The following is a 215,416-nucleotide window of genomic DNA, read 5'->3' on the forward strand; positions in this document are numbered from 1 at the left end:
AACCAGACTCTCGACACGTGTCCAGCATGAAGTGAACGCGCTAAAGATTGAGGTGGAGAACATGAGATCCTTTCTAAGGGACGCTGACAGCAGGCAGAGTGATGATGCGCCCAATCAGGCTGTGGAGACGTCGGTCGAGCAGGTGCGACGAGCAGCCTTTGATTCGGAGGACATCATAGATGAGTTTATACTTCACTTTGGGGAACGCAATGGAGCCGGTTTTATGGGCTCTCTGCGGAGGGTTTATCGGTCGATCACGCACTTGAGAGAGCGTCATAATCTCGCAAGAAGGATCACGGAGATGCAGGAGACAAAAAGAGTGATATCTCAAGCAAGGGTTAATTGGCACCACTTGAATCAGTCTAGGGAAGGATCCAGCTCCAAGGGTGCCGATCTGAGTTTGAGGTTCGATCTTCCCGCGGAGATTGCTGAAGACACTGCTGTCGTGGGGATAGAGCATGAGATCAAGAAAGTGAATGAATCCTTAGTAGGAGGAGGAAAGGAACTGACGACAATCTTATTGCGTGGGGGGGCAGGTATGGGGAAGACGACCCTTGCTAAGAAAGCGTATAACGACTACAATGTGCTGTCACATTTCGATTGTCGCGCATGGGTCACGGTCTCCAAATCTTTTCGTCCCCGCCTAGCTATCCAGAGAATGCTAAAAGGCTTCTATAGTTCAAATAAAGAAATGTTTCCTTCCAAGCGCAAGGTAGAGGAGGACGTCGAAGGAATGGCGATGGAACTGAATATGTATCTCAAGCAACGGCGGTATCTCCTTGTTCTTGACGATGTATGGGGTGCTGATGTCCTCGAATGGCTTACTTGTCCATTTCCAAGCGACAACTGTGGAAGCAGGATCCTTGTCACTTCTCGCGATCCCTGTGTTGTTTCAACGATCGAAAGGTCGACGAGGGAGAGGGCGGCCATAGTCGTTACACTTAACCCCTTGCCTGCCCAAGAATCGATGGACCTGTTCTGTGGCAAGGCATTCCGTGGAGGCATTTGTCCGCCGAATCTTGTCGTTTGCTGTCAGAACTTAGTACACAAGTGCGGTGGCTGGCCGATCGTAATCGTCACACTAGCGGCTGCTATGTCGAGGGCGGGGCAGTCTCCAACCGAATGGAATGGGGTTCACGACCACCTGGGCTTCGGGCTGGGTGCTAATCAAGATTTTCATGCCTTGACGAAAGTCATCTCTCTGAGTTACGATGAGCTGCCTTTACACCTTAAGACATGTTTGCTATATTGTGTCATCTTTCCCAGGGATTATTCTATAAAAGTAAACAAGCTGATCAGACTATGGGCAGCCGAGGGGTTCATTAAGAGAAGATCGGGTCTGGCAGTGGAAGAACTGGGAGAGCAATATCTGCGACAACTTATTGACAGGAGCTTGCTCCAAATTGTAGGAAAGAATGATAAAGGAAGAGTGAACAGGTGCAAGATGCATGATCTTGTGCGTGAATGGGTGTTGCAAATATCTTCAAAGCAGTGGTTTTTAAATGTGATATCTGTGTATAATGGAAACGACGGCGACGGAGGAGGGAACCAAATAAGCAGGCGTCTGTCACTCCACGGTGCAGGCACCGAATCTCTCTCACACTTTCCAAGCGAGCAGCTACAGCGCATCCGCTCATTCTTCATGTTTGGTGCACCGGACTGCGACATTGGAGTCATCCACCGTTTCTTGTTAATGAGAGTGTTGGATCTACAAGATGCCCCCATTAATGAACTACCGAATGCTATAGGTGGTTTGTTTCATTTGAGATACTTGAACCTGAGAAGGACCGGGCTCAGGAGGCTCCCGGCTTCTATTAAGAAGCTCCACAACCTCGAAGCATTGGACATCAGGGACAACCTAATAGAAAGACTACCCAACATATCAAAGCTGAGAATGTTGCGCTACGTATCAGCATATTCCCATCTCACAGATCCCTTCACTCTCGATCAGTTATCGGGATGTGATTTCCCAAGCCAAATCTGTACCTCTGAGTGCATGCGAAAGTTGTCAGGCATGAATGCAACCGACGAAATTGTCAAAGCAGTCGGTAACTTGAACCAACTTAGATATCTTGGGATATGCAAGGTAAAAGAAGAGCACGGAATGGGACTCTGCCGCTCCATCGAAAGGATGGAGGAACTTCTTTCACTGGGCATATCTTCTAACAGCGAGGATGAGTATCTAAAGCTAGAGTGGCTAGCATGTTCACCGCCTTATCTCGAGGATGTCTGGCTGTCCGGCCGCTTGAAGAAGTTGCCATTATGGTTCAGCCAGCTCGACAACCTCAAGAGGTTAGGCTTACACTTCTGTAAGCTAGCACTGAACCCCTTATTCTGCCTCCAAGCACAATTGCCAAACTTGCTGTGGCTTAAACTCTATGATGCCTATGAAGGAAGAGAGCTGCGGTGTTATACAAACGGCTTTCCCAAGTTGACGACTCTCATTATCATGAACCTTCGCAATGTGAGGAGCATCGTGGTAGATGAGCAAGCCTTGCCCAGCCTCCAAACTCTATCCATATGCAGATGCCCAAAGTTGAGGAGTTTGCCTCCAAGGATCTTTCTCACACGGTTCTTGATCTTGAAGGACATGCATGAAGATTTCACAAGAAATATTCAGGTGGAACGAGGAGAAGATATGCCTCGCATCATTATCCGATGATGGAAGGATTCATAAAGTTATTTTGGGCAACTGGGATGCCTTGCGTTGCTCTTCGTGATGATATTCGCTTGTGACTGTTTTTATTGCTTTTTCTTTGCCTTCGGTTTGTCAAGTGGGTGATCTATATTTTATGTGGTTGTGTTTGTGTTGCTTTGCCTTTGTCTGTAGATGGGACCTGCAGCACTTATGAATGTTGACATGCATTCGTCCTATCTACGTGTTATTTGTGTTAACATTGTTGACCTTCTTGCATCATAATGTGGACATATCCACTCCTAGCATAAGCGCAAGATAAACCCATGCATGGATCCACAAATGATAACCGTAATTACATACATATTTAAAGTCACCGGCTTAGTTGATTTTTGGGTGCAGAAAGTTGGTGATTCTTTTGGTTACTTATTTGAATGGATGCCTATTTTCTACCTAATTAAATTTTGAGTAATCATCTTATTCTGTTGCTGAAGTGGTACTAGAGCTTTTGCGTACTAGCTAGAAAGAAAGGAGGCTTTTTAGGTGCAATGTCCGGATGGATACACCTTTTATGTTTCTACCATTTAATTCTAGAGAGCGAGTTGAGTATGTCGTCTTGTGTACACAACGAGCATACATTGGGGGTCGACCCTATTACCAATATTCATACTTACTTCAATGTCCTAGCAAAATATGGGCCCATTATTTTATGCATTTGTTATTATCTCATACTCTTGTAGTCATTTCTTATGCAAAAAGGCTTTTCTACTCTCTTACACTACCCCAACTTTAGTTCCATTTTATTTTCCGCCATGGCGATTTGTAGGTAGTTGACACTCAACGGGTCATTTAACGTTTGTGACTTAGTTTTTAACCAGCCGGCAATTGGTCATCTTTTGAAATCTGAGCTCTATCTTGAAAATCAATCAATTGTTGAGCGGTATATTTTTTGGGATTCATATGAAAAACCAAAGCACTTTTCAACGCAAAAGGACAGACAGTTACGGCGAAAGTTTAACTATATATGAAATAAATACAGCATGGAGCTCATATTGCAATCAGTGATTTATTACCTCTCGTTCTTTCACGAGAGTTAGCATCTCTGACGCATGTTTTTTGCGTTACTGAATATGTTAAATTTTTTCATGTACTGCCAGTCTGGTGTTCGGATTCGTTGTATGACTGACTCACATTCTTAGCTGATAAAATGTGAATTTGCGGAGAGATAAGGTCAGTGATGCTCTATATATAACTATGCATAAAAAATTACCAGACGTACTAGCCCACATTGAAATTCATCTTGAAGAATCAGGCATGTCAACTAGCCCAGTCCAATCGAATAACCCTATTAAAGGATGGAGGACAAATCACTGGCTACCGCCTTGCGACAATTTGATGGTGACCTTCATCAAAGATATTAAACAAGAAAGCTTAAGCTGATCAGCAAACTTTAACATAAATTAAAGCCTTATTTGTAAAAATCTCGATGAAGGGATTTTCCAAGAAAGAAGTGTGTATTACAGGTAACCACAATTCAAATCATAGTCAACATGCATAACATAAACATTCACCATTCACATTAAGAAGTACGAGACATTTCGCCATAAATTCACGCTACCATGGTTCACATCCCAAGAGTGTGAAAGCCATAAAACACGAGGCCGAGCAGGTACACTAGAAAGGTTCTACCGCTGTTTGATATGGATTAAGGTCCAAGCCTCCCGATGGAATGCCAAACAACAAAAGAACTCCACAAACACAGGCGTATTTAGCTGTATCACGAAGTCCCTATAAAATGCACTCCTGGTGCTACATGTAGCGCTTCAATAAGTCAAGTTTCAGACCAGCATAATCTGAAATCGGAATCCAAACAGCTACAGTAAGAGTGCAGAATGGTTTAGTTTGGATTAGCAGATGTTACACAAAAGCTAAATCCGTATAATCAAAATAAGAAAAACATCAGAAGCATAACCACACCTAGCAGCAGCTAATATTGTTCCCAAGGAAATAGAGGACTTGCATGCTGAAAATACAAAAATCCCTCAGATTAAGAAAAAAAAATGGAAAAGGAAAAAAAAATAAAGGAGGCACAGAGGCTGACAGTGAACACTCCGAATATACTCGTATTACTTCATGTTATCTACTACATTAATTTCCATGAAACCGACCCCAAGGGCTTGCCAAAGGAGAAAGACCTACCATCTTCTTCATTACATTCAAAAGATTGAGAATGATAGTTACTCCACTTTTTTTCGCATTTTCTTCTTTATTTTGTCTTTATACAGTTGTGCGAGATGATTTTTACACAGTTAGATATCCCAGACATTGCTAGTACTCTGTAATTTTGGACAGTGGGAGCACAGGCACATTGGTTGCCCATACGAATTGTTGATTGATAACAATAGATGCCAGGGAAATCTTTCCTTGATCGTAAGAGTTCTTGCCAAAGAACCCTAAAAAAGAACTCACTGTGAGGAAGCGATGTGCTAATGGTCATACCGAAACCGAACCTGGTTTCGATAAAGTTGCACACAGTCGCTCAGGACTGAAACCTGCCACGCATTCCCTTCTTCAATGAAGATAGAAACAAATTCCAAGAGGAGCATGCTAAAGTGCCTCTTTATGAGTTCTTCGATGGCTTTCAACTATTGATTCAAAATGGGCTCTGGATAGTGCATCGGAATTTTAGGAACTTCATCTTCCATACCCATAGCAGATGCATAAACAACAAACAGTTTCTCAAAGTTGGACCTTTCGATATACTGCTATCTGAAATAAGATGAAGATAATCTTAGCAACCAACATGGATGATTCATCAGAAACAGAACAATAGGTCGGACAACAATAGATAAGCATTATGTACTTGAGAAGCTGGATATATACATAAAAAAAAAAAACAATATTGTTTTTGTGTGTAATCAATAAAATTCATCGCACACAATATGACCAGCGTGTTGCACACACTGAACCCAATATAGAGACGCATACACAAACTAACCAATCATTCACACATATGACCCTAGAAGACGTTGGAACGATACGTTTTGCTAACGGAATTAACGGCTGTGACTTTTCTAGAAAAGCTCGAGTTACAGGTATATCTTCAAAAAGCGACTAGGTTGAAGGAATTATAGTGGTTATTTTGACAATTAAAGTATGGGTGGATTCGACTATTCCAGCACAATGAAGGATGAGAGAAGCGGATAAGATCAATGTAATAAATAGAAGGATAATGCCATTACTCTGTTCACCTGTAATATTTTTGAAGAATTTTTTTCCTCTGAGAAAAGGGTAAACAAAAACCGTTGGAAGTTTCATTCTTTATCACAGTTATGTGCCCATTGTGCTGTGGGGCAGTGGCTATAGCTGTTGTAAAATTTGGTATACAAATCCCCCAGATGGTAGGCAGAAGCAGCTCAGGTGATGTCATGGTAATCCAACTGTCAAAAGTACAAGAAAATATTACAAAATGACCGCCTCACTTTTCACAAACCACACATAAGTCATCAATTTTTCATCGAACTCTCAAACATTCCGTAATAAATCAAATGAACAAAAAATTCCTCTTTTATATATCACTTAAAAATAAAAATAAAGTAAATGACGACCATTGACAGACTCGTCGGCGACGGCTGCCGGCGTCCCCGCTGTTTTCTTGCGTGGGTTGTCCCTCTTTCTTCCCTCTCTCGATTAAAGAACATGGAAAGAACGGTTATGTTGACCTTTGCCACTCTTGTGTTCATCATCACTCTCACCACCAAATTCATCATGACCACAGTCAGAGAACTATTGCTCAAGCATTCTTCATCCTCACTACCACAGGTCCCAAACTGAGCGACGTAGTGTCGGACTGGTGAGCGGGTGAAAGTCCGCCAGTTATTTGAATATAGTTGCTTGGTCCATCTTCAGATAGAACCACAATTAAATCATCCCAGGGGATATGCATTCATGGTTGAATATAATTCTATGATGTTGTATTTTTGTCATAATAGCTGAAACAGTTACACACGAATCAACGGTTATGCAGCTTTATCATGATGCTTTATTTTTATCATATTTTCTGGTTTCTGCAGTTATTATTATATCCTCGCGCTCACATTTGAATGTGTAGTTCTTTTAAATAGCAGATGCTACCAAGAGTTAAATGTACCAGTTGGCAAACATGGACATATTTGTGCTCTGGGGCCGGCTTTGTACTTGATGCATTTCTTTATGCAAATCTTATCTCCCTTGTGTGATCACGAAAGACGTGCAGGAGCATGTTTCGGCTTTGTTTTGTCTATATTTGATAGCAATGGTAGCGTATCTTCAGCTTGGTGATGTTTACAACACTTGCCAAATGAACAGATCTTTTATGGAAGCAAATTAACATATATTACAGATCTTGAAAAATATTGGAACAACGAATACTATGGCATTATGAAAAAAATGTTTCTTAAATGTCTATATTTTTATATGCAGAATCAGTATGATCGATATAGGAAGGATAGACATGAAAGGAACTCTATTTGAATTGGTTCACATAAAACACAACGGCTGGCCAGGTATAAGTCCCATGATTTTAGGTTGCATTGGGTGCGCACTTTGTCTTGATTTTCTTGTGTGATAAAATCAAGCTTGCAAACCTGCCCTTGGTGAAGGGCCACATTTCTGCAACTTTTTTTTTTCATACACTCAAAGGACACACTGTAATCCACTGACAAAAAGAAGATAATGAATCGAGACAATACTAAGGTTGCGAGGATCAGACGACTCAACTCCATTGCAAATTCATTCGTTTCAGCTTTCAGGTTTTATAAAATGTTTCAACTCTTTAAATTATTGTATATATATTTCTTTCTTTCTTTTTCAAAAATGATTTTTAATATTTCGAACAGATTGAGATGAACTGCGGACCCATAGAATCGACGGCGGAGTCAATTGAATTCAGGAACCGATTTTCGCTACAATATTTGGCCACCATCGGCGAGCTGACGTTTCTCCATTATATATAATGTGTGAGTACAGATAGACGGAAGCAGCCAAATCTCTTTAATTATAAGGTCAAGGGCTATCATATTTGACTCTGCAAGTTTTAGTTGATATGGAGATTCGGGTGATAAATCATTATGCACGACCTGTACTCCAAAGTGACCTCACGTTGCTAGACTTGACAATCTGCTTGCTAATCTCTTTTTCAGTAAATATCGACACTGGGGCCATAATCATCATGTATGAGATGTCTATCGCTTTATAATTTCCCTCCAAAGTCCAACCTGTCGAGAGTTCTTACTTTCTATATATATCCATCCGTCCCACTCGATTCTATGTATACATGTGTAATCGGCGCATCAAATTTTCTGGATTTTTATTTCTTCAGGTTTCCTACACAAGTACAATGTAATTAATAATCGCTGGGTTTAATTCTTTCTTGGCTTATAACATCTATTCTACACATTACATTTCCGTGGTTTTTTTTTTATGCTAACATTGTCGGACATTTTCAGTCTATCTATCCACTTAGGTGAATAAGAATATATTTGCAAAACCAATACATCAAGCTGCATAGTACGCACATAAATTGCAATGGTAGAAGCACTCATAAACGATAGAACGTACAAAGATTGGCTTTTTGTTTTTTTTATTCATACAACAGACTGAGCCAATCACATCTAACTTACACAAGTCGAAGAAAATGGACTGGGAGAAACGGAAGCCTTCAACTTCAACCTCAAACGCCTCGTGCCAGAGGCAATCCAGGCGAACCTGGTTAGCACAGGCACGACAGATTGGAGATACAGGAAGCTAAGAGCACAGGCACAACAGATTGGACATACAGGAAACTAAACTGTTGCAACAGGAAACTAAAGCGCAGATGCAAGAACAAGCCGCAGCCCTGCCATGAAAGAGAGTATCAGCAGCTTAGTCCCAAAGACATGGTAAAAAGAGAAAAAGAAAAAGAAAAAAGCAACTGCCATCATGGAATATTTTAGACGAAAAACGATCTTTCCCTTCTACTAAACGGCAGAAACCGAATTCTTCGGAAAATACTCTTTTTTTTTGGCAAAGTGAACGAAGAACATCTCAGTTTAATCTTGCCAATTAATGTTTGAGACTAAGCATCCATGCCAAAGGATCGTAAAAGAAGAAAACGGACGCATGGAAGACCTTTGCCAACTTACGTTGCTTGGCAACAACCACAGCCATTCTTCTGCGGAGGTGACTGCGGCGGAGGCGGCTGCACGTACTGCGGTGGCGGAGGATACCCCGCCGGTGGAGGGTACCCTGGTGCAGGGTCGGGTTTCCCATAGTTTGGAGGTGCCTCATTGTAATGACTCATCTTGCAGAACTACGAGTCCCTACGAGTGCAAAGGAAAGAAGAGGAGGAGCAAGGAGGAATGGGAGGTGGGTGAGGAAGAGAAGGATGTATAGACGATGGGAGACTTACTCGTCTCGATCGCCAAGTCCACGGCGTAGCGTGCATATGTGATACAGTAGTTGGTGCTGGGGTGGCAAGTTGCGTTGACCCAGTTCAACTAAACTGGGTTTAGCTGAACAAGTTTTTTAATTTCTATCATCAACGAATGCTTTCAAAATATTGCGTTCAATTTTTTTTTTTTTTTTTTGAAAAGAACTCGTCTTAGCGGGATTTCACATCATTTTTAGGATGTCAAGGAATCCCATTTCAATTAAGCTATTCCCTTTATTATACCTGGTCTTATTAGTTCAAATATTTTTCAGTTGATAATACGAGAATATGAAAGAAGAAAAGTTTCGAACCCAAAACAAAATAGGAAAGGCAATCTATTTTTACTCCTCAAACACAAAAAACTTTTTCACTTTGGCGATGAATATTTTTTCTGGATATGCACTCATACCCTTGATATGCTTTGCGTAAGATTTGTTGGCAGAGATTTCGTCCTAGATATCAAACATTGTCTTAAGCATGGATTTCACTAATTAGTAGTTAAGAAAAAGTGGAGGATGATACTCCAGCCTATAGCTTGTTCTGTTTATTCACCAAAGTGGATTATAGATACCGGAGCCACCCATCATATAGCAAGCTCCATTTCTATTCTCTCTTTTTCTATTCCAGCTGATTGTAACCCTGTTAAAATGCCAAATGGATCAGCCACACCTGTCACTGTCACTCATAGAGGACATGTTCGATTAAATCCATTTCTCACGTTGTCCAATGTTCTTTGTGTCCCAACCTTTTCATTTAATCTTGTTTTAGTCCCTAAACTTGTCACTGAAAATAACTATGACGTTATTTTTAATGATTCTTGTTGCATTGTTCAGGACTGTCCCTCGAACAGGATGATTGGGCGGGGTAAATTGGAGAATGGCCTATATATTTTGGAGATTGAGAAACCAGCCGCTGCACATGTGATGTCAGATTCTTCAACCTTATGGCATTACCGTCTTGGTCATCCTTCATTCTCTAGACTCAAAACTTTATTTAGTTCTCTCGATTTGTCTCATGTTGATGAACATTGTTCAATTTGTCATCTTGCCAAACAATCTCGTTTACCATTTCCCAATAGTTCAAACTCTACTACCACATGTTTTCAATTGATTCATTGTGATATTTGGAGAGGCTACCAAACGGAGTCACTTTGTGGTGCACATTATTTTTTGACTATTGTCGATGATTTTTTTAGATCCACATGGGTATATTTGATGCGTTACAAATATGAAACCTTTTTTTTAATTCAAAATTTTATTTGTATAGTGGAAAATCAGTTTCACACAAGGATAAAAAAGCTTCGTAGTGACAATGGCCTAGATTTTTTTCAATGATATGACCCAATTGTTACAGACCAAGGGCATAGAAAGACAACACTCTTGTGTCGGCACCCCACAACAAAATGGAGTTGTCGAGCGAAAGCATAAGGATCTCCTCAACATAGCTCGCGCCCTTAGGTTTCAAACTAAACTTCCTTTGAAATTTTGGGGAGATTGTGTTTTAACTGCAACATATTTATTAAACCGTTTGCCCACAAAACCATTGAAGGACAAAATTCCTTTCGAAATTCTTCATGGCAAACGTCCAACTTATAATCATATTCGGACATTTGGATGCCTATGCCATGCATATAATATTTCAAAATGTCATAAATTTGACGCTCGTTTGCGAAAATGTGTTCTTATTGGATATCCGTTTGGACAAAGTGCTTATAAACTTTACGATCTTGAAACACATGAAGTCTTTACCAATCGTGACGTTCATTTTGAAGAACATGAGTTTCCTTTTTCTTGCATCCAAGATAGTGATAGTCGGTTTGTATTGCCTCTCCCTACACGTGAATCTCTTGAATATGCGTACATGGTTCCTAGTCCTGATTCCATATCTCACGAAACTACCACCATATTGTCACATGAAGACTCTCTGTCAACATCACCAAACGAACCTCCCCCACCTACTATGCCACAGCCTGCCCCCAATGATACCACTGTTAGTCACCTACCATTAAAGCGTTCTACTCGGCAGCGCATAGTACCATCTCGTCTACAAGACTATTGGTGCTTCTACTCTACCTCGCTCAAATCCTCTAATTCGGATAATGGTACTAACTCTACAACACCAACACATCACCCAGTGCACCATTTTCTTCATCTTGATAATTTCTCCTATTGTCACCAAGCTTTTTTAACTACTATTCTCAACAACCGAGAACCATCTTCTTTCAATGAGGCAATACAATATCAGGAATGGAGAGATGCTATGGATGCTGAGCTTCAAGCGTTAGAGGCAAACTGTACTTGAGAAATCACTTCTCTTCCACCAAGCAAAAAACCCATTGGTTGTCGCTGGGTTTACAAAATCAAGTATAAAGCCGACGGATCTGTTGAGAGATATAAGGCGCGACTCGTTGCTAAATGATATACACAAACTGAAGGTATCGACTACACCGAGACTTTTTCTTCCGTTGCCAAAATTACGACTATTCGATGTCTTCTATCCATTGCTGCTATTAAAGGGTGGTCTCTTTACCAAGTCGACGTGAATAATGCCTTTCTTCATGGAGATTTGCGAGAAGAAGTCTATATGTCCCTTCCACCTGGTTTTACCCAACAAGGGGAGAATATTGTCTGTCAGCTAAAGAAATCTCTTTATGGGTTGAAACAGCCATTTCGGAATTGGTTTTTTAAACTCAGTGAGTTCCTTCAACACCTTGATTTTTTTCAATCTAAGGCAGATTACTCTTTGTTCTCTAAGGTCAATAAGAATGACAGTATTTTTATCGTGGTATATGTTGACGATATTATTATTGCATGGGATAATCAACAAGCCATTGATCAGTTGAAGGTCATTATCAATGGTAAATTTCAATTGAATGATTTAGGAGAACTTAAATATTTTTTGGGCATTGAAGTTGCAAGATCAAAACGTGAAATTTTTCTTTCTCAAAAGAAAAATATATAATGGACACTTTCCATGAAGCTGGATATAGTGGAGCCAAACCAAGTGACACACCAATGAAACAACATCTAAAGGTAGATGATGAAAAAGGTCAACTATTAGAAGACCCTACTTTCTTCAGAAAAATTATTGGTGGTCTAGTCTATTTGACCATCACACGACCAGATATTCTCAGCAGAAGCAGAGTATAGAGCCATGGCTCTAGCTACTTGTGAAATGACTTGGATAAAATATATTATCAAAGATTTTGGAATCATTCATGAGCAGCCTGTGGAGTTACATTGTGACAATAATGCAGCAATACATATCATTGCAAACCCGGTGTTTCATGAAAGGACTAAGTATATAGAGATCGATTGTCATGTTGTTCGTGAGAAAATCCAAAGTAAAGAAATATGCACCAAACATGTAAAGTCTGAAAATCAAGTTGCTGATATCTTTACAAAGCCTTTAGGAAAGGAATCATTTTTCAAGTTAAGAGGTATGTTGGCCTTAATTGACCCAAGAGCTCCAACTTGAAGGGGAGTGTTAGACGTTATGCAAATCTAATCGATATAAGCAAGTTGAATATCTCCAAAGATTTCACCGTTGTAAAATCCCTCATTCCTTTTCTTTTTCTGAGGATGAGATAACGCTTGGACGTTATGCTCACTCTTGTATAAATACTGTAATTTGATTACCATACAATCAATCAATTTTAGCCTTCTTCCGTCCATTGTTTATCAAATTCTGCCTGAATCTAGCAATAAGGCCCAGATGCCAAAATGTCTAAAGAACATGTTTCCGATCATGGTCCATATGTGCCACCGAAAACAGAAAGGCCAAGACTTTCAAAGAAAACAACATCTCTTGGATCTTTGGCCACTCCCCTGGACGAAACAGAAGATCTCAAGAGAAAGATGATTGCGAAACAGCCAGGGAAGGATGATGCTAAGATGCCTGAAACGGTTTTTGCACTTCCTCCCAGCCTTTTCACATAAAACACAACGGCTGGCCAGATACAAGTCCCAGGTTGCACTGGGTGCGCACTTTGTCTTGATTTTCTTGTGTGATAAATCAAGCTTGCAGCCTTGCCCTTGGTGAATCAGCCGATTAGAATCAACTCAATGGCAAATTCATTCATTTCAGCTTCCTGGTTTTATAAAATGTTTCAAATTTTTAAATTATTTTGTATATTTTTCATTTATTTGGTAAGAAATGACTTCAAAATATTTGTAACACTGCTGAATCTGCTGACCCATAGAACCGACGGCCGAGTCAATTGAATTCAGGAACCGATTTCCGCTTGGCCACCATCGGCACGCTGACGTTTCTCCATCGTATAATGTGTGAGTACAGGTGACGGAAGCAGTCAAATCTCGTTATAAAGTGAAGGGCTTTGAGATTCGACTTTTTCGCAAGTTTCAATGGATGTGAAGATACAGGTACAAATCATGCATTGGCCGTAGTTACAAAAAATGAAAAACATATACGAACAATTCTGCTGGAGAGCTTGTAGATTCTTATCAAGACTTGCATCGTTTGATGATGATGCCATGTGAATAGCTAGAGGTGATAAGTAAAAAAGCAGTAGGAATTAAAATGAACAGCCCCAGTAGCAATAAATGTGAGTATATTTACTTCCATAATCTCATAATTTAATTTAATTAATTCGAGTATGCAAAGTATCATATCCATTGAATCGCTTTTCATCTCAAATTCAAATCAAGGCGATTGGATTTGCACCAATGGAATAATTAAAAAAGTACGATTTTTTTCGGTGTCCATTGTGGTCCGGTCTCAATGGTTTGAATTGGGCGCTGGTAGGAACAGACACATTAACATTCATGGAGTAGATCTGTAGCATTGTAATAGGAAGGAAGCTTAACTGATTAAATTATCCATATTCATTCGGTCAACTTCTTGCATAATGTGAATTTAATGTACTCAATGACGTAAAGCTTGGGCGCAGACTGAAACCATATTCCTTTCCTGGATTCTTATATATAAAACCTTGTTCTTTTCCTGGATTCTTGTATTTATATATTTATAGTTTATCCCAAGTCTTCATGACTCATAAAAAACTACTTCATAGTCTGTCTTTCTTTATTTCCCTTCACATTTAATAAAGTAGAGGTACATAAATTAAGAAGTCAGAGTTGTTAAAGGTGTGCTGGTAGAGAGAGATTCTTTAGTTAGTTTCATTACAAGTTCATAAAATGAAATTGACAAAGATGGTTTTTTTTTCAAGGGTAAGTAGTTAATTATATCGCTCTTAAGAGAGGTCACCAGCCCTTTTTTTGTGCTCGCCCTCTTGTGTTCAAGAAGCATGTTTTAGAACATTTTACAATCCAAAAGTAGACCGCACTAAGACATGACATCGACCACTTCAAAATTTGAACACGAGCTTTTATAAGAACCGAACCACCTTACCGCTCAGTACACTATCACCTTTCGAAGTACAAAAATAGTCTTATTATTCCATGAACTTTTGTATTTAAAATTTGTAGTGTGTAAAGTCGAACTACTTATGACACTCAATGCGTGTTTGCACTTACGGCACTAGATTGCGTGTTGGGTGACATAAGCAAAATATTAAAAATTAGAGCACGAGACTGGTTGGGACGTGACGAAAGATAAGTAAATATTTCTTGTAATGATAGCTAACCCTTATTGTCAAGTCTAAATTATAGGAAAAAACGTTTTGCTATTTTATATCTGTAAACTAGTCCTAAACAACAGGAGAGAAAAAAGCGACAGAAAGAGGAGACACTTATTTATTTTTCACATTGTTTTAGTGTCAAAACAATTGTTTCTATTTTGTAATTTTTATCTTCTTTCTTATTTACTTATTTTTTGTTGCTTTATTTGTTTCTTATTTAGTTAATTTTCCCTTAATTTATAAGTTTTTTTTTATTTTAAAAGTTTAGTGTTTTTTTTTTTACTTTCTTTTTCTTTTCAAGCTTCTATATCACACTCGTAAAAGGCCCTGTTTTAAAACGAAAACGATATTTGTGGCTTTTAAGCCATGTAATGCAAAATTTACGACCGTTTTTAGCATTATGAAATGTTTGAAAAAAAAAAAAAAACTTTTTTAACTTTTGAGTGTTGACCGAATTGTTGCGTCTAGCAACGTGAGGTCCCATTGGAGGACGCGTCGGGAACAATGATTTGTCACCAGAATCTTCACATCCATTAAAAGTTGCCAAAAAGTCGAATCTGAAAGCCCTTCACTTTATAACGAGATTTCCGTCATCTGCACGTCAACTCGCCGATGGTGGCCAATATTGTTGCGAAAATATTGATACGGCCAACGATTCTATGGATCCGCAGTTCATCTCAATCTCTTACAAATATTAAAAATCATTTTTGACAAAAAAATATATAAAATAATTTAAAAAGTTGAAATATTTTATAAAACCTGAAGCTGAAATGAATGAATTTGCTATCGAATTGATTCGAATCGGCTGATCCTCGATCCATTATCTCCTTTTTGTCAGCCAATTAAAGAGTCTCCTATGAGTATATGGAAACCACAAAAAAAAAAAGGTTACAAAAATATGGCCCTCTGCCAACGGCCAGGCTGCAAGCTTGATAAATCACACAAGAAAATCAAGACAAATATATATATATATATATATATATATATATTAGATTATCAATTGAAATGAACCAACCGACGGCTATTACGGGATGACTTTTTATATTTTGCAACACTAAAAACTGTCAGAAATTTGTGCATTTCGTTGCCAAAGACCATGGTCAATGAACTGCCATAGTAGAAAGCACCACTATGGCTATGGTAGAATGTAGCACTTGCCACATTTTCCAATGTCCAAAATATTTATAAAAAAAAACATCTAGTAATGAACATTTGCCGGCTGATTTTGATTCACATATATAAGTGAATTTTATGTTGCTGTGTAGGATGTTGCTGGATGGGTAGTTAGCACCCTCCCTTTCATTTTTTTCTCCAATCTTAATGGGACAAACACACACACACATGTATACATGTGTAATAGGCGCATCAAATTTTCTGGATTTTTATTTCTTCAGGTTTCCTACACAAGTACAATGCAATTAATAATCGGTGGGTTTAATTCTTTCTTGGCTTATAACATGTTCAATTTTCTTTTTTTTTTTGAAAAGAACTCGTCTTAGCGGGATTTCACATCATTTTTAGGATGTCAAGGAATCCCATTTCAATTAAGCTATTAAGCTATTCCCTTTATTATATCTGGTTTTATTAGTTCAAATATTTTTCAGTTCATAATACGAGAATATGAAAAAATAAAAGTTTCAAACCCAAAACAAAATACGAAAGGCAATCTATTTTTACTCCTCAAACACAAAAAACTTTTTCACTTTGGCGATGAATATTTTTTCTGGATATGCACTCATACCCTTGATATGCTTTGCATAAGATTTGTTGGCAGAGATTTCGTCCTAGATATCAAACATTGTCTAAAGGATGGATTTCACTAATTAGTAGTTAAGAAAAAGTGGAGGATGAATCTAAAAGTATGAAAAAAGTAAGCAGCTGGGAATTTGAAAAGAGATGCAAATTATTTAGAAGAAGAATCAATGATGTCACCAAGGTGGACCGTCATGAGGACCTGTAAAATAATTAAAAAAATGATGCATTCTACATGGACTGAAACAAGAGTCTCCAATTTGAAGCACCACAACTGGGACAACTTTAGCACTTGTCTTCTTATACCTATAACTCCGTTAACCTTTACATTAAGCTTCAAGTTAGATAATGCTAATCCTGTTTGTCCTGTTCCAATGGATAGTAATCAAACGACCTTTAATACAACATGACATGTTCCCACTATTTAACTTACTATGTAAAAGTCATTTTTATCGTGGACAGCATAAGACCTTTTACCTCAGCAAATAACTCATTGAATATTTCAGTATGCCTATGCTAGTAGTGCATATTTATCTAAATTTGGCAATGCTCGCAATAAGATCGGCTTCTAGCCGTCTGTTAATTGAGATTGTCATTTTCCAATTCAAAGATCTTCATTTCTTAGGCTTTCATATATATACAGCTAACCATTTGCATGTGCCCCAAAATATATATTTTCTTGCTTCACCAGTTGAGGGAATGGTCTGATATTTTTTTTTTAACCGTAAACGTAGGAGATTATTTTTTCGAACCACCTAAATATTTGTTTTCTTCCTTGTTACTTCTAACCCCCTTTTGAAAGTGCGAAAGGAAAGTTTTGTGTGTTGTTCATAACAGTACAGTGGTTGGCCTATCACAATTATGACACTAGGGGCTGCTACATCGAGGGCGGAGCAGTCTCCAACAGAATGAAATAGGGTTCACGACCACCTGGGCACCGAGTCTGGTGCTAATCAAGATTTGCATGCCCTGATGACAGTAATCTTTCTAAGTTATGATGAGCTGCCTCTACACTTTTAGACATGTTTTCTATACTGTGTCATCTTTCCCAATGATTATTCCATAAAAGTAGACAAGCTGATCAGACTATGGGGGGCAGAGGGGTTCATTGAGAGAAGGTTGGGAGTGGCATTGGAAGATCTGCGACAACTTATTGACAGGAGATGGCTCCAAATTGTAGGAAAGAATGATAAAGGAAGAGTGAATAGGTGTAAGATGCATGATCTTGTGCATGAATGGGTGTTGCGAATATCTTGAAAGCAGTGGTTTTTAAATGTGACATGTGTGAATAATGGAAACAAAGGCGACGAAGGAGAGAACCAAAGAAGCAGGCGTCTATCACTCCACGGTGCAGGCACCGAATCTCTCAAGACACTTTCCAAGCGAGCAGCTACAGCGCATCTGCTCATTCTTCATGTTTGGTGCACCTGACTGCATTTGAGATACTTGAACCTGAGAAGGACCGGCCTCAGGAGGCTCCCAGCTTTTATTAAGAAGCTCCACAACCTTGAAGCATTGGACATAAGGGACAACCAAATAGAAAGACTACCCAACATATCAAAGCTGAGAATTCTGCGCTACGTATCAGCATATTCCCATCTCACCGATCCCTTCATTCTCGATCAGTTATCGCCTATCGGGATGTAATTTCCCAAGCCAAATCTGTACCTCTAAGTGCATGCGAAAGTTGTGGGGCACAAATGAAACCGACAAAATTGTTGAAGCAGTCGGTAACTTAACCAACTTAAACATCTCGGAATAAGAAAGGTAAAAGAAGAGCATGGAAGGAGACTGCCGCTCCATCGAAAGGACGAAGGAACTTCTTTCACTGGGCATATCTTGTAACAGCGAGGATGAGTATCTAATGATAGAGCCGCTAGGAAGTCTGCCCTATCTCGAGGATGTCTGGATGTTCGGCCGCTTGAATAGGTTGCATCATGGTTGTGGTTCTGAAGGATAGTGCCTATCCTTCCTTTCCTTTTGTAACCGGAGGATTCTATTACGAAACTAAAACAGAAAATAAATTACAAAATTAATGTTTAGATATACTTTTCTACCATAAATCCTCATGCCATAACCGTAACTAAGTATTGGGAAAATCCAGGCCTAGGCGTCGGGCGGGGCCACCGCCGGGTACCCGATACTCTTCCCGATTGGGCCCGGGTTCGAGCAGGGAAAATCGGGTCCTGGGCCCGATGGTGCGGCCTGGGTCGGCCCGGCCAGATCCAATCGGTTAGTCATTTAAAAATACTTTTTTTTCATTTTTTAATTTAATAATATGTATTTTATTGTTAAAAAAAATTATATTATAAAAACTTATTTTATAATTCAAAATTATTTTTTTATTGTCAAACGGGCTGACACCCGAGATATCGGGCCAGCTTCTAAGAGGCGGTCTATGAAACCCAACTTTTATTCATCTAATGGTTGATAGTTGGGTAATCAACCTACGCCTCTCAGAAGCAAACCCACAAACAAATCTCTTTGCTTCTTCTCTATGTTTGTCACAAGTGTTGTCTATTGACGCTGCTGCTGAAACGTAGCTGGTGAGATGCTACTGCAATTTTCACTGCTGCTGCAATTCTCTGTTTTTCATCAGTGGTATCAGATACCTTAATCAAGCGAATATCAGAAGACTTGTTTATCGAAGCATGTAGTTCATATATATTTGAAAGGTTGAATGCGAAAAAAACCTTGATTGAAAAACCTCGCTACAGACCTTGAACTAAATTTATGTTACGGTGGACAAACCAATTAAGAAAGACCTCATAACTTATGAACAAAAAGAAGCAAACTGGTGATCTCATGGCTAGCTGGAGGACCTCAAGAAGTTAGGCTTGCACTTCTGTAAGCTACCGCAATTCAAGTTATTCTCCCTCCCAGCACAATTGCTGGACTTATTGTGGCTTAAACTCTATGATGCCTATGAAGGAAGAGTGCTCCGAGTGTCGTACAAACCTTTTTTCCAAGTTGAAGAACATGGAAAGAACCGTTCTGTTGACCTTCGCTATTCTTCTGTTCATCACTCTCACCACCAAATTCATCAAAACCGCAGTCAAAGAACCATCGGTTAAGCGTTCTTCATCTTTATTACCATTGGTCCTGAAGCATAACTGGTCTGGCTGACCGGCTGGTGAAAGTCTGCCACTTATTTTAGTTTAGTTGCGTAGTCCATCTTCAGATATAACCACAATTAAATCATCCCGTGGGATATGCGTCCATAGTCGAATATAACCTATGATGTTGTACTTTTGTCGGAATAGCTGAAACAGTTGGCCACCTGAAACAGTTGGCCACGAATCAACGTTTATGCAGCTTTACTATGATGTCATTTTTTATCGTATTTTCTGGTTTTTGCAGTTATTGTTGTATCCTTGATCTCACATTTAATTTTCATGTGTAGTTCTTTTAAATAGCAGACGCTAAGAAGAGTTAAATGATAACCATTTGGCAGAGATGGACACATTTCTCCACCAGTGCAAGCGTTCTACTTGACGAATTTCCGTATGCAAATCTCCTCTGTCCATGTGGTCAGGAAATTTGTCTGTCTGTTAGCAATGGTAACATATCTTCAGTTTGGTTATGTTTACAAGTTACAACACTTGCCAAATGAACATATCTTTTATGAGAGCAGATCAACACTTTACAGATCTAGAAAATATTGGAACAAAGAATACCATGGCATTCTGAAAAAAGTGTTTCTTAAAGATGTTTCTATGCAGAATAGGTATGATAAATATAGGAATGGTAGGGATGGAAGGAGCGCTATTTCGATTTGACTCAAGTCTAAATCAAAGTTATTTTGGCGTAGAACTGTCCTGATGTAATTATCAGCAAACTGAGTTCAGAGACGGTTTTATAGTTTAGGCTCAGGTTTGTTCTGCTTTGAGTATGAGCAGTTCAAAGTCCAACAAATTAAAGAAACATTTCCTTTAGTTAATTCTGTTATTAAGCGTTAGTATGATTACGAAGTCAGATATGGGCATCTATAGACCGATAAGCTCAAGTATACACAATCCAAGACGCTGGTTTGAATCTGAACCCCTGAATATGAAGTTGCTGTGAACATCTGTGGATGCCACTGTCCAAAGTAAGGGTGCAAGAACGGAAGGTCGATACTTAGCTGCAAAGAAATACAGCAAATCAGATACATGTTGCACACGACTTTGTTAATCATATAATTTTTGTTACATAAAATCATTGTTCCTCCCTTGAATAAATCTGCTCCTGTCTTCTGAAAAGATCAAGGCATATATATATGCATACACAAAACCAGCTGGCAGCCAGATGTTGCCGGATCACTGAATATTTAATTTTCATTGCCAAAAGCCATAAAATAATTTATAATATAAATGAAATGTTTAGGAAAATGAGAAAATCGTTTCTAACATAAATGAATATACTTATTATGTGAAAAAAGCACTCTTTGGCGTTCATTCTCGTGAAATAGACCACGTGGATATCATTAGGTTGCAGGCCAAATTCGATCAAAGCAAGGCACATTACGTTGGTGGGAGCTTTTAACGGATCTGACTCGTCTTCATGATGTGGCTAAATCACAGTGTAATGTGAGGAACCATAAAGCACTCAGAATTATCCAAGTTTCAGCTTGTGGTAACTTCACCCACCTCACATTAATCGCATTTTCTGTTGGTTTGTGGAAGAAATGAAAAAGTTATATTCCCTCTCATCCCTCTCTCTCGATATATATATATATATTCAGGTTGCGTTAGGTTTGCACTTTGTCTTGTATGATAAATCAAGCGTGTCGCATATCCACACAAACTTTTTTTGTAGCCCCACACATTTTCACTGAGAAAAAGAAGTTAATCAGCCTTTTAGAATCAACTCGAGCGTCCCGCGTTTCAACTTTCAGGATTTTCAAAATATTGTAACTTTTTTAATTATTTTATATATTTTTCATTTTTTTTGGTAGGAAATGAGTCATGACTTTTAAAAATTGAGATGAACTGCGGAATCTGCGGACCCATAATAGAATCGACGGCGGAGTCAATTGAATTCAGGAACCGATTTTCGCTACAATATTTGGCCACCATCGGCGAGCTGACGTTTCTCCATTATATATAATGTGTGAGTACAGATGATGGAAGCAGCCAAATCTCGTCATAAAGTGAGGCGCTTTCAGATTGGACTTTTTGCAAGTTTTGATGGATGTGGAGATTCGGGTGACAAATAATTGTGCACGACGCGCTCTCCAACGGGACCTCACGTTGTTAGAGCCTAGACGTAACAATTCGTTCAACATTCAAAAGTTGGAATAGTTTTTTTTTTTTTTTTTAAACATTTCATAATGCTAAAAACAGTTGTAAATTATGCACTCTATGGTTTCGTTTTAAAACAGCAAGCCCTTTTTCGAGTGTGATATAGCAAGCTTGAAAAGCAAAAGAAAAAAAAGGACACTAAACTTTTAAAATTAAAAAAAAAAAAAAAACTTAAAAAAGGAAGGAAAATTTCAATACATAAGAACCTAATAAAGCAACAAAAAATAAATAGATAAGGAAAAAGATAAAAATTAGAAAACAGAAACAATTAGTTTGACACTAAAACAATGTGAAAAATGCCTAAAATGAGAAATTTTAAAAGCATTTTTTCAAAAAAAAAAAAAAAAAGCTCCTTTTGTGACTATGCTAAACCCACAGTCAATTATGGAATACACAATTTGTACAAAGTAAAAACAAAAACTCAAAGGATAATGGACGTTTAGCTAGCTGATTTCAACTCCTCCACATACATTTACAAATATATATATTGTCAAGTATTGGATTTTGTTAGATGGCTCAAATTAAAAAAAAAAAAAAAGTCACTACGCATACAAAAAATAGTTGTTAGAAACACCATAAAATGTCATTGCATCACAAATTGTCGCCAATACTCGCTGTTTTTTAATGACAATTCTTTCCTTTTTTTTTTTTTAATTTTTTAGCCAACCGGTAATATTCAACACATCTTTTACAAGGATGGCAGCCGGCAGGGATATATGAAATTTATGGACGCAGGTGTATAAAAGACTGATTGGATGGTCGGGCTGAAGCACTCACTTCACTGCAGTGCTCGGGCCACGGAGTGACCAACATACCCTTAGACATAAAACATTAAAACCATCCCCCAAGAAGGATAAAATCGGAAAAAGTGAAAACCTTTTTAAAAGACGAGGATGCCCCTGTGAGGGCACGGGGTGGCGTGTGAAGCTTCGACATAGATCGCGTTAATATTAAGCGGTCCCTGGACAGCGTTAAGCTCAAATAGAAAAGAAAAATGATTGTAAGTTGGAGTTGATTAACTGTTAGCCATAGATTGTAAGTGAAGTTAGAGAGCGGGGCCCGATGATTGGATAAAAATACATATACGAAAGACAAACGGCTGACAAGTAAAAGGTGTTTTGTTTAACTTCAATAACCGCTATCAGGAGATGATGAGTTCAACAAAGATACAGACCTTTAAGATGCTTCAATTTCCTATTACAGTACAATTGGCATCAGTTCTTGTCAGAAATGTTCAATTGCCAGACTTTATCTCGTCTCATTTTATCGAACCCAAAACAAAATACGTAAGGCAATCTATTTTTGCTCCTCAAACACAAAAAAACCTTTTCACTTTGGCGATGAATGTTTTTTCTGGAGATGTACTCACACGCTTTGCTGCAGATTTATTGGCAGAGGTTTTGTCCTCGATATTGAACGTTATCGTAAGGATGGATTTCACCAATTGATATTTAAGAAAAAGCAGAGGATGAATTGAAAAGTATGAAAACAATTAGCAGCTAGGAATTTGAAAATAGCTGTAAAATGTTCAGAAAAAGATGCAACGTTGTCACGGACAGTTACACATTTTCGAGGCGCCTGCCAAAGAATTAAAATGATGCATTCTTTAGCCTAAGATGTGCACGCAACAACGTCTTTTTAGGAAGGAAAAATTCGTGCTCCGTATTTTGCCCTTTCAGTACGTGGAAGCACGCAACATCGAAACGTAAGTCAGCCCAAGCTTGAGGTATAAATGAGAACTAGAAGAAGGTAGTCACCTGCCACATATTATAGAAATCTCCTCAATCCCAAGCATTGAGGTTCAACTCCAACTGCGAGGTGTGGAACCGCTAGCGGACACTGCTCCCAATCGCCATCGAATTCTTTCTCCAAAGATCGAAAGCCTCGGCCATTCTGGGAAGCAAGAGTACTCTGAGCTAGCTTTTACTTAAAAGGTACATTTGATCTTAATGCTGATGACATAGGGGTTGAGCTCCTTCGCTTCTTTGGTATGTGGTAGCGGAAACAGCGGATTCGCCTGCTACATTACAATACATCGCTCTCCAATTTGAAGCACGACAACCGGGACAACCTTAGCACTTCTCTTCTTATCTAATGCTCAACCGAGATAACTTTGCCTTCTATTTCCTTGTCTAATGCTCTATGTTTTTGATGAACAGAGAAAAAACAAAAAGTTGTCATAGTTGTTGCACCTGATTCTGGTACTATTAATGTTTGTTGCTCGTTATGTTTCAATTTCTCAAACCTCGCAAAATTACTGTATGCTTTATTCTCTTCAATTTGTTAGCAAGTCTTCTGAATTTTCTTCATTTTTACTTCTCATCCTACTTTTCATTAAGTACAATTCTCATTTCATTCGGCCAAGTTTAAGAAACTTTTTGGAAATTGTTTCCACTTAATGTTACCTTTAGAGGTCATTTTGGAACAATAATATTATGTTACTGCCTAATGTATCTAACCTAAAACTTGGTTAGATTTGTTGGACTATGAAAAGTGTTCCATGAATCAGCTATAAGTTTTGGGATAAGTACATGATGAAACAGTAACGCACTGTTACGGTTCCCATGCTGACCCTTAGTAATCCTAATTTTTTTCCCTTAGTTTCCCAAAAAGATTTTATTTAAATGTGTGTGGATGCAAAGCTGAAAGTTTCAAGCTTGTGTCTAGTGTCCGCAGCATTGGCAGGCTAGGCGAATTATATATTGTACAAATTAAATGACATTGAGGATCTACCCAGCCAAGGCGAATTGGTCCACTTTAATTTATTCTGCTGACTAAATAAAAATATAATAAGAAAGCAACAAATTTATAGGACCATAGGTATGGTATTTAAACACATCATTTACTCATCTAATCAGCACTGTCTTTTCTGTTGATATTCATGTGTTTCATCCTCAACTATGAATTTTAACCAGCTGCCCATGATACATGTAACTCCTTTAAGCTCCAAGTTAGATAATGCTAATAGAACATGACATGTTCCCACTATTTAACTTACTATGTAAGAGTCATTTTTATCGTCGACAGCATAAGACCTTTTACTTCAGCAAATAACTCGTTGAATATTTCCGTATGCCTATGCTAGTAGCGCATATTTATCTAAATTTGGTAATGACCGCAATAAGATCGGCTTCTATAACTGTCTGTTAACTGAGATTGTCATTTTCCAGTTGGAAGATCTTCAATTCTTAGGCTCTCATATATGTACCGCTAACCATTTACATGTGCCCCAAAATATATATTTTCTTGCTTCACTAGTTGAAGGGATGGTCTGATTTTTTTTTTTTTTTAAAAAAAAAGAACAATCTTTTCTCGAACTTGGTTTGAGCTCAGCCGAGCAGAGTATAAGCCTGACGGCGGGAGACAAGCCGATCTTGACCTTTTTTATTTGAACTCCGCTTATGTGAACCCCTTGTATGAAGAGGATGAAGAAATGCATAAGAGAGAAGCACCAATGTTAAATACTGTTTGACGAGTTGAGGACGATAACGTAAAAAAAAAACGAAGTACGTATTAACATGCAGCTGCATTTGTTTTTCCGATCCTCCATACCCCGTGGAATTCTGGGGTGAAATCTTAGTGCATGGAGGGGCAGGTATGGGGAAGACGACCCTTGCTAAGAAAACGTATAACGACTACAATGTGCGGTCACATAAAAACAAATGTAGTTCCAATCTTGAATTTATGCGGAGAAAAACCGGCGAATTCTCGACGTTTAATAACAACACCAACAGAGTTTGCAAAATGATCTCAATAAATGATGATGGAAATGCACCAAGTATACTTTAATTAATATACTTGCTTTATTGACGTGCTTGCATTTATTTGTTAAGATAGAGCTTACAAGAACTCACCTCGACAAGCTCACATAGTGAGCTAACATTCAAGCACCCAACACCCTTGCACTTGAGCACACACTTAAACTTCCATACTCGAGCTGACGAAGTGAACCAAGACACTCATCACTCTCGTCTTTCTCAACACACTCAAGCTCACTAGCCAAGACACTCACCACTCTCGTCTTTACTCAATACACTCAAGCTCACCAAGTGTACAACTCACTTGCTCAAAAACTTGAGACTCAACCAAACTCTCAATGCTCACACATTATGCCCAACATTCAAATAGGGATTCTTAGTTGGTGGTAGCCACCATTTTAACTTTTTTTTTAATTATTTTATTTTTTTAATCATTACATCGACCGACCTTAAATTAAATGGAGAGGCTCGTAGCCTCTTAAAAGAGTCCGGGATGACTGTTTAGAAAACTGAGGAAAACATGCAACCACTTATCTAGCATGCGTAATTTTGGACTTGATTTGCTCTCATAGCTCGTTATTGCTAACGCTCTTGCACGATGCGATGCGAAATGATTTCATTATAGCTATTTTGATTGCCTTAAATTAGAGTGCGAAGACGCAGGAGGGGAAGTTGGCGGCGCGATGGCTGAAATTGCCGTCGGTTTCTTGCTCCAAAGGCTGGAACGCGTCTTGGCAGACGAAGCCAACCTCTCGACACGTGTCCATCATGAAGTGAACGCCCTAAAGATTGAGCTGGAGAAGATGAGATCCTTTCTAACGGACGCTGACAGCAGGCAGAGTGAAGACGCGCCAGAGCAGGCTGTGGAGACGTGGGTGGAGCAGGTGCGACGAGCAGCATTTGATTCGGAGGACATCATAGATGAGTTTATACTTCATTTTGGGGAACCCAATGGAACTGGTTTTATGGGCTCTCTGCGAAGGGTTTATCGGTCGATCACGCGCTGGAGAGAGCGTCATAATCTCCAAGGAAGGGTCATGGAGATGAGGGAAACGATAAGAGTGATATCTGAAACAAGGGTTAATTGGCTAAACTTGAATCAGTCTAGGGAAGGATCCAGCTCCAAGGGTGCTGATCTGAGTTTGAGGTTGGATCTTCCCGCGGAGATTGCTGAAGACGGTGCCGTCGTGGGGATAGAGCATGAGATTAAGAAAGTAAAGGATTTTTTAGTAGGAGGAGGAAAGGAACTGACAACAATCTTATTGCATGGGGGGGCAGGTATGGGGAAGACGACCCTCGCTAAGAAAGCGTATAACGACTACAATGTGCGGTCGCATTTCGATTGTCGCGCTTGGGTCACGGTCTCCAAATCTTTTCGTCCCCGCGTAGCTATCCATAGCATGCTAAAAGGCTTCTATAATTCAAGTAAGGAAATGTTTCCTTCCAAGCGCAAGGTAGAGGAGGATGTCGAAGGAATGACGCTGGAACTGAATATGTATCTCAAGCAACGGCGGTATCTCCTTGTTCTTGATGATGTATGGGGTGCGGATGTCCTGGAAAGGCTTACTTGTCCATTTCCAAGCGACAACTGTGGAAGCAGGATCCTTGTCACTTCTCGCGATCCCTGTGTTGTTTCAACGATCGAAAGGTGGAGGAGGGAGAGGGCGGTCATACCCGTTATACGTAACTCTTTGCCTGCCCAAGATTCGATGGACCTGTTCTGTAGCAAGGCATTCCGTGGAGGCATTTGCCCGCCGAATCTTGTCGATTGCTGTCAGAAATTAGTAGACAAGTGCGGTGGTTGGCCGATCGCAATCGTCACACTAGCGGCTGCTATGTCGAGGGCGGGGCAGTCTCCAACAGAATGGAATGGGGTTCACGACCACCTGGGCTTCGAGCTGGGTGCTAATCAAGATTTTCATGCCTTGACGAAAGTCATCTCTCTGAGTTACGATGAGCTGCCTTTACACCTTAAGACATGTTTTCTATATTGTGTCATCTTTCCCAGGGATTATTCTATAAAAGTAAACAAGCTGATCAGACTATGGGCGGCGGAGGGGTTCATTGAGAGAAGGCCGGGTCTGGCAGTGGAAGAACTTGGAAAGCAATATCTTCAACAACTTATCGACAGGAGCTTGCTCCAAATTGTAGGAAAGAATGATAAAGGAAGAGTGAACAGGTGCAAGATGCATGATCTTGTGCGTGAATGGGTGTTGCGAATATCTTCAAAGCAGTGGTTTTTAAATGTGATATCTGTGTATAATGGAAACGAAGGCGACGAAGGAGAGAACCAAAGAAGCAGACGTCTGTCACTCCACGGTGCAGGCACCGAATATCTCGGACAGTTTGCAAGCGAGCAGCTGCAGCGCATCCGCTCATTCTTCATGTTTGGTGCACCGGACTGCGACATTGGAGTCATCCACCGTTTCTTGTTAATGAGAGTGTTGGATCTACAAGATGCCCCCATTAATGAACTACCGAATGCTATCGGTGGTTTGTTTCATTTGAGATACTTGAACCTGAGAAGGACCAGGCTCAGGAGGCTCCCGGCTTCTATTAAGAAGCTCCACAACCTCGAAGCATTGGACATCAGGGACAACCTAATAGAAAGACTACCCAACATATCAAAGATGAGAATGTTGCGCTACGTATCAGCATATTCCCATCTCACAGATCCCTTCACTCTCATTCAGTTATCTTTATCGGGATGTGATTTCCCAAGCGAAATTTGTACCTGTAGGTGCATGAGAAAGTTGTGGGGCATAAATGCAACCGACAAAATTGTTGAAGCAGTTGGTAACTTGAACCAACTTAAACATCTCGGGATAAGAAGGGTAAAAGAAGAGCATGGAAGGAGACTCTGCCGCTCCATCGAAAGGATGAAGGAACTTCTTTCACTGAGCATATCTTGTAACAGCGAGGATGAGTATCTAAAGCTAGAGTCGCTAGCAAGTCCACCGCCATATCTCGAGGATGTCTGGATGTTCGGCCGCTTGAAGATGTTGCCATCATGGTTCAGCCAGCTCGAGAACCTCAAGAGGTTAGGCTTACACTTCTGTAAGCTAGCACAAAACCCCTTATTCTCCCTCCAAGCACAATTGCCAAACTTGCTGTGGCTTAAACTCTATGATGCCTTTGAAGGAAGAGAGCTGCGGTGTTATACAAACAGCTTTCTCAAGTTGGAGACACTCATTATCATGAACCTTCGCAACTTGAGGAGTATCGTGGTAGATGAGCAAGCCTTGCCCAGCCTCCAAACTCTATCCATATGCAGATGCTCAGAGTTAAGGCGGTTGCCTCCACGGATCTTTCTCACCCCAGTCTTGATCTTCAAGGACATGCATGAAGATTTCACAAGAAATATTCAGGTGGAACGAGGGGAAGATATGCCTCGCATCATTATCCGATGATGGAAGGATTTATTTTGGGCAACTTGGAAGGCATGCGTTGCTCTTCGTGATGATATTCGCTTGTGACTGATTTTGTTACTTTTTCTTTGCCTTCGGTTTGTCAAACTGCGTGATCTATATTTTGTCTGGCTGTATTTGTGTTGCTTTGCCTTTGTCTTAGATGGGACATGCAGTACTTATGAATGTTGATATGCATTCATCCTATCTAGTGTTACCATGTGTAAGGGTGACCATGTTGTCTGTTTATGTGTTAACATTGTTGAGCTTCTTCCATCCGAATGTGGACATATCCACTCCTAGCATAAGCGCAACATAAACCCATGCGTGCCCACATATTATAACCGCAATTACATGCATGTTTAATGTCACCGGTTAGTTGATTTTAGAATGCGGAAAGTTGGTGACTCTTTTGGTAACTTATTTGAATGCATGCCTATTTTTTACCTAATCAAAATTTGCGTAATCTTCTTATTCTGTTGCTCAAGTGGTACTAGAGCTTTTGCTTACTACCTAGAAAGAAAGGAGGCTTTTGAGTGCAATGTCCGGATGGATACACCTTCTATGTTTCTACCTCTTAGTTCTCCATAGAGTTTTGTACGTCATCCTGTGTACACAACGAGTATAAGTTGAGGGTAAACCCTATTTCCAATATTCATATTTATGTCAATGTCCTACCACTGCACATGCCCATTATTTTATACCATTGTTATTATCTAATACTCTTGGAGTTATATCATATCAATAATGTCTGAGATAATAATAAAAAGTTGTATGCGCTAATATAATGACTGAGATAACGACACAAATATGTGACAACGACAAGAGTGACACAAGAGAACGAAGACATTTCTTTGCCATTCAGAAGAATATATTAGTCACAATGACCTACATATATATTAATTGACACAATCATTTGGTTTGTATTGTATCAAATCCCAAAGCCTTTAATCTATCTCCACATGACAGCAACACAGGCCTGCGCACTAAAATCTCGTGCACCATGACTTCACTTGTCTCTCTGGTGTATATTCCACAAGGGCGTGGTTATGTAAGCTGCTTCATATAAGGAAAAGTGGCAAAAAAGGGGCAAAGGACGATACCACATCTAACCAGTATAAGACGATTCAGACCAAACCAGCACCTGCACCAAGAAGCTGGATAGGTAGATGCACAATGAAGGGAAAATAAAACATTATAAATGAAACTAATTAAAAGAAAGTCACCCATAAATTCCGAAAGTGGGGCATGCATATATTCATTCAACGGTTTCATTGAATCAGTTAAGAATTAAATAATAAACAGATGAATTACTATCTTTGCCACCGGTTCAACTTTAGATCCCAGATCCCTCCAGCTTTTAGTATACTTTAAGCCGCAATTGAGGCAAAGTTCTCCAGTCTCCTAGCCACCAGATATCTTTACATGCATACACATACATATTCTCCTTCACAAAATTAAGTACCTGCCTGCGTGCGCACACACGAATAATTTTGCGGCCTGGGTCTGTGGGTGACAGAGAGAGAGACTATTGATCGATCGAGATGCCATTTATGCATATTATACTCACTTTTTCGAAGTGAGCATCCCTAACCCCAAACCGTATTTTGGAACCAGTATGGTCAGTGTAGTACATACCGAATTCGCAGTTAGTTCTCCGAACAAGAAGAAATTCTCGTTCACCATTTTTTATAACATCCAATGTTCATTTCATTTTTCTCTTTATTTTCGCACAATCAAGGGCATATATTTTGATCCAGCTCCTTCGATTTTTTATTTCTTATGCAAAAAGGCGTTTCTACTCTCTTACACTACCCCAACTTCAGTTCCATTTTTATTTTCCGTCATGGCGATTTGTATGTAGTTGCCACGCGAAAGGCATTTTGTCACACTCAACGGGTCATTTAACGCTTTTCACATAGAACCGGTGATTTGTGAATTAGTTTTTAACCAGCCGTCAATTGGTCATTTTTTGAAATATGAGCTCTATCTTGTAAATCAATCAATTGTTGAGCGGTTTTTTTTTTTTTTGTGATTCATATGAAAAACCAAAGCACTTTTCAACGCAAAAGGACAGACAGTTACGGCGAAAGTGGAGATCATATTGCAACCAGTAATTTATTACGTCCCTTCTTCCACAAGAGTTAGCTTCTCTGACGCATATTTTTGCGTTACTGAATATGTTAAACTTTGTCATCTACTACAGGTCTAGTGTTCAGATTCGTTGTACGACTGACTCACATTCTTAGCTAATAAAATGTGAATTTTCGGAGAGACAAGGTCAGTGATGCTCACTACAGATTGGAGTCTGACGATAACATATGTAACTATGCATAAAGCAATTATCAGACATACTAGTCCACGTTGAGATTCATCTTGAAGAATCAGGCATGTCAACTAACCCAGTTCAATCGAACAACCCAAATAAAGGATTCACTGGCTACCGCCTTGCGACAATTTGATGGTGACCTTCATGAAAGATATTATACAAGAAAGCTTAAAAAGAATTGCAAACTTTAACACAGATTAAAGCCTTATTTGTGAAAATATCGATGAAGGATTTTCCAAGAAAGAAGTGTGTATTACAGGCAACCACAATTCAAAATCATAGTCAACGTGCATACCATAAATATTCACCATTCACTTTAAGATGTACCAGACATTTCCCTATGAGCTCAGGCAACCATGGTTCAAAAATCCCAAGAGTGTGAAAGCCATAAAACACGAGGTCGAGCTGGTACACTAGAAAGGTTCTACCGCTGTTTGATATGGATGAAGGTCCAAGTCTCCCTCTGGAATGTCAAACAACAAAAGAACTCCACAAACAGAGACACATTTAGCTGTATCACGAAGTCCCCGTAAAATGCACTCCCGGTGCTCCATGTAGCGCTTCAATAAGTCAAGTTTCAGACCAGCATAATCTGAAATCGGAAACCAAAAAGCTACAGTAAGAGTGCAGAATGGTCTAGTTTGAATTAGCAGATATTACACAAAGACTAAATCCGTATAATCAAAATAAGGAAAAGATCATAAGCATAACCACACCTAGCAGCAGCTAATATTGTCGCAAGAAAATAGAGGATTTCCATGCTGAAGAGACAAAAATCCTTCACATTAAGAAAAAAAAAATGGAAAAGGAAAAAAATAAAGGATGCACAGAGGCTGACAGTGAACACTCCGAATATACTCGTATTACTTCATGTTATCTACTTCATTAATTTCCATGAAACCGACTCCAAGGGCTTGCCAAAGGAGAAAGACCTATCATATTCCTCGTTACATTCAAAAGATTGAGAATGATAGTTACTCCATTTTTTTTTTTCGCATTTTCTTCTTTATTTTGTCTTTATATAGTTGTGCAAGATGATTTAACACATCAAGATATCCCAGACATTGCATGTATTCTGTAATTTTGGACAATGGGAGCACAGGCACATTGGTTGCCCATATGAATGGTTGATTGATAACAATAGATGCCAGGGAAATCTTTCCTTGATCGCAAGAGTCCTTGCCAAAGGACCCTTAAAAAGAACTCACTGTGAGGAAGAGTTGTGCTAATGGTCATACCAAAACAGAACCTGGTTTCAATAAAGTTGCACACGGTCTCTCAGGACTGAAACCTGCCACACATTCCCTTCTTCAATGTGCAGAGAAACAAATAGCCAGAGACGCACGCTAAAGTGCCTCTTTATGAGTTCTTCGATGGCTTTCAACTATTGATTCAAAATGGGCTCTAGATAGTGCATCGACATTTTAGGAACTTCATCTTCCATACCCATAGCAGATGCATAAACAACAAAAAGTTTCACAAAGTTGGACCTTTCGATATACTGCTATCTGAAATAAGATGAAAATAATCTTGACAACCAACATAGATGATTCATCAAAAACAGAACAATAGGTCGGAGAACAATAGATAAGCATTATGTACTTCAGAAGCTGGATATATACATAAAAAAACAGAAAAAACAATATTGTTTTTGTGTGTAATCAACCAAATTCATCGCACACGATATAACCAGCGTGTTGCACACGAGGAACCCAATATAGAGACGCATACACAAATTAACCAATCATTCACACATGACCCTAGAAGACATTGGAATGATACGTTTTGATAACGGAATTAACGGCTGTGACTTTTCTGGAAGAGCTCGAAGTTACAGGTATACCTTCAAAAAGCGACTAGGTTGAAGGAATTATAGTGGTTATTTTGACAATTAAAGCATGGGTGGATTTTGACTGCAGGCTGCGCATTCCTTAGCCCATCCTAAAGAAGAAAAAAAAAGTGATTCTTTGGTTTCTTTTACTTTTTCCATCCAAGAATCACTTTCTGGTATCTTCCCGGAGGACTAGGCTTATGCAAAGGGCATGATTAACGGAAGTTTGACAGGAGAAAAAGCTAAGGTTGGTTGGGAAGCTGGGCCTACGTTAAAATTCCAGCACAATGAAGGATGAGTGAAGCGGATAAGATCAATGTAATAAATAGAAGGATAATGCCATTACTCTGTTCACCTGTAATATTTTTGAAGAATTTTTTTCCTCTGAGAGAGAAAAGGGTAAACAACAACAGTTGAAGTTTCATTCTTTATCACAGCTATGTGCTCATTGTGCTGTGGGGAAGTGGCCATGCTCTGTTACTATAGCTGTTCTAAGATTTGGTATACAAATCCCCTAGATGGTAGGCAGAAGTAGCTCAGGTGATATGTCATGGTAATCCAACTGCCAAAAGTACAAGAAAATATTACAAAATGACCGCCTCACTTTTCACAAGCCACACATAAGTCTTCAACTTTTCATCGAACTCTCAAACATTGTGTAATAAATCAAATGAACGAAAATTCCTCTTTTATATATCACTTAAAAATAAAAATAAAGTGAATGACGACCATCGACAGAATCGTCGACGATGGTTGCCGGCGTCCCCGCTGTTTTCTCCCTCTTTCTTCCCTCTCTCGGTTAAAGAACATGGAAAGAACTGTTCCGTTGACCTTTGCCACTCCTGTGTTCATCACTCTCACCACCAAATTCATCATGACCACAGTCAGAGCACTATTGCGCAAGCATTCTTCATCCTCACTATCACAGGTCCCAAACTAAGGGACGTGGCGTCGGACTGGTGAGCTGGTGAAAGTCCGCCAGTTATTTGAATTAGTTGCTTGGTGATATAACCACAATTAAATCATCCCACGGGATATGCATCCATACTCGAATATAATCCTATGATGTTGTATTTTTGTCACAATAGCTAAAACAGTTACACATGAATCAACGGTATGCAGCTTTACCATGATGTTTTATTTTTTATCATATTTTCCGGTTTCTGCAGTTATTATTATATCCACGCGCTCACATTTGATTTTAATGAGTAGTTCTTTTAAATAGCAGATGCTACGAAGAGTTAAATGATAGCCAGTTGGCAAAGATGGACATATTTGTGCTCTTGGGCCCGCTTTGTACTCGATGCATTTCTTTATGCAAATCTTATCTGCCCTATGTGATCAGGAAAGCCGTGCAGGAGCTTGTTTTGTCTATATTTGATAGCAATGGTAGCGTATCTTCAGCTTGGTGATGTTTACAACACTTGCCAAATGAAGAGATCTTTTGTGGAAGCAAACTAACGTATATTACAGATCTTGAAAAATATTGGAACAAATAATACTATGGCATTATGAAAAAAGGGTTTCTTAAATGTCTATATTTTTATATGCAGAATCAGTATGATCGATATAGGAAAGATAGACATGAAAGGAACTCTATTTGAATTGGTTCACATAAAACACAACGGCTGGCCAGGTATAAGTCCCATGATTTTAGGTTGCATTGGGTCCGCACTTTGTCTCGATTTTCTTGTGTGATAAATCAAGCTTGCAGCCTTGCCCTTGGTGAAGGGCCACATTTCTGCAACTTTGTTTTTTTTCATACACTCAAAGGACACACTGTAATCCACTGACAAAAAGAAGATAATGAATCGAGTCGATACTAAGGCTGCGAGGATCAGACGATTAGAATCAACTCGATCGCAAATTCGTTCGTTTCAGCTTTCAGGTTTTATAAAATGTTTCAACTCTTTAAATTATTGTATATATATTTCTTTCTTTTTTTTTTCAAAAATGATTTTTAATATTTGGAACAGATTGAGATGAACTGCGGAATCTGCGGACCCATAGAATCGACGGCGGAGTCAATTGAATTCAGGAACCGATTTTCGCTACAATATTTGGCCACCATCGGCGAGCTGACGTTTCTCCATTATATATAATGTGTGAGTACAGATAGACGGAAGCAGCCAAATCTCTTTAATTATAAGGTCAAGGGCTATCAGATTTGACTTTGCAAGTTTTAGTTGATATGGAGATTCGGGTGATAAATCATTTTGCACGACCCGTACTCCAAAGTGACCTCACGTTGCTAGACTTAACAATCTGCTTGCTAATCTCTTTTTCAGTAAATATCGACACTGGGACCATAATCGTCATGTATGAGATGTCTATCACTTTATAATTTCCCTCCAAAGTCCAACCTGTCGAGAGTTCTTACTTTCTATATATACGTTGCGAGCCATCCATCCGTCCCACTCGATTCTATGTATACATGTGTAATCGGCGCATCAAATTTTCTGGATTTTTATTTCTTCATGTTTCCTACACAAGTACAATGTAATTAATAATCGCTGGGTTTAATTCTTTCTTGGCTTATAACATCTATTCTACACATTACATTTCCGTGGTTTTTTTTATGCTAACATTGTCGGACATTTTCAGTCTATCTATCCACTTAGGTGAATAAGAATATATTTGCAAAACCAATACATCACGCTGCATAGTACGCACATAAATTGCAATGGTAGAAGCACTCATAAACGATAGAACGTACAAAGACTTTTTTTTTATTTATTTATTTATACAACAGACTGAGCCAATAACATCTAACTTACACAAGTCGAAGAAAATGGACTGGGAGAAACGAAAGCCTTCAACTTCAACCTCAAACGCGTCGTGCCAGAAGCAATCCCTGGTTAGCACAGGCACGACAGATTGGGGATACAGGAAACTAAATTGGAGATACAGGAAACTAAGGACACGATGCAAGAAAGAGCCGAAAGCCTGCCATGAAAGAGAGTATCAGCAGCTTAGCCCCAAACACATGGAAAAAAGAGAAACAGAAAAAGAAAAAAGCAACTGCCATGATTGAATATTTTAGACGAAAAAAGATCTTTCCCTTCTGCTAAACGGCAGAAACCGATTTCTTCAGAAAATACTCTTTTTTTTTTTTTTTTGGCAAAGTGAAAGAAGAACATCTCAGTTTAATCTTGCCAATTAATGTTTGAGACTTACCATCCATGCCAAAGGATCATAAAAAAAGAAAACGGACGCATGGAAGACCTTTGCCAACTTACGTTGCTTGGAGACAACCAGGGCCATTCTTCTGCGGAGGTGGCTGCTGCGGAGGCGCCTGCACGTACTGCGGTGGCGGAGGGTACCCCGCCGGTGGAGGGTACCCTGGTGCAGGGTAGGGTTGCCCATAGTTTGGAGGTGCCTGATTGTAATAATTCATCATTCAGGACTACGAGTCCCTGAAGCTTGAAGCAGCAAGTGCAGACGAAAGAAGAGGAGGAGCAAGGAGGAATGGGAGGTGGGTGAGGAAGAGAAGGATGTAAATAAATACAAGGGCAACAAGGGAAACCAGTTGCAAGGTGTAGCCGATGGTTCCAACTTCCAACCGAGCAATTTCCTTCACAGTTCAGCTTTTTGCAAGGGCTGACGATGGGAGACTTACTCGTCTCGATCGCCAAGTCCACGGCGCGGCGTCTATATGTGATCCAGTAGTTGGTGCTGGCCTAGCAAAGTTGCGTTGACCCAGTTCAACTAAACTGGGTTTAGCACAATAATTTTTTTAATTTCTTTTATCAACGGATGCTTTCAAAATATTGCGTTCAAATTTTTTTTAAAAAAAAAAAAAAAAACTCGTCTTATTGGGATTTCACATCGTTTTTAGGGATGTCAAGGAATCCCATTTCAATTAAGCTATTATACCCTTTATTATACCTGGTTTTATTAGTTCAAATATTTTTCAGTTCATAATACGAGAATATGAAAGAAGAAAAGTTTCAAACCCAAAACAAAATACGAAAGGCAATCTATTTTTGTTCCTCAAACACAAAAAACTTTTTCACTTTGGCGATGAATAATTTTTCTGGATATGTAATCATACCCTTCATATGCTTTGCAAAAGATTTGTTGGCAGAGATTTTGTCCTAGATATCAAACATTGTCTTAAGGATGGATTTCACTAATTAGTAGTTAAGAAATAGTAGAGGATGAATCTAAAAGTATGAAAAAAGTAAGCAGCTGGGAATTTGAAAAGAGATGCAAAATATTTAGAAGAATCAATGATGTCACCAAGGTGGGACCGTCCTGAGGGACCTGTAAAATAATTAAAAAATGATGCATTCTACATAGAGTGAAACAAGGGTAGCTTGAGTCTCCAATTTGAAGCACGACAACTGGGACCACCATAGCACTTCTCTTCTTACACCTATAACTCCGTTAACCTTTACATTAAGCTTCAAGTTAGATAATGCTAATAGAACATGACACGTTCCCACTATTTAACTTACTATGTAAGAGTCATTTTTATCGTCGACAGCATAAGACCTTTTTCTAGTCTCGATCTTGACTTCTTTGATTTGAGCTCCGCTTGTGTGAACCCCTTGTATGAAGAGGATGAAGAAAAGCATGAGAGAGAGAAGCACCAATGTTAAATACTGTTTGACGAGGTGAGGCCGATAACGTAAAAAAAACGAAGTACGTATTAACATGCAGCTGCATTTGTTTTTCCGATCCTCCATCCCCCGTGGAGAAATGTGTAGTGGGAAACTGAGAAAACATGCAACCACTTATCTGTCATACGTAATTTTGGACTTGATTTGCTCTCGTAGCTATGCTCTTGCTATACACCGGGAGACCTGACTAATGTCTGTCTAGAACTTCTGCGAAAGCATGATGCTAAATGATTTAAATAGCTAATTTTGATTCCCTTAAATTAGAGTGCGAAGACGCAGGAGGGGAAGTTGGCGGCGCGATGGCTGAAATTGCCGTCGGGTTCTTGCTCCAAAGCTTGGAACGCGTCTTCGCAGACGAAGGCAGCCTCTCGACTCGTGTCCAGCATGAAGTCAACGCCCTAAGGTTAGTGCTGGAGAGCTTGAAGTCCTTTCTAAGGGACGCTGACAGCAGGCAGAGTGAAGATGCGCCAAATCAGGCTGTGGAGACGTCGGTCGAGCAGGTGCGACGATCAGCCTTTGATTCGGAGGACATCATAGATGAGTTTATACTTCACTTTGGGGGACTCAATGGAACCGGGCTCTCTGCGGAGGGTTTATCGGTCGAGAGAGCGTCATAATCTCGCAGGAAGGATCACGGAGATGAAGGAGACAATAAGAGCGATATCTGAAGCAAGGGTGAATTGGCTCGACTTGAATCAGTATAGGGAAGGATCCAGATCCAAGGGTGCCGATCTGAGTTTGAGGTTGGATCTTCCCGCTGAGATGCCATGGGGATAGAACATGAGATTGAGAAGGTAAAGACATTTTTAGTAGGAGAAGGAAAGGAACTGACGACAATCTTATTGCATGGGGAGGCAGGTATGGGGAAGACGACCCTTGCTAAGAAGGCGTATAACGACTACAATGTGTTTGCCACATTTCGATTGTCACGCATGGGTCACGGTATACAAATCTTTTCGTCCCATCGAAGCTGTCCTTTGCTTGTTAAAGGGTTTCTATAGATCAAGTAACGAAATGTTTCCTTACAATGTCAAGGATAAGAAGGACGCCGAAGAACTGGCGCTAGAACTGAATATGTATCTCAAGCAACGGCGGTATCTCCTCGTTCTGCTTGATGTATGGGGTGCTGATGTCCTGGAAAGGCTTAGTCGTGCATTTCCAAGCGACAACTGCGGACGCAGGATCCTGGTCGCTTCTAGTGATCCCTATGTTGTTTCAGCCGTCGAAAAGTCGATGACGGAGAGGACGGCCATTTCCTCTAGACTGAAACTCTTGCCTCCCAAAGCACCTGTTCTGCAGGAAGGCATTCCGTGAAGGTATTTGTCCACCGGATCTTATCGATTGCTGTCAGAACCTAGTGGACATGTGCGGTGGTTGGCCGATCGCAATTGTGACACTAGGGGCTGCTATGTCCAAGGTGGAGCAGTTTCCAAAAGAATGGAATAGGGTTCGCGACCACCTGGGCTTCGAGCTGGGTGCTAATCAAGATTTTCGTGCCTTGACGAGAGTCATCTCTCTGAGTTATGATTGAGCTGCCTGTACACCTTAAGACATGTTTTCTATATTGTGTCATCTTTCCCAGGGATTATTCTATAAAAGTAAACAAGTTGATCAGACTATGGGCGGTCGAGGGGTTCATTGAGAGAAGGCCGGATCTGGCTGTGGAAGAACTTGGAAAGCAATATCTTCAACAACTTATCGACAGGAGCTTCCTCCAAATTTTAGGAAAGAATGCTAAAGGACACATGCAAGATGCACGATCTTGTGCGTGAATGGGTGTTGCCAATATCTTCAAAGCAGTGGTTTTTAAATATGAGATCTGCAGATAATGGAAACGAGGGCAACGAAAATGAGAACCAAAGAACCAGGCATCTGTCACTCCACGGGGCTGGCACCCGAATATCTCGAACACTTTGCAAGCGAGCAGCTGCAGTGCATCCGCTCATTCTTCATGTTTGGTGCACCGGACAGCGACATTAGTGTCAGCAATCGTTTTTTGTTAATGAGAGTCTTGGATCTACAAGATGCACCCCTTAATGAGCTGCCGAATGCTTAGGTGGTTTGTTTCATTTGAGATACTTGAACCTGAGAAGGACCGGCCTCAGGAGGCTCCCAGCTTTTATTAAGAAGCTTCACAAACTTGAAGCATTGGACATAAGGGACAACCAAATAGAAAGACTACCCAACATATCAAAGCTGAGAATTCTGCGCTACGTATCAGCATATTCCCATCTCACCGATCCCTTCACTCTCGATCAGTTATCGGGATGTGATTTCCCAAGCCAAATCTGTACCTGTAGGTGCATGAGAAAGTTGTGGGGCATAAATGCAACCGACAAAATTGTTGAAGCAGTTGGTAACTTGAACCAACTTAAACATCTCCGGATAAGAAAGGTGAAAGGAGAGCGTGGAAAGGGACTCTGCCGCTCCGTCAAAGATGGACGAACTTCCTTCACTGGGCATATCTGTTAGCAGAATTACGGGGATTGCCTTCATTTGTTAGGAAGGTGTATATAATAACTGCCTTATCATGTTTCCTTTCTCTCCGTTTCCATATCATGTTTTTAACAATATCCTGTAACAGCGAGGATGAGTATCTAAAGCTAGAGTCGCTAGGGAGTCCACCGCCCCCTCTCAGCTCCCCTAATAAAAAGCATGACGCTAGAAGTTGATACATATAAAACCTTACCACATGCACAATTGGCATTTTTCTCAGATTAAATTTCATGCTGAAACTTTTCTCAGTTCAGCCCTTGACATGCACAAGGAATAATTGGTGCTTATCTGGGAGCCTAGTTAAGAACTTGTTTGTAGAATCTGTCATCAATTTCTTTGTAAAGGTGGATTTTTGCACCGAAATAATGGTCCTCTCTTTGCTCTGGAATGCTTGTGACTGTATAATGGGACACGTTTGTCAAATAAATGTTTTGGAGGTTGGTGAGACGCTCACGGTCAGGTATCTCCTTGAACTCTGGGCACTCACATATGGATAGCGTGTTTGAAGTTGTGGCAAGGCTCCATCTTTCACGATAATGCTTCTCAACTTCCAAAGCTTCATGATCGTGAAAGTTTTCAATTTAGGAAAACTATTTGTTCCTTGACATAAGCTCCCTCCCTTCGTACGCATCATAGAGTTTTAACCACAGCAAATTGCGCAATTCTTGGAGGCAAGAGAAAGGGCCCTCAGGTAACTTGGAAAAGTACCCAACCCCCTTATGTTACTGAGGCGATTCATCCAACTGGGGAAGCTTTCCATTCTTCCAAATAGCCAGACGACTTCCAGATGAGGTGCTGGGGTGGTGAGTGCTTCCAGCTTTAAACACTCGCCTTCAGCACGAGATGATATGCCAAGAGCAAGAAGGTCCCTCATCTTCTCAATAGACGCACAAAGCTTCTTTCCTTGTTCTTCTTTGACCTTGAATATGCCAAGGTTTTTAAGTTGGGTCAAGTTGCCAATTGTTTCAACGATCTTGCTGGTGGCATTTATACCTGACATTTCCGGAGGCTCTCAGACATACAGATCTGGTATGGAAATTGGCGTCCTGATAGTTGGCCAATGGTGAAAGGATGGATGACATGCGACTATGAGGATACATATCGCAATTTCTTGGCTTTTGACAAGCCTGGTAGCTTTTCAATTTGATTATCCCTGATGTCTAATGGTTGTAAATTGTAGAGCTTCCCTAGCTATTCTGGGATTTTCTTCAGATTGGTTTTTCTCAAGTTTAAGTATTTTAAATGGTACAAATGACCTATGCTGTCAGGGAGTTCCTCCACAAAGCCACCTTGCAGGTCCAATACCCTCATTAATATGAATTTATGGACCATGTTAGGGATGCAGGGTGAATCAAAACATCAACAAAGAACGAAGTCGCCGTGCCATCTATCGATCCTACGAAACATGTCTCTCGTGGTTTGGCTATTAGCGCCGATAAACGATAAAGACCTGCTTCTTTCATTACCTGGTCCACGATCTTGGGATCCATTATTTTCGTGTATTATTTTTGAAAGCCCATGCCTCTTAGGTATTGGCATTACCAGTTCCCGTAGAAGATCATGCATTTGGCACGTCTTTACTCTTCCTTTGTCATTTCTTTCTACCACTAGGAGTAAGCTCCTTCTAGTAAGTTCCTCAAGGTATTGCTTCCCCACCTGTTCTACCGTCATGCTTCTAACCCTTCACTCACCCAGAGTCTTATCAACCTATTTGCTCCAATCAAACAGTTTTTTGGGAATATGCCACAGTACAGGAAGCATGCTTTGAGGTGTATAGGCAGCTCATCATAGCTCAAAGAGAAGATTCCTCTTACTGTACGAAGTTCAGGATTGGCACTTAAACTCCCAAGGCAGGCGGTCATGAAACCTTGTCCATTCTTTCGGTCTCAACTTCTATGTTGGAAGCCACATTTTCTAACTTCTAAGCGAGATGTGATGATCAGTCTGCATCGGCAATGCCGCTTAGAAAATGCAAAAACTTATGGTGCTTAAGACATCACTTCTGCGTACATCATCTAGCACGATGAGAGTCCTTCGGCCGAGGAGATGCTGTCTGACTGCTTCCCCTAGTGATCTCACGTCTCCGAGCAGGTCAGAACCTGGAACCTTGAGCTCAATCAACAGGCGTCGATTTTGGTAGAAACCCATGCAAAGCACTCGTGTTCGTCTCGTAGATTTTGGTAGACTTGCCTGGCAAGGTTTGTCTGCCCGAGCCCCCATCCGTACTTACAAGACTGCCTGGAGGTTGGGGTCTTCGGTGGTCGACCATTCTGTCAACTTCTTGATGTCATCTTGGATTCCCCACCACTGTATCCCAAAGATGGATCTATACTGCAGCGCAAAGTAGGTGAGAACGGCGGAGAAGGCAACACCTGCATCGAGCCCCGCGGACAGAACATAATTGTGCCATGCCCACCACTGCTTGTACTTCCTATACACCACAAAGTTAAATGCTATACCAACTGCTCCCCAAGCCAAGTAGTTGACTGCCGTCGCCTGGTGGCATCATCGCAGTTGCACCAATCAAGATGGGCATGTTGATGAGGCTGATCCACTTTGCCTTTGGAAACAGGCGTGAGCACACCCAGACAGGGACAGGTGCGAGTAGACCCACTAGGAACCACCAGTTCTGCCCGGCAAGGACTCCCAGCCTGCCAAACATGCGAAGTGGGCCGACCACACCCCAGATGATAGAGGCATTGTAGAACACATCGTCGCCTGGGCAAGTCCATGGGCTGGAGGGGTCGAGGAGTGCTTTGTTGCAGATGTTGGGAACTCTTGTGAGCAGCCACCATGCCGTACCAAAGTAGACGGATGATGAAACCAGCGTGCCAACAAGCTGTGCAATAAGATAAAGGCCAATAGTTTTAGACGAAATCAAGCACACACATGTACGAACACATGGAAGGATCCAGCGATGTTACTGTTAGTTGTACCAACAAGTTTACCACACACATACACTTTCAAATAGAGAGAGACAGAGAGACAGAGAGAGAAAGAGAGAGAGAGAGAGAGACCGAGACCTGAACAACGAACATAGATCTTGGAGGGATCTTCATGTAGTGGCCAAGCTTGAAATCTGAGAGGAACATGATGGCCTGGGACATGCTGATGTAGCCATAGGTTTTGAAGGCCACATTTGCAAGAGGCCTGCCTGGGTACAAGTAACCAATGATCAGCTCTGTGATCACGTTCAACCCAGGTTGCTGCACAAGTAATGCAAGATTCGTATCAGTGAAATGGAACAAGAAAGAAAAATACCAACTAAGCGATAAATAAATTCCGCACAAATGGGTCGGAATATGTAAAAGAAATTACTGGTCCGGAGTGAGGTAACATTCAACCCAATGCCCAAGGCTAAGGTTTCTTAACAGTGTATTTTTTAGCTCACCTGATTGGTGGTAGCTTGGATGATGCCAATAGGGAGGGTGAAGAAGAAGGCAATGGCACAAGCAAGAAGGATGCCCCACCACGGCAACTGAAGCTGGCCCCCGAACCCCAAGCAAGCAAGGAAGACAAGGCCAACCACGCAAATCAGGATGATGCTGAACCACCATTCGGGCACCACCACATAGTTCTTCTTCATCAGCCTGGTGTGGACGTCGCCAACATGATCACTGAATGCCTGTTTGGTTTGCCGGTAGATTGATCTGCACACAGTAATGGAAGAACCATGCTCAGATTTGGTTCAGATATCTGACCAAATTCAAATCTGATTAATCAAAATCTAGTCTCCAATCAAATCCATCCGCACGTGCACGCGCAGAAGCAAATTGCATAGTCATGGTTCAGTACATAAGACATACTTTCCATGGAAGAGAGCAACATGGGAGATGGTAGCCGCAAGAGTGGCGAAGCTGATGCCGTAAGTGAAGGCAAAGAAGATGCTGCGATGGATCTTGCTATAGCCAGTGTAGCCGACGGGGTCGAATTCAAACGTCTTCTGGTTAAGTATCCAGGAGATGTTGTAGGGCTTGCCCCACTGATCGAAGACGTGGGGGGAGAAGATGGGGAAGCGCTTGGCATTGTAAGAGTTGGTTCAGTAGGCGATGGGGAGCATGACATAGACCACCAAGAAGAAACCAGCCATTACATTGAGGACGGTGAAGCCAGGAGTGGCGAGCGGGCTGCCCAGTAACACGACAACCGTCGACCAGTCGAGGCCGATGGAGCCGAGGCCGAGGCTGGACCTGCCGGAACCGATCTGCTGGGTGGCGACGGAGTCCTTCCAGATCCAGCACACAAAGGAGAGGGCAGTGATTGAAGGGAATAGATAGTTGGGGACGATGTAGTAGCAGTAACCATTGGTCAATTTTTTTGTAATTTAGTTTAAACCAAGTGTGGTCTGGTACGTGCAAATATGAATGCTTACAAATTTCTATGAACTGTCAAACCAACTGATTGTTTTAAAAAACAAATATCATATTATGCGGTTTTATTGAGCTACCGTCGGCCGCTTGGTTGCTTGTTGACTTGGAGCGGCAACAGATTGGTCCATATTTTTGTAATTTAGTTTATTAGAGTTGTGTACAAATTTGAATTCTTATTAGTTCGAAACTTGGGGGACTTGATGTTTCTATACCAACTGATTGTTTGATAAAACAAATACAATATTAGAAGCCATACCAGCAGGAGCCAGAATGCAGGGAAACTAATGTATAAATAAGCAACTTGTATTCTGTGTGGGCAGTTGCCCACACTTCTCTGCCACTGCCCGGTGTCAATATGGAAGCTACCATTTGTATGTCATTCAAATCCGTTTGCAAAAGAACAGTGAAAGCGGAAGACACCTGCGTTGTCTGTGACAGCAAGAATGCAGCCACGGGGTGGAGCTGCCTGTGGTAGAAGGCCTTAACTATGGTGATGATGTTCACAGCATACACAGAGTTGGAGCCAGAGTTTGCAAAAATCGTGATCAGCACATGTTCCTTGATATTGAAGGGCCCCGGATTCAGCGAAAACTCCCACTTGGTTCCTGGAATTCGGACCACCTTGGCCGGAAGTGTGGCCGCCATGAGCTTCCCCAGGGGCAACGCAACGATCTGGGCTGAGATGGAGGACACGGTTAGTTGGTTCTGCCTGTAGCCGAAGAACGGGTTCAAGAAGGCCAGCAGGGCACATGAGAACAGGCCCAGAGTCCATGCCCAGAGTCCAAAGCTGATCATTTGGATCAGTGGTGCAAACAGATCAAAATACGATCGATAAACTCCTTCCCACATCTGACCTTCATTTGAGATTCCAACTGTGTGAAATCCACTTTTTAAACAAAGTAGCTTTCAAAACTGTGATTCTTTGATAAAACTGTGGAATTATGCTACGATTGAGGAAGGCGTTGAACGGTAGATCCACGGTCGACCCATTTGAAGCCTAGTGCCACCCATTGCACCAAGCCCCTTGGTCTGGTGACAATCATATATCTTTTTTTGTTTTCATGTGAATCCAGAGAGAAAAATATTGCTTAACCTCAGCTTTAATATTGATTTGATCAGTGAGAACTATCATTTTGCATCCGCTTCTTCCGCAAAGTTTTTGGTTATCATTTGCAACGACAATTACATACTCTTGTTTTCAAGTGAAATACTAGAGAATAATATTGCTAACATCAATTCTCGTGGAGATTTACTCGGTGGGACCTCATCATTTTTGCACTCGCTTTTTCCACGAGGATTTTTGTTATTATTTGCAAGGGTGGAGGTTGACAGCCTGGGCGCCTGAGGTTTAGAGTTTTAACAATATCTTAACCAACATGCTCAAGATAATTGAGATTGAGGTCAAGTTGCCACATCTGTACAAACTGAAATCAAGATGAAGCCAACCCTGATGACAGTCAGCCAATGCAATGTCATCAGTTGTGAGAGAGAGAGAGAGAGAGAGAGAGAGAAGAGAGGAGAAAACTCGTTCTCAAGACGCCGTTTATGCATATATTACACTCATTCTTTCTTGGGGCGGAGACTCATTCTTTCTTCGGGCGGAGACAAAATTAGAGACAGCTTCATTGCTGTACAAAAAGACAAAATTACGCCTCTTGCAAGGCCTTGCAAATCAAGAAACCGGCCTAGTCCAAGTGGTTTCCATAGTCAATGAGTTCCCATAGTAAACTTGACTAGAAGACTCATCCCAATATGCCTGTCAACCATAAACACGCTGTCAGCCCATAACATCGACGATTTGGAAGGGTCTTCGAAACACAAGTAATCAGCATTGCAAAAACGTACCTGCCATCCAGAAGGAAGGTTTTCTGAGAGTTTGGTTACGTCAGGCTGCTGCTTTCCTATAGGTGCTTGGTCCGACTCAGTTTCTGTCTCGATACCTTTCTTCTCTGCTCTCTTCCGTTTCACCCTTTCCCTCCTGCATAATGTAACAAGATCATCATACTAGATGTTATTGGCAGCAATAATGATACCTAGCAACAATCTTTAAAAATGAATAAACACTAATGTCGTTAGCAAGCAAGACGAGAGCCGTTAGCCTCAAATGCTTTTGGCGAATTTGACTCGTGAATGGCAGATCTATCTAAGCAGAAGTAAGAAAACTCAAATATCTGCAATACAGAAAACTACAAAGATGAATTTCATGTGCTAGAAAGGTTTATAGATAAGGGTCTGCTGAAAATTTGCCCCAAAAAACCCGCAATTTTATATGAATATAAGTTGCAGCTCCTGGACTCCCAATCTACATGACACAAATGTTATGTTGTTGTCAAAATCTACACCGTAAGATCCATAACTAGAACAACTTTTTTGATTTTCAGACCGCCACCTTGTTCTTCAACAACATGAAAGGAGTGATATCAAACGGTCTTAGGCACTCTATGACTTGTTATAGAATTTGGAAGCCTGCGTGCAGGCACAGTAGGAACCTAAAATCTTAGACAGGCAAAACTTAACAGAAAAAACAGCTCGCTCAATCAAGCTGTCAAAAGGTCATACCAGTCACCACCAAGAGGCTGAAAATTAGCATTCTCCTGAGCCTCTCCACTCGCAATCTGCTTTGCATGCCATTCCTACCAGAAAATTCCAAACAATAAAATTTCCAGACAGATGCATGTAAGTGAGACAACTCTGTACAAATACAAGAAGGTTTTACCTCTATCTCTCTCTGGCGCTTTCTCTCAAGTATCTCATATGCATTTTCAGGTTCATCCTTCTCTTCTGCATGCAATTCCTCCTTGGCAGCTTTCCACTGGGAAAAATATCAACTTGTCAAGCTCCAAGCAATGAAGGAAAAACTCTCCAATCTTTATCAAAATGGAACAATAATCATGAAAGAAAAATTGTAAGATACCTTATCTACCAACGAGGAGACCTTCTTATTTGACCTCAAAGTTGATGCAACAGAAACTGTTTTCTTCTTAACACGGCCTACTGCAGAAAGAAAAAAGAAAGACCCCGAGGACATTAACCACATAACAATTCTAAGCCCATAAGCAGAGATGGATACAGGATAGAACAGAGTCAACAGATCAACCATGCATGTCTCTTACTGCTTGCAAGACTACCCCAGAAGAGAATATGTAGTAGTGATACCTTTAGATGGATTTTTTGTAGCTGCAGCAGCAGCTGCTGCTGCTGCTGCTGTGGCAGTTGTAACTGTAGAACTCTCTCGTACTGGTAACATGGCTGATGAAGCTGCAATTTGTTTAGGTGCCTCCTGTGTACTACTACGGAAGGGTGATGCATCACCCTCTACTTCAAGACTCTGTAATGAATCACATGTAGATCCGATAGCACCCAATGTCTCTTGATAGGAAATACTTCCCAAAATGTCATGGTATCCAGAGGATTGTGATACAGATGCTGAAGATTCTGTTCCTGGAGCTTCATAATATAGCACAGGTCCAACTGGGTTAGTTATCACAGAAGGGGCTTCAGCAATGGGATTCACCATTTCCTCATAACCCGGTACTTGAACTTCAAGCTGACTGCCAACAGCAACACTATGAGAATAATAGACGCCATCAGGAACCTCAGTGGCAGTGACTCCATAATAATCAAGACCTGGAACTGTGTATGTGAAACTGTAATGCTGGGTGTATGGTAAAGGAGGATACATGTTTTCATGATGAGCATACAGAGAAGATGAAGCATATTGAGGCACAGGTGGATCATCTGGAGGTGGTGGAGGGGTCGGGTCATTGTCAGGAGGAGGTGGAGGAATCCAATCCTCCTCCGGAGGCTCCTCTGAAGGAGGGGGTGGACATGGTTCACCAACTGGGGCTGGAATTGGAGGTAAAGGATCCACCGAAGGTTGACTTGCAAAGATCTGATGCTCTGCAGGCAAGGAGTAGTTGGTGCTAGAGGTTGTCTGTGGCACCACATTTTGGTTTTCACTATCTTCATCGACTTCCATGTCAACATCCATATCTACATCATGATGCAAATTCTCCACCAAGTCAGCAGTTTTCCCTGAATAAGGTTCAGAAACCTCTTGCCCACCAGTTCCGTCAATTTCAGGATTTGGGCTTGAGTCAACATGGTCATCAAGGAGACTTGATTCAATTTCTCCTTCTTCCAGCAGACCATTTACAGCAGCCTTGTTAGGAAATTTGGATGGAGAATCACAACCAGTATCATCACTAGGAACAGAAGGTTGCTCAATTGTCTTCTCTACAGTAGTACCTGGTTTCATCATGCCACTGCCATCAATCACAGAAGCATCTAGATGTCGATCCCCAAGTTTAGCCTCAGATTCTGCAGTAGAATTTTGGTGGGCATTGTATTTGCATCTTCCAGGTGAAGAATAATGGGATTCATCTGCCTTCACATGTCTGGATGCCAAAAAAGCAGCTTCTTCTTCGTCGATTATGACAGCAAGTTGCTCAAGGCGTGCCTCAATGTGCAACCAAAGTGGAAGCAGAGAAAAACCAAAAGCTGAAAGGGCTTTGCAGTCTGAAAGTCTCACCTCGACTTCCAACGAGTACTTAGACCTCCTATTGTGCCCCTCAATCGTACCATCAAGCCTGTCATAAAGTACACCCACATGAACACGATGAAATAAATTGATAGAGACATAGAGTAGACTCAAACTCACAAAAGAAAAGTGACCATAGGGAAAACCACATTACCTATGCAGCTCATTTAGCCTCCCCAACAAGCAATTGCAGCGTTCAATAAGCTGATCTGACTCGACAAGCTTCCCTTTGCATTCTTCGTCCTGAATGATCTTAGCACTACTTCCTCCATTATCCAAAGAATTCTCATGCCTGCTATCAATAATAGCATCCTGCACCGCCACTTTTGTGCCACTCACTAAATCAACAGACAATGTTTGCGTTCCTTCAGTATCCACAAATGAGTCTTCTGCAACACTATTCCTGCCATCATCGGATATTGAAATTTTCACTTCACGCACATCTTCAGGCTTTGTATCATCAAAAATGCTTGAAAGATTATTCAAAGGTGTGGCAAACTCAGATCCCTCAGATAAATGAACATCAGCAGGAGCAGTAGGTTCCCCATTTAGCACAAGAAACTCTTTTGGGGCTAACAGCACACCACCACCATCTGTGATGGCAGAAGTTTCTCCTTCACCACCAACCGTCAACAGTTCTGAAGTCAAAGAATTTGGCCTTTCCCATGAAGTCTCACCGGTCTCAATGTTCCAGTAATAATAACGACCGCTCTGCTCATGCATCACAGCTTTCCAAACAACTGCATTATCCCCCACATTTTGTGGTTCGGAAGGCTCCACATCAGATATTAAAACTGTCTCACTAGCTTCACCAAGTGAATCCAACATAGTAGCTGTTTCAACTTTAGAAATATCATCCTCGTCCACATTATCGCTAGCTTGCAACAGATTAGATTTACAGGCAGCATCTTCTGTGTTGTCATGGGGAGTACCTGATTTGGCACTCTTACTTTCCATCACATCATCGCCCTCTCGATTCGCTTCCAATACCTGCTGCAGAAAAGGAATCAGTAGTTGAGCCTAAATATTATTGGAATTGGAATGACATACACAACACAGGACAGGAACATCACCTAATTTCCTTACCTAGAATTTTGGAAAGAACAAGTACATTCAAGGGAATGCGCAGACCAGTTGCACAACAGATTTAACAAGAACAGAAAATTTTGTTAACACAATCCAATGATTAACTAATGGCAGAAAATGCATGATGAAGGAAAGATCAATTGCTTCCGTTGACTCCTTCCCAAATAATGGTATCCTTCCAAAAAAATCAGGTCCACCCATTTAGTGAAATACCAACCAGTCTAAATATTCAAATTGAAAGAAAAACATCGTCAACCAACAGAAAGCTGATGCAGTAGTTAAAAAGAATTACGGTCAGATAGAAAATAGATGAGCACCTTTCCAGCATGAGAATTCTCAGTTGCAGCAAAATGAAGTTTGTCGACCTCTGCCTCATCCAATTCATCATCGCTATATTGTCCAAGCAAAAGCAAAGGGTTCTCTGGGGGTTTACCTGAAACAAAATGAAAAGCTCATCAATTGAAAAGGAAAACCAAAGAAATTCACCTAAAAGTAGCTCCAGTACAGTATGTTCAATAGGGTCAAACCATCAAGAAGCAAAAAAATAATTAAACAAATAAAAAGAATAAATCGACATAAAATTCAGCTATCCAGATATGTAAAGAAGGAAAAGAAATATTCGACCAAAACCTGCATCCATGGACAAATGAAGAAAAAAGTTAGAAAGGATGGACTTAAATTAAGCCAGAGGCATACGAACCGATGAGGAAACATTCTCTCCAGGATCTCCAAAATGCTTAGATGCTGCCAAAAGGTCTGGCAGTCACTCAAAATGTCACCATGGCAGCCCCACCAAGTTTGGACATTGAATGTGTGCAAGACTTCAGCCGCCCTACAACCTTAGAACCATGCTCTCGAGGAAAATAACATGTCTTGCACAACAGTTCCAAAAATTTCCACCAAAATAAGGCTGTTCAGGCATATCTTCTCTACATAGTCCTTGGAAGGCAAATTGAGGGAACCCACCTGAAGAAGATGGTGACTTGCATTCCACAGGGTGATCATTTTGATCAAAACCCCCTCCAGCTTCATCATTTAAAGAGGCTTCAACCATCTCTCCTGAAAAACATAAGAACTGTAAAAACTAAAGCTGGAAGAATAGTAAATGTTAACATTGAATGCAGCAAGCAGGAGTTGATCTCAGGATGCATATTTGAAATCACCTAGGCGTTGAGCAGCGACCTATACATGTAAGTCCAAATAATTATTTTTAATTCTAAAAATTCAATTTCTTATCTTTGTTCTGACTCCTTATATACAGATTGAGTTGGAGATGTTTCAGAATCCCCATTTTGCACCTGTTTCTCTTTTTTGTTTTCCCTCATCATTTCCCCACTTCCTGTTGAACAGGCACCGCCAAGGCCCCTAAGGGCTAAGACATTCTCTGAGGTCAGCTACCTAGGCCCACTATCACTTCTAAGTTCTAACTAGTAACTTCGTACTTAATCATTCAGAGACACTACTTAGAAATAAATCCCTGTATTTGGTCATCAGAGAGATATGGCTACATACTACATAGTTCTCTGAACACAAGCCTAATACGGTCATCAGAGAGATATGGCTACATACTACATAGTTCTCTGAACAAAAGCATAATACTGTCATCCTAGCATAATCACAAGGCCAAAATTAAATTAAAAGTCGAACTAGCTGGTTGAGTTCCGCATCCAAAAGTGGTTGTGTTCATAAGGCTACACACCCATAATGACGCAAAAAATGTTTACAAGTCATGATAATGCTTGAACCAAGACTAACATCTCAGTATGATAACGTCAACAAGGTGACTCATTTACCGATTAATCCAACTCATGACATGAATTAGTACACGTAGGCATAAATCTATGTAACGTTGCAGCTTAAACCGGCATTGTTGAAGAAAAAAAGGACAAAAGAAACAAATGCCACATACCACGTACGAAAACAAGTGAATATTTTTGCACCTAATCAAGTGAATCCGGAAAAATGAAAAATGCTTTTTTTAGATGTTGTATGCCACAAGATTTCACGTCTACACACACATGGAAACCGAAATCGACAAAGCAATGCAATCACAGCCCTTTCTCAAACAACCAGAGGCAGACGAACTCGCCTCACAAACACGACAGCAACAACAACGACAATCCCAATGAAAGCAATAAGTGTCAAAACGATCATCCTATGCACACAAAATTCATCATCAGCGACAAAAAAAAGTCTTGGAGCACGATCGACATCGGAACGCCCGCAGAGCTGAATGATTTTACAGAAGCAAACAGACTCGGAGAGACAAAGACCAGCGACACTGTTCCTCGATGAAACAGGCCACAAAGGGCAAAATTCCGCAGGAAACATGTGTTATGCCGTCTTCACAAACAGATTGACTATTTCCCTAAGAAACGCACAGAGAGAAGGAGAGGGAGGCAGAGAGATTACCAGTGGGTTCCGCAAAGAGATCGAGCTTCACACGGCGGTTGGCGGCCATCATGGCGGCGAGTCGCCTCTCTTTCCTCTTACCCATCGCCCAAGAAAGGGACCGTCGCAGGCAGAGAGAAGAGGGAAGAGAAAAGCCTTATCAATCAGAACGAACCCTAACCTTCGAACTGGAGGAACGGAAGGAGAAGAATGAGATTCGGAAGACGCCACCCGCGAACTGGGAGGTTTCTTGCGCCTTTAAGCCCTGAATTTATGAAGACCCGGGAGGGCGCCTAGGCTTCCCGCCCGGGCTCCACGAACCCACCCCGCGTGGGCTCGGAACGAACCGAATCCAGACTGGCCTCCGATCCAAGTAGTGCCTGGCCACCGGGCCGGCAATCTTGATCAGGGTCTTCTCCTTATTCATCCAAATTTAGCATCACGGTACTACAGCCCAGAGCAATATTAACGATCGGATTCGGATATCGCCTAAGTAACGAGCCTAAATTGGATCATTGGTTCGGATCCAACATTGGCCATTCGAGTTCGCTAGGATATCGGGTCTCAATCCAAACCGCTTATCCCTCATTGGACGGAGTCTTGGGATGGCAATCGCGCAATATATCGTTGAACTATGGTCTTTTCGATGGTGTTTATTTCAAAATTCATCTTCGCTCCGGCTTTTCCCGCACAAAACTCCCCCTTCCTCCCCTCCCTTTCCATTCTTCCTGTACGAGAGGAAACCCTCGTTCCTCTCAGGAACGCGATCCTCGTCTCTCCTTCTGGCGATTGCCGTTTCCAGAAGCTCCCAGGGAGACTCTGGATGCGGCCATGGAGAATCCTGGGCCTGAAGGAGAGGTGCTCTGCACTACCGAGGCGGAGGAGGAGACGAGCTTCCTCCACAAAAAGAGATCGAGGCGGGTGAGCTTCGCCGACACGACCTCCGTCCATGTGTTCGATCGCGACGAGGACTTCGAGACGCCGCCAGATCCTAAGCCTAATTCGGATAACCCTGAGGGATTGAAGCAGGTCCCCCAGGCTGGCAAAGCGTCGACGGAGAAAGAGGCGGGTGGAGACGACGATGACTCCAGGGAAGCTAATGGAAACTGCGATGCTGAGGATATCGAGCGATTTGTGCTTGAAATGCAGTCTCCTGGAAGTGCAAACGGATCGGCGACGTCTAATGAGGGTAAGACCGGGATAAAATGGCATTTGGGCGATTCTGGTTGGTTTTCTTCACCCCTTAGATTGATGCGTTTTACCAGTTTAACGTAACATTTCGATTATAATGCCTAAAATGAAAGAATGCTTGTCAGTGTAGTAGAGAACAGAACCTTTTATTGAAATTTGGCCAAAAAACGTAGTCAATTATCGTTTTCACGTGAGGATATAGTCAAATTTTGTAACTTCGTAAACGCTAAAATATCTTAAGATGATTCAGATGATGGCTGAGAGAGAAGGGTCAGTTCTTGAACGTTGTTTACATCAGTTCAAGGTTTTGTGGCACCAAAGATAAGAAAAAATGAGAAGACTGACAATATATCAACTATTTTTGCTTCTCTTCGTTGCAATTAATTTTAGTCCTTTGTTATACCTTAATGGAATTTTGGGTGTCAGGATAACGGATCAATAGATGATTCTTAGATCAAGCTAAGTGTGATCAAGGGTCTCCTACCTTCTTTCATCTTCACAGATTGCATACTTTTCTCTAGAATCGCTCAAGCATCAGACTTCAAACATTGTAGTTTTTGAACTTTGAGACATGCAACTACACGAGCTCTGTGTGCCTATATGTGTGTCCAAGCATATAATTTTCTGTGTCTGTCTGTCTGTCTCAATCTATATGTAGCATTGACTTGTGTGAGATTGCAGATGCTAAAAATGAATTATACCTTTGCACCAAGTAATAGTCACAGAAAATGCCTTTTTTCAAAAAAAAACTCTAAAAAAACGTGATAAATTAATTTAAAATTGTAAAAAATGCGTCTTTTCGAAAAGAACGTTAAAAACGAAAAAAACTGTTTTGAACGCATTTTTTCAGCTTTTTTAACGTCAAACAGTTTTTTTTTCATTTTCTAATTTTTATTTGTTGCAAATCTTTTATCTTGTGATGTTTGTGTTATTAGTTTCTCACAGACTTTATTTTTTCCTCATTTTTAGTTTTTTAAAATGTTTAAAAATTTACCATATTTTCCCCTTATTTTTCCCCTTTTTTCAAGCTCGCCGTATTATACCTGAGAAAAAAGTCACCGTTTAAAACTTCAAGACGTTATTTGTGACAATACTCAGCAATGAATTGGGATGATTGTGGCACTTGCATGACTATTTGTCACCTCAATGGTACTTGGCCGAGTACAGGAAGAGTTGAACCATAACAAGAACAACTAATGCTAACTGTAATCAATGTAACTCGTCTGGTAAACATAAATCTACATGCATAGAAGAAATGGTGCGTCCATGGCATGTGCGCATTTTGGCTTTGTTTGCTTTTAGCTGTTCTCTTCTGCATGCACGTATCTATCTTTGTCTCTGCATTCAGTACCAAAACCTTATCAATGTATGTTACTGATGTGTGTCTTCATATATATCTATTTACATTTTATATCAGTTTCTAAGCACATTCTTATTGGTTTCTTCTCATTTTGGCACTTGTTAAGTATGCAGAGGATAAGTTCTTTGGACCAGTTTCAACAAGTTTCATCAGATCTAGGGCATTGCTTGATTCACCAGCTGCTGATGATATTACTCTAGACTCAACAGCATTCTCTATGCAATTTGCGAAGCTTTTGCACTCTCGGGAAATCACAAAGACCTCATCTGGATTTTGTCTCACAAGTGACTGTGAGAAAACACCTACTGAAGATTCATCCTTTATTACTTCAGGTAATAGAATGGTGCTTACCAATGACAAGAAGGTGGAAAATAATCCCTCTAGCACCAGTCCCAACCTTGATGCAGACACTATTTGTAACGAGATGAGTCTGGTGGTGGATGAACCAAAGAAGTATGACTATACAAGGTTTTCACCCAGATCAAATGCATTGCTTGTTGATTATTACAAGTATTTTCCAACCAGTCCATGCCAACTTCCGGAAGGGAATAATCAACTAAATGGTTCTGTGGATTCAAGCATCAAAGCTGACCCCAAATATACAGATGACAGTGAAAAAGTTAAAAGCATTTCTAGTAGATCACAAGAAGTTGATGGGAGCAAGCTTCACCACATAGACCATAACAACCCGTTTATGCATACACCTATCGTAAAATCACTTGGTACAGGGGGTCCTTCTTTTGAAACACTGCCTCAAATAAATACTGCTCCTGAGGTGAAGAGGATCTGCCATATAGCTTATCATTATTCCTAAATTCAGTTTCATATTTTCTTACTAAGAAATTGATTCAAGTGGATTGCAGATTATGTACTTTCGATAGATTAAAATATTTAATATCTCTGTTGCAGAATTCTGGCAATCATATTGACACTGTAGGAGTTGTGGCTGAAGCAAATCAATCACGTAAGAAGTCATCTGATGTTAATAGTGGTGTTTGCCTAGATGTCATGGGTTTGATGGATCAGGAATTGCAGAGAAACGAACATGAAGACTTAGTGGCTGCAAGGGGCAAGATTTCTTCTCAGTTATCCTCGCCAAGTCCCATCTCACATGTTTTGCCCTTCCAGTCTACAAATAGAAAAGGGTATTTACATTCATTGGTTAATGATGAAAATTTGAAATCAGAATATAGTGGAAGTGCTAGCATGGCTACTGCTGATTTGTCCTCTGGCAGGAAGAAAATTATTTTCCCAGAACAGGAAGATGAGGCAGTTCTTTCCTCTGGAAAATCGGCATCATCACTGGCTTCCAAGACAGAGCACTCCCATCAAATGCCCAGGAACTTTGTTGACCATCAGACCTTGGATGAACCAGAAGATAATTTCCTTAGACTTACAAGAGTGATCCATTCTCCTGACAGTGGAATGCGTTCACCAATTTCTAGCCCTAAACTTAACTGGGAGAGTGAAACTCCATTGTCGCGAATGTCATCCTTATTTGGCTCTGGAAAGCATTTTCTTCTAAGCAACACTTTCAGTCCATCATGCAATATAGAAATTTCAACCCCATTTTTGGATAAGGCTACAAGAGAGCATACTGATGATAGACTTAAACTTACAGAAGGAAAGAAAGTTACCACCCCATATCCAATGTTGACTTCATCATACAGAAAGTATGGACCTAATCACTCAACACCTGAATTGACTTTTTCAGGCCCTGACCATCCTATAAAAGTTGTACAGAAGGAACTTAATGAAGGCTCTTTACCAAATAACATAGATCCTTCTAATACTAGCACAGAGAGTTATCCAATGGAATTAGAACCTGAAAACAAGCAACTCCAGGATAGGCCTGGAAGCAATTGTCCTGAACTGTTAGAGGAAAAACTGGAATCTCTATCTGGACAGTTTATAAAAAAGAATTCTCTGATTAACACTGATCAGAATATGGCTACCACTCCAGTATCATGCCCAAGTGAGGCACCAAGATATATGCAGCAATTGTCATCACTTGGAAATTCGAGCACATCTTTAAGGGTTTCGGATGGGCATAGTAATCTAGATATGTCAAAAGATGGATTAGGCAAAGTCACCCGACTCTTTGATTTTTCTGAGGAACAGAAATGTGCAGTTGATGTTGGTCACTGCCAAACCATCCCATCAAGTCATGGGTCCTCCTGTCATGATCTCTCCCTCAGAGATGAAGATATGGTTTCTACCTTTGTTGCAGAGCCAAATTTGTCCAATTTGAAAGCCCTAAATGTGAGAAGGCAGTCACCTTGTACTACTCCTGAATCGCGGAAGAGGATCGCATTGCCAACTCTATCCAGGAAGGTAATTTATTGCTGTATAGGAAGAATGATTTTTTGCCTTTTTGGTTGTTCACTAGTTAAGTTCATTGTAGCTGTGCCAACCTTATCCAAATATTGTCAGTGACTCAATAGTTGTTCATATTTGTCTCCAAAATGATCTTAGGTTAGTGCACAATCTTTGTAGCTAAAAGTGCACCAGGGTCTCATCTGGGGTGCCTAGGCACTGGCAGCTAGGTGGTCAAACTCAAAACAAGGAAATCATTTTCCATTAACCAGAAAACTGCTTTTTTGTATCACCTGGCATACTGATTGAGGTGGCATTTTTGCTAACCCCCACTTTCATATCTTCCCTTTTGATATTTTTTCCCCTTTTTCTGTGGAATAGGTCTACATATACCTGCCTATCACATAGTTAACTTCTAATTTTACTGCTGTGCAGCAGAGCTCTGTCTCGCAATTGCAGGTTGATGATTTGCATGGTGACAGCATTCCATCTGTAAATACAATGAGTTCCTTGCATGAGTTTGATGGCACTGGAAGAAAAAGAAAAAAAGTTGAGGTTCTTAATGCAGAGACATCTTACAAGAAAACAAATAGTGAAGGGGTTCTAGTTGGACAGGTCAATCAAAGTAAGGAATTATCTCATTCTTCTGAGGATCATGCATCTTATAATAGGGGAAGAAGAAAAGTGGGTAATGGGACTACAACAAGGCTCGTGAATTGTGTAAGATGTGACCTATTCTTTCTCTTCTGTTTTCTTCTGTAATAGTTACTTGTGTTGTTTTTCTTTAGTACAAAATGCTTTGTGGAACCATTAAGAACAAAACTTTTTTGTAGGGTTCTTCATTGTCAGACGTATTTGGGATGCAGTCATTTCCAATTTCGAGAATGAGATATAAAGATGTATGCCTCCTCTTTACTGTCCATAAATTTTTGTATTCTGTATCATTACAGTTGCTTTTCAGATATTTTATATTACATTATTTGTTTTAGCTTGTCAATGAGTGATCTTAGAGGTTGCAATGTGCTTGTTCTCTTTATTCTCGTTGCTTGTTCCTTCATTTGGAAGGTTTCTAGAATATATTTGTCCTTATGCTTTGTCTACAATTCATGCACTCTTTAGCTTCATCAGCTGGAAGATATGCTGGAAGAACTGCAGAAGGTCATAAAGTACAGAAGGCTATCTTCTAAGTTTCAGCCCCAGGTGAATAATGATAATATTATTCCACACTAGATGTGTTCATGTTTAATAAGTTCCCCTTCTAACATGTAGTATTGTAACCATTTGGAGCTTTCTTATTGCAGCAACATTTTTTATTGCTAATGCTTGAGTTTGTTTTCTCAGAAAGTGCAGGGTCAAATGGAGAGTTCTAAACATCAAAGGTGACGGACTAAGTTTTCTAGCTTTGTCATGCATCTTCTATTTACTGTATACAGAAGTGGGACAATTCTCACATATTATTATTAACATCTTTTATTGCTTGTAATAGGATTGTGGAAGCAAGATTGCTTTGGTTAGAGCTAGTTTATGAACACTTAAAATTTCAGATTACACAGATGAAAAGCAATATGTTACAAGTAAGTTGCTTCGTCAGCTGCTCCTTTTTTTCCTAAATTCTGATGTGGCCTATATTTTGATGATGTCTGTCTCTGTGTGTTCTAGAAAAACAAAGAGCAGCTGCAATTGGGTGTTCAGGAATGTCACAGACTGAAACTGAATCCATTGAGGAATCCTAGTGCACTTGTGCCAAATGCTCAGATTAAAGAATCTCAGGGTCAGTCTCCTTCAGTCCATAAGGTGACTGCAAGAACTTTCTTTTTCGTAAAATTTGGCTCTTCAGTTATCTTATGTGGTAACAAATTTTATTGTGCACCCTTCTGGCAATATGCTGTTAGGTCATAGGTGTGCTTATCTTCTCGTTACCCTTTGGTGATCTTTTTCTGCTTCCTTTGTTTTATAAACTTGATTTTCAAGTTTTTTTTTCTTTTGTTAATTGTAATCTATTATTTATTTACTGTACTGAAAGTGCATAATCATTATTTGATGAACTGACACATTGAAGAGGTTAGATAATATTGTTGTTATATAATTTAAGTGCATTCCTTTTTTTTGAACCATACATCATGTTTCAGAGAAGTTATGATATCATTGTCATAAGAAAGTATATGTGATGGAAAGTTTCATAGCTGATGTTAGTGGAAGTGCAGCCTGATGTAGGTTATATTCATGAGATGCTTGCTCATTTGAACTGCGGTCAGGCTCATATTTTTGTTACCTCATTTATATTGACAAGCCTGAGCCTTGCTATCAATTGACATGGTTGTTCCTTCTTGGGTTTGAACTTGTTTTTTTGATCGATCTTATATTACCCTTGAGCTTATTTCAGCAAACACACAAAAAGCTCAAGCTGACACTGCTTAGAGCTTCAGCTACTCAGCTCCTTTTTTTGTCAACACCTTCTGTTGAACTGTATTGGCTCTTTATTCTTTTGTAAAAGAACAAACTCCCTGGTTTCTTCTTCTTTTCAGTCTTGCATATATGATTTTTATAGATGACATTTCATCAGGTCAAGTTCTTGAGGCAAGAACTGAGTGCCCTTGATCAAAAAATGAAGAATCTGGCGGAATCACTTCATAAGCATTGTAAGATAAAAGGTTCTCCTGACCCTGACGAGACCCTTTTGTTAGTAAATGATTATGTCAACAAGAAGATTTGTTGCACTCAGATCCAGCAAGATTTGCAGGTCCATTCTGATCCTTTTTTCCATTGTGTTGGCATTACATACTGTATAGTTGTCATGTGTTTGCATTATGTACTATATAGTTGCTTCTAACAGAAGCACATGGTGGCTGAAATTTTGTAGCTATGGAAGTTGGATAACATAGATACTAGTCATGATAAACACACCATAGTTCTCAAGTATGGAGGTTTTCTTAGCCAAAGGTTGGTTTTTTGTCCAATCTTTAATTCTATTTAGAGTCTTGGGGAGCACCTTTTCCTATGCTGGCAGCTTATAACAATCAGTCTTGCAGGTTGTCTATTGACTTTAGTGGTGCATCATCCAGTGTACAGGCCATGTATTCCATTCACAACTCAGACATCAACATGGTATGTATATATTGTTTTCTGCTGATCATATGCTTTTTTACTACAATATGTTCTTTTAACTTCCCTTTTCCTGTCATGTTGTTCAGATCTTCCCGAGCATGAATGCATGCATGGCTTTCAGCTTCGTTTTCGGTGTTGACCATGTTCGGACTCTTCAGGGTCCAACATGTGTCCAACAAGAGGCACAGGTATTTGATGCTACTTCTTTTGCTATGAGAAGGTTGCAGTCATTTTGCTAAGGGATTCAGATAAGTTCTTGTTCTAGCATCTAGGAAGTCAAGCATGTTTGAATGTGAATAGTAGATGCAATGGAATGGTTCATTTTTCCAAACGTGGTCATTTTTATGTAGCAGAAGCTTGCACATTATTCACCCCATGGTATCTCCTAGTTTTTGTATCGTTTTTACTTGGACAAAAATTAAACGTTCATTTTGTGCTTCACAGAAAGCTAAAATAAGGGATATCTGAAACTGTTACATTCTATTCTTATTTTCCTTTCAGGTTGCTGGCCATCTCTTGGGTAATCTGCTTGATGTGCTGGAGGAGGTTCAGTTGGCAAGGATGCATATTCCATATTTGCTGCGTGCCAATTTTGATTGTCCGGCTGGTATATTCCTAGTGTAACTCTTCTTTCTCCTAAAAGTGTCCATCTTTGTATGTTTTTTTCTTTCTTTTCTATATACAAAGATGCAGACACCACAAGTTTTGGAGGCACATGTTATTGATCATGTCCGCTCTTGAACATGTTACATAAAGGATAAAACTCCAATCAGAGAAAAAAAATCAGGATGATTCCCCTTCATAACTTGTGGATGATGTTACTGGATGGTGATGTCAAATCCAATAATATCAGACACTGGAAATTTATTTGAACTGTGCTCTTATATTTATTGCCTATACTCGAGAAAAATCATATGGTATCAGATATTTTATTTTTGCTATTCAAGAAAAACTTTATTCCTAGTAGTTTCAAATTTCGAACATCTTTAGGGAACTAAATCACTAACCCATTTGAGATTGGTAAGACAGAAAATGTCCTTACAACATCTGTAAGCATGACAGTTTGAATATGACATAGTTACTCTGCTTATCAAGCAAATTTTTTCTTTCATTAACAAAAGCCAACCTTTTCATATCTTTAGGCTAATGCTGTTGAAGATCTGTAGCAATACCTTATGAAATTTTGGGAAGATATTTCCAGTGAAGTTGTTCTGGAAACCTTTTAGAGCCTCAGCTTTTCATACTTATTGTGTAGCAATTAATTATTCTTAAAATTCATAATGACCATTACTTTTTTACAATTGGACAGGTAGAAGATCAATATTGCAATTCCTGTTTCCAACTACATCCTTGCTGACCTACAAATTGGAGTAATTCGAGTTAAAATTATTAAATAGCATTAGAACAATAAGAGTAAGAAATGCATATAATATATATTACACATGACAACAGAAAGCACATTTATGGACTCACTAAACAAGTAAAAGATATTAAAATATATATGAAAGGAACTTTTAGAGACTGAAAATATCGCGGCCTCCTGTCCATATTTTATTTAAGAACTTGTTATCATGCATGTGTGGAGAATATGAAATGTCAATGCTTTTGTGGTACTGTCATAAAATTCATGATAAAATTGTCAAATTATTATTAATTATCATGATATTTGTCCAGAGAAAGATTTTAAGATTCAATACTTTTGAAATACCAGAAACATTTTGACTATGACGGTTGCCACATGCTGCTGATCTATGACATCAGTACCCTAACAATATAGATGCAGACTATACTATCTGGAACTCTAGATTAGGACTTGTAAAGGGTCCTAAATTTTAATTTCTTTCTTTCATATTAAGGTTGAAGTACGCCATCTTAGCCTAAAAGGGTTGGCATATGGTTAAGATAAGCACCTATACCCTCCTCAAAAATATTCTGAAGTTTGTTTATGAAGCTGCGAATTTTGGTCAATACATTTCTAAAAATGTGGGTAGTATTCATTCCATAGGACTCGAGAATCATACTTATGTTTCCAGACTTGGAGAAAAATCTGATTTCGATGGTTGTAGAGCTCATTTTTACCTTATTGAATTTAATGGGTGAATTGTTATTTTCTTTATGGCAAATTATATAAAAAAATTTAAGGGCTTTCCTAGATTGTTTGTTCTTAGGAACTTGAGTTTGCCAATGTTACAACTAACCAACGCTTTATTTCTCTACAGCTGGAAAACTTGAACTTTGTCTTTTTTTTATTGATTACAACATGGAACAGAAAGCTACTGTGGTGCTTAATGTGACAGAGCTGAAACGGTAAATTGAAGTTTATATTTTCTGCTCTTTCTCTTGATAACTTGATTTTTTATATTCTAAAGAATCTCTGATTTAGCTGCCATGTTTACTATGCAAAGTCTAACCTCCATGTTCTTCAGATTCTTGTCAGTTTATCTTCCATCTGTCCTCCATGTTTAAATAATGCAGGGTTACTGAAAGGCATGAGAATCTTCTGTTATTTATGCTCTTTCCTTGTGCTAGTGTCTTATCCCCTAAGTCATGTGAACTTGCCAAAATAGTCATTGTGACTAAGGCCTGGGTGTAGCATTCGTGTGGCAAACAAAAATCCACGGTTATCGGCCTCCTACTCAATCATAAACCACGAATGTCCAATTTTCTGTAGTAAACATTTTCTAAAAAATGCATAAAGGAAGTTAGGGCCATAGCCATAAATATTGCGATATTTTGAAAAATATCATGATATTTTTTAAAAGATGGCGACATTAATGAAAAAAATGAATAAAGCGACAAAAAGGGAAAATCGTGATATTTAGAAAACGTTAAAAATCAATTTATCGCGATTTTAACACAATTTTATTGCAATTTTTTCATGTTTTTATTTTTTTTTTCAACTTTTGTTTCATTTCCTCTTATTTTGGGTATTTACATTACTTCCTAGACGCAATTCAAAGTTTATTACTTTGTCATTTTTATCATTTTAATTAGATTTTTTTTATGTTTTCTAATTAGTTTCTCATTTATTGTCCTTTTACCTAACATTTTTCTTTTTATTATTTTTTTGAATAACTCCTACATTTTTCGGGGATTTTATGGCTATGGTTAGGGCAAACTTGAGCCCTCTCTCTCTCTCTGCCCCCCCCCCCCCCCTTAGTCGGACAATTGCACTCCTACTTCCTGCAAGATGGGAACAGTAGCAGAAGGACTATTACAGCATCTACAACAGGAAGATGGAGGAGGAAATACAAGTTGAAGGAAGATGAAGGAGGAGGAGGGGTGCTCACCATGCTAAGAAGGAAGAAGATAGGCGGTGACTACATGGAGTGGGGAAAGGAAAGCTGAGAGGTAGAAACTTCTTCAGTGTTGGAAAAAGAAAAACCGAGAGGCTGCATTAGCACTTCCAGCATGGCCTTTGGAGAAATGTCCCTGTTCAAGGGGACAACCTCCCTCTGCTGTATTTAGCTTGGCTGGATCTGCCAAGGCTGGGCGAGTGGCCGGAGTCACTCGAACGGCCTTGCTCCCTAGCCACCATCTCCAGCATGGCCTAGAACATTGGCTTTGCCTCTGCCATGGCAATGGCTCGTGGACAACCTCCCTCTGCTGTTGGATCTGCCAAGGCTGGGCGAGTGGCCGGAGTCACTCGAACTGCCTTGCTCCCTAGCCACCATCTCCAGCATGGCCTAGGACATTGGACAGAACTTTTATTTTATTACATTCCCATAGAGTCTCAATTTTATAGCTAACAAAAAGTTACTTTATTCATGAAATATGTATATATATATATTGTGTGTGTGTGTGTGTGTACACAAGTTCTGCAATATTATTAAAAAAAAGAAAATAATTTTGTAAAAAAATGTTAAAATCAATTATTGCTATTTTTCATTTATTTTTTATTTCATTGTTTGTTTTCATTTTTTTCAGCTTTCGTTTCATTGTTTTAGGTATTTAATATGACCTCCTAGATGCAATGCAAGTTTCTCATTTATTGTATTTTTACCTAACATTTTTTTTATGTTTTTTAAAAAATCTCTGAGATTTTGCCAAAAATGAAAACAACTTTGTTGACCCGAGAAAAACCTCACCGATAAAAGCCTGAAAATGATATTTCATATTTGTAGCTATGGTATGTATATGCCCTTGTTTCACCCCTGCATTGATTCCTTTTTTTAGAGTTGGCACCTGAAACCCTGCACCTGTGTCATGGAGGTCCTATCACAGTCCTGAAAGAAATGTTTCATTCTGATTTTTCTTGCACTTATTACGTTAAATTTTATTTTTGTCACAACAGAATAAATAGCATGTTGGCCAGCTTGTGCAAGTTGGCGTTGCTAATGGAGGCAGCTTCTAATCCATGTTATTTCTCTATTATCTACTGCCACAATATTTATATCGGATTTGTGAAGCACCATCTCTTTTTAGGTTGCCATTAGTATAGCTACTCCAACTAACAGAATTTTTATGATGGAACAGCGCTGTGTATCCCTTTGATGTCATCCCATCCAAGCTTCATATCCAAAGTTCGGGTGTGCCAAGATCAGAATCTCTAATTTATTCAGAGATGATGCATGCAATTCAAAAACTAAAATTTGGTAATTCAAGGATCAGCAGGATATGCCGAGTTGTCTCCCAACAGCTTGGTAAATCAAATGGCTAGGTGAGTCATTGTAGCGTTGGTGTGATCCTGATTCCATTGACCATCTTTCCATTCATGTGCTAAGTAGTAGTTTTCTTTCTTAGCCACAGTAATATGTTTTGTCTGCTAATAGTGTCCACGGGTTAAGATCTCACCTGAAACGTTGCTGTTTTAAGGGGATCTGGGCTTCCATTGAGAATTAAATGTTCTCTAGCTTTCTGTCTGCTCCTTGGCGTTGTTTTTCTTTTCCATTTTTTAGGTCAATGTGGTTCATCTACCTTACATTATTAACTGCTTGGATGCTGTGCCTGCATTCACAGGTAATTCGGTTTCCCAAAAGGGCTGTTATAAACTTGTAACATTTCACTCGACAACAAAGGATAAGATGGATGGCAAAATTAATTTTGTATCATGATCATTATATGTATTTTCTTCGGTTTTATAATTGTCTATTAGTTATTTTGATCATAAAATATGTTGGGACTTCTCATCATGTAACGTCGTGGTATGAATGAAAGCACCGTCTTGTTACTGGGTTGATAACTATAATGAAAAAAAATTTAACTGTCGTGGCAATTTCCCATGTTTCAATTTCTTTGTCAACTTTTCAATCCTTTTATTTTTTTGGTTTATATCAAAAGGACTAAACAGCACTTATGGAGGTGCCTAGTTGAAGGGAACAGGAAGGGTAGGGGAAAAAAAGAGTTGCAAGTATTGAGCTAAATTAGACGTAAGTGAATCACAGTAATTGATATTGAAAAGGTAAGGCTTCAGACATGCATACCATCACTAGAGTGAGGGAAGAAAGTGCATGTCAATGTATATATATCATAGCCACAAGTATCCTTCTTGAATTTTTATTAACGAGGTTTTTCTTGGATTTTTTTTTTCTTGTTTTTGGGGAAAATCTTGAAGTTATTTTAGAAAACAATAACAATCAAGTTTTAAATAAAAATATAGTAAATGAGAAACTAATAAAAAAGACATAAAAAAGGCGAGTTAAAATGATAATGTAATAAGAATTGTATTGCATCTAGGAGGTCATATTATGTACTTCAAACAAGAGGAAATAAAACAACGAAACAAGAGCTGAAAAAAAATGAAAACAGAAAATAAATGAAAAAGTAAGAAAAAAATGTGATAAATTGTAATAAATTGTCTTTTTCAAGATGGTGCAATTTTTTCCTGTTTTTCTCTTTTTCCATTTTTTATAATATTATGATATTTTTGAAAATATCTCTATAATTGTGGCTATGATATATGTGAATGTGTGTGTGTATATATAGAAAATAAATCTTGATTTTATTTTCTCATGATAATTTCTTAATTTTCCATGCACAGAAAATATGGAAATAGATGGACTAGAAACGATATCTAGTATGCCATTGATTCAATCAACCAAAGAAATGAAATCAACTGGAGCTTGGATACGGATCGAATATGATGAGTTATAATTTGAGGTTTTCTATGAAATGAGGCATAAAATGGAGGCACTAAGTGTGGGAGTTATCAAGGAAGCTTAGGAGCCATTGGACAATAACAACAAGATGTTACGGTGGCATGAATCTGCCCTAAAACGTTGTAACACAGTGTTCCATGAATACGTTTCATTTTGGGGTTAGATTCATGAAACAATAACAATACGTTATTATTGCCAAGCAATTTGTTTTAAGGCTCATGTTAGTTATAGGTTGAAAATGTGAATGGGGTTCTAGAGTTTGGAGGTATTTACTCTCTACTTGCCCGAATTTTTTTTGGATCTATTTCAATCCTTACTTGTATATGTTGAAAGTTGAAACAAAGGAATCGGTCAAACCACATGAAAAATCTGCGCTTGTGAGGATCGAGTTGAGCTTGACAGGCATGCCATGGTCTCTCTTTATGCTAGAGGTAGCCTTGTGGCTTGAGCCAAAGATGAGGAAGGTGGAATACGATGTGGTGAGAGGAAGGGAGGGGATGCCTAAGAATCTAAGATTCATGATTTCTCTCTCTCTCTCTCTCTCTCTCTCTCTCTCTCTCTCTATATATATATATATATATATATATATATATATATCTTCGTGTGTACGGGTGAATTTGACCAACAACTATTTTGTAGTTGGACTTAGGTGTAGGTGCTCTCCAAAAGTACAGGTTCTGATTATCTGAGCTTATTTGGAAAGTCGGTGAAAAAGAAAGAAATGAATCTAACCAGATCATAGATAATGGTTGACCATATCCACAAATTTATGTGTGTGTGTGTGTCTCGCATAAGAGTGTGATAGCACTAGTAGCAATGAAAGAAAGAGAAGGGAAAAGGAAAATTTTTGAGAAAGAAGGGAGAAGTTTAAAAGGAGGAAAGATCTCTTCCTGTTTGGCGCTTAGGCGGACCTACGCAGTGTGTAGGCAAACTTCCCTGGTATGGTTGAAAATTGTGCTGTGACTTTTTGCTAGCAAGATTGGGACATAGAAAATTGCAGAAATTAAAAATAAAGTTCAAGTTCTTTATTATGGAGGAACCACTTTTTTACTTATTAATATCCTTAGTCCCGTGATATTAATGGGTCTTCATTACAAAAAAGAAAGTGATGCCTGATATTTTAGAAGTCCATTGTCACAAATAAGGTTTCAGAATTTTAAACAGCGAGGCTTTTCTCGGGTATAATACGGTGGGCTTGAAAAATATAAGAAAAAAATGAAAAAAACGTACAAAAAATTAAAAACTAAAAATAAGGGGAAAATAAAATAAGTGAAAAAATAATAACACAAGCATCAAAAATAAGTATATTTAAAACAAATAAAAAATAAAAAAAAACTGTTTCGCATTTAAAAATTAAAAAAAATGAAAAAATAAATTTAAATGTTTTTTTTAGTTTTAAACGGCATTTCATTTTCTCACGTTTTTTTCGCATTTTTTGTGACTAATCAGAACATCCATTCCATTAGGCTTCGAATGAATGTTTTTTCTTTAAAACTATTAGTATGTTATACTCGTACAGTTGACAAATTTCCACTCTACGGCGAGTATGCGGGCCTGGTGGAGAATTCCTGTTTACCAAAGAGGTTCGTTGTTTACCTCTAATTCTCAGAGAAAAATAGCGTGCAAAACTATGTCAAAGTGATTCATCTGAGCAATTGAAAAAAACAACAAACTCATTAGTTCGGCTTCTTTTTATATGAGAGTTTTTCTTGTTAATTTTTTACCACCAACATTGAGTTTTACCATTGTAGATTCGGAGCAGCAGGTTGATCAGATGGCTTCACTCACATTTTACTGGAGAGGTTTTGGGTCCTTTGTAGTGTCGGCGCGTCTTATTTTGATTTTATTGATGTCTTGTTTTTGTTATGCATCAATTATGTAGTTTGGGGCATTTTTGTCATACACGATGTGATTTTGTATGAATTGAAATTGTTATATAAATGAAAGCTTGCCTCATTGTTTCGAATTACATAGCTCTCTTCTTTTTGAATTGTTGTGTCGTCACACCTCAATGCTTTATGGTTAAGAAAAAAAAAATTATTTGATGGTTAAAAGGTTGGGGTGTGATAGAGATAGTGCAGCACGTGGATCCATGTCATTACTTTTCTGGATTGCCGAAGGTGGATATCCATAGAATATCTAGAACTTGTGTTGGAAGGGTTCATTAATTGGTTAGCTCATTACTTCCATCGGGAGAGTAATTAAAAATCTTTTTCTGAAAATGGCAATATAGTTTGTTATGAGAAAATCGAGGGTCTGGCCCAATGTTATTAAAATTGGCCTGAATTGACCGATCGAATCCAATTGGTGGCAAAGCTATTTGTTTTCTGTGGTCGGTTAAAGAGTGCCGTTTGTTGGTTTCTGAATATTTTTCTAATATCTTAAGATTTTTTACTTTTTTAGATTTATTTTTTTGAGAAATGATTTTTTATTACGCTTTACCGATTTCGGTCCGATTCTGACTGGTAGCTCTGTCTTTTCCTTTCTTTCTTTGCCTTCCTAGTTGTAGCTGGTTGCATTGTCACTAGTCTGTTTTAGCTGCATTCCTATCTTTTCCAGTTCACAGGGAGGAATAACCTTACCTCCAATGATGCATAATGTTCAAGAATTTAGATCATTGTGGTGCCATGGAATGGCTTCTCGACATGTTAGATTCCCCACCCCAAAGTGCCCATCTGCGTCTGCTCAACCGGCGAAGAGCGTCGCAGTTGCGCGTCCAAGGGAGAATGATCCCCTTTGCGCGCTCTCGACTAGTTTCTCGCGATAGTTTACAAACCTTTTTTTTGGGAGATCGTGGCTCTAGTTTTTTAGAATTTTGTTTGCCAGCTCCAACTCCATCCTGTCCTGCGGGGCATCTTACACGCATGCCCACAGGAACGAAGGAACAACTATTAATGGCGTTTAAAGAAATCTTTACCTCTTGTTTTTTGCCTTTATCAGTTTCTCATTCAATTGAATACAAGATTTCCTGTGTGCGATATGGCTACAAAGCTGAACCATACTGAATGCGATGAACTTCTTCCTCCACTTGTACTTCTTAAATTTTAAACTGGTACATTATAAAATGTCTACCGACTGTATACTCGGTCTTACTTCGACCGTGCGCGCTTGAGTAAGATTGGGCATCGGGTTGGTCGATCTTACAAGGAGTTGGGTTTGAGCTGAGCAAAAACTTATAACTCTGACCTGAGCTTAACCTAACAATCTAAACTCGAGCTCGGGCTCAGCACGGCTTAGCTCAAGTAGAATTAAATTTTTTTTAATATTAGATAATATATATGATTTCATGATAGTAAAATATATATATAATTCTATAATAATAATAATGTGTTTATTAAATATAAATAATTGATCTCAGGCTAGTCAAGTCCATTGAGGCCGGCCCAATAATTTATTAAGCTGGTTTAGTGATCAAGAGGTCCGAATTTGAGCCAACGCGCCGCCCAAGTTTACGGTGAAGCTGCATGCAGCGGTACCATCTGTCGTTTCAAAAAGTTCATGAAACAATACTTAGTGCCTTTGCCATGCACTTTCACCTATCTTATACAAGGGCTTCCCCATCTTTTCATCTTATAGCATCATTTTCTATACGCAAAGTGCAAGCCCCATCTAATTGCCATCAGCAGGAACAGAAACAGATACAATCGGCAGGAACAGAAACACCATGCAAAGGCCAGAAGTCAGCTAGTTAGGTTGGTTTTGAACAGCGACGTGTTATAATAGTTAGGTTGGTTTTGAACAGCGACGTGTGGTAAAAAAATGCAACGGCCTTTCTCATCTCATCGTTTGATGAAAAAAAAATATTGTTGGGCCATTTGTAGAAGGCAAGATTACTCCGGTTCAGGACCTCCATGGTCTACAGTATATCTTCTAACTTGACTATTGGATTGTCATTATTTGTAGTTCAACCTTAAAAAAGAATCAAACTAAAGAAACGTTAACCAGTTATGCTACATCCCTTAAAGCACATCGAGAACACCACAATTTCCCCTACAATTTTTCACCAGTCATCCCACTTCTTGCGGCCACAATCCTTTTCGCCTTTTTTTCCTGGGAAATGCTTTCCTCTTCCACTGTAGATTCTGTTAGCTTTGTGGGCCCGCCCTCGGCCCTTTCTTTCTGTTTTCACCAATGATTATAGAAAGAAAAAAAAAATGATAGGATTGAATTTTGATGGGAAAGAGGAATCACATGAGGGGAAGGAGAGTGAACTACGTCATGAGAGGGATGTCCCCCAACAAAATTGCTACTTGTTTCTTGCCTTTGTTACATTCGATCAAATAAAATCTGCTACTTTCCTTTCCCGGTCAAAATGATATATTTTGGTAGGAAAGTGTGCGAGACTGAAGCTTTGGAGTGGGAAAAAAGAAAACACCCTTTTCCGTCACCATTCTCTGAAGCCCCAAGTTTGCGTCTTCAAGTTGCTATTTATCTTTGCCGACAAAGTAGGTAAGGTTGAGAAAAAAAGAATGGGCCTCAAATACTCCTGCTAAATCTTATCTCCCCGGCTTGTTAGGGGTCTCTTTCATTCAAAGATGAGAAAATATATTGTACTTCTTCCTCCAGTTCATCGTTTTCCCATGATCCTATGCTGAAACAAACGGGCCCTTAAGTTTCTTTCCCAGAATTGCATCTATTCAGCAACCAAAGTCCATTTATGGTGTGTGTGTGTGTATATATATATATATTAATGAAAAGATTTTCGATGCACACGTATGAGAAAGAAACTGCCCATCCCGTTTTGAAGAATTCTTCTGATAATTATTCTTGTTCTTGCGGCAAGTACTGAGAAGCTTCTAATTGCTAATATCCAATCTCCAAGGCCAATTGCGGAGCATCGGGCCAGCATATAATAAAGTGCCCGGTTGCTTTCAATTGAGCTGGTTGATGGGAGGGGCCATCAAAGAATATGGGCCTTCTGCATGTGATGACACTTGGTCCAACCTATTCTGCGTGCTTCTTTCCTTTATGTTTTTTTCCCTTCTGCACGGGGTTTTTTTTTCTTTTTATTTTTATAGTTTAAGTCACATGACACTAAGTGCATGTTTGATACCCATCTGGGGTATCTATCCTTCCTATAAGGGCGTGTACGTGGAAGAATCAAGTTTGATGTAGGCCGCTTCATGTAATATTTAAATCATCATAATGTAAATTCTAATTTTTCTAATAGAACTTTTGATGTGCCAATCCATGGTCCAGGAATGTAAATCATTAAGATTCATTCGGGTTAGATAAATACATCGGGAATCAGATTCGGTGCAGCTACTTGAACTTGTTTTTCCTTACGTACTCTGTTATAATTGAGATGAGTAAAGGAAGAAAAGTTGGTGGAGGAGGTGAAAGTGCAGCCAATGGAAAGCCAAACTTTCTTCGCTTTCGAATAAACAGTAAGAATTTTAAGCATCTTTGTGGAAAACGTCAAGCTTGGGTCGAAATCCGATCCCCCATTGTTGACCTTCAAATATAATCACATCACATGTATCTGCATGTCATTTGAAGATGGTACGTGCTTGTTGCAGATTTTTCTGCAAATTGAAGGTCAGAAAATGGCTGATTGAAGGTTTTCGAGAGTGTTGGAGTAATGGCTTTGGTGGTGAGAATTGGTACGCCGTTTGTTTTATTTCGAGCGTCGGGAACAGCAACCTCGTAAGCTTGCCACTTCTCATTACTTGTTTTGGGCATTCCACTGACTAGTAAAGTTTTTATCATTGACGTAAGGAAAAAGGAAGAAAAGCAGTCTAAAATTCATTTGAAAAAGAAAAATCAACAGGATTCGTTTTCATGAAACTAAGAAATATATTTTATATTCAACAATCTTAATCGACGCCGACCCTACCAAGCTGGAGATGAATTCACTTATGTAGGCGCTCCAGCTCATCTTGCTGATGAGTAAATCTTGAGCTAAGTTCACAATAGATGCATAAAAAGGAAGTTTTTACTTAGGAGAGAACTTAAAAAAATCTTAATTGCTAGTTACTTAAGGCACATAACATAGTTGGTCGAGCAAGCATGTGCATAGAAGGCATGTTTGTTATTCGATTTTTATATGTGCTACTCTCTTCAACAATAAAAAGTAGAATCGTGACACTCAAGTTAAACAACAGTTATATCTCCGATCTCAAGGCAATATAAGAATCGGACAAGAACTTTCAATCTTTTTTTGTCCTTGTTAAACTCTTATTCAGCCAAAAAAATCAATCACTTACTTTAGATCTTATGCGTGCTTTTCGAGGGTCTCAAAATTCAAAAAGTGTTCCCCATTGGGGCGATATTCGACAAAAATCATCGGTTTTCCCTTCCTGCTTAATGTCTTCGTGTTGGGGAAATTGAAACCATGTCGCCCACAGAGTTTTGCACATGACAATAAGAACTGTGTCCATTATAATAAGAGCTGCTGTACTTTGATGGTCGCTTCCCCATTCCTTCCTTTAATATTGTTAAGTGGAAAACAACGCGTGGGTACTTAAAAAAAAAAAAAATCTAAATAAAGGACAGGGAAATGCATTCCGTCGAATATCGTAGTGGATATATTAGTATTTATATAAATTACTTAAAAATAGTTTTTGTGTTTCATGATACGGTGTTTCAACTAATACAAGTTTAGATCATTTTTATATGAAAAAGCAAAAAAGATATCGCGTACTGCCCGATACGAAGCCGCGTCAATAGGCACATGCTTATTTTCCTGGCAGCTCGTATCGGGGGGGCTGGTTCTCTCCCATCTAGCTCGACCCAGTGGGAGCATCTGACTCGGCCGGACCGAGTCAGAAGTTCATCTCCGTCCTATTCAATAAAAAAAGGGCAATTTCGGCATCTTGGGTTTGACGTCCTTTGGATAAAGATTCCAAACACGCCTTTACGCTCCTTCTTACCCAAAAAGCGCGCTTCCGCAATGACCTCGACGAATCGTGAGCGACCACGTGGATGTCCGGAGCGGCAACCCGGATTGGACGCGTGTCGCCCGATCCGTCACCCTTACGTTGTCATGAACGGTCGCGATTAATTTCCCGTCGGGGTCACGGGCCACGTCGGATGGCGTCCCGTGCTGAACCTTTTCGCCAACGACGTCGACGTGGCGGATGATTCGGCGCCACGACAGCCAAGCGGAAGCCGTTCGCGGATGCGAAAAGACTCTACTACCCTTGGCTATTAAAAGTGTTAAAAATTGAGTAAACCTGACATACTTTTTGAAGCTGAAGCAAATTCATTTTAATTCGATTTTAAGTTTTAATTTAAAAAGCTTTTGTTTACGATCCAACATACATATGATCCCCACGAGGCAATTAGATGATTTCAGATTTTAAGATTAAAACTCTTTTTCGTCTAATTATTTCGTACTTGATAAATTTCATATGATTATGACAGCGCTTAACTAAGTGCGACTTACGTCCCTAGCCTTCATACTGTGATGTTGGGTGACAATGATGTTGCGATGGACACCGAGATTAATGAAACTAGGTTCGTGATTTGTCTTGAATTGAAGAGAACCAACCAGTTTTTGTAACTTGGTAATATATGTCATAAGTTAAAGTGCTATATCTATAATAGTATTTTGAGATGTTGAAATAGCTTGAACTTGGTATGTACCGCCTTGTAAGAATATAAGGCAACATAAATACTTCATGTTACAATAATTTTGGCTTGCCTAGTGATGGTACATCGGATATTATTTGTCATAGAGAACGTGTGATAAGAAGAACATTGTCTTCTTATAATGTGTTTAAAAAAAAACTCCATGTTCATAGAAAATATTGAGACAACTTGTTCCACTCTCACATTGAGCTTGCCCTAGTTCTATGGATTCCAATCTATCCCTCAGTAGTTTTGGTTTTTGCGTGGTAGGTCATAATCTACCACCAAATTGTTTCAATTCCAGTTTACAAAATGTTAAAAACTAACACAACCAATTACTTAACAACTTTTTTTATAAACTCTTGACAAGCAAGCGTTCACAATCTTCAATTGACAACTAAACATATCGAAATAAAAAGTCACAAATATAGACATTTATTTATGTGGACTATCTATCTATATTTGAAGATTGTGGACTAAACATCTCAAAATGAAATGTCACAAATATAGTCATCTATGTGGACCATCTATATTTACACTCGTTTCTTGAAACAATGACACTAACATTCTTTGATCATGTCTCTAGTGGCAAAAGCCTTGTTAAGGGCAACATATTTCTATTCTCCAAATAATTCAATACGTTGCCCTGGAATTAATGTAGGGGTATTATTGGAAATAAAATTGCTTTCATTTAGTCTTGATTTTGAACAGCCTGGCGCCTTGTCTGAAAGAAGCAATCGGCCTCAGTTGTCCTTATCATATTCAATGTCAGAGTTTGCAGCTTTTTGCTTGCTTTCTGCCATAAATAATTTGCACAATCTTTACCCTCAACTGTCATGTTGTGTCAAACGATAATTCTACATGTCAATTCGGTTCCTTATCCAACAACGTATCGGATCCAAACTTTGATAACCCCGAAAGGTCTGAAAGAGTGAATTTTCAATCTAGAAACCAAACGAGGAAAACTTTTTCTTGGAAAACTTTCAGCCCCTTTCATGTTGGGAAGTAAACCCTCAGCAGGTCCCCCCACTATCTTTTTTCTGAAAGTTATTTTCCTTGTCCTAAGAGCTTTTCCGTCAAAGTCATTTGCTGCTGTTAAAGAAATCCACACATCGTTTACGGGACACAAACTCGACAAAGAGAGTCTTTGTCCAAGAAATAGTCATTCTAAATTTACATGGAAAAGACATTTATATTTAAGTGTGTAATTAACATTCTACAAAGGTCCAATAATCAACCATCGAATCTTTTTAGCTTATAAATTCTCAGCTTGGCATGTGAGACCCTTTTATCTACCACTCTCTTTCTCTCTCTAATATATATAAATATATATATATATATATATATATATATATATTAGAGAGAGACTGATAAAATCCATGTCCGATTATAAAAAAAGAAAGGAAGACTAAAAACCTATTTGAAACGAATATTTAATGATCATGGACGAGCCCATTGAACAGTAGAAGCTATGGGCAATTCCTTAGTTCTATTCGAGATAACTTGGTATGTGAGAATGTGAAGACTAGTAGTTTCATTCAAAATAATATAAACGAGAAGAATAGATTCCACGGGGGAGACGAGTCAAAAACATGAGCATGTGCTGCCCACCCCTTGATTTAGAAAATCCTAATGTGGATTCTGTAGCTCCAACTTGCTCAATTAGGCATAAATTGACCAGCCTTTTTTTATTTATTTATTTCAAACCACTTTTAAAGTATTAGGATTTTTTAAAAAAAAAATTCTGCAAAAAATATCTTACATACAAAAATAAATGCGGAGCTTGACCACTTAGTCATGTTTCTCTTGAACTCGAGTTGCTCGGCTCGTTGTTTGGTGTCTAAGATCCACGTGATTGCTGGGCTCCCAAACTCCATCCAAGTCATCCAAATTTGAGTGATTGGGTCCCATATGCCGGATCCAAATCTACAAGGGGGAGATCCAATGACCACAGACTCGGATCCCCAATCGAGCATATCCGGTTCGACGTCCGATCCGAGTCGGTTAAAACGTGAGCAACGTGCGTCAGCCGTACAACGGAAAAGTAGTGGTACCTGTCGGCTGAAGATGCGGGAGGTAAACGAACGGAACGGGGAGAGGGGAGTCATTGTGGGGAGATGGGTGGGGGTAGAGACGTAACTTCAGGTCAGTTATACTTTTTCCTCCACTGTTCACGCCTTTACACATCGCCGAGAAGAGTGGAGCCCGCACCATCCTGCACTTTTCCGCTCTCCCTCTCTCATATTTATTTGGGTTTGCTCATTTAAATTTATTGCTTTTTTGATTTTTCCCGAGGCAGAAAGGGGAGGGCAAAAAGGTAGGCAGAGCCTGTCCTCCCGTCTCTTCATCCCAAAACTTTTTCTTCTTTTCTTTTTTTTTTTTATTTTTCTTTCCCCTTCATTTTCTTTATTTCGCTCGCGAGCTTTCATACGGCTCACTGATCGTTTGTTCGTTTTGAGGTACGATCTTTAATTAATGATGGATTTGCTGTACTTTTTTTTTGGCATTTTTTTTTCTTTTTGATTTGTCGAAGCGCGGGATTCGTCGTTCACAACGTTATCTTTCGGGTTCGGGCAAGGCTTTTAGCTTTTTTTCGTTATTTTTGTTGTGAGTTTCTGTTGAGATTTTGGATTCGGTGAGAGTGAGTTGAGATCTGCTGGAATTGTCGGAATTTTTTTTTGCTGTCTGTGGATTTTTGCCTTTCGGACTCCACTACTGGTGATTCCAGTAGGTTTCCGATGAGAGAATCTATGCTTCTGTGTAGAATCTGCAGCTGACGGCGTGAATTTAGCTGCGAACTTTGGCTCTGTCTCTCGGTTTAACGATTTTGTGTAAACATGACGCTTTTTGTTAGGAGAATCAGCGGCAGAATAGTGTTTTTTTCGTGTCTAAAGGTGGGATTTGTGATTGAGGATTGCTTGAATCTGTTGAGTATTGTGGGCTCTTGTCGGGGAAAAAGGTACTAAGATTTTGTACAGAAGACGACTTTCATTTTCGGGCTAATTTCTGTTTGGAAAACTTTAGCCGCAGCCTCTTTGGTTTGATGAATTGCCCAAAAAATTGGTTTCTGTTTAGCAGTGTGATTTTTTTTTTTTTTTTTGGGCTAACTTGACGTTTCTTTTTCTTTCTTCTTTTTGGGTGATTTAGGCCTTCGCCGGGGTACTTTTTCTGGTATTGCTTAATTTTTTTTTTTAAAATGATTTGATAGTAGTGCTTTGGCGTTGGTTTGGTACGTGAAAATTCAGCTTATATATTTTCTTTTTTCGTTTTTTTTTAGACCTTTCTGAACATGAGTTCATCATCAGAGCTGTCAAAGCCATGGATCGAGGCGCCGTGTTTCTCCAATGTCCACTGAAAACAGTACGAGTTTGTCTTCATTTAGGAAATGAAGTTCCTCCCATTAGACCCTAAATATGATCTACGACTATTCTGTTACAAGACAATGGAAGTTTACCATTTCCAAATATTTTTCTTTAAGGATTGGTTCAGTCTCTCCAGCAACAAGACATACTTTCTTCAAGATTTGAGGAAGTGAAACTTCCAAGAAAGCCATGAAATTTCACCGTTCAATTTCGTATTAGTCTATTGTCTTTGTATTTTGTTCTCTTAAATCGAAGATTTGTGAAATAGTGAGGATTGGCGGTATCTTCGGATGTGCTAGTAGGGTCTTGAAACATCTTTTTACCTGGCACATGTCGATGGAAACAAAGCGTGAAGAACTAGTAGTTCCTGCGCCTGGAGAGGTCTAACAAGAAAATTAACCCTCGTTCAAGAACCATTTGTTATCGTCCACTATCTCATTTGTTATGCATTGCGTATCAGCTTTTTTTTATCTTTGTGCACATTGTATTGTCACTTGTCAATTGCAGTTGCATTGGTTCCTTCATTCCTCGGCTTGTTGTGGTCTGATTCTGATTTTCTCTTTTCAACTGTAATGAGTCAATAACTGCAAACCATTCAATTGTTGAGATTAAGTGCATATATGTTGATTAAAATAGCTACGAATTTTCAGCTAAAGCTATGATGGTTTTTGTACTAAATGGAGATCTTACATTATCACTGAGATTGATGACAAGTCTAAACTCTTGAATCTGCATTGCAATTCAGGTTGATGACAAGCCTAAGAGGTTGAAATTTCAGAGTGATTAAGGTTGATAAGGAGTCACATATCTTGCCAACTCAAGGAGTCCAATTTCTTACCTCTGATTCTCTGGAATATTTACAAAAGAATGGGTGTTGTGTGTGACTTTTGTGGAGATCAAAGATCTGTTGTTTACTGCAAGTCAGATGCTGCGTGCTTATGCCTTTCATGCGACCGGAATGTTCATTCAGCAAATGCACTTTCTCAACGCCATTCTCGGACGCTGTTGTGTGATGGATGCAATTCACAACCGGCTAGAGTCAGGTGTATTGAAGAAAAAGTGTCATTTTGTCAAAACTGTGACTGGAACAGACATGGTGGTTCAACTACAACTTCTGAACACAAGAGACAGGCAATAAACTCTTATGCTGGCTGTCCCTCTGCTGCAGAACTTTCTAGAATATGGTCCTTTATTTTGGAATTTCCTTCTTCTGGGGATTCTAAACGTGAACAAGGGATGACCTTGACAAGCATTAACGAGGATAGTGTCACCAACTGTTGGGAGCCTTCAAGCAGCAACACTCTGGACCTAACTATGCAGAGCCAACTAGGAGAGATGGAAACCACAGATAAATCCAGTTTTTGGATGGACTCTTCACCATTGCCCCCATTAAACTCTATGCCATTTGGTGTGGATCAACAAGATGGAATGTTAGACTCTGCTCTACAAAAGGTGAAATCATGATGATGCCTCTGTTCTTATTTAATCTGGATATATTTTCAATGGTATATGTTTCATGCTAATCACCTATTCCACATGATAATTTGCCATCGGAATCACCCATTTTAAACATATGAACCTCAAGTCATAATGAGTAAAATCACCAACAAGAGGCTTAAGCACAATACTATCTGGTTAGGTGGGAACAAACTTCTGGAATTGAGTTGCTTGCTTCCTCCTGCAAATGTGCATCTTGGAAGTAGTAAAGCAAAAAAGAAAAAAGTATCCCTTCAGCTGACTTGTTGTGTTGGGGTTTTCCTGCCAAATTCCTTGGGCATTTTACTACTTTTATCCCATACTATCCTCTGCCTATTGTTCTTGCCATTAACCTGATCGACTTCTGATGAGCTGTTGAATTAGGTGGTAGCATCTGATGGGTCGCTGCATTGATCTGTTCTATTTTTCTCGGAGTCAGTCTTGGAAGCTAGACAATGTGGGATGCATAGATTTCTTTTAGCCTTTCTGTACATCCATTTCTAGTTGTTTTTTCCTCCGATTTTTTTTTTTTAAGACAAGTTTCCTCTTCCTTGTATTTCTCAATTGTGTTACAAGGCAAAGCACCTTTTGTCAATCATGTGCAACCTGTAAATTATATTACAACAGGGCGAACTATACATATTTTTCAGACAGCATGAAGAGAATGTGGATTACTTATTTTCTTGAAACCTTACACAAGATGAACCTAAATATTATCTTGCAATTGGCTTTCATGTCATGAAAGTACAATAGTTTCCTGAAGTGGCTTTTTTGTCATGGAATCCAAATTCTTATGTCTATAGTTTATTTCTTTCCATGAGCTATTAGATTTCTTCTGCTTTTTGTGAGTAGTAGAGCTTCAAGTTTGTTCAAAGCACTACAAAACTTTTCTGATGCTACATGCAGTTATCGTGTGATGGAATGAAGGACCTTGGAATTTTTGAGGATGAAGAGCTATATGAAGACTTCAATATGGGTGATGTAGACCTAACGTTTGAGAATTATGAAGAACTTTTTGGAAATTCCCAGAATAACTCTCAACTTCCTTTTGATGATGGTGGTGCTGATAGGCTGTTATTGGGGAAGAATGTCTCTGCGGCCAACTCAAATGGAAGAAATGAGATTGTCTTAGAGGTGATTACTTTTGTTCATGATGCTTTTTTCTATCTTGATTGCCAATGCCCATTTTGATTGCTACATATATATATATGTGTGTGTGTGTGTGTGATCGGTGACTCTAGCTATCCATAGTCACCCAACCATCTAATCAAGACTATCAATCTAAAGCAAATGGATGGTTAAGAGAAAAAAAAGGAGAAAAAGGTGTAAAATAATATTGTAGGACAAAAATACCCATCACCTTTTTCTTTTTGTTTTTCTCTTAACCGTCCATCATATTAGATCGAACAGTCCTGATTAGATGGTTGGGTGGCTCTACAAAGCCAGAGTCACCATTCAATTTTCCTATATATTTTTTATTTAGTTAATTATTGTTTAGTTGCTTCATTTATCTATATTTACATTTTAGTCATTACAAACCTTTTCTATTAGAACTAGTTTAGCCAGATGCGCATTTAAAATGATCAGTTTTGTCCCGGTTCGGCTGACCGCACCAGACGTACTGTATCAAAAAAGCACTAACATTGACACTGGTGTGGCAGCCGTTTAGGAGCACCCATCTAACATAGTGGACAACTTTATCACTAGTTCATTGTTTCTAGGCAATCATATTTATTTATATTATTATAGATATAACTATATATATATATATATGTATATATATGTTCTCGCCACACCCACACCTATGTTTTTTTAGAAAATGCTGCAGCCACTCCTTCACCTGCACTTGCACCCGCACTTGCACCTGCACCCACGCCCATACCTGCACCCCGCATCTATGTGACATAGAGATCTGACATATGTCTAAATGGGTTTATGAAACTAATTCTCAGTGCAAATATGAGGCTTGTTGCTTTGCATGTCCTTGTAAGACAGCTAGCTGCAAGCCTCATTTTGGTGAGGCTGTGCTGTCAGACTGGCAAGTCTGGATTGATAACTAGTGGCTGAATTGCCTGATCAACATTTGCTAGAAATATGAGCAAATCAATCTTCAATGCACACCTTCCTCTGCAGTTGTGTCAAATGATTTAAAAGCTGCATGAGTATGTCAAACATGATGATCACAATAAAAGATTAGGTTCATATTTTCTTGTAAAGCTATGAAATTAATGCTTTAACACCATGGGTATCTAGAATTCCATCTGCTTGTGGTATTATGATGTATATGGATGGTGATTCTTGGGTTGGTTATATGGACTAATCTTTCATTTCCAAGGTTGTTTCTTTCTTATATCATGACACCATATGTTTTTCCTTAAAAACATCATATGGTCCTGAATGATTAAAGTAAATTGTTCATGCAAGTGGGGCTTGAGGTCATTTGAACAGGATATTGTAAACTTTGCCATTCATGATGGAAACCATAGAAACTCAATTCCTTGCCTGATGTCAGTGTCTGGAAATGTCTTCCCTGTCTTTTTGTGCCTTAGGTAGGAAATTATCAATGCAATACTGAATACTGTATGTGTTCATGAGATCACACTGATTTTGTTAGTGAGGTTTACTGCTGTTTTTATTCAAAAGAACTTAATTGGTGTTCTATCTGTTTTCTTGGCCAGGCTTCTTCTTCAGCAGCAGATCATGCATCAATTGATGAGTCCCTTCTTGCTCGTCCAGCAAAAAAATTGCATGCAGCATGCAGAAGTGTGGTCTCTGATTCGGTAATGCCAAGTCATTGCCCTGACACCGAGACAACTCTTTGTCTGCCACCAAGACAAGCATGTTCGAATTTGTCACTTGCATTTTCAGCATTGAGTGGTGAAAGCAGTGCTGGAGATTATCAAGATTGTGGGATGTCATCTATGCTCCTGATGGGGGAACCTCCTTGGTTTTCTACTGGTTCAGACAACTCACATACTCAAGCGAGCAGAGATAATGCTGTCATGCGTTATAAAGAGAAGAAAAAGACTCGCAAGTAAGTCTTATTAGTTATAAGTAGCTCCCTGTAAGTGTTGGACATGTTCTCTTTTGTGCAGTTATGCTTGCTTAAGGTTCCTAAGTGAAATTGATTATTTGAGCGATTTAGTTGAAGCCGACAAATGTTTTGACACGAGCTCACATTGCAAAGTTGTACCTGTGTGGTTTGCAATGGTTGTTTGCTGAATGCAGAATATGTTGTGAATAATTGCAAGGGCTTTAAAATGCTGATTGAGATTGAAGTGTTGGCTTGAACGTGAGGCCACATGGTGGAAGTGGGTGGGAAAGAACACTTTTTTGTTTTACCAAATGCTTTAGAAAAAAAAGAGAACTACTAGAAATTTCAAAAACTTCCCTTCGTTTTTCCTCCATATAAGTTTTTATCAGGTTTCTGAAATACTGCATCTTGGCGTTTTAATTCTATACCTGTCTCTGCTGCTGTAGGGAAAGGAGGGGGGAGAAGCGGTGAATTTGGAGAGTGGATGTGCCCTATTCCGAGCAGAAGTTTTGCCTTTTCTTTTCACGCATGCATTAAATAAACAGGACACCTGAGCATATAGCCTATGCCTTGCTTTCCTGCCCTCTTGCGATTGGCCAACCATAAAATTCTCCTAGCAGATCTTTCCCAGCTTGAGACTTACTAATGCAGCTAATGTAGTGACTGTGAATTATGCTTAATAACTTATTGTGGCATTGTTTCATTTGTATATGGCTATATGCTAATGTACTGTTTACCTTTTAAATAAATGAATGCAATTGACCTAGCTTACAAATTGCAATAATTTGGGCTGCATGTTAGCTCCATAACCCAGAGTCAGATTGAAGAGTCTCAAACGATTTCATATGAAACTGCCATTTCATTTTCTCTTTCTCACCTGAACTTTTTTATTGATCTAATTGACAAACAGGTTTGAGAAAAAGATAAGATATGCTTCTCGTAAGGCCAGGGCTGACATCAGAAAACGTGTGAAGGGCAGGTTTGTCAAGGCTGGCGATGCCTATGATTATGACCCACTCTCTGAGACGAAAAGCAGCTGAATAGAGAAAAGCATCCTCAATTAAATGCCTGAGCGAAATGGCATATAACGGATGCAGAATTAATGTAGACATTTGTGCGAGGTTTGTATATTGCCAGCTCGAGAGCTTTCAGTTACCTCCATGATTGTTCTTCCACATAAAGATAAATGATGGCAATCCGGAAGACGTATGAAATGTGCACATGCAGTGTCAAAATTAATTGATGCCTAAGCTATAGGATGCCCACAAATAAGCTTCTAACTGTGTTTATTCTTGAGGAAGATGCAGAAAATGTAAGGACGTATATCGATAAAAGCCATTGAAGAGAAGGCTAAGTATGCGAATGCAGGCTGACTATTGGAAGCAAAGGCAATAAGAAAAATGTTAGCGTACAAGGGAACTTGATGCAGCATATGTAAACATCAGCATTTTTCGGCAGCATTTTCCCCAAATGAAGTCTGGAAAATAGAAAAAGGAAAAAAGTAAATGAAAGCACAGGAGAATCGGAGTTGCAGTTTTGGAAGTTTTGCCAGAAGTAGTTGACCCTTTCTCTTAACCTCAAAAGATTTGAGTGCTCCACTCAATTTTGTAAATATTTTGCATTGGTATCGAACACTTCTATTTATGTCGAAACTCATTTATGAGATTATGGGCCTTTACTTCCCCATACTGCTGCATCTTCTGGTGCTGTTGCAAGAATAATAATGTGTACACGAGTATGGCAATGCTATGGACCCGTATAGCAAACTTGAATTTTTCCTTGTATATATAGTTGTGGAACTACATTCTTTTTTTTCTTTTCGTTATTGTTCCCGTCATCATCTATTCCTGGCCGCAGAGAGTGCTTTTCATGTTGGTCCTTTATCCCTGCAAGAGATTGTTCTGGAGGAAAAGCTAGACGCTATCACCACTCTTCATTTGAGAAATTCTCAGCCCTTCATATGAAACTATTGTGCGTGAATCTTTCTTTCGGATTTGAAGGAGGAGGGTAATCAATGGCCACTTTTCTAGATGGCAACCACTTTTGTTTTTTGAATGACAAGTGCAATCAATGTCTTCCTGGTTTCGTTTGTAAAATCATCCGCTTGGAAGCTTCGAGTTTTCACAACGGCATTTTTTGGTCTCTTTCTCTCTCTATATATGATTGACAGAATGGGCTGGTAACGCACGGCTTGTAAACGCATTGTGAACGAGATTGAGCTCATCATCGAATTTTATGGAAGGGACATGAGCCAACTCGTTCTTCGATTGTTTTAGGCGTCCTTTATGATCCCATATAACTTGAGTGTGAAACAAGATTCCGGCCCATTTTCGAGTTGGCTTTAAAGCTCCAGGTCAATAACTGGGCTTCCCATATATGTTCGTTCAATCCTCACTGGCCAGTAAATAAATACATAAAACAAAGAGTTGTGTGTATCTTGTACATACCTATCACAGATCAACACCGAATTATATTATAAAATGTGTAAAGCATATGCGTAACATCTCAACAAATTTATGATGTGAAGGAAGGTTGTGTTTGTTTCTAACAAATTTATGATGTGAAGGAAGGTTGTGTTTGTTTCACTGCATATCTTAGATCCACGGTGATCTGTGATCCTTAAGATTTAGATCCCGAATTTTCGATATTTCTTTCTATTTCGGTCAGACCCTCTCTCCATCTGACCTTAAATCCATGCAGTCTTGGACTTAAGATCTGAGAACTTAAAGAAAATCACCTTCATGCACAGTGAGGTGGAAGATGGTCGGGAGCTCTTCTAGATGAAGCAACGACTAGGTTGCAAGGTTCGTTCAGGATGAACCTCCTAAAAGTAAAGCATTCAAGTGTTTCCTACTTACAGGATGCGATGTTGTGGAACATTGGCGCTGCTGCAGGAGACGCCTTATAAACAAACTCTTAATTTGTCCTCATAATTCTTCCTGGTTGGCATTTATCGTCAATTAAGAAAACAAAATACTTAGTTAATGACAAGAAAAGGGGGAGTCGAAAGTCTCTTTTAGGCTATCAAAATTTTGAATGCCTTCAACTTGAACATCCTAACTCACACAGTCAACCAAATTTATAGAACTCTTCTAGGCTTCAAACTCCATCTGGTTGTTGCAAAATGCACAAGAATGGAAGTTCTGAGGCTATGGACTAAAGATAATCGTTAAGCAGCTTACTACGAATAGATTCACGATGTTCCAGTGGATATGAAAAAGATGGGGAGTCGAAAGTCTCTTCAAACTTTTCTGCTTAAATTTGCATATTCGTAATCTGGGGGTTTGCTGCTCCATCAAAGGCGAAGGTCGCTTTCCCAGTTGATTGTTTCTTGAACGCACCATTTTGAAGCATTTCTCAACCAATTGCTTATAACCAAATCCCTTTTAAAGGCCTCTCATTTCTTCGGACAATCTGATTTGAGATCCAAGAAACTGAAATGGAAAAGGTTTACATGTTTGATGACCAGAGGAACTTGTCCACTGTGGTAGGGGAGCGATATGTCTCCTCCCTCTACAAGGGGAAGAATATCCCTCCTATCAAACACCAACTTGATTTCCTGCTACATTGGATTGCGGATTTAAAAATCGCTTGCTCCACAAGCGTCCATGAGCCAATTTCACCAAGCTGAACTTGGTGAATTTTAACAAGCTGTTGTTAGACAAACCCATAGCAGATTATTTCGAAGATTCAACACATAACTCCTGTATGAAATAGGAAGGATCATAGATATGTCTGCATGGTAAAATTGATTCGCCTAACATCACATGCGGAGCACATCGGATAAATTGTAGTAAATTTTAATCCACCCCTGTAGCTGGCTTCAATAATGAAACTCAAGCATATAAATTCGACGGTTAAAATGGTAGAAACAATTTAAATTGGTAAATTTGTAAGGCTAAGCTCAAGTAACTCCACCACATCCAAGCATGTTTGTTGCTAAAAATTCGGATCTCAGATCCAGTTTTGGAATCTGGAACCGTTTTTCTACTACAGGGATATCATGTCCGAAAGTACAATATGCGAACAGTAGAGAGATGGTAATTTCTTTTGAACACGCAGCCTCCACCGTCCAGTCTTGAAATCGGACGGTGACGGTTAAAGGGGCCCAGAAAGACTGCCAACCCTCTCCCAACCATACAGTCTCAGGGGCGATTTGGTAAATTCCAATGTCCATCATCCCGTCAAAAGACTGCAGCCGAACCGCCTCTCCCTCTCTCCCTCTCCCTCTCAGAAGAGAGAAGAAAGGAAAGGAGGAATCCCTAACTCCCTTCCGTTCGGTCGTAATTCTGAGAGAGAAGAATAAAGCTGATTCCGGAGGTAAGTCGAGCTCGCCTACCTCCTCATCCTTTCTTGCTTCCCGTGATTATCGTTTTCAATTCTAAATGTTTCATTTTCCTCTCCTTTCTGTTTTCCTTCTCATCTGATTCCGACATCTCTGAGTTGTTTTTGAATCCTTTATTTTCATTCTACCCTGTCTTTGAGTGTTGATTTCTTTTTTCTTTTTATTGACCGTGCTCTTTTTTTTTTTTTATGTGTTTCCCTGTGTAACCTCCCTCGTCATTTCTTTAAGTTCTTTTGATATTTTCATGGTCCTTTCATTCCTGAGTTTGAGTTTTGTGAGGACACTCTTACATGAACCTTATTGTCTTCGCGATTGTTATCTCTTGCCATTGATTCTTGAAAATGCCCTTTGGGAAGTCTATTGCACGTTAGATAGGTAATTGATGGGTTGCTAGTAAGGTCATCCAAAATTTTGATTTTTCTGTTCTTGATAGCATTGAAAATTAACTAGACAGGTGATTGATGGGTTATCTTTTGTCACTGATGTTGTCACTTTCATTTTTTGCTCTGGAAGGCGAATAAAGTTGTCTGTAATGTTGGTAACAATGTTATCCGTATCGTACGATACGGACGCGTATCGTACGATACGTATCGTACGATACGGACGCGTATCGTACGATACGTATCGTATAGGTCAAGAAAACCTATACGATACGTGTTTGAAACACGATACGCGTCCGTATCGTATGCGTATCGTCCGTATCGTACGATACGGGGGCCGTATCGTACGATACACCCCCGTATCGTACGATACGGGAGAAAACACATATTTCTTTATTTTTTAAAAGTTTAAACACTCCTCCCCCTCTCTCTTCTTGTATTTAAAGACTCCAATAGACGTAGGAGGGAGAGATTTTGCCCATTTTCATAAAAAATAACCAAGGATTCATCAATTTGGAAGATATTATCGTTGAATCAGGAAAGATGATAACTATATGTTTTGAACTTATAAAATTGTGATGTAATCTAAGTCCTAAAACTCCAAGTCCTAAGACTCTAAGTCCTAAGATTCTATAAAATTTTCAAGTTTAAAATCATGATGGATGCTTATATGTTATTCTTGAAAATTTGATTTCTTATTTTGGAATGTGTCGTTAATACACATGAATGTTCCTTATGTATGATAATCTTTTTAATATTTGAATACATTTTTCTTAATTTCTGATTTTTTGTTCATTTTTTTCAGATTTTTAATGATTTTTCTCTATTTTTTATGATTTTTAAATATTTTTTAAAATTAAAAAATTAATTTTACGATACGCTACGCTACGTTTGCGATACGTTACGATACGGCGTATAGGTCGGCCCGACCGATACGCGATACGCTACGCCTTTTATAACATTGGTTGGTAAAGTAAGGGTCATATGCAAATGATTGGTAGATATTTTTGTTTCTTTATTTCCCACTTCTATGCTTTAATAGATTTATGATGAATTGCTAGAATGAGTACTTGATGAAACTACCATTTAGCTGTCATTTTTTCTGGTCTGATGTAGTATGGGATGTCCCGGGGAGAAACGTGTCAGAAAAACATTTGCAGAAGTAGACGAATCATTTGTAGAAATTAAACCTTCGTAATGCTTTCGTGATATGTATAAAATGGTTCAGTGCTTTTCGTAGAACAATTGCAGAAAATCAAGGATTTCTCATGAAAATATTAATATATTTGATATTTTTTATCAAATATGCAAATGGATATTATTTTTTTCTTTCAAAATTTCTTAAAGACGATCTTATTGTTTATGAGCTTCACTTGATTCCTGTCCGATATGATGCATGACCCGAATGGGTTTATACAAAAAATAAACCTAAAATATTTAAGTAAGTTTTTAATTCCAAAACAAAAAATAGGTCGACACAGGCTGATACATATGCTCTCTTGGTGGGCAAACCAAACAATACAATGCCTATTATCGATATTAACAAAATTGAATTGATCATGAATGTGATGGTGTTTGCAGGTCAAATATGTATTCGTCGAATCCGGTAATGCCTACAGTCTCCACAGCAAATGCATCAGTACCTAGACTCACCACTCTTCCATGTAAAAGTCTATCAGGTAAGCATTTTTCATTCTATTGTTGCTGCTTTATATTCATTTATTTCTGTGGATTTATGATGGTAATTTGTTTCTTTCTTAGTTCACTGGGCTTAGGGCTTCCTGACTAATAGGATATGAGTTTATCAGGTTGTTTCTTCAGTGTTTTCTGGCAGATTTAATTTTCTTTCAGAGGTGCTGCCAACAATTTAATGTTGTTGGACAAATCTAACTTTTTGCTGCTTTTTTATGTGAGATCTCCAAGCCTGACTTGTTAAGGTTTATTCATTTGGATCCACCTTTCATGAAGTATTTCGGACTTGGTTTAAGATTAGGACTGAATACAGATCAGTGATGACCTCCTAGATGCTATCGAGAATATTATTAACAGAATAAACAAGCTAGCAAGGAATTCATTATGGAGGATAACAATTGGTAGTTGCATAAATCTTTGTTCAGTGTATAACCAATTATGAATAGCTTAGAGCTAAATATTCCTCCTCCTAAATATAGTCAATACCTAATTTTAGAGGAGGGGTGTCATGTCTTAAAGGGTTGCACATCCGATGTCTGGACTCTGTCTATGAAGGGCTTCAAAGTGTGTCTCAGAAGTTTTATTGCATCAGGATGTTAGGTCGGCTGCTGATCTTCATCTGAGTTGCTTTTGTTCTTATTCTGTCTCAATATTGGAAAGCTGGCTTTTATCTTGTTTGACAAAAGGTGGCATGTTTTCTATTGGGTTTGTGTGTCCAGCTAGAGATTTCTAGTTTGAGGGTCATATAAGATTGGGGCACCTACAAGAGAACAGAGAAACATAAAAATGGCTGAAGCAACATGGATTTGGAAAGCATGGAAGATGAGAGTGATGAGAGGACAAACACATAGTTAAAATTCTGAGCAGTGGCCATCATATCTCAGATGAAGGAAGGAAATTATTGTAATTTCTGTAGTATAAATTTATAATAGAAAACGTTCTTATACATCTATATTTTTTAGATTCAAAATCAATCTCATTGGGTGCTGTAAAAGAGCCTCATTTCCCATTATCTTGTCCAGGAAACGACATAATCCCATCTATTTTCTTTAATGGTTGAAAATGTACTCTTGACCATTGTATATCTTTTCTTCCTAAATGTTGTTGCCTTTATCCATGACAGAGCATCGACAAATTTAAAGATACTATTTCATGTCACTACTTAGGCAGGGAAACTTTGTGCTTTCTGATATGGAACACTGTCCTTTGCTAGTCATAGTGCTGGGAATGTTTACTATTTATTAGCTAAATTGTTTATTGGGGCTGACTTTATGACCCTACAACATTTTTGAAATGGTATTTTTAGATTATCTAGTCTCTATATGATTAACATTTGTGGGTGGTGGTGGCTTTGTATGTAGTTGTATGATTGAAGGCACATTCCTTCATTTACCTTGTCTGTGTTAACTTTTCTCAATTTGCAAAAATAATACAACTTGCTAAGGCAAGAATAAGTGACAGGCTCACAAGCGGAAGGGCAGAAGTCATTTATTGTAGTTGGCCTATCTTCAGTTCTATGTAGTCCTTAAGTGCAAATATTGTATACTGATCCAAGTCTGCTGCATGGTCCATTTTCCTTGAAGCTATCCTTGGTGCTTTACTTCTTATCCTCCGTGAGCTAGATTGCTGTGATATTCTGCTTTACATTGATTTTGGGATTTATGAAGGTCTAAAGGAAGATGCTAGGCAGGGGAATTTGCAGATCCTTGGTTCTGGATTGGCTTTACCCATCAGGCCGCCTTTAAGAGTTCAATATAAAGTGGCCATTCCACTTATCCACAAGGCTTCATCTCGTAACGTGAGATGCAGTGCTGCTTTGGTAAGTAGATAATTGTACTACTTATGATATTTGCTTCATCGATCAACATATATTTAACTGTGCTTTCTCATGATTAACGAGAGAATATGCTTTTCATTCTAATTTTCATAAGCTTCTATATATGTTGATATGCTATGATGTCATGAATCTATTATTCCATTGGTTGCTTTTTACAGAATGCTAGATGTGCAACTGAGCAGCAGACTATTCAACAGCAATCGGCGGTAATTACTAATGCTCCTGTTCAAGGTAACCGTTGCCATTAGCAGATTTTTCTACTTCGTGAGATGCTTTTCTGTGAATTTTATGTTCAGCTTTTGTCAGATTGGCTGCGATGTTATGTTTAGGGTATACATATAGAGATAGAGAGACCCACATACTGGTCTCTTGTCTTTTTTATGCTGATCCGTTACTTTTATGTTAAGTATAACAACGTCAATCAATGTGGAATCATCTAACTGCACTTTACCATGAATGTTTGTGTTGAACTCATTCCACACCATATTTTGTTTTAAGAAATGACTTGGACTAGTGAAGCATTTTAATTGGTATTACCAGTAATGGCTTTATTCAACAGTCGATATATCCACTCTTTATGGCATCTTCAATAAATGGTAATATCCAACTTCATTTTCCTCATTTCTTGGGAAAAGGTAATGGAAACCTGGACTATCTGGCAAAGTCTAAGGCCCAAGGCACAGATGTATATCAGTTAAAATAGTTAGCTATCTTACTCATTCTTCTTTATTAGAAGATTGCTACAGGCTACAAGCAGCTTCTAATTTGGTGCTTGCTGTAGTCATTCGGTTAAAATGCCTACTATCTTGCTTATTTCTAACATAGAAGAGTGCTACGGCCTCCAAGCAGTTCCTAAGGGGGTGATCAATGTAAGTTATGGATCAATTTTTTGACTTGTCATGTGAGTTCGCCTCATTTGAACTGTTCAATTGGTTAAGGAGGTCTTTAGAAGATGGGATTTCATTTTGCAACAGAAACTATTCTGTACATTTTGCTGCTGTAAAGGATTTGAGTCATAGGATTTCTGTTCACTGAACTTATCCACCTTTTGATGTCTTTGCTATGCTGCAATCCAGTGTAAATACCTGAGGGTTGTTCTGTTTTTGTAATGTATCACAATTTTCGACTAATAAAAGAGTGGAGGCCTATCCTCCAGCAGGGCTTTGATTCGGAACTGTTCAGACCCTGTGTTTCATTAGGTGACCTTTTCTTTGTATCCTCAATTGCAGGTAAAGAAAAGTCGCCTGAACTTGATGATGGTGGGACTGGATTTCCGCCACGAGATGATGACGATGGTGGAGGTGGTGGTGGTGGTGGGGGTGGTGGATGGACTGGTGGTTTCTTTTTCTTTGGGTTCCTTGCGTTTCTAGGACTTTTGAAAGATCAAGAAAGCGAGGGGCCTTACAGCAAGGATAGACGGAGATAAGGATTGATTAAGTGAGTCGGTGGAATTGCATTCGTATGTCCCTAGGCTTACTTTTTTTTCTTTCACATTACATTGTAAACATAAAATCATTAGTTTATCCAAAATGAGTTTTCATGTCGCAATCATGTTGGCACTTTTCTATAGTGGAAATCAGCTGCTGTTGGTTAAAAGCGTTTGGCTCTGCAGATGGCTCTTCGTCGCAAATGTTGTCATCCGTCGGCGGTCTGTGGTTCATTTAGTTGTGGAAAGTGCTTAGGGAAATGCAGATTCATCTTGCAGTTTCATAATCGAATCCAAGTTGATATTTGGCGGGGAGTAGATAAAGATCCGAGCCGGTTGCATATAATTGTTGGATCTCAATCAATCATTTGAAGTGCTAGAGCCAGAGTGTACCGTGAATGATTAATAGACTACGTACTATGTTCAGTAGGAACCATATCATTGGAACTTCTTCCTTTTGAGAAAAGTGAGGAAATTATTCTTTTCCGAGTTTGTGGTCTTCATTCGCTGTTTGAATATAGAAGCGTTCGAAAAGACAATTTTCCAAAATTTCAGAATAACTTGGGCACTTATATTTAACGTTTCGAAAGTATGTTCCCATTTGCATTTCGTATGAATTGAGAGGTCCAGATACCAAAAACTAAACAAATAAGGTATGATTGATGATCCCTCCCTTCGGCAATAGAAAGAACTCATTGGAACTTAGAGTGAAGAGATTATGGGTCAAGTCATTTTAAGTACTTGAAAATGTGTCTACCCATCGCGCTTTCTAATGCTTTTGTCCGAGATAGTGGTCGGGAGGAAGCAACTGTTTGTCTTTCTTGAGATCTTCTTTTTCATTTTTGTTCTTTTAAAAAAAAAAGCGTACATGATCTTACCAGTATTTTTCGGGTTTTTCTTCTCTTTCCCTGTCATTTGCTCATCCCTCTAAAGCAGGATTTTGTATACCCATTACATCTCATTTCCATCTAACTTGCGGTTGACAAAACTCTTTCATGGATATTTCACCACCTTCAAACAAGTGGGCTGAGGATTTAGCTGGGTTAATTTAATCCCCTGTCACCTACAGTCACCCCCACAACAGTGTAAAGCCCTGGAGTGAAGGCCCCTTAAATTCCCAGGAATCATGCCCTCAGATAAGTGCAATGGGGATCAATTCTTCAAGAGGCTGCAATGGGGTTTGAATTCATGACCAGCAACCTGTGAACCAATGCCATTCACAGATGCGCTCACCCCTTGGATTGTACAGAAGCAATTGGTCCGATTAAATATTTTTGGGGTGTAATAATGAAGAAAGTACTGTATGACTTTTGCTTTGCAACTTCACCATATTTTGATCTTCAAATCATCCTATCGACCAACATGTTCTCCCTTTTTTTTTTTTTTCCCTCAGTGGGTGAAAGGAAGAAGTTTTTTGATGTGAATATGTTGGATTTCGTGGACCGAGAGCTACAGGTTTACATCAACAAAGAACGGTCTACAGCTTGCAAAACCATTCATTGAGCGCCAAAAACTACATGTTCCCATTGTGGATGTTTCAAGAAGACAGTGTTTGATAATGAGAATGATATTGTGTCCTTGAAACACTTTTTTTGTAAAATGAGATGTAAGTTTTTCATTTGTACAACTGTAAATTGTTCAGTAAATTACATCTCGAGGGTCATTTTAAGGAGCCATGCCTGGTCCATTACAGGCCGACCCTATAATTTATGGATGTTCACATATCAAACAACCAACCCCAAGTACAATATGCCTTCATAGTATTTTTGAAACATGTATAATAAGAAAATGTGCTCTAAAAACACACCGTTCTTCCTACTGGACACCCTTAAAAAAAGGAGATATCTTAAACATGCTGAAATTTCTCTCCCTTTTTTCGGCTTATATGCTTACTTCATTCAACTCAAAGTGCTTGCAGTCCAAATGCTCTGGACCCACCAACCGATCAGCTGTGCTACGTCCAAAAGGGACTCAACGAACCTCTTAATGTATTACCGGACATCCTTCCTAAGATCTTATATTGTCTGTTTGAAGGTCTATGAGTACGGGCATGTTGGTGTTATTAACTTTCTAACCTGAGTATCATGGCCGCCTGTAAGCCTTCCCTGACTTGGAGTTGGCTCTCTGAGTTCTTCATCTCAGGCCAGGCAGAGCGAGTCTAAGACGCGACAACGTCGGGCTCGAGCAGGCCCAAAACCTTTGGCGGCAGCTCAAACCCAACCTGCTTAGTTATCGAGTTGGGACCCACCATCAACTTTATACCTGTCTAGTACCTTGAAACTCTTAACATTTCATATTTTAATATCTCAAAAACACACAACCATGTATCAAGTGTTTCTAAAAGAGCTATAAGCTGCACACATGAAAAGTTTTTAAAGGAGATATGGGTGATGCATCAAAAGTTTGTATGCCCACACATATATATATATATAACCACAAAGAGAAGAAAAATAAAACATAATAAAAATGATTTTTAAATACATATATGATATATTGGGTTGGGTTGGGTTGGGCCTCAAATATCTAGCTTAAGCCAGTCTAACTCGACAATTTTTTTTTTTTTTTAATTGAGCCAGCTTAAATGTCAAATAACCAGCCCCGTCACTAACCTGGTACCCAACTACCCATCTTGTACCGAGCTAGTTGCCCAACCTTATCCTCAATCCTCCAAAAAAATATCCTAACAATTAAAAGTTTCTTAATCATGAACTTAGTCCTAAATTCCTCATAATTTGATAGCACTAAACATGGGACAGATGCTAGTTTCCCAACTGAAAACCTTATTTATTAATTGCTAAAACTAGTATATTATAATATAGTTTCATATTGGGTCTCAAAATGGACTCCAGGGTCTCGTTTCACGAATTTCGATGTATCTTCTCAAGAAAAGTCAAGTTTTGCACTTTAAAACTTTATTTTTAAATGACCGAAATGTCCTTTATCTAAAAAAGAGATTTGTGTGAAATGACAGAACTACCCATTTTGCTCGGCCCCTCTCCTCGCCGCTCCGTTTTGCCGTGAGTGAAGTGATCAAATTGGAAAGCCCGGGTAGGTAGCGGACAAAAAGCGGCAGCCCCGACCGCCACCCTTGGCTATATATGCCGTGATAGCGGACAGGGGCGGAGGCCGCTGCTGCGTTCTTGGCCGCACCAGACGGTGGGGTTACGGGACGTGTGGGCGTTCACGTGAAATTCACGTGCGCTGCTTGTCCCCATGCAAGACCCTCACGTGGCCCCCATTGAGAGAGAGTTCTAGAGCGAGACAGGGTTCTGGTCAATGTATCAGTTGCAGAAGACTGCTTCTGCTTGGCAGCAGCCATTCATTTTTGCAGACACTTGATTTTTCTGGCTTAACATTACAAACCCTTCCTTTAGGTGGCACTTTTTTGGTTTCTTCCTGGGCTGGTATGGTTCTGCATCTGAAAGCCAACATGGTAACGTTAGTCTAGATGAGCATCACTGATTCACTTCTGTTCTTCTTTTTTCCCTTTCTTTTCCTCCTTGGTAGAGAGAGATAAATATCCTATGTCGATCTGGATTCTCGTTAAAAATGATGAAAATGGTAATCACCATCAAGCCTAAAGCCTTAAACAAATGCAGATGCATGGTAACTCAGCCAAGAACAGTTGTAATTGGCTAACATTTAGGATTTTGGAACACACCGAGGGCCAAACCTGGAGTTTGGTAAATAAGCAGAAGGAGCAACAGGAACAAAACCAATTAAATCCAATCTTAAACTCATTTAACATCCCAATCAGGGCATCACTCTGTTTTTGCAAGCATGCATCTCAAACATTCATCCCCAACATGATACTAAAGATAGAAGACTGTGGAAACTCAATACCTTGTGAAGATTGAAGACTATGGGGACACTACTTTCTGCTGAAACGGGCGGGTGGGCAGAAGCTTCCTGTGAAATGCTATTCTTATGTCAGAAAATTTTGTGATCATAATAGAAAGTTAATCCAACATTTTAGAAATAATTGGTTTCTAAAACCAGACCTTCATGAAAAGACATTCGCTTAACTTGTTTGCTTTTTCTTCCGAGAGATATGCTTAATGGAGCAGCTTTGCTTTAGAGATGCGACAAAGATGGTGACCTCGTGCTTTTGTCAAGCTTGGGCGGGTTTGTATATGGCGAAACAGAGGAGGCTTTTGGATCACAGCTGTGAGGCAGAGATGTGGGCAGATGAGTAGTCGCAGACCCATCAACTAGGAGGGCCTTTCATGGTCATCGGCGATTCGTGAACCACCGTCTCCCACGTCGAGCGAGTGATGTGTTGAAACTGTAGGGCGCTTTTTCCTGCAAAAGCAGAGGAGGAGGAGCAGCCGGACTTCCATGACCACCTCACAATTAAACCAATAATTTGATTAACACCACTTGGAACCATATGATCATCATTATATACCATATATATACACCCCCTTTTAATGTATATCTATTGATCTGTAATGAATAACCATTTGTCTGTACTGCACATGATAATTATAATATGTTTTATAAAAGAAACGTGATTAGCAATTTGTAGTTAGATTTTAATTACTCATCATCCTCATTCGGATGACTTATAATGAACATACATACGTCCGCTACTTTTACTATGGCCATAGAACTGAATCTATCCATCTTCCGTCCCCATCTACTGTCTCTTTCCGCATCTTTACTTCCTGTGACGCTAAAAGTACATCAAATTGATTCTTTTCTCTCTCATCCCTATCTTTCTCTCTCTTTCTTATGCTGGAATTGCAATTGGGTCTGGCTTTGTAAGTAGGAATAGGATGGTGGTGCCATAGCCGTACGTGCGATACAATGTATGTAGGTATATACAGTGCCTGGGATTCGATCTACCCACAGCTTTGAAGGCCGCCCACAGCATTTCAGCGTCCGGCCATTGTCAGGCCCTACCGGCCTCCTCTCCCTCTCTAGACAAAATCTCGTACCTACCAGGCCGCAACAACAGCTTCGGACTCGTGAAAAGGGCCGGCCATTCATGAGCTGTGCCCCGTACTCCAATCATCCACCCAACCATCCTTCTCCCTCTTCTCCTGCCCCCACCTCCATTGACGACCTCCTCATTATCTTCGTTTCACTTCCTTTGATACATCTTAAGCGACATGTACATTTCATTGTTTCTCTCCTCGTATACTTAAAATTTATTATAGCTAATTGATTGTTTATCTTATGTTTTCATATTCGATATCATGAACAGGCCTTGTTTATCTTATGTTTTCATATTCAATATCATGAACATGCCGCTTTGTAGTAGTAGCAGTCGTTGCTGTACTAAAAAGTAAGGATTGACAGAGATGCTCCAGTATTGGAATAAAAAACTCTGCAGAGTCGAGGTCCACACTGTTTTTTTTTTTTTTTTCTGATTTACTACGCTTGAGTATTCAAAAGGAATTGAACCTGGAAGAAAAGTTGGAGGAGCGGGGAGCCGATCGGGACCGACATTGATGACAATTACTTGCATGAGAAGTAGTGCAAAGTGCAAAGGATCAATGCGTCGATCCTTATCCATAACAGCCAGTGACTGTGTAACACATTTACACGCACTGCCAACTAAACCAAAAGAGGAAGATGAACATACTCTCTCTCTCTACCTCGCTTCGTCTCTCTCCAGACCTCTCGTTTAGAATACTAAAGCTGGGCGGTACACTTGTCCGACCTGACAAGAGGACATTAAATGTTTTAAGGGAGGTACCAACTTGCTTGAATGACACCTGTAGCTTGTGAGCATCGTTTGCCTTCAGATTTTTGCACCTCTCTCTCTCTAGACTTGGACGCAGGAGGGACCAGCCTCGGCCTGAAGGGAGGGGCCATGGAAAAGGACCTTAAACGATCATGGCCGTTGCATCTCGGAAAATGATGTTTGTCCTCTCAGGGCGACGTGTGATTTTCTGTCGCCGGAAACCTAAGTAGAGGGACCATGCATGTCTGCGCTTATCACCATGCATGCATGTCCTCTCTCTTTCTATCTCTCCCCTGAAATAAAGAACTTACATTCCATATTCACACCAGGTGTCACGTTCAGCCTTGCACTCATCAGACAGAGCCATGCAGCCACCGGAGGAACTATTGGAGTTCGAACTCGCTCCTTGTTTTCGTTCTCCACTTCTTCGCTCCCAAGTAAAACAACCATCCATGTTATGGCAAAAGTAAAAAATAGAGACACCCAACTTTCTCTTCCTCTTACACCTAAAAATTAGATGGAATATAGTACTTCAGTCGACAATCCGCAGCTTAAAATGAGTTCTCCAATCCCTTCCATCCCATTATAAGAATAAATGCAAAGAAATTTTAAGCTGCTCAGACTAGTGACCATGACCATGTGGTTCCCCACTATATATATATATATATATATATATATATATAGAGAGAGAGAGAGAGAGAGAGAGAGAGATTATCAGACTCGACCTTAACGTATTCATTGAAACCAGGGTCGCATCATGCATGAAAAAGCAAGGTAACGAAACATTTTTAAAGAAAGAAGATAAATGAAGATTGGAAGTCCACGAGGAGTAGACAGAACTCGATATCTTTTGAAAATGAAACACACACACACACACATATATATATATATATATATATATATATATATATATATATATATATATATGCTGGGATTGATCACGGAATGAAGCACGCACCATCCATGCATGGTATATATATATATATATATATATATATATATATATATATATATATATATATATATATATATATATATATATATATATATATACATATATATATATATATATATATATATATATATATATATACATATATATATATGCTGGGATTGATCACGGAATGAAGCACGCACCATCCATGCATGGTATATACATATATACGTGGTTAGTGGTGGTCCTTGGCCTAGCCAAAGCGTGAGAGAGGAACATTAATATGCAACAATTGATATCATGTCCTTCGCAGTTGGTGCATTCATTTTCAACCATGCTTTATTCAGTGCGAGTTTGAAACAACTTATCTTAACAAAATGGTCCTTATTTTATAGCATAACTGATATCGTGTGGCTTAGTGGACTGGTCCCTGTTTTGTAGGAAACTTTTCAAAATCATCTGCATTTTTTTATCGCCTTGCAACTTGGTGCCCCTTTATCTGTTCCTGCCTTCTTTGCTTTTGTATGTTGATTTCTTTCATTTAATTTGCCTATCGTATTACAGAAAATTAAAGAAGGAATTGCACTCTCATTTTTCTGGAATCACGGCATATTTTCCGGTGGTGGTACAACTTCCTGCCTTTTTTTGGTACCTTGTCTAAAAAAAAATTCTTTTTTTTTTTTTTATAAAAATGTTGTGACCACTGGCATGAGCTCAGATTCCCAATGGTTGGATCTTGCATATGGAAGTACTGTGTAGATGCTTTAGCCGTATGGCCTTGGTCTTCGTTTTCAATATTTAAAAAAGAGACGAATGCATTGAGGTTGCGCAGCTCAAACTCTGCGAGAAACACATCAAAATGAACCGATTTCTTTTTTCAGCTTTTTACCCTGCTTTTTTTTTTAATTTTTTAACTGAAAAATTACATTTTTTATAGTTAGAAATGAAAGGTTACTAAAACTTATGAGTTTCAACTACAAGACCATATACTTAGATTTCCATAAGCGTCAAGTCCTTGCAAAAACAGCCAACACAGCCCTAGACTGAGCTTGGGGGGTCGCTCATTTACATATTATGCATGCAAAAAGAAAAACCCTAATCAACTAAGATTATGTATTTTGCTTAAAAAAAAACCACAAGTTTTTAGGGAATTGGGAGTAAACAAGGATATTACATGTTTGATAGATTCTTTAGCATAATGAAATTAGAAGAAATATATATCCAATTCAAAGTTGGAAGATATAACAAGTGGTAGGTTTGGTGAAGTGGGCCATTATTTCCTTTCTACGTAAAAGGTGCCATGTGGAGGAGGGGTTAACCACAAGGCCAAAGATGAACGAAGCTGGTTATATGCATCATTATGGTGCAGAACTCCATGGGTCCGATGCCGTCACGTGTTATCGGGCCATAAACCACCAAGTCGGAGTCAAGGGCTGTCTGAGTCAGATTTAAAAAAAAAATTTTACAACCCAAAAAAAAAAAAAAGATGATGTTATGTAGAAGTTAGTTAGGGAATGTGGTTTTTTGCATGGCCATTTTTCTTCAAGAATATCTAAAGAACTAAACAAGTGGCAGCTGCTAGTTGGTCCAATGGAAAAAATACAAAGGGCGTCGGATTGAAAACCTTGAGTCAAATCTCAACTCTAACATTCAGTTGCGTATAGTCCTTAAGATTTTTTTCTTAAAAAACATTGAACTTGTGTGCATACCGCAGCCACGTTTCTTACTTCATCTTTTGTGACAGATTTAATTTTGTACATAATTTTTTTTTTTTTTTTGTTTTAAACAGGCAACTGATCATTTCATATCTGCCTTGTTGTGATTGCCAAACGCGTGCATATAAGATTTTATATTTTTATTAGTCTACAAATTGTTAGATGTTCACCGTAGGTATGAATGTAGTCAACAAATTAATCAGGTTTGAAGTGGAAAGAGGCAAGAGAAAGAGAGAGAGAAAGAGAAGATTTGAGAGGGAACAGTTTGTTTTGTTACTGTCTTCTCAATATGCCTCAAAGATTAATGCAGGTTCATAGAATAGTGTGTTACGATACGGTATTCCATGGATTTACTCTAATTTTTTGGAAAGATACATGAAAGAACAACAAATTGTTACCATTGCCAACCAACCTCTTAATTGCAAGGCTAAATATTACGACAACTTTTTTAATGTGCAATTTAGAAGTAAGACTAAGACTAGAGGGTTTTACCCAGAGGCATAGGAAAAATGAGATAGAATAAAACATGTACTTCTTATATTGGCAAATCTTTACATGCACCGAAACCCCATAGTTTCTTGTTTATTGAACTTCCAACAGCTTAATACTGAAACCTCCTTGGATGTTCATTTGCGGCAAAATCTTGTTCATGAAAAAAAAAAAAAATCCTTCTGCATTTTCAATTTCGAATTCTTTGTTTTAGATCCTTTTCGTCAGTTTGTGCTTGTCCAAGTTGGTGAACCCACTTTATTTTGTCATTTGTAATCCTTTCTCTCCTTTATAATGGAGTCTGGTGTGATCACTTGTCCATATGTCTTTTGCATTCTATATCGCCTAAGGAAGAACTGAGAAGTAAAGAATTTATAGATGGCGACTTGGGCGGCTCTAGTGATGTTAAGGGACAAGTCATTGAGAAGATGCTGTCATAACCAATACAAAAAACGGCAGCATAATTGAAAGGATTATTGTAAAGGAAAGAAGATTGAGACCTATAATAAATTTTCTGAGCATATGTTGTCTTATTTGAGTATTGATCGCTCACCAATATTGCATTTTATTGAAAAGACAAACCATTTAATTTGAGGAATATGAACATTTATTATACACCATGGAAAAGGTATCTAGGGTAACCAATATAATTGCTTTTTTTTTTTTAAATTAGCAAAAGGAGACGACCGAAAAAGCCAATGCATGGTGAAATCACTAACGGGATTGCATTGATACAAATTCTATTTAACATTATTCGTTGCAAAACTAGTTAAAAAACAAATGAAGCTCTTAGAAAGAGTTCCACAAGAAGAATGCTGTGATTTTACAACTTGTGTTTATATTCTTGTTATAAGGACATGTGTTTTAGGAACATAATATTTTGCTAATCAGATGTGCTTTTATCGACGAAAGGAGTCAGCAGGACAACCAGAAATCATGATAAGTAGATATTACTGTTAGTTGAGATCCATGACCATAGATTAAATTTTACTGTCTAGTTGGAAAGAAGATGTTTTAAAAAAAAAAAACTAATGAACCGACCAGATCAACAACTATATAAAGAATTGTTTAAGTCAATAAAACCATTTGGGCGACAAGAAGATCGGTCTTTCCCTGTCTATAGAACCCTCAAAAAAATATTATTGAAATTACTAGGCCTTTTATACTACAGCTTCGCAAGGTTATCTTTTATGTGCTGCAAATTGGAGAAACATTAATATCTTTTATGTGCTCCAAATTGGGGAAACATTAATATTTTAACTATCAGAAGCGTCCAATACATATGTATATATTGAATGGCGACTTTAGCTTTTCAAAATCACTCGTCCAGTCCAACATGATTGGACGATTAAGAAAAAAATAAAGAAGAAAAAGATGAGAGTATTTTCAAAATCTGGTATTAGTTTATACGTTTTCTTCTTATTTTTCTCTCAATCATCCATCTCTTCAAATGGACGGCCTTGGTTAGATAACTGGTTGATTCTGAATAGCTAGAATCATTATTATATATACGTGCAGTGGAGGCTTAACGGGCCCGTCCTAATATATGTCCAACCAATAGTTCCATAATCAGGGCCCGGTCTCCTCTCAAAATTGGTTGCCGGATTAAACAATATGGCTCAACTAGCTCAAGGCAATTAGATAAACCCTTAGACATGCCCTCCAAAATATGCAGGCTTGTGGACAGTCCTTGACCAAAATCACAGCCAAATTTCAAGTAGGGATGCCTTTATGAGGCCCAAGTGGGAGATTCCCATAGTACCATACTATATATTCTATACCTATGACGCTATAAACCTTGCATCCACTTGATAATTTAATATTATATGTATATAATATATATATATATATATATATATATATATATATATATTATATACATACAATTCAGAAGAAAGATTTAAAAAAGGGCACATATTCCTTCGAAAAGATAAAACCAAGTTTTATGATATTCTTTTCCCATTCCAAAGTCCAAGGTCGGTCATGCAGATAAAATACTATTCATGTGAATGACTGTTGCTTGGCATCATTAGAAGGTTAAACCCCAGTTCAATGTCATTAATGGAAAACGAGAGCTTCCTGCCAGTTGCTTGTTTCAATCAATAAATGTGGTTATTAATAAGTTTGGTTTTGAAGCATGTCATGTGCTTGGTACATGAAGAAGGGTAGGTACAGGAACCGAGCAGTAAGAACATGGTTGGGTTACCTTGGAATCTGGGGACATGCCTCAAAAAATATGTAATCGAATCAATTGTAGATCTGATCCTGCTCCCTAGGAGCAAAGCTAATGCCAACAACATTCATGGTCAATTTCCCAATTGGTGATTTAATAACATAGTAGCAAAATCATCTTGATCTGTTGTTCGATTGTCTTGTTTTCAGTGTCCATCAGAAGCACAGCAAGTTGAAATTTTTAAATAAAAAAAAAGTGTTGGTTGACAGTAAGCAATAATCGCAACCTGTGAAAGTTACTTAGACATGATCGGAAACTTTGAGTTGATTCCTTTTATGGGGTGTAATGTAGCTGGTCGGCGATTCATTGAAAGTTTGATTGTCAGTTCGATTCTCATGAATACTGCTCTGAAGTATTGCATGTTTCGACCTCTCATCGGATGCCAAAGTCAAAGCTGAATGTAGTTCCAAGGACCTTGCATTCTAGCTAAGATCGAGAATGGATCACAGCTTGTTGATTGGATCACCGATTCTATGAAATATGATATACAAATTGATCCTTTCTCTATGTTCTATCTCAAACCATGAAATGCATGGGAAAGAACACTTTGTGGCAAGATCTAGTGGTTTATTCTATTAATTAAATGCCGTTAAGTAGTTTAGTAATTGAAGACTTGTCACTGCACAGTTAGCGGCACATGGTTTTTCCTTTGTTTATTAAAAAAAAAAAGGAAGTTATTCATTTCGTTGACATTTTGGATATTTGTTTGAAAAATTAATGCAGACGCATACTATAATTGCATAATTCATAGCCACAGAAAACAAGCATTATTAAAAAAATGCATTTAAATCATTCAAAACTGGTCAGCCTAGTAGAATGAAAACATGTTTTTTGAAAAAAAAAATGTCAAAAATGAAAAAATGAGTTTTCCAGCTTTTTTTTTTCATGTTTTTCAACCATATCTAAAGACAGGAAAGTTGCGCTTGAAGATCTGCTTTTCTAGAATGTGCTCTATGCTTGCCATGGGGAGATATAAGGTGTCTCTCCATATGGTTGACAATCGCCTTGTCCCCATCAAAATCAAAATGTCTATCGTCATTTAAGCAATACGATTACACATTTCTAATTAGTTTCCTACAAATTGTGGATGGAATATCATTAAAGAAATGGGTAGTTGTTGTGGCATTTCACTTTCACAAGGTCGTTGATATGGTCACTTGAATCAACTTGAAAATTAAGTCATTACTTAAGTACTGATGTCGCCCCACAAGTTGGCCGTAGATGTTATCTCTTTAAAGATGTGTAATATATTGCGGCAATCTTAATGAAGGATTCTTAAGGTTGGAACAAAAAGGTGAAATATTTTGGGACCTTTTATCAACTTGAACCGCATTCACAAATGCCACTTTCTCTAGTGGGTATTGAGAATAATGTACTAGGAGACCTGGTGAAGTATTGTATTTTGTGGAAACCATAGTCTCAAAGCAAAGATGTTGCTGTGATTACGGCCTTTAAACGACAAAAAAGATTTTCCTAAACATAACTCAAGAGTGCATGCAGTTTTCGGTGATTTAAAACGAAAACGATGGATTTAAGATCAGATTATCCCCTCCTCTCTCCCAATATTGAATCAGACATTTTCTCCAAGAACTTTAAGGTTGTGTTTGTTTCATCGCAGATCTTAAATCCATGGATTTAAGGTCGGGCCACCTCCTTCATTTGACTTTAAATCCCTCGCATTTAACATGTAGCTTCCATTTTAAGTCCATGCATGCTATTGAGGTAATCTCTCAAAACATAACTTTTTATGCGGTCATCAAACACCGTTTAAATGTGGATCTTAGGACTGACCTAAAATCCTTAGTTTTGATCAACTATGAATTTTGCCAAGAAGCTTTTGCTATATCAGAAAAAATATGTTATGTCAAATCCGCATCAAATTCATTTATAGATTTGAAATAAAGTAATGAAATGTTCCCTAAAGGGTTTTAATATGAACTATGAGGATAGTGGTACTGATACCATAACAATGAATCAAGGATTGCTAAAAGATATTGATGATGGCAGTGCTGTTCATAACACCATATTTTCCCATTATATTTTTAGAAACATTATATGAATGTTTGGAAAAGTTTGGAGATTGTCCATTGGTCATACATTGGCTGACGATGTGGATATACCTTTGCCTATTAAGAGAGCAAAAAGAAAAAGAAAAAAAGAAAATCAAATTGTATGTAGGATTTGTCAATAAGATTTTTTTTTTTTGAATTGATTTATGCTCCATCTCTTCCTAGTTAGATCAGATGGTAAGTTGCTGCATGAACTAGTCTTCCAAATACATGTTGGCAACAGGTCCACTTCTGGAGTATGGACAACCTTGAAGTACTGCCCTATATCAAACATATAAATTTCCTAATTATTTAGAGCTTGTCAAAAGGCCAAGTGGCACAGCTTGTTTGCTAGGCCTGATCTTTTGAGTGAAGGGTCAGTTTCGCTACCTTCTACCAGCGGCAGAGCCACATACAGGAAGTCCTGTGTGGGCAGTTCGATAACAAAAAATAAAAAAAAAAAAGAAAAGAAAGAAAAAGAGAACATGTTAACAAAGTAGTAGTGAGTTTGTTGAAAATTTAAAAAGGAACATTGTTGACAAGTTAAAGTGAGTTTGTTGAAAATTTGAACTGTTATGAAACTATGTGAAATCTACCAATCCTTGCTTCAAAGGGTATAACATACCTGGTCGGGTTAGGAGCTTGTTTAAGGTGGGTCTCTAGTTTGACTTTCGTGGGTGCTATGTCTCTGCGTCTTAAGTGATGAAATATGATATCTAAGCTGAAGGGTACATCATTGCAATCGTTGATGCAAAAGGAGCCTATAGCCCCAGATGTATGGGGATGGATGCCGGGCCTTCCAGCCTCTGTTTCAAATGATGGGTTGTAAACTTTCTGCTCACCCGAAAAGTTACCAATCCTTAAAATTTGGCAGCAATCTTGCAAAAACATTGCTTGGCAGCCAATCTTGTAACAAACTAGGGTTTTAAATGGGATGAATCTGGTGCAAGATTTAAGCGCAAGCATTCTAAGTGACCTGAATCTAATAAGTATTCAATACCATGCAATGGTTAACCAAATCCAGTTTTACCATGCAAAATTCAAAGACTAAAGAGAGTGCTCCTTCTCATTGTTTTCTCATTCTTAAGTTACTTTCTCGACGTCATCCTGGCGAAGAATTTATTCAACTTTAAGTGCAAATTGTAAGAGAGTGACGGATCTTAGTCCTTTCTCATTGTTTATAAATGAGCTTCTCAACGTCATCCTAGATTGCTAATAAATGGAATTGCGAGTGCAGATCCAAGGCAGATATTGCATTGCCTCTTCTGGTCGTTACAAAATTAGGTTTTCTGACTGGGGAATGTCAACGGGTCGGACTTAAGCGGTTCCTGGATCTAGCTCCTCATCTGCGGTGGACCAATTACTCTTAGCATTCGATCTTAGTTCAAACCCGAATCCAAAACCCGACAAGAGTGAGGCACATTCATATTGAGTCTATAACGGGTAATGATCAAGATTCAAGAGCCACTGCAAGATCTGGATAAAAATCCAAAATCCAGATTAAGTAAGATACGTTTAGGTGGCCTGACCCCGTCCTGCTCCACTTGGCAACCACCACTAAGGTAGTGGGTTTACCAACTTCATATCCGAAGCACCGACCGCACCATATCATGCTAAAAATTGCAACAGCTTAACGATAGCATGCATTATGAAAAAAAGTCTCACATTTTTTTTAAAAAAAAATTAATTTTATTATTATTTAAAATATTCGAACCTATTTTATATTTCTACTTTTATGCATAATCAAATTTCCATATTATTTTAAAACAAATATGGATAAAGAGGGAACATGGGTCAAGCGGGTTGGAATCCCATTCAGGGTTTGCCGGCGACCGGCGGCACCGGGCCGGCATCACGAAGCACGAAATATTTACTTAATTAAGAATAAAAATGAGATCTGTCCTGTTTTTCATGCAAGCATGAAGTTACGATCCTGCCCTTTCCTGTGGGCAATGTTGAGAGAGTGGAATTTGCTGAAAATGGCAAAAATGCCCTCGAGGCATTACGAGTACGTGCCACGGGGGAAGAGAGAGAGAGAGAGAGAGGGGCTTACCGTGGTTGGGAGGGAGTGAATGTGTGTGTATATAAAGGGGAAGAAGCGGAGACGGGTGGGAGCGGGAGTGCGGAGGAAGGCAGAGGCCGGCCGTTGAACCGCCACCGTCGGGACGATCTGATCTCTTTCCACTCTTCCTGTTCTTCCTCTTTTCTTCTGCTCCTTCGCCTTTGTCTCGTTCTTCCAACAGCTTCTGATCGGACCACGGTGCTTTGAAGCAGGTATTCTCTCTCTCCCTCCCTCCCTTCCCCTCTCTCTCTCCCTATAGTCAAGGACTCCTCCGAGTATAGGAGAGAAAGCAAGAAAAGAAATGCAGAACAAAAGATTTGGCCTAAAGGCGGTTCTGGAGTGATCGGCTTGGTTCTTACATCCCTGGTTTCTGATCAGAAAAAGATGCAGAAACAAAATGCCCGAGTCGAGTCGACTCCCGGGTTCCCTCTTTCTTGGAAACTTCTTGTCTTTTTACGCCTTTTTCGTCCTCGCAATGGCGAGTTCGATTTGAGATCTCGTTTTTCTGAGACCGCGTCGTCTGGGTTGTGGAACCCTTCCCCCCTTCTCTCTCTCTCTCTCACGCACACACACAAAAGGATCGGGCGATTTTTGTATCAGGTCTTTTACCGAAAGATTGGTCGGCGATTTCTGGTCGAGGTCTGCTATTGTCGAAACGAGGTCACGGGCTCATGATATGCATCCACAACTTTCTTTGGTCAAGTTTAATATCAGCTCTAAAACATCTTAATTAAGGAGATTTTTAGGTTGTTGAATTTGTTTTCATCTTGGGTTTATCATTTGCGAGTTTTCTTTCGTTTATCTGTGGTTCCTTTTAAATTTTAAACATCGGAAGTCACGTCCTCTTGGTATTTTTTAATGTTTTATGCTATTTTTATGCGTATTTTTTGAGTTCCCATTCTTATCCTTGGTTTCATCACGGAAACGAGCTTTCCGCCTTCCGGGTTTTTATATTTATTTGTTAATTTCCTTTCTGTTTAATTGTTAACTCGGGATGATTATTTTTCCGTGCTTTTTTCAAGAAAGTGTCCTTGTTCCGTTGCAGTTTGGGCTTACAGATTCGATTTAGCTATAAAATCCAACGTGAGTAAGTTGTGTTTTGTGTAGACCGTGACTTTATGGAATTACTCGCATTTTCTGTGATGCGAGTTTTTTTTAATATAACAATAATCATATTAATAAGTTAACAATAATGATCATCATCGTTGCATCTTCGGAGATGCGGTCGCTTCGGTTCTTGAACTTGGATTGAATTTTTGGATCTAGGATTTTCAGTTTTGGAATTTGATGACCAAGAAAAGTTATCCTTTCGCATCGATCACCTTCTCTCTCCGTCTCATCAAGTTTAGTTTTCGTCATCCCCAAGTTATAGTCTTGGAGTAGTCAAGTTTGACTGTTTTCCTACCGCTCGAGGAGGCACTTTTTCACGCACTAAAGAGTCTTCCTAGCATCTGCCTTGTTTTCCTATAGCACGGCAAGGCGGCTTCTGTCCCATGGTCAACTTAAACAGGCAATGGCTTCCTTTTTCACCACTCCCAAGCAAGTGAGAAGGGCTAACTTGGTTTTGTAAGGGAGGTATGACAGACCAGTCCAACCTTTTCTAGCCATGAATCAGCTTTGAGCTTGGTGCAGCCCCTGAATCTGGATTGGATGGTCCAAATTCTGTGCAATTTTACTCCAAAACTATTTTGATGGCCCTTTTTGTTTCATCGAGCTGTCTTTGGAAGCCCATATTTTGCGTTTCCATTAATCATGGTTTTCGTGTCGCTTCAATGAGAAAATTTGGGTAGTCCTTTCCAGTTGTTCTGGTTTGGAGTCTTTTCGATGAGTAAAACACGAAATAGAACTTTGATCTCAAGAAAACCCCTTTGAATTCCTCAGTTTGATGGAAGGTTAGGGCTTGCAATGTCCTGGAAGTTCCAATTTATGTGGTATTACTATTACTAATCACAAGCCAAGTCACTCTAGAAGTTGCTAAGGAATGCATTAAGTAGACCAATTTTTTGTGGTAAATGCTCGGAGTTAAATTTTATTAATGAGCTCGTTGTCTACCCAAGCCTATCTGGCGCAAAAGGAAAAAAAAAAGTGGGGGTCAACGGCTTTCTCTCTTTCCATGCTCTACTGGGTTTACATGGCTGAAATCTTTTTGGCCATGTTTCAGCTCTCTCTCTCTCTTCCCCTCCTTCCCTCTCCCTCTCTTTAAAGACTCCTGATTGGATAACGAGAGACTAATTTTTTCTGATAATTTTCTTGCTTGGTTGGTTTCAGAATATCTTTTGGCAAAATGGGGCTCTCAAGCCTCCCCGCGCCCTCAGAAGGTGTTCTCTCCGTGATCCTAGTGAACACAGTCCTATCCATCGCCATTTTCAAAGAGATCCTCAGATCCATCCTCCAGATTATAGGAATCAGGCTCGATCCAGCATTCTCAGAATCCGATGACGACATCCCCTCTGGCACGATCTCCATGGAACCGTTGCCTCCTTATGCTGAGGATATTCGGGATCGGATCTCCTCTGTCGTGTTTGAGTCCATCGGTTGCGCTCATGACACCGAATGTGCAGTCTGCTTGACGAGGTTTGAGCCGGAGTCGGAGGTCAGTAGGCTTTCTTGCGGCCATTTCTTCCACAAACCCTGCTTTGATAAATGGCTGGACTACTGGCATAGCACCTGCCCACTCTGTAGATCTTCATTGATGCCTGAAGATGAATGCTGGTAATGATCTAGTGCTCACTGCTACCTTCGCGGTTCTGGAGAGTGAATAACCACGTAAATGACGGCATTCGATTGCCCAAAGTTAACTACTGAATGAGTGGATGCCTGTACAAAGACGGTTGCCATACATAAAGGATGAAGGTGATACTGTTCTACCTTCATGTGTATATGCATATAGGCGTTGTAGTCTCACTTTTCCATGCACTATGTGCGACACGTGACAGTGGTCTAGGATTAGTGCAGTGCCTATGTTTTGTACATATCATATGCCTTGCTGTATGAAGAAAATGCTTTTTTGGTATGTGAACAGACCGTGTTGGCATCTTATAGAGAATGTCGAATGTGCCTCTTAGTATATGAAACATGACTCGTTTTCACTGTTACGGAGGATCTAGATCTGAGATCGGAAAATGGCCTTCGAATTATTGTGCAATTATATGAGTTCGTTAGGCCAATGAAATGCTGAAAACGGGGAGAGAGATTCGTGACGTTGGAATTGGATTTCTAAGGGTCGTTCCAATTTTGGCAGCCAAGAACTGATGACTGATGAGATGGCCTTGTCAATTGCATCTACTAGTGAGTGACAGAGACGTGAAGACTTGTTTCTTCCAAGTTTTGAGAATCCTCTGGAATTCTCTTTAATAATAAACATTATCCCAAGTGACACCGCCAAGATTGTTAATTGGTTTCCTTTGCGTGTTTTGCTGTATTTACCAAAATTATTTTCCAGCCAAAGTGTGAACATAGACAAATCCTTCGTTAGGTTAGGTAGAGACCCTATTTTGAGGCGTGTTTGAAGAGATTAAGCTAAGTGGACTGACTAGCTGCCAAACCTTTTTGATATTTTATCATGTGCCACCAAAGACAAATTCTTTGTTAGGTAGAGATGCTTGTGATTAAACATGCAATTAAGGGGCATAATCCAAAAGAGGAATAGAGGTACACCGAGTCATCCAGTACTTTTATAAAATTAAACCAAAAACGGTTACCCACTCTAATCGTGATCTGGTCCTAAACAATCTAAAATTCATCATAAACAATCTAAAACTCATCATAAACAATCTAAAACTCATCCAGGAGCTAAACTTCCGTGAGAGACATGATGCGGTCGAGCCAACTTATGATGATATGAGTCTCGTTTTGATGACCATAAAAGTGCTTTCGTCTCACAACCACCCTCAGAGATATTGGTCCTAAGATATGTATAATTTTTCCAACTTTTTATGTCAAAAGAGCCGATTAAAATAATATAATTAATTTCACAATTATTTAACACAATCAAAACAAGCCAATTTAGTCTGTCTGTTTCTGCAGACTGATTGACCTCCAATTATGGTACTACATATACAAACTTCAAGGCTATCCTGATCTGACAAAAGCGCTTTTTGAACGTCACCCAGATTCCAAGTTTGAAACCTGAAAAAGCTTAAATTCGCAGGCTAAAGGAGCTCCATTTATCTGAATTACTATTGAACTACGTAAATTACATGAGCTACAAAGCGATAATGGGCTATAGCGTGATGCCTGTACCAGGTAGGGCCATCAATGAGAAACGATGAATCAACGAATAAATGAAGGATCCAATTATCACATGGAGCAATAACTGATTTTTTTTTTCATTTATCATCATGATGGCGAGATGACGCCACTTCTTTTCATTATTCTTTGTTAACAGCTACATTGCCATGCTTGTAGGGAACAATCTGTCCAAGAGAGTATATATGCCTCCTCCAAGCAGTAGCGCGCCGCTGCAATACAAAAATATACTGTTTATAAAATTGATATCTAAACAACCAGAAAATAAATAATGGATTGCTATTTGACTGTTCCTGCAACTGAGCCTCCACTGGCAATTCCGTGTGTGTACAGGATCTATCATTTGATTTGAGGCAGGCTCCGATTGGATTGTCGAAGCTTTGCCTGGTTGCCCAGTATCGGTCTCAGTTGGCTGTGACACCAGACAGGAATATGTCATCAAGGAAGGGTTGGCAGAGCACAAACCTCACTGGGTTGATCCATGCTGAGAACTTCCGGAATGAGAGTAGATTCTGCAAACAATTACGGCATTACAAAGGGAAAAACAGAAATAGCATATGCCATCAGAAACATTCAGGACAATTTAAAGTCAACCCCAGATTACCTTCCAGTCCTATGTATGGAGTTGGCCTACAAAACAAGAACAAAAATAGAAAAGGATAAATGCAGTCTAAGGTCTGAAATCTGAATTGGTAGATAAAGAGGCTCGATTGGCTTCGTGAACTGATACATGGAGTCTGTATCTTTCCAATACTGAAAAGCATCACATGAAGGGGACTTTGGATGTCACCAACATAGAAGCGTGCATGGTAAATATCAAGGGCTGATCACGGATCAAGCACATCAACAAAGCTGTCCTTCAAGCTACAAGTTTAAATCCAGTGGACCAGCTCATTACTTCATTTCTTCAATTTTCAAATCATTATGGACAACGCCCTTCAGATTATTCATGGGCTCACTAACTCACAGGGTGGCACATTCATTTTAGTTAATTAAGTCAATCTGAATAGCCGACATTCTAGATGAGCATACGCATAATTTTCCAACTTGGGTAGTTTCCGGATGGTTAACTTGGAGCATTTCTTTGGACTGCTGCTACATGGCAATTATAAAAACACTAGCACCATCATACTGAGTTTCTCTCCATCAACATCTACAGCTTCATCACTAACCACTATCTTTCATCTCCAAGGCCACCATGATGAGGCCACATACACAAACATTAGGAATACAGTATTAATATTGCGAATCAAATATCACCAATTATTGCCATTATATTGATATGCCCATCTACCATCATTGCAGTACTACAACCATCATCATGACGGTTGTTTTCAGAGTTCTGCAACCAACCATATTTTTCGTAGTTACCACCACATCTGCCCGGTTGAAAGGCAAAAGGCAATCTAGACCGGTCCTTATCACTACTATATGGGCTATATTAATCTCCCATACCTGCAATCATCCATACTGAAAATCTTTGCTTGCAATTACCATCATCCACCAGGCCCCCATTGACTCAAATAGAAAGCACCATGATGACTGTTTTGACTCTCGCTGGCACTAACACTACCTCTGTTTTCTCAGGTCAACCATTGCAACAGACAAAATCCCATTACAACACCAAAGACCAAACAAAAAAGTTTGCAGCTATAATTCAATAAAAAGTCTAGTCAGAGTGGTTCAACCTATTAGTGCTATGATTCTCTCTCTCTCTCTCTCTCTCTCTCTCTCTCTCTCTCTCTCTCTCTTTCTCTCTGTTTTAACCTTATAGTTTAACAAAAACAGCAGCTTGTGAAACCACCATCCCGATTTGGAATAAAGAAAATATGACATAAATGAAATCTTAAAAGTTAGCATGACAGAGTATGAAACTATATGGCCTGTTTATTTTTTAGAAGAATGGAAAAATGCATCGAAAACAGAAGTGATTGTTTGTAGCTCCTAACTAAAGAAAGTATATACCTGCAATGCACCAGCAAAGGATGCAGCAAGTAGGAGAGGAGCAACATAACCAGTTGTATATGTCAGAAGTAGGCTACCACCAATAACAGGATCCTGTCACAAAGGGATACACTCAAATCAATCACTATCATTTGCCACTAATGCAGTAGCTTAGCCTTGACTAATGTCATATTAGTTACACAGACAACTGGTCGTTCTGCAAAGAGAAGAAATTAAAAATTATAAGAAAAATAACTGAAAGGCTGAGAATCCTGGTCAACATTCATGATACTTTTCTGGATTTTAGATACTAAAAGTTTCCTGATTACTGGTAACTGGTAAGCATAAATTGAACCATGAAAGAGCATGGTGCAAATGCAGCGCCTTATAGAGCTACAGCCCTGAACTACCTTAGTGGAAGCAACATATCCCAGCAAAGTTGCAAGAACAGGAGTACTGCAGGGAGAGGCAGCTAAGGCAAACGTTAGGCCAGCAAGATAAGCTTGCACACCTGCAATAAGCAGAAGAAGAGCTCAAAGATGATCAAACTTTATAACCTACACAGATAATATAGAAAGGGAAAAGAACATACTTGAAGGGAAATTAGATGCTGCAGCTCTTGCATCAAAGTTATTAAAGAATGAAGGAAGTTGTAATTCAACAACCTGCAAGAAAGCAATGAAAGAAGAGTGACAGGCCAAGTGCTTAAACCACAAATATGAACACAGGGATGATGGTGCAGCAAATATGCACATATTCGTCTATGCACAGAGAACTTTTTCTTCCTCACAATTGTGTAATACATGGTGCGCAACGATTCACACACACCATACAGAATTTGGGTGTTAAATCACCGAAAAAGTTTCTCATCAACTTTGTTTTTTGCAGTTAGGGTGTGGATTGCAGCATTAACTAAACTGTCCTTTAAAGCTCCAGCTTCATGGATGATGTTTTAATTTAACAATGCCCATGAATGCACACAGATGAAGCATATTTGACTGTCACAAGTACGTCACATATAATAAAGAAAGGCAAACTTGAGGCAAACATTCTTCCATAAAATTTACATTAGCCGATATGTTCTAATCAGTTTAACCAAGAGAAAAGTTTGAAGTCTTCATGTCTTGATGGTTAACTAAAATTCCTGAATGTAAGCAGTCACTGAAATCCAACATCACCAATGTCAAACATAAGAATGACCCCATGCATGCAGATGTTCTAGATATATATTGGCGATCCACATGTGCGGATATGCCAGTACCCCATCAAATCGGTTGGCTCAGTTCACATATTCTGAGTGAGCACAACCATGTACATAATTTCTCCATGCAGAGAAACAGAGACAAAGGGTTCCATAGATTTAACCAGGATATCTCTGCTTCAAACAAACCAAAACCAATTCAAGTAATATTATGCTGGGGCCAGGTTGCCTTATACTACTTAATGATTCAGTAGACTACTCTTTCGCAATCTGCTACATAGAAGAGACTTGATTTTTCATTTTCATAAACACCGTCTGGTTTCTCATAAAACAGCTTCTTATAGAGTGCTATTTTCGCTTCAAGGGAATGTCTTCCAGTAGAGTGCCACAAACTTGATATTGCAACATATCTTCTGCTTTCCTTTTAATTTACTTCAGGCACAAGATGATGCATGACCATGACATAGGAATATCTACGCTATTTCGAACAAGCATGGATATAACGTCTATAGGATAGCTTCTGTCTTGATAGTTATTTAAAGGGATTATATTCCTCTTAACACAGAGATTGCTTACATCCAAGAGATTTAAGCCCATTAAGATAGCCAAACCAGAAGCTGCCAGTGGAAGACCTTGACCAATCTGTCCATATGCCTTTCCAGCAAATGAAGCAGCAACACCTAGGATTGCCAGTGTGGTAGCCAGTCCCAGTGAAAATGCAAGAGAATCCCCAATTATCTGAGAAAATACTTTACATATAAATTTTGTCTCATGGAATGGTATTCAATATATTCCCAATTCAAACATAGTTCAGATAGTGGTGGGCCAGAAAAAATATGCATATCAAAATGGATTTGAAAAGAGAAATGGGCTAAAGAAGACTTCAGATGGAGACATTATTACCTGTACACGGCTTTTGCCTGATCCAAAAGCTCCTGTAAAAAATCTAAAAATTTAGCTGCACATCATAAAGCCTTTGAAAACAACAAATCATCAAAAGAAAAAAGACAGATGTACAGAAAAAGGGCTGCAGCTTAGCTCAACAATATAGTCATTATTCTTTTGAGCTTCTGTTGCCAGTATATTCAAAAGGGTCAAGTCAAGCTAAGCCAAGGAACAGAAGTAATGGAACCAATTATGAGTTGTTCAGCACATGTGCACAACAAAGAGAGCAGGAGAATCCCATACATCAGCAATCTGGCTTTTACCTCAGAAAAAATTCAGTTCATGATGGTTTCTAATTGCTTACCAATGTAGCCAAGGGTCAATGGGAGCACACTTAGTGTACAAGGGGAAAGACTTGTAACAAGCCCAGCACCAAAAATTACTGCCAAACTGCAAAGTGACAAATCAAATGTACGGTTAATATATGAATGCTTCCTAAAAATAAGTCATATTCTATTGCAACTTACACAACAAAATTGCAAACTAAAATTGCATTAAACCTGGTTAAATTCAGAGCTGAAAGTTGGTCTTGAACAGCCACATTAGCTTGCTGCCCAGCTGTATACAGGAAGCCTCCAAACCAATCTCCAAGGCTTGCATCTGCTAACACACTGGATTGCACATTCTAATCCAAATAGAAAAAGCAAAATTAGTTGCCTTTTCATTACAACATGCAAGTATAAGGATCTTCCTATTCTATCAATGGACTGTCTAAAGAAAATCAAATTTCAACATTGAAACAATGATTGCCTACCAAGATGTGTTCCACAGATGCATTTGCTGAAGAAACTGAAAAGAAACCTGCCACTGAAGCAAGATAATAGAGAAAGCTAAACCTCAAACGATTCTATACTCCAGAAACAAATGCTTATCAAGTATTCACGAACAATAAAAACAAACTAAGAACTATTGAAGGCTTGAAGCATAGAGAATTCACCAACAATCAGCAAAATAAAACTGTTCTTTGTTAAAAAAATAAGAACCTGCCAGAACAGTTGGATCATGATTACTTTACAAAGCTACAGGAGACAACCAGTATAAGCCTTTTTGTCGTTCTGTATTTGTAAAATAGTATGGTTCTATTTGTCTTGAAAAACTAGTTTTGTATTTGTAAAAGAGTATGGTTCTATTTGTCTTGAAAAACTAGTTTTGTATTTGTAAAAGAGTATGGTTCTATTTACTTTACAAAGCTACACGAGACAGCCAGTATTATCAGAACTTCATGCCATAGTAAGGGAGATTCGGTCAGTAAGATCCAGTATACAGGAAGTTTTAGAAGTTAAAAAAAATAAGTCCTAAAATGTATACCAATAAATTAAGCAACTCAATACATGAGGCCAGGCAGGGAAAAACAAGGGAAGGAGCATTTCAAAGAGTACATATAATGATTCCTTCATTTTACTAAACTCTCTCTAATGAAAGCATAGGGCATGAAACTTCTCTACAAAGTTTCAGACCAGAAAGCACAAATGTTTTGAAATGATTGAAGATCCAGATAGGAAACTCAAAGAAGCATCTGCCAGAGCATTTGATTAATTGCACAAGATAATAAGATTGTTGTTCATCAAAAATAAACTTTTATAGAACCAACGTTACTACTTAGACTTAGTAATATTATCAGAGTTTTAGTAACAACATAACTGAAGATACCATTACACATCAAATGCATAGAACCAGGAGAAAGAAGTAGCAACATAATCAATCCGATTAACAATTGGAGGAAAACTGTACACATCGCAAGGACCTGTACCTGTGGCAGCATTTAACAACGTTCCAACGTTGAGCACCAACTTCGCATCCTTCACTTCCTCCTCAACTTCATCTTGGTTGAGCTTCAAGAAGATCTCTCTTCTCAATGTTTTAACTGGTTGGGAATTGCCTTTTATAATAACAACAATATGAGAGATAATTACAACTCGATTTTGCATATTTCTACAATACATAACAACAAGCAACAAATAAATGATAAACTTCTAGAAAAAATTAGATGCACAAAGAAGGATAAAATGAGAATTAGAAACTTTTTACTCAAAACTTTTATAATATAACTTGCCATTTTTTGGCATGATTGTATGCTATCTGCCAATAGAAAGCTAGGATTCTCTCAATATAATCCGCTTAAAGAGGGACCGACTGGAAAGAGGTGCACTAAATCTCAATAGCATTTGAAAAGCCACAGTTTGGCATCAGCAATATCTATCAGTTGACATTTTCGCTGTTCGGTGCTCATCCGGAAACGTAATTCAGCTCGTTGAACAATCAGGCTATGTTGAATTTGAACGCAAAGGGAAAAGAGAAAAAACATCATTGATCATTCTTTTGTTAAACGACAAATGATGTAGAGAAAATCAATCGAAGGTCCAATTGCACATTGATGCATGAACTAAAAGGGTGAAAATGGCAGAAATTCTATCGTCGAAAACAAACATGTCTTGCACTGGATATATGTTTACCACGTCTTTTTATCGATGTTCTGCCTGGATTAACTCCCCCGGTCCAGTGACCGAGAACAGAAGACATCTGGAGAAAGAACAAACACGGAAAGCAAATAATTGGTTAACGAGAGGCGAAAGATTAAGGGAAATATACATTTTCTTAGTATGAAAACAATGGATTACTTGCTACAAACCAACAAACAGAATTTTCACAAAATCAACAGAGAACAAACAAAGAAGAAATGAGCCGGTAAACGCTTCCAGCCAGACAGTTCGATTTACTGGTGAAAACAAGACACAAATTCTGCATTTGCGTCCGCTCAGAAATGAACCTTTAACGAGCGCAAAGAGAAGCGGATGAAATGCTATAGCGATCATCCTCTTCTTTGGCAACAAAGAGTCAAATTTGCGGCTGAACTCTAACATGGTTGTCGGAGTTCTTCCACCGAGTCTTAGCAATAACAAAATAAGCAGCTTACCTGGCTCTTTGTTTCGCCCGAAACGCCAGGAAAGAGCTGGTGGGTGCTGGAAATCCACTAATTCCTGCCTCGCTCGAATCGAGAAACAGAGTTCGCGAGACGTGCCACGTGAAAGATTTGCGCTACGATGAGAATGAGAAGTGTGCTGCTGTGCTTAGCTATTTGTAGGGCCTTCCTCTGCAATATTTTGTGGATTTAGAATTACTTGAGAAAACGAAAAGGGAAGATATTAAAAAATTGAAATCTATAATACTTTCTTACAGATCAATATGCTTGAAATTTGGAGTTTGGACATAAAAACTGACGGAAATCTGGACAAAAACAAAATTCTTGTTTCTGGATCTGTTTTAGTTTTATGTCGTGAGTGTCTTGCCCTTGGAGAGTTGAACTATAAAAGCAAAACCCTTTTTTTTGAAGTTGTTTGGAAATCTACGGCCTACGCAAATTCAGTAAATTGGGCGTTTTCTACAAAATGTGGGACTCCCTTTGGCATTAATACCAAGTGCCGGTGGCAAATTTTAGAGTTCGTTTTATATTAAAAAAAGAACTCAGGCAATAAAAATGTTATTTAAATTCAGTTTTATAAGATAGGCAGTTGGCGAAACCATTGCTTGCTCAGTGTAACTGATAAGTCCACTCCTCCATTTACATTTTTAAGAGACATTTATGAGTATAATGAATTTTCTTCAAAGAAATTATTGGTCTTCTCCACTAAAATGTTAATATAATATATAATTATATTTTTATACATTTTTCATTATAAATACTATATTTTATATTAAACATTAATATTTAATTTAATTTAATTTATTTCTTAAAATCGGGTCTAAATCAGCAATAAAAATGAAGGGTGACTATGGTATTTCACTTGTGATGATCAAATTAAATTACACATGCTCTGCTGCCTTTATAAAATACCCAATCGGCCTTTAAAATAGAAAAACTTCAAAGCCTCCTCAAACTTTTCATATAAAATAATGAAATTCCTCGAATAAGAATGCCAAGTACCGTCTTTCTCCTGTTGAATGAATGTTTTGCTAGTTTGCTTGCTCTCACCTTAGACACCGGGAACCCAAGCGACCATTACACAAATTTCCTGCTTCTTCTGCCTCTGTCAAAATAGAGAGATGAATATGGAAACGCTCTAAAAGGCAGGGGAGTCCCCATTCTCCAACCAGGTAGGATGAACATCACAAACTCGACGAGCGTCGACAAATCCAAAGCCTACCATCTCCTTTAGATGGGGTGGTGTATATTTTCCTGGAAAGCAACGGGACATAGAGAGGACATTTTACTAGTAAGCAGATTGCCAAGAAGATTTTTTCTTCCTTCATCTTGAAAAGGAAAGAGGAAAAGAATCGAACGGAGACTTAGCAGATTCAAATGGCGATCCAACACGCGAACTGACAGTCACAGTCGTCAACGGAAACAGCATGAAGTGACGTCCACCATTGTTCCTCTGCAGGTCCTTTTAGAGTATGAACTGTTCAAAGGAATTCTCCACCACAACCATCGGCAAGTCGACGCAAATTGAGCAAGACAGACGCAGAAAATGGACGAACAGTAACCATCCTTAAGGGAACTATGAAGTCCATCCTCCCCACAGAAAAAAAATAATAATAATAAATTCGTTTATTCTCTGACGGTTATATTCTTGGTTTTTATCGGGAACAAGATATGCGTCGGAACTGGGGCAGAATATGAGCAATTTCCAACAAAATACCGGATATTAATTGATTGGGAACCAAATTCAGCTTCGAAGATCAGATGTAAAGCATCCTGCTAGCTCAGAGTGTACTGAGAGTAACGTTAACGAAGTACTCATTTCACAACTGGACTAGATTCACAAGCAAAAACTAGACACCAAGATTGATCAGATGCAACCATTAGCTGGATCTCTGTATAGTCTACTGAACCTGACAAAATTGGATTTGGACTCAAATCAGCTAAATTCAACTTGAATTTCAATAAATTTTGTCCATCCATTTTTGGAGACAGGTTTTTTTTATTATTATTTTGCCTGTGTAAGACGATTCCGAAGGTGATTCTTTCTTAGTCTCTTCAGTTCTGTCCAATCACACACTACATGAGGATGGGAGCAGCTGAAACAAGATTTCTTTGTTTCTTCTGCTCCCTGTACATAAATTTGGAGCGGTTCCAGTTAAATCAGTGTAAGAAGCTGCAACAAGCGACCGATTACGTGACTTTTGTTGGTTGCACACGCTATGGTAGGGATCTTGGACTTTTGATCCAGAAAGGGATGGGTGTTACCAGTTGTTTTTTTTTTTTTTTTTTGGAAAAATGGCACATTCTGATAATGAGATTTTCCAAATAAAATTGGAGTTAAAACACGATAATTTTCACAAGAGTTGTTTATTGTGAAAAAATACCATATTTTTTGTCATAAATTTTGCCCCAATAATTTTGTCAAATGTGTTTTTATTCATATGTCCATGTGTGTGCATGCGGTTCTCTCAAGGTTTTTCTAAGGAAAAACAAAACAAATTCGATTAAAGTATCACGAATTTTAATTTCTGCAGAGCGAGATGGATGAAAGCAACTCCGGAGATTCGCATTCATGGTGGCAGCGCCATTTTGGTCCCAACTTAAAGGATAACACGTGACACTTGGTGTCAATTGCAAATAAGTAATATTTTATAATTCTTCAATAATTTTAATCAAAAGTCAACTTATACTGTTCACATATTAAAATGTTAAATTTTTTTTAAACAAATTAAACAACAAGTATCATGACCAAGCAATCATAGACCAAATTGAATTCAAATTGTACATGTACAATTTACATTCTAACAATGATTTAAGTGAATTATCAGGGTAATGTAATTAAAACTATGAAGAAAACATTATCAAAATGATTAATTAGGAGGACCAAGAGAAACTGATCTTATACTTTGTTAGATAGGGTATAAGATCTACTCTTCTTCCAGCCTACTGATTTGAATACAGCAGATGACAGAAACAAGTGAACTTGAGTTATCTCTGTTTCTGGATGGGCAGCTTACTAGTCAATTTTGCAATCATGGAGGAGATGCTTGGCATCCGCTTGGGCTTCATCTTCTTCTTAGAGTGACCATCCTGCGTAACTTCACTTGTCGCAGGCCTACCTGAAAAGTTTACTACCTTGGACCCGGTCCTGCTCTTGGAGTCGTCTTCCTCAGCAATTTCACTTGCCTGGTCAACCTCCACGGCTTCTATTGTCGCCTTGTCAAAGACTGGTGGCGAGGTCATACCTCTTCTTTGATGATCTTCGTGACTGCTTTGATCAATTGATCTCTGGCCATTTACATTGCTAGCCATCATTCTTCCATTCATGGGGTCCTTACCTTTGGTTGCCAATGTCATATCCTTGGCCATGTCCCCTGTTGGTGCAGAAAGCATTGCCTTCACATTCCCGTGTAGTCCAACTGGACTCATGGCCATGGCAGCCCTTACATGCTCTTGGAGCAGAACTTGGACTACTGTCCGCAGAGGTAGCTGATCATTCTGCACTGCATGCATGCATGCGTCCGTTGACAGCTTCCTGCAATCCAATTTGTGACATAGCTTCTTCTTTTCAGACTTGGAGATATCAGGGTGCTCCTGCAACTCAGAGGAAAATCTGTAACTTAGCCAACAAATTTTGCAGAAGTTAGTCACGGAGCAAGTAGAAGATCCAAACGACTCGTGTGAAAGCTTGGACTTGTGTGTGGGTGTGTTTGACATGAGCCTCTAAACTCAACCTAATGAATAGAAAACCATCTGTACGAATGGAGCAGCAAATTGTGCTTGTTCTGTACATTATGCAGTTATTTCATGAAGATATACCTTAAGATAAGTGTCAATTACTCTGTAGAGATCATCATGATCTGCCCTCGCATTATCTGGCAACGTGTTTGTCAATTCAATCACCTTGGTCACTGGAAGATTAGGATCTGCTGCAATTTCAAACAGATAAGAATCTATTAGCTTCGCTACTCTTGTCATGGATTGATGTGATCTCTCACTGTCCGATTGCCTTTCCCCGGAATCTGGATACGAAGTCCGGCGATGCTCCACCAAGAAGTGTTCTGCCATTGCCTTAACCATGTCTATATAATTGAAGGAAGTAGAACATGAAGGAGAGCTTCTAAGCTTGAGGAGGTCCACAAGCTTGGCTTCCTCCAGCTGCCTTCCTGCCAATCTCATGATCTCAGCCACTACCCGATCCGATACACAGAATTGATTCGCCAGTCTCAAAAGTCTTAACAAGAAACTAGTGGATACAGACCCTTTCCTGGTTGGAATCTGACTCACAATAAACTCCAATATTTCTCTGTGCTTCACTACACTGCCTGAGCTATTAGGGTCCAATTCATCTGGCAAGTGCTGACATGCATAGACATGCAATGCTTCACCTACCAGCGCAGGCGGGATCGAGGACCGGACAACCAAAATGACCCTCCTGAAGAATTGGAGATCCAGATCTGCGACATCTTCGGTCCACCAGTCCCTTGGTGCTCCAGCATGGGCCTTGCGGATGAAGCCAGCCCTGGTGTAAGTGTAAGACCATGTCACATTGGTCAAGTCCGTCCAGATTTTCCTTGCAATCGCATCTACACATCGCCCAGTTATGTTGAGGTTTTCAGACCATGTTGGTAGTGCTTGGGTGGTCTGCAGAGCAAGAATTGAATCTTTCCAAGCTTGGAGAACAGATCCAAAAAAGTACTCCAACTTGTTTGTTAAGTTCCCCTTCTCTAGTGCGTCACTCATTTGCAGGAAATGTGAGGCACAAAGCGCCTGGACAATGTTATGAGCACTGAGGTTAATTGAAATGCCATAGCAGAACTTTATGCACAGCTCAAATGCTTCCTCGCCACCAGGGATCTCATGAAGTTCAACGGTTTGGTTGTCTGAGTTGGTTGGATCACAGAGCTGCTGTAAGAGTCCACACTTGGAAAGCAATGGAAACTGCACCACAAAAAAGTACTCAATTTACATTATATATATATATATATATGCGTGCAAACACAGATGTATATGGTGATTCCAGTTTCTTTGAGTTACAATGTTTTAGAGAAAAAGTTGCAAGGGCAAGTACCTTATGCAAAAGATATTTAGTGTTGTTCACTTGTACAGTGAGATCGCTAGACACATCCAAGGTGACGTACCTGCATTGGCCAAAACATCCAAGATTAGTATTCAAGTAGGAAACAGTACAGTGTATACATGCATCTCATGCCTGCAGTGGCCTCCTTTATTGGTTAAGGGTTGTTTTTGAACGTTACCAAGCTGATGGAGTCTCATGTTTTCAAAATTCTGTGGGGAGAATTTTCCACCGGAAGAGGAAAGCCTGGTGAATTTCCGGTGGGGAACAGCTGGACTTTTACCACAGAGAATCCCGCCAAATCTGTGGCAGAACAAAGAAAAGGAAAGGAAGAAAGACAGAGGACATGTCACATGAATGCAGATGGACAAGTTGGGGGAGCCATCTGGTTTCTAATGACAGGAAATTCAGCTGATATGAAGTATAAGGTCCCACCATATCTAATTGGTGCTACACCATGGACCAGTTGGACCAGTTGCAAATGTGATGATCTTAGATACAGTAGTGGTGCAGACCGGATACTTAATACTGTTTCCTTCAAGTCCTCTGTGGGATACACCTCTTAATGGACCCATTCTCTAATCTGTGATCTCTGGGTGGGCCTTGACGTCCATGGCCTACAAGGACAATGTCCGTCGATTCTCGCAGGGTTTGCAGAAATAGTCCTCACAATATTTGCAGCATCACCCAACAATGTTTTCATTCTATTTCCTGTATAATTTCCATGAAGGACAAACTGTCAAACACGTACCTGGTGGCCTCTTTAGTTAGGATGGCCTCTAGCCTTGTCCCAATTTTCATGAACTTCATTTCTGCCTTGTGTCCTGCCATGAAGAAACCTCAAAGTTTAAACGTCATTGCTTCTCAAGGTTCATATGCATGCTTGTTCATGATGTATAATTGCTTGAGCTTGCAAGACATAAGGCAGATCTTAGCAATTACGCCGCCCAGGGAACCTTGGTGGCTGGGTTCTTTCATATCTATTATCATCCTGTCTTCACGAACTCCGCCACTGTAATTTACTTTGATCAAATGTTCCCATTATAACTTTGTGCAGAAAATGCTGGTTTTTGTAAAAGTTGAATGTTTGGATTGGCTTCTAAATGAAACATGCAGACAACATTAAAGAGGTTCAGTTTGGTCGCAGCAACAAGCAACAACCTCATCCAGATAGAGTGTCATGACAGAGAAAACCATCAAACAGTGAGATCGGCAAAAGCATTTGTGACTTGTATGGACAATCGCCCACACAGACCCCACGCTAATTACGTATTTACATATTAGTGTCCCTTAGCTGCTTGCTTATTTATACATGATGCTCCCTTATTAATTTATTATATATTTTTGAATGTGCCCCTTAACCAGAAATATCTGGTCTACCACTGGGATCGGATCTAGAGATCTTCTGTGATATTGGCCTAAAATGAGAAAAAACTAGAAGTTTTGGGTTTGCATTTTCAATTGGTAATTCCAAGGGAAATTAAGTCCGAGTTTCAAACTTCCAATCCAGATCAATAATGTCACTTCTTCCATTCTCAATGAAGTATAGGCATCTCCTTCCGCCATTAGATCAGTTTTCTATAACATCTATCGGTATCTGTGTGTGAATATGTAGACTTTTCCTATATATCTTATGCTCCACCGCATCATTCCAGCCCATCTATCAGTATTTGTGTGTGAATATGTACAAACCAGGATTCCTACCAAACCTGTAACAATCATACAGCTGCATCCTTTAAAGGCTACAGCAAACCAGAAAAAGAAAACAATGAATTGCGGGAATAAAGACATGAAAAGGAACTTCATAGTTGGCCACATGCAAGAACAGAGCTACGTATGGCTTAGAGTGCAGATACGCCATGACCCGGACCCACAGGTTTCAGATGAAGATGGTGAGCTGAGCTCAGTCTGAACGGTGCCCGCCCCGCGTAGACTAAGGCGTGCTCCTGTGCACCATCATCCCTCTAACCAAACCTGGCTTGCAGTACGTTGCTTACCGGATTTGATCAATTGTTATTTGTAAATATATTGGTAGCATCATTATATACATATTTTAATAGTTTATCTTGAATATGGTTTAATCAAGAAATTCGGATCCAAGTAAAAAAATGAATCTGACCCATTAGCTCGAGTCTGGTCTTGGATCTCTGACCAAATTAGGTGTTTATCGAAATCAAACCTTCGTCTTCGTTTTGTAAAAAAAAAATCTGTAACGTGAATGTGATCATGGTTCAGTGTCAATTATTCATTTCTTGGATCCATCTACATACACCTATATGATTGGTCGGGAATGGGCTGTTGATGGGCAAACCCAAACATGGCATCTTCACCCATTAGAGAGGACTCCCACCTAGATTCTAATTCGATTCGAGTTAGCATCAACCTTGGCTGGCTAAAGAAACACGGGGTGTGGTCCGATTTGGGTGGACTTGGATTCAATTATATGAGACAGTCTTACACGACTCGGGTAATTGTTTTACAACAAATCGAAAATTTGTTAACTATATATTTAGTAACTGTAAAAAAAAATGTCTATCAGGCAAGCCATATGAATGTGTGTGTAGTCCCACCAAATAGTGTAGAGGTTGTCTGCAAATCCGCTGGCTGTGGATCCCACAGGTGCACGGAAACGGGAACGGCTCGTTCCCAAACCTTTATTCATGCCATTTTGTCATTTTCGCTTCTAGGTGATATGATAAGCGCGGGCAGTCCCTGGCCACGTTGCACGTTTTGTTCCTGGAAACGCCAGACCGGGACGTTCCATCCCCCAGCACAAAACCCGTACTGTCGTAGAAGAGACGGCCACCGGATGTCCCACCGCGGCCCCCGCATGCACATGCAGATGAGGGGTTGAAAACTCAGCGTTCCCGGCCAAAGTGGCGGGGCTTCGAATGGCGGATGCCTTTCGTTACATATGGATCGTCCCCACTGTTCTAAGCGACACAAACCCACATTGCTCGCTTCCTTCACCAGACCAGAACGTCCCCACTGTTCCCAAGACAATGAAGCAAACAAGCTCGTGTGCCCACCTAGTTCAATCCCGGGTACTCATTAAGTACTCGGTTCTAGTTTACCATAAGGAGACGATTGAACTTTTCCCCGTTCCGTAAAAATAAGTATATAAAAATGTGAAAGCAAGTCATGCCAGAAGGGTAGGAAGGGAAGGGCCGCATACCTTTTCAACTCCCGCGTACGATTCCGGCCAAATTCAAACTCCGACTGCCGTTGAGCTCTGAAACTTCAGATTCCGGGCTCCAGGAGTCACTTCACATATGAATGCGCCCCTCTTGATTTAACTCGCGTGCGAGCTGCCATGCACTGCCCCGACAGCCGAGAACCAAGGATTGCCACCGGATTACCTTCCGATCGCAATGTTCGGCCGCCGGCGTCGGAAAATGACCACCTTACTGCAACGGACCAATGAAGAAAGAGGCTTGGGGGCGGGAAAGGTATTTCGCTGGAAAAGATACTGCCGCCTATCAGAGGTTTTCATATGGGGAAAGCTTCAAATGCATGGCGGAGAAAAGAGAGGACCCAATTCCTCCGATCAAAAGCAAAAACTTGGAAGAATTTTCTCCCGCTTCAACACAGAAGCAAAAAGAATCCCCCGACTCTGATTTCCCCTACCATTTTCCCATCTCACCTCACCGCACCTTCCGATCGATCCTTCGCTGCTAGCACTCAGAAGAGCCTCTTCCCATAATTCCATCTCTCCGTCTCCTCTGTATTTAATGGAGGGTATATGAAGGAGGAGAGATGGACGACCTAGCCAGGCACGTGCAGCGCCGCTTGTCTTTCTTTGGGTTGATCTGTGCATGTGGGTGGTGGTGGACCAACTTCACGAGCTGGCCGATGTTGATTGAGCCGGCTCGGCATCACCATCTTCATCTCCCCCAATTAAACAGATGGGCTTGTGGGAGGAGGGGACCGGTCGGCCATTATGGACCACCCTCACCGATCGCCGATCTTTTTCCACACGTCATGAATGGAACCATAAAACGGTCCGACTAGGTCCGGACCCAATATTTACATATTCGGACCTTCGGGCTCGTGAATTAGACGGTTCATAATATCGGATCAGCAGCTGGTTCTAAGATCCATTCTGCTCGAAGCAAAAGAGGTTCCCCTCGCCTTTTTGCTAGGAACCAGCTTTTGCATTTGATTTATTTTGACCAAAAAGAAATGTGTGCATTGACAAGATTAGAAAAATCTAGCCAATCTACGACCTTATTTCATCTTATGATCGCTTTCAAAACAGTTAAAGCTTTCATCTAACCCCTCATTCTTTTAGGGGTTCATTCCTTTGGAGCTGTTTGGCATTAATTAAGAACAAGGTGCAATTGTTCCATAAATTTATTCTATTCATAAATCACTCACATGTTGTTAACGCCAGATGGTTCCTTAGGTATTGTTTAGCATTAAGAAAAGTATGAAGACTTTAGAATTTAGGTAGATTTATGAGACATTTGTTCAAAGGTTTCATGAATCTATTATAATTTTAGAACAGATTTGTAGAACACTCACACATTGTTTATAATGCCGAACAGTCCTTTAAGTTCCATGGCCTTCTTTTGATGTCTTGAGGTGTTGGTCTCATCATATTTCAAATTACATGTCGGTAATCCTTGTTTTGCAACATACAAAGTTGACTTCCTAAGAATTCAAAATAAAGACTGCTTACCAGCCCTCGCTTTGTTTACTGTGCCAACATCCCCCGGCAGCAACTAGTCTTCCATTCTACCAGCACCCTAGCTCGCTGGTTACCCAATATGGTGATTGCCTTCTAAAGTCTCTCAAACGTCTATTTCGATGTAATAATTGACCTCGCTGGTTACCCAATATGGTGATTGCCTTCTAAAGTCTCTCAAACGTCTATTTCGATGTAATAATTGACCAATATAAAGGCGAAGAACAACATTTAAAATACAAATACGAAAATCAGCACCCCAAAAAGAAGAACACATACAGTTCTTGATGTCAAATATGTACAAAGAAATAGGACTGCACAAAAGATAGAGATAAGAAATACATCCAACAAGCAGTAGTAATAATAGCAATAATGGGAAATGAAGTATAATGACTTCTTGTGATGAATAAGGCATGTGGGGACTCGATCAGACGCGACTAGCACATGCATCTTGGCGACATGTTAACTTTCATCTAAGGTAAAGATTGAACTGTCCATTCCTGAAAGCTTAGCTACGGGGGGGAAGGGCCCATTGAGTTTCGCAGTAGTCGCCGAGGACTTTTCTTAGTCACAAAAGGAAAAAGAGAAAAAAGGGTAGCGACTGAAGAGATGTGGAGAGATACCGAGTGGTGTTAGTCAACAAATGATGTTTAGATTCTTTGGCAGAAACAGAAAGTTACAGAGTTGTAGGGAAGAGAAGGTGCCGTCGCCATTAGAGCTCCCTCACCATGCAGTGCAGTGTCTGTGTATCAATGTAAGAGGAGCAACCAAAAAGGGCACCCGCCTTTCTACTGCAAGCTCCATACTGTGAGGGTCGGCAGTAGGGATGGATGTGAACTGCTCTGATCAGATTTAGGTCCATCGATTGGAGAAGTCACGTTCTTCCATCCAAGCTTTTCCAATTTACATACTTTGTAATTGACTATTCCAAATTATTCCGTTTCTTTGGTTTTGGGATCACGTTTGCTTTGTCTCTCACTTGATTAGATACATGTAGCTTGGAGCATGTTGACGACGAATCTATTGTTTTGGAATCAGGTTCATCCGATTTTATCAACAAGCATGACAAATTTGGATCTTGATCGTAGTCTTAACCTTCGATTGAGACACCGGTACGCTGTCGACAAAGGGATGATGTTGCCACATAAACTTTTTGGGTGGACGGCAAAGTGCGTCATAATTTGGTGGGAATTCTATTTCAAAGGATATATATATATATATATGGTAGATTAAGAGAAAAAAAAACCAAGACATCTTAAATTCGTGTTAAAAGATCTTTTTAAACAATGTGAACATTCTAATGTTTTTATAAACATTAATTTAGTACAAATCATGCTTTATTTTGTAAAAAAAAATGCTCCTTTTATTATCAAAATTTTGATGTTAGAAGAGCAGCTCTTTATTTTTTATTTTTGAAAAAATACTATTTAAGAAAGAAAACTGCTAACTTAATATATGTTTCTCACACCAAGTCACACTTAAGATCATAACTATAAGGTTACATTTCAAAAAAAAAATTTATTAATTAATGTTAACAGATCTAGTTTTTGTTTCTTACCTAAGTGGTACATATAAAACATATATATTTATATGCATTCTACATTAACAGCCATCACCAAGGAGCTGATGACTGCAATGCTTTCCGGAAGCTCGGGTCAGATTGTTAGGAATCCTTGTGCCAATCACGAAAAATTTCCTCACGGCTTTGGAACGTTCCTAGGGGTCTTTGCCAACGGTGATAGCCGTTGGTAGAACCCAAGATCTCGACTCGAAAAGGTTTCTCAAACAAGTCTGGTTAGAGCTTAATAAATTTTAAAAAATAAATACTATGATGTTAACAGTATATTAAAATATTATATGCTTAATGGACCGACGACATAAAATCAGGTCAAGTCATTCCAGGTCGGCAAGTACCTAAGTTATTTATGAGCCAGCCTTGGCATAGGGCCAGGTTTAGCCTGGTCCGCAGTACCATCAAAATCAGTTTAATGTAGGGCAAGACAGCTCTGATCTTGAAACAACAACACTACATATAAAAAAAAAAAAAACAAGACTAGGTTAGGTGAGTGAAACTGTGAGAGTGAAAGCCAAAACCTCCTTCCTTACTCTCCATCCCTTAGAAAAGGCAGTGCTGGACTGGTAGGAAGCCTCTCCCGACCAGTTTTTCCTACAAACACTGGTCAATGTATATGTGAAGACACCCTAGCTTTTACATTATATCCCTGCTGCCGATGCATGACATGATGTTAGATGTTTGATCAATTGTTCCGAACCGTGGCAAGGCAATGCACATGAATGAGTTGTTTGCTTGGAAATCCTGAGAGTTTCTTTAATACGCCATATGAATTTGTGAAAGAGTTGAGTAAATTCATGAAACACTATAACAAATTGTTTCGTAAAGATTGAAGCAGAGCAGTAACAAATGGTTCTTATTGCCAAACAGCCCCAAATATACATGAGTCACTAACAGCACAGCATGCTGCAATGACCCTTGCCACGAGAATCCAACAAGTCGAGATGGCCCCGGCCTGGTCTCGCATACGTACGATAAATGATCTATTAAGCTAAAGGGTGACTACAAAGTGATCTCTTGTATAAATGAATCAAGAGGGTCCAATGAAGCGCTGGTTATTATGTTCATGCACAAAAGGGTGTGTAATGATTAAAACGACTTTATTAAAAAGGGATTTTTTTTTTTTGAAAAGATAAAGCAGGAATCATGAAAATATTAAAAGACTAAACTGTGCATAGATTAATAAAAAATTACTAAAATACCACTTCTTTATTATTATTTTTTTTTCCTCGGTGCATATTTGTTGCATGCACAGAGGTAGAGGTGTGCACACAACTCGATCTCGAGGTCCGATCTATAATGGATTTGGATATTCGATTGGGCCTTGAGGCTTTAAAAAAAATGAAACATTGATTGATAATGGTGTAGAGAGAAAGTATGGCCTGGCTGATCGATCAGTCCAATTATTGAACAAGTCTGCAATCTTCACTGTCAAATTTGGCGGTGAACATACATTGATATGGTCACTATCGTGACCACCTTTCTACTCTAGTAGGACCTCCTCCACTTGCTTAGAGAATGGCCGGGCGAGACCAACTGCCGTGAGATTGTCAGCAGATTTCGGCGCTTCCCTTTCTCTATAGTGGCGTGGTCAAAAGAAGGCCTCCTCTAGGTAGGTGCATAGACAATGGTCATCTACATCATGGGAACCACTGGTATGAGAATGTGGATTTCCCACTATTTCCTAAGGGCATGTTTGTATACTTCGGATCGAAGTGACCATATATATATTTATGAGGATTTGGTGTCAGATGCCTTAGACCTAAGGTTTTACACCTTGGTGAAATCCAGTGTTTGTTCACTTTATGGATCCTACATAAAAGCTGAGATTCGATTCGATTCGATTCGATTCGATTCGATTTGATGCTATCAAACACACCCTAGAACGGACTTAGTCAATAGAGATTTTCTTGAGACAAGGCCACTGTTAGGTCATTCTTAACTGCCTTAAAAAGATAATTGTAGGCACGCTTAGCAGATTTTTATTACTAGAGCTGTATTAGCAAAAAGGAAAAAAGACAAAAAAAAAAACATGTATAAAGCCAGGAATCGACTCTTTGACAATACCAGCTAGCCTAGATTATAATAGGTAGCAAATAAAGCAAAGGTGATTGACAATGACTATGTAATAGAGAGCAAATAAAAAAATTGACTGATAATGACTGTGTAAACTAGTTATGAGTCATTTGATTAACTTATTATTAGTTCATAAAGTGTCATATATAAAACAAACAAACTTTTTAGAAATAATGAATAACAACTTGCACTTTTAACTTTAAAAAAAATTACATTATATTTACAAATATAACGCCTTAACATTGCAAATGTTTATTATTTCATACCCATAACATTTAAGATAATGATAGGGTGGTATGAGATACGACAAGAGCAAGCATGAGATAATATTAGAAGTACCAGTGGGTATGAGATAACGATAATTCAAAAAGAAAAAAAAAAAACTTTACATTTGCCCCAAAATTTATGGCGATTTATAACAAATCTTTAAACAAACCTCAACCATAGTTAAAATACACGATAGTGGTTAGGTTAAGAAGTAAATAAACAGTAAGTTTCGTTGGGCTTGGTTTTAGTGGGATTCGACCAACCCGGACTCCACATGCGGTGGTTCGCGCCAAGCACGTGACCACGAGTAACCGAAGCTGGGCGCTCAATGCAAAGCTGGTACTGGACTTCCAAGATATTACCTAAGTGCCCTTTTATTTAGAAGGGCCTCCCTTTGGCGAGGACGACAGCTTTAGTAGCTGCGGTGCCCGAGGGTAAATGCAGAGTCTATTTTCGTAGTTCCTTGAAAAATAACGGGCAAAGTCGTACTTCCGGAAATTCAGAGTATAACGGTTCAGCGTGAAGCGAAAATATCGCGGGGTCGGCGATCTTCTCCTGACCAGCGCTCTCTCTCACACCGGAGAAGTAAGCATCCAAGAAGGTTAGGAGGACAACGCTTCCCTTTCTCATTATCCGGCGAGGTACTTGCTCGGCGTTAGCTTCATCTTCTCCGAGCTCTTGCTAACAACAGTCCTTGGTTTTAAGCTCCTTATTTTAGATAAAGCTTCCTGTGGAACAGGTTACAGCTTTCCCCCATTGATCGATGCATATACTTCTATATCTTCTTCAGTAGATGTCATTCTTTTATTTGGTTTTTGTGAAAGTTTTTCTTTGCTGCGAATTTTGAGAATTCTTTCTCTTCACATACAGATTCTATATAGTATTGATGATCGACGTATCCAGTATCTCAAGAAAGATAGTTATTTCTTGGATCGATTATTCTTTCCTCTCTCTCATGTAGTATTCTTTTGGAGATCCTAAATGTCAACTCGACGTTCTCATGTTAACCATGGAATTTGTGATGAGAGACTTCTGTTTACGATTGTCACGGAATTTGAGAAATTAAATTTATGATCTAGAAAACATAAAAAAAAAAAGAATTTCGAGGAAAACGAGAGATTTGAAAGAAAAACGAAGAAGGGGAAATGGATACCGGAGTTATTTTCTTCTTAATTTAGTTAATGAATTTTAAATTCTTAGCATTGTTTAAAAGCAGCGATGTTTGTGATAATGCAATTTTCTCAAGCTACTTGTTTTATGCATTCGTGAAGAACATGAATCTAATATCTCTCTTTTTTTCTTTTTTGTCGCTCACGAGCAAGCGTATGTAGCCAACTCCTTCATAACCCTAGACTCGGGTCGGGTCGGGTAGGCTTTCTGGAGCACTACCGAGGGCTTCGTCCTTAGATGGAGATGTTTGGATCTGGATGGAGTGTGAATCGGTCCAAACTAATTTTCTTTAAAATGCATTTGTCTCGGGTAGAAAAAGCGTGACACATGCCAGCCGCGCGGTCCGCATGCTGTTGCCCTCCCACTCGCTAAGACGACAGGTAGCATCCTTTTGGCCCCTCGCCGCCGACGTGTGGCTTGCCCCTTCCCTTCTAGACTCGAAGTTTGATCCGGATCCATATTCGATTAGAATCCATGAGAAGTTGAGATTTCCTGATAACTGTTTTCCGGCATAGAATCGGATTACGTAAAGGTGAAACCATGTTTTTCTTTTCTTTTCTTCTGAAATCCAACGTTCTGTTGTCTAGCAAATCAGAGGAGACTGTCAACTAGCCGAATTCGTTGTGAATCGGCTAAAAACCATTTAAGAATCATTCTTTTACAAAAAGATAAAGAAGCGTATCTGCTTTGGTGCTTTTCGTTTCTGAAGTTTCAGGAATGAAACGATGAAAAAGGAATCAGACGCCCTTTTAAGCTCTCATATCGAGAAACAAAAACAAACGAAAGGCAGAGAGAAGTAGCCAACCTGAAAAGGAAAAAAGGAAGATCAAAATGAACTAGTTGGAGAAGCTACCGATTGTAATTAATAGCGCATTTACTTCGTTTGATGAAATGACTATTGTCTGGGGATGTGCCATAATGGCTTTCTCATGCCAATGCCTCGCCAGGACCAAATGGAAGCACGCAACAACGGCAAAAAGTTGATGCAAAGCCGGAAAGCCTTCACGTAACAGCTGAAAAAGAAAGAAGAGCATGCTTCATTCTGAGTCTCCTTTACTATTCATCTTTTCCTGCTTGTTTGTCAACATGAAGAGGCAAGTGCCGAGTGCTGATTGGGGCAGCCCAGCAGCATGGAGCATGGGGCTCGAGCAAGAGGATGGTGGCGGATTAATGGAGGGCATTGGTGGTGGTGGCGGTTGGGGTGCTCTAATGGCGGATGCCGGGAATGAGACTGTGGACGACTATGCCGGAATGCAGCACCAGGTTGGGGTCATGGGGAGGAGGGATGGGCTGAGGAAGAAAGCTACGCAGAATATCGTAGAGAAGAAGCAAAAGCGGATGGTGAAGAACCGTGAATCAGCTGCTCGCTCCAGAGCAAGAAAGCAGGTAATTGTCGACTGCGTTTTGTTCTTGAGTCGCATTTGCTAGTTTCTGTTCCTGACACACAAGAACAACTCGTTTCTGTGCTTGGCGATTTCACGATCAGACCGAACGCCTTCTAAGTGTTTCACATAACTACTAAACTAGTTCCTCTACCCAAGTCGAGTTAGCGGGAAGGTTTTCTGCAGTGTTATTGATATCATTAAATGTCAGCCCCTAGATAGTCTGCTGCGAATTTGATGAAAGACTGATGCAGATTATATTCCTCATTTTTCAAATCAATTTAAATTATTTTTATAATTTTTTTCTTTAATTTTTTAGACGTTATAATACTTTTCTTACAAGGTTAGTATCACACTAATAATTGTGCCGTATGATTATCATGCTTTTAAAAGTAATTAACAACGTCCTGAAAATGTACCTGTTCAGGCTAAAATGGATGTGTGCTTCTTCTTCCGGTTCTTATACTTTCAAGAAAATGGAAAATTACTAGGCTTATTTTCTGTAAATTGTCTGCAATTTGTGGGTCCTTCATCACATGCATCTTGTGATCATTCTTAGGCATACACAAGTCAGCTGGAATACGAAATTGCGGCATTGACGAAGGAGAATCAACTGCTGTTGAAATATGGGGTATCGTTTCTTCCCTTTTACATCTCATTCTCTCAGTTACCTGCGTCAACATTATGACCACACAAGTTTCATTGCCAAACAAAACTTATCAGCTTTTCGTAAAAGGTACCCAATGTTTCAATAATTAAATTAAACGACATGTGTGTTCTATCTATGTATTCAAGTGCTCCCTTGCTCGCTCTCAAGTTTTCATGTACTCAGAAAAGAAAAGGATCCCCGTGGTTGTTTTCAGCAAAAGATCTGCAAAATAGCATAGGCAGTTAAGTGAAACAATCAAAAAATTGATCGCCTATTACCCATATCCCAAAAGTCAGAAGCTTATGTGCATTACTGTTGCTTCTATTGTGCTGTTTAACATCTGAATTGATACTTTCTAAAAACTTTTTAAGTTTTATAATTAGTGCCACCAACATTTTCTGGCTCCACTCTTGCATCTGATTGATGTCTTTTACTTATTGCAGCTTTTTGAAAAGATGGCAGCTAACACACGAACTGGTTGCCCGCAACCTCTCCGACGCACATTCTCTGCAACTTTTTGAGGATCATGGTGATGTAATATCTACACTTATCAGACACCATTCTGAAATATCACTCTTTAGAAGCACTTGCGTATATTTTTTTTTTTCATTATGAGCGACCCTTCTTAGAGAGTTGGGTAGCTTTGTGTACCACCTTTGAACACATGTAACCTTATTAAAGGCCCATGCATATATATCATATACATCGCATCTTTTCTTCAATTCTCACTAGCGCTACTCTTCTTCATGGGATCGACATAAGGTTTATGAAGTTTTCCCTCCTCCCCGCTTTTTGTTCTTTTTCTTTTTCTCCTTCAATTCATTGATCGTTACTAAGGATAGATACTTCCTGGAAATGTGGAAGTAAATATGACCATATTGAGCAGATGATGAGGTCATTGTGCTGAATAAGATGAACCGGCCTCTAGTCATGCGGTTCCACTACTGTTCTGTATGGTGGTTGAAAGAAAGTGGTCAGTGTTGAGGCCATGACCATGAGCTAAAAATGAAAGGCATACAGTTACGTTTAGAGGGGTCTTTTCACTATCAATGTCGGCGAGTCAGAATTTTTTTTATGAAGAGAGTCGAGTTAAAATTTTTAAAATTTGACTCAAGCTGAAATATTTTTTTTAATTTTTATATAAAACAAGTGGAATTTTTTAAAATTTAAAAATTAGGTTAGAGCCCATGCACGTCTCCCCTCTTCCTTCCACCCATCATCGGGTGGAGGCAGAAAGCATAAGGGCCATTCAATGGATGGCTCTAGTCTGGTTTGATGTCTGATGATTGTAGAATCACACCGGGAGACTCTCTCTCTCTCTCTTTCTCTCTCTCTCTCATATATATATGAGTTCTTCCTTAGAGTATTCAAACACTGCAGTTGTCTTATATTAACTGATCAGACATATTAGCTTAATAGGCATATAGAATTCAATGTGAATATGAAATTTCAGAAATGAAGAAGCGAAATGAAACGTCGAAGAAAAAAGCAGAACGTTCACTTCCCTCTCAGGAGTCTATATTGGTAGCTTGGTAGCAGGGCGAAACTGGAGGAGAGTGCCTCCTACTTAACTAGCACAAAAAAAAAAAAAAATTATCCATCAATTTCTGGTTAGTGTTCGTTTATTTTGATTTAATGCACTAAGAAATCCAAAAAAAGAAAAATATTTTCATGACATGCATTTCGAGCAAGAGAAAGGGAGAGCTTGTAGCTAGGTTATCAGGATTTGGGGTTGACCGACCCTATAAGAGAGAGAGCCAACAGTGGCCCATTTTTAGTTCCAGGCTCAACGGGCCAATGAGTCGTATCCAACATATCGAGGTTTGCTTCAAATGATTTTTGTGTATTTTTCATACTTTCATTCATAATTTGCCATACCACTTTCCCTTACATGAGGATACCATTGTTAGATAGGTGGTGAAGATGATACCACTAGTGGAGTGGGGTATGATTTTGAATAGAACTATTAGCAAGAAGAAGGAATAAGCTACAAGAGTCAATCCTTCACAGTTTTTCTTGGTTGTTTCCTATTCAGAATCACCTCCTGAAGTCATCCTATGATCTCCATTCTCTCTTCCGTTGTTTCCTTTAAGTCCTCTGATTGGCATGAGTCTCTCATAATTTTCGCCTCTGGTTATTGATGTGCAAAAGTTTTCTAGGATATATTTTTTAGTTCTAGCATTTTTCGGAACTCAGTTCATTCATTCGAACATATACAGGTTTCCGTGCATGTTCTCTTTTGCTGCTTTTTACAAATATTTATATGTGTATGTACTCCTTCATATAAATGGAATATAGTGGGCTAGTTTCCTCAATTGCATATATATGAGGAGCAATAAAAACTTCCACATGCCACACAAAGCTGGAAAATTAAGGTACAATCTTTTGTATTAATTATATATCTGAGCTAAGTATGGAAACGCTCTTGTTATTTTTACCGCTCTTTGTCAAGGTACCATGCCAAGGTTACTGCAGGGAAAGAAAATTAAAGTATCAAATCTCAGAACTGTATCCAGTTTCCTTTTTGTGTCAATTAAACAAGGATAAGTATCTGCACATATAAGGATGAGTTTGTATTCATGTCCAACAATATTAGATCCATGACTCATCTAGCAATTAGGGCTTGGGTTTCATACCTTCAAGTTCATGAAAATCAATATTTCAGTACTTATTGAATCTCTTGACATAAACTGTTTTATGGATCTGCCTACTCGTGACCTGCCTATGAGAAAGGGAGCAAGAAAGATTCGTTTTCCCATATAATTTGGATTCTGCATCTTAAAATGTTTGCCAAATATGACCATAAAGATTCCTAATTTCCACAGTAGTTTAAGAAACTTAAAATTGCATGATTTCGCCAAAATAATTTAGATGTTTTTGCCATACGTATATTACAATCGTATGGCAGATAATTTAGATGTTTTTCCATTAAAATGGCACCAACATATTTAGATCATTCTAGATTTAATCACCACACGTTTCAGCAGAAAGAACCCGAAATTTTTTTTTATACAAGACCAAATGAGAAAGCCCAAGGCCATAGAGAAGAAGAGGAACAAAGGGCAGACAATAGCAAAGATTCCATCCAGGCCTGCACAAGGTGAGTCTTCCACTACTTCTTCATCTTCTTCTTCTTTGATAGAAATATGAATTAAGAAGCTCCATAGAACACCATGGAATCATTGATAAAAGCTTCTTATTGTGATGCTGAGCAGGATATATATTTGCAGATCAGTCATAGTACTGGTAATGAAGAGTGCATTGCACTTGATAATGGCAGTAAGGTATCCAATGTGAGAAGGAAGAGAACAACAAAAAATAATGTTGGTCCGTCAACCTGATCATAAAACATTTAAGGACATAACATACAGGCGAATTCTCACAAATCATATATCTGCCGCACGTTCTAGAGCACCAAAATTTGTATTATAATCTTTTTTTCTGTTTTTTATTTTCCCTTTCAAGTGCACTGGCTAGATGACTGCTAAGGGCAAAATTCTGGAAACTCCAACTTTTACGTTGATTTTTTAAAAAAAAAACCTTATGCCCCTCATGAGATTTTGATAAAACAATAATGGTTGTCAGAGCCAATGTAGGGTCTGGCCTCACCTCATTTTTTTTTTAATTTACATATAAATTTTAAAAAATTTTACTTGTTATATATAAAAATTTTGAAAAATTATATTTAGACCCCAGTCAAAATTTAGGAACTTTAATTTAACTCGTCTCATGACTTCAGCCCTGGGTGCTTTGAAACATTCATTGACAAATAATTTTGGCAAGAACACCAACTTTAATTTATGTTATCATGGGACATAACAATAATTTCTCACAAGTTTTTTTTTTATCGAAATAAAGCAAACATAGATGAATCTTCGAACAAACCATACGAATAACAAAAAATATCCTATTTTTAAGTATATTTTTGTCATTTCCTAAATCGCTTCATCCAATGTTGTAAGTGTGAGTTTCTCTCTACAATAAATTGAAACTTTGAAAGCATCGCCACAGAAAATGCGTTTTTTCAATACGTTAAAAACTCAAAAATCCCCAAACAAAAAAAAGACATGTTTTTCGTGGTTTCTTTTTTAAAAAAAAGTTCCGATTTTTGGCTTTTTTATGGTTTTGAATTCTCAGAATTTTATCTTACATTTTTTGCAGTTAAGATTTTGGCCACCTTTCTGTTTGTCGTCAAAAGACTAATTGTTTTAAAATTTATCATTTTTTTTTTCAAAAAGCAACTTTGACACGTTGTTCAAAACCTGAAAATGTTATTTATGATTATGCTTGAAATTAAAGGGATGCGCCTCAGGAGATTTTGTTATTTTTTATTTAAAATTAACTCATAGATAACTAAAGATATTGAATAAAACTGGAGAGAAAAACTCTTTTTCTAACTCTTCCATAAAACAAACAGCAATCGCCCAACTTCGATCCTAATGACATTGCATTCATCAATTCCTTGAGTTTTTTTTTGTCTCTAAAAAGAAAAGAAAAAATAAATCTTTTCATGGTAGCGCGTCGCCTAATTGGTCATCCTCTCGAAAATGCGTCTTATATAGAAATGGAATAAGCTAAGTTCTCTCTGAGCTATTAAATCAAGAAAAGATAATTAAAAAAAAAATCTCTTGTCATTCTGTCGGGTGCTCTAGTTATCTACTCAAATAAATGTCTTGTTCAGCAACTGCAACATGAAAAACAAAAATCCAAATTTATTTTGCAAAACTGTGTTTCCAATCAGATCTTCATCGACCTCCTACTTACTCTAAGTATGTGGTCACCGCTTATAGAATAAAGCGGGAAATCTCTTTTGCTTGAATGTTCCTTGTTGATTCTGCGTTTAAGGGGTGTTTGAGATAATCAGAATCATGGAATTTTAGAATCAGAATGCTCATTTTTTAAGAAATTAGAATTGTTAAACAAACAAATTATTCTATTTCCAGAAATGAGAAACTGAAACATGGAATTTTGATTCCATTTTAGTTTGAAGAGGAATTATGATTCTAAAATTTTCATTCTCAAATCAAATTTCCAAACCATCAAATGCCTGGGAGGGTTTTATACCCCTCATCAGAACCTGCAGGAACCCAGTCTCAGACACTGTACACAAGGTGGCTTTGAACAGTTCCTTCCACCAATGCCGTCATAGTATTAAAGATTGTGAGAATTCTCCAAGACTTATAATAGTAGTTTCAACATCAATTATTTAAGTTCCTAAGCTTGAAACTATTAGGGGTAGGTTAGGATTTGGCAAATTGAGAATTGGAGGTCGGTGCAAGAGTGACCCAGGTTGTTGCAATTCATCAGCTTTTAACTGTTTTTTAAATAAAATTTTAGTATTTTTATTAATTTTATCTATTTTTGTTTATTTATTTTGTTAATTTTATTTTTTTTTACCAATCAGCTGATTCAGACCGATGGCAAACCTCTTTGATTTGATTTGATGGATGATTCAACGCTCCAGATATCAGCTTTTAACTATTTCTTCGATATTTAGATTTTGTTTATACTTTTTATTAATTTTTATATATTTGTAGCTTTGGCCACAAGTGAGTTTTTAAATAATTTTTTGGCTGATTCACAGCTATCCTGTTCAGCTGAACCCCTAATTTGCTCAATTCACTGGTTCGGCAGCCTTGAAGGTTCGGTTCAAGAATCATTTCCAACTCCCTAACTGTGATCTTTTGCAGACTGATCTGAATGCTCTTAAGGAAGAAAATCAGCGACTGAATGAGCAGATGGTGTATCACCTCATTATCCCGTTAATCATTGCTTTTATAGAGAAAGGGAGATCTGCAATTTGGTATTTTCTATAATTACGTAGAACTGGACAAGCCTATGGTCTTTGTTAAATCATGAACTTGATTCCGTAACTATGGAAAAAATGGAACAATTTCAGCTGTAGTTTGAACCAGAGGTTGATGTAGTGGGGTGGATACTTGGCCGTCATGCAAGCAGTCATGGTTCAAATCTCATGACTGTCACTTGCGGCAAGTCGCAACGTAAAATCTTGTATTGAGTCCACAAGTGGGTCCAAGTGGTATTTGAGTTTAGTTACTATATCTGATTCAGTCATGCATCCAACCTGATGCTTCTATGGTTGGAGTAGTTTCTTAAGGTTTGTTTTAAATTGGATTTCTGGTTTTCACTATTAGCAGCTACTCAGGACTAGTCTGATATACATGACAGCTAACAGCGCACGCAATATACCCTGCAAATCCACAGTATATACTCTTCATATTAATACAGAAAAGCTTTTTCACCAGAGCTGAATTAACTGTTCATTTTTCTACTCAGCTTCGGTAATCCACGAAAAGCTATTCACAGCTTAAATCACCAATCCTATTTGAGCATAAAGAAGCATTCATTGATGCTGAGCTACCATGTTAGAATGCGGGTCTTTTGTTGCTACCATCTGAACGTAATTTTCATACTTCAATGATCAGTTACTAAGCAAGAGCTTGTCTTTCAGGGACTACTGCCTGATGTGGAGGGGATGCTGCCCACCATGGATGGAGCATAATGTCTGCAAGTGCTTGATCTTGTGGTACGAACCACATTGCGTAACTGCGTTGTAGATGCAAACTGAAGGGCTCTCAGATGCCTATTTTACAGTTTTATGGTACATAGGAAAGTAGACATATTGTCTGAAAAAGCACAATCTGTGGTTTTCTTGAAACTATATTTCGCTGAAGATGCCAAATAAATGAAGTGAGACCAGAACTTCTATTAGTTTGTCGTTATCCTGTGCTTGCTTAACAATTATTATTGGTAAAAAGCCCTACAACCAAGAATATAAAGGAATGTTGGTAGTCAACATTCTGATATGATGACAAGATATGAAATGAGAGGTCATTAAAACTATCAGACTTCAACAAATTTCTTTAGTCATAAAACATCGCTGAATTGTAAGATGTTCTGCTACCGTTTTTTTACTGCATGATCCATTAAACCCTTGATGACAAATAAAGCCAATTTTAGTTGCTTAGATGATTCTACATGGTAAGATGGCAACCTGTGAGCGTAGAATGTAACCTTGTCTTGTCGCCTAAGTGATATTTTTGTCATGTGAATCCAGGAGTTGTGAATGGACTAGAAGCAAGTTTCCCAAGCTAAAATGCATCGAGTCACCAAAGTCGAATGCTCTGTAGCTTGTTTTTTTCACTTCATATTCATTTTTCAATACTTCAAAATATATTGATCAGCAAACAAAAAAGTTTAAAAAAAAAAGAACACAGCGAAACTGTCATGGCTTGCAGAATCGGAATGTATGTATCTTTTGATTTCTGATAATCAAAATCCGAATTGCCAAGTTGCAAAGACTGAACTCTTTACAATAATATCACCCAACAAAAGAAAACTGGAAAGCCATAAACTTTTTTTGGACAGAGGATGCCTTGCTTGCTTGGAGTAATAGCTTCTAACCAAAATTACTCCATTCAGAGAGACAAATACAGACAAGATTCTCACCTCAGACCAACCATCAGCTAATCACCAAACAAGTCATCATCATCGTCATATAACAAACCAGTATTGCTCTTGTCCTTGGAAGCATCAACGGATTTCCCTTCCTTCCCAACCTCTGCGCTGGCTTGACTATCACCATTTCCACCAGATGCATATGCCCATGAAGAACCCATTTTGCCAGGAACTGAATCTTCATACAAGTCATCATATATACCAGTCTTTGGAGTAACCTTAACCTTGTTTATAACCTGTTGTAATTTATCAGTGACTCCTTTACTAGATGTGTTCTCTGGCTTAGGAGAAATTTGCTCTTGACCTTTGGGTATCACTGTTACCTGCACAAGAGATTCGTACTTGCCCACAAGGCTTCCTTCTTTGACACCAATTGGACCAGGTTCAGTCTCAACATCAGCACCATCTGAGAAGCCAACCACCTCCACCAAGTCTCCCCCCACTTGATCCTTAAAGCCCACCCTCAAACGCTTCTGCCTCTTTGCAGGCCTTTCTGTTTGGCGATTATCTTTTGCAGAAGATGATGCAGAAATAACTTTGCTCACACCATAGCGATTGAGGATAGTGTTATAGGCCAATACCGCCTCTTCATCTGAAGGATCCGGAGGAGAGGGAAGGACAATATCTTTGGGAACTGAAGCAGTAGGAAAGAGAGCTGCAGTATTTTTCCTCAATATGTAAGTCCTGGTTGAAGCGGCAAAACGAAGTGACTGGCCAACTTCAACCTCAACTGGATTATCTTTTGTCAGCCGTTCATTTGCAACGAATGTGCCATGTACAGATCCCAAATCAATCACAAAAATGCTGCAGTTTGACATAACACAAACTCAAACGGTAAACCTTTGAGAGGCAAGACCACTCCTGTGTTAATGTTGAGGGATTAACACAGTTGAATAATTCATCAAAAAGAAGCAATGTTTCAAACATTAAGCACCAGTCACAAATCAGAAGTCCCCATGATGACTGAACTAGCCAAAGATTTTAGGCAAAAAGTGAATTCAGAAGATTAGAATTAACCCATTAATCTCGAGCTTGAAATTTGTACCCTATCCTAACAAAGAAGCTAAAACATGAGCATGACAATTGAGCTTTAGGGATTCACAAAGCAACAATGAAAATGGATATCAAATACGTCGATCAGGAAAAAAAGATAGAGCTGCTGAAAAAATGGAGTTCAAACCTTCCGTTCTTGTGGGGAACAACAGCAGCATGTTGGCGTGAAACAGAAGGATGGTCCAGCACAAAATCACACGTATGGTATTGCCTACCAAAAATATGCCTTCTCTTGTCCAGACCAATTATGTCTAAGACTTGACCATCTTTCAAAACTTCAAGAAAATAAACACCCGGCCGGGGCTCAATAGACCAATCTGGAGGTTGCCAATTCGACTGCCCACCACCAACGGAAGTTACTTGTGCTGCCTGCGCGCTCAAGTGCACCGGCTCCGATGGCACAACTTTAGCAGGGAGATTCAACTGCGGCGGTTTATTTTGAGTAGGAGAAGAAGGAAAAGCCTGATGAACCTGAGTGGCACCCGGTACCGGCTGCTTTGATGACGAGTTAAAGGTCACAGAGAATGGTTCCAGAGATTGGCCTTTCTTAAACCTATCTAAGCCAGCTCTACCGTACATTTTTCAGAACTCAAAAGTAGTATGGATTCTTGTAGAATACTGGATCTTGGTGACAACTCAAACAGTAAGAAGACTTGCAGACCTTGCAGGAGCAGGAACGAAGTAAAGATCAACAAGCTGGATAGTGAGTTAGAGAGCAACAAGATAGAACGAACCAATGAGGAAAACCCTAAGTGTCCAGGATCCCATCATACTCAACCCTTACTGCCATAGGATACCCAAAAACAGAGGCAGAACAAATCATATTCACAAATCAAGATACCGAATAACTCGTGGCAAACCAACAAGCAACATCCCCAAATTTGGGTCTCAACCAGAAGCACCAACCAACCTCAGAAATATCCCAGACCACCAATCACGAACCAAAAAAGGAAGGAATCCTATAAGAAAAAGCCTACCAACCGCCGGAAATGTTTTTGACTGATCCCCAAGAAGCAAAATACTCCCGATTCTGCCCAAAATCCTACTGGAACTCAGATTTCGGACGCATCAAAACAGCTAAATCAAAAGGCAAAGAGGGTCATGGTCTGGAAACGATAATGTTCAACAAGGCAGACGAACGACGAAGGGGTTGCAAAAAAAGTTAGAGAACTAAGACACGATCAGACGAAGCGAAACCGCGTCTGGACAAAATTTTGAGGGAATCCATCTGTATCTCAACGAGCAGACTTACCTCAAAGATGCAGTAAGGGGACAAAAGGGGAGGGCCGGGACTAACACATGGATTCTCTCTCTCCCTCGCTCGTCTAGTGCGATGCGAGATGGATGAGCTCAACATCGAGCGGCGTCTCCGTCACATTCACCTCGATGCCAATATATGCCATTGCCCGTTCGGATGGCAGGGATTCTGGATTCGGGGTTGGGATTCCGGTATGGATTGTCAATCAATCGGGTATATATGAGGCCGTTTGTTAATTTTGGTCTCGTACCCAAGGTGAATTTGAGATTACTAGAATTTCAGATCCGAGGATTTAAAGTCAAACCCTCTTCTCATTCAACCTAAAGGCCTGGCCTGGGCTATATACCAAAGATCTCAAACTCCTTCTTTTTAAAAGTGATGAAATCTACTGTTTGTTTATTATGTGGATACCACATAACAAGGATTTTAAATCAAAACTAAAGCTATCAAACACACCTTATATGATCATGGATTTCTTATGTCCACCCAAACGACTAGTCTGGTCGAACTCTTGGCTTGAACCATTTTAGATCCAAAAAATGAAGTTGAGCATGAAGCTAGACGATTAGGGGCTGTTGGATAATATGAAGAATGGGCAAGTATTGGATGAATTTGTCCAAAAGATTAGGAAAGATTCATGAAACATTAACACAATGTTTTTATTACCAAATGCGCTCTAAAAAGTATTCCAGAGTATATTAAAACCCTAATGTTAATACCTCCACCTTGTGAATCAATGTTATCATGGCACATCAAACCTTAATGTTAGTACTTCAGACGAATCGAACCAGCTAACCAACAGTTAACTCAACCAGCTACACTAAACTCTTTGAGGATACTTGAGTTCATTTATTAGTTCAATCCTGGCTCAAGCCATCCATAATCACAGACTCAACTCATGTACGCTCCCTTTGAGGGCGGTTTGATAATAGGAACACTCTTGTTCTTTAAAAACAACACATGAATGCGTTCTAATCTTTAGATTGCATTTAAGGAACACTGTACATGTTCCAAAGAACGCAGCGTTCAAATGTTGGATTTCCACACATTTAAGGAACACTGTTTTCTTCTGCTGCTCGCCCTGGTGCATCACTCTAAGGCGGAACACATTTGACATCCCAGAACGAGGTGTAACTTACGCAATGCTTTTGGAATCATACCTTACAATACGACAAGGTGCTTATTACACAATCCAAGCATTAAAATGTGAACCGAGAAAAAGAAAAGATTGAAGCTGAATTTACATATGACATTCATGTTTTCTAGAGATTTTTGTTCTTTATTTCTCCTTATTCATGTCATTGGTTCCCAACCTTGCCAATCAAGAGCTTCAACTTTTCACTCAGTTGAACAACGTCCATCCTATGTACTAAACTTATAGGCTTCTTTTTAAGTTTGTATTAAATTTGAAACATAGTGTAGTTGGTCAGTTGGTCGGACTAGCAGCATGATATGAAGGGCGGTCATCAGTCTAATTCTCGTGGGCGCTATTCCTTTTGATTGCAAATAATGGGTTAGTGGGTTTGTGCGATGTTTAATTGATGGGTGTTCTACTCCCCATCTAGGTAGGTTTTGAAGCCAGCTCAGAACCTTGCACAAAGAAAAAGGGGGAGGGGCTTAATTCTCTTCGAGGTCATTTTTTTGTAATTCACTTGTTCTATATAAAAGTTTTACAAGTGGTTGTTTTGAATTACTTGCGAGAGGCAATCAGATCGTCATTTATTTTATATGCGTTTGTCATGAGTTTTATCACCAGCATTTCTACCAGTGACATGACATATTTCATCTAATTGTATGAGTCGTGTTGCTACGGAACTTTGGCTTTTGATGACGCCTGCATGGATCGAGCAACCAGATACCTTACACGTTTGTGATCATCGTCGTTAATTTATTGAAAAATTAAGTCCCCATTCTTGGACTTGTCAAGAAGACTGTCAATTGGAATCGACCCATTGAAATGAAGTCAGTGGCAAACCGACTCAATTCACGTCATCTGTCATTTTAAAAGTTTTTCCTAATTAACTTTTATATAGCTTTCAACATTTTTATTTTATTTTTCAAAAAAAAAATGTTTTTTTTTTTCGATTCACAACTGATTCAGCTAAATTACTGAATCAACCAATTCACTTAATTGTAGTTTTGCTGATTCTGTTCCAGAACAGGTTTTTACAACATGCCAAGAAACAAGTTTCAAAACTTATTACGGTTGAAAAATACAGGTTTATGGTTCCCATGCGGTGTTGTATTTACGTATTTGATTTCATTGTACGCCCTCCCTTTATTTTTGGACCTGTGATCGCGTGCTAGATTTCCAGAAAGCAGCACACGCCAAGCAGGTGCGGTGGATGGTCGATCTCCAGGATGATTCTTTCCTAGATATTACATATAATGGGTAAAACCAATCCCATAACAGAGACTTTTTAAGTCCCCTAAGTTCCTAACCCTCCATGATCCATCATTGTTGGGGTAGGAAAGATGTTGTATAGAAGAAAAAAATAGGTAAGAGAGAAAAAAAGAGTATCACCTACTCTCTTCCTTTCATCTGCACTTTCCTTTCATCTGCACAACTATCTTTCCTGCCCTAAGAAAGATAGAGCCTGCAAGGGGGTATATATATATATATATATATATATATATATATATATATATATATAAGAGAGAGAGTCTGTGTGTCTGCCTCCGAGTCAGCCGTGTGAATTGCTTGTAACTACAGGCCTCCTGAATACTCCGTGTTAAGGCTTTCGTAAATTCTCATATTTACATCCATGTTGGAAAAGAACAGGGAAATGAATCAGCCTTGCAAGTGTTGTTTACAAAGTGGACAGGAAGATATGATTGTCAACCATTTGTCAATGCATCTTAGATGGAAAATATGGGAGCACGGGAGCTCTCTCACCTCGTCCTTGTCTTTGTATTCTGCCAAGCAGATGCAGCATTCCTGCTCAAATCAACATCAGCCCAATTAGTCCTGAATTTAGCAAAATTGACATGAGGAGAAAAGGATTCTGGGGACTACTTGCAGAGGGTTATCATCTTAATTCTTTGCCTAAGCATTTATAGGTTAATTTACATAAAGGTGCTTACGGCAAATTCTAAGTTTAGCTGCTTGTCAAAGTAAGATGTGGTTTCAAGGAGTCTTTAACTTATTTTAAGTGCCTATGTGTCTGAGAAACAGCATGATAGTCACCGAGGTTACTCATCTTTACCATAACTTTTGCTAACTCTTTAAACATATCAAATTTAGGCCTTTTTCTCTTTAATGCATAGATGGCAGACACATGGGTAGTGTTGTCACTCTGTAAATATAAGGTCTGCAGTAATTTTCGTTCTCGTAAAGATGACAAATTGGCCTCAATATTTTGAAAACAGGAACGCAGAGACATTAAAGTTACAATACATTAGGTACCAAATGTAGGCTACCCAGTTCTCGTGACAGAAATAGTACTCCAGGAATGAGCCCTGGGAATATGTAACGCTTGTAAATTTTGCCATCATCTAGTTTACAGTGAAAAAGGATCATGGAAAAATATCCTTTAAGAGTTTTGTTTTAGAAAAGCTTCCATGCGACCTTAAGTTCGATTGCATGTTTCATATATAGAAGATGCTCCATGCGTGTTTTAGTGAGAGAGATAGAAAGTAGTCACTCACGGATTCTGTATCTTTAGGATGTTCGCAAGTTGATAACTTTTCTGCACAATCTTCATCTGAATCATTTGAACTAACAGAAACTTCACTGAATTTCCAAACGGGCAACCTTGAGATCTGCTCCTCTGATGCTCCTCTGTGAACCATGTTCATATTGTACCCAAGAGTTCTATGGATCAAAGGCACACAGAAGCAGAGGAACACAAACAGTATGAAAGGGAAGGAGTAGGTTAAAGCATTCCACGCTAGCAAACCAATGCATAACCTCATCAACTTTGGCGACCGCCGGAAAGAATTATGAGTACCATCAAAGACCCAGAGATTTCCCACAACAAACCAAATTGCAAAGAACAATTCGACGGTTGTCTGTATTCTACTCATAATATTTGATGTCCTGCACCAGAAAGACGGATTTCAAGTGAGCACCATTATATGGTTATGGGATATCAAACATGTTGTCATAAAATCAGTAAAACCATTTTTTATACCTAGGGAACTGCCAGTGAAACATACTTTGCAAAGTGATTCATGTTACAGTAGTCAATTTCCTATGCGGCAGTTGACATATATCAACAGCAAATTAGAACGAGCAGCACTCTCGGCAGAAACTGACTAATAGAGTAATCTCTATAAAATGTCTAAGCTCAAACTCAAGTAGTCAATTTCCTAAGCGGGAGTTGACGTATATCAACAGACAACAGCAACTTAGAGCGAGCAGCACTCGTAACAGAAACAGAGACTAATCCAGCAATCTCTGGAAAATGTCTAATCTCAAGCTCAAGCTACAGGTGGTTGCTTTCTGATCCCTCAGCCTCAATAAGGTTCAGCTTGTGAAAGAACATGAAAGTACCGACCTGTATACTCGGTATCGAGTGACATTCGAGGAGGCCTTTTGTTTTGGCACAGCCATATGGACAGTTAAACGCCCTTTTGCCGTTTAAGATCAAAATATCAAGCGTCATCTTTGGATGCACTAACTTAATCAAAGGAGAGACCAAGATACAAAACTTTGCAACTCCTGCAGGTATGTCTGATCAATCTTAGGCAATCCCGTATTGAAAATATGAGGCTTGATTATCTTCAATTTACATAGTTTCTTACTTGGTGAGAATCGCAAAGCTGATATTTTCTCAAACATTTCGAGAGCTACAAAAACAAGGAAAACTAAACTGTCTATGAAAGAAAGTACCTGGACTCTTCAGTTATCCTCTGTTGTTCCACATCAAGTTCATTTCTACCATTCTCTCCATTCATGTTTTGGTGCTTGTACCTCCAAAAGAGGAGCGGGAAACCCAAAACACTTCCAAGATCATACCCAAGAGCCCATGCCCTCAAGGGCCAAACAGGCTTCTCTTCCTTGGACATGGCCAACGTCACGCTTATAGCCACAATCTGAGTGACCAAGATCACAGCCTCCAATCCAATCCAAACACCAGAATTCAAAGGATTGGAACCCAGCTCTCTTCTTACTCCATTCTGATAGAGAAAGACCCGTCTCAGAAAAGCAAACCACCTTGCCCTTGACACCCTCACAACAATCCTCATCAACAAGGACTGCCTGCCCATAGCCGCTGCTCCAAGAAGCTCTACCCCATCTTCAGAAGTCGAATCCTCTTCCGGAAAGCCGAATTGGGCATCCATCAAATGCAATCCAAAACACAAAGCAAATGGTGAAGAACGCTCCTAAGGATTGAAGGTGGGGTGTTTAAGAAGAAAAATGAAGGGAGAAACAAGGTTGGAGTGGGGGGTGACCAACGAAATCTAACTGTGTTGCGTCAGTTGCAAGGAAAGGAAGACCACTGCTTCCCTGTTCTGCTCATGGCGAGAAGATAATGATCTGAGACGGTTGTTAAACGGAAAATTGAAGTGAGAAAATTGTTGAGAGCGCGCGGATTGGTTGGTGCAATGCAAAATTTTCCTTTGCTACTTCTTTTCCGGATTGTCTGCCAATCGCTTTCATCTATTTTTAAATCATGGAGTGATAGGGAAGTAGTGGGGCTCCAAATGTTACGGTTGGCGGCCTAACAGAACTGGCCGTTAGGGGTTTAAAATGATCGATGAATTATCTACGCGCGCGGGCAACCTATCGTCAATTTTCTCTTTCGCTCCCCCTTTTTTTTAGTATTTTAGATATCTACCACGTTTTTCCCAGAAATTTCGCCGGCTTCCTTCCTAAATGTTATTCTTCTTCGTTCCGGTGAAAAAATTTTCAAACACCTATTTCATATGCTGTATCTATAGTTGTTACGTTAATAATATAAAACTCTAAAAAACTAAGAACCCTTTACATAAACTAAGAACCCATGACCCTAGAGGTAAATAGAACGAGAGACCTTCGGGTCTTCTTCTGATGATAGGTTGTTATCACAATTAATCAGCTCTCTCTCCCTCTCAAACTCGCTCACTGTTGTATTCGCTCAAGGATGGAAAGCAATTTCATTATAACTTAATATGAAAATGGACCATGACTCCTAATCGATCACTTTTTGGCCAAAGAAGTGCTTTTCTGAATATTTGAAAACTCGGGTAGTTAAGTGCGATTCTCGGAAGGTCGGGCCTCTATTCTGCAACCATCCTTGACTTGACTTGTTGAACGGCCTTTGACTAAGATCAAACCGGGTTAGCTGGGTCGGGTCAGATTCGGCCCCACGCCAAAGGGCGAGTCCGGATTTTGGATCTAAAAATGGAGTTTCACATCCAGAGAGAATCGTGTATGTAGCTTCCGAGGCATCAGATGATATATACTAAAATATAAAAAAGGAAAAAAAAAATATTTATTTGTGAAGACGGTAAAACCCACTCACAGCTAATCCGAACTAATTCAGTTCCCGTCTCGGATATTGTTCTAAGCAGATCCGGATCGTTCTTGTTCCGTTCAGATACGAAACATGGGTCGGACCCGATCTGAATACTAAAATGGTCCTTTGACAGACTCAGGTATCGGAAAGCAGGGTCCGAAGAAACATGGGGCTGTGAAAGTGGGACCTAATTCGCTTCGCGTCACTATGGTAGTTGTTGATGAGTTGACCCTCACCGGGTCCAGCAGCCTGGATCCAGACCCATATAGTATGCCCAGTGAGTGCATTATCCCCGGGATGCATATAATTGCAATCTTCATCTCAAGCCTGCCAGCAGTTTCACATTTAATCATCGCACGCACGCACGCACCCACACATATAAAATAAGTTCCACTAGTCTTATTTTGAGACTAATTTTTCCGGTCCTTTTTTTTTCCTGTCTCACTTGCTTTTTTTTTTTTTTCTTTGTTCTTGTTTATTCATTCTTCCTTGTTGCTATTATTATTATCTCCACTTTGAAATTGGTGAATCTTATAAACATAGATGCTTAAGTTTTAAAAAAACCAATTTTATTTTGGCTATATATATATAAAGAGGAAGATTTTGGCAGGTGTTTGTGGGTGGCCAAAATACCTAATTGAAAGAAACAGGGGTTGAACCGATTGGGGATGGATAAGACCAGTAGTTAACAAATATATTGGTCAATTTTTTTGGTAGACGTGTTCATAGGATCATGAATTTTTATATCAACTCGGGTCTTTTCTCGTATTGAAAGGTTTTGTCCTTTTTTGTGTTTTGTAAACATATATTTATACATTGGTCTGCTTTTGGTAAGGCGTGGGAGTAATATATGAATGTTGGTAGCAACAGGCGTCGAATCTGGTAGGGAAGTTTTGTCTCTTTTTCGTTCCACTGATCCCTTTCCAACCTTACAGCAAAAGGAATCCAGAGATAAAAGAGAGCAGATGAACTAAGCAGCTGTTCGATCTTGCTAGTTCTGAGCTTTGCTGTTTTTTGTGTGGTTTTTAAAAATTGTTTTTTGTGTTTGGGTAGGACACTGTCACTCTTTTAGCAAAACCAGTTTTTGTGAAAAATGAGTTTTTGGTCAATTAATCCATTTTTCATGTTATCCAAATACACAAAACTTAATTTTGAAGGGTTTTGCCTCAAAAGCCTCATTTTAAGCTGTCAATCATCCTAGCGCTCACTAAATTTTTATTTCCGAGTCTTTTTTCAGTTTTCTTGATGGAAACAACAGTGAATACAATAGCACAAGGATCAAAAACGATACAGACAGCAGCAGAAGAGGAGCTTTTTTTGTTTAATTATCTTAATCAAATTTTGATCTTCCAAAATCTGTTTTCCATTTGCTTTTCTTTCAACCTGTTGACCCTTTGGCACTTTTTCTGTGTTCTCTAATTCTTTATACTAAAATTTTTGCTTGGTTTTCGCCCCATCATAAGGTTTTATCATGGGTTTTTACTATTTTTCGGGGTAAAAAAAAAATCTTGCCCTCCTCCCACGGTTTGCTACGGAAAGTTCTGTTGGTATCTGTGAACTCCATGGATATTCTTAACAAGATAGAGAGAAAATCAGTCCAATCGCATCATTTTAAAGTACAACCTATAAAACATCTTTTCACTCTCTAAACATCACTGCTTGTAAACAAACAAACACAAACGATTAAAAAAAAATAAATTAACCCAAGCATGACCCAGAAAGTAGCCATGCGCCCAGAATTCCTAATCACGTTGTCAGGAATCCAATTTTTTCAGGGCTTAAAATACTAAGAAATATTTCTAAGCTTTGCTAAGTTATTTTTCAACGTTTGCTTAGGGAAAACCGCCTGCTAAAACCTCCAAGACCATACTTTTGTGTTTTCAAGATTTCACCTTGTTTTGAGGTTTTGATGAACCTATAATACATTATTCAACTTGAGTATCAGAAAAATAACACAATGGAATGTAAAGGTGAACGACCATGGCTGTACTTAATTATTGAAAACTATACATTGTTGAAAGCTGAAAAAGGACATTTAACCCCAAGCTGCACTTTCGATCTGCTTGACCTGCTCTTTGATATACAAAAAAATTTAGTTTGAATAGCAAGCTTAAGTTAAACCGATCACGTTTTAAACGGCACTATACCTTCCCTCTTTCTTCCAAAATAAATTAACATAAAGTAAAATAAGAAGTCATACTTAGATTGCTTTCTCATATTTGAATCGACATCTGCAACTGTTATTATTGCACTAAACTTACTTAAGAGAAAAGAAATGGTACGGCGATTTTCTTTCTCATAAGGCCTACTCCTTTCCTGTAATTCTAGGAAAACCGGAACCATTTTTTAACATTTCCTAATAATGGTCACACGTTTTAATAAAAACTGGCACATAAGGATCTGCAATAGACTTTCTTTTATCTTGAGAAATGAAAAAATGTTGACTGCAAGTTCTTTTCTTAATATAATCTTCCACCACTCTTATCAACTTCTAATATGCCACTTAAAAGAATAAAAATACAATGTAGTCATAGAGGGCAAAATTTTTTTTTTTAAAAAAAAAACTAACATTTTCTGTTTCTCATGTTAATGAAAGTTCACTGCAGAACATTTTCTGATTCAGAGGCTAACAAAAAGCTTTTGCAGACTTTTATTTGATAAAATTTTCACGAAGAGTATGCCCTTCGATTAGAAAAATCACTAAAAAAATCACGAATGCTCATCCTTCTTTTCAAAGTATAGGCAAAGAGTAGGCCCAACAATGAAATTTCCCCAGATGGTACTGTAACTAAAATGGTGTAGGAGTGCTTTCTTCTCTTAGTACTCTTACATAAAATAAACAGTTCTGACCAGAAGCAGTGGCATAGCGACTAGTTGAGTTATTCATAAAAAGCTAAGTGGCTTTCTTAAATATACCTTTAAAAAGTTGGGTGCCTTTCCTTAATGTTGACCCCAGCTGAGCTCCATTTCAAATCTGAAATTCATGTGATCTGAAATTACCTTTCCCTGTCCCCTGTGGTAGGACTTGCGTTTCATTCAAGCACTTTCTACTGATCAGTCAACAACCAAGGCAGAGAATGCAATTGAAAACAGGTTCTTTCATGATACTTAATAAAGCAGGAGCACATACATAACAATACAGCGTGCCTTTTCCCCTTAATCTTGTGCAGGATGGTGATGCTTTTTGACTCCTAAGTCCCTTCTCAAGTAAGAAAATATATATAAAACAAGACTATGAACCAGGTCGATGTTAATGTGATAGAAATACAAGCATCTGTCCGTTTAGATGTGGCCATATGATGTAGCTTTAGACAAAGATCGATCAATCAAATTGGTTCCCTTGCAGCAAGAGAAAAGAGAAAGGCTGCAAGCTTGAAATGAATCAAAGATACAGTTTCACACAAAAATCAAAACAGCCAAAAAAGGTTATGATGGCGCTAAAAGAGCATGAGCGTAAATAAAATCAACATTCAGTAAGAAAGACACGAGGTATAAAGTACTACAGGAATTAACAAAAGAATCTAAGAAGGTTCTCGACTGGTCCTATTGCGACTACAATCGCATGGCAGAAGCTGAATAAGATTATAATAATGAACCAGGGCGAACATGCAGATGGACGATCGCTTAAAAATTTGAACCATGGAAGATGCACTTTGAAGTTTGAACCATGCGTTCATTGTAAAGTTAGGAACCAATAACGAGTTGCAACTATCCTGTATGCTAACGACTGATGTAAATCATGTGCATCAGAGAACACCAGGTAAAGCAAAATTAGCAAATCGAACAAGTAGGAAGAGGAAAAAAAGAGTGAAATGTGTCCAACTTGCTTCATCCTTACAAGAATGCAAGTAACTGAATACAAGCTCAAGAGGGGAGATCGAGTAAACAGATGAAATACACTAACAGATCATGATAACTAAAACTCTCACCCGCCATAAAAATGCTGATGAACAATGAAGGATTGGCGGACACTATCACCTGTATTTTTAAACTAAGGACAAGGATTCCCATATCTAGAAACAGATATTGACTAACAACCTGAAAACGTGCACAGAAAAAATAAAATAAAATAAAGATCTTCAAATGGATCCAGCAAATCTCAGCATCAGAGTAGGCAAGAACAGATTTTGATCATGAGGTAGCCGGGCATGTGTTAATTCCATCTTTGCAGTCCTTGGTAAGATCACTGAATGTCTCGATCTGCTTTTTCCCCCTTAAGAATACTTCAGTGTCAACCTCCACCCTCATGTATCCATCAAACTCAATGGGATTTCCGTTGTTTATTGCCTTCATCTCAGAGTGCCATTCGCTCTGTTCGCCCCAAAGTTCACTGTAATCATCAAGAAAGTGAATCCTGTACTTGTCCTTTAATGGATCAAAGAAGGAAGTATCGGGTTCATCCGTTGCAATATACAGGTCCCGGCCATCATCAACCTTGTCACGGAGAGAGGAGATGATTGCCTCAGGCATTGTGTCTCTAGCCAGGTTAGGCCATAACTCAGTATTCTTTGCTTTCTCCCCTCTGACCACATGTACTGAATCGAAATCCCAGTTCAATCTTGAACTGATTGCAGAGACAATTTCCAGCAAACGCCTTGATTTCCAGACAAGGTGCCACGGCCTCTGAATTATGGACTCTGTCTCTCCTTCACATACCCTGTACCAGTAATTGTCTGGCTCTACTGTCCCAAATTTCCTCATGATTAGTGTATCTTTGATGTCTGCAAGCTGCATTGGGGTCACTCTGAAATCTTCCACCAAATGAAGACTTAAACCATCCTGCTTCTGCCACTTACCCCACTCAGTCCAGAACTGACTCTGTTCCAACACTGAAGCTGATTCTCTCAAATGCTCAAAATCAAAGTAATACCTGAAATCCTTCCCCTCTTCATCCTGATGTGAAGAAGTGTACATTGATGATAGGCACATACTCAGATCCATTACAAGCGTACGGTTCAAATACTGAGCTTCACCCAAAGAGCACAAGAAGCTCCACAGAAAATGATTCATGCTCTTACAACGATCACCACCACCGTTGTAGATAAGGTACTTGCCGGAGCTGAATGTGCTTTCAGATTCCACCACCGGCACAGTATCGTTCACAGCATCCCCAACAACAGGAAGTTTCGTCACAGCCACAGCAGATGAATCTGCCCCCTTAGGCTCAAAACCACCATCCGAACCATGCTTTGCTTGCTTCTTCTTCTTCCTAGCATTCAGACCAGAGTGATACTCCCCAACTCCATCCACAGTGTAAGTGCAGTTCTCTGTTCGCGAGATTACAAATCTACGATAATCCTTATAAAATGCAGCTCTCTTACCTTCTTTAGGCCTGAACCTCCAGGCCATGTCACATGAACTATCATTCGATCCTCGAACAGGCTTACCAAACTTATAGAAGTGGATATCCTTGAACTGTTCAATCGTCGCCCGCATCATCACATGGAAGAGATCTGAATCGGTGCAATCGATCGGTGCAAAACGGTCGCAATCAGTTTCCGAGTTTGCAGAGACGTTGATCACCAAGACATCAGTAACATTGATAAAAGCGGCAAAGGCAGTCTGGTTCGAGGACATGAAATCTTCTCCAGTCTTCAGAACGGACTCATCCGAACGGAAAGTGGCATTCGAGGTGGAGACGAGGAAATTTGTAATCTTTGTTGAAGGGTGGAAGAGGGGATCTTCAGGTTGGTATGTTGCAGCAATGATGGTGAAGATCAGAACACCAAGAACAAACAGAGTGAAGCAGAGGTTTCCGATCATAGCAAGGGCATTCTGGCCAAGATTTTCAGGTCTTAGACCCCCAGATCTGGGAAATCCTGAATAAGTACCCCACCTCTTCATGTCGCCGAGCAAAACCTCAAGACTAGGGTTTCAAAAGGACCGTAGAAACTGGCTTTCAGGGATTCAGAAAAAATCCTGACTATGAATAGATAAAGCTACAAAATGGGAGAAACCAACAGCAAGAACGGTCCAGATTTGGCAATGGGAACAACGGATTTCGTTCTAGCTTCTCTTAAAACAATAATGCATCGAACTAGAACCAAACAGATTAAAGAAAAAGGCCAACAAGAACAGGAAAACAAAAACAGACAATGACCTCAGCACAAGCACTGAACTTCCAACAACTGAATATGAAAATCTAGGAAATCGATGATCTTTACGACATATTCCATGATTTCACACGGTGGGTACCGATCAAAAACAACATGAAAGCCCTACAATGCGAGAAAGAACACTCGAGAAAGTGGAACAACAGAGAGAGAGGCGCTCGTAGATCTGGTGCTTACATTAAAAGAAATTCCACGTACCAACTATTTATCACTGTGCGGCGGCCAATGTGCAGCTAAAAGGAAATCAGAGATCGAAGTGAAGCCGATCTCAGAGATCGATCTCCTCAGCCCCACAAACAGACTGCCCTCTTTGGTGAGGCTTTAGAGTGAACTCTGCCGACACCTCGCATGTGCCGTCACTTGCATGCACACGTGCCAGTGTACTACAGTTGGAGACTTCTGGTTCTGGATTCAGATTCAAGCCCAAGTGCTTCATTTTTGTTTCTTCAAGTAATGTGTATCATATAATATATTACGTCCTGACTTGACTAACTCGTTCACATCATAGGAGAATAATGAGAGAGTAGATTGTAAAGGCTCAATAAATTACAATGACATGATCGGATCGGGTTTCAGTTGGAGAGATATCTGTCTGGATCCAACTGCAAATATTTTGATTGTATATGCAGTTTTCAATCCAAACCAAAGTCGCGGATGACTTGACTTACACATGGTATACATCTAAGTGGAGAATTGGATCTGGATTTGACTTTGATAATACGGCGGATTAAGCGAACCATTAGCATCGGGTTAAGCATATGAATCAAGAATAAATGGATCCCTATACATCATGGGTCAGGTTGGAAGAAGAGCTTTAGATGAACAAGGAGTAAGCTCAATTTCGTGCTTCAAAAGTGTCATCTTGCAGTCAGGGCACCCTTTATACAAGTTGTAGACTTGTAGTTTATGCAAATAAAATTGGAAAGAATAAGTTAAGCTAGCAACTTCTCGCTTTTTTCTTTTACTTACGAGAAACTCCTTTGAGCGTTAAAAGATCTTGTCGCTTGCCTGCATAAAACCCTCAAGGTCATTCCCTAGCCCCCAGTATTCTGGCATTTATAAAGAACGGCGCCTCTCATATTTGAACTAGCAACTACCCACCTAGACAGTTTGCGGAATGAGGTGCGCCACACTCCTCAGGGCTTTATGCTAGTAGTTTCAAAGATGGAAACATGGACGCATTGTGCCTCATGAGGCATAGCGTAATCGGTTTGCAAGGTGGTTCACATCTATGGGGTTTGAAGTTCGAACCTTGTATGTGTCATCACGTTTTGGTATGTTATTTCTTGAGTTATAAACAATGGTAAGTGCGATACTCAAGTTGAAAGGTGTAATTTAAGTCTATTCATACTCGAAACAAGCCAAAACCTTAGAAACATAAGGATATAATAAAAAGTTTTATGATAAGGACAGTTTCTCGTAAATAAACATTAAAAGGGAATATGATTGCATATTCCTCGACGCAAACTGTGCGACCTAATTCTTTAACATTTGCCTTTCAAACCCACTTGGTTCGGTCTGTGTCCCGCATGCTGGGCTGCTGTCTTAACAAGGAGGTCTACAGTTCAATACCAGGGAAATGTAAATGTGTGTGTGTGAGAAGTCGGGTCAAAATGAGATCCAATGATCCTCAAACCAGATTCAAACCACTGGCAACCTTACTTCTCGGTTGGAAGATGTAACAACACTTGATTAATTTGGGCTTCTTTTATATATCTCCCAAGTTGCAAGATACCAGCTAAAAAGAATGTGACAAATATTTTGATTTTTTAAAACCAAAAAAAAAAAAAAATCAAAATGACAAATATCACTTCCGTAACCGCTACCTATTTATCTGTTCATAAAAGAAGACCTAAAACGGTGTGGTAATGGTGTCCCATTCATCTGTGGAGCCCGTGCACAATTATTGTGCCTAAAGACAAAAGAATATATTAAAGAAAGGAAGAGCTATGGCGATAATTAGTACCAGAAGCCCAGAACTTCACTTATTTTTTCATGCTCACAGACGGAGAATTACTGATCACCAGATCAACCTTAGTTTGAAATTCCTGATATGTACAACTGTCAAGATGATGGCAACCTTACTGGTCAATATTATATCTTTCGGGGTGAGCAAGAAGTTAATAATTTACCATCAAAGAAGACACAAAGGCCCTTCCATTATCTCAAGCTGCATCAAGATCTGGGTGTGGTACGGTATACCCTTTAATTTAACTGTTATGATCTCACATTTTACGATCCAAGAAAGTAGTGCACACAATAATTGAACAAGTTCTACACACCCGTCTAAGTCAATATTATATCTTAACTCAGGTTAAAATTAAGAACCCAGTAACGTTAATGGATGAAGCAGAAGCAATGTTCTCTCTTTTACATTAGAGTGTGAATCGAGTAGAAGCAAATATTATCTCATTTACGATAAAGAGTGAGCATTCATGAAGTAGAAGCAATGTTCTCCTGCGTTCATTGAAGAAGTAGGGTTCATTTAAGGCCGCAGGCAGTAACTAATGGAGCCGTCTGCTGCTCGAAGCTACAGGCCAAGGGTTGGCCTCGAACTGAAAATTTCTCTCAGATACTTCAAAGCTGCTTAGAACATCAAACTGATAGATGACACAGGCTTAAAATATTAAGTATTTTTATTTTATTAATTATTTTAAAACATTTATCAATCATATTTCAAAGATAAAAATGGAAGATAACCCGATAGGGGCTGATGTTTATCAATAGAAAGACCGAATCAGTCAGCAGAGGCCATAATAATAGCATCAAATTTGAGATGGGACTCCGGTACTTTCTTCTCCTTGGAATGAAAATGGTATTGGACATTTTTTTTCATCTTTAACTACTCAACCATGCCATCATAGTCATAATTTAACTGCATTGCATGTAATATATATATATTACCTTGATGTCTCACTACTTTTTTAAAAAATTTTAAAGATGTTGTTAATCTCTTATAAAAGTTTACATAAATAACCCTCAACTTTTAAAAAACAATCAAAATAATGTTTTAATTTCAATTTTGATCCATCTATGCCCTTCAGACGCAGAAATAGGAAACTCAACTCTGTTTAAACAAACACGAATCAGTTTTGGAATCATGCATTGTGTTTCCAATTTCATCGATCGGAGACGGGTAAATTCAAGGGGAGCGAACACTACCCATCTTAATCTTAAAAACAACCTTGAAAATTCTGTTCCATTTTGAGTTAATTTTATAAATAAGAGTGGAAACCTATGTTTCCGCTGCTACTATTATTATTATATGCTGTTCATGCCACTCTCACCTCGCAAAAGTTCCTGATTTTCTTTATGTATGATTGCATTGATGACGATTGAGCTATTAAAACTTACTTTTCTATCATTTCACATGGCTTTTGGTTCAAACTTCAAAAAGCGAGGTTCCCAGGAATCACATGAGATGATGGGGTGCACGTGACTTTCATGCATGTCCATAGATCTCCTGAAAACTTTTCTATTGGTTTTTACGTCACCGATTTCAAGCCACAAAACTTATCCACATATCCACAATTAGTTACTCCAAAACGGAGACGACTGATAACAGAAACAAGATACCTCTGCTTCCTTGGAAGGGGAACCCATGGAGAAAACTTTTCTTTCGTCATCATCAAATGGGCTAAAAAGGAAGATTTTTGAGCAACACCTTTGTTTTCTAGGAAGGCAATTGGAGGGAAAGAGATTGGACAAACTTGGGTGACAATGCTCTATAACCTTTACTTGCTTAGTCATAACAGTCTTGCTACTCTAGGTCGTTGTGATCTTTTTCGTTTCTAATGTCGTTCCTCCTCATCCTCTTTCCTTCTGCCTGCCTGCAGATGCAGAAAGCCTTTGTTGCCCTCACTAGCGGTCGATAAAAGGGATTATTTGCAAGCCTACATGTTGATGCTAGTGATACACTAAGCAACCGCAAGTGCGAACGGCAAATATGTTTTGATTCTGCCACGATTAACGTGGATGAGCAACCGCGTCCTGGGGTATCTTGTCAAAGAAACATTGAGTTGCAAATGATCAGTTAGTCAAAGTGTGGTGTAGGAATACTTTTCGCAAGTAAGTTCCCCAAGGTAATGCATGCTACTGTTGTCACAGAAGTTACTGAAGCCCCTTTTAACACTGTTTCCTGAAGACTGCATGCGCAAGAAAGCAGAAAGTAACCTCTGTGGCTACTACTTAAAAGACGCATGGTAACAGCAGAAATTACTTTTTTCTTATATAAAGTGGTTGTCTTCAATACAAGGCTGTTCCAGCATTCAGGATTGAGAGAGAAGAAGAGGCACCACTTATTACAAAGCGGTTGACATTTATTCAAAGAAGTATAGCAGTGCAAGAAACTGAAGCACCAAAAATACAAGTGACATATATTTGACAGCAGATAAAAACCACGAGATAATATACAAAATCAACCCCATAAAGAATAAGCCAAATCCAATAAACAAGAAAAATGAATTCAGAAACACCGGATAGATGCTTCACATGGGCTGTGGTTCATCTTCATATGTACTACTGTTCCTTTTCCTTAGCCGCAGCCAGCACGAACTCAGTATACAAATTTTTCAAGGCTATCATAACTGTCATCAGTAGTGGGCCCATTATAGCTCCCTGCACAAAGAAAAAACAACCATCAGCAATCACAGTTTACAGCTAAGAGCATTTTTAGCTCAAAAGCAGAAAAATAGATTCGGCAAAAAAAATATATATCACTCAACAGCTTTGAACTAACCAGGTAATCACCAAGTATAGAAACTTGGATGACAAAAAGAAAATGGTCAAACTTAATACTACATTAATGTCACTTGCACATCCCAGCTTCCATACAAGTCAATTCATAAACTTAGATACTGTGAACTAGAAGCTGAATAACCCAAAATCCAATGCAGTTAATACAAAGTATAGCACACTTCTCAGAATGTCAAGTGCCATAATGGCAATCCCGCATCGAAATTAAAAGTGAATACTTCATTGGATCTAACAGGACAAATCCTGTTTTGTAATTTAGTAAGCTGCCTAGGTCATCCATTTTCGTTCTATTTACTGATTGGCTCAGTTGGAATCTTTAGTACCATGTGGGCAATGAAAATACAGGCTCCAAATGTCGCAAGACCAAGATCTGTGCAGTTTATACTTCCCCTTTATATCACAGTATATACTTCCACTGTGGTAGGGTAAATTACTCGGTGAGTTACTACAGGTTTACGTCACATGGGTACAGGTGTAATACGGGTGCAGGCGCAGTCAAATCGAGTCAAATCATTTTCAAAAACTAAGGTGCAGTGACACTTACATATAATACAGATGTAACTGTGCAAGTATGGATTTGGATGCTGGTGCAATGAGGTGTAAAGCATTTTAAAAAAAAATGGCTGCAAGGGCATATACATATTACATATATATTCATGAATTTGGCTATCCACTGTTTTAGTGGTCCGACTTTTTGGCTTTACTCCTATGATGTTTGACAAATCTAATCACAGGATGTTTACAGACTGCAAACTATTTGTTTCAGAAACACTAAAAGTCCTACATATATATCTGATCCTAAAAAATTGCCAAAATCAACATTTTAGGACGATGATGTCAAGATCTGACCTACACATCAAATTTCAGTGATTTATTTTCCCACAAGCATATAGATTTGGATAGTCCACCCACATCCATGTGATCAGACTCGGGAGGAGCAGCCAAACTCTGCTGCAGCTTAATGATGTGGATGGCATAATCCACTTGTTCTCAGCATTTAATATCAAAACCAAAACTGCTGACGCAAGTTTCAGTGTCTTTCCATAAAGCACAAAAAGGGAAAATAAAGAAAAACAAAAAAATTTGAAAAAAAATGTGATATTTTGAAAACATCATGTTTTCAAACAAAAATAATTTTTTAATATTAAACTTTTGAGTTTCTTTTAATATCTTCATAATGTTTCTATTATTCTTTAATTTTTTTTAATTTCTGAATTTTTTAAAAAAAAAACAGACTTCCTGATTAATACAGAACTTGAGTAATATTTGTGACAATGAGCAGAATGTAAACTGTACATATCAAAGCAAAATAATAGATTACTATGAGACTAAAGTAATGAGGCTATGAATTTATGACTCACTTAACAACCAAAACTTGAGACACAGACAAATCTAATTTGGTTTCTATTATTCTTTAATTTTTTTTAATTTCTGAGTTTTTTAAAAAAAAAACAGACTTCCTGATTAATACAGAACTTGAGTAATATTTGTGACAATGAGCAGAATGTAAACTGTACATATCAAAGCAAAATAATAGATTACTATGAGACTAAAGTAATGAGGCTATGAATTTATGACTCACTTAACAACCAAAACTTGAGACACAGACAAATCTAATTTGCTTATATGTAGTTTTCTGAATGTCAGTTGACAACAGAATTTGGTAAGATACAGTTGGAGCCCCCAGTGCATGTAAGATATGGGTGCAGCAAACTCCTTGAACAGACTCTTACGTATTGTTTAAGGTGCACCTACATTGTGTGAACAGTATAAATACACCTTGTTTCTGGTGTGTGTGGTTTGTTAGAAGTTAGAACCCAAGATTAGATGCTATCTGCCATTGCCCTAGATTTAGGCTCTTTATGGCTCTCAAAACTTGTCTCTCATGCTCAGCCAACGGTCTCCAGGTTTCCAGTTACCTCATGATGGATCTAATTATAAGGTTCAATAGCCAGATTTTGTGGACTTCAACTGGGTTCAGTTCAACACATGTTGGATACTGCATAAAAATCGTGTTGATAAAATTGCACAAAAACATAGCGGCTTTACTTGACCATATGCTCGTGGCAATCATTTCAATGAGAATGGTTATTTCTGCACCTTCCGCATATTTTCATTTACTCAACTATAGTTATCGCCTGAAGCTTGATTTGTGACACCTACTGTGGAAAATATCCACGAATGGGTCATGCATTTACAACATATCAATTTGTAAATCAGCTTGTTTCCGGGGCATTTCAACTTACAGAATAATTTGAATTGTGTAAGACCTTAAACGAAAGACAGAGGATCAAAAGTGTGTAAATTATGAAGATAAAGATAAAGGGTGTACAAAAACAACAAAGGATTAAAAGAGTAAGTTCGATACTTTCAGGGAAGTAGGAAGCGTACCTCCAGAGCAGACGAGAACAATGCCATTCCTCCAAGTATGCTAAGTCCAGTTAGATACCCACTTTGCCCAGGAATATCTTCCTGAATCGCAGAAGCCCCAAAATCCATAAGCACTTGATGGGCAACTGATATGATGACCGCTTCGATATATCTCCCTTCCAGAACCAACTGAGCAGCTGCTGGAATTGAGGAAATCCAAGATGGAAATATTGGCAGCAAAGGGCTAACTAATGCAATCACCGTGGACATGTACAGAAAATGTATTTGGTAAAAACGAAAGAGAAGCCATGTGAAACACCCCTGGAAGAATGCAACCTTTGCTGTAGCCAGAAGCACACTGCTGATAGCATGATCAAGCACTTCGGCACATTGCCTTCTTGTAGTCATTGAGACAGGAAGCATGCCAAGAACATGATCCATTACCCCACCCGATTCTGAAGTAATCAGATAGTAAAGAAGCCAAAAGAACACGATGGAGTGCGAGATGAAGTTTAAAAAATTGGCAGCACCCGAAAATATGGAAAGAACGATCGAGACCAAGAAACTTGCACCCCCACCAAGAACAGATTTGCTACTGTCGAAAACACGCTTCATGACATCAATTCCTTCAAGGGCAAACGCTTTCGCCTTGTCGACCAAGTCCTCTCTTGTCATTAATAATTCGTGAAGCATCTCACTCAACTGCATATATATCCCCTTCCACTCCCGGTTCTGAGCATGAGTACTAATAATGTGAAGTTTCTCAACGTAGTGATGCTGTTGTACCGTTGGCGCACCCGAGTCCACTAGTTCAGTGTTGCTTTTGTTCATGAAATGCTTGAAACCGTCAACAAACTCTGTCAAATTATACTGTGCTGCTAACAAATCAATCTGTTCTGAGACCATTTCATAGAATTTAGAAGTATAGGTATCCATCAATTTAGGCACGTCATTCTCTTCCATCCATTGTTTGATCCCGAGTTTCTCGGCGTAGTCATTCTCCTGCATATGAACTTTCAGAGAAATTACTGCCTCTTTTCCCTCAACTGCGATCTTGTATGAGAAGAACAATCCACCAAAAAGAACACCGAAAATGAAACCCAAAATCAAGCCTAATGCAACAATGGTTTTCAGCCTGCTCAGAATCCCAGAGGTCAGACTCCTACTAACCCTACTAAGAATCCCCTTCTTCGACAAACTCCGGCTCTTTCGAACTGAGTATATCGCAGAAAGTGTTGAAGTACAAGAGGACTCCGCGTTAATGATCCCAACTTTAGTTGCCAGAAACCCCAAAAATGCAAAAGCCAATACTGCGCCCACACCAAACCATTCATACATAAACAAGAAGAAGCCGAAAGAGACTAACCACTGCACCAATTTCGAGAACCCAATTTTCCGTCTCTCCCGGCGATCCACAGCCGATCTCCAGAGGACCATCCGGCGCCCCACAACCGCCATATCCATCATGGTCGACATGGACGCCCGAAAAATGGCAACCGGCACGGCAAGGGCGGTCTCCAACACACCCAGATTCAGTGGGTACGTCCAGAAATCCTCGAGAGACGACTGGATCTCTCGAAGAGGCATCGAGCAGAGCACCGCCCAGGCGATCGGGCGGAGATATTCTTCGAGCAGTTTGGCGATGCCGAAAAGGAGGACGATGCCAAGTACGAGGCCCGCGTGAGCCATTGCGATGTAGAGGGCCAGAGAGAGTTGGGGATTAGTGGTAAGGGCAGAAGAAGCATGTTTAGATGGGGGACATTCCGGCGGGGGAGGTTTGGCCTCCGGCGAGGTTTCGGCTTCCGCGGTCGTGCCGCCTTTAGATGTACCAGCGGCAGCGGTGGTGGGCAGACCGGGGGGCCTCCTGACCGATGCAGATCGGAACATCTCTTGCCACGGGAGGTTTTGGGGAGACGGAGAAGCCTCAGAATTAGAGTCTCTGTAAGGAACGAGATCCATGGTGGCCATTGAGAAATGCCTGCACCCACCAGAGGCAGAGCCGGAGAGACCCTAATTTTTTGAAGGCCAGGGATGAGATAGAGAGAGAATTTTGAAATGTAAAAGAAGAGAAAGAGAGGGGAAGAGCCGGAGAGGGGTTTTTGGAGGGCTTTTATCCGAAGTGAGGGGGCGTGTGGTGGTTTCCCAGGCTGTTGGCGGGTGATTTTTCGGATTTTTGACCGTTGAAGTGATTAAAATACCTTAAAAATTGTATCAAAACTCCTTTGGTGATAGAACATTGTATGTGTGTTTGATTGGAAAGAAAGAACGAAAAAACCAAAATTCTATTTCTCTTAACTAACGCATGTTTGATTAAAATAAATGAGCATTTGAGGTCAAATTGCTGATAAAAAGAAAACACGAAGTGTTAAATTCAAGACTTTAATCAAATTCTATTAACTCAAGTCAATATGTTCTCCACACTTTTTCTCCATTTTATCCTAGTGGTCCGCGCAGACCTTAATTCGACTATTAAAAAGAAAAACAGGTCAAACTAAACAACACCTCAAGAGTCCTTTTCAAGAGAAATTTTTCCCTCATAAGATGAGTTGTCACTCAATTTTCACAAGAAAATGAACATCCTGCATTTAATGGGCAGGTGTGAAAAACTTTTAAGACCGTTTTTTCTTATGGAAGAAGTTCTTTCCCTCGAGAAATAATTTTTTTCCGAAGAAAAAGAAGCATGGGCAGCCTAAATTATTAGCACCAATGATGCAGAGGGGCTGCATTTGCGAGGCAATAAGAGCTTCGCCTCCCTGGCAAAGGCCAAGGGGGCAGAACTTGAAAAAGGCCTTTTGATTGAAGATGATCGAGATTTTAATAGCTAAACTGTACGTTTTCTTTCTTGGGCATCATCTTTTAAATTGCAGAACTGATACAGAAATGGGAAACGAGAAGCAAAACGTACATGATTCTCCCTACATTTTTGGAGAGCATCTCTTAAGCTAGTGTGTAACTCCCTTAACATGAAAAAAAAAACACCAGAAAAGGAAGTTCTTTCCCTCGAGAAATATTTTTTTCCGAAGAAAAGGAAGCATGGGCAGCCTAATTATTAGCACCAATGATGCAGAATGGGCTTTGGATTGAAGATTATCGAGATTTTAATAGCTGAACTGTACATTTTCTTTCTTGGGCATCATCTTTTAAATTGCAGAACTGATACGGAAAGGGGAAATGAAAAGTAAAACAGTCATGATTTTCCCTACATTTTTGGAGAGTATCTCTTAAGCTAGTGTGTAACTCTCTTCACATGAAAAAAAAAACACCAGGTGGCCTAATCGAAGTGTAAGATGGTGTTTGATAAAAAAGAACAATGCATTCTTAAAATACATATTGGAATAGCATTATGTTTTTCTGTTATACGATCGCATATGTTTGTAAATTTATCAATCATAAAGTTGGATATAATTATATCATGTTTCTTGAAACAGGGACACTGTGTTCTTAAAAATGTGCTATAAGAAAACAATGTTCTTATCAACAAATGCCATAAAAGAAAGGTAAAATGACTTCCATTGAACTATCAGGTGATCGTATAGGGCTTGTCTTGCCAAACTTGTTGCTATCAATGAAAGGCATGAATAAAATTCTTGGGTTTGGATCCCCCAAAGCGAGGCAGGAAATAAAGAGCGAACGCAGCTTTAGTTATGCCCTTTTAGAAAGAAGATTAATGGTTTTCAGTGATGCAAGGAAAGCACAGCTTGGCTTGGGGTTCAACTGTGGGTTCCAGAAGAACAGTTCAAAGATACCTGGAACACGTGATATTGGCATGCATAATCTCTTCTGACTCTAGCATTAATGGGAAAAAATAAAACATCATATTACCTTTCTATCAGTCAGGCTTAAGGATATGATTTTGATCTCCTAAACTTGGATGAGTTTAAAAATCGCAAGAGCTTTGCAGAAATTGCAGACAAGGAAGCCGCGCAAAGTTCACTTATCAGTCAAACTAACCAGACAATTATGTGCGGATGATAAATGCTTGCACCTACTAAAGAGCTTCATGGGATATATTTTCTCTTGACTTTTAGGTTCGTTGGTGTCCTTATCAAGTGGGCTTCTTAGCTTTTAATTGGAATTACTGTGCATATGCCTCCAAAGAAAGAGAAAAAGTAAATTTTGGAGTGGTTATGTGGATCCCCTCATTCAGATAAATAATTGGAGCAATAATGATTCACTATACTCCATGGATCAGTGAGTTCTCATTCCCAATCCGGTATCTGGTACTCGGATGAGATCTAAAATACAAGACCCAGAAATATGCTTTCTAATTGAACTTGGATATGACAAATGGGAATCTCGGACATGAACCTGGTTTGGGCCAAGACCTGTACATCTATCTAGCTTTGTTTGAGTTCTGATCAAAACTCACTCTTTACATTTGAAGACCTGGTAGTTTTTCCCTTCTTTTATTGGATCCAGTGATGGAACATAGAATTCGGGCTGGACCCAATTGATGTCATCCCAAACCAAATCCAATCCAGAACATGATCCATATCTGTTTTTGGATCTCATCCAGCATGGTTGCGAGTTGAATCCTGATCCATTTGCATCCGCAGAAATCACATATACACAAACTCTAAAACGAGCTATCCGTCCACTGTAGTTTGTGGAAATGATTGATCAGCTGGCCATGGGGCCAATGCCAGTAGATGTGGTCCATGTGACCAATTACTACTTTTCTTCTAATCGACCCATCTCCCTTGTATTCAATCTCAAACAATCAGATACTTCCAAATGTCATGTCTGGTTTCTGCATAATTCAGGCTTAGATTGACGATGGAAACAGGGATCCAATGCAACTATTGCCTGCAAGTTTATGATAAGAACATCAATGTTTCGAGTTGCTTGAACCAATTTCAGCCATATGGATGTGATCTACATGGTTGTTCTACTTCGGATCGAAACTCGAATTGCCGGGATCCAACATCTGTAAGGATTTTTTTTTTGTGTTTCAGATATCAAAGGCCAAGAAGATAAGAAACAAACACAATGAATTCATACCAAATGGACGGTGGATCTATTCCATGTGATCAGATCAACTAACTGTTTAGATCAATGGAACTCAGATGGGTATGTGATCTTTCACTTGCTAGTTGGTGCAATTTAGCACCATAAGAATCAAACTGTTGATAATGAAACCGTCGCGGCTGATCAGACCGCCATGGTTCCTCTCGTTACACCGACAACTTTGAGCCTTCAACACTTAAAAGTTCGTCTTCCTTTTGTCTTGCAAAGCGCCAAGATATCGCTGATATTTCTGAAACTATAATGTGGCAGCATAATGGCCTCAAGAAGCAAAGTTAACTATCATTGACTTGTGGGTCAAGCCATTTATTCTTGGATAGCGACCACATGGAGAACGAGACAAAAGGCTGTGTACAATTGAAAAATAATTCTCTGGATTTTGAATTTGTGGATCCAAACGCTTGAACTAACCATTAGAAAAATCGTATGATGAAAAGAAGACAAAAATTTGGATCGACACTTGTATGTTCCTGGATCGGGTTTGAGACATTTGATTCGAATTCAAATTGTATTTGATAGAGCATATAAGCATATTTAACGATCAACTTCATATATGAAGTGTGAATTTAAGATAATTGGGCTAAAATTGAATTCGGAATCCAAGCCAATCGTCTCACAGAACACATTCCATTAGTAACAACATCATCATACGCAGAATATCTTAGTCAATGTTCTGATGAATTTAAATAATATTAGATTTTCAATAGTTTTTTCTTGAGACTTTAAAGGTTTGACTATTTTAGCTATGATATTCTGTCAAAACCAAGGCGAAAAAGCGAGGACATACCAAATTTGTAAATTATATAATGACTGTAAACATAACAAGAAATTTGAAAAAAAAAAAAAAAAAAAAAAAGTAAGAGCATATTAGGTAATCCAAGCGAAAGAATTGATGTCCAGTATTATCAAACCATATCCTAGAATGTGTAATTAAGGCCTAAGCGACGCTAAACAAATTTCAATCATCGTAAAATCTAAAAACGAAGGCAACATTTCTGAAATCTGTAATAACATTAGGAAATGCTGATTGAAGTTTAACATCACTGAGTCAACAATTAATAATCATTGAAAATGGTATTGATCATACAAGATCAGTCGGTAGGTTAGTTGGAGCCCTTGCTGCTTCCTTTGCATTTCTTCATTTAATTGCAGGAATTATGCTTTCTTAATTATCTTGTTTCGTTTTTTGGTTCTAGATTCCAACTTAGCTGAAAGAGAATCTAGATAGTATCAAAAAAAGCCTAAATGACACACTAGATTATCAGGATTCACTGCTCATAACATCAGATTATGTGCAGTCTAAGTTAATTTTCTGTGGAGATCTTCAAAGGCTAATCTAGTCCTACCTCAGGTCTACAATTAACCTGAGGTTTTAATACTGAAAACAATTTCTTTTGTTTGAAAGGCTTTTACTTAAGGGTCGTCTGCATAAGCTTAGGAAGAGGGAACGCTTGGGAAAGGAATTAATTCAATGGTTGTAAAAGCCCAAGTGTGCATGAGCAATTTAAGCAAACAGAAAAGTAAGAGAGGAGGGCATGAAACCCAGCCCTCAATCGGCGATGCCTGCACAGAGAGAGAGAGAGAGTCGGCCATGGCCAGTGCTGCCATGGCCCCCCTGCAGCCTTCAAGCTCCGAGCATAAAGTCGGAGAAAGAGAGAGACCTCAGGGCAGCAGCCGGCTGCTGGCAAAGGTAGACCTCTGTAGCAGGAATTTTTTTCCCTTTCTCTCAGTCTCTCTCTTCAATAACAAAATCTAGACATTATACCATTGCTTAAATCCATCAGCCATTTTCTTCTTCTTTTCTTTAAGTTTTTTAAACTTTATAAAAAAAAAAAAAAAGACATGCCTGAGGCGTAGCTGCGCCTCACCCCTTAGCTTTGAGGCGTTTTCTTGTAAAAATGTCGTAAGGCGTGAATCGTATGGCTTTTACAACACTGGTCAAAACAGGCGTCCGGGGAGAGAGAGAGAGAGAGAGAGATGGAGAGACTTTCAACAGGCAAGAGCTACATCTTAAGATTCCTGTGGACAAACCAAAGAGCAGCATTTTCCTATACATGTACAACATGGAAACTCTGACATGGCTGCCTGCAGACTGAGAACAGAAAAAAAAAAAATGTACATGCCTTTACCAGTCTCCTGATACCGAACCATTGTCGGCCTGGGCTGGCTACATAGGCACTGGGACTCCTTCCTGAGAACGACGAATGTAGATGGCGATCATGAAGATGGCATCTCTGACGAGGACGATGAATCAGATGGCGTGCATGAGAAAGCCCTCTGTTCAATGCTACTCATGCTTAGCTCCATGCTCCGCTTGACCATGTCTTGCAGTAACCTCTTTGCAGTTTCTGCTGCTTTCTCTGCACCATCAACCCGGGCAGCAATGTCATACACAATAGTCTCGATCTCAGCCGATGACAATGGCTTCGGCTCACGGGTATCCCTTAACAGTTCGAGAAGGGCTCGTGCTCGGTGTTGGGCCTTTGCTGTCCCTTGCACTGTCAGCTGGAGGAGTCCAGGGATCGCACCTTCCTGTAGGATAAGCTCCCTATATTTCTCTCTGCAACTCTGGCACAGGGCAAGCAACGCGCCAACTGCATGCTCTGTGCTGACAAGCGATCCATCTTCAATGGTTTCCACCAATGCCAGTATCCCACCTTCTGATGATGCGATCGCAATTATTCCTTCTTCAGTATGTGACAAAGACTCCAACAGAGCAGTAGTTTTCTCTGCAAATTTGGAGTACTTCTTGCATTCCTTGAGCAAGCTGATGAGAGGGAAGACAGCCCCAGAGTCAAGAATGGGGATTTGATTCTCTGTGCACGTGGAGAGGTTGTAAAGGGCAGTGACGGCATCCACCTTGCCCTGAACAGTTCCAGAGTTGAGAATTCGGCCCAAAAGTGGAGCAGCCCCAGCAGCTGTGATAATTGGCTTATTGGCAGGAGAGGCTGAAAGTGTAAGAACTGCAGCTGTAGCCAACTCTCTCAGACCACCGTCTTCAAGTTTCAGAAGCTCAATAAGTGGGGGAACAGCTCCAGCTTTCACGATCTTGACCTTGTTCCTGAAAAGAAAAATGAGAGCAAAATAACAATCAATAAATCAAAGGATGGAAAAGAGAAATTCAATAACCATACTGTTTCTAAACGACAAGGCTTCAAAATGCCGTTCAAAAATCAATATTTACGATACTGATTTCAAAAAACTTGATGACGGAGAATCACATCAAGAATCCAAGCAACTGAACACTAAATTTAGCAAATTTCTGCACAAAATTCAGATAAGAGTGGCTCATCAAATTTCTTTTGTAGATAGATTGATAATTTGATACAGTTGAATTAGATGAATTCTTTTTCCTCCCATGCATGGAGAGAATAAAACATTATCACTGATATTTAGCAGATGGGAGAAGAAGTATGGATAAAAAAACCTAATTCCCAAACTACTACCCCAAGCAGGAAATTAACAATATTTACACAACCATACAGATGGAAGTGGAAGTCTACAGCTGGACTTCAAAGACAAACGTGTGCAAAGGCCCTCAAATTAAAAGGACACATTCACTATCTCTTATTTTGAACGTTGCACAACTGAAAAGCAACAAAAATGGACTGCATAATGCAGAACCAACCTCTGACATGATGTACCCATTCGTGAAACGCACACATCATAAGAACATGTAGAGGCATTAGACGAAAAATAAAAGGATAACTGGGACCTACAGTCCAAACGCTAACTAGTGCATAGAGCACCAATATCTGCATGGAGCAAAAAGATAAATTGCATGAATACATTAAAAATAAATAAAAAAAGGTGATCTAGATGCCCCAGCTAGGCAGTTCTAAGTGCTAGACATGCAGCTTAATCACAAGACTGTTGAAGACCAAGATAGAAGCGATTGAAGGTGACATGAAGGATCACAAGGTATCTAAGGTTGCACCAACTTAGAATAGGAACAGATAAAGAAAACCAGTAAACACAATTCTTTTACTTGGGATAAGGACTGATAAAGGGATGATGATGAACTGGGATGACTTGAATCTAACAGACTGCAAATTAAGATTTGTAAACATCTACAGCAAGGTAAAGATAAGATCAATTTTATCCTCACATAAGCCCTACCTTCAAGGGGATAGCAAGCTCCTTCTTTCATTTCAAAAAAGTTCCTGAACCAGAATAGTTCAGCTGGTAGAGCAGAGGCCTCAAATCCTCCTGCCACTGGTTCAATTCTACTTCCCGCCTATGTTAATTTATCAAATGTTTATGATTTTTTCACTAGATAATATATAGTCAACCTCTTAGATCAAGATTTTTTACTCCTGCCAAGTTCGCTAGGGAAGCAGTGGCAAATTAATATCTTCATTTGGCTTGTTCCACAAAAGATCAGCCACGGAATGCTCAAGTTACATGCTCAAGCTCCAAATGGAGTTCATGTGAATAAAATTCCATTCGGATGGTCCCGATGCATATAGAACACTTGTATGACCATGCTGCACAAAAGTATAGGGCAGGATGATCAGATATGTCACCAATAAAATGCCCCGTTCACCTGGTATGAGTTTGGACTTTGGACTTTAGAGTTTAGACGTTCAAGTTGAAAGAAGTGAAGAGCTTTAGTTACCAGATTTTTGTTATCGTACTGTGGCAGGAACGTGGAACAAACCAATTTATCAACCCAATAATAAGATGGTAAGCTACATCAGGATTGAGACATGACCGAGATCCTTATTATGGGCAGCACTAAGGTGCCTTAACACATGTAACAGCAGTAGCCAGTAAGAATAAATGTAAACGTCCCCCAACCACCAACCCCAACACCCCCACTCCCCCACCACCCCCCCCACCCAAAAAAAAAGGAGAGAGAGAGAACACTCCCACCAAACCCCAACACACACATGCATGTAGTGTAAGGTTAGACCCATCATCCTGAATTTAATGACAAAAAGGAAAATATTCAATCATAGAATACAAAAAAAATAAATCACGAGTTATTTAAGCCATATGCTAAAGGGAAAAGAAAAACCTAGAGACACAGAGAGAAACATACCTTCACAACAAGAAAAGTAAAAACAAACAAAAAAATTGTACAGAAACTCGGTCATGACATAATCAGAATGACCTGAAAATGCTATAAACACTCGGTAGCAAGGTAAAAAGCACAAGTGGAAACAAAAGGAAATAATCAAGTCCTCAAGTGATGTGACACACCAAAGAACATATTCACATCATCTAACACTGACAAGTGACAACAAACAGCAATCATGTCACTAAAAAGACAAATGCATAAACATGGAAACCTCAAGGAAATCATCTAATGGAACCTGAATGAGCCAAGCATCAGCAAAATCACAATTTCACAGCAGAGATACAGTCATAAATTCACACCTCTAAGAGAAAAAGATGACGTTATATTTTAGTCTAGTTATTGTACACTCTTCAGATGAGGAAAAGAAAACTCTCCATTATAAAGACAATGCTTTAGAAGCAGCGAAAAAGGCTTCTGGAATAATCTAGCTCAATAGTAGAATTCGAAGACATCTAAATATCAGATATAAAAACAAGAGAAGGCCAATAATGCCAACATAACGGCAAAAATACTGGAACTTCATCCAAGAGCACTTGGATGACTATTATATGCCTACCATAATTTTTTTTTTTAAAAAAAATTCGGATGATGAAAGCAGAAAAAGGAGATGATTTAAATGGATTCAGGAAAAAAGGCAAAAAGTTACATAGGAGTTCCTGCAACTGGTGCTATGGGCGACGAAAGTGTCGACCATAACGAGCAACACCAGAAGAAGTTGCAAACATACAATTCGACATGCAGCAGAGTAAAAGAACGGTGTTGTCGATGGTAAGAGTGCCGAAAAAATATCATTCTGAACACTTAAGCTTGTTATTATCCTAATCGTAGGACAGTAGGATAAGTGAACAGGATGAAGAACGAAGCACACTTCCACCGAAGAAATGTTGAGCAATTGCAGACATTTCAAAAAAGTGATGATAAGATGCTAATGGCTTCAGATAGGGAAGAAAACAGCGTTCCTCAATTTCCCGGAGAAAATAATTAAGGCAAACGAAATTAGGTCAACAAACGAGAGAGAACAGAGCCTTCAATCATTTCAGGCAAGCTGAAGAAAGCTACGGTTCTAACTCGCTATTATCCTGCTGATGACAAGCACAGTAACATAAAGAAGACTGGGCAGTTCCAGAAAAGATATAAGCATCCTGAACGACAGCTAACAGAAAGATAACCCGACTTCTCCTGACTACAGCCACTGCCGACGTAAACTCGAATACACGAATACTGGTCACTTCAAAAGTAGATATAAAAGGGCACCACCCTCAGATTCAGCAAGAGAAAAGGAGGAAGAAAGCAAGTGAGATGCAAAAATAACAATCAAAAGGACATCTCTGCTGTTTCAACACAAAAACAAGAAAATGATGACGATGATGATGGGGGGGACGGGGGAGTCCCAATCATAGGTCTGCCCACAAAGAGAAAACCAAAAGGGGAAGGGGATGAGCCCTTACCGCTCGTTGCGAACGGCCAGATTGAGAAGGGCGAGCAACGAGGCCTCCTTGGCGTCGATCTCCGACGAATTGAGCATGGAGATGAGCGGGGGGATGACGCCGGCGGCCGCGAAGCTAGATCTGGTTCTGACGGAGGACCTGGCAAGCTTCCGTATGTCCCTGGCCGCCTGAATCCGCTGCTCCAGCCCTCCGTTGAAGAGGTTCCGGGCGGCGTCCTGAATCAGGGCCTGCTTCTTGAGGCTCCACGATTCGGCGTCGTCCTCCTCCTCGTCCGGGCGGATAGGAAGAAGATGTCCCATCTCTCTTCCGTCTTCCCTCGTCCCTCCCAAACCCCTTCCTTCCCTTCCCTTCTCCCTCTCACTTCTTCTATCTCTCTCTCTCGGCCTGCTCTCTCCCACGCTTCCTCCATCACTTTATACGTCCCAGTGTCCCACCCTCCTTCTTGCAAGAAATTTCCCATAACACTCCCTTTTTACTCTAATTGACTCGGAAGAGCCCCTAACTCAAGGAAATCGTTAAATGCATCAGGAGAAATTAATTGTTAAGACTCCTCGTTATCTGGGAACCTCTGCCGACAAAAAGCTTTTCGAACTATTCCCTACTTATTTTACTATTATAATATATGGGAGTAAATTTAAAGATTGTCAAAAAATAATCCATGATATTTTCAGAAACGAATATTTTTCAAGAACATTGTGAGGTTTTCGGCTTTATATAAGTTTAATGGACGCCTGGCCACAAAAATAAGAGGCTATCAGAAGCTGCTGCTTTTATATGCAAGAATTGCCAAAGATCCAAAATCTCGGCCAACATTATATCTGAATATAATTTAATTTTTCCAACCATAAAAGACGATTATAAGAGAACTATTTGAAGCAATTTGTGAGATCAACTTTATTTATAATTTAAAATATAACTATTAACTTGTATTTCAGATTTCCAAATAAACATAATTTTGCATAAACGATAATTTTCATATTTATTTAAGCATTATATTCTTTGAACTATATATATCCGTGCGACTATGATATTTCAGGTTAAAGAGTACTTGTCGGCAGGGCTTCGTTAGCAGAGCGTTTATAAGGTGTCAGTGCAGCCGGATTACATTCCAAATCCGGATCCGAAGAAATACGAAGATCCAAATAGCTACCAGCACCCGGAAAAATATCACTCCAAACACAATTTCAATTTTCATGCCAAACGTAACCCCCCTTAATACTAATGAATAGGATCAAATCGGGTGAAAAATAAATTTTCCGCCGGACCTGGTTCAGATTTTATATCCAAAATCTATCGATGCTTTTAGCTCACCAATATCACTCAAAACCAAGTCCATGTTTCTAAAAGCCGCAACAAGTCGAGCTAACTCAGACCCAAGTCACTCGTGTAAGTTTGATTCGAGTTCGACTAGTTTACTCCAATGTGAGCTAAAACTCGAGTTATAAATGACTCGAGTTCGAGTTACACAAGCTGGATTGAGTTCAATCTAGTAGAGCTTGAGGCTACCTCAAAAAGCTCGACTCGTGCTCGAGCCAATCAATATGCGATCAAGCCGAGCTAGAGCTCGGCTTGCACATTTTCCATCCCTAGGGCTCATGTTGGATAGGAACCTACCAGATATGGGTTCAACTTGTTGCAAAAGGGTGTGGGACATGGAGACCCAGATCCAACTACAAAGAAACATGAGGTCTGCTAAAGAAACTGCTGAAAACAACCAGTTTCAATTAATACAATACCAAGCTCGATACTTTGATATGGACCCAAATATTAGCTCCTGGAGAAAATTGTGATGTTAATTGGACCCGGATCCAGGAAAGTCGATGTCCATATCTGAAAAGCATTCATGATGAACGCAGTTGGATCTGTTCATATTGCATTATTGTCCTTGGTGACGTAGTCTCCCACTTCAACAAAGTGTAACATTATTGAAAAAATAAATAAAAAAGCAAACAGCAAAGAGCAGCTGCCGACAAGAATGGAAGATAGTTTAGAGTTGGTGAGTCAAGAAAACGTGAAAAAGGAAAGAAACTATTCGTATATAAAAATCGTCTTGCTTTCAAAAGCGACTGAGGGAAAAGAAAATTCACTAAATTCCAATTTTTAACGTTATAAACCATACCCATAAAAAGCTATAGTCGGAGGAATTTTCCTCCAAAGCAAAGCCAAAAAGGTAGCGTAGGAATTAAAAATATATTTGTCCAAAACGATTCTCATCCGGTAGATAAATTCGATTCGAGTAAGTTCTTTTAAATATCAATTGTTCCTTAAATTTTTATATTCCAAATATTCTTATCCAAAGCCAAAAGGCTTTTGCTAGGCGTGAGAAAAGGATAAAGAATTTGGATTTTTATCGAAAGCCTGCTACTTACATGAACTGTGAACATACATTTAGATGTGTGATCAGCTCATAAATCTTGCTAAAGAGTTGAACTCATTTATGATCAAGTTTGGACTCATTTATGATCACCAAGTATGTACGCAATCAATGAATAGTTTCACAAGTTATTTATGAGTCCAGACGAGGCTGACTTGGTTCTTTTTGGCTCCTTTTCCATCTACAATACTAAGATTGCCAACTAGAACTAACTTTGGATCCTTATTATAACTAGCAAGTATAAATGCAAACCCAGCAAGGAGCCCACTAGTTGAGTCCAGTGCTGAATTTAGATGGCATTCTCAGTAGTGTATCTAACATGACATCCAACTGAATTTGACCCACTTTCATGAACATGACAAAAGCATCTACATGCACTTAATTTTGGTAGTCTATTAAATGAAGTTGCTGATGAATGTGGACCATGCGTGTAAGCCACCGCATGTGCGTGAGGTCCCACGTCTACCATCACTAAGATTTCATTGAGGGATGTAGTTCAGATTTCATCACAAAATTGTTCAAACTACACAGACGGTGTTCAAAGGGATGGGGAAGATTGCTGGGGAAGGGAAAGTTTACAAAATGGGGAAAGGAAAGGGGACGGCGTTCTCTTTTGTATCTACTCTGCAAATGGAATGAAATTTGGTAACTGCCATGGTCACAAGCATATGGCGTGTTGGAAACACCTATGCTCAAAGGTTAAACAGATATAAGACAAAGAACTTTAGATTTGATGTTAATGTGCAAACAAAAATGAAGTTATATGGTAGGAAAACTGAATGATATGCACCAAGCTTTATTGTTTCACATGTGATCTGGACTAAAAGTGTCAATTTCATCGTTAAGAATAGTTTTGATTGTTAATATCATCATCTGGGTAAAACTTTTTTAGACGAAGTTGTAAATTTCTAAACTGTCAAATATTGATGTAGTGCGAGCATTTTCATTCATTACGCCCTCAATTTTCCATAGTATACATCAAAATTATGCGATTGAGAATTTGTGCTTTATTGAAATCACTATCAAACTGCCTTAGAAGCTTTCAAGGCCGCAGAACATTTAATCATGCATTTAATGCATAACTTTATCAAAACGTCTCAGTTTAAAAGAAACTACCACGACGAGAAATGAAACTTTGGGATTAACCAACGTACACTACACGCGGTTCACCTATGAAAAGATGGACCGCCCAACACGGGAAGGCTTTTCCTCTTGACTTTGCAAAATCACCTTTGGCTCATACGAATTAGTGAAAACATCACCATCTTTGGCTCATACGAATTAGTGAAAACATCACCACCTTCGCCATCGTTGATGAGAATCACTCCTTTTACAAAATGTTAAAATATACAATATAATAAATTTATGCAAAAACTTAGACACATGTGTGGCACAGAGAGAGAGAGAGAGAGAGCAACCAAAAGTTACCATCATAAAGCAATGTAGGTGAATTTCAAAATTCCAAGGAGAGTAACTGGACAATAACAGCATCTGAAAATCATGGAAATAAATTCATGGAATTTTCAAATTAGTGCATTAGCATTATGACCTGCGGAAAAACAACGATGTTGAATGGAAATACCTGTTGTTATCTTCTAAATAGAGAGGTCCACAACCGGCACTCGCCAAATACAGTTCACCTCGTTAAAAAAGGGCCACTGGAGACGTCAAGGTTTCTTTAGGGAGAGAGAAAGCGAGATGGAAAGTTTGGGTAATGATAGCCCGAAAAAGTGAAAATTGTAGAACTCTTAGGAGGCTTCGGAGATAATATCAGTATTTGAGAATCTTGGAATATGTCCATGATATTTCAAGATTAGTGCACTGGGTTTCCTGTTTATATTCAAATCAATCATTTCGAGTCCAGCACTTCAACAAACTCTCCCGAAGTTTGCACGTTTACAAGATTGTAGATACCTCTGGTATCTGCTAAATAGTAATTTTTGACACGAATATTGCTCCAAGACATCTATAATTCTTCAGTAGCATGCCTGATGAGAATAGCATGTTGTGGAAGACTCTACATTGCAAAAAGGATCCAACCTGTTCCCATGCCAAAACTCAATTCATCAGCTAGAAATCAATTGGAAGAACGAAGGACCTGCAAATGGCCATGAAAATTCCTTCATAAGAATGATATGACTCTTCCATGCACTCCTCAGGTCAGCAAGTAATCCACAGAGGTGGACAGAAGACAGCTGCTGCGTTGTGACCCATAATGCCCATATGGAGAAAAAGATGACAAGCACCATAGAGCTCTAGTGTCTGTGAGAATGTTTTCTGCTGCTAAAATGACTATTCCCCTTCTCTCTACTTCGTCTGTGGATAATTCTCAAAATTACAGTAATAACACCAATGGAAGCCATTGCATAGCAAGCTTGATATGGTGCCAATTGAAGAGCAGAAAAATAACAGCAGTAACCAGCAAGAAAGTAAAAAAAGCTCAACCCAACTTCTCTCCCATGCATGCCAGGTAATGGGAACAAAGGAATGTTATGCTCTGGCTTCCAACCACAAAGACCATGGAGCATGACTCCAACTGAAAGTGCTGAATCAATGAACCATGGGAAGCTTTGGCCCATCCCAATTCTCTGAAAGACAACAGCTAACATTATTCAAGTTTACCAAAAAATAATCACCAGAAGTTACTATTTCTAGAACCAATTCATCAGCCCTACATAGCTGAGCTCCAAAAGAGAAAAAGTGAACAAAAGCATTTGAGGGTCATAAAGGGCTCAAATCATGTCGACACAATATTAAAATGGATGATGTGTTTCTGATCGACAAGAAAGCTCTTGTCGTATGCATGTGCTAACTGAAAAAGACGGTATGGCACAATGTATCATCACATAGTCTGACCCCCAAAAAAAAAAAAAAAATGCAAGGCCCATCCTTCCAAGAGAACAAACTTTGCAATGATATTCAAATGCTTGGATGACTTTTAAGTAAAAATGGGGCATCGACAAATATCAAAAGGCATCTAATGTTTATTCCAATCCCCGTAGTCAGATCCAGTAGACTAGGATCCAGTTGCGCATTTTAGACTTATTTGATGGATATCCAGATTGATTGGCATGTATCCATGTACAATGGAGACCAGAGTATATAGTATTATTTTCATGAGAATCCGTCCAATGTGTCAATAATTTCAGACTTTCAGTTCACTGATTTAAAAATAACCCATCCACATGAATGTGATAATAGAAAACTTAACAAATCTTAGTGGAAATACATTTGAATGATATCATAATGGACATCCATTTCAAATTCTGTCTCAAAAAATGACAACATTTTCACAAAATATCAAGCTCATAAAGACTAAAAACATATTGAACTAGTTTATCGAATTATCATTCATGATGAATACCCCACAGACAACTGAATTCACCATGTCATCACTCATCACATATCAAAATACCAAGGAATCAACACATACCTGAGTCCATGCAACAAGTGATGGGACAAACATAAGTGCTGCAAACAAATGCAACATAAGCAAGCCCTGTCGGTAGTGAAAAATATCCAATTGTGTATCACCATAGCTCTTTGCAGAATTTGGGCTGGTAGAATGGTTATCATCCATTGGAAGAAGCTGATCAAATGCATTGCTAGATTTAGATCGGCTGGATATACCACTTCTGACCTTTGCATTTAGCCACTTCTCCTTCTTCTGTGCATGGCTGCGAAAGCAAGCCGCCAAAAAACTGTTACAAAAACCGTAGCCACCTCTTAGGAGAAGAAGCCACAAACGCATGACTCTGCAAATTTCATGAAATTGAAGGTCTAGTGCTTTCCTGAGGTCATCAAGTATTACAGTGTCACATTATCGTTTTAAGTCCTGAACTAGCTATGTGTTCAACTTTACATGAAAAAAAAGCTTTCTACATTCTAAGAAAGCTTTAGTGGATGTATTAGCACTGCTGCACTGATAAATGTGGCTGATATAAGTAATATGGCAGGTAACACAGCCTTTCTTCCAGTCAAAATAAATTGTTACATTCAAAAAATAAGGCTCGAAGACCTAAAATAAAAAATTTAAACATTCCAGTTGCCAAAAATTCAACGCACCACAAGGTCGTTCAGAGGTGCTTGGCTCATAAATTTTCTTCTCATGTCAATCCCATCCAGAACTATATGGAAGACAAATTCTATAAACTGGATATATGGAGACATTTCAAGGGAAAAGGTCAAAGTGGGCTATTAAAGGAATACCTGCAGAGGGCCATATGACAATTTGAAGCATGAGAAAGAAGCAGCACAATCAGCCCAAGGGCAGGATGAACAAAGCAGACCAGTGGAACTGTAACCAGTGCTACAACAGCAGTTGGGTTTCTTTGTATCATGCAAACCACCTATTGAAAAGTTAGAAATAAGAGAAAGACGGGTCACATATACCATAACCAGCAAAGTTACCTTCCTGAAAACTGCACAAGTAAATGTAATTGCAGATGGATGCCCAGGAATTATCTGCTTTAGTGAATATGGAACCAGTGGCATAGACTTACTTTTAACTAGTATAGTGTAAAAGCAGATTTTCCCATTAGAGAATAGCATTTTTTTGTAAAAGACTATTGAAGTCTTATCTGTAACTATTACAACTTTAAATCAAATTGAAGCGTTTGGCAACACTACTTTCAACACAGATACTATAACAAACCATTTTTATCCCTTCAGATCTACAGAAATTTTTTATAAAGGAGTGAGTATTATCTTTTTAACAAAACTGCAAAGACAGCTAAATGTATTTCAAGACAATTGAGTGTCAAACAATTTACAGAAAACATAGAAGACATGGCCATCAACTTACATGCACATGTTCATTTGTGTGCTCAAACACTCATGGTCCATGTCATTTTAGTGGATGTGATGAAAGTAGATACCAGTGTATATCAAACAGAGAGTTACTCCCTGATGAGTAATGATCTAGGCAAGATTAACAATTAATAAGTGTTCTAAGATAACTCATAGCTGATGAAAATCCTAATAGCCATGCCAATGAAGGACTTTCACCTTAATTGAAGAAATGAAGGAAAATAATTTGGTGAATTTGAGTCGAAGGATGAAGCTAGCATTTCTTTCCCATGACTGCCACCTACAAATACGACAAAGCATAAGATCATGCCACCCCACAACAGCAATTTACAAAAATTTCAGGAATTTTAAGAACATGCCACCACAAACACAGATATAAGCTCAACATCGAGCAAATATTATAGCAGACCCAGAGGCAATAAACAATCAGCAAGTTACCCACCGTTGACAAATAAAAACATGTGTGACAGCAGCAGCATAAAAGATTAATTTGGACACCAATACTAAAATGATAATTGTCCCGTTTGCAAGGAGGTAGCAAACTACAGAAACAATAACAAAGTTGGCAAATGGAGGAGACATCTGAGATGAAATGGCTGAAAGCAATCCAAACACCAATATTGGTACAAGAGCCAAGACAGTGAACATCTTTGGCATTCTCATATTGTATTCAATAGCTGAGAGTAGTGACGGCAATGGAAGATCAAGTTCCCAAGCACGTGCTTGTTGCATCATGGCAAAAAACAAAACAACTGTGCAGAAACCGAACACCTGCAGAATAACACAATCTAAGGTTAGAAATCCAAGAGTCAGCATCTGTATCAATTATTGTGCAATTGGTGATTACAATGAGGAGTCAGACCTGGGAACCATGCTGAAGTAAGAATCTACTCGCAGAGACTGTGGGAGATACAGAAGCACTGATTTTATAAGAACAATGTGGATCTACCTGCACATATCATGTACATTTAGTATAAGAACCATACAAAGAAAAGAAAACATCAAACAGGGAAGTAAAGAAATCAATATCACTAGAAGATGAAGACAATACCATCAGCAAGATAGTGGTCTTATCAGATCCTGCATCTGATCCCCACATTGCAGGTGATGAATCTACCATAACAGTGTCAAGATACAAGTTTGGAATAATATGCAAACCAGATGTGGAGTCCCAAGCAAGTGCTACCGGTGGAAAGCAACGCAGTTTGCAGAGGCCTGAAATAAAGATCAAAGCTCTTGGTAAACAACTCATATCATCAGTAACATAAGCATGGTCAACTGTTCAATAATATTAAAGTTCTAAAGAGATATGCTTAAGGAATAAAATACAGACACTAATGCTACAAGCCAAAGTTGAGAAACCTCAACATATCAAGGACCAGCCTCCATGAAAGCATCCAAATTGCTATCAATTAACAGCATTAAATATCTGCAGCATTTTCACTGAATTTAGAAGATGACTCCAAGCTACCTGTGTGGCTAATTTAGACCAGATCAGCCACAGGACATAGAAAATGACTCAAATATAATTCAATGCCTTCTGTAATAACAACAGCTTTTTTCAGCCACATGCAAGTAAACTCAGGATGTGTGACTATAGCATTGCATTCAAACAACAGACAAACACAAAGCCACCTTTTCAACACTAGTAACAAAGTCCCCAAGGTATTTAACAGAAAAAAGCTCCCCACTTATATAAGTCAAAAAGTTCCACAACTCTAGTTTCAACTCGACGACTCACATACTCGCCTGCTGTAAAGTTGTAAAAATGGAGAATCAAGTGATTTGCACTGCAAAGTATGAAAAGTAGCAGTTATGAATTATGATATCAAACATCTCTCTAAAGTTCTTTCCTTACATACTGAAGCAGTGGGATAAGGCCACAACATAACGGGAAGAAACAAAACAGCAACACAGCAACCTTTAATTTGGTAATAATATCCAGTTCTGAGCATGCCAAAAAATGTACGTCACTCACCACTGTGTTCAGCATCTCCAGCCTGCTCAATTGGAAGCCCAGAATCCTTTATTCCACAACCTGTTGTCTTCACTGACAAAGTAACAGGCAGAAGGCCAATACTGATTGAGAATGACAAGTTCAATATAAGGGGATGATTCTCTGCCAGCAAGATCTCCTGCATGAGACAAATTGATGATAGTCCAAGATCAGAACAATTTTCTATAATAAAAAGAGAAAATAATGAGACAACCAATATACAGGCTGAGAAAATGAAACAAGGAAGCATATCAAGCTATCTGAAACACCAACCTCTGGAATATAGGGAGAAAGAATAAGAGAGCTTGGAGAGAAAATTTTCTCTCCTTCTTTTGGACTGAAGAACTGCCCAACTGCCATGGAAGCTGCAGGAGGAGGCCTGCCTGATATAGTCTGACATGAAACCATCACAAAAAATCACAAATCTATCATCATACATGAACAATCAAATCCAAGCTAGAAAGCACACATATGTTAAAATGGAGACTATCTCACAACACACTGATACTAATGAAAATCTAAGGAATGGAATATAAAGCACCAAAACTATGTGAATTGAAAAGTCCACAACCTAGTTATGGTAAAGCTGAATCAAATGGCCTTACAAAGGGGTGGCCACCATTGCCACAAAACAAATATCGTTTTTGGGTATAAAATAGCAAGTTTTTTTCTTGGGTATAACACCACAAAGTTGTTTTTCTAGGGAAAATCTCCACAAGTTTTAAAGAAGCTAAAAAATTAAAAATAAAATCTGAAAATAAAAATCTGGCAATTAAAGAATGTAAAAAACGTGAAATAAACACAAAAAAACGAAAAAATGAAAAGAAAACGTGAAAAATGTAAAAAAAAAAACACAAACGAAAGGGACTTTTTTTTTTAATGTGAATAAAACGTGTTTTTTTTCTTTTTTGATATTCTTTAAAAAAAACGTGTTTCTCGGGAAAATCTCAGCGAGGTTTTTCTCATGTATTTTTTGGAAAATTGTTCTTCTTGGTTAAGTCTCGAGAAAAACTCAACAGATTTAAAAAATTAAAAATAATAAAAAACACAAAAAAATCTTTAAAATTTTAAAAAAAGTATTAAAATCTCAGGAAAAATTGTGAGATTTTCATTTTAGGCAAGATTTTCAAAATCTCACAATTTTTTCCCCATTTTTTTGTTTTTTGATTATCTCGTAAATATCAAATAATTTTTTAAAATATCGCAATATCTGTGACACTGGATCATACCTTCCATATCCACATCCACACCCATGTGTCCTAGAATACACCTCGTATTGTACCGCAATATAAGATAGGGCAATGTATCACAGCAACCTCTCAGACCAAGCATGTGTGACAACCAAACCATTTTATTTACTTCAATGTATTCATCCAGCTAAATGACAAGGCAAAAGAAAAGTGATTACACACAAAAGAAAGAGATTGCACAGCTCAATAAGGCACATCTACGTCACTGCACCTCTAGGCCAAACTGTATGGTGGAGGGGAAAAAAATGGCCCCTACCTTATCACAGATGACGTCAGTAAGAACTACTGTAGTTCCCTCCCAGTTGGCCTTTTGTATAAGTTACACACATTACTTAAACCCCTAGTTTCAGGGATGTACTTTGTTGGGTTACAATACTTGCAACATTGCAATATCAGATAATTTTCTATGTTCTAGCAACTTGCAGAGAAAAGCAGCATTGAGAGTCTCAAATGGAGAATAAGAAACAATCCACTGACCAACTTTACATTACTCAAAAGAAGCAGCCTCAATATGGCATCAGACAACAAAACTTGCCAAATATCAAGGGCACAAATAAACTTTTGGTTGAGAAAAGGGAGAGAAAATAAAACAAAAAGAAAAACACAATACAATATCCAGAAGAAGCATCATGTAGCAATACAGCAGATGATGACAAAAGCAGTGGCCAGAAGTGCCTCGTTAGCATCAGCTTATTAGTTTGATTAGGTCAAAATTCTGCAAATATTTAAAGGGAATTCCTAGATATATATCAGATAGGACTGGGACACCTTTGGATGCATGAGTCGATGGAAATTTTGGCAAAGGCATAAGTGCTCATGAGAAAATCATTGAAACATGCACACACACATGCAGGTGCAGATACATGCCACATGTCTAGCCATATCCATGTGACACATCTCCAGCACCATCCTGAATTGAGTGCTTCCACATAATCCATACGAAGATTATTGTTGCATTGAACACCTTCAAGATATTGACCACACGAAATAATGATGGTAACAACAAATAACCACATAATAGGAAAATTTGTGTACTCCAAAACCAAAAATCACCATTATATGGAGCAAGAAAATAAAACTCAAAATATTAAAACTATAAAGGTAGAAAGATGTAGCACCGGACGAGGAGCAACTGAAATTGTGATGAACCGGAAACCATCCAAATCTTCTCGGCCTAATTGCAGGACAGCTGATGGAGGAGCTTGCTCTGTTTGACTTCCAGGCTCAATCTAGGGAAAAAAGGGGGAAAAAAAAGCACAGCTCAGAATAACAACACCAGAAAAATAACACATAACCAGGGTTCTTATCCAAACTCTTAGTGGCATTGGCATTCAGCTACTATGCTCCCAGATGATGATGACAATAATGACAAATATTTCACAAATTATTCATCCATCAAAAAGGCGATCGTCACTCCGATAAAACTGCTCTTTATCTATTAGACAGCTAGAAGAATTGTCTGGAAAAGAATATCTACATCGCATATTGAAATGATAACAAAAATGTTGTAGACATGGAAAATCATTAGAGCCACATGTAATACCTGCCTTGGTGCAGGTCCAGCTGGAATGTGAACCATTTTTGATGTCACCTCAACAATCCTTTTGCCTGAAGAGATATTTCCATGTAAATAATCTCTGCTTTTTGCAGGCCAAAGATGAATTCTAACCCCAGAGCATGGAGCAAGATTTGTGACAAATACAAAATGATCTTTGCCGTTTGAAGCCTGGAGAAATGGAGGAAAAAGGAGCTGAAGTTTCTGACCATTGGGAAAATTCATGAACCACTGAGCTGGAAATTTCTACATTATCATACTATTAAACACCATAAGGCAGTATAGAACAATGACTATTAAAAACATGCATAAAAAAGCTGAATTTTCAAAGAAAAACAAATAGCAAGAAAAACTTTATTTAAGCGAACTCACCAATTCCTTGATGTCAAGCCACCTTCTTCTACCATCCATGGCCAAGACAGTAACAGTTGGTGACTGGATATATAGATCTCTCTCAAGGCTATCAGCTGCCCAATTAACAGACTCGGGGCAAGAAGAGTACATCTGGCCACCAGCTGATGAACATAAATGCAGAAAATGAACAGAACAATAAAAAAAGGCAAAGCAAAATATAAGAGGAGCAAGTGCAGATCAAATTTACCATGTTAACGAAGCAACTGGAAGACCACAAGGCACAAGTTTTTCAGTTTATCCTATTGGTAATTTGTCAATGTTCAGATTTGCAAGGATCTAAGTGACCATAAAGCAAGTTAAAAGTCCTAGTAAGAAGCAAACTGAATGCAATATTTTTAACTTTTCCTTTGCTTGAATATTTTTTTCCAATTGAAATTTGAGAACGTACTAGCTTGAACATAAAAATATATTAGTAACAAGATTCAAAATACATAACTACAAATTTCTGATATATCCCACTGGCAATTTCTTCACGTTCAGGCTCGCAAGGATGTAAGTGGTAACCAATATTATTAAACTCTACTCTAAGATTAAGAAGCAAATTGAACTCAAATGTTTTTTTTCTGCCTCAATAGTTTTTTCCGTTGAAGTTTTAAGACTGGCTATATTCAATTCCAAATATATGTCTGACAAGGTCCAATACATGTGTGAAGGTGTGTTCGATTGCCATATAAGAAATTTCTGTCCACAACATCAAATAATAGAAGAACGATAAATACCAACAAGGATTTTGTCAGTTTGAACATTAGCCTTATCAGTACGCGAAGGGGCTGGTATCTGCTTCACCCAGTTAAAGCTTTGAGGTATTCCACTTTGAAGCATTCTGGTGAACACAGCAAGCCTTTTGCGAGCATTCACAAATGGTTGACCAGTTTCAGAATCAACAATACTCAGAAGTGCATGTGACACCTGTAATTTTCAGAAGCATTTTAGTATGTTTCAATCAAAGAATTTTAGATCACAAATGTTATGGTAAGAAGAATTTTGAGCAGCTGATACCTGTACTACAAGTTGATTACACCATAAAATGGATTGGTGTTCCATTGATAGCCATACATTCTTCATGCCCGTGGTGCCAATCATAAAGCCATTACTTGCTGGTACTATACCATCTAAAGATGCCAATTTTGAGCGGACCTGGAAAATAAAATGCTTCCAAAACTAGGTCATGTAGCTGATGCAAGGGGGATCATTGGCTAGATTATGAAGCTGCCATCCCTTTAAACCAAGGCAAGCGCATGGGGCACTATGCGGTGGTAGTCTAATAGAATCATGATCCTACAGTATTGATATTCCAGGAGTTTAAAGGTGAAAATTCAACAGCACAGGCCCTGTCCTTTTCCTCCCTAAAAAGTAAGAACATGACAGTTGACAAGTTCTCATCCCGACGCTAAATTTGAGGTATGGTTGCAAATATCATTCTTGGGTTTTTAACTTTTTATCGACAAGGTTCTTCTTAGGTAATATGCAGAAAGTTTGTTTCCTCAGAAAATCTTAAAAATTCAAAAGTTGAAAAAATATATTTTAAAAATTATGAAATTATAAGTTTTCTACAAATTTTCCAACAAAAACATTGATAAAAATTCAAACTAAAATGACAAAAAAAGTTTTAGAATATGTCAAAACCATCAAAAAATTTTCCAAAAATATAAGAGTATTATTTTCAGTCATTCACGTTGAAGATATTTTCAAAATATCGCAATAAATTAATTTTTCATTTAATATTTTGGAAATATTATTGTAGTATTTTGGCAATTCTGCTAATATTTGTGACAATGGTTTGAGAGATAACTCTGTATTTCCAGAAAAACTGAGGACAAGTTCGCAGAAAAGCTTTGTCAGCTCTCATTAACACAACCAATTCCATCAACTTTGTGCCACAAACCATTAGCAAGTATTTTTTTTTTTTATTATTATTTTGTTATTGTTTTCATTGTTCTTGTAGTATGTAGTGCACTAGTACTAGTATTTGTTGAATAGACCATACCTGGTAATCACGAATGCCACCAAAAATGGATATGACAATAACATTTGAAAGCACTGGATCAGAAACCCAATGACCTGAAGGTGCCCTTTGAACCTCATAGCCTTTTCTCCAATCACTATTTACTTGTGAAAAGAATCGTCCTAATGATGGTTGCAGGGCCAGTGGTGGAGACCTGCAGTAGTGTTGCATGTTCCCATTAGTAGAATGGAGAGGGGGAGCATATAGCATCTTGGGAAGCAACCACAGATATGAGAATTAAGGATGTCACGTACTGATGTGGACTAGAAAGAGTAAGAATAGTTTCCACAGCTGATTTTCTTAAATGAGGATGGACAATAGCAGCTCTAGCAACAAATCCACCCATTGAATGCCCAACTAAAATGACACTTCTAGGCAACCTTCCAGCAGTTTCACCAGTGTCTTTCAACCGAGCATTTTGAGACTCCACATAGTGATCCAAAATCTGTCATCATATCAAGGATAATTCTTAACATTACTTGTTGCACACAAAGTTGAAAACCACTTTGCTGGTGTTCATGAATATGAAGAAAAACAAGCCAAATGCAAACCATTACAAGAACTTAGCTTCTTATACTCCTTTAATGTTTTTAAGAAAATAACAGGTCTAGGTATGAACGTGCTTTTTCTGGCACAAATCAAGACAAGGTACACTAACACATAGATACTTTCTCACCTCAGAATGGCAAAGCTCAAGGAATATGTCTCACATTCTTATTCAGATACCAGATGCCATTTAGATACAAGTTAGCATGAGAAGGCTGCATACCAGTGAATAGCAATTCTCGAACATCAAAGTGCAAACTCATAAAGAGGACAGAAAACAGAAGATTTTAATATCCACCACAAAAAACAAAAGTAACTGCTAAAGAATGTTATACATAATGGCTTCGACAAAACATAAATAGGAACATAAAGAAAATAAGGCCATGTTGACTTCAAATAAGGCCATGTTGTCTTCAAATAAGACCATGTTGACTTCCAAAAGAAACAGGATTAAGTAAAAAACAGAAGCCATGCTTGTTGTGTACAAGTACTTAGCCGATTATCGAGAACTAATAGAAAGGTGTAAAGCTGGAATATAACAAAACAATTTTTCTCAAGATGCAAATCCACAAGACTTTACCAGTATACTTTTTCCCATGAAAGGTGGAGGATGATGCAACTTTATGCAGATAACAGATAATCTAAGTCACATGGGTACAGATACGGTTTGGGTACAGAGATATGTATGTGAACATAGGCAAAATAACACAAAAAAATCAAAATAAAAGCAACATTTAAATAAACAAGTGATATAAAATTATAAATAAAAACTGTACATGTTTATGAATAATAAATCTAAAAACATGATGAAACCAAGTTGGAAACAATTAAATCAAGTAAAAATTTTGCAATTTCGATCAGCTACAAATATCATTGTCAGATTTTATCGGCAAGGTTTTTATCGGGTATTTTTCGGCAAAGTTGTTTTTCTCAAGAAAGTTTCAAAGTTTTTTTTTTTAAATAAAACATCAAAATGTTAGGTAAAAATATAAGAAATGAAAAACTAATAAGTATTGTATTGCATTAGGAGGTCAACTTAAATACTTAAAACAAATGGAAATAAAACAATGAAGCAAAAGTAGAAACAAAAATAAAAGTGAAAAAACCACGTTAAAATCAAGATAAATAGATTTTTAATGATTTTTTCAAAATACTGCAATATCTTCCCTTTTTTTGTTTTCTTCATTGTTTTTGTTAATATCACGATATTTGTGGCTATGCTAAAAAGAACTCGTGTGTACAAGTACCCACTTTAGGTACAGGCAATGTTGTAGGCATTGTAGGTATTGTACGATACAGGGCTGTATGTACCGTTGCTTTTTAAATTTACGATATGACACACCACTTGTAGTGTATCGCAAACAGGTAGTGTATCGTATGTGTATCGCATGTATCGTGTGATACACAACCTATATCGTACGATATAGTGCGATACACCCCACATCGCACAATACATGTCTATTTTGAAAAATGTGGCGTTAAACCCATCCTTTTTCAAACTAATTTTTAAAACTTGCCTCCCTCTTCATTTCTGAACATATCTAATGGTTGAAGGAGGGGGAGATTAGGGCAATTTTCAGGAATAATCAGTTTCACCATGAAATTGTCGTTTTGAAGGCAGATTTATGCATGGATGATTGATTCTTGCTTAGATAAAGAGGGTTTACATCTTCTACGAAAAATGAAAATGAGAATGATATGACAAAGATTATGAATGAAGTTGTTTTCATTTGTTATTTGCATTGACATTGAACAATTTTGTCTTGTGATGTGATGTATAGTATATGTAAAACTTGGTTTTTGATGTGTTATGGATCTTATGACTTACTTATGAGTTATTTTGTAGATCTTATAAATTATGTTTCCTCATGTCTTAGATCATGTTGTGTTATTACGTGATATTATGACCCCTTATTAATGTTTGTGAAGTAACTTCATACCCTATAATAAGCCTGCCATTATGCATAACATGTTTTTTCATTAAAATAACATATTTTTTATTTTTATTGATTTATCCGATTTTTCTCTATTTTTTCTAGTTTTTTTTTAATTAAAAAAATAAATTTACGATATGCATACAATACTTTACGATACAACGTATCTATTGGCGAGACCGATACGGCTTACGATACGTTTTTTACAACATTGGTACAGGTACGTGGACTTTACTAAAGTACTCATGTGACTAAGCAGATAATGCCTTGACGACATGTCTAAATTTAGTAGGCAAGCCTATGCATGGGACAAGAAAAAATGTTGTCAATAAGATATCTAACAATGTTAGTGGTGTCAAACTGTCAATGACTTTCAAAAATGGCATATTGACAATAATCACAAGTGTATGCATTGCATCAGGAGTAAAAGCAATGCCATACTCAATTATACAACTAATTTAAATATTATACATAAGGAACCTTCCTATTTTTGCCGAAGTGCACATACCCTGTGAATAGCATAAACAACATACTCTGTGTGCTCTTCAAGTATCCGTCCATCCATTGCAGAGTGTTCTCCTTCAAGATCAACAGCAAACCAGTCAAGCATGTGTGAGTATTGATTAGGTGGTGTAAAAGTGGTATCTTCATCCCCTCCTCCAACATCAGGTGTAAAAAGAGCTTCTTGATAAAAGGTAGCCTCGAGGGGACCTCCCTGATAGGCCCTATCAGATTCTGCTGCCATAGATCGCACCTATGCAAATGAAATGACCAAAAAAATAATGACGAAGAAATAATAGAAATTGCATTCAGAAGTGAACCAAAATGTTGTGCTAATTGACTAAAAAATCAAGGAACTGGTCCTTTGTATCCTTTTGGACTTTTGCTTGTTCAGTCCTCCACAATATTGAATTATGGGGTATTCAGGGTTTAAATTGAGATTTCTCCAGCATATACAGTAAAAGTTATATTGTTTCACACACATAATAAACGCTATTATATGAATAATATAGCATTGCTTCAGGCAAAAGATGCGAATGCATGTACTTACACTTCAAACACAGTGCACATATGACATAACCCAAACAGTAAGGACACACCACCTCTAAATTCGATCAGCAATGCAGCCAGGTATGGTTAAGTGGGAGCCTGGCAAACCAGTTTATGGCAGCGTTATGTGACAACTTCTAGAGTGCACATATAGCATAGATCACCATATATGGTCACATGCAGACAAGATTACATCTGCATACAATCATTCTCATTGTCATCAAACCTTAGCCCATCAATATACGATAAGCTCCAAAAAAGTTGTAGCCCATCGGACCCATCCATTTATCATAATATGTGTCAGCCTTTGATCGGCTGAAAACCCAGCATAAATTCAGTCCATCATAAGAATTAAATTTTATTTTACAGATTCTTACATTCCCATTCTATAAACCATAAAAATCCTTGGCCCTGTGGATTATCTCCTCTCCTAGTATAATAAGCAAAGTGCTGATAGGGCTTTTTGCATCTTGACAAAATCAACTCCATGAGTGTTGCTAAATTTAAAAGGTGACCTATGCATCGTTACATTAATTTAATAGATTGTGTTAGTCAAACACTTTTAAAAGCCATATATTTCTAAGTACAAAAGCTTCACAATGGTATCCTTCCAAATCAAGCTTATGGTAATAAAATTTTTAAATATAATGGCAACAACATCTCAGTGGCAGGGCTAATTAAAATGGTGTCCGTACAATATTACAAACAGTCACCCATTCTTGCGAACATAAGCTAAGACACCTTAAAAAGTAAATGAACTAGTCAAACCCGTAATATAAATCAAAATAACAACAAAAACAACTGAAACAAACAAAAAGGATAAATTAAATAGACATGCCTGTTTGTAGCTTCCACCATTGCCTGGAATGAAGAGCACAGGAACACCACTGAGCTTCATGAGATGCTCGTTGAAGTCAATCTTTTTCCAACCTTCATGATATAGGAACAGCCCGTATTTATTGGATGACACGTTTGCAGGCGTTCTGACAGGGATGTACGTTGGGTACATGTACGTCATGACACAACCATTTGGAACAGGTCTTAACAACCCATACAAGGCAGCAAGAAGGGAGAAAATGGTAACAAGGGCCAGCACTGCCAACTTGCATTTTCCTTTCAGACCCAGCATCGTGAAACCAATCTTCAGTCTCAAGCAAAAACCATTTAGGATTTACTTAACCATAATATTTCCATTCTGTTGAAGAAATCCGATTAACTTAAATTTGCAATCCAAAATGCTTAAATAGAAAGGACGGGGCCATCAGCCGATCGGTTCAAATCAGAAAGTGCAGAAAATGCCCTACTAGCACCAACACCCAGAGCATCTTCAGGCAAATGCGAAACCCATATCACAAATATCTTCTTAGCGTCCCTGCACAGCAAGAATAAATCACTTATTTCCCACATCCTCGATCAAGGCAAACAGCTATTATTTAAATCAATAGATGACAAACGCATAGTTTTCACGTAGATCTAATTGCACAAGAGTAACAAATCTTCACATTATGTCAATTCCAAAGAAGCGGTTAGCTGCCTACAAAGGCCTCAGAGGTACACTAACTTCGTCCATTCAATAAAGGAAGAAGTAAAATCCAATGCCGGTCCCCAAAATACAACTGCAACAGTAATCTGAACAGGAGAAACTCGCGAGAACGATCTTCAGATTTCTCATTCGAAGCCTAATGTGCACAACAGCGAATCAGAACAAGCACACATAAATCTCATTCAATCTCAAACTTGTTATCCAAAAAAACAATCACCAAGGAAACACCAGTTCCGCAAGAGAAATGCCAAAAGAAGCGGGAAAACCACGAAAGCAAGACCAAAGTCATACAGACACGATCCCTTCTTGCAAATTTTCAAACCAACCGAAAGAAAAATCCACAAACAACAACGAGGAAAAGCCCTAGACCAACCTTACCGCGTCAACGAAACCAAACGAGACCCGATCCCGCCAAATCCGAGACAGAGAAGCCCGCAAAGTACTTGTATTTCTCGACTCGATCCAGTTCCCTCCGCACGAAATTCCCGTCTCCAAACCAGATCCAAGAACTTTCGAAAACGATCGCAGAGCAAGATCGACGGGAACGGCACAGAGTGTGGATGAGTTCAAATAAGACCAGAGGCGAACAATGGAACAAGACAGATTGCGAAACAGAGCATTTTCCCTCTTTTTCTTACTTCCTTTTTTTTTTGCCCACATCGCACGGCTCGTGATTACGGGATTAACCGGCTGTAGCCGGTTACAGCATGGCTGAAAACGGATCTGAAATATTCGGACGGCCTATCAGGATCCAACCATTACATGGGGTTCAAGTCCATGGGGTATGATTTATGAAATCGGATTCCATTTGGAATTGGCAGACTAGGTCTGAACCAATCAGTTGATTTGGATATGTTTGAAAACGAAATCAAGTTGCCAAAGAAATACATTCAAAAATCATGTAATTGGATTCGAAATTAGCACACATATCTTAAATTTAGACCCAACTCTACTTAATTTATGGATTCAAATCTGATATCTGACTACATTGCTTTAGAAAAGTCAGATTTGGGGGAAAAAAAACTTACCATCCAATCAAGAAGTTCGATCGGATACATATGTATTTAAATAAATATATGATCGGATTTGAATTTGAAGTTGTAATTAGTTTTAAATAAGTATCTTATATCCAATATCCAAACGACTGTGATTTAGATTCGGTAGTGTATTTAAAAGCAGGATTCTGATCAATTGTTAATTTAAAGTTGAATTTAGACCAGATTTGGATTTCAAATTAAAATTTTGGATCTAAATATGGTATAAGACTCGCATTTGAATCCCAATATGTAAGTGCACATCAAATAAACCAGGTATTGTAAAAGGAACATCCAATTCGAATTTTATTCGGCTATTTGAAGTTCACGTGGACGCATTTATTGGATGAATAGCAGCATTTTCAGGTGGACATTCATATACATAGTTTTATGTGAATTTGCCATAAAGATTTGAGTATATTTATGAAACAATGTATTTTAGTGTTTTCCACTGGAAGTGAGGATGACATCGAAATCATATGCGGCGTTTTTTAATAATATGCATTTGACATTTTGAATTGCCTATGCTCATTTATTGCACATTCTATTCTCAACTCGTCACAATCTTCACCGCTGTAAATTGTTCCCGCTCGGTGTGAATGTTGTACTCATTTTTGTTAAAATTAGTTTCATTGTAGCCGACTCCATCGTTTCATCACAATCGAACTCTCTCTGTTGGTGAATGGGAACTTTCATTGTAGTGTTGCTTTAGATAGACGAGCACGCTGCAACAATTATGACTTTCAACAAAAGTGCAACTCTGTGTCATCCGCTTCATGAATGACAATCAATTCTAACTTTTTTGCTGTATTCAACACCAACTTAAAGGAGTTCCTGATAGCTTCTGAGGTGCGCGAAGGACCTAAGGGGCATTCATTCAAAAAAATTGTAAACCAGACTTTCTTTTCGGCATATATCAAACTTTCTTCGTTTCTCTCTGCTGGTACACGCTTGAGAGAGAGCAGAGAAAAGCTTGTGCATGCGGTTGAAAGGAACAAGTCAAACAGGGGACACGGAGATCCTTTTGAGGAGGCAAGCATAAGCACACAACCTGTAAGCAATGGCCATGGAGAGCAGGACCCAGACCTCCTTGTTGTCACCGTTGAGGTTGATGGTGTCAAAGGAAGGTGAGCTCTGCAGGCGCTTGCACCCACCTGCACTGCCGCACTCATACAACAGGTCCCCAGAGTACTGAACCTTCAGCAGAAGCCTAAACCCATAGTGCATGAACGAGATGTACTTCAACCACTGCATGAACTTTGGTATATGCTGCAAAGCGATCAATTAGAAACATTAAGAATAATATCTCTACCTGCATATATGCCCACCTGACCACATATAGGTCAAGTAAATATGGCCTCAGATATCAACTTTTTGTCTAAAACTAGTAGGGTGTGACAGTAAGAAACTGGATTTGTAAAAGACTTACTGTTAAAATGACATTTTCAAAAGGGCATGAATAACCTCTCTGTCCTCAGAAGGACACCTTAAACACATTTAAAAAAATATATCATCCAAACATAACCATAATTTTGGTATTAGAGACCATTATATGTAGGAATGTACAACAAGCAAGTTAAGCATACTTTCGACTTGAGTTACATATATATTGGCTCAAGCTTTATGAAGCGAGCTCAAGCTCACTCTCAATAAACCGCGTCCGAGCTCTAGCTCCACTCGTTTAAGCACATGTCACTTCATTCATATATTTTTTAAAATGAAAACAAAAACCACAAAAGAATGTTAAAATTCATAAAAAAAAATACTGACATGCCCCTAAAGATTAATAAACATGGAAGACACAAGCTGAAACAAGTTTAAATGAGTTGAGCTCCAGTAACTAGAACTCAATTCATTTATAAATCGAGTTTTTAACTAGAGCTCGAGTCAAACTTATATGGGTGAGTTTGAGTCAAGCTCGAGTTGGCTTGACTAGTTGTACATCCTTAATTATGGAGAGATTCTTTATATTTTTTCATAAGGAATCTACTTTTGATTTTGATATTGACAATTCTATGACACATTAATTCATTTCCAATTTAAATACGTGTTCATATATATATATATATATATATGAAGAGAGAGAGAGAGAGAGAGAGAGAGAGATTAGAAAAACCTGAACATAGTATCCTCCAGTAAGGAGGAATAACATGAGGACTAGGGAAGCGATGACACCAGCTCTTTTTATGCTCAAAACTGCAGCTCCAAAAAGCTCCCCTGCTCCCTACAAGATGGTCATGAAGCATTTTCACCACAGCTACTATATATAGGCGAAATGGAGGCACTGGATACCTGGCTAGTGATGACAATCAACAGCATTGTAAGCAAGGTGAAGAAGAAGCATGGCACTGTCTTTCGAAGCCCAACCATGAAGTATATAATGGCCATAAAGATGGTTGGGTAGAGTATGTGTATAACCATGTCGCATAAGGTGCTGCATATGTAGTACACGCTCAGCCTGTACATATCTGCTTTCCTTTCCCTCACAAGGTATTCCTTCTCAAAAGGAAATACGTATACTGCTCCAAATAGGGATGAAGATGTCCAAAATATACAGATATAGAAGAGTAGTCCTACCTGTAATAAGTAGTTTGGGCGAATTGCAAGTCAATAGATGGGCATTTAACTTTTTAGAGAAATCATCAAAGAATCGCTTACTGACAGAAAACATTAAATTTTAATATATAACAACTAAAAGGCCATAGAATTATCTCGTTAATTTTTAAAAGTTGAGCTATGATTTGTTATTTTCCCAAATATTAAGCGTCTTTGTTAATTTTTTTCTCAAATTTATGGCTAGTGTTTTGGTTTGTATATATATATATATATATGTGTGTGTGTGTGTACTGGATAGGATTATATTATGGATTACGGTCTACTTTCAAACTTCATTGCAATAAAATGATACATGAAATGAACTCGAAAACCATCAGCTGAGCCAGCGACCGTATAGTTGCATAGATTAATTAGATGCAATGATTTTTTTATAGCATATTGTCAATTTGTTACACATATCGGCTGCATCAACGAGGACGTATGAGTCTAATTTTTCATTTTTACATTTAAAAAATAAAAAATGAATTTGATAATGAAATTAAAAAGAAAAGAAATATAAAAAATTCTTGTAATCTGCTTTGGTTCTCCCCATATTAAAAATTAAATAAAACCATCTTAGACAATAAAAAAAGATGAAATAGAGATCAAGATTCGTATAATCCTATTTCATACTAATGAGGGTCCCATATCATATCATAAAAGCCAATTCAACCCAATGAAGCAAGCTAGAACCTAACTCTGGCAGCATCGAACTAACAACTTTTTTGCTCTTGGAAAATCCGTTCTTTTTGTGATTGCAATCAACAGTTGCAGAAAGCTGAAGAAGATGAAAACCAATGGTTCCCCAAATGCATGTTCCTGCTTGGGGAGTCCCAATTTCTTTGATATCAAGCATATACAGTACCTGGTCTCTAAGTTGGGCCTCAGTCCCAGCCTCCGATTTCCACCAAAGAAGACCCAACAAGATCGCAACTCCAATAGCTTGAACAAGCCTAAGCAAGTCAAAATAGTCCATGCACCTCTCCCTGTATGTTCTCTTTGAGAGCACCATGAACTGCTCCCACCAATACGTTGTCCATTCCTTCTTCACTTGAACAGCCATTTGAAGTTGTTTGGGAGCTGTACTGCATCTATGGTTTGCCTCCTTTTCCTTTGGTTCTAGCTCATTCTTGTACTTTCTCTGCAAGTACTGAAAGCAAATTGCAAGCAATAGTCACACCAAAGCTTGATGATATAGTGAATATAATCCATGCTTCTTTAGGAACTTGGTCACGTTAATCCCATTTAGACAGCTTTCTGGAAGTTTATAAATTTTCATTTTAATAAATATCATATCATTTAACATGAAAAACAGAGAGTTTTTCTTTTTCCTGCAAATAGAACTGGAGAAAAAATATACATCTATTACCTTAACCACAGTAGTTTGAGACTCTTGGGAGGACTGAGAACCAATCAGCTCCTGTGGGATCCCAATATCATTGACACAGCCAGTTGCCAAATCAAGCATGAAATCTGCGGGGTTCATGGCGATTTGAGGTGTGAAACCAATGGACAAGAAGTAGTTCATAGCATCTGCAGCTACCCCGTAATAGACAGGACATCCTTCTGATATGAGCAACAGCTTGTCAAACATGTGGAAAACGCGGCTAGAAGGCTGATGGATGGTTATGATGATGGTCCTCCCACCCTGCAGGATGGAAACAAGGAATGCATTTAGAAGCAAAATGGTGATGAGAACAGAGCATTTTACCAGTGTTTCATATGACATACACAAATATACATCCATACATACATACGTTGTGCATGTTCATGTGTGAACGTGCATGCATGCATGTGTTGCAACCCTAATGAGTTCCAAAACTTTAACCGATGCTTCCAAGTTCCAACTTTATGTTCATAATACATGAGATCAGAGATGTAGGGATAGTGTGTCTCTGGAAATACAAAGTTGGTGGTAATAATCTCAAAGCTCCTTTCATAATCAATTAAAATGATCTTCCTTTCCAACAACTGTGGAACTATATGCAGCTACTAAACTTGGAACCAGAATGAACCTGACTTGGGACAATTTTTATCATGAAGACCTTCAGGAGGATTAGAAGGCAAAACCTTTGCAATGCCCTGCAGAACTTGAAGGAGCTTATTTGCAGAGGTGGAGTCCAATCCTGAGGTTGGTTCATCAAGTAACAAGAGTGATGGATCAACAAGAATTTCATAGCCAATGCTTGTCCTTTTCCTTTCGCCACCAGATATCCCTTTCACAAAAGCGCCACCAATTCTTGTATGCCGACACCTGCACCAATTAAATGATTAAAAATTTCGCTGTTCTTTCCCATGGAAGTCATAATTGGAAGCACAGTTACATGACAAAGACAAGTTTGCAAGACCATAGTTGGGAGTGGTCTTTTATGGCCTTGTTCTGGACTCCTAGATGATCCCTACTTTTACGGAAGCTAATTGGATCAGGAGCCAAGGCCTAAACAACTTTGCAGTGTGACTGCTGCCCAAGTAATATAATGAGTTACATGTGGGATGGCTTCTAGATGAAGTTTTTGGTCAAAGCAATCTGTTGCTGCACCTTTCAAGTCCCAGTTCCCTCAGTATGAATTCTGCTCTTTTAAGCTTTTGTTGGCGACTCATGCTGCTGGGTAGCCTCAGAAATGCTGCAAAAACTAGCGTTTCTTCTACTGTTAACTGTGGAAACAGCACATCTTCTTGTGTCACAAATCCAACCCTGTGAATAGATGTTTCCAAAATTAACACATAAGTAAAAGAGAGAGAGAGAGAGAGAAAGAGAGAGAGAGAGAGAGAGAGAGAGAAGTACCTCCTTTTTAGGGCAGTGCTATATGGAACATCATTGTAAGTGACTTTCCCTCTTATATTTCCATGCAGACGCCCACCAATTATCTTTAGAAGGGTTGTTTTTCCACTTCCTGACGGACCCATCAATGCAAGAATTTCACCTGGTGATATGCTGCCTGTGATCCCCTTTAGTATCTGCTTGTCCCTGTTCTGTCTGGTTGAGACCACACCGCTAGCTGAGCTTGTAGATGCATTAGAGTTGCACTCTACGCTGAACTCAACATCTTCAAACTACAAAAATCGAGGAAGATGAATATATAACTCTACTGAAAAGCCAGAAAGTTTGATGCTCCAAGCCTAAGAAAAACAGCTATCACGGGAGAAGGAGACTCGTAACATTATAACCTTAAGAAACAGGGAGAGCAAGAAATCCTATAATTTTACCTTGAGAAATATCGGGAGAGGACCAGCATCAGGCGTACAGTGGCTGGAGCTCTCTGTTTTAGCTTCCGAGCTTGAGTTCTGCAGATGACATGCTTGAGGGATGAGCTCAAAATTATGACCAAAACCAGTGCTTCCTGCAATCTGCATTGTTCCCATAGTGGGCATTTCAATTATGCAAGTTTCCTCGGTTCCAATTTCCATGATTGACACAGAATATGGCAAGTATTCATCAGTCCCTCCTCCGTAAAACCATTAACAGTATAAGAAGGACGAAGCAACCAAAACCGAAGCAAGAACACACCAAGAAATGCGAAGTGAAGCTTCTGTTTGGTGCGTCACAAGCTTTCTGCTTTCTATAATTAATTCTTGCCTGCAGTGGTAGGTGGATTTGTTCATTGTTTCTAGATGAACTCTTGTGAACTAAGTGAACAATATCATTTTTTTTTCATTTGAGGTAATATAACTTGTAGGTTAATTATCTTATGGGAAGCAACCATGTAAGAGTGACCCAGTTGCCTCAGAGAAAATGAAGAACCTGGAACATTGTTTCAAACAACACAAGCCTGTTATAAATACATCAGGACCAATAAAGTGCACAAATAATTTTGCTTTTAGCAAAATCCCATACGATTTATCCCTTTGTCTCATGAAAAAGGAAAAACAACTTCAACTTATTCTTCGTCCAATTCACTTTATAGTCTGTCTTTTTATGACGTTACTGGAATAGATGTACTAAATCGTTTCTCCTCGATCATATAAAAAATTTGAAAATTCTGCAGGCTCACATCGCAAATAAGTTGCCACCGTCGCCATGGTTGCGGACGATAGAGGTTTTGATCAACCAAGCAAAGCGGTATAAGCATGTGCGTGAGTGATCTTTCCAAATGGAGGCTTGCAATTGCATCTGGCGGTCGTTGAAACACTATAATTCCGAATTATACCAGACTTTATTGCTAAATCGCTGATGCGGATTCATGCTACAGAAGTTGCTTAATTTCTCCCTCGTTCTCTCATCCGTGGGCCGTTTTCAATGCTATCGTGAGTGTATAATTTCCTTTTGTTGGTGAAGGTAACAAGAATTTGACGAATCTAAAGCTAGCCAGTTCGAATTATTAGACCGTTTTGGAGGACCTCGAATTAATAAAGATCTAAAGACATTGTTTTATAAAACCGGTTTACCCGCAAAATCCGACCTGCGCCATTCCACAGAAATTCCCAACACTGGGCAAAATTATGACATTTTTGTTGCTTCTGGCTATTTTACATGATTTTCCTTCTGCTGCAGATGCTGCCAACCACTACAGGATTTTCTTATTAGCAGGTGACTAGAGGAACCTAGAATGGCTCTGCCTCTGGCCACTCTCCAACTCCCCCCACCCGCAAAACTTCATGAAAATCATCCGTCCCATCAATTGCCACCAAGTTTGGTCTCCGTCACAGGCTCCCTCCCTCTCCAGAACTTCACCACACCGTTCCAACTCAAGCAGCTCCATGCCCAAATTGTGAAACAGAACGTCGACCCTTCCATTCTTTCGTTCTCTAAAGTTGCCCAAGTCTGCGGTTTGTCTCCGGACTTTGGCTACGGACGCCAGCTTCTACAGTTCTCGGACAGATTGGAGATAGTTATATGGAACTCCTGGATCAGGAAGCTCGCCGAGAGCGACTCACCGGCAGATGCGATCATTTTGTTTCGCAAATTGCGGTACGCCGATGTGCCTCCCGACACCCTCACTTGTTCGTTCGTGCTCAAGGCGTGTTCTCGTGTTCCGTCACTTGAAGACGGTATGATGGTCCATTCCTTGGCGGCGAAACAAGGGTGGGTCGCGGATGTGTTTTTGCAGAACACCATCATTCATATGTATGCTTCTTGTGGTAGTCTAAGTTCTGCGTACCAATTGTTTGCTAAAACGTCCAAGAGAGATGTCGTGACTTGGAATATCATGATAACCCAATTTGCTAAACAGGGACAAGTTGATATTGCAAGAAAACTGTTTGATGAAATGCCAGAAAGAAGCACCAGGTCGTGGACGTCAATGATTACGGGTTATGTGCAGTGTGGGAGGCCCAATGAGGCGATCAGTGTCTTTCGGAGCATGGAAGAGGCAAATGTGAAACCGAATGAAGTTACTGTTGTTAGCGTTCTTGCAGCTTGTGCTGACGTTGGTGCGCTTGATCTTGGCCAGCGGATTCACGCCTATGCAAAGGAAAATCATTTTCGTCACAATGTTCGCGTCTGCAACACATTGATAGACATGTACACAAAATGCGGGTGCATTGAAGAAGCAAGAATGGTTTTTGACGAAATTCCTGAAAGAACAGTTGTATCATGGTCTGCCATGATAATGGGACATGCCATTCATGGTCAGAGTGAGGAAGCTCTTTCTCTCTTCTCTAAGATGCAAAAACGAGGAATTGATCCAAATGCTGTCACCTTTATTGGCCTATTACACGCTTGTAGCCATATGGGTATGGTTGCTGAGGGTTGCCGGTTTTTCAACAGCATGGTTAATGACTACCGCATAGTCCCTCAGATTGAGCATTATGGGTGTATGGTTGATCTTCTAAGCCGAGCAGGACTTCTGAAAGAAGCTTATGAGTTCATCAAGAACATGCCAATAGAACCAAGTGGTGCTGTGTGGGGAGCTCTCTTGGGTGGTTGTAGAGTTCACAAGAGTGTTGAGTTGGGAGAGGAAGTGATCAAGCACCTACTTGAGATAGAACCTCACAATGATGGATACTATGTCGTACTCTCAAACATCTATGCTGAGGCAGGTAGATGGGGTGATGTAGCGAAGGTGAGAAGATTGATGAAAGATCGTGGCATTAAGAAAACACCAGGGTGTAGCTTTATCACCATAGATGGAGTGACTCACGAGTTCGTTGCAGGTGATGGCTCACATCCTCATGCAAAAGAGGTGCAAGAAAAATGGCATGAACTTGCAGAACAATTGAAGTTGATGGGCTATGTTCCTGAAACCTCTGCGGTATTGCTAGACATAGCTGAGGAAGAGAAAGAACATGCTCTGTATCGCCACAGTGAGAAACTAGCAGTGGTCTTTGGACTCATGAAAACCTCGCCTGGAACACCTATCAGGATCATGAAGAACCTAAGGGTCTGTGCTGATTGCCATCTTGCGCTAAAACTGATCTCCAAGTTTTCTAATCGTGAGATCATTGTGCGTGATAGGAGTCGCTTCCATCGTTTTGTAGACGGCTCTTGTTCTTGCAAGGACTACTGGTGACATCACTGATGTTTTTCGCTTCATAGGAGTCAATAACTCAAGAAAGCTGTTATTCAAACATAACAGTTTGTGAACGTGCTTGATTTATTCTTAACTAATCAAATATAAACAATTAAGCAGTTTGTATGAAGGAAACAGCCACAATAATGAATCTGTCTATATTTTGCAGACATCACCAAGAATCATCCTTCATACACATGACTAACCATCGTAGAATAAGCAAACTCCTATACTAAAGGCCATAAGCAAATGAAACTACTTTATAGGACCAATAAACTGAGCTCAGAAGACAGGACACCCTTTCGTCACCATTCCAGGTTCTGTGGGGCAACGTGCTAGAGCGCAGTGGTCGTCCAGCTCTGTACCCCACCACTGTATTCCAAAGATGGATCTATACTGCAGCGCAAAGTAGGTGAGAACGGCGGAGAAGGCAACACCTGCGTCGAGCCCGGCGGACAGAACATAATTGTGCCGTGCCCACCACTGCTTGTACTTTCTATACACCACGAAGTTAAATGCTATACCAACTGCTCCCCAGGCCAGGTAGTTGACTGCTCTCGCCGGTGGCATCATCCCAGTTGCACCAATCAAGATGGGCATGTTGATGAGGCTGATCCACTTTGCCTTTGGAAACAGGCGTGAGCACACCCAGACAGGGACAGGTGCGAGTAGACCCACTAGGAACCACCAGTTCTGCCCGGCATAGACTCCCAGCCTGCCAAACATGCGAAGTGGGCCGACCACACCCCAGATGATAGAGGCATTGTAGAACACATCGTCGCCCGGGCAAGTCCATGGGCTGGAAGGGTCGAGGAGTGCTGTGTTGCAGATGTTGGGAACTGTTGTGAGCAGCCACCATGCCGTGCCAAAGTAGACGGATGATGAAACCAGTGTGCCAACAAGCTGTGCAATAAGATAAAGGCAAATAGTTTTACTTTTAATTTACGAAATCAAGCACACACATGCACGAACACATGGAAGGATCCAGCGAAGCTACTGTAGTTGTACCAACAAGTTGACCACACAAATAAGAGAGAGAGAGAGAGAGAGAGAGAGAGAGACCTGAACAACGAACATAGATCTTGGAGGGATCTTCATGTAGTGGCCAAGCTTGAAATCTGAGAGGAACATGAGGGCCTGGGACATGCTGATGTAGCCATAGGTTTTGAAGGCCACATTTGCAAGAGGCCTGCCTGGGTACAAGTAACCAATTATCAGCTCTGTGATCACGTTCAACCCAGGTTGCTGCACAAGCAATGCAAGCTTCGTATCAGTGAAATGGAACAAGAAAGAAAAATACGAAGTAATCGATAAATAAATTCCGCATAAATGGGTCGGAATATGTAAAAGAAATTACTGGTCCGAAGTGAGGTAACATCCAACCCAATGCCTAAGAATAAGGTTTCTTAACAGTGTATTTTTGAGCTCACCTGATTAGTGGTAGCTTGGATGATGCCAATAGGGAGGGTGAAGAAGAAGGCAATGACACAAGCAAGAAGGATGCCCCACCACGGCAGCTGAAGCTCGCCCCCGAACCCCAAGCAAGCAAGGAAGGCAAGGCCAACCACGCAAATCAGGATGATGCTGAACCACCATTCGGGCACCGCCACATAGTTCTTCTTCATCAGCCTAGTGTGGACGTCACCAACATGATCACTGAATGCCTGTTTGGTTTGCCGGTAGATCGATCTGCACACAGTAATGGAAGAACCATGCTCAGGTTTGGTTCAGATATCTGACCAAATTCAAATCTGATTAATCAAAATCTGGTCTCCATTCAAACTCCACCCACACATGCACACGCAGAAGCAAATTGCAAAGTGATGGTTCAGTACATAAGACTTACTTTCCATGGAAGAGAGCAACATGGGAGATGGTAGCCGCAAGAGTGGCGAAGCTGATGCCGTAAGTGAAGGCGAAGAAGATGCTCAGATGGATCTGGCTATAGCCGCTATAGCCGACGGGGTCGAATTCAAACGTCTTCTGATTAAGTATCCGGGAGATGTTATAGGGCTTGCCCCACTGATCGAAGACGTGGGAGGAGAAGATGGGGAAGCGCTTGGCATTGTAAGAGTTGGTCCAGTAGGTGATGGGGAGCATGACATAGACCACCAAGAAGAAACCTGCCATTACATTGAGGACGGCGAAGCCGGGAGTGGCGAGAGGGCTGCCCAGAAACCCGGCAACCGTCGACCAGTCGAGGGCGATGGAGCCGACGCCGAGGCCGGAGAGGCCGGAACCGATCTGCTGGGCGGTGACGGAGTCCTTCCAGATCCAGCACACAAAGGAGAGGGCGGTGATTGAAGGGAACAGATAGTTGGGGACGATGTAGTAGCAGTAGCTGGCGACAAACACCATGAGGAAGAACTGCAGCCTCGTGGTGCCACGCTTTCGCCGCACCTCCTTCTCATGCAACGCTCTGTTACATGAAACAAGCGACTGGTAAGCATTCTTAAGAGTTGAAGAGCCGAAAATTAAAACGGAATGCCTTATATAGATGGCACCACTGTGAACTTCAAGCAAGAACCAAAGACATTGTTCATATAAGCACAAATACAAGTACAAATATACGTAAAATATATAGATATGGAGAGAAGGTGAAAGAGAATATGAGTGGCAGTCTCAGTCTGACCTGAACAGAGAGACCTGGACGAGGTTGGCAGGCCACCACATGTAAGGGGAGTCCACGAGATACTTCCGGAACAAACCCGCCCATCCATATCCCATCATCTACAGCCGTCCGCCAAAATAGACAACATCAAGTATTATTATTTTAGAGAGAGATCAGTGAGGGTCCGGAGAATAGCTGAATGAAGACTCAATTTTCAAAACCATGCAGGTTGCATTAATGATGAGTTTAAATTCAACATCGCTGTAAGGGAGGAAAAGTAATGAAAGCTTCCTGCTTTGCTCCGCCTCTTCCATTACGTCGCTCGTCATCTTCTTCTTCTCCTTTTTTTACTTTCCCATGCATCGAGCAAGAGAGATTTTCCAAACTCTACTAGGAAAGCGTTTCATATATTTTCTCGACGGAGGCCGGGAAAAGCGCAAGTGGGATAAGAAAAATCTTCTTGGTTGACTTGGAATTCGGCAACAAATTGGTCGATTTTTCTGTAATTTAGTTTATTAGAAGCGTGGTGTGGTGTGTGTCCAAATTTGAATGCTTACAAATTTCTATGAACTATTACACCAACTGATTGTTTGAAAAAACAAATATATTATGCGGCCATATTGAGCTACCGTCGGTCTTTTTATTGCTTATTGACTTGGAACTCGGCAACAAATTGGTTCATTTTTTTTGTAATTTAGTTTATCAGGGTTGTGTGCAAATTTGAATTCTTATGAGCTTCAAGACTTGGGGGGACTCAATGTTTCTATGAACTAGCATACCAACCGATTTATGATAAAACAAATATAATGTTAGAAGCCATATCAAGCTACCATGGCCATCTAAGCCAAAAAAAAAAAAAAAAAAAACTTGAAAACCGATGTTTAGTAGCATGAGCCGGAATGCAGGGACACTAATGCATAAATAAGCAATTTGTATGGTTCTGTGTGGGCAATTGCCCACACTTCTACGACACTGCCAGGTTTCAATATGTATGGAAGCTACCATTTGTATGTCATTCAAATCCGTTTGCAAAAGAACAGTGAAAGCGGAAGACACCTGCGTTGTCTGTGACAGCAAGAATGCAGCCATGGGGTGGAGCTGCCTGTGGTAGAAGGCCTTAACTATGGTGATGATGTTCACAGCATACACAGAGTTGGAGCCAGAGTTTGCAAAAATCGTGATCAGCACATGTTCCTTGATATTGAAGGGCCCCGGATTCAGCGAAAACTCCCACTCGGTTCCCGGAATTCGGACCACCTTGGCCGGAAGTGTGGCAGCCATGAGCTTCCCCAGGGGCAGCGCAATGATCTGGGCGGAGATGGAGGACACGCTTAGTTGGTTCTGCCTGTAGCCGAAGAACTGGTTCAAGAAGGCCAGCAGGGCGCATGAGAACAGGCCCAGAGTCCATGTCCGGAACGTGAGGACTGGCAGAGTCGGATCATCGGTAGCCGGCACCGTCAGCCGGACTTGCTCAATCGGCGAATTTTCCAATTCATCTGCATAAATGTAGCAATAGTGTCGCAATCAAACAAGATTTTCATTGACTGGCGAAGATTTGTTGTGGACACAAAGCCCAATAATACTCAGAACATTCGCCAGATCAGGCGCCCAAAACTCGGATCAAACTTTGGTGGATCTAAAATCTTGATTTTTAGTTGTGGATAAGATTGGTTATATCTAGTAACTCAGTTTTATGATCTTCAATATCCAATACCAAATGACACCAGAGATGAGAGATTCGACTCATAAAAATCCAAAAAGATGGAAACAGAGAGGAATGATTCAACAGCAATTTGAAATAGATATAGATCCAAAAGGAGCCATACCGGAGAAGTGGGCGACTCCGAACAATAACTCAGACTTCTGAACAAAACCATCAATCCAGAGAGGTATTAAAAATCATTCGAACAAGAAGATGGTTGGCAGGAGAGACACAGTACTCAAATCTCAACAGGGTTTCGATTGATCACAACAATCTTCCTTGATGCCATGCCAAATTTAATAATTCCTCATCTCCAAGAAACAATACGAAAGGAAAAGGATCACTTCTCAAAGATCATTCATGATGTCAATATGAGTAATCCCCGTAGCAATTTTAAGAAATCTGTGCCTGTTTCCTTGATTAGGAGCGAGAGGTTGGGAATCAAATTTTTTGTCTTCTTTCAATAATAAAATATTCATTTGCACAAGGGTAGGAAGTTGCTTTTTATGGTAGAAAAGATGGCAACTGGAGATCAGAGAGACTTCAAAGTAGCAAACTCACCAACCATAATATATCATCTTTTTCTTTTTCTTTCTTTTCCCATGTTATCACAGGAGGAGAATTCTATGAACACATGCGCATCTCTCTCTCCCGTATACCATAAGCAAGCCACCGCAAAAATGAAAAAGGAAAATTGTGGCACTATTTTCAAATGCCAAGATGATCCAAGCAGCAAAGCCAAAAGAATGTCATAAAAAAACACATAATATCTGAGAGGAGACAAAGCGAGCATGAATCTCCAGCAACTCAATTGCTCACGGGCAACTCCAAAGCACGTAAATCGAGAGGGAAATCAGGAGTTTTGGTATCTGCAATGGCGTCTGCGCTTCATGACAGGGCCTACACCCTGCGAAACAACTGATCATGGCCTTTTCTGGTTGGAGAAGCATTGGAAGGCATTGTTGGTGAGCATGACGAAGTTGGTTTGAAAGAAATTGAACAACTGAACGGGACATGCACATCGGCTTTCGGTGACTTACGACACTTTCCGGGCGAAAAAGATGAAGCGATGGAAGAAATCGAACGGGGGAAAAGAGCTCACGTGAATCAAAATTTTTCTTCAAGACTACCCCGCAAACATCGACAAGGGAAAAATGGCAGAGAAGGAAGATTAGAACAAAGGGAAAAGGAAGAAGAAAAAAACAGAAACCGACCTATCTCCTCCGCTTGCTTAAGATTCTCGGGTAGGCGATCGCCATTCTTGTATGAAGAGTCTGCAACGCCGGAGTCACTCATCTCATCAGATTCAAGGTCCCCCGGCAAACTGCTGTGCGCGCTCTCTATCTGTCTCTCTATCAAGATCACAATAATCTTCCTTGATGCCAATCCAAATTTAATAATTTCTCATCTCCAAGAAACAATACGAAAGGAAAATGATCACTTCTCAAAGATCATTCATGGTGTCAATATGAGTAATCCCCGTAGCAATTTTAAGAAATCTGTGCCTGTTTCCTTGATTAGGAGCGAGAGGTTGGTGATCAAATTTTTTGTCTGATTTCAAATATTCATTTGCACAACGGCAAGATATTTAATAGGAAGTCGCTTTCTATATTTTGACCGTCTCTAAAATATTGCGTTTTGAATCTCTCAAGATTCTCTAGGCTGGATAAGATTCAGGCAGCAAATTTTCCATTCTCAAAAAAAGCAAGGCCGTTTTTCCGTATGATTCCAGAGTTGAGAGGATTGGAGGATCATTTCTGAGGTTGATAGTCTTTCTTTATAGACTTTGTCATTATTTGAGTATGTATAGACTTTGTCTTTATTTGAGTATGTACGTCATTTGGTCAGACTATGATCCTAAGACAAACTTTTTTACTCTAACAGGGCCTGAAATAAACAAATTTTTTTATATTTATTAAACTAATTTTTTTTAAGATTTACACATCAATTTTTAAAGTTTTTAAAATTTGAGAGGGGTGGGGGGAATGGCCCTACCGGCCCACCCTTCCCTCCGCCCCTCACAACAAGTGAAGCAAGCTCGAACTCGCTCGTTTAAACTCGACTTATTTATAAATGAGTCAAACTCGAGTTCAAGATTATGTTCAAAATGTTAGACGAGTCGATTTTGTGCTGTAAGAACTCGACTCAACTCGACTACATAATAAATGTTGAATTATATTGACAAAATAGTTAAACGAGTTAACAAGTACAGACATGCTTAACATAAATGAGTTAAATGAGTTGAGTTCGAGTTCGACTTTGAATTGTAGAGTCGATTTCGAGCTTGTTTTTTTGAGTGCAACTCGAGATCAAGTTGAGTTCGAGCTCAAATTTTCTGAGTCGAGCTGGGTCCAACTCGAACTCCTACTTGTCCCATGTGCAGCCCTATTGAAGACCAGAGACAAGGAAGGTCTGATCTTAATTACTGTATGTAAATAGAACATCAGCAAATATGGCATGACTAACATGGTACAGCTAACTTTAACCTTTATTTTTAAGATAAAATCCTTTCTTTTTCTTGCCTGTTGTCCGAAACTTTCTTAAACAAATCACCTTTCTCAATCTTCTCGATAGGGGTTGTGACCTTCATTAAAGACTGGCAAGTGAGTGAAGGACTCAACCTTTTTATTAACCGATAAATATAAAATGTCAGTTGCAAATTTTTATCGCCGTATTATCCTCCACGATTTACTGCTGCCCTCAGGTCTTATGTGCAAGGTCTTTCAAGTAAGCAATGAGCAGTGAATGCTTTTTATAAGAACAAAAATAGAACATCAGCAAAAATGGTGATGGTGTCAATATCACCACCTGTATAAATATCTGTCAGTCATAATCATAGATGGGATATCTCTCTCTCTCTCTCTCTCTCTCTCTCTCTCTATATATATATATATATATATATATATATATATATATATATATATATATATATATATATATATATATATATAGTTCAAGTATGATCATATGATGGAAGTCGTAGTGGTTCTTGATGTATAAATGAAGCTTTTATCTGACAGGTGCTTGATCATGCGTATGCTGCCATGAATTTAAAGAGATTATGATGTGATCATGTTCAGGTTGAAGATGATGCCAACATATGAAGCCAGTACTAATGTAGCTGTAATTGAAGATCATGGATGACCCGCATATATCAAGACGTAAAGAAAAGGAATGGTAGCCAATGACAGTTTCCAAGTTTTTTGGAAGCTTCCTTAGAAACAGTTGTGTTGTCTGTTTCCCTACAAAAATGAAAGAACTTGAAATGTGGAATCTAAGGCCCATCGTGGCCTTACTACACGTTAATTTCTTTATTCTCTTCTCTTTCATTTATTTCTTAATGTTTTGTGGTACACCATATGTAGATCATATTATCAATATGCATAACAAGTAATTACGAGATAGTGTATATGAGATAACAAAAGATGTATGAGCCAATAAGATGACATATGAACGTATGAGATAACGTTAAACATGAGTATGAGATAACATTGAGGTAATTTATGAGACAACAAATGTATGAGATAACACTAAACATAAGTATGAATAATGTTTATGAATTAATAAAATATTTGTGAGATAATAATATAACATATAAATATATGAGATAACTTTAACAATAAGTATTAGATCATGTTTATGAGATAATAAAATATTTATAAAATAATGAGATAATACTATGAGACAGACACAAAAAGAAAGTGTTCTTTCTACTGCTTAGAGTGGTATATTAAAGAGTTATATTTTAGCTCTTATTAAAAATATTGAAATTATAGTTTCACCTAGAATTAAAAATTTCTGGCTCTGTCCCTACTCATACTCAAAGGACTTCTGGCTCTGTCCCTACGCATACTCAAAGGACTTACTTAGAATTTTCGAACATGGTGGCCTTGATTACTGATAGTTGGCCTTGATGCACTGATGGTTGATTCCCAACCGGTTCTTCCTGTTGAAGATGGTGACATTCACATCACAATTGGTTGTCAATTGGTTTTCACAGGTTTTGAAAATGGAGAGAGTGGAGCCTGTGAAAGAGAAACAGTGGGGCTTGGGCAAAGGAAAGTCTGAGCTTCTCGTGCCATTGGAATTGTAGATAACCAAATTGAACATTCAGATTAATTTATTTAGGTTGCAAATTTGTTTAAACATCCAGCTTTCACATTATGGGATAGAGCGGGCCGCTTAATATATATATATATATATATATATATATATATATATGTATATATATATATAGACACTTAGGTTTGGCATAAAAACCAACACCGTTATTTTTTTTGCTAAAAAAATATTTTAAATATATTTATAAAAATTATTTTCATATAAAATATGCTTTGATTCAAGTTGTTTTCATGAAAAATGTAGATTTTTTAATTATTAAAATGTTGATGTTATGAAGGCCATTTAATTTTTTTTATTATAAAAAGCCTATTAAAATCTAACAAATGACCAACTTAATATATATTTTCATCAACATATTCTTAAGATCATATCAATAAAGTAAGCTTCCCAATATATATATATATATATATATATATATATATATATATTATCACAATTACAAGGACTGGTTTTATCCTAACCTAAGCATGAATTTGACCAGATTATATAAACAAATCGAGATGTCCATTAAAAAAATGAGTGAATGGCAGGATTGTGTGAAATGTCTAAGTTTAAGTGTTCTAACCTTCTCAAGTCAACCTCCGTTTCATGCAGATTCACGCCCATATTATTAATCAAAAAGTGCTCCACTAGAAAAATCTGTCCTCTGGATTCCAAAAAGGAGAAGAAAGGGTGTGGCCAACTTCTTTACACCGCTCCCTGTTAAAAAATGGGTATGAATGTTTTTCCCAGTGGGATTTGTATTCTGAGTTTCGAATTCAGATTGCTCGCAACTTCGGAGTTTCGACTGTTGAATTCACATCATGTGGCTTTCATTCCGGGGGGTGCAAGGATACACTGTTGAAATTTCTAAAGGAAAGATACTACAAGTTGGGGCAGATATTTAATAAGGGAGTAGTGTGTACAGGTTGAAGGTTTTCCTCTCTAGTCCCACTGGCGCCAAACAGTTGACTGGAAGCCTTGAGAAAACGACGCCCACTTGGCCCGGATGGGCCTCTAGGTGTCAGGCTTGAAGACGATTGATGCGCTCGTCTGTCTTTCTCTCCATCTCTCCAGCGTAGAATGAGTAGCAACCTGATAAGCCTTACTAGAATTGTAGTTAATCTAAGTGTGAAACACTAGTTCACCATCACTATCATTGTTATCAAGCCTTACTCTCATTCCATTTATGTGGTTGTTCATATCTAAAATTAAAACAGTTAAACTGAAGGTGCCCAATAAATGATTAAAATGGCAAGAAACATAGCCCATTCCAGTTACCACTTCCTTGGGGAGGATTCCTTCGATATTCAACTTTTGGTCAATGCATTTGTCAAAAATTATGCCATATACATATTAGAGTTCT

General features: G+C 39.1%; 19 protein-coding genes and 1 pseudogene across 38 annotated transcripts in view; 8 read left to right on the plus strand and 12 right to left on the minus strand.

Moving 5' to 3' along the window:
* LOC116250346 (disease resistance protein RPM1-like) overlaps positions 1–2,662 on the plus strand; it is a 2,721-nt gene extending 59 nt beyond the window's left edge. Inside the window, exon 1 of the mRNA XM_031623974.2 lies at positions 1–2,662. This exon is cut by the window's left edge and continues 59 nt beyond it. Coding sequence (XP_031479834.1) covers positions 1–2,662 — 2,662 coding nt within the window.
* Positions 2,663–26,157: 23,495 nt separating this feature from the next.
* Positions 26,158–28,884, plus strand: LOC116250347 (disease resistance protein RPM1-like). Its single transcript, XM_031623975.1, has one exon. It carries the CDS (start codon positions 26,158–26,160, stop codon positions 28,882–28,884), a length of 2,727 nt encoding a protein of 908 aa, XP_031479835.1.
* Positions 28,885–42,388: 13,504 nt separating this feature from the next.
* LOC116250348 (oligopeptide transporter 1-like) lies at positions 42,389–45,381 on the minus strand (annotated as a pseudogene).
* A 654-nt stretch (positions 45,382–46,035) lies between these two features.
* Positions 46,036–52,788, minus strand: LOC116250091 (uncharacterized). Of its 5 annotated transcripts, none has more exons than XM_031623474.2 (10): positions 52,571–52,788; positions 51,125–51,217; positions 50,476–50,591; positions 49,227–50,062; positions 47,689–49,121; positions 47,447–47,526; positions 47,249–47,344; positions 47,092–47,165; positions 46,378–46,510; positions 46,036–46,288 (listed from the first exon to the last, which is right to left on the minus strand). In XM_031623474.2, exons 1-10 carry the CDS (start codon positions 52,653–52,655, stop codon positions 46,205–46,207), a joined length of 3,030 nt encoding a protein of 1,009 aa, XP_031479334.1. In that variant the 5' UTR covers positions 52,656–52,788; the 3' UTR covers positions 46,036–46,204. The 5 variants fall into 5 exon arrangements, with proteins under 5 accessions (XP_031479334.1, XP_031479333.1, XP_031479336.1 ...); XM_031623473.2 differs by having other exon boundaries at positions 49,227–50,065; XM_031623476.2 differs by having other exon boundaries at positions 50,859–51,217; positions 52,571–52,626.
* Positions 52,789–53,260: 472 nt separating this feature from the next.
* LOC116250090 (uncharacterized) lies at positions 53,261–65,724 on the plus strand. Of its 4 annotated transcripts, none has more exons than XM_031623471.2 (17): positions 53,261–53,738; positions 55,214–55,875; positions 56,010–57,434; positions 57,852–58,136; positions 58,250–58,315; positions 58,536–58,616; positions 58,758–58,795; positions 58,903–58,990; positions 59,076–59,210; positions 59,980–60,156; positions 60,277–60,356; positions 60,446–60,521; positions 60,608–60,709; positions 61,023–61,128; positions 62,741–62,828; positions 64,998–65,181; positions 65,481–65,724. In XM_031623471.2, exons 1-16 carry the CDS (start codon positions 53,381–53,383, stop codon positions 65,179–65,181), a joined length of 3,951 nt encoding a protein of 1,316 aa, XP_031479331.1. In that variant the 5' UTR covers positions 53,261–53,380; the 3' UTR covers positions 65,481–65,724. The 4 variants fall into 4 exon arrangements, with proteins under 4 accessions (XP_031479331.1, XP_049932628.1, XP_031479330.1 ...); XM_050076671.1 differs by having other exon boundaries at positions 57,855–58,136; XM_050076672.1 differs by having other exon boundaries at positions 53,509–53,738; positions 55,207–55,875.
* Positions 65,725–76,406: 10,682 nt separating this feature from the next.
* LOC116250586 (zinc finger protein CONSTANS-LIKE 9) lies at positions 76,407–83,879 on the plus strand. 7 transcript variants are annotated; one of them, XM_031624322.2, is made up of 6 exons: positions 76,445–76,508; positions 77,469–77,551; positions 78,299–79,005; positions 79,936–80,163; positions 81,708–82,063; positions 82,974–83,879. In XM_031624322.2, the coding sequence occupies exons 3-6, from the start codon at positions 78,421–78,423 to the stop codon at positions 83,101–83,103; spliced, it is 1,299 nt and encodes a 432-aa protein (XP_031480182.1). In that variant the 5' UTR covers positions 76,445–76,508; positions 77,469–77,551; positions 78,299–78,420; the 3' UTR covers positions 83,104–83,879. The 7 variants fall into 7 exon arrangements, 6 of the variants coding, with proteins under 6 accessions (XP_031480180.1, XP_031480182.1, XP_031480181.1 ...); XM_031624324.2 differs by lacking the exon at positions 76,445–76,508 and adding an exon at positions 76,536–76,650; XR_007572876.1 differs by lacking the exon at positions 76,445–76,508 and having other exon boundaries at positions 76,791–77,551; positions 82,974–83,184; positions 83,371–83,879.
* Positions 83,880–86,250: 2,371 nt separating this feature from the next.
* Positions 86,251–92,232, plus strand: LOC116251623 (protein YELLOW LEAF 1, choloroplastic-like). 3 transcript variants are annotated; one of them, XM_031625992.2, is made up of 6 exons: positions 86,251–86,383; positions 88,370–88,467; positions 90,148–90,299; positions 90,476–90,548; positions 91,547–91,754; positions 91,888–92,232. In XM_031625992.2, the coding sequence occupies exons 2-5, from the start codon at positions 88,377–88,379 to the stop codon at positions 91,741–91,743; spliced, it is 513 nt and encodes a 170-aa protein (XP_031481852.1). In that variant the 5' UTR covers positions 86,251–86,383; positions 88,370–88,376; the 3' UTR covers positions 91,744–91,754; positions 91,888–92,232. The 3 variants fall into 3 exon arrangements, with proteins under 3 accessions (XP_031481852.1, XP_031481851.1, XP_031481850.1); XM_031625991.2 differs by having other exon boundaries at positions 91,930–92,232; XM_031625990.2 differs by lacking the exon at positions 91,888–92,232 and having other exon boundaries at positions 91,547–91,865.
* A 16,968-nt stretch (positions 92,233–109,200) lies between these two features.
* LOC116250349 (probable E3 ubiquitin-protein ligase XERICO) lies at positions 109,201–109,678 on the plus strand. Its single transcript, XM_031623977.1, has 2 exons — positions 109,201–109,509; positions 109,619–109,678. Exons 1-2 carry the CDS (start codon positions 109,201–109,203, stop codon positions 109,676–109,678), a joined length of 369 nt encoding a protein of 122 aa, XP_031479837.1.
* A 1,542-nt stretch (positions 109,679–111,220) lies between these two features.
* On the minus strand, positions 111,221–118,547 carry LOC116250897 (cytochrome c-type biogenesis ccda-like chloroplastic protein 2). Its single transcript, XM_031624880.2, has 14 exons — positions 118,430–118,547; positions 118,169–118,345; positions 117,708–117,774; positions 117,005–117,133; positions 116,009–116,061; positions 115,755–115,879; positions 115,559–115,644; positions 115,213–115,244; positions 114,886–115,047; positions 113,701–113,773; positions 113,519–113,619; positions 113,130–113,222; positions 111,630–111,676; positions 111,221–111,376 (listed from the first exon to the last, which is right to left on the minus strand). Exons 3-14 carry the CDS (start codon positions 117,772–117,774, stop codon positions 111,304–111,306), a joined length of 1,041 nt encoding a protein of 346 aa, XP_031480740.1. The 5' UTR covers positions 118,169–118,345; positions 118,430–118,547; the 3' UTR covers positions 111,221–111,303.
* A 2,372-nt stretch (positions 118,548–120,919) lies between these two features.
* Positions 120,920–127,097, minus strand: LOC116251183 (BTB/POZ domain-containing protein At5g47800-like). Its single transcript, XM_031625296.2, has 5 exons — positions 126,427–127,097; positions 124,003–124,075; positions 123,246–123,315; positions 121,994–123,115; positions 120,920–121,768 (listed from the first exon to the last, which is right to left on the minus strand). Exons 2-5 carry the CDS (start codon positions 124,059–124,061, stop codon positions 121,163–121,165), a joined length of 1,857 nt encoding a protein of 618 aa, XP_031481156.1. The 5' UTR covers positions 124,062–124,075; positions 126,427–127,097; the 3' UTR covers positions 120,920–121,162.
* Positions 127,098–132,400: 5,303 nt separating this feature from the next.
* On the plus strand, positions 132,401–135,777 carry LOC116251386 (ABSCISIC ACID-INSENSITIVE 5-like protein 2). 2 transcript variants are annotated; one of them, XM_031625629.2, is made up of 4 exons: positions 132,401–132,495; positions 133,972–134,410; positions 134,966–135,037; positions 135,499–135,777. In XM_031625629.2, exons 2-4 carry the CDS (start codon positions 134,057–134,059, stop codon positions 135,574–135,576), a joined length of 504 nt encoding a protein of 167 aa, XP_031481489.1. In that variant the 5' UTR covers positions 132,401–132,495; positions 133,972–134,056; the 3' UTR covers positions 135,577–135,777. The 2 variants fall into 2 exon arrangements, with proteins under 2 accessions (XP_031481489.1, XP_031481491.1); XM_031625631.2 differs by having other exon boundaries at positions 132,448–132,593.
* Positions 135,778–142,304: 6,527 nt separating this feature from the next.
* Positions 142,305–145,016, minus strand: LOC116251434 (protein phosphatase 1 regulatory inhibitor subunit PPP1R8 homolog). Its single transcript, XM_031625708.2, has 2 exons — positions 143,715–145,016; positions 142,305–143,338 (listed from the first exon to the last, which is right to left on the minus strand). Exons 1-2 carry the CDS (start codon positions 144,164–144,166, stop codon positions 142,543–142,545), a joined length of 1,248 nt encoding a protein of 415 aa, XP_031481568.1. The 5' UTR covers positions 144,167–145,016; the 3' UTR covers positions 142,305–142,542.
* A 2,294-nt stretch (positions 145,017–147,310) lies between these two features.
* LOC116251029 (E3 ubiquitin-protein ligase At4g11680-like) lies at positions 147,311–150,408 on the minus strand. Its single transcript, XM_031625082.2, has 3 exons — positions 149,680–150,408; positions 148,494–148,884; positions 147,311–147,783 (listed from the first exon to the last, which is right to left on the minus strand). Exons 1-3 carry the CDS (start codon positions 150,129–150,131, stop codon positions 147,637–147,639), a joined length of 990 nt encoding a protein of 329 aa, XP_031480942.1. The 5' UTR covers positions 150,132–150,408; the 3' UTR covers positions 147,311–147,636.
* A 4,695-nt stretch (positions 150,409–155,103) lies between these two features.
* LOC116251244 (uncharacterized) lies at positions 155,104–157,712 on the minus strand. The gene has a single exon (XM_031625399.2). It carries the CDS (start codon positions 157,130–157,132, stop codon positions 155,420–155,422), a length of 1,713 nt encoding a protein of 570 aa, XP_031481259.1. The 5' UTR covers positions 157,133–157,712; the 3' UTR covers positions 155,104–155,419.
* Positions 157,713–161,604: 3,892 nt separating this feature from the next.
* LOC116251005 (uncharacterized) lies at positions 161,605–166,622 on the minus strand. The gene is made up of 2 exons (XM_031625055.1): positions 164,548–166,622; positions 161,605–162,018 (listed from the first exon to the last, which is right to left on the minus strand). Exons 1-2 carry the CDS (start codon positions 166,492–166,494, stop codon positions 161,920–161,922), a joined length of 2,046 nt encoding a protein of 681 aa, XP_031480915.1. The 5' UTR covers positions 166,495–166,622; the 3' UTR covers positions 161,605–161,919.
* Positions 166,623–171,535: 4,913 nt separating this feature from the next.
* Positions 171,536–176,465, minus strand: LOC116250714 (U-box domain-containing protein 3). The gene is made up of 2 exons (XM_031624563.2): positions 176,083–176,465; positions 171,536–172,612 (listed from the first exon to the last, which is right to left on the minus strand). The coding sequence occupies exons 1-2, from the start codon at positions 176,379–176,381 to the stop codon at positions 171,769–171,771; spliced, it is 1,143 nt and encodes a 380-aa protein (XP_031480423.1). The 5' UTR covers positions 176,382–176,465; the 3' UTR covers positions 171,536–171,768.
* A 3,752-nt stretch (positions 176,466–180,217) lies between these two features.
* LOC116250491 (GPI inositol-deacylase A) lies at positions 180,218–196,164 on the minus strand. 3 transcript variants are annotated; one of them, XM_031624133.2, is made up of 19 exons: positions 195,937–196,164; positions 194,854–195,387; positions 193,474–193,719; positions 190,740–190,930; positions 190,468–190,639; positions 189,480–189,617; positions 189,200–189,389; positions 188,439–188,581; positions 188,055–188,237; positions 187,630–187,740; positions 185,535–185,654; positions 185,244–185,400; positions 184,317–184,480; positions 184,128–184,214; positions 183,708–184,036; positions 183,464–183,545; positions 182,666–182,805; positions 181,890–182,133; positions 180,218–181,044 (listed from the first exon to the last, which is right to left on the minus strand). In XM_031624133.2, the coding sequence occupies exons 2-19, from the start codon at positions 195,142–195,144 to the stop codon at positions 180,712–180,714; spliced, it is 3,321 nt and encodes a 1,106-aa protein (XP_031479993.1). In that variant the 5' UTR covers positions 195,145–195,387; positions 195,937–196,164; the 3' UTR covers positions 180,218–180,711. The 3 variants fall into 3 exon arrangements, with proteins under 3 accessions (XP_031479993.1, XP_031479991.1, XP_031479992.1); XM_031624131.2 differs by having other exon boundaries at positions 181,890–182,157; XM_031624132.2 differs by having other exon boundaries at positions 181,890–182,157; positions 195,932–196,164.
* Positions 196,165–197,591: 1,427 nt separating this feature from the next.
* Positions 197,592–202,595, minus strand: LOC116250350 (ABC transporter G family member 26). Its single transcript, XM_031623978.1, has 9 exons — positions 202,395–202,595; positions 201,973–202,241; positions 201,727–201,882; positions 201,258–201,441; positions 200,557–200,835; positions 200,053–200,337; positions 198,885–199,169; positions 198,709–198,816; positions 197,592–197,861 (listed from the first exon to the last, which is right to left on the minus strand). Exons 1-9 carry the CDS (start codon positions 202,593–202,595, stop codon positions 197,592–197,594), a joined length of 2,037 nt encoding a protein of 678 aa, XP_031479838.1.
* Positions 202,596–203,174: 579 nt separating this feature from the next.
* Positions 203,175–205,710, plus strand: LOC116251444 (pentatricopeptide repeat-containing protein At5g66520-like). Of its 2 annotated transcripts, none has more exons than XM_031625727.2 (2): positions 203,175–203,463; positions 203,680–205,710. In XM_031625727.2, the coding sequence occupies exon 2, from the start codon at positions 203,735–203,737 to the stop codon at positions 205,634–205,636; it is 1,902 nt and encodes a 633-aa protein (XP_031481587.1). In that variant the 5' UTR covers positions 203,175–203,463; positions 203,680–203,734; the 3' UTR covers positions 205,637–205,710. The 2 variants fall into 2 exon arrangements, with proteins under 2 accessions (XP_031481587.1, XP_031481586.1); XM_031625726.2 differs by having other exon boundaries at positions 203,175–203,432.
* Positions 205,711–205,789: 79 nt separating this feature from the next.
* Positions 205,790–211,414, minus strand: LOC116251446 (oligopeptide transporter 1-like). Its single transcript, XM_050076647.1, has 7 exons — positions 211,164–211,414; positions 209,304–209,743; positions 208,269–208,366; positions 207,483–208,055; positions 207,067–207,325; positions 206,699–206,881; positions 205,790–206,539 (listed from the first exon to the last, which is right to left on the minus strand). Exons 1-7 carry the CDS (start codon positions 211,243–211,245, stop codon positions 205,919–205,921), a joined length of 2,256 nt encoding a protein of 751 aa, XP_049932604.1. The 5' UTR covers positions 211,246–211,414; the 3' UTR covers positions 205,790–205,918.
* Between the last annotated feature and the right edge of the window lie 4,002 nt (positions 211,415–215,416).

This window comes from Nymphaea colorata, chromosome 3 (genome assembly GCF_008831285.2).
Source record: "Nymphaea colorata isolate Beijing-Zhang1983 chromosome 3, ASM883128v2, whole genome shotgun sequence".
Classification (NCBI taxonomy): domain Eukaryota; kingdom Viridiplantae; phylum Streptophyta; class Magnoliopsida; order Nymphaeales; family Nymphaeaceae; genus Nymphaea; species Nymphaea colorata.

What these genes read in the sequence shown, in the direction of transcription:
- LOC116250347 (XM_031623975.1), top strand. Translation starts at nt 26,158, where the DNA reads ATGGCTGAAATTGCCGTCGGTTTCTTGCTCCAAAGGCTGGAACGCGTC.
- LOC116250091 (XM_031623473.2), bottom strand. Translation starts at nt 52,655, where the DNA reads ATGGGTAAGAGGAAAGAGAGGCGACTCGCCGCCATGATGGCCGCCAAC. An exon ending in TCTCTTTGCGGAACCCACTG is followed by an intron (nt 51,218 to 52,570) that starts GTAATCTCTCTG and finishes TATGTTTTTCAG; the next exon opens with GAGAGATGGTTGAAGCCTCT. An exon ending in AGCGCCAGAGAGAGATAGAG is followed by an intron (nt 47,166 to 47,248) that starts GTAAAACCTTCT and finishes ATTTTCTGGTAG; the next exon opens with GAATGGCATGCAAAGCAGAT.
- LOC116250090 (XM_031623471.2), top strand. Translation starts at nt 53,381, where the DNA reads ATGGAGAATCCTGGGCCTGAAGGAGAGGTGCTCTGCACTACCGAGGCG. An exon ending in CAATTTTGATTGTCCGGCTG is followed by an intron (nt 61,129 to 62,740) that starts GTATATTCCTAG and finishes ATTTCTCTACAG; the next exon opens with CTGGAAAACTTGAACTTTGT. An exon ending in AATGTGACAGAGCTGAAACG is followed by an intron (nt 62,829 to 64,997) that starts GTAAATTGAAGT and finishes ATGATGGAACAG; the next exon opens with CGCTGTGTATCCCTTTGATG.
- LOC116250586 (XM_031624320.2), top strand. Translation starts at nt 78,421, where the DNA reads ATGGGTGTTGTGTGTGACTTTTGTGGAGATCAAAGATCTGTTGTTTAC. An exon ending in GAAATGAGATTGTCTTAGAG is followed by an intron (nt 80,164 to 81,707) that starts GTGATTACTTTT and finishes TTTCTTGGCCAG; the next exon opens with GCTTCTTCTTCAGCAGCAGA. An exon ending in GAGAAGAAAAAGACTCGCAA is followed by an intron (nt 82,064 to 82,973) that starts GTAAGTCTTATT and finishes ATTGACAAACAG; the next exon opens with GTTTGAGAAAAAGATAAGAT.
- LOC116251623 (XM_031625992.2), top strand. Translation starts at nt 88,377, where the DNA reads ATGTATTCGTCGAATCCGGTAATGCCTACAGTCTCCACAGCAAATGCA. An exon ending in TGAGATGCAGTGCTGCTTTG is followed by an intron (nt 90,300 to 90,475) that starts GTAAGTAGATAA and finishes TGCTTTTTACAG; the next exon opens with AATGCTAGATGTGCAACTGA. An exon ending in TACTAATGCTCCTGTTCAAG is followed by an intron (nt 90,549 to 91,546) that starts GTAACCGTTGCC and finishes CCTCAATTGCAG; the next exon opens with GTAAAGAAAAGTCGCCTGAA.
- LOC116250349 (XM_031623977.1), top strand. Translation starts at nt 109,201, where the DNA reads ATGGGGCTCTCAAGCCTCCCCGCGCCCTCAGAAGGTGTTCTCTCCGTG. An exon ending in GGTTTGAGCCGGAGTCGGAG is followed by an intron (nt 109,510 to 109,618) that starts GTCAGTAGGCTT and finishes TGATGCCTGAAG; the next exon opens with ATGAATGCTGGTAATGATCT.
- LOC116250897 (XM_031624880.2), bottom strand. Translation starts at nt 117,774, where the DNA reads ATGTCTTCTGTTCTCGGTCACTGGACCGGGGGAGTTAATCCAGGCAGA. An exon ending in CATCTGTGGAACACATCTTG is followed by an intron (nt 115,880 to 116,008) that starts GTAGGCAATCAT and finishes TATTTGGATTAG; the next exon opens with AATGTGCAATCCAGTGTGTT. An exon ending in GCATGGATCAACCCAGTGAG is followed by an intron (nt 111,377 to 111,629) that starts GTTTGTGCTCTG and finishes TTTGTATTGCAG; the next exon opens with CGGCGCGCTACTGCTTGGAG.
- LOC116251183 (XM_031625296.2), bottom strand. Translation starts at nt 124,061, where the DNA reads ATGAAGTTCATGAAAATTGGGACAAGGCTAGAGGCCATCCTAACTAAA. An exon ending in CTAACTAAAGAGGCCACCAG is followed by an intron (nt 123,316 to 124,002) that starts GTACGTGTTTGA and finishes TGGCCAATGCAG; the next exon opens with GTACGTCACCTTGGATGTGT. An exon ending in TAATTGACACTTATCTTAAG is followed by an intron (nt 121,769 to 121,993) that starts GTATATCTTCAT and finishes TCTGAGTTGCAG; the next exon opens with GAGCACCCTGATATCTCCAA.
- LOC116251386 (XM_031625629.2), top strand. Translation starts at nt 134,057, where the DNA reads ATGCTTCATTCTGAGTCTCCTTTACTATTCATCTTTTCCTGCTTGTTT. An exon ending in GCTCCAGAGCAAGAAAGCAG is followed by an intron (nt 134,411 to 134,965) that starts GTAATTGTCGAC and finishes GATCATTCTTAG; the next exon opens with GCATACACAAGTCAGCTGGA. An exon ending in AACTGCTGTTGAAATATGGG is followed by an intron (nt 135,038 to 135,498) that starts GTATCGTTTCTT and finishes TACTTATTGCAG; the next exon opens with CTTTTTGAAAAGATGGCAGC.
- LOC116251434 (XM_031625708.2), bottom strand. Translation starts at nt 144,166, where the DNA reads ATGTACGGTAGAGCTGGCTTAGATAGGTTTAAGAAAGGCCAATCTCTG. An exon ending in GTTCCCCACAAGAACGGAAG is followed by an intron (nt 143,339 to 143,714) that starts GTTTGAACTCCA and finishes GTCAAACTGCAG; the next exon opens with CATTTTTGTGATTGATTTGG.
- LOC116251029 (XM_031625082.2), bottom strand. Translation starts at nt 150,131, where the DNA reads ATGGATGCCCAATTCGGCTTTCCGGAAGAGGATTCGACTTCTGAAGAT. An exon ending in AGGATAACTGAAGAGTCCAG is followed by an intron (nt 148,885 to 149,679) that starts GTACTTTCTTTC and finishes TTTCTGGTGCAG; the next exon opens with GACATCAAATATTATGAGTA. An exon ending in ATCCTAAAGATACAGAATCC is followed by an intron (nt 147,784 to 148,493) that starts GTGAGTGACTAC and finishes TGATTTGAGCAG; the next exon opens with GAATGCTGCATCTGCTTGGC.
- LOC116251244 (XM_031625399.2), bottom strand. Translation starts at nt 157,132, where the DNA reads ATGAAGAGGTGGGGTACTTATTCAGGATTTCCCAGATCTGGGGGTCTA.
- LOC116251005 (XM_031625055.1), bottom strand. Translation starts at nt 166,494, where the DNA reads ATGGCCACCATGGATCTCGTTCCTTACAGAGACTCTAATTCTGAGGCT. An exon ending in TGTTCTCGTCTGCTCTGGAG is followed by an intron (nt 162,019 to 164,547) that starts GTACGCTTCCTA and finishes TTCTTTGTGCAG; the next exon opens with GGAGCTATAATGGGCCCACT.
- LOC116250714 (XM_031624563.2), bottom strand. Translation starts at nt 176,381, where the DNA reads ATGGGACATCTTCTTCCTATCCGCCCGGACGAGGAGGAGGACGACGCC. An exon ending in CTGGCCGTTCGCAACGAGCG is followed by an intron (nt 172,613 to 176,082) that starts GTAAGGGCTCAT and finishes TTTTCTTTTCAG; the next exon opens with GAACAAGGTCAAGATCGTGA.
- LOC116250491 (XM_031624131.2), bottom strand. Translation starts at nt 195,144, where the DNA reads ATGCTGGGTCTGAAAGGAAAATGCAAGTTGGCAGTGCTGGCCCTTGTT. An exon ending in TTGTTTATGCTATTCACAGG is followed by an intron (nt 190,931 to 193,473) that starts GTATGTGCACTT and finishes ATATGATGACAG; the next exon opens with ATTTTGGATCACTATGTGGA. An exon ending in CTGGACCTGCACCAAGGCAG is followed by an intron (nt 187,741 to 188,054) that starts GTATTACATGTG and finishes TTTTTTCCCTAG; the next exon opens with ATTGAGCCTGGAAGTCAAAC.
- LOC116250350 (XM_031623978.1), bottom strand. Translation starts at nt 202,595, where the DNA reads ATGGAAATTGGAACCGAGGAAACTTGCATAATTGAAATGCCCACTATG. An exon ending in CTCAAACTACTGTGGTTAAG is followed by an intron (nt 200,338 to 200,556) that starts GTAATAGATGTA and finishes ATTTGCTTTCAG; the next exon opens with TACTTGCAGAGAAAGTACAA. An exon ending in AGGCCCAACTTAGAGACCAG is followed by an intron (nt 199,170 to 200,052) that starts GTACTGTATATG and finishes TACTTATTACAG; the next exon opens with GTAGGACTACTCTTCTATAT.
- LOC116251444 (XM_031625727.2), top strand. Translation starts at nt 203,735, where the DNA reads ATGGCTCTGCCTCTGGCCACTCTCCAACTCCCCCCACCCGCAAAACTT.
- LOC116251446 (XM_050076647.1), bottom strand. Translation starts at nt 211,245, where the DNA reads ATGAGTGACTCCGGCGTTGCAGACTCTTCATACAAGAATGGCGATCGC. An exon ending in TAAGCAAGCGGAGGAGATAG is followed by an intron (nt 209,744 to 211,163) that starts GTCGGTTTCTGT and finishes ACATTTATGCAG; the next exon opens with ATGAATTGGAAAATTCGCCG. An exon ending in GTTGCTCTCTTCCATGGAAA is followed by an intron (nt 207,326 to 207,482) that starts GTAAGTCTTATG and finishes TACTGTGTGCAG; the next exon opens with ATCGATCTACCGGCAAACCA.